The following is a 288,358-nucleotide window of genomic DNA, read 5'->3' as shown; positions in this document are numbered from 1 at the left end:
CGGCAAACAAGCCTATCTACACCTCCCAATAGCATGGAAGGGTACATGTGCCTTAGCCACCCTCCACACAGCCCTGATGGTAATACCTGAAAGTCATATCCAAGGGACAGCGGGAAAATCAGCTCGCATATCGGCAGCAGGGCAATTGGCTGAACAATCGACAGCGCCCCAACAAATTTCAACAGAAGCTCCAGCGTATGAACTATTGTCAGAATATGAACTGAAGAAAAGGTTAACACAAAGTAAAAGATCCTCCAATTACATCTCATCCGAATCATCGAAACTCCTTGCTGAGATCCCACAGAAATACAAGCGCTTTTCATCAGCAGAGACATTTTTCGCCTCACTCCTTGTACCGGGACTCCAAGCATGAGTAAACGCCAAATGGTTGCAGATAGTGCGCTGGGAGCTCATCCAACTGGCTAACGACACTGATGAAGGGTTCAACGTGATAAACACAGAGCTCCTCGCACTGCGCCTAATGACAATGCAAAACAGATATGTCCTAGATCTCCTCACGGCGATGGACGGTGGTTTTTGCCGTAAAATTGGGGGGCGTGTTGCACATTCGTGCCAACTGAAGATGCTGATAACGGGACACTCTCACATGTGATAACAGCAGTACACAATCTGGGAGAGAGAATGAGAACAGAAGGAGGCGCAGAAGAAACCACGTAGTTCGACAATCTGTTCAGTTGGACACCGTCATGGGTAAACGTGGCAATGAAAATACTCAACCCCATCATTGTCTCTTATTATTCTGTGTGCGCCAACTGGGACTGGGGTGTTGTGAAAAAAGTATGCCTACCTCAGCTATGATGATGCTAACAATGGGCCGACCGACAACAGTAGCTACCATAATAGACGCACAAATACAAACAGGGGAGTACACTACACCGCAGTACAGGATGACCGCTATTTACAGGCAATTTGGGGACAGGGTTGATAATTTACACCACACAACAATAAAGGAACCAACGGAGCTGCAATGGTACAGAGAAGTATGGGTGGACTTAGATGGAGATGGTGGGATTTACTTCATGTGTACACCAGACGAATATGCCAGAAGAGGAAATAGCTTAAGAAGTGTATGCAGAGTGTGGATGCCAATAAAAAGAACCCCCGCATGGGACGAGGCTGTGGCGGAGGCTGAGTTCTACCGAAGGGAGAATGAAAAGAATAAAAAATAAAAATATTCGTTACTTTAGATGTACCGAAAGGGGGGAATGTGTGGGAGCGAGGGGCCAACAGGCCCCTCTCTGCCGTCACTTCTCAGTACAAAACTCAGACCAAGTGCCTCCAGTAGTGGGTACGCCCCTCACCCTTATGCAATGTTAACTTTGGGTTACTTTCGCGTAGATGGGACCACTGAGCAGGACACAGGGCATCCATTTTTGTACCCCCTTTCGACTTCATCTTGGTGACCAGGCCTCACTGCGATAGTACAAAATGCCTCTTTCCCCGCCGCAGCAGCTCGGAGCACATGGCCCCCACCCTTGTTCCCACTCTGACTGGAAAACTCCGCAGCTGCATTCTCACACTGAAGCCCGAGATGCTTGCAACAAATAATAAATGTAACACATCTCTTTTCCTCTGAGATCACTGTCTTGCATGTGAACCAACATGAGCTAAGCACATAGCTCGTCCATCTCCACAAAAGTGTCCTTGCCCCCTTACCCTCACCAGTTGAAACTTATTGCCATTCTAACCCTGTGTCCCTGCAAGATATTCCTTTCATGTGCCAGACCGCTGACCATGCTATGAAGCCCACCCAACAGACCCTCAACTAACATTAGACCCCTGATGCAGTATATCGTGCCTAATACTAACAAATGCCACATACCTGAGATTCTTGTGAGACTAACCCCACAGTTCAATGAGAGTATTATGGTGGTCAAGACCCTTCAACATGTGACCTGTATAACCCAAATGTTAAAGATGATATAGATACCTATGTGATTTGTATAGTGACATGATAAACTACTGAGGGTCTTTTGATCAACCATTATTTAGTGCATGCATTATTTAGAATGTATTCATTAGCTTAGATACATAGTGACCACTGTGTTTCACAACAACCTGACCTTCACTCCTCCGGAGCACAGATGTCTGACGTCAACCCACCCGCCAACCAAGCAACCAACCCGGGGGAAGAGATGATGCCCACACCTAAGACACCACCCTGTCTGACCAATCCGGGTCCAACGTAGCATCATATGTTAGATTGTCAATGTGCTTATATAATGTGTTGTAACCTTGATGTGGTCAGAGCGTTCTCAGAGATGTAGATAAACTTTTCCTTGAACTCTCGCAGCCTGCTCTTTTGTGCCTTATTCCCTGTCCAGGGAGTGTCTGTTTTATTCATTTCACACGTGTAAGTCAGGGAGGGCACAAACAAGGTCTTCTCTCTGTAGGGTACCCCAGCAGTGGATCTGCTCGCCACAGAGTCCCACAGGAATTGCAAACAGTACTCAAAGGAATTCCCAGCGAACGGCGCACTGGGGGACATGTTTCTAGTGGACTGGACTTTTCCTCTCCACTACACCTGCCCCCTGATTGCCATCATTCCTTGAGTTCTCAGGTGGTTGAGGATATTTCGAGCAACCATGATCTTGACTGTCCCGGATGGGGTGAGGAGAACGTGATACTGTGATCTCCTCCATCTGTCCATCTGTCCACCTCTACGGTTGTCTCAGCTTCCGGATCTCCCAATCCAGTCGGAAAGTTGAGTGCTTCACCCGACCCTGGACTCCCTCAACCTACATGCGTGGCTCTTGAGAGGATGAGGTATAATGACTGGGACCGCTCAGAGGTAGTACTTTGGCGGCCTTGTCTGTGTTCAAAAGGTTCTCGGATCAGGGTTCTTTCTTCACGATTCTTGTCATGGAACAAATCCTGAAGGTTCTTCTCAATTAATTAATGCCAATTCCTTTTATCGTCCCAGATTGGGATCTTAATCCGTTTTTGACTTAATTGATGGCGGCTCCATTCGAATCCACGCACTCTTGTTCCATAAGGCTGTTGTCCCTTAAAACTGCTTTCTTGGTTGCAGTCTCTTCGGCCAGGAGGGTTTGTGAGTTGCAGGTGTTGTGCTGCAAACCTCAATTTCTGTGTTTCGTTCGTGAGAAAGTTTCTCACAAAGTGAGGCCTGGCTTCCTTCCTAAGCTTTTTTCAGAGTGTCACCTCTGTTTATTGATTTGCCTGTCTTTTGCCCTCCACCCCATCCCTCGAAAGAGGAAGAGTGGTTCCACCGTCATTAACCCAAAAGAGCCTTATGTTTTTATATGGCTCGTACATCCGAGTTTCAGAAAACTGACCAGTTATTCGTTGCCCATTTATAGTGCCGTAAACGTCTCGACACAACCAAGCAAGCCCTGTTGCATTGAATTATTTTATGTATATCCAAATGTCACCAGTCGGCAGGCAGAGAGCTTCCTTCTGTCATCAGAGCACATTCCACCAGGGGGGTCTCAGCCTCTACAGCCCTTCAAAGGGGAGTTCCTATTAGAGAAATATGTTTCTTGTGGCGCTGATGCAGGATTTGGTGCTGCAGTTCTGCAAAATCTGCTTCTGCCCTCCTCCGTTATTTTAACTGCTTGAGGAGTCTATCAAGATGAGGAATCTGTGGGAGAAAAGCAATCCATTCAAGGAGAAATTACTTACCGCAATGATCTTTCCATGGATTCTTCTCCTGCAGATTCCTCATTGCCCCTCACGTCCATCCCTGCTCAAAGATCTGTGTCTTAACGCGTCTGTCCAAGCGAGGTGACAACTGATGATGGCTCTAAAGTGACCGCTTCAACCTTGCTGATCAATTGTTTTAAAAACAATTTTTTCGAATCTACTAATTATATGGTTCTCCCATTGGGAGCTATCTCATTAAGTTTTTTGAAGGCTGGTCAGCCTCACTCCCATCGTTTTCCTCTGCAGCGTTCAGGCACGGTAGAAAAAAGGGAGGAACTGAAGCCTGGGGCATAGTTACGTTGTATTTATATGACACCTGACGTCACGTCCAGAGCAGACAATAGAGCACCCAGTCAGACGAGGTGACGATCGCCGGCTGAGTCGAGGTCCACTATGCCACCTGTCGAAAATGTTTCCGAACCGCAGAGCATGATGAGGATATCTTATCAAGATGAGGAATTGGCCGGAGAAGAATCCATGGTAAGATCATTATAGAAAGTAATTTCTCCTTCTCTCTAGTAAACTTTCCCTAAGCTGCTAAAAATAAAGGGATGCACTGAGGTCATGGAGGAGCGGTTTGTCCTATGTATGTTGTGGCTGTCTCACTTCTGGATGCCATACCGCCTGGATGTTGCTGAGCTACACTACATCACCTTCTGGGAGAGTTTCTGAAGACCGGTATCTATAAACAATCTATAAACATGAGGAATCTGGGAGAGCAATCCATCAGAAAGCACATTACCAGGATAAGTAATGTTTCCTTCCTCCGGGCAGACTTGATGCAATGGATAGGACAGTTCATGCATTGGACACTTTAGCTCTTAAGAGGGTTAATTCCAAACGCGCACTAGCCATGCACTCGCGAAGGGCGGAAAGGGCCATCCGAGGAAGTTATTGCCCATGGCTGCTGCAGGGAAATAACTGCATAAGGACCAGCACGGAAGTGGTGGCGGCCCCTGATGGATACATCCTCTTGGCAAAATCACCTGCACACCACGAAGTGCCACTAATGTCGGAAGGAGCAGTAGGAGGCAGACTGAGTGCATTATGAGCGAGCAATGCCTTGACGCCTCATCCAGCACTGCTTATGTGGTAATTTAATTACAAACACGAAAGAGCCCTTCTGATGCTACTGTTGGAGAGGCGAATTTGTCGTTTCTTTCAGCGTCTCCTGTTTCAAGTCCTGTACTCGCCATCTTTTCGCAGCAGTTATTATGACTGGCGCTATAGAGTTCATTTGTTGCTAGGACGCTGTAGTCATGCGGGTCCCCGATATACAAATTATTTTTGGGGCTCTGAGCCACACACGATGTATGTATTTACTGTAGTATGATTCTCAAGTATCTAAACTTCACTTACTAAATAATCTATTGTAGTTAACAGAGGGCCGTTTTTGTTTGTAGCTAATCTACGTTTATTTTACATCGGCCTTGAGGACCTTGTTTTTTTAATTGAATATCTGTTATAGAGGCGGCTGAGGCCCGCTTTCCCTGGCACAAAACCTTCTTATGTCATGTGCATTTTAGGACTATTCCTTCAGAAATAATGCTTCATAATGTTTTAGTGGGCTGTGTGTCCCTATGATTATCTGTAGGTCAAACATCGTATGCGTGACTGAGGGGCACGTTTATGTTGTTGCTTGGAGTTATTTCCGTTTTGCGCACTTAAGGTTCCTGCGATACAGGGGTGCTGCTTAATAAATCTGAAGTGGCTACTGAGAGTTTGAATTTAGACACATTGGTGTGCATAGCAGAGGGGAATTATTTTTTTAATTGGGTTGAAACCAGCTTTTATACTGTGCGCTTTAGGACTTTAACACAAAGAAATAATGTTCAATATATAGCGTAGGTGGGCCCTGTTCCTCTATACAAAATGTCAGCCAATACACTGATGTGGATGAAAACGGGCTAATTAATTTTACTGGCTTGTACCCCACAGTGATTTATTTTCTTCACCTAAATTCCATTTGGAGTTCATGTTTGACAACTGAACTGTGGAGCATTTTGTTTGTTAACCAATGGTTTCTAATCATTGAATCAAATGTTTGTTTTGGCCGGAGGATACGAGACATTGGAAAAGACTTGTTTTTTATGTTTGATTACTGTGCTCAGAGAGGCACAGCTCCACCTCACTGATGGGGCCCGACTAGGCCTAAACACTTGTCTGGGGTTGCTGTGGGTACTCTTGTTCAAAGGAGGATTGCCATAGCATTTTGATGCTGGGCTGCTCAAGTGGGCGGGACAAAGACTGATATGTAAATGGATATTCCTCCTTTGTGAAAGGTACAGTGAGCTAAAACATGTAGCTGCGGACTCTGAGTTGGTTCATTCCCGCAGAACAGGTCATCATGCTGTGTTCTTTCTTGCAGAGGGGCGCCCTGAAATTGTTTTGTATAGCCTACATGGGCCATGTAACGGAATAAAAACTCCCAGCCAATGGGTGTGAATGAACAAGGGCTAATTAATTTCACTGGCTTGGACCCTACGTTTATTTGTTTACTAAATTCCATTTGGAGCATTTTATTTGTTAACCAATGGTTTCTGATCATAGAATCGAATGTTTGTTTTGGCCAGAGGATACGAGACAGTGGAAAAGACTTGTTTTACATGTTTGATTAGTTTTATTTATTTAGGCTTGTAGCATGTTTGCTTTAGTTATATTATTTAATGATATACTGTTGAAGCTTAATTGATCTTGTTTATTATTGTTAGCCTGATGTACTTTGAATTAAGTAATTCATTTATGTAGCAAAATACTTCATATCATAATTAATGAAAAAATTGTTTCTCACTGGAAATGTTTCTACCTTCTTTTAAGTATCATGTATTTGCTATCAGGATGACTAATGGTTAAGTATAAGTACTGATTTTCATAATCTACTTTAGTGGATAAGAGTTTACCTAGTGAATGGCTAGAGACCTTGGTGGACGTTTTCTGCAGGCTCAGATTTATATTGCTGTTTTTGCGATTTTGCTATTTTATAGAGTATTGGAGGGTCCAGTGCACACGTTTTTATTTTTGCTTAATTTGTATGATTATTATAAAAGATTGCATCCACAGATTCCTCACCTTGATAGATTTCTTATCCAGCGTTAGCTGCTCGGAAAATTCCAATTCCTGACTCCCTTGTGTTTTTATTATTGGGGTATTTGAGCGCAGACCTAGCTCGGGAAGCAACAGAGCACTTTACAACCATAGGGGAAGACCACAGTGAGGAAAGCAGAGAAATAAGAAGCAGGGAGCTAACAGAGGAGGCTGAGCAATTGGCAACATGGGGTCAAAGACAGTGGGGGAGCAGAACACTGAGTTTCAGATAGGGTGGGGAGTGCAGGGTGTGTGAAACTAGGTGTTAAGAGGAGTCATTCCTTGACAGGAAGGTCTTGAGCTCTCTCCTAAACTGCAGAAGTGACAGGGCAAGTCTGATGTTGACAGGGAGGAGGTTCCAGAGTCTTGGAGCATAGACAATGAATGCCTGTTGTCTGGTTCTTTCCTTCCTGCACTGTCGTAATTCAAGTCTGCCCATTCACTTCTGGTGGATTGCATGCCTCCGGAGATGCTGAGTTTCTCAGTGAGGTACCTTGGGGACTAAAGGATGACAACCTTGTAGATGCTGACAACCTTGTAGATGCTGACAACCTTGTAGATGAGGCAACAGCATTTGAAAATGATCCAGGCTTGCAGTGGGAGCCAGTGCAGTTCGATGAAGGTCGGGGTGATGTGGTTGAATTTGCAGAGTTTTTTAATGAGTCTTGCTGCAGCATGCAGGGCTCATTTGAGGGGTGCCAGGGTAGTCCCAAGAAGGCCTTCCACAAGGGCATTTCCACCATCCAGTATGGAGAGGACCAAGGCTTGGACAGCAGATCTGAAGTTGTGTTCTGGGATGAATGGCTTGATTTTCCACAGGTGAGAAAGTTGGTACCAGGACGTTTGTGCCTTCCTTGCTATGTGCTATTTGAACGTTGGATGTCTGTCGATGTTGAAAACAAGGGGCTTGGCACAGGAGGCCAGTTGGGGTGTGAATCCCTCGATGTTCATAGCAGAGAGCCAGGTTTGGATGTCAGGGTGTTCAGTGGTGTTGGTCAGCAATAGGAATTCTGTCTTGGAGGGGTTGAGCTTCAGGTATGCACTGGACATCCAGGACTGGATTCATGTGAGGCAGGCCTTGAGCCTGTGGATGTCTTCGATGGTGGATATCTTGAGGTAGATCTGCATGTCATTGTTGTATTGGTGAATGTGGACATTGTTTGGATAGAGGAGGTTTCTGAGTGGTTCTATGTAAAGATTGAAGATCACTGGGGACAAGATGGATCCTTGCGGGATTCCACAGGTGATGGGAAGAGTTGATCTGGAAGAATCCATTTGTACCAACTGTTGGTGGTTTGCAAGGTAGGGTTTGAACCAGCTGAGGATGAGCTTTCTGATCCCCATGCAGCGATGTAGATTGTCGGTGAGAGTCTGGTGGTCGACTGTGTCAAATGCTGCTGAGAGGTCAAGGAGAACCAGGAGGCAAACATGGCCATTATCGAGAATTTCAAGGGCATCGTTGATCCCCTTGATGGTAGCCGTTTCTGTGCAAACAACGGGGGTTCTGGGAGTTTATCTACTACCAACCTATATCCCATGTTAGAGTCTCAACCAGAGTCTTTAGCTCACCATCCTTTCACAGAAGAGAAATATCCACTTCATATCAGTCTTTGTCCTGCCCAAGGGTAGTCCAGCACCAAAATGCCTGGCATTTCTCTTTTGAACAAGAGTACCAACAGCAACCCCAGACACGTGTTTCGGCCTGGTTGGGCCTCGTCAGTGAGGTGGAACTGTGCCTCTCTAAGAACAGGAAGCAAGGGTTCCACGTCTGGATTACCCTTGTAACTTAAGGTGAAAACCCAAAGCTACTTAATATGCACAAACGGGGGAGAAACTCCCAGAACCCCCCCTTACTTATGCATATTAAGTAGCTTTGGGTTTTCACCCCAGGTTGATTCAGGTAAGGGATGAGTGCTTCAATTGGGAGGGTCCTGAGTAAGGAGGCAGGGAGGCTGTCATCCGCATACAATGTGGCCTTGAGGGATGCTAAGGTGGCAGTGAGGTCTTCCATGGTTAGTCTCTTGAAGGGTCTCCAGTTGTGGTTTTGCGATATGGGATGTGTAGTGTGCTGTCAGTTGTAGGCGGATCATGTTGATCTTGTTGATGAAGAAAGTTAATGGGGTGGATTTTTCGATGGCGTGTGCTAATGGTGGGTTGATCAGAGGGTTGTTGAAGTGCTTGATGGCATTGAAGAGGGCTCTGCTTACATTGTTGACCTTGGCATTGGTGTTTTGGAAGTAGTTGGCCATGGCAGTGTTGATCAGTCTCCTGCGTGTAGCACAGAGTTCCTTGAGCAGGGCACGGTTGGATGCGCTTCAGGATTTTTGTCAATTATTTTCTATTTTCTGATGTTTTGTTTGTTGAGGTTGAGTTCTTGAGTGTACCAGGGTGTTGAAGGTTTAGGCGTAAGGGTGCACAGTTTCACTGTGGCTTGGGGGTTGATGTTGCTTGTGACGGTGGTGTTGAGTTCTTGGAGAAGCGAGTTGCAGTCCTGGTTCGTCAGAGGTACATCCCAGGTGAGGTGGAGTTTGGTAAGGTCTTCAATGAGAGCCTCCACTTGAAAGTTCTTGAAGGATCTGAAGGCTTAATTGCTTGGTTACCAATTGCTTTGCTTGAGAAGTGTGGTGTGACTAATCTCAGAGGATTGCCTGATGGTCCGACCAACCGAGTGGAATAGGAGAGCTATGATGAAGAGTGGGCAGTGTGGTGATGATGTCGAATATTACCTGTCCCGTGAGTTGGTCCTTTCATGTGCTGTGTGAGGTTCAGTGTGTCGAGTAGGCAGTGGAGATCTTTCTTCATTGATTTGGTTGCTGGGTTGTCAGGGATGTTTAAGTCACAGAGGAAGATGTTGTTGGCATGTGTGAGAGACATGGTGGTGACAAAGTTCGATGAAGGAGGTGTTGGGCTTGGGTGGTCTGTATATGAGATGAAAAGTGACTGCGTCGGTTTGGGAGAGCGGGAAGTGGCAGGATAGGTTTTCGAAAGAGCCAATGGTGGCGATGTCTAGTTGGGTACATGGCTATGATGCCTTTTGAATACACTAGACCCCTTTACAAACATTCATTTTTTTCTCCACGCCCTCAGCTCGCTACTCTTAACACAGCTCAATGTTTTCCAATTTGAATATCCTTACTGCATCAGAATGTCGATACATTTTTCATTCTTTTGTTGTTTGTTCATAGGTACCACTAGGCCAAGAGCTGAAAGAGGCTCTTTTGTGTGTTATTTGAAACTACCAAACCAGGAGTCGGACAATGTTTTTTGAGAACTCTTTGGTGGTGTCAAAAAACCATCCACCACGGAGTAAACCCAGGGGGATAACAGCCCTAATCGAAGTACAACATAGATTGTCTTTCAGTTTATTCATAGTGTTGGGACAGAGGTTGGGGGCAAAGGACCCAGTTTAATTTTTTTGACATCCTTATGACCACCCGTTGTTTTTTAGAAGCGGAACACATATTGTAGGGATTAGAGAAGGTTTTCTTTCATTTAAAATAAGTGGTTTTAAACATGTCCTCTTGTCCGTCTTCTATATATGACCTACCACGGAAGGTAGTGTTGCGATATTAAATTGCATAGTTCAATTAAAGCTCACCTATATATACACAAGTCACCTTAACAACAAATATATATGCATATACTTTTATACATATCTAAAACCTGAACAAATTAAATGGGGGTCAGACTTCTCGCCTATGGGACTGCTGCTCCAAAAGGCCTTCACATTAGAACTGTTTGGACACCCTTTTAAAAAATGGCAGTTGTAGAAATTGAGACAGAGATTAAGTTAGTAGAGAATAACTTGAAATCCTGTGTCATAGAAATGCATGGAGGCGGGGGAGAATTCTTATCTAGTCTTTTGTTTGAAGATTCTGCCTCAGATGACCAAAATAGTTACATGGAAATTCACATTCATCCTCAAAAATGCAAAGTAAGGACAGTAAGATGGCATTATAATGTAATGAATCCGATGGTGTCATCACTCCTTTCCCGGCGGTGACCTCTCCCCACGTGGCCAGGGGACGGCAGCCGCTACCTGATCCTGACCCTGGGGGCGCTATATGAGGAGGGGGTCACATGAGGGAGACAACCTCTGGGAGAATATCGTGGCACTATCGGATGAGACATGGTATCCCCCATCTTCTTTTGAGGCAACCCTATCCCTGCCTAATGCCTGAATGGTTTACTGTAACACCTCACCTCATCCACTTAGGGAAGGTGCTAAAGACCTTCTAATGGGAGCTGTATATAAGCCATCATGATCCAACTTGCCCTCTAAGATTACCTTCTCAGCTTCTACCTATAAGTCATCTTCAACATACTTTCCTTTTAAAGAACAATTACGCAGACTTTCTAGACTTTACCTATAAGAATTCAAGAATGCACTTCCATTCCCATAACCACCGAAGTACTGCGACAAGGAATGCAGTTTAAGGAAAGCCAGGAACACAGGTTGTGCTCTAGTCGTTGCAAGCGAATACCTGTACCTTGGAGATTTAAACCAGTGAGCAGCTGACAAGAGAGCTGCTGGAGAGAGAAAGCTGCCTCTCTCGGAACGAGCAGAGAGACAGTGAAGCTGGAGAGGGAGCTGTGGAGCACACCAGCTCGAGAATCGAAAGCAGGGAAGCTGATCACAAGAAGTGACATTCTGTGGGTACATCAGGAGCCAACAGAGGGCTCGCCGGTGTTCACAGGTGTTTGGAGGCAGTCTTTGCCTAACCAGAGCCTGAAGTCACAAAGCATAAGAACCCAGCAGGGACTGCGGGACGTTGAGAAGCCAAGAAACTAATAGAGCAACCGAAGAGACCATGCCGAACAAGCGCTGCCGGCTTACCACAAGTGAAGAGGAATACGCCAGCCAATGCCGGTGAGTCCACCCAGGGGAAGCAGGGAAGCTCTGGGGACTGACATTAGCAATGAAAGAACCTTTCGCTAAAGCAAGGCTTCCAATTGGATTCATTCTTCTTCTTTATCTAATGTTTCTGCCCCAGAAATGAAACGTGGCACCAATTTTTGATAAAATCGAAGAGCAGGTAAAATTGTAAAACGACCAAATTTAAAATCAAATTGGCACAATTGTCTGCCAGCTGCTAAAAATGATGCTCTAAAGGTTTTATACTGTAATTGTTTTCTCCTTCTTGAGTGTGTGTGTGTGTGTATATATATATATATTTTTTTTTTCTTTTTTTTCTAAATATTCAAAAAATGTAAACACCTCAAGGTCCTGGCTTCCAATTTTCCTTTTGAATTTTTTCATTTTAGATTATTCTTCATTTAATATTAGAATGTTTAATTTAACAATATTCAAATGTAGGTCTAAGTCCAACAAATATGTTTTCAACATTCCATTATCTTTGCAAGCCTGTTGGTGTTAGGTCACAAATTATCATGTCATCTGCATAGTTTAAATATTCGAAATTGGTTTGACCACTACTTGGAGGATTAGCCTGTGCATTTTCCAAACTCTTGCCCAGGTCACAAATATACTCACTGAATGAAAAAGGTGCAAGCACACATCCCTGTCGTGATCTGCTGTTTGTGTCAATCCGCCTTGTACAGCCTCCCTGCCTGTTCAATCTAATCTTAATTCTTGTATCTTAAACATTAATTAAGTACATGAGACAGAGAGTGAATGAGTATTTCGCACCAAGAGGGAACAAAAGGAAGGTGCTGAGTTTCCAAGATTGAGTGCGTACAATACACAGATAAAAGGATCCCTGGCAGGATAGAATGTCAGGCAAATAAACTTTTAGGCAAAGGAGAACCACCTAAGAAAGCCCTGGCAGGAGAGTTTACCAGGCAATTGCAAGTGAGTGAATCCAAGGAAGCCCTGACAGCGGAGCATACCAGCCAGTTGAAGGTGTGCATAAAAGGAAGCCCTGGTAGGAAAGGTACACTAGGCAAGAACAGATTGAACATTGTATAGGTGTAACGCTCACCTGCTATCCATGGGGACGCTACCCAATCTGGCTGGACTGCTTCCGACCTTGGACCCACTCCCTTGGACTCTTGTTCGGCTGAGGACCAGGTCTGAAAACACGAGTTTAGGTTTTAGCTTGTAGACTCTTTAGCCCGGAGCCCACCTCCCTTGTGGACACAACCACCCCTTAGTGCTCTCCTCACCTTGGTTTTTGGTATGGTGCGCTCTCTGTCCTGCTGTTCTGTGCAGGGGTGCGTTGTGGATGGGCGCGTCGCAACCTAGTTGCTTCACTGGTGCGGGCCCCTCAGAGTCCAGACCTGCTGCAACTCAGTTTGTCAGGTAAGTCTGCTGTTTTGACAGCTTGTCCTTTATTTGTAATTGCCACTACTAATGTCTTTCCTTCTTTTTTAGGTTGCGGAAGGAGTTCTGGTGATGCCGTGCTGGCAGGGGCTGTGCACGAGATGGTAAGTGAAGGCGCACAGCGCGGTGCTATGTGCTTTTCTTGTGCTAACCTGTTTGTTGTCCATTCCTTGCAGGCCGCCGTGAAGTTTCAGACTGTATGTTGCCGAGAAGATGGAGAGCTGTGAGTAAGGTGTTGTTCGAACCGCCTTCTAGCACTTATGTGTGTTGAACAGCCTTGTCTTTCTTCTTGCAGGTTGTTGAAAGGCCCGGAATGGAATGTTGCTTGTCTATTCTCCCCAGGTTGCAGCTCCCAAGAGAGAGAGAGAGCGAGCGTTCGCTGAGATGCTGGATGTTTGGGATTCTGGAGCAGATGACAGAAGCAGGGCTCACTAATTGGTAAGTGAATACTAACAGTGTTCTTGTTTTCTTGTTCTTGCAGGTATCAGGCCCGGAATGCAGAGGAAGATCTGACAGACCGTGGTGAGAGTCATGCTACGACCAGCAGAGTAACGCGAAGCATGTTCTCCAGCTTGGGTATGGCTTATATAGCCTGCAGGCATCCCAGGTGCCCCCCAGGCCTGACCACACCCTAAATGCTAGACCGCATGGTTCAGTTCTGGAACGGAGCCATGCGGGGGCATCCATGTTGAGAAAATGCCATTGTGAGTTCCAGTTTTCCCATTTCCCATATGAGCCTGGCGCCAAAGGCGCCAGGACTGACTCCAAGAGAGTCTTGGGGGACATGATGGGATCCTTGGGGCCATGATGGAAGACTGTGGTGCAGCCCAGGTGGCCTGACTGCCAGGGCCAGGGGCAGGGGTCATGACAATAGACAATATATGAATCAAAGAGGTCCCGAGAAAAGCAATTCATGATTAGCAAAAAGGTTGTGCTGATCACAAGAGGAGGATTGGAAACGTGGAGAGAGAGAGTACACCAGGTATCCTAACAAGACAAAGAGAGAAAGCCAAGTTGTTTTGTACATTTGATCAAGACAAACTCAAGGAACTGATATGTTGAATAAGCAACTAAGTGAAGAGAAATCCAGGGGAAGTGAACCACCCTCTGCCATAAGAAACTCTATCCTGTTGGAACGTTTATGTTGGAGTTACGAATTTTCCTTTTTGAAAATGTTTGAACCACTCAAACCCAAAGCCATTACCCTTTTCACTTTAGAGTTTAGTTTATTAGAATGTGACAGCCAGAATACTACTTTGGACACAGGATGGTTTTGCTTTGGGCATTCTGACTTTGACAGACACTTATTTTTGGTTTTAAGTAGGGAAACCCATCTTAGTGCAGGGACAGGGAGGCATTTCCCCGACCCCTTCTTTTCGTTAATTCCTCTCAATAAGGAAACGACAGGCACCACAAGTACAGAGTATGGAAGCAAATAGTTTAATAACTTCATTAGAGCAGTGCAAAGTGTTGTATAACCAATATGTGAACAAATTAGCCTAGACAAAATATTGGGTACGGAGCATGTGAAAAATAATGGACTGTATATGACAGATACATTCAAAGATGTAGGAACTTAACAAAAAAATAAGATTTAAAATTAGTAGTGATCTTGTTTTGGAAGACCAAGTAGGAGCAGAAGTGAAGGATTCCCAGAGAGAATCAAACCCTAAGTGTGAATGTGGAAATAAGATCTTAACTTCTCCCATTTTTTTCATTGCTTCTTAAGGGAATATTAAATAGGCTCATCCTCTTAGAGCAGGCTCGTCACAAAAGGATGCTACCCAAGATTAGGCAAAGATCTCAAAAGATTGGGCCGTGAAGATATGATTGTACATTGAACAGACTGGCTTGAGGTAAGAAAGGGAATATCTGATAGGCAAATTACCGCCCAAAATGAAACTATAAGAAAGGAAATAAAACATACTTCTCAGAAGTACAATCTACAGAGACTCAATCGAAATACAGAATAAACAGAATTTGAGGGTTGTCATATGTGGTCAAGAATTCACCTAATTCATGAAGGATTGATTTATTCCGTCTTGACCTTCCCCCTCAGACAAATCTGTTTGTTGTGGTCATTGTAGATGCTCTTGTCTAAGGCCTAATGTGATTGACGATACCAGGAAGCCTCAGCATGACCTCTTTTCCCACTGACTCCTTTCATGAATGGAAATCTGAAAGCCATCCCTTCACCAATATTGGTGTTGGGCCCCTCTACGCTGAAATGGATATTACCCCATTCCGAGAAATAAACTTGATGAATTTCAAAAAACATTGTTCAATTCTGCCGAGTAATCAATACAAAGTAGATGTATCATTGGAAGATGGGAATTGACAACTAATAAATGTAGATGGAACTTGTCCAGATAGAGGATAGGCCCAGGGATTGAATGGAGAAGATCCCCAGAATGCTCCACCCTCTGTCCGGATCAATTAGCAAGGGCTAGTCACTGTGGCCAGCAGACAAGAACTAAGAACTCCTTCCCTAGACACAAGAGATGTAAGGAGATATTTGTACTGGGCCCCTGTGGCCAATTTTTACTGGTCTAGCAGTGTTTTCATAACTATACAGATCAGCAGTCCTATGCACAGACCTGCCAGTAAAGTCTGCAGAATTCTGACTGACAGGAAGCTAAGAGCCAAAGTCAATCCCAGCCCAGTCCTCAAGCCACTGATGCATACTCTCAACCAGAGTCCCATCCAGGAGCAGGGTTTATCTTCTGTATAAATCAGTCAGCCCAGTCTGGCCGTGTGGGTTGAAGGATGATCTAGTTCGGTGAAGGCTGCAGACTGAGGGTGGTGAAAGATCAGTCTCCTCCACTACATCAGCCTCCTGCGGAGGTAACAGCGGAAAGAGCATGAGCCGGCGGTGAGAGCTGGAGGGATGGAGAGGAATGTGGTATCTTCAGGAGCAGATGGGAAAGTGGTACTAACCTTTGGAGCAGTGAGTGACATGTAGGGCATGATGGCAGCAAAGGAGCTGGTAACATCAGTGGTGAAGAGGAAGGAGATGTTAATGTCATTTATGGAGAGTGAACTGAAGAAGATGGTACCTAAGAAGATAACATCAAAGGAGAGTAAGCAGAAGAGAGGCTATGGCACTCGAGGAGGTGGTACCAGCAGGAGGTAAGAGTAGACAGAAGGGACTAGTAGTAGTGAAGGAAGTGGTAAGATCTGAAACTAAAGCTTAGCCAGAAGTGATGATTAATATTAATGGAGAGGTGAGGAGATTAGATCAGGAGGAAGGGGGGGTAATCACTGGGCAAGGAAGAGAGGTGAAGATCAGAGCCCAGGAGTAATGCAGCAGCAGTTGCATCAACAGAAGAGAATGATACAGAGGAATTGGGGAAACAAAAGTGAGGGGAAAGAGTTAGGAAGAGAGCAAGGAAGATCAGGGCTTCGCCAAAACGAATTGGAAGTTTCCAGTGGGCCAGATCAGCCATAGGCAGGCCCAGGTGTTTGGTGGAGGAATAGGGCGGGATCAAGGGGAGAACAGTAATTTCAGATGGGCAAACAGGAAGAAGTCTGAGGTATGCTTACCTGCCAGTGACTAACGACCCACTCATCCTCTAAGACTGTTGATGGCATTAGTCCAGGGCTATGAGAGGTTGGACCACTTGCACCTTAAACAGACTAACGAGAGTCTGGGAACCCCATAATGCCCGAGGACGGGGGAGGTTGCATAACCTGCTAAGAACTCTAAGGCTTGGAGTTTGATGGCAAAGAGCCCAGGAGAGACACTTGAGTGGAGAAGACCACCCCGACTGTAATTTTGTTTTTGTCTCTACACTTTTAGTTTACCCATGCTTGTTCAATCCCTAGTAACCCAGTGAAAAGAAGCCAAGTGGTCTTGGCATTCTCTTTGGTCCCGCTGTTTTACGTGACGGGGCCCATGGAGGTGACTCTACAATAGGTTACATTATTGTCCCCTATGATTAATTTATTGTCATGATTGATATGTCTTTTATGCAAAAATTGAGTCATCACACTGGATCTTCATCTACTTCTTAAAGAACAATTAAACACTGCATCATGATAGTAACACTATTGAAGGAGCAATACCAAACAACCGACATACAATACATGGGATAACTTTAATTTTAAAGCTATGATATCTAGATTAAACCAGGTAAAATCAAATAGAACTACGTTTTATAGCAGGTTTTCATTAATCTAATTGAAACTTGTGTAACTTCAGATAAAACACCTATTGAAATCTGTAATGTATTTAACAATTTAGTACAAAATATCCCTTTAACGCAAGATGCGAAAATTGTATTGAAGGAAATAGACTGAAAACAGAGAGAATGATCTGTATAATAATTCTAATAGATTCCTTCCTCCCATTGATTCCTCATCTATGATCGTGCTATCCACAGTGCAGCTGTTCTTCTGAAACGTTCCCATCTCTAGGGGGCGCAGTGTTTGCTCCACCTGATGGCCCTGTGCACCCCATGCCAGAAATCACATCCTGTGGAAGTGAAGTGAAGGTGGAGTGTATGTATTGAGGCGTTGCGCCCTGTGACCTTGTTTCCTTTTTTCTGAGCACACTGTTAGCTATTCGTAAACACACTTGTTGAGCTTTGATAATTGTTTTCTCTGCTCCATGCCCATTCTGACAAATGCCACAGGCTTCAAACTGTGCACAGATTGCTACCAGCAGATTTCTGTCTAGGATCCACACATAATTTGTCTCTGTTGCTTGGGCAAGCACCATGACACCCAGGCTTGTGGGTCATGCCAATCCATGCACCCGAAAGCCCTCTGGGTAAGGACGACGAACATCTTCATGTTCACCCAAAAGTCGAAGGGTGAGATCCACTATCTTGTTCATGGTCGCCTAGCTTGGAACGCCGTTCACAAGACAGGCGGGCTCCACACAAATAGAAGGAAAAGGACAAGAAGAAGAAACAACATTGGAATAGGTCCTGCTCCCCGGGTGATTACTCACACTGACGTTCTTCCTCGTCCTCTAAAAAGGAGAGCCACAGCTCCAAGGATTCTCTGAGAGACCGGATCAGGAACCTTTTCCATCCCCCCGGGAGGAATGGAAAGCCTTCGCCTTAAGATGCTGGACATCTTTGCCAAGGCACCGGCACCTTCGGCTCTGACGTCTTCTGCTGCGGTGCTGGCTGGTCCCACCACGTCTGCTGCGACCGGCTGGGGACTACTCCCACAGGTCTGAGTTTGGGCCTGAACCCACGGTGGCCGAAGTTCCTAGTCACTGACAGATCCCGCATTCGGGTGTTGTGGTCTTGTCATTGGTGCCAGCTTTGTCATCTGCCCCCAAGAAAGAGATGCTCCTGCCGTTCAATGTAACAATGGAGGCCCCCATTATAGAAGTGTGTGAGAAGCCTGGTTCTGCTACAGAAGTTGACGGAGAGCTGACAAGGAAGCATGTCCTGCACCATCGGATCTGGCATTTGTTCGCTCATGCCTCTCCAGAGAGTTTGGTGGTACAGGCCGCAACAGCTAACCTGAAGACCTCCACCTTCCCTTCCACACAACTGGAAGAGTAAGAGTCTATACGCCTGGTGGAAGAAGGTGTTTGCATCAGGCAGTCTTGCCGTATGTGCTGTGAATTCCTCTAGCACCCTAGCAAAGTTTTCTTTCTGCTTTTGGTCTGCTGTGGCCAATGCGGCTGAACACATTCCTGAAAGGGACATCCGGGCAGGCTTTCTGGCCATGGTCACTGTGGATAATGCACGCGCATTTGGTGGAAGTGCTTTGGGAAATGCTGTCAGCTGTGGAGGCTCTACATGCTGTATTTGGTTTGAAAATAATCAAATTGTGAAACTATTGCCTCGAACATAAACTCTGCCCCTTTTCCCCATAATTCCATAAAAACAGCGGCCCGCGTGCATTTGGCATCCACGCATTTAGTGGAAGTGCTTTGGGAAGTGCTGTCGGCTGTCAGCTGGCAGCGAGTGAAAGGCCGAGAGCAAACTTTTGGTAAAACAAGGCATTAGGAGCTTTATCTCCATATTTTTGCAGATAGTTAAGAGTGGATTTTGTTGCCTTGCTTTTCATAGAAATTGTCATTGTGTCTAGAGTGTCTGTGCATACTATCTATCCTTGAAATGCCCGGAACACTAAAAACAGGAATGCCCTCTCAGCGTGCAATATCAGCGCGTGCACTGGAAGCAGTGCTTACGCTTAAATCCTCCTTGCGCAAACCAATCAACTTATGTAAACCGGACTCTGAAGAGATTGTAAATATAGCAGACACTCCGCCTGACTCCTTGATATTAGCAGGAGCTCTATCAATAATTGACCAACAAATAGAGCTCATGTGTAAAAAGATTGGAAAAATGCAAGGCGATACTTTACCTAACAGAGAAATCATGGAATCTGTAGATATAGAATAAATAGCCTCCGTTAGTGAAAAAGAGCAGGTGATAGCTCAGCAGCAAGTAGAAAGTGTGAATAATAATACTCAAAGTGAAGATGATAAAGCAAATAGTCATGACAGAAGTCTGAATCATACCTTGCAAACACCAGTTGTTAAAGACCATGAGCATCAGAATTTGTCACAGTCCCCAATAATGTTTTCCCCAACAGCACATAGCTAATCGGGCTTGTCGTGCTCCTTTACTCAGCCGACTCCCCGCAAAAAGCTGGTTATACCAATAGAGAAATTGCAAAGTGCACCAAGGAATTTTGTAATGGGTTTGGAAACCTTGTTACAAACAATGAACGCAGCTTTATAATCTCTAACTCGGTTGTATGATATGCTTGACACAAAAATGAATGACCAAATGAAACTTCTGATACAAATAATGCAATCTAAAGAGAGTAACCAAACTCGATGTCAGTGTGGTGAAAATCGTTTTGTTGCAGACATAATTAAGAGTAAAGGTGCTTTAGTAAATTTAAATTAATTTAAAGATCTTCAAGAAGATATATTGTTGATAGATTCAACTTTGGATCAGCAGGCATTACTGCAACTTGATGCAAAAAAGATGAATATTATGTCAACTGATGCCAAAGTTGAATGCACTAATAAGGAGATGACAAATCAGAAAATAGTGGGTTTGTGTCAACCTACAATTTCAAAAGATAATGCACCTAATTCTCTTTCTGTACAGCCATGTTTTAAAAAAAAAAAGGCTAAAACCAAGAATGTTATCATTGTGGATGATACTCTAGGGGAGAATATCATTAACAAATCTAACAAAGATATCCCTGTTCAAGTTGAGGGTCTGGACATTGCATCTGCAGTAACGTACACAATTTGCAATGCAAAAACGAAAGTTCTGAAGAGAACAATTGTGAACACTGAGAAAAAAATAAAAAAAAATTAAAACTACTGCAAATGCAAAACCTACTGGCTCTCGACAATTTATTCAATCGCTAACTATGCCAAAATTGGCAGCAGCAATAGCAAGAACAGCCATAGCAAACAAATATCAGAGGGTACTTACACATAAAGTAGGGGTGAATAGACAGAAGCAAGAAATCTCTTTACCATATGAGCCTCTGGATGACCTGATTTTGTTGTCTGATCAACAAAAGGCTGTCATAGCAGGCCCATCCAGTGTTCATCCAGCTAAAGACCATCGAACCGACTGGTTTACAAAATGAGAGAGTGAATGCTGAAATTGTGACACATGAACCTATTGACCCGAATAAAGAGGGGCATAACAATTGATGAATGGAGAGGTGAGCTAGACCAATCCTTGAAACGTTTCTTCCTAAAAGCAAATAAGGAAGACCTGGTAACACAACGTGAAGGCATGGGAGTCTCTCAAGCCCCCAACATGGAATAACATTGAACAATCGAGAAATGCCCCTTCTTTTAAAGAGCAGAATATTCCCAGACAAATGGTTAATATTCCAAAGAAAAACCAAAGTTTAAACTGCCTAACCGTACAATGTCGTTCACATCCCTACCAAACCTTTGTACTGAATAGGCAGTCAGTACTGAATATCCTGGCAGATGTACCGGCTCTGGAGGGGTTGTGCTCTGGAGACAAAGAACAAATAGAATTTGTGCATCAACACGATCTAGCAGTTGCGAAATTCTGGATGAAGTCGGGTTTGGTAAAAAATGCTCTGTCAGGTGAGAGATGAATTGTATGAGTTGGGCTTTCTTTTGATAAACCAATCGGCCCCAGAGCCTTTATCTATAGCAGAAATATGGAATCAGTATCACTCGAGAACCTACATTAGTCAAAAGGCACAGATGATAAAAGCAAACTCAGAAATAACAACAGTAAATAATCTAGGAAATCTAAATAGTGATTCAAGAGTGAACCAATGTTAACTAGACCGAAATGTATATACTTTGGCATCTTGGAATACAAGAGGTTTTAAACATCTAACCAACTTGATTCACAATTGGTTACAAGATTGACATAATTGCCTTTCAGGAGATCTGGCTATCCGTCCCTCCGGTTTGGGACAATCGTACTCTCCAACTAGTGCCGACGATTATGCCGATAAAGGGTAGACCTACGGCTGGCCTTATGGTAGCGGTAAAGACCTCTGCTAATTTGAAACTTGAACCATGGTTTTGTCCAAATAGTTACTTACAGTTATTAAAAATTATTACTAATCATGCTACAATTGGATTGATTAACATCTATTGAAACCATGTAGCTATTGCAGATGATGGGTTTTATTTTATGCACTGGAGAACTTGTTAAATCTAACGGTATTGGATCCTAATTGTAATGTTATAGTAACTGGAGACCTGAACATAAATTGTACGGAAATCTCTGGGGTTAAATCATCCAATGTTGTAAAAAGATGCAATCGATTGATGAACGAAAGAATGTTACACATGTTAAATGGAACCAAGATGGGAGACATGCCTCCCCGTCCCACTTGGCACCAGGGAAAACAAGAGGCTTTAATCGACTATGTTTACGTAGATGCTGAATTATTCAATCAAGTGTTGCGTTTTGAAATCCTCCCTCAGAATGGTAGCGATCATTATATATGAACTGCTCAATGGGAAGGGATTGCTGCTAGAAATGAGAAAAATATTTCATTAGCCTGCGGCATGACGTTAAACATGGCTGGTAATAGATTTAGTTGGTCCCCACGAGTTTTAGAAAATCTACATGATAGATTATTAGAGAATCAAGAATGATTCATATCAAGAATGGAATGATTTGAGTACTGAGAAACCAAAGTCTTATGTAGATGTCATGCAAATGTTTAAGGTAAAAACGAAGTCGGTCAAAATTTGTTCTGACAACAGACTCCACACTTATGATCATGCCCTCGTAATACGAAAAGCTCAGTTGTGAGCTGATAAAAGGAAGATACAATTTGTGAGTGTCTTAGAAAGACCACAACGCCTTAAATCCTTAAAGTGTGCCTATAAGAACTAGATAAGAGCAAGACACTCCCTATTGTATCAAAGAGATGCAGAAGTAATGTTAAAATCATTGATATCCAAAAATTCTGCAAAGATATGGTCATTATTGATGAATGTTCATAGTAAGGTACTAACGGTTTTTCAAATGAATGCCATTCCAGAGGCAGTGTGGGCTACATTTTATAAAACCTTATATGCTGACTTAAACATTAATCACTATGAAGAAAGTGTTGAACTTGGCCAAAATGTGAATATACAATTTGAAATGGACGATATTCTTTATTATATTTCAAGATTATCTACATCTAGAGCGCCAGGCCCTGGTGGACTTTCGAATTATGTAATTAAACAAAACCCTATGGCCTGGGCACAGATCTTTATGGTAATCTTCAAACAAATTGTGAAGACTCAATGTTTCCCCCATCATGGAGAAAAGCCCTAACTATTCCCATATTTAAGAAGGGGGAAAATACTGATCCATCTAACTATAGACTTATATCTTTCCTTGATATTCAGAGTAAACTCTTTGCGAGGCTGCTCCTAAGAGATCTAAATAAATGGTTAGATGAAATGGGCCCGAGAGATCCAAATCAAACAGGCTTTATGCCTGTGATGGGCACAGCCATTAATCTTCATGGGCTACAAGTCATTAAAAGACAAGAACAGCAGAAAAAGCAACCAGTGTACCTTGCTTTTATAGATATCCCGGCATCTTTCGACTCAGTTTGTAGAAAATTACTGATTGAAAAACTTATCAAAGCAAATTGCCCAAATCATCTTGTATTTTGGATAAAAGAACTTCATTCAAATACAACTGTCCAAATTCGATTATCTATGGATGGCACATTATCACAACCAATTGAGACACTGAGAGGACTGAAGCAGGGATGCATTTTGGCCAGCACCCTGTCACATTTTTTTATCTATGAAATGTGCTATGACATGATTAAGGTTGTATCGGATGCTCCTCGCTTGGGAAGACAGGCGGTCGGTCCCCTGGTTGTTCTATGCCGATAACCTTGCGTTATTGGCTAGAACTCCCAGGGGTCTGTGAGCGCTTCTCTTATGCCTTAGCTGTTTTGCTGATGCGAACCAGTTGAAAATAAATCAAAGTGTAAAATAATGATTTTGGGCATGAATAAGAAGCAGGACAAGAATGCAAGATCCTGGGATCTGCAAAATATAAAACTTGAAGTGGTCTCAGAGCCTAAGTATTTGGGTCTCGCCATTAGTAATAGTATTGGTGACGAGCCATATCATCGAGAGCTTGATGATAAATTGCGAACAAGAATCTCGCAAGCAAAAATTGTGCAAGCGAAATATGGAACATTTTCATTGATACCTGCTATCATATTTTATCAACAAAAGGTTGTACCAATCTTAATGTATGGTGGCGAGACAAGAGACTACATATCAGAACTGACCTGGTCTAAAATGGAGGGTACATTTTGGAAATCAGTTAGTGGATTACCCCAGACTGTGTCTATTTGTCGGGTACGTCCGGAACTGGGTCTACTGTCCTTGTATGCCTATGTGTGGAAGCTCTTATCGCTTTATCTAATGGTAGAACGAAAAAATTAAATTATGTACACAGTGGGAAAGTACATTTTAGAGGCTGAATGTCCTGATATAACTATGTAGCATTCTCAAGTATTGAGATTTATGTTGGAGGCTGACATTGACAATTATCTCCTAATTACTAATCCAATGAAAGCAAAAACAAAATTGTGGTGGTTAAATTGGATAAGAACAGGAGAAGCATGTGTAAAATTGAAATCTCATAACAATCGGCCCTGCGGAATTAAGAAACTTCATTGTGTGGAACATTATTTAAGTACATTTCCTGATCCAAGAAATAGATTGAAATTTAGGTGAATCAGATTGAATCTATGTTACACCAATGAGGTTCTTTTTATAGAAGAAGTCCAAGTGGAAGATGTAGATTCTGCAATAAGCCAGATCAATCTGAGACACTAAAGCACCTAGTAGCTGAATGCCAGTCATTAACTGAAGCGAGAGTGCGTTTTTTCAAACACCATTTTAGGGACCATAGTGTAATCGATTCTGATGAGTTATGGTTGATTTTGTATAATAGTCAGATGATAAAAATTAACTTACCTTTGATCATGTTTGGAAACCACCTCAAGTTGGGTGAGAAAGGTTGAGAAATATGAAATGTGGAAGAAATATTCTTGAGAAACTTTTTAAGTAGTTTTAATGAATTGGCAATAATGGAGAATTGTTTTTATTATTTTGTTTTTATTATTTTGTGTTAAGAATACTTGTTTCATCCTTTGTTTAATTTCAATTGTTGAAATGTATGTATTCAATGTTGTAATATTTGAAAGGTTGTGTTTCACAGCCATGACCAATAAAAATTAAAAAAAAATAGTGTGGAAGGTCCATGACCACTGTTATGGTGGTCTAGATCATTGTAAACATTCATACATTGTTTTCAGGAAAGGACTACTATTCCCACAATCCGCACAACTCTGAGATGAGGAAGAGGAGCAGAGTAATGCAGAGCACAGGAATCCACAAGCACAGGCAGTGCGCTAGTAGCAGCGAGCACACACCTGTGCCAGGGACATTTAAATCACGGAAGCCAGGAACGCAGCCAAGCTGCTGGCAGAAGTGAGTTGCTCCTCTCTGTGCAAAGGAACGTCTGGAAGAAAGTCAGTGGAGCCAACCGGCTCAAGAAACCTGAAGGGCGAAGGCTCCTGCAAGCAGATGACATGCATTGAGAATGCCAGAAGACAGCTGAGGACTCCTCGGCATTCACTGGCATTGGAGAACAGCAGGAGAAACGGTGGAGAAATGGTCACAAAGCAGAAAGCAGCAGGAAATAGTCACCGGCAGACTGCAGAGGAAACGAGAAACGCCATCAAGAACCGGTGAGTCGACAGAGGCAACAACGGGGCGTATTGGCGGCCATGCAAATCCGAGAGTGAGAAAAGGGGTGGTTTATGAAACCAGAGAGAGAAAAACTGAAAGATCAGTTTTCTAGAGGAGAGACTTTCCCATTTGTCAATGCATGTTGCAAGCTTATAAGAGACACTAAAGAGGCCATATATAAGAAACCAAAAATATCAGCCAATAAGGCTAAAAAGCAGACCCATCAAAGGTGGGAAAGTGAGCATGAGCTCACATTTGAAAAACCTTGGCAGGAGAGTACACCAGCAGCTTTAAGTTTATGCTTTCGAGACAAGCCCTGACAGAAGAGTATACCAGGCAATTGTAATAGTGTGAGTCCAGAAAGTCTGGCAGGAGAGTATACCAGGCAGTTGCAAATGTGTAAAGGAAACCCGGGTAGGGAAATACACCAGGCAAGTTGGAAATGAATAAGATACAGGAAATAGTCAGCGGCTTGTGTTGGTTTAAGAGACTGAGGAACAGAAGAACTTATTACATATAGTAACTGCATACAAGTTAAATGTCCAAACAGTTTTGTGAATTATCTGTGAACAGTGAAAGGATATATCAGGACTATTCAGAGGCTGTGTCATACAAGAAAACAAGAGCAATAGTCTGGGAAGGGAAATCAAACACTCTAACGCTAAGAGACCACCTTTTGTGATGAAAATAGAAACCTCCTTTTGTGTACATTGAAGTTGTCATCCACAAGGGTGGGAGAAATCCAGGGGAAAGAAAACTATTCTTTAAAGCCAAGATACTTGAGAACGTGTATGCAGATCACTTTTGTTGTGACCCAAAGCAACACCAAGAACTATTATTTGTAACCCAAGAAAGTGTTGAAGAATGCGGGGGAAAGTTAGAACACGCTGGAGCAAGGATATACCTATCCTTGAAAGTGTCTTTGTTGGCGTTCTACATTTTTCTTTCCTTTTTTTTGGAATATGTACAAAGCACTCGAGGCCAAAGACATTATCCTTTTCACCTTAGATCTAATTAATTTAGAATGTGAGGGCCAGAAAAGTACTTTGGGCACAGGACGGTTTTACGTTGGACATTCTGAAACCATCAGATCTTTAGTTTTACGTTTTAATAGCGAAACTCTGGTAGTACAGGGACAGCAGGGCCTTTTCCCCAACTTCGTTTTATGTTCTAGTAAACGTCTTTAGCCAATACTGTCTCTAGTATGTGTTTGAGTTCCATTCCTGACTCTTCAGAGGGCATTCATTTATTTCCCTACTTGGATGACTGACCCGTCTGAGCTCCCTCACGGAGTCTCCTGTCGGAGCACCTTCTCTGCACCTGCACTCTATTGCACAGCTTGGGCTTTTCTCTGAACTACAAAGTCTCCGGTTTCACCGTCCCAGTCTCTCCAATTTATCGGAGCAGTCTTGGACACTGACCTGGGCAAGGCATTCCGGCCCGAGGACCGAGTGGCGAACATCTTTTGTATGGTCAATGTCCTTCAATTCCAGGAACAAGTCCCAGCCTCTGCATTCCTGTGCCTTCTGGGCATCATGGCCTCCTGCATCCTAGTGGTGACGGAGGCGAGGCTGTGCCGGAGATCGCTTCAGTGGCTTTGTTGCCAATGTTTGCAATTTCTGGGCCACTTGTCAGACCTTTTACAGGTCTCGGTCCAGGTGGCTCAGGATCTTGCATGGTGGGCCATGCAATACAACTTGCTGAGAGGCACGTTATTTTGCCAACCGTGATCCCAGGTGACGGCAGATGCATCACTGACCGGTTGGGATGCTCACCTGCCGGAGCGGATCGTCAGTGGATTGTATCAACTTTCAGGAGCGATGGGGGCCGATCAGGCGGTCCTGTTTTCTTTCCTGCCCTCTGTGAAACGCAAGACTGTGCTGATCCTGACAGACAATATATTGGCCATGCACTACCTCAACAAACTAGGTGGTGTGGGGTCCTTGCCGCTGTGCAGAGAAGCAATGAGACTGTGATTGTGGGCTCTGGAAAACGATGTCCGATGGTTGTCCATCGGACGAGAAGAGAGAATGTTACAGTGGATTGCTTGAGCAGGCAGACTTTGGCCTCCCATGAGTGGGAGCTCTGCCAGGAAGTTCTGGATGAGATCGTCTCTTTTTGGGGGAACTCTTCACTTCCAGTGTGAACAGTAAATGTGAGTTGTTCTGCTCCAGGGACTTTCCTCATCGGGCAGCTCTGGGGGATGCACTGGCGTACAAGTGGACCTTCAACCTCCTTTGTGTTCCTGCTGATCCCTGTCATTCCGTTGGTTCAAAGAAGATTGCACCTGTTGGAACCGCGCTGATCCTGATCGCTCCAGACAGCCTGGAGGACATGGTATTTGGAGTTGGACATGTCCATCTGCCTTCCCTGGCTCCTTCCAAAGACTTGCTCTCCCTATCATATATCATAGGGGCGGGTCCTCCACCCGAACCTCGCCAGCCTGAACCTTCATGCTTGGCTATTGAGAGGCTGAGATACAGGGAATGGTACTAGTCGGACAATGTCCTTGATGTACTCCTCTCAGCTCACAGCCCACAACCAAGTCTATTTATGGCTGCAGATGGTGTACATTTTCACCTTGCTGTCAGGAGAAGGATATGGACCCTTTACCCCCTGTTCTGGATTTTTTTTGTTGTATTTGGCACAGGTGGGACTGCAGATTGGCACTATTAAGTGATACCTCGCTGCTATTTATTATTTCAAGAGGTCCCTGAAACAGGACTTGTTGTTCACAATCCCCATCGTGATGCAATTCTTGCAGGGTTTGTGTAACCAGTCAGTTTGTTGTGCCAGGGTGGGATTTAAATTTGGTTTTGACTTTCCTCATGGGAGCACCATTTGAGACCCTCCATTTGTGTTCTATTAGACTGCTCCCCCTTAAAGTGATTTTCCTAGTTGCCATCACTTCCGGGAGATTGGTGAGTGAGCTCCCGGTGTTGTCAGTTATACCTTCCTTCTGGGTTTTCTCCAAGGAGAAGGTGATTTTGCAAGTGACACCCTCTTTTCTTCCAAATTTCGTCTTGGTTTTTCATCTTTCTCAGAAGATGCATCTTCCTGTGTTCTTTCTCTTGCCTCGTCCTAAGGCAGAGGAGCGATTCCATCGGCTGGATCTGATGCAGACTCTCCACTCTTAGAGGAAAGAGACTAGGAAAGATCACCGTCTTTTTGTTGGTTATGCTGGTGCCTGTACTGGCGGGACTGTGACCAAACAGAGCCACTCAAGGTGGATAATTCTATGCATCTTAGAATGCTACAATCTGGCTGGAAAGGATGTGCTTGAGGGTCTCAGAGCCTATTCTACCAGAGGAGTGGCTGCCACCTTTGCCTTGCAGAGGGGAGTCCCTGTCCTGGGCATCTGCCAGCTACCAACATGGGCATCTCTGCACACGTTTGCTAAGCCTTACTGCTTGGTTTTCCTTTCAGGACAGGGCGCGCACTTTGGTAGGGCGATCCTTCCAGGTTTTCTAGTCTGGTCTTTGCTCTCCTCTCTCCTCTAGATTTATGTACTGCTTTAGGAGTTTATCATAGATGAGGAATCTTTGGGGGGAAGGAATCCATTAGAAGAACAAGTTACTTGCCTCTGGTTCATGTTCTTTCTGCTGAATGTTCCTCTCACCGATTCCTCATCACCCTCCCTACCTCCCCCTCTTGGGGATAGCTAGTACACCATCATTTCCGCAGTCCCTCAGCGTCAGAGTGCTAGGAAAAAGGACGGACTGAGGTCACTGGGCATGTCACCTCAATATATACTAACCCTGATGTCCAATCTTGCGCAGGGTAGTCAGGTAGAGCCTCGTTGCGCCCCTTAGCGGCAGAAAGGTTTCCAAAGAACAGCTGCACTGTTATAGGATTATCATAGATGAGGAATCTGTGGGAGCAACATCCATCAGAAAGAACATTACTGAGAGGAGAGTAATTGGATCTTTAGGTAAATTGGGAAAACAAAGATGAATGTGACGAACACCCCTGCCTGGCTCTGTGCACAGGTGAGACCTGCCTCCTCCCCAAGCCTATGGATGTTGGGCCTTGGGGCAGAAATGTGAGGATCACTAGGGCATTATCCCCCTCTCCGAGCTGTTGGTTGGGCGCAGTCACATTATAGCCTCTAAATACGTCTTGCGCCCCAGTCTGACCGATATTAGGGAGCCCTTCCCACATGCCAGCTCCACAGAAGCGAATGTTCCCAGAAATAGCCACAACCCAGTCCGCAAGTTTCTATGAAATTCCCTGCCACACAGGGCTGCAAGTCCGCTCATGGGGATTTGTGCATCCCCACCAACATCCACATAGACTCTGAGATGGAGCAGTTTCGTAAACCCAACCATGGTTACTGTGGATCCACCCTCAAAGTCTACAGTCCCACAAGCATGTGGATGATATGCAGAACCTCTGTAGAATCCAAGGCCCTCCTGAGTGGCAACCCTGACCCCTTAGGGACTTGGTCACTTAGTACAGAACTTGAAGGGCCTCCTCAAACCGTCTCCTCACCCAACCATTTAAACAGAGCAAATCCAAAATGGACGCTGGTGTAGATATGTCGCCTTTGACAGGGTCCAGGACTAGACCCAGTCTTAAGAGGGGTAGAGGCCCCTACTGACCTAGTGTATGCAGCCTACACAGCCTACCAGCCCAGAACCATCCTTGTCAGAGGTGGGGTGAGAGTCCTCCATGCTGGCCAGATTATTCTCTGTTGCAGAACTACCATCTCAGGAGGCCAGGTGAGAGCATATGTGGGGTGTAATCAATGTCCCCAAATCAATGGAACTGAAGGGCCTGCTGGGAAATGAACCTGCCAGCATTCAGAAACCTGCATGCTGATAAATTGGGCCTATTTAGGCAGACCATGCAAGGGAAATCCAGAGTAGGTTAAAACAAAAATGTAATCCAAGTGCAGATTGCAAAAGCGCATTACATTGTGGGCTAAGAAATAAATTCAGCAATTTCTTTTACTGAAACCGTCACCCATCATAAGGGGGTGTACTGTGACAATTAAGACCCACTTGTTAGCAGAAAAACTAATAGGAACTAATTTAAAGTGTATTTTGTTAATGACTGAAAGAAACAACCCTGCACTTTCAGCACAAAGCAAATTGAACATTGATCTGTAAAGCACACCGTGTGTCAAAGTATGAAGGATGATGTTAGAAAATGGAGTATGTGATTTAATTTCAGCCAAGGACAATGGGCAAATTTCACAAGTGGCTTCCCCCACTGTCAGCTTGGTTTGTGCATTCCAACTGTTTAAAACTGCAATAAAATGTGTCCTGCCTGAAGGGTGTTGGAAAACAAACTTTCTCTAGACTTGCTGTCTCTGCAGGACAACTAGCCCTGGCTGGTGCATGATCGGAATGCAGTGGGGAGGTGTGAAACTAGGGGCTACAATCAAGGGAAGCTGAAACCTTGAAAGAAATACAAGAAATAGAAGTCTTACAAATCGTAATGATGGTCCCCTTGAGATAAGAGAACAGGCCTTGTGACATCACAGGGCCGGCCCAGTTCATTATCTGCAGTCGGCGGTCTCTGCATAGCAAATGCATCCCCCATTTTAGATCTGCAGCATTGGACCAAGAAAAAGAATATCGCAGTCGAACTCCATCTAAGCGCACAGTACCTTACACCACGTCTGTGGACACAGGCCACAGGCACCCATCCATGCACCCTAAAATGCAGCTACGCATATGCTATTCCAGTCTAGCAGTTCACATGGCGTCCACACTGAAACCCCTGACGTACCTCGACACCTCTGCCATTAGTACACAGCGACAACCTACGAAACAAAATTCTGTCTAGCTGGACACACATCAAATCTTCAGCACTAGCACTCTATCCTAAACTACCAACAGCACCCACCCACGTGCCTGACCTTCAGATTGCTTACTGGAGCCTAGCCAGCTCACTTAAGTCCTAACATGGCAAAATGCACACATGCATTTTTTTATTTAAACTCTTAGAAACTTCTAGACATGATCTGCGGTCACTCAGGGTGTTCCAATCACAAAGCGCATTGAGGCCATACAAATGGGCAAAGTGTGTTATATAAATGACGAATACAATACAATACAATTGTTGCTTTTTCCCAGAAATCGCAATTCAAGGGATTGCCTTTCTCCCACAGATTCCCCATCTGATGTAAATCCTCTTCCAGCTCTGCTGCTCAGAAATTCTTCGGCAGGGGACATAGTGATTGATTGATGGTTTATTTGTATAGCGCCTATACACAATGTGTTTCAAAGTGCTTCAATGCAAGGGAGGGAGCAAGCGAAAAATACAATGACTTTCTTACAAGGCCTTGAGACATTCAGAATGTGACAAATGTACTATCGTGCTAGGCCTGATGACATTTCAGATAGTGCAAGAGCTAAGCCAAAGATAAGGAGGGGGCGGGGGGTAGGAGATGAGACAGACCAGCACCTATCATACTAGGCCTGACGACATTTCAGGTAGTGCTAGAGGGGGAAGTGAAGGAACAGACAAGTGGGGAGGAAAACAAACAAACTGCTATCGTAAAAGGTTAGAAGACATTTCGGATAGAGTAAGAGCTATGTCAAAGATAAGGAGGGGAGTGGGGGTAGGAAGGAGATGAGACAGACGAGCAACTATCGTACTAGGCCTGCCGATATTTCTGGTAGAGTTGGAGAGATAAATATAGTAGGTCATGATCAGCGTTGTTTGTTTCTGAGGAGTCTGTGTTTAAATAGAGCAATGACTATGTGAAAAATGTGTGAACCACAAACTACCCCTGTCTCCTGTTTCGTAATGCAAAACTTTTCAGACCATATGTTATGACATAAGATGATGGTGTGCTATACCATCATGTTAAAAGTACCCAAACTCAGTGCATTCATTTTTCTCCAGCATGGGGTCTGGCATGGATTCACATGCTCATGAATATTCCCCGTCGTCAGGCTGGGAATCCTCGGTAAAGAAAAAATCAGTATCAGTTTCGTTTCTGATCTGTCTTTCTTAGTAGTAACCAATCACTGATCTCTGCGTCATACTGACCACAGCCAATGACTGCCCTCTACCTAAGCCCCGCCTCTGGCAGCCATCTTCAGATTTTTACCGCACGTTCAAGTGTTGGGAGTCCTCGTGCTTAGCTCTCGAGCTTTTACTGCGTGTTTTGCGCTTTTTCAAGTGATTTTTTTCACATTTTTTCGGTTCATCGAGCCTCAAGCTCCACCGTTCCTACTCCCGTTAACGGCTACCCGTTACGGGATTTTCCTGCGCCCCTCAAGGGTGAAGATTTCGTCGAATCAACTTCTTGCAGGATTCCAGAAGATTCGCGGCCAACTTCGAGATGGCCCAGGACGCGAGTTCGTCACCCGGACCCAAGCTGTTTCGCAGCTGCCCTGGTTGCGGGCTGCAGAATGTGTTTAAGGAGGATGAGCATTCGCGATGCCTCTAGTTGTCTTCATGGGGACAAGACTCATGTAGAGAAGGACTGCCAGTTCTGCAAGAACTTGTCGGAGCGGACCATGAGGGACCGTCGATCCCGTCTCGCCAGCTGGTTGGAGAAGGGCTCAGCGGGTGAGAAGAAGAAGAAAGGGTCCGTGCGGGCTTTTAAGTCCTGTGCGGGCGCCCCGGCGACGGGGGCCCAACTCCAGGCCAAGCGGCGCAAGTCCGCTGGCTCCGGGAGTGCCGAAAGGTCAGGCTCCTCGGTCGCCAGGCAGGGCGCGCCTTCCCCGGCACCGTCAACCACGAGCCAGCGCTCCGGTTCGGGGAAGAGGAAGTCTGAGACCCCGGGTAAGCTTCAGGAGAAGCCCCGTCCGATCTCGGAAGAGGGGGAGCGAGGCGTCGCCCCTCCCCCTAAGGAGAAGGCCCGGGACGCACCTAAGGTGGTGAAGGCCCCTACCCAGCAGGCAAAGGCCTCTATCGAGGTGATCGCGGTGACTCTGGCCAAGCCGGCAGAGACCCCGCCAGCAGAGACTGCCTCCGAGACTAGAGTTTCCCTGCCGCCAAGGAGGGAATCCTCTTTTCAGCCCATCGTCCTGGCCACCATGATGGAAGAAGCGAGGGGGGGCACGGTAGCCTCCTCAAGCTCGGAGTCAGCCTCGGAGGAGGAACTGACCGAGGCCGTGAGGAACCTCGAAGTCCAATTCGAGAAGGTTCGATCCCGTAAGGAAGATCCTCGGGAGATAACCGAGGAAGACGACGATGGCGAGGAAGAGCAGCCTTCCCTTCTGGCGCAGCCGGAACCTAGGCCTCAGGATAGCTCGGTGGCCATTTTGTCTGTGATCCAGTCCTTATGCTCTGAGATAAGGACGAGACTCCCACGGCCCAGGCCGGAGGACCGGCAACCTGGCCCGTCGGGAAGTCCTCAGAACAAACGACAGAGGACCCAACCCTCTCCTCCACTCGTCCCCGTAAGGCCTACAATTCCCTCATCCTCCCACGAGTCGGGAGATGAAGGTGCGATGGGCTCGACGACGGGTTCTGAGGGCGACGACGACGGAACGGGTCTCCCGTCGCACGGGCCTCACCGCCCAACGAGATTGGTTCATTCCACGCCATGATCGCCAGGGCGTCTGAATTGTTCCAGCTCTGCCCGGAGGAGCAGAAAAAGGAAGGTTTCCTCTATCAGCGCCGGGAGGCCAAGAGGAAGACTGTCATTGCGGTGCCTCTAATCGATGACATCTGGGAGGAGGGCCTGTCAGTTCTCAAGAACCCCTCCACGGCACCAGCCAAACGGGACCGGTACGAGAAGAAGTACCGGGTCCCCGAAACCGCTCCCCTGTGCCTCAGGGCCCAGCCAACACCGGACTCGGTCGTCGCGGCGGCGAAGAAGAAAGCGGCGGGGCCAGGAGCCTCGACGTCGAATTCCCCGCCGGACGGCGAGGGAAAGAAGTTGGACGCCATGGGGCGGCGGGTCATTTCGTCGGCGGCGACGACGATCAAAGCGGCCAACGCCCTGGCGATCGTGGCCCGCTACGACAGGGAGCTCTGGTTTAAGCTGGCCCCCCATATTGGACTTCCTACCGGACGACAAAAGGTCCGAGGCCCTGGAAATACTGCAAGAAGGCGAGGTGGCGTCGGACCACGCCACAACGGTGGCAACCGATATTGCCGATACCAGGTTCCGCCAGCTGGGCAACGGTGTTTGCCTACGACGACGGGGTTGGCTCCGGGCGACCGACTTCCATCAGGACGTCCAGACCAGGGTGTTGGACATGCCGTTCGACGGCAGCAACTTGTTCGGGAAGGCGGTGGACGAATCTCTCCAAGCCATAAAGACGGACACGGAGACGGCACGCGCCCTAGGAGCCCTTCAGCAATGACGGCCCTTTCGGAGCTCCGTAGGCAGACTGGGTGCCTCCAAGGGATCCAGCGGTGGCTCGTCATCCTACCGCCAGGCGGCACGCTCCTCGTCTCAGGAGGCCTACAGGGGTCGCAGCAAGCAGGGAGCGCCTCGCCGCCGTCGGCAAGGTGGCCAGGGCGGCAAGGCCACCACCTCCAAGCAGGACTGAACCGGCCGTGGTCTCGGGCCCCCACCGAAGCACCACGGTGGGAGGCCAGCTGACGAAGTTCGTCGGCGTGTGGAAGTCCATCTCCACCGACCGTTGGGTGCTGGATACCCTGGCAAGAGGACACTCTATCGAATTCCTGAGGAAGTGCCCTCACATTCCACCTGTGGCCAGGAAGGAAAATCACGTACCGCAACTGCTGTTGGAAGTACGGGCGATGCTCAGGAAAGGCACCATCAAGCTTGTCCCGAAGAGGCTCCGGGGCTCCGGGGTGTACTCAAGGTACTTCCTCGTCAGGAAGAAGACGGGCGGCTGGCGTCCCATCCTGGACCTTCGTCGTTTGAACAAATACATCAGGTCACAAAAGTTCAGGATGGTCACCCTCCAGCACGTACTGGGGCAGCTGGAGGAAGGCGACTTTCTATTGTCGTTGGACCTGGAGGATGCTTACTTCCACGTTCCCATCCTCAAAAGTCACCGAAAGTTCCTCAGGTTCGTCGTCCAGGGACGCCACTACCAATTCAGGGTACTGCTGTTCGGATTGAAGTCGGCCCCCAGAGTCTTTACCAAGTGCCTAGCACCTGTGGCGGCGCAGCTGCGCCTGCAGGGGATTCACGTCTACCCCTACCTGGACGACTGGCTCATCCGCTCAAGGACGAGGGAACTCGCCGTCGAACACACTGCGAGGACCGTCCAGCTGCTCACAGACCTGGGATTCGCCATAAACTACCCAAAGTCCCACCTGGTGCCATCGCAGGTGGCCCTGTTTCTGGGAGCGAAGCTCGATACAGTGAGGCGCCTGGCGACACCGTCGGAAAAACGGACGAAGACCATTCTAGGCAAGGTGCAGCACCTGCTAGCCACGGACGTGGCCAAGGTGAGGTCCATCAAGTCCCTCCTGGGGATGATGTCCTCTTGCATCTACCTGGTGCGCCTCTGCAGACTACGGATGCGCCCTCTTCAAGAATTTCTCGACGCCCGTTGGATGCAGGCGACGGGCACCTTCGAAGACAGGGTCCCCCTCAACGAGGTGTTCCGGCGGGCGATTCAGTGGTGGGGCGTTGGAGCGCACCTAACGGCGGGCAAGGACTTTCAGACGCCGGCGTACCAGGAGTCGGTGATGACGGACGCCTCCCTGGAAGGTTGGGGCGCCCACACCGGAGATCTCCACGCAAGAGGCCTCTGGCTCCCGGAGGAGAGGCTCCTGTACATCAACGTCCTGGAACTCCGAGCCGTGTTCTGGGCTCTCAAATCGTTCCTCCCGTCGCTCAAGGGCAAGATGGTGCGGATCTTCACGGACATCACCACGACAATGTTTTACATACGGAAGCAGGGAGGCACCAGATCCCCAGCCCTATCCAAGGAGGCACAGGATATGTGGCACTGGGCGGTCCACCTGGCAGGAGAAAGAAACACCATCGCCGACTCGCTCAGCAGGGAGCTGCGCGTGTGTCACGAGTGGGAACTGCACCAGGATCAGGTGGATCAACTCTTCCGACGATGGGGCAAACCCCAAATTGACCTGTTCGAAACAGCGACGAACTCCAAGTACAAGAGGTTCGCCAGCAGGTTTCCCCAGCCGAGAAGCATGGGCGATGCGTTCTCGTTACCCTGGGCGGCCTATACCTGTATGCGTTCCCTCAGTTGCCGTTGCTGCTTCGACTCATCAACCAGCTCAAGAGGTCCCGGTGCAGGATGATCCTCGTCGCACCGGCGTGGCCGAGACAGATCTAGTTCCCGGACCTTCTGGACTTGTCAACGTCCCCTCCCATCAAGCTGTCGGCGGACGCGGACCTTCTCTCCAGAGAAGGAGGCGCCATCTTCCACCACGACCCGGCGTCGCTGAACCTGCAGGCTTGGCTCTTGCAGCGCTAGAGTTCGGAGGCTACGATATACCGGCCGATTGCAGAGAGGTTCTTGCAAAGGCCAGGGCGTCCTCGACTCTCAAATGCTACGGTCATAAGTGGAAGAGGTTCTCTATCTGGTGCCGAGCACAGAAGATCAACCCCCTACGGATTACGGCCCCTCAAGTGCTGCCGTACCTGCTATCGCTGGCAAAGGCTGGGCTGGCCCACGCCTCCATTAAGATTCATCTGGCGGCGATCTCCAGATACACCAGAACCACAGGACGGACGTCCCTGTGGTCCCATCGACTGGTAAAAGAGTTTATGAAAGGACTGTTCCGGTCGTTCCCACCGGTGAAGGCCCCGGCCCCGGCATGGGAACTTAACGTGGTGCTGACCAGGCTCATGGGGCCCCCATTCGAGCCGATGCACTCCACACCGATGAAGTTTGTGTCATGGAAGTCTGCATTCCTGGTGGCCATTACCTCCGCACGACGAGTGGGAGGGATCCAGGCCCTATCCTGCAAAGCACCGTACTTGACTTTCCATGCCTCGAGGGTGATGCTTAGGACGCACCCCGCCTTTATGCCCAAGGTGCCGTCGGACTTCCATCTTAACGAGCCCCTGGTGTTACCTGTCTTCCCGTCTCCTTCGTCGCCGGCTGAGAGGACTTTGCACTCGTTGGATGTGGCTAGAGCGCTGAAGTTCTACGTGGACCACATGAAGAGTTTTCGGAGGACATCACAGCTGTTCGTGAACTTTGGACTTGTGAATCAAGGGAAGGCTCTCTCGAAGTCTTCTATTTCCAGATGGCTCTCCGGCTGCATCATGCACTGCCACCAGTTGGCTAACCGACCGCTGCCAGGCCGTCCGAGAGCCCATTCGACCAGAGCGATCGCTGCTACTACGGCGGTCTTATCTGGTGTGCCCCTTCTGGACATCTGCAGGGCTGCTATGTGGAGGTCGACGCACACCTTCCCGAGATTCTACTGCGTCGATCGGGATTCCAGGGAGGAGTCCAGGGTCGGCCAAGCAGTGCTGCGCAAACTGTTCGCTTAAGGTGAGCCTGGTGAGGAGGTAAGAGATGCTTAATGTTGAGTTTTTTGTATTGCTTAATGTTGAGCCTTTTGCCACCCCCCGTGGTTGTGCATGTGTGTACTGCTATTTATTCTTATATTCATGAGCATGTGAATCCATGCCAGACCCCATGCTGGAGAAGGAACAAGTTACTTACCTGTAACTGTTGTTCTCCAGCATGGGTCTGGCATGGATTCACATGCGAACCCTCCCGCCTACCCCTCTGCGGCTCTTCACTTGGTCATACTGCCACTTCACGTGCTACCAAATCTGAAGATGGCTGCCAGAGGCGGGGCTTAGGTAGAGGGCAGTCATTGGCTGTGGTCAGTATGACGCAGAGATCAGTGATTGGTTACTACTACGAAAGACAGATCAGAAACGAAACTGATACTGATTTTTTCTTTACCGAGGATTCCCAGCCTGACGACGTTGAATATTCATGAGCATGTGAATCCATGCCAGACCCATGCTGGAGAACAACAGTTACAGGTAAGTGACTTGTTCCTTATTTTCAACAAAAATCTTTGTTACAGCTGTTTTATACAAAAACATCACGCTATAAATACACAATCCATTTTTCTTCAAGGATTTTACATGAGTAAATTCACTTTGCATAGTATTTCTGTTCTTATTTCAAAGCCAGTTCTTTGGTAACTTTTTTTAAATATAGAGATTTTTCTCAAGCTAATATGTTTCTGAGATGTGTCAACGTGTTTCGGACTTTCTCTCATGGGATAAACCCCATCTTCAAATAGATTTTCCCCAAGGCCTTCGTCTGCACAAATGGTGCTTTAGGTTGTCTAAAGAGTCGTCAAATCTCGATCTAGATTTCTAAACATAATCAAAAAATAAACACTTAGCTTACTAGGGTATTCAATTAAAAACTGTCATGTATAGGTCTTGTCTACTAACCTTTTTGATAGACTTGGAACAGTGACCACTATCAAGTGGACATGTTTGTAGAACCACTTGTAAACGCTGTTGACCAAACACACAGGATTGTTGTTTTATAATAGGTTCAGTTATTTTCCTTGACACTCTATATATAGAACACCATCATCTTATGTCATAACTGATGGTCTGAAACGTTTTGCATTACAAAACGGGAGACAGAGTTGGAGAGATGACAGGCGGTGTGATGGTTCGTGGAATACACGAACCTTGGGACAACGGACGAGATGTACGGCGTCCATTTTACTCATCCAACATAGAGAATCCCATTGCGGCAAGTTACGGTATAGCTGATGGGCCACATGAGGAAGAGGCTGTAGCCACGCCCCCAGACTGGCGAGCAGTACTTCGTATCCAGCACCTGCACATCGGCGCGTTGCTACTCTCTTTCCAGAGTCCAGCCGCGCTTCGCAGACGTAAGTAGGCACTTGTACCTGCAGCCTTTCCACTTCTTTCCTCGTACAGCTAAGTCGTTAGCATGTGTCTGTTTCTCTGCTCATACTTATTATTGAAAATCCCTTACCGTTCGCTTTACGCAATCATCCGATCGCGGCTTAGATCCTCCGCCTTCTTCTCTGCTTTCCGTGGAATCCGAGGAGTCCCTATCTTTACAAGACGATCATTCTTCCAAGGATTCTAGGACGCAGGTCTTGGTACGATCTTTGATATAGAAGTCAGATTTCCTTCAGTGGCATTTCCTTTGCTTTACCCAGGATTTTTCCATTCATCACAATCTCCTTTCTTTAGGATTCCTTCATCTCTTTACACGGGCTATTACGCTGCTTACTTCTTCCCAGTACTAGCAGGGGGTCAGTCTCTCCTTCAGGAGGTAAGCTAAGTTACTTTCCTTCTCAGTTAACAAGATCAGGATTGGGAGGGGAAAGACTAAGTCTAATTTTCTTTACACTTTGTTAGGCTTTGCAACTATTCCCCCTGTTTTCTCCAAAACTGCCATCCAGGAACTTAACCCTCCGGTCTTCCGGGCCTGATTTAGGTGTTCCTAGGGTAAGCCTTTTATCCTCTCTTTGGGTCTGTAACATCTATCCTTCGTGTCATTAATTCCTCTCTGTGTCTACTTGCGCCTAGCACTTTTAGAGCTTGGAGGAGATTGGGAAGTTCAACCGAAGGAGAGGATTATTCTACACCAGAAACACCTTCAGGGAGCAGTCTTCAGGAAACTACGCTCTCTAGCAGCCCTTCACAGGGTTTTTTCCCCGTAAGGGGTTTTTCCCTGGAGGCTCCACCACTGTCCGACTCTCCGAAGTCGGATGGTGGAGGGGTTTCTAGGTATTTTCCTGCTACTCCAGAAGGTTACCGAACCATCGATCCCAAAGAAGAGAGAGGTAGGAGTTTTGTTTACCTGTATTTGAGTCTGAGTACATGTTATGATTTTGAATTATCATAGGAGGTATGGGGGGGAGGAGGGAGGAGGAGAGGAACAAAACAAGCTACTATCGTACTAGGCCTGATGACATTTCAGGTAGTGCTGAAAGGGGAAGGGGAGGAACAAACAAACAAGGAGGGAGGGGGGAGGAAAAACAACAAGCTACTATCGTACTAGGTCAGATGACATTTCGGATAGAGTAAGTGCAAAAAATATATTAAGGAGGCCGGCGATCCATCTTGCTCGGTGCTCGATCGTCTGCTCCGGACGTGACATCGGGTTTGTCATATATATACCACGTCGCACCCTCGACCCGCTGCTCTGAGGAACACAACCGAGTCTTCAACTCTTCTTGATGAAATGGTGTTATATATTTTTCTGAAACTTACGAACGTGAGATGTCCGCCCCTCGGATTTCAAGTTTCAAACAGTGCACGGACTGCCAATCTAAAATGTTGGTCACCGACCTGCACAACATTTGTCTGTGGTGCCTTGGTGCATTTCACGACACGTAGGGGTGTGCATCGTGCTCGAAAATGAACCCAAAGTCAGTGCAGAAGTGGACAGCTAAACTTAGGCCGACTGCCTTCAAAATCCCATGTGTGTTCGACCGTTCAGTCCTCCGAAGCCGAGACTGAGAGTCCTAACGCTGAAAAAGAGAGACCTCGACGGAAGGCCAAGAAACATTTGCGCTGAAGGAGCCACTCTTCCTCGTTGTCACATAAGAAAAAGGGGCACCACCATCACACACCCAAATCTGACTCCTCGCTGGAGAAAGGTAAGACCTTTTGATTTGTGGAATTATACTGCGCATACCCTTGGGGGCAGGGGGGACCGAGCATGAATGTATCTGGGCACAGGGTGTTCATCTATACATTTGTCACAGTGTTGCAGGGGGTTTGAGGTACTCATGAATTCTATACTAAACAAATAAGTAGGTTTTCAGATGTTTCCTAAAGGTTATTAGAGATTCATGGAGTCGAAGGTTCAGTGGGAGAGCATTCCACATTCGAGGACTAAGGACTGAAAACTGTTGTTCGCCCTATGTAGCCGCTCTAACCCTTGGGATCTGCAAAAGTCGCTGATCCAAGGAGCGCAGCAGTCTCTGGGGTTGGTACAACTGAATCTTTGTGCTCAGATAAGCTGGTGCAGTCCCATGGATGCACCGAAATACCAGGCATAGTACATTAAAGAGAATCCTTTGTGACACCGGAAGCCAGTGTAACTGTCTTCTAAACTGAGAGATTGAAGTTCTTCTACTCGGTGTGAAAATCAACCTAATGGATGAGCTTTGAGCTACCTGGAGTCTCGTGATCTGAAATGTTTGCACCCCAATAGTCCAACCTAGCGTTGGTTAATGTTCCAAACACAACTGGTCGATCATTTGCCGCAATCGGAGGCATCACTGGTTTTAGCAGTCTAAGTTGGAAGTAATCGGATTTCACCATCTGATTAACCTGTAGGTTGCAGTCCGCACTGTACTGCCAGATACAGCCAAGGTTTGATTTGGCTCGGCCAACCACTCGGCAGGAGTGGGAAGATTTTAAATGCCAAATGTTGGTTCTGTTTGAAAAACGGCGAAGGCTGGTGCGGGTGCGCCCCACAAGCAGCAGGCCTCTCTGGCAGCAGCGGTTCTCGACACTCCCGACCCCACGGAGGCCGCTTTGCTGACACCATTGACATTCGAGAAGCCTTCGAACTTGATGCCAAAAAAGGCACATAAACCTTCGATGCCAGGACCTTCCCGAAAGCATGAAGTTGTGGACTTCTCCAGCATGGGGTATGGGATGGATTCACATGCTTATGAAAATTCTCCATCCTCGGGCTGGGAATCCTCTGTAAAAGGAGAAAACACTTTCACTTCAAAACTGTATTTCTCCTTTGAACCAATCACTGTCCTCTGGGTCATACTGCCCCCATCCAATGACAGTCCTCTTCCTAAGCTGCACAACTGGTGGCCATCTTCAGATTTTTACCACACGTTTCAGTGTACAATCCTCAAGTAGCACTCCAAGCTAATTTCGTTTTTTTCCAAAATAGTTCCCATTTTTGACTGATTTTTGCTTGATAGTCTTCGGCGAAGGACAAAGACCGGCAGCAGTGGTCCGCTACCAGTGAAGATCTTCATCCACCGTTGGATCACCATTGAAGTTTAGAAAGGCCAGGCCTTTGGCCTACTTTGCACCTTTCAGTCAATGACTGAAGAGAAGAAGGAAAGTCAAAGAGAGAGAGAGAGAGATCTGCACAAAGGGTACTACACAAATCACAAAGGGGGAAGATCTGGGGGCGGTGAACCAAAGTCCCCTGCTCGCAAGAAAAGACACATCATCCCAGACCCCACTCCACTGTCTCCTTTCACCCCTAGACCTAGGGGCGTGTCGCTGGACATTCTGCACACACTGCTCACCAAAATCCAGCAGAGAATGCTGCCACCGGGACCAATGCCTTCATGGGTGACGCCAGAGCCTCTGAGGTTCAGCTCCCCTTGCAGAAGCGAAAGTCCAAAGGGCGCGCTGGTCCTCTGCGTCATCTGACTCCACCACCACCCTGTCATAAGAAGACCCCACCGGGAGCCTCAACCCCTGCACATGGACATGCCTACCATAGCTATGGACACCGGGGATGATTATTAAACTGCAGCTGATGGAGAAACACCACATGTGGACGAACCTTATATGGCCTCCCCACTGGACGAAGTTGGATACTTTCTTTCTATCATGTCAAGGGCCTCTGAACTGTTTCAGTTGGTTCCAGATGAGTCTAAGAAAGAAGGTTTCCTGTACCAGTGGCACGATTCGAGAAGAAAGACAATCGTGTCTGTTCCCTTCCTGGACATCTGGGAGGAAGGCCTAACTCTAATGAGAAACTCATGTACGGCCCAGACCAAGCAGGACTGATTGGAGAAAAAGTACAGGGTTCTGGATTCAGCTCCCAGGTGCTTAAGGTCTCAGCCCTCACAAACCAGTCATCAGCAGCCATGGCACCTCTGCACCAGGTGGAGAAGAAGCTAGATACAATAGGCTAGAGGATCATTTATACAGCAGCCTCTACCATCAAGGCAGCTAACGTCCTAGCCACTTTGTCTCGATATGACCAGGAACTATGGTTCAAGCTGGATCCTATTCTGGACTTTGACTGAAGACAATAAGGTTGAGGCACTAGAACTCTTTCAGGAAGGGGAAGTGGCCTTGGATCACGCCATCTCAGTGGCAGTGGACATCACACACACGGGTTTCCGCCAGATGGGGAACGGGGTGCCCCTGCTTTGTCAAGGTTGGTTGAAGGCAACTAACTTTTGCCAGAACATTCAGACTAAGATATTGGATATTCTGTTTGATGGGGAGAACATCTTCGGATAGGCAGTTGATTAGTCTTTGCAGACAATAAAGACTGACACAGAGGCACACTCCCTGGGAACTTTGCAGCAGCGACGGCTGTCATCCTTTCACTTTTCCAGAGGAAAACCAGGAAGATCTTCCAAGGGTTATAAGCCTTCACCCTTCTCCACTCAAGAAGCGTACAGAGGTCGCTCTCAAGGCAGCGGAGGACAGCGGCACCGCTGCCCACAAGGCAGAGCTCTGACCCTCAAGCAGGCCTGAACCGGCCATGGCTTCGGCCCCCCCCCCCCTTAGGCACCCCAGTACAAGGCGGCTGATGAAGTTCGTCAGCACGTGGGAAAAGATCGCCACATATAGATGGGTGCTGGATGCTCTCAGGCAGGGTCACATCTTGGATTTCCAACACAGGTGTCTTTGTATCCTGCCGATTCGGCGGCAGGAACAACACAGTCACAGCTTCTGCAAGAGATGCGGGCCATGTTACAGAAAGGGGCAATATAACCCATCCCCCAGCATCTCCAGGGCTCTGGAGTATATTCCAGATACTTTCTGGTTCGTAAGAAAACAGAGGGCTGGAGGCTGATCCAGGATCTACGTCATCTCAAGAAGTACTTAAAGTCCCAAAAGTTCTGGATTTTCACGTTGTAACATGTGTTTGGCCAACTGGAGCAGGGAGATTTTTTTGTATATCCCTACCTGGACGACTGGCTGGTGTGTTCCCGCTCACACTCTGGCAAGTGAGCACACATCGAAAACCGTAAGTCTGCTGACGGAGTTGGGGTTCTCCATAAACTATCCAAAGTCTTGCTTGACGCAATCTCAGGACGTGCTGTTCCTAGGTGCCAACTCAACAGTGACGTGTTTGGGGTCACCCTCGGAGGAGAGGGTGAGAGCCATACAAGGAAAAGTGCAGTGCTTGTCTCCGGCTTAGACGCCAACGGTTCAGTCCATCATGTCGCTGCTGGGCATGATGTCCTCTGGCATCAGCCTTGTTTGCCTCTGCAGATTTCACGAGTCCTCTCCAGGAGTTCCTGGATGCGAGGTGGGTGCAAGTATCGGGGAGGCTTGCAGACAAGATCTTCCTCAACAAGGAGTTCTGTCAGGCGATACAGTGGTGGGGTGTACGGCCGCACCTTGTCCAGAGAACTTCATTTCAGGTTCTTCCTTACCAGGAGATGGTCCACATGGATGCCTCTCTAAAGGGATGAGGAGCCCACATCAGATCGTTGCACGCCAGAGGCCTCTGGCTGCCGGAAGAGAAGGACCTCCACATTAACGTCCTGGAGCTTTGGCCCATATTCTAGGCCCTCAAGTCTTTTCTGCCGTCGTTGAAGGGCAAGGTGGTGAGGTTCTTCACAGACAACATCACCACCATGTTCTACATCTGCAAATAAGGAGGCACCCGCTCGCCGGCGCTTTCCAAGGAGGCCCAGGATATGTGGCACTGGGCCATTTGTCAAGGCATGTTCCTTGTCCCGTTTCACCTAGCGGAAGTCAAGAACACCACTGCGGACTCTGTTCTTGCCACGAGTGGGAACTTCGCCAGGATCAGGTGGATCTTCTGTATGGCAAATAGGGCCAGCCCCAGATCGATCTTTTCACGACGGTCAGCAAACGCCAAGTACCAGAGATTTGCCAGCAGTTTCCCTCAACCGAAGAGCATGGGGACGCGTTTTCATTCCGATGAGAGGGACCAGTCCCTATTCACTTTTCCTCCATTTCCACTCCTTTCACGTGTGATCAACACACTGACAGGCCACTGCAGGATAATACGTGTCACCCCAACGTGGCTGAGACAAATCTGGTATCAGGAACAGCTGCGTCTGTCAGTGGCCCCGTCCATCAGGCGGCCACTGTCCCCGGACCTTGTCGCCAGAGAAGCGGGGGCGTTTCTGCATCACGACCCGTAGTCTCTGAACCCAAGGGTGTGGCTCCTACAGCCCTATTGTTTGGAGGTCATGCTTTACCCGCAGACTGTAAGGACATCCTGGCCAGGGCCAGAGCCTCATCAACGTTGAAATGCTACAGACATAAATGGAAATGCTTCTCTGTGTGGTGCCGGACTCAGAATATTGCCCTGCTTTGTGTCAGGGCCCGCAATTTCTACCATACTTTGTTTCCTTGGCCAAGGCGGGACTGGCTGACGCCTCTATCAGGGTGCATCTCGTCACCATATCCAGGTATAAAGGGTCTCTGGGCAGGCCTTCGCTGTGGTCTCCGACTCGTCAAGGAGTTCCTCAAGGGACTCTTCAGGACTTTTCCACCGATGAAGGCTCCTGCCCCGGCTTGGGAGCTCAGTGCAGTGCTAACTAAGCTCCTGGGAGCTCCTTTTAAACCTATGCATCAGGTCCCGCTCAAGTTTCTCTCGTGGAAGATGGCTTTCCTCGTGGGTATCATCTCGGCCAGGCCGGTCGGGGAGATTCAGGCCCTGTTTTGCAAGCATCCTTACTTGTCTTTCCATGCTTCAAAGGTGGTACTGCGTACACACCCCACCTTTATGCCGAAGGTACCATCAGAATTCCACCTCAACAAACCTTTGGTGTTGCCCGTCTTCTTTCTGAATCCATCGTCGCCAGCGAGAAAGCCCTTGCATTCGCTGGACGTTGCTCGTGCCTTGAAGTTCTACGTGGCACGTACAAAGAATTCTCAGTTGTTTGTCAACTTTGAACCTGTAAATCGAGGAAAGGCCTTATCGAAGGCTTCCATCTCCCGGTGGCTTTTCGGCTGCATCATGCACTGTTATAGACTGGCTAGCAGGCTGTTGCCTTCCTGGCCGAGAGCTCATTCCACCATAGCCATCGCTGCAACAACAGCGTTTCTCTCTGGTGTGCCCCTGCTCGACATCTGCAGGGCTGCTATGTGGAGGTCCACGCATACCTTCATGAGGTTCTACTGCGTCGACAGGGATTCCAGGGAGGAGTCCTGAGTCAGCCAGGCAGTGCTACGCAACCTGTTTGAGGTGAGTCTGTTCCAGAGGTGAGTGTTTACTGCTTCTGTTGAGCCCTGCCACCTCCTGTGGTTGTGTATATGTACTGCTGTGTAATAGTTATGCATGAGCATGTGAATCCATGCCAGACCCCATGCTGGAAAAGGCTTAATTTATTTACCTGCAGCTATTGTTCTCCAGCATGGGTCTGGCATGGATTCACATGTAAACTCCACCCCTGGTGGCTATCTTCAGATTTGGTAAGCACGCAAAGTTGGACTATGAACCAAAAAGGGCCACAGAGGGGAAGGAGGGAGAGTTTACATGTGAATCCATGCCAGACCCATGCTAGAGAACAATAGTTAGAGTTAAGTAACTTAAACCGGCCCTGATGTCTCGTCTGCACCCAGGCCCTGTTCGACGGCCGTAGCCATTCCATCAACATCAAGGGATAGACCCTCGGCACTGACCATCGGCGACGGATCCTTTGCCCCACTCTCCAGGACCGAATTATTCGGCTCCATGGTGACCATATTCAGCGTCAATCAGGGAGATGACCAGGGTGACATTGATCCGATATTTACAGTATCAGTTTGGCGGATGCTCTGAGCAAGGCAGAGCATGGTCTCACACAATTGGGAAGTGTGCCAGGAAAGACCTGGAGGTGGTGTTCTACCCATCAGTGGACCGGTTTGTCACAGAGTCCAACAGGAAGACCATTTTGCTCAAGGGAATTCCCAGCGAACGACGTGCTAGGGGACGTGTTTCTAGTTGATTGGAACTTCCCTCTCCACTACACCTTCCCTCAGATTCCCCTCATCCCTTGGTTGAACAGGTTCTGAGCAATCTTGATTACCCCACATTGGGCGAGGAGGACATGGTACTCAGACCTTCTGTATTGGACCATCTGCCCACCTCTCTGGTTGCCTCATCGCCCAGATCTCCTGACCCGGTCGGAAGGTCAGGTGCTTCACCCGAACCCAGAATCCCTCAACCTACATGCATAGCTCTTGAGAGGATGAGGTATGATGACTGAGACCTCTCAGAGGACGTACTTGAGGTGTTGCTGGTGGAACGCAGACTTTCAACAAGATCCCTGTATGCGTGCAAGTGGAGAAGATTTGAGGCCAGGTGCAGGGAATGGGAGATTGACCCTATCTCTTGCCACACCAGTACAGTGAGGGAGTACCTTCTGTCACTGGCATCTGAACGTCTTCAGTTTACCACAGTCAAAGGATATTTGGTGGTCTTTTCTGTGTTCAAGAGGTCCCCAGATCAAGGTTCCTTTTTTACAATCCCGCTTATGGCCCAAATCCTGAAGGGCCTTGTGAATAAGTTCCCGCCGACTCCCTTTGTTGTCCCAGATTGGCATTTAAATCTAGTTTTGACCTTTTTGATGGTGGGTCCCTTTGAGCCCATGCATTCCTGTTCCCTGCTGCTACTCTCCCTGAAGACAGCTTTCTTGGTCATGATTACTTCAACTAGGAGGGTCAGCGAGCTACAGGCTCTGTATTGTAGACCCCTGTTTTTGCGTTTCTTTCGGGAGAAGGTCTCACATAAGGTAAGACCTGGATTTCTACTGAAGATGGTTTCTGAATTTCACCTCTCTCAAGCCATAGACTTGCCAGTCTTTTATGCTCTGCCTCTTCCTTCTAAGGAAGAGTACTGGTTCCATCGATTGGACCAAGAAGAGCTTTGAGCTTTAAGGTTGCTAGGACATCTCAGTTTCACAAATCTGACCAACTGTGCATGGCTCATTCTCTAGCCCACCAGGGTCTAGCAGTGACAAAGCAGACTCTATCCCGATGGATTATCCTTGCATCGCGGAATGCTATCAATCTGCAGGCAGGTAACTCCCTCCCGGCATCAGGGCACACTCGACCAGAGGGGTCTCTGCTTCTATGGCCTTAAAGAGGGGGGGTCCCCATTAGGGATATCTGCCATGTCGCCACATGGTCTTTGTTACACGCATTTACCAGGCACTATAGCCTTGACGTTGCCCACTGGGCTCAAGCGCGTTTGGCAGGGTAGTGTTGCAAAATTTGTTTTCTGCCCTCCTCCATTGTCTCACTGCTTGGAGAGTCTATCAGATGAGGAATCTGTGAGAGAATGGCAATCCATTGAAGGAGAAATTACTTACCGTAATGCTATTTCTATGGATTATTTTCCTGCAGATTCATCATCGCTGACGATTGAGCCCTGAGCAAGACGGATCGACGGCCGAATCAAGGTCCACAACGCCCCCTGTCAAAGCATTTTCCAGGAAGAAGAGATGGATGAGGATATCTAACAGATGAGTAATCTGCGAGAGAAGAATCCATAGAAAGAACATTACAGTAATTAATTTCTCTGTCGCATTGATTACATGAATGTTTCTTTTTTTAGATAATTTCCAGGCAATTCTGTTGATATATAAAATTTCTCCACCTGCGACTTAGGGAATTGTAATGATGAGCTACAATGTGTTTCTGGCTGCTCTGAACATATTCCAAATTTGAGAGTTGGAGAACTGGTGGTGGGTAAAATTAGCAATGTGGGGAATATATTGGCAATGTTCCGCCATTTTTATAAAAAACAAACGGCTGTGCACAACATGGTGTGGACACGGCTGTTTTATTAAATTCCCCATGATTACCTGAAGCGGATATATATATATATATATATATATATATATATATATATATATATATATATATATATAATATTCTTGCTTCTACCTGTTAGGTAGATGGTTCGAGCTGCACTCTCCACAATAACTTTAACAACCAGTCACCATTGCAAGAAGTTGAAATCCAAACCGTTGTTTTTCATTCCAAACTGTTCCTTTATTCATTTCCCAGGGAAAAAGTCACGTTAAAAATCCATGGAAATCCGTTCCAAAATTGGAAAAAACAAACATAAAGACCAAAGTGTCCAGGTCCTCCCAAGTGCACCACTCCTCATGAGGAGGCGTTTACACGTTTCACGGCCAACTCGCCGCTTGCTCACAACAATTAACCTCATTGTTACAGAGCCGTTTTAAAACGTGAGGAAAACAGGCAAGCAGGGGGAGGAGGGTGGGTGGAGGGGGAGGAGCACAAATTGTAGCAATCATAGAAGGACTAATTTCGCCTTTCCCAAACTTTGCCTCTTTGACTTGGCCATCTTGGAATGGTAAATTTTGCCATGCAATCTTAGGTATTACCAGTCATACTTTGTAATCTGCTACATTTTGTGCATTTCCTTCACAGTGCATTTAAATAGCAATGATTTCTGATTCCTCCCATCCTACTATTACGGTGTGACATACCCAATTTCAATAGCAAGTGCCCATGTGTTACAATTTCTCTGTTTTTTGGTGTGGTTATACTCGGACTTATTTAGTCCGTTTGATATTAAACCTTTTCCCTTATACAAGGCTAAAGTGCATCGTGCAAGTTTTATAATGTCATGTGCTCAAGGCAACATATTCATTTCGAACAGTTTTCTGTGTACTGCATATTTTGCTAATTCTTTGCTTAGAATGCACAGTGCATTTTTACTGCTATCTCTTCTATAGAGAATAGCTTTGTAAAGCTTAGTCCACATCTGTATGCAGAAATTTATAAAAAGAAGGAAAAAATGTCAAATACATCTCTCGCTTCTCAGCGTGATAAAGTGCTTAGTGCATTAACAGCCTTCACTCTTCAATTTAAAGTGGCAAGTGCAATAGCAGCAGTAGTTTTGTTCACAATTGCACATATATACATATCTATATGGATCAGAATAGTTACAAGATAGATGTAATAACTAGTCTTTTTCACTGTTCAGATAATAAAGTGCTTATATATTTTAACACGGCCCACGGTAGTGGCCGTGTACTTATGGTTAAGTTGCTCAACCCATAGGAAGAACACTTTTTGGGTGGCTTATAACTTCGCTCCCCCTGGACGAATCCACACCAAACTCTGCAGATAAAGTATATAGCCCACTCTGAATTCCTTTGCAAGGTTTGGTCCAGAGGGGGGAAGTTATAGGGGGGTCCCACATTTTTTTCCCCAGAAATGGGAAAAAACTTTTGCTCACGCCTACAGCCCAAACCGCTGGATGGATTTTCACCAAATTTATAGCAGGAGCAGCGGCTTGGTCTCAAAAGCCTGCTTTTGTAAATTTGGTGAAAATCCGTCCAGTAGTTTTTTTTAAAATGACCAAAAAGTAGGTTAAAAAAAATTAGTGATATCTATGTCCGCTCCGCGGACACACTTCCCTGTTTGCTCCGCGGACAGGACACCGATTGGTTAATCGGCTTGCGTCATGTCCGCGGACATGCGACGTGTTCGCTGATTGGATGGTGAAGAGCGTGAAGTGCGTCAGATTTTTGGAAAGGCCCAGCATCTTGGATTCGAGGACAGCGGCCGGTGTCCACAGACATCGCGGTAAAAACCTATTAAAATACACAACATTGCACTTGTCAAACTTCTCAAACAATCTCTGGGGAGGTGAGGGATTCTGTCAAGAGGGAGAAAAACTAGAGGGGGGTCCCAAAATATTGCAAAGGCTTATAAATGTGGTGCCATTTAACAAATCTACAGAAAGGTTTGCAAAAAGATTATAGATCTAGATATAGATGTTTTTGTAAAGTCTAAATGGATTTTGTCAAGTGGGGACTAGGTTATATGACGATTGTATGTGCATACATTTAACACTTTTGAAAAAATAAAACATGAGTGGATTTCCAGCACACTTGCATAAGGACAATTGGCAAGGACCTACAAGCATAGTTTTGCAAATGTGCCAGTGTTTTATTATTTAACAAATGTCATAATGTAGCTACAAAAAATAGCAGTATACCTTTAGTGACTGGGGGGTAGCCTGTGGCCATGGGCAGTGGCCAGATTGTCCGGGTCATGGAATAAGGTCATGATCCGGACAATGTGGCTATTGGCCATGACCACAAGGGACAAAACATAGGATTAAAGTGGCCATGTCCACCTGGGACTGGCTTTGTGGTAAAGTTATTCGAAATTAAGATAGATCTGAAAGGGAAGAAAAATGTGCTTGTGGTAATATGGTCATAGGGTTCTCTTTATGCCTTCTGCAGGCTGCCATGAAAAGCGAAGAAGGGCCCTGTATGGAACCGTCTCCTTCCCTTTCCACGGTGGCCATCTTGGAAAGCGGCGTCCCGGTGTAGGAAGAAAAATCCTCTTTTTTTTTTTTAGCACCCCGGGTTCCCAAATGGCCATCATCCTCCATTTCAGGGGCTGGAATTGGGGGGATAATGGTCCAGAGACCTTGTTATCCACCCTCGCTTCGCTTGGGCTGATAACTTGGGTTGCTGGGCCGGTATCCACCATTCGAGTCCTTGGAACAGAGTCTATGTACTTTACTGAGAAATATAAAGTAAATGGAGTCTATACATTTTTCTTTAGTTCTATACATTTTTTTTACTGTGAAAGGTGGTTCCTAAAGGAATATGTCTTTTGTTGTTTTTGGATGCATTTTTTTTGGCAGGAAAGCTGAGAATGAAAGGTGGGGAGGGAAATGAGGGAAGAGGAACCAAACACTAATATGGAGGGGTAGGTGGACAGGGGAAAATGTTGCATGTGTGTTATTTCTAAGGTAGGGGGCAGTGTTTCTCATGCTCCTTGATTACAGCAGTGGTGGTGGTGGCTCTTGGGGAGGAGGGATGGCATTAGCTGATGCCATTTTAAGAGAAATAGCAGTTTTGCTAAAAGTATGTACTGTGTACTAGATTGTTTAATGGATAATGAGTAGGAATGGGTGTTGGAGTGGTGCAAGGGACATTTTGAAGTTGAAAGTTCCTAGATCAGTAGAAAATGCAGTTCTGAACTGTCCGCGAAGCAGAGATCTTATCGTGAAGTGCGGACGGGTTCTCAGACACATCAGCATGCTGCGCGTCAGCGTATGGTCATGTGGCACTGTCCGGAAGGTCCGCTAAGAAGTCAGATATTCGTATACGTCTACGGATGAAAAACTAGTTGAAATAGTTGCAAAAAGTGTGTGGAAGTGGTAAAAATGATTCCAGAAGGTGGGAAATGGCAATGTGTTAAGGTGGCACTTTGTAACTTGGACACAAACATTGCTATATTGGGTAAGTATGATATTAGTAAGTTGTAGGAAAATAGCATGCAATGGTAAACACCTATGAAATTCACTGAAAAAACTTTCTTAAAGGGGCGTTATGGTTAAGTTGCTCTAATAAAAACCTATGAAGTTTAATGAAAAAACTTTGTTAAAGGGACGTTATGTTGGACTAATAACAACCTCTGATGTCATCAATGACATTTGTGATGTCATCTTTGATGTCCTGGGTGTTAGTTTTAGCAGTGCACAGTGGTGGCACGAGTTATGGTTGTTTAGCTTACCGTAGCTGGCGAATTTCTGGGATTTTTCGATTTTACTTGAAACCATAACGTCCCTTTAACAAAGTTTTTTCTTTCTTTGAATTTCAGAGGTTTTTATTAGTCCAACATAACCATAACATCCTTTTTCAGTGAATATATATATATATATATATATATATATATATATATATATATATATATATATATATATATATATATATATATATACAGTTAATAGTAAATTACAACATTTTTGACAGAAAACTAGATTTTTGCCAACATTTGACATGAAAACAAAACGGAATTGCAAATGGGAGTTGCGATCTGTGAGCTCCAGACTACTAAACCAATTCATAGAGAGAGGCTGGATTTAGGAGGCGAGAGAAGAGTAACTGGCCAATCCTTGTTGTCAGAACTCTTGCAGGGAACAGCCCAGTATTGAAATCTTGATGGGGTCATCACTGGTATATAAAGTGAAGGCACTATGAGGAAGGGACAGAGCTGCTGAAACTTATCATCTGACAGCCGCAAGGAAACCCTTAAGGAGATTGCATGTGGGTGGAGTGGTCTATTGCTAGGAAGGCTGCAAATCTGACTGGGTTCCATGGTGAAGAGGTGGGGACCATCCTTGAGAGTGCATTGACCAGACCTGTCCTCCAAGAGGGTCCTGAAATACAGCTGGCTTTCCTGCACTTTAAACAGAGGTTTTAAATGTAAGTAGAATTGCACCATTTGAAACCAAAAGGTGGGGGGAGTCTGCTTGCCTTAAACCATTTCTCTTTATAGTGGGAAGGGGGAAAAGGTGTAGATCTTTAGCCTATTTAACTAAAATTATTAATTTAATTCCCCTTGACAGAACACCACAGGGTTATTTTTGTTAAAATTCGAAATTACTGAAGCTCATTCCCATTGTGGACTGAAAACTATAGACTGTCATTTAATTGGGTAACACATGCCTTTAATTGGAGAGAGGGTCTGAAATCCAAAATTCTTCAATCACCCCAATTCTTTCTGTCCAACTTCCCCTACAAAGACCAGAAATAGGGGAGGGGGGTCTGAAAAACCCAATGCTAAATCACCCTGTGTTTATCTTGAGCAGAGGTGTGGGTGAAATAGTAATTGCCAAATGCATTTGTCCAAATCTGTAAACCAAACTTCTAGCCTTTTAAGTGCCCAGGAAAATTAGTATTGCACAGTACTACATCTGTAAATTGGTTGTGTTCACTGACCAGCGCTAATTTCTTGAAGTTAAATCTGTAGAAAGAAAAGTATTGTAATTTGTGTTTTTCCCAACCCATCGGTGTGATTTATTTGTGTAACAAGAAATTAATCATGAGCCACAAAGAAGGTGGCTTGTGTAGTTTAGTGTGATATCTATTAGCTATAATTCAAATAAATACAAATATATTTCCTGTACACTGTCCCGGTTCTTGGCTCATTAGTATATCAGGGGAAGGGATCCAAGGGGCATGATATGAGGCTGAAATAGGGCTGAATAAAAGAACTGACATTAACTGTTTATTGTGTAACACTTTGCTTGAGGAGGAAAGGAACACCCTGTGTTGAGGGTGGTCTCTCAATAAACTGTTACACATAAGGACCCAGCAGTGCACAGACTGAAGCTGCCTGGTTGAAGTCTGATAAAGAAGCTTGATCGTGTCACGCTCACCTGATTCCCACGGAGGCGCAGGTCTGGCTTCGAGTGCTGATGCTTCTTCAATGGTGAAGCGCAGGACTCTGAAGATGGACTCACTGGCTCGCAGGAATATTCCCCTGTGCGTGAAAAGGGAGTATTACCTACTGATGGAATAATGCTCAAGCCTCCCACTCCCTTCCAACCCTCCACGATACCCTTCCTCGATTCCCCGTGAAGTCTCACCTTAGGGTCAGGAAGGATGAGCTCTCCATCCTGCTTCTGATGCAGGGGCGCGTTGAAACCCAGTTACTTCACTGGATTGAGGTTTGATGGGAGTTCAAATAAGCTTGACTATTCAGGTAAGGCGCTGTAAGAGTTCTGTAGCAAGTTCAAAAGTTCAAGCTTAATTATAATGTTCATTGTCTTATTGCAGCAAGCGCTAACGCTTATGTCCTTTTCCCCTTAGGGGCCGGGGTTCGGAATGCCGGAGATATGGCGCCGACCCGAAGTGAAACGTGCAGTTCCAGTAAATGACAGGTAAGTTCTGGATGAGCTTTCGGGTAATGTCTTTGCATTCGCTCATTCAATGTCTTTGTCTTTTTTCCCCATAGGGGCCGGGGTCCGGAATGCCAGGAAGCGGCAGGACCCGAAATGAAATGGGAATTACCCAACAGGTAAGTCTTAGAAGGAAACTGAGCTTTTCCTATTCCCTTCCTTCTCTCACCTTGTGTTCTTGTCTTTTTCTCTCTAGGCTCTGGGAAGTGGCTGCGGATCTGGATGATCGCTGCTGAAGATGGAGGTGCCCAGGAAAGGTGAGTGAAATGCAGCGCTGCAGCGATCGAAGCGAAATGCTTTTAAAATGATGTCTTCCCTTTCAGGATTGTCGGTGTGATGTCTCCGTGATGCTGCTTTAGCAGGTAAGGTCTTCTTTCTCTCCAATTCTCTCTTAGCAGGTGACCCAGGATGCTGACAGGCGTGGCTGAAGTCCAGAAGCAGGAGCTGACACGGTGAGCGTCCAGCTGCGAGGAGCAGAACAACGCGAAGCGTGAGTTGCTGATCGGGTGTGGTTTAAATAGCTTTGGAAGAAGTTCCAGGTATGTATCCTTCCACCGATCAGGTATGTATCCTTCCCCGACCACACCCAGGGAAAGTAGTCCCACAGGTAAAGTAGTTCCATTCAGGCCTCAAGAGGGCCTGGATGTAGCAGCATGGTCTGCATCAGGTAGGTGCACATTAAAACACTTGAACACATGTCTAGCTTTATGAGCCTGGCGCCAGGACAGGGGTCCAACATGAGCCTGGCGCCAGGACTGTGTCCAAAGGGCCCCAGCTTGGGCCCACTGGCACTTCCCTGGGGGAAATGATGCCTGCCTCTGGGGTTGCTGGGTCGGACCTGGCTCCTTGGAGGTAGGCATCATGACAGATCGCCAGTCAAATTACCAACAACGCTATTCAAGTTAAACTAACTCGGCTCTGTGGAGGCAGCACGCTGGAAGAACATTGTGCATGGGGAAAGACTGATTTGAAAAACGCCTGCAAAAAGGGGGGTGCCACTAACGTGTGGTTTTGAAGCTTTTGCCGGTTAAGACCCAACCCTGGGACAAGATGAGGTCCAGATTGGACTGTAAAATGATGTGAGCAAACAGATCAATAGAAGGGGGAATGAATGAGACAAGTTATGGGTATAAAGGACCAAAACCTCCAGAATAATGAAAGGTTTTTGGGTGAGGTCTTTAGGTGATGAGGAGAACAGAAGGTGGTGCAGGGTGCTATGGAGCTTGTGGTGATGGTGCAGGAGATTGTGATAGGTAAGGTATTGCTAGTGAGAAAGGGTGGTCCCAGGTACAGTGAAGTTGTAGGTGAGGGAGTGTATGTGAGAGTGGATGTAAAAGGGGTGTGTGAGAAGGAGTAGGTGTTAGAAGCGAGGGGTGAGTTGGTGAGAGGTTAGAGGGTGAGTAAGACCAGACAGAGAAAGTAGTAAGTAGTAGAAAAGGAGCAAGTATGGGAGAGAGTGAAAGGAGCATTGTGTCTTTTATTGACACAATCACAATACTTAACACAGCTATTGAAACCTGGGAAAGATCTTTTATAATGGGGGAACCCTTAAGAAGTCCCGGAGGAATTGGGTAGATAGGGTTACGTTCTTTAGCCCCTCACTGCAGTTGAATTGATTTGTGTAGTAGGTGTACCGATCTCTAATCTGAAACAAACCTGGGGTTTTGCGAAGCCTGGGCTAGTGAGGTGGGAGCCACTGGAGGTCAAGAAAGGGATGCCCTTTAGTGTTCCCCACCAATGAATCAGCTGCAAACCAAGACCGTTTGCACTTTGTGTAATAAAAACCCTTGAATCACATCTTGTAGATTTGGAAGTTCATGAAGCCATCCGTGACGCGCCGCAACTTAATTTTGACTTGCAATGTGTGATGAAGCCAGACCAATCCCAACTCTCAAACAGTCCAAACCTAAAGCTGCAGACCATAGTCCCACCGAAGGGACGGGGAAAAGTTTGCCTCAGCCCAGACCCAGCTTGTGGATAGTTGGAGTCAATTGTGGTCAGTATTGAAAGGAATTTTAAAGGCCTGACTAAGCCTATATGCGGAGCCATGAAGTTGCTGAAGGAAAATGAGCCAGGAAGGAAGGAGGTGGTGTTAACAGCAGGTGCTGTTGAGAATGGGCATGAGGGGGTTGCATCTGGAGGAGGTAGAGAACTAGAAGTGGATGCGTTAACAGGTGGTGGTGGGCAGATGTTGACAGGGGTTACATCTGGAAGAGGAGGGAGAGGATTGGAGGAGGAGGTGATATGGGGAAGCTTGTGGCGAGAGTGGAATGCAGAGGAGGTTACATCTGAAGAGAACTAATCGGGGGGATTGGAGGTGGTTGTGGCCAGCTGTAGTAGGAGGAGTTAACAGAAGGACACGATAGAGCGGATCTTGAGGAGGGACTGGAAGGAAGAGAAGCAATGGAGAAAGTTGTAATGGGTAGGAAGGAGGTTGCGTTGGAATTAAAGGCCAGAGAGCAATGAGGCTAAACACCCACTGAGAATTGGAAGCAATGATGAGGCCAGGTCATCCTAAAGCAGCCTATCAAGATATTTTGCATGTTATAAAATTCCTCACTGATTGGGTATCCTTCATGTAACACCTCCTAATCTACAATCCCACCTCACATTTCTGGGACAAGAAATCGGCTTTACTAGGAGTCAAATTTCCTTTGCCCGGCCTGTGAACCTTGCACTTAGAAACCAAACACACATGCAATCACACAATGAATCCATTACTTATATTTCCGAATCTAATTCTAATAGGACAATTTAATTTCTAACATAGATATCCGAATGATTGCATGAGTAGATGTGGTGCTGTGGGTTTCTAGTAAATGCATGGATGTTGAATGCAAGCTTTTGTGAGTTGCATCAGACTCTTTCAGCATTTGATTAGGGACACTGCTATCAATTTAGAACTCGCACTGTACGGTTTTATCCACTCAACATGCAAAATAGATTTATGATTTTCCAATAAAGGGATAAATACTCCTCCCAAATCAGGCCCCACTAGTGCAGGATCCTCCTCTTCAAGTCTTCCCATTGGCTTGCTTAACATGCCAGAGAACACACCCCTTAATTTTCATAGGTTGATCATATTCCTAAAATTGCAACGGTGGGGGCTGAATGCTGTGGACACTTTTGAATTGAAAATCAGATTTCTTCTGTATCTCATTATAGCAATATAACACATTGATGAAATACAGATTTCTGGGTTCCTGTGGTCTTCCCGAAAGAATGAATATGTAATATGTATGTATGCGATAAAATATGACTTATTTAATAACAGTTATGCTTTTATCAATCATTAATCACTCTACAAATATCGTGTTTTTACCTATTTGACAAAAGAGAATCTCACAGTTGCAACACAGTTTTCTTTTGATTCTACATTCTAATGTTGTGGAGGTTTGTCAAATTATTTTTAAATGGATTTCTGGTGGGAACTATGAATGGGTTTCATTTCTTTGAATTATGAAACCTTCTTTCCAGGCATGCTTTTCAGTTAATGATTAATTGGGATGGCTGACATATCTCCTTTGTTTATAAAGCTTTCTTGGCTTGGCAGATGGTGGACTTTATTACGCAGCTGATGTCAAAAGGTGCCACTTTAAGTGCATCTGACTGTGTTTGCAGCTCAGATATGAAAATACCAAGCTCCTAGCATGTGATCAAGTTACATTTTATTTTACAGAATTACCATGGCTGAGGACTATGTGGAATATTAAATGTATTTTTCCTTAAGAGTATTTCCTTTGAGGTGGGCCCATTTGATTGGGAGGCATCTCATTAAACATTTAGTTTGGAGGCTCTTAACAGATATTCTTTGATATAGGGAGTTTTATGGGTTTCTCTGATGTAATATAAATCAGCCTCGTTTGTCTTCAGATGGCCACACTAATGGCATGGCATTTTAACAATAAGAAATTAGTGGTATCAGGTTCACTAGAGATCTAACAAAACCTGCCCTTGACTATTTGTAGGGAGTAATGTTATTAGTGATTCAGTCTAATGCTGCTTTGCATTTTGAAGACTTCACTTCATTTCTAGAATTATGTACAGTACCTTATCTCAATGCGGCAAGGTACCACTTTTCAGATGAAAGAAAGCTTTATTTTACAAAATGGGCTAACAAAATTTTTTGCTGAGAGTTTAAAATTGAATACTAGCCAGTCCTTGGACCCAAGTACATTTTGCCTATGCAGTTTATAGGAAGGTTCCATTTGTGGCAAAAGCTGTGCTGTATGTCTAGTGCTGTCTCGAGCGACAAAGTAATTGCCTGCCTTTTACAGGTGCAATTGAATTTGTAATTGAAGACCATTGTAAAAGACGTGAATGAGCAAGGCAGCATTCTAGCACCTCTCACTTTAGATTCAGGCGGTCTTCATTTTCCCTGATAAGGCAGAAGAGTTTGGAAGATGCATGAGACCCAGACAGGAAGGCCAGAGTAGTGAGGACTCTAGACCTCAGTGGGATCTCAAATATATCTGGAGCGCACTAGGGGTCTGGCAACCTGGGACATGATAGTCCACTCCTTCAAAAGAGGGGCCTGCCACTTGGGACTGGATAGTTGACTCCTTACTCTAACTCTCCAATCTCGATAAGTTCCAATATTACCTGTACTTGGTGGGAGTGACCCAGATCATCCTCTTGGAGGGGTCCAGAATCCAACCAGTCTTGATCATGGAGAGCAGCTCTCAAATAGAGAACCGAGGGTAAGGGAACCGTAAAGCCTGTGTCTAGAAATCTGACCCTCAGAAAACTGTTCACCAGGAGAGTGTAGGGTGCAGAGCTGGACTTTCCGGACTGGCCAGATGGAACTGTCACTTTACTAAGAGTGGGGTTTTACTTTGGTTGGTCCTTGCGGATGCCATTTTAGTATTTGTCTGGATGCTCTGTCTTCATAATAAGACTGACACCATAACATGAATGTCTTGTAGTATGTATGTTCCACTTGGCCTAAATAGCACATGCAAAGTAGAAATCATAGTTCTTATATTTAACAAAGGTGGCAGAAGTAATCCAAGGAACTGTAGCTAATTTCCCTCCTGAATAGTGTCCCTAAATGATATGGCTCTGTCATATGAGATTATATGAATGAGTTGAATAGAATCAAATTTTAGCTGATGCTCGGCTTGGTTTTAGGACGGAAGTGTGAACAACTGAACATGCACTTAACCTTTTATTTTCTGATTGCTAATAATGTGAAGCAAAATAGAATGCAAGAACATTTGACATTGATGGATTTGACTATGGCTTTAGGCTGTCTGAACAGCCACGTTTTATGGTTAACCATGTATACTATGGAAATATGAATAGGCTTTCTCGGGCTGCTAATAATATCGCACAAACCGTTACGCAGCTGTTAGGTATAGTGAGGGGGAGTGTGTACATCACCAGTTGTCATCGATAAAGGAGTCTGGCAGGAGTGTGTTGGCACCCCTTTTATTTATTTACAAACTGTCTTCAAAGCAAATTGTGGTAGCAATAGCAGATATGCCATCTTGTAATTATAGGAAAATTGGGCTGTTATCTTAAATGGAAGCTGTGGTTTGGATACCCACTACACCTGCAGCAGAATCACACATTCTTGTGAACGAATACAATGGAGTCCTGGCTAGTCTTATTGTGGGTCCTAAGAAAAATAAATCTTATTTTTTGTTGGAGGGTTCAACCCTCCCAAAAGTCAGAGTTTGATCATGTGGCTGAAAGAATTTCTCAATTCATGCTCTCACATCTCAAAAAACAGGAAACACCTATGAAATAAGCAGTCAGAGGTGGGGCGATATTCCACTTTGCCACACTAGGATATGAAACCTGTAGATGTATTGTTTGTAGTTTATCAAATGAAGTTGCAAACAATGGTTAAATATGTACAAGCTGTTTGGTGTTCGGGATAACATGCGGTCTCTATCACGGAGAATACGTTTCTCCAGAATCTGACAAGACTCCCAAACTTAGAGCCTTCTCTACATAATGAGATGGCTCTATCATATTTGGAAGATGGCCTTGGGTAAACTTCAATGGGTTTTTTGCTTCTGAGTTGGGCAGTTGAAAAGGCCATGGTGACAAACCTGATTCTTAAAGGCTCGCTTAAGGCTGGCAAAATTCCCACAATTCAGTTGTTTGCTCACGTAAAAAGAAAGCTAAATGGAATTAAAGCAGATAATGCGTGAAACATTTGAGATACTATAGCGAGAGTGGAGGAGACATATTAAATAACTGCTCCTAAATGCCTATGCCAATGAAAGAAAGGCAGTGGAGCAAACCAAAATGTCTAATCAAGTACATGGACGAACACTAAATCCTTTTTGCCTGACAACATACTTAAAAATGTCTGTAATGATCCCATAGGATACAGTTAACCGATTTAAGGTGTAAGGTTCTACCAATAAATATAGTAGTTGGTGTGTGAATTAAAGCACCTTCAGGACTGTAGGTGCCCCCACTGGCCTAATGAAATAAAGACGTTGGCACTTTTTTATTATGCTGTCCTCAATATAGACAAATAAGAGCAGAAAGGTAGAGTAAGAGGGTTCCGTCATTGCAGTCTGGCGCAGCTTCGTTTAATTCCAGATGGATCTTCTTTTTGTTTTAAGTAAATCTATTATATTTTCTAAATTGTGGGAAAGACTGGTAGCTACTCAGGTTTATTAATGGGATGGGAATATGGTATAAACCTTGTATAACCTGCAATAATCTGTACTGATTCTAACAGCTGCTTCCTTTATTTTTGTACTTGCATAGGTCCTAGTTCTATTTTAATTTTTTTATCTGTTATTTATAATTAGAAATATTTTTATTCTTGATTTTTTACATGAACGTGAGGAATTAAGAAGTTCTGTTTTTATTGATATGGGATCTGTTTTTAGCTCTGAAATTAGACTTATATAATTATTGTTATTTATGCTTAATGAATGCAATTATTCTAAAAAGAAGCAATCATTCAATAATACTCTCACATTTTCTGCAGTGTAGCCACAGAAAACTTGCCAGAAGAGGACATAAGGGGTTGTTTCAACTCACCTGCAGGATGGTGAAGATTATACTTGTCAGATGTTGCGATTGCACGTTGATGACGCCGACTGGATAGCCAGGTGTATGGGCACAGACTCTGTGTTTAATTAATGGCTACGAATATCGGGATTTGCTCACGCTTTACAGGCAACATGAATAGATATGCATTTCTATGGAGATCACCTATTTGGGCCTAACGCCGACACAAAAATGTAGTGTCTGAGGCAAGAGCCACGTGTATTGGCCTAGCAGTTCAGCAGCCTTCCACCACTTCCTCGCCCTTGTTCTTCAAAGGGCTTCATTTTCACTACTAAACGTCCCTCCTACGCAAATAGGATCTGACGCCGCAGGGTTTGCTTTTCTGTTTTGTTTTTCTTCCTTCCTGTCCCCTGCCTCCAAACCTCCAGAAACGGATGACACCCCTGCTACCCCCAAAGGCCATCACTACCAAACCTGGTAGCGGGGGACACCCCTGCAACCCTGCTCCTTATGTTTGGTAGTGACTGATTACCCAAATTGATCGTTTCCAAACGATTGAATGGTACTGGCCGAATTCGGCCAGATTTACCATACGGTCAATTGAAAAAGATCAATTTGGGTACTACTAGATTGCCTAGACTCCTTGTCAGGGGAGTTGCTAGGTCTGGAAAAGACCCGGGGCTAAACTGATGTCAGAACTGTTGGGACTGAGGGCTAGCTAGCCTTTTGGCTGTAGCTCCTGAGATTCTATCCGGGGCTACAACCAAAAGATCAGGGGCTATAGCCCCCTTAGCCCCCCCCCTAGCAACGCCCCTGCTCCTTGTGACCCCAGGACATATGTTTTGGCTGAGCTGTGTTACAATGTTTTCTGGTTTTATCGATGTTTCTCTTCCCGCCTCCAGCCTCCAGATACGATACTGCTTTGGGAGCTATCTCTGCGAGTAGGTAATCCATTAGAAGAACTCATTTCTCACTTTCACTAATGTTCATTCTGGTGGATTTTCGTCCAACAGATTCATCTTTGCCCTCCCATCCAGCTCCTCAAAATGTTTATGTGCCTCCAGTTGTGCACCCCCTAGCTGCTGCGCACGGGCAAAATAAAAAGATGCGACTGAGGTCAGTGGGTAGGACGTGATCTGTATATGCTGCGTAAGGCATCTCTTCCGCCACTTAAAGAGCCGTGGAGCAGATGATGCTGAGGCGAGTAGGCACAAGCTGCACTGCACCCCTAATGGCTGGTAGAGTTTCCAAAATTCAGCTGTTTTTGAAAAGATATCTATATAAATTGAGAAATTTGTGTGAGAAGAATCAGATCATAAAGAAGAATATTGAAGGTAAGTAATTTGTTCTTCCCTTCTTTTACAGAAGTTGATACAGCCTGGTTTGGCTTTTCGGTGCTTTCGGGCTACCTGCTCTATGATGCTATGAAGTGTGATCAGTCACTCTTGAAATAGGTAAGGATGCAGTTAGTTCTGAGGAAATGGCTAGTAGACAAGGCTTTGCCTTAGAAGATCCCTCTTCCGGGGATCACAATGAAGAACTGACGTGCAGTAGCTAAAGGTAGCTACTGTGTGTTTGGCATCTCCCAGCAACCAGGAAGTATTTCAGGAGAACAAGGAGGCAGTAGAGTGTATATATAGTGTGCAGGCAATGTAACTTCAAGGTGAGATTAAAGCAATGTCCCTTTTTGCCATCAAGTATAATAAGAAAGTTATTGTTGCTGGCTATTTTTGAGTCCATTCTAAAAGACTCAAAATTCTGTAATGGAAATATGAAGGGAAAACTTTCTAATCTGGTTTCTAACACTATGCACAGTACAAAAAGGTAAATTAGGGTCTGTTGTCATGTTTTATAAACAGTTATGGGATCCAAAACTGTAGTCCAATCTGCATCTCCTGATATTGTTACTATAAAATGTGAGGTTGATTCCCAAAGTACTCTCGTCATTAACGTCTATGTGAGGCCCTCGCAGGAAGCTATAGTTGTCCTACTAACCCATCTTGAAGAACTAGAAAAGATGATGTTGCTGTGCACTGCACACCAAATACACATAGTGCTAGCAGGCGATTTTAATACTCCGCTTGAAATTGTCGAGGAGTATACATTCCTTTACATTGACTACGATGGTTTGTGGGGGATTCCCCGCTCTGATAGCCACCCATGCATACCTAAAACAGCTTTCTTTGACAAATTAATCCAAGAAACTATGACAAGGGGTATAGGGCCTGCAATGGTAGGCTCTCTTGTGATATCCCCCCATGGCCCACATATATTTCAGGGAACTGCCAGACCCATATTGCTTATATTTTACTACACGTAGAAAGTTGGGGGTTAGTGGTTGACTTTCAAGTTATCCAGTGTATTGAGTAACCACGACCCCCTCCTGATATATCTTGTTTTCACCCCTTATTCCCGCGCATGCTTTGAAGGATGGGCCTGGAGTTTCACCTGGAAAGTTTAATGCCCATGCAGGCAGGAGGCGAATCCAATTGAGGTCGTGGCAGAAAACAACCATATCAGCAGCGCCTACTCCCTACTGGTTCCGCTTCTGGAATCTTTTGCTGTAGGGGTGATTTGCTCCCTGGCATCTTCTGGCAGCAGTTGGCCTGCCTGCTGAAACCCATTTTAACTAAGCCAGGCAAAAAGAGGCCCCGGAATATTTCATCTCAAGCAGGGTGGTTTGATTAGGTGTCGCCAAAAGAACTATTGTCTATGCTGAAGTTGATGGAGCATAGGAACGCTAAAGATTTCAAATCCGTTAAATGTAAATTTAAAATTCTACTGAGTGAGTAACAAGAAATGGGAGGAGTTCCATTTAGCAGTTAGAAGTAAAAACCCTTTAAGTTTCTGGAAGCTGGTAGTCTGTGCATAGTAAGCCGTCGTCCAAAATGGATATACCTAATCTTCCAGAGGGCATTTGGTACTCAGATTTTAGCAAACTCTATTAGGATGCCGGTGTCCAGCCACTGACTTACACAGAACCGATGAAATGGGAGGCTCTGATGACCCCTCCCCAATTCACTGCAGGTGACCTCAGGGATCTTGTGTGTCACCTACACTTTATAACATTTTCACGAAACCATTCTTTGATGTGTTTGACTATCTGGGTGTCTCCTACACTAACTATGCGGACGACACCCAGATACTCATTCCTATCACAGGTGATTATCAAGCTGACACCAAGGCCCTTAACGACGTCCACCTGGTCATCCAAGCCTGGATGGCCCAACACCAGTTATGCCTAAATGACGACAAGACGGAGCTCCTGATCCTGGGCACTGCACAACGCCTGAACAAACTAGAGCCGTCCTATCAGTCATTCACCATAGACGGTAACACCATACGAGTCTCGAAAGATACTAAAACGTTAGGTTTTTATCTTGACCACTACCCTATCCTTATCCTGACAAATGCAGTCAGATCTGCTTCTGCATACACGTGCAAACTCATTGCAGCCTGCAGACCGTTTCTTACCACCCCTAACAGTGTCACACTAGCTAGAACCCTCATCATGGCTAAAATTGATTATTGTAGTGCTCTTTACTTAGGCACCAGCCAAGAGAACCTCAATAAACACCAAACAACCCAGAACAATGCCATCCGTGCTGCCCTAAACATTCCCCGCAACCACCACATTTCAGAATCTAGAACCAACCTAAGGTGGCTGCCTGTCAAGCAGAGAATTTCACTAAAAACACTCGCCGTCACGCCCAAATGCTTGACCAACAAGGCCCCTATCTACCTCTGCAGTCGGCTGTCGCGTCACTCGACCTCTCGACCACTAAGAACTGCCCAGTCCCACTGTCTATCGATCCCTAGGTTTAAAATGCAAAAAGCGGGGGGCTCGAGCTTCCCTGTCCGATCCTCGAAGCTATGGAACTCCCTCCCCGCTACAATCAGAGATGAAGACTCATTCAACACATTTAAAGCCAAAACCAAATCTTGGCTGTTCGACCAGCTTTAAGACATGCTCAGCGCCCTTGTCTTACATACCCTGACCTGCTGACCTCCGTTACTATTTTTCTACTGTACACCCTATGGGTATATCCACTGTTAAGCCTTAGCGGCACTGAAACCACTGTAATATATGTAATATATGTAGATAGACTGTTAATGTAATGCAATCTGTATATATGCATTTCTGTAACATTTGTACAAATTGCGCCTTGATGCCTCCGGGCCTGATGGTTTGCGCGTTATAAATAAACAAATACAAATACAAATACACACTATGTTTTGGACATCTCCTTAGAGGAGGTGAAGGAAGCAATTCTTTCACTGAAAAGGGGCAAAGCGCCCGGGCCAGACTCCATACCCAGAGAGCTGTTTAGTACGGAATTAGGCATATGGGGCCCTGTTTTATTACATGTAATTCTAAATATTACGAGCTTTAACTTAGTGCCCGAGTCATAGCGTGGGGCTACTATAAACCCTGTATTTTAAAAAGGGAGTAAAAACGACCACCAAAATTAGACCGATCTCCCTAATCGATGGAGCCTCAAAGATTTATGGGAAAATTCTTTTAAATAGGTTGGAGAATTGGGTGTTATCAAACAAGGTACTCTTGGATCTGCAGGCAGTTTTCCGTCCAGGTATTGTCCCAGTGGATCAAATCTTTAGGCTGTCCCTAATCTGTGACACATACATGAGACTCAGAAACCAAAACCTCTTTTTGGTTTTTATTGATCTGCAAGCAGCTTTTGATTCAATCCCTAGATCAAAGCTATGGGAGTATCTATTTAATCTGGGGGTCCCCGTTAACGTCTTAGCAGCCATGTGGGGGCCTGCACATTGGTACATATGCACGAGTGCCGAGTGCGTACCCACGTAGGTGAACTTTTGACTGACTCTTTTCCTGTAGCTAAGAGCATTAAGCAGGGATGTGTTATCGTTCCAACCCTCTTTAGTTTATACGTAAACCAGATAGCAGAGGAGGATGAACGTTGCGATATAGAGGCACCTATGCTAGGAGGGAGGAAAATGGGTATTCTCCTATATGCTGATGATACTGTTCTGATCTTTAAAAAAAAGAACCTGCATTCAGAGAGAACTCGCTCTGTTTGACTCATTATCAGTCAGGCTGGGGCTGGAAATGAACCCATCTAAATCTAAGGTTATGCTCTGCTCATAGAGAGGCGGTAATTATTTTCCCGCAATCCGTCTGAGGAGTAACATGTTAGAGAGGGTAGAATTGTATGATTATCTGGGGGATTGCCTGGATGCAAGAGGTCACTGGGGGACACGTATTGAAAAATCCACACTTAATTATACAAGGCAAGGTGCGGCTGTGCAGGGTTTTATGCACTACTATGGTGGAAATACAGTGCTTTCTGCAATGCAGATTGTGAGGGCATGTGCCTATTTGTGTGCCCTGTGTGGTGCAGAGGTTTGGGCTCCCTTTGATGTTGGGAGACTGGCACAAAAGGAAACTATTATGCTAAAAGAGCTCCTCTCTCTACCAGAAATTGCCCCCTCTCTGCCTTTAAAATTAGAGCTTGGGGTGGACGGGAGTGGCTCTGACACCTGATTGCACTCGGTCTTGTATTACCACCAGTTGTGTACTTCACCTGCCCTGGGCACTTACAGAGAAACCTTTTTGGATGTCCTCGCACAAGATGGGGCTAGAATACTAGCATGGTTTACTGTCTCCAACCTAATTAGCAAACTTGGTTCCCCCGAATGTCTGATTCCAATTTTCAAGATCACATGATAACGAGAGAATGCATCAAACAAAAGTATAAGGACTGGTGCTACAGGACACAAATCTTGGAGATCGGTCCGGTAGATACTAAAACAAAATATTATGAGCTGAAACAATCGTTAGGTAAAAAAAAAATACCTATCCTGCGTCCCAGATAAGGAGGCTTGTACATTGTTTTTAAAAGCGAGGTTGCGGATTCCCGCTATTGCGCGGGTTGTCAGCTCTTGGGTCAGAGCTCACTCAACTATGCGCACAGTCTGGGAGTGCTGTTGAAGATCTTATTCACTTCCTGTTTCTACCAAATGCGAACATGTGCTTTCTGTAACTAGCGCCTAGATGCCTCTGGGTTTTGTGCGCTGAAAAAAAATGTCATAATAAATAAAAAAAATATCCCTTGTACAGGAGGCTGTGCCTTAAGTGGCTTGTCCCCATGTATAAAATGTATAATTTAAATGGCACAAAAGACGCTTTACAATTCTTCCTAAGCTCTCACAATAGTGCCGCGCTTCAAATACAATCGTTTGATTTAAGAAATGCCATGGCGCTGAAGAAAGAAATGTACACTGCCATTGAACTGCCACATATGAAATGATTTTTATTGTTTTTATTGGGATTATGTCTTATGGTATTTGGTGTGTTATCTTGTGCTTTTATGCAGATGCCGAAATAAAGTTATTTACTATTTGCTGCTACAGTAGAGTGTGTGTATATATATAGTGTGCAGTCAATGTACCTTCAAGGTGAGATTAAAGCAATGCCCCTCTTTCCCATCAAGTATAACAAAAAAGTGATTCCCAAAAAGCCATACACAGCTCTTCACATTGAATATTTTGCATTGCTGTCAGTAATCAAACTTGGAAATGGGATGAAGATGTATTGGAATGGGAATCCCAAATGTCGAACCTAGGTCGTATGTCCTGTGTATGTTTGCATGTCTCAGCGTCAGAAGAGGGCCCCGTTGGTGTTCAGTTAACCAGGCCCTTCCACTAGCGCCCAGCTATTTCCATGGCCCTACTTCTTTCTACGGCTACGCTGAACATTTCCTCCAGGCACCTGTGCTCAGAATGACTGGCAGAGTTGCCTCCGAGTTTGGTGTCAGTGTACACTTTCCATCTGATGCTGACAGATTGATTTTGCCGCCAGACAGCTGTGCAACTGAATACAATGTGCTTCTGAGTTCAAAGGCACAGTGCACTGTGTATGCGCTCCCGTGCGCCTGTCTGTCCCAGCCTGCGGGGCTTCCCTCCCGAGATGGGGGAGGGGATTCTGCATTGCAAGACCGGTACGCCTTAGTAGTCGCTCAACAGAAAAGTGGGCGATACGGGGGACCTTTTAGAGTGCGAAATTGAAAAGCTGGTGTCCAGAGAATGGTTGTTGGATAGGTTTTGCATTTTTATCTGGAGTCAAAGGCAGTTGGGGCCAGTTCTTGTGGCCTTTTGAGGGAACGCAGGCTTTTACAGACTGTGCTCTGGGTCAGCCCCTAAACTGAAAGCACAGTAACAGTCTCCCCCTTGTAAAAAAGCGGTGGCATGGTGGTAGGACTTCGCGGTGCCCTGTTAATTCTGACAGTATAGCCATCAATTGAGAAAGGAATGGCTTTCTATGTCACACAGGTGTCCGCAAAGTAAGCCATGTTGATCAGTACATTTCTACCGATGACGCTATTACCGCTGGTAGTAATTGCAACCCCATTGACCCAATGGGAATGGGGATGTACCGCGCACCCTCCCACCCCCCCGCAACTCGGTATCCGGTGCAAATTGCACAGGGCCAGGTTGCAGTAACGTTAATTGCGTTGGGCGGTATCCCGGTGCAATTTGCGCCAGTATACTGCCCTACTCATGATGGAGCCTAGTATTGTGTCCAGGGTGAAACACCAGAATACGACTCCCCCACCCTCCAATGTTGCTCCTTTACTCCTAATTGCGCTTTCCGAATAGTCTCTTAGTGCACTGATGTTGTGCTAAAAGACACATGCTCCACCACTTAGGGCTTGGCATGTGTTGGCTGCCCCCCAAATGAAGATAAACATTAATTTTATTGGGTTTTCTCTGGGTAGGCAGGTGCAAAGATGAATAAGTTAAAATTGTGAAGAAATTTCTTCAGCAAGGGTCTCTCTTGAGGTAGGACACCTCAGATTGAGAGGGGGTCCCTGGATGCTTTTAACAGGGTAGCCTCAAATTGAACGAACAAGGACTGTGCGGTACGTATTCAGCACTAGGTTAGAGTCGCACAGTCCTTGTTCGTTCAATTTGAGGCTACCCTGTTAAAAGCATCCAGGGACCCCCTCTCAATCTGAGGTGTCCTACCTCAAGAGAGACCCTTGCTGAAGAAATTTCTTCACAATTTTAACTTATTCATCTTTGCACCTGCCTACCCAGAGAAAACCCAATAAAATTAATGTTTATCTTCATTTGGGGGGCAGCCAACACATGCCAAGCCCTAAGTGGTGGAGCATGTGTCTTTTAGCACAACATCAGTGCACTAAGAGACTATTCGGAAAGCGCAATTAGGTATATTGGCTTTTCTTTGACAAACTCTTTACAATCGATAGGACTGTGTTATTATTGTGTGAAAACGAAATTGGGCAATACACAGTTACATTACCCTTAAAATAGTCCTCTTTTTGATTTGGTTTAGCTCCTTTACTCCTACCCGGCACTGCACTCCCTCTCCAAAATAATTTACCATTTTATTGGCTCGTAATTAAAATTAATAGGTCGACAACCTATACAAACAGATTTATACAGGAATTCATTTTCTATCTCTTGTTTTTCTTCGTTGCCTAAATGAAGGGCACGCTCCTAGAGGATGCTTCAGCAAAAGCGTCTATTGCTGCAGCTGTAATCTATTTTTCCAACAATTTTGCTCTTAGTTGAAAGTGTAGCAAGAGCCAATAACTTCAGTTGGTGAACACCACGCTCATAGGCCATTGGAAATTCCCCGGCATAAGAATGGTTGTGAAATATATGGAAAGAGTTGGGCAGTGTTCCAAAAATAAGCCAGTTCCTAGCTATATTAAGTAAGGTTAGGTTATAAAGAATGCCTTGGAACTACTTGAAGCGCTATAGTGAAAAACCAGAGAAGTAGGTAAGGTATAAGGTGAACAAGTAATATTGCACTCTGATCTGCGTACTTAAACGAAGTATAACAATACCTGCCAAATGGTGTGAGTGCATGAGCATCTAATGGGAAAGCCTGGTATATGCTGAGAGTACCCGAGTATAGGATTGCAATATCTCGAAAATGGCATGAATACTTAGGCTTGCCTGTTGGCCAGCCCCCTTAGAATCCCTCCCCCTCCCCAAGGATGGGCAGACAATTGCTGCTTCCCTGGTGGGGGCAGAATTGGGGTTCTGCCCCATTCTGCTACCCCTGGGAAGCAGCAAGGACCCCTAGGACACAAGCGATATGATCTTGGGGTGGTCTCAACCCCCACAAATGACAACACGATGGCATAATGTTGTTTTGCCTTCTTTGGGGGCAAACTAGTGTTGTTTTGCCCCTATTTGCCCCCAAGGAAGGCTGTAGGGCCATCCCCCTTAGTATTCCCCCCCAGGATGGACAGACCCTTGCTAATTCCCGGGAGAGAGGGGTAGAATTGAGGATTTGGTCCCATTTTGCCAACCCTGGGAAGGAGCACTAAGCCACCAGGGAACAGATTTTGGGGTTGTGGGGCTGTTTCGCCCATTGCCTGTCGCAGTACCCATGTCCGTCCTGGATCTCTGGCCAGGCCACGTTAGAGCTTTTCCCTCCGGGGAGGGATGGGATGCTGGGACTTCTCATGACCGCCACTGGCCTGGGGGGTGTTCAATCCACGTGAGAGGCAGACGCTCAAGTCCAGGGGCAGCGCTCTTGGCTGTCCTAGAGCTTTGGCTGGGCTAAGTCACAGCTTTTCCCTCCAGGGTGGGACAGAGACCCTACCAGGTCATCAGATGACTGCCGCTGGGCTGGGGGCGGTAAACCCACATGCAAGGCAGATGCCCAAGGCTAGGGACAGCACCCCTGGCTGCCCTGGAGCTCTGGCTGCGCTGTGTTACAGCTTTTCCCTCAGTGGAGGGATGTGGACCCTGCTGCGGATCCCTGGGACCGTCAGTGGACTTGTAGATGGTCGACCCACAATGGAGACAGGCGCCCAAGGCTGGAGGCAGCACTTCTGGTCGTCATGTAGCTCTGGCTGGGCTGCGTTACAGCTTTCCCCCCTGGGGAAGGATGGGGACCCTGCCTGGGCTCCCTGGGAACCGCTGCTGGACGTGGGGATGGTCGACCCATATGGGAGGCAGGCACCCAAGGATGGGGACATCATCCCCAACCATCATAGAGCTCTGTTCTGGCTGCATTACAGGTTTTCCCTCCAGGGAGGTATGAGGACCCTGACGGGGATCCCTGGTACCGCAGCTGGTCTTGTGGATGGTCAACCCACATTGGACACAGGTGCCCAAGGCCGGGGGCAGCACCCCCGGCCGTCCTGGAGATCTGGCTGGACTGCATTACAGCTGTTCCCTCTGGGGAAGGATGGGGATCCTGCCGGGGCTCCCTGGGACTGCCGCTGGATTGGGAGATGGTCGACTCACATGAGAAAAGTGCCCATGGCCAGGGGTAGCACCCCCGTCCTTCTGGAACTGTGGCTGGGCTGTGTTGCAGCTTTTCCCTCCAGTGTGGGATGGGGAACCTGTCAGGGATCCCTGGGACCGCTGCTGGACTTGTGGACGGTCGACCCACATTGGAGACAGGTGCCCAATGCCAGGGGCAACACCCCCTGCTGTCCTGGAGATCTGGCTGGACTGCATTAGAGCTGTTCCCTCTGGGGAAGGATGGGGACCCTATGAGGGCTCCCTGGGACTGCCACTGGATTTATAGATGTTTGACCCACATTGGAGGCAGGCACCCAAAGCTGAGGACATCACCCCTGACCGTCCTGGAGCTCTGGCTGCGTTGCGTTACAGCTTTTCCCTCCAGGGAGCGATGGTGACCCTATCGGGGCTGCCTGAGACTGCTGCTGGACTTGGGTTATGGTCAACACACATTGGAGACAGGTGCCCAAGGCCGGGGGCAGCACCCTTGGCTTCCCTGAAGCTCTGGTGCTGCTGCGTTACCGCTTTTCCTTCTGGGGAGAGATGTATACCTTGCGGGGGCTCCCTGGAACCGCTGCTGGGCTTGCCCCGGCTGTCCTGGACCTATTTCTGGGCTGCGTTACAGCTTTTCCCTCCAGTGAGGGATTGGGACACTGCTGGGGCTCCCAGGGACTGCTGCTAGGCTTGTTGGCGGTCGACCCACATCGGAGACAGGTGCCCAAGGCCGGAGGCAGCACTCCCGGCCGCCCTGGAACTCTGGCCGTGCCACGTTACAGCTTTTCGCTCTGGGGAGGGACGGGGACACCGCCGAGTTGCCCCATAACTGCCGCTGGACTTTGGGACGGTTGACCCACATGGGAGACAGGTGCCCAAGGTCAGATGCAGCACCCCAGGCTGTGCTGGAGCTCTGGATGGGCTGCATTACAGTGTTTCCCTCCTGGTAGGGACGGGATCCTTCCGTGCTCCCTGGGATCGCCGCTGGACTTGTGGACGGTCGATCCACATTGGGGACAGGCATCCAAGGCTGGGGCCAGCACCCCCAGCTGTCCTGAAGCTCAGGCTGGGCTAATTTAGAGGTTTTTCCCTGCAGGGAGGGATGGGGATCCTGCCAGGGCTACCTGGGACTGCCCTTAGACCTGGGTATGGTCGACCCAGATGGGAGATGGGAGCCTAAGGCCGGGGGACATCACCCTCAGCCATCCTAGAGCTCTGGCTGGGCTGCATTACAGTTTCTCCCTCCGGGGAGGCATGATGACCCTGCCGGGGCTCCCTGGGACTGCTGCTGGACTTGAGGACAGTCGACCCACATGGGAGACAGGCTCCCAAGGCCAGGGGCAGCCCTCCCAGCCTTCCTGCACCTCTGGCTGGTCTGCATTAGAGCTTTTCCCTCCAATGAGGGAACAGGACCCTGCTGGGGATCCCTCGTCCACCACCTGAATTGGGGACAATCGATCCACACGGGAGACAGGCGCCCATGGCATCACCCCTGGCTGTCCAGGAGCTCTGGATGTGCTGCATTACCGGGGATAGGGACCCTGCTGGGTCTCCCTGGGACCACTGCTCGGTCTCCCTGGGACCACAGCTGGACTTGCAGACAGTCAACCCACTTTATGGACAGGCACACAACGCCGTGGGCAGCACCCCAGGCAATCCTGGAGCTCTTGCCATGCCTTGTTACAGCATTTCCCTCCAGGGATGGATAGCGACCCTGCAAGAACTCCCAGGGAATGCCGCTGGACTTGGGGACAGTCAATGTACATGGGAGTCAGGCACTCAATGCCGCAACATCACCCAGACTATCTTGGAGCTCTGGCCTGGCTGCTTTACAGGTTTTCCCTCCAGGGAGAGACGGGGACCTTGATCAGGGCTCCCTGGAACTGCCGCTGGACTTGGGGATGGTCGTCCCACATGGGAGACAGGAGCCCAGGCCTGGCATATCACTCCCCAGCTATCCCAGAGCTCTTGCTGAGGCTGCATTACAGCTTTTCCCTGCGGGGGAGAGATGGGAATCCTGCCAGGGCTCCCTGGGACTGCCCCTAGACTTGGGGACGGTCAACCCACATGGGAGACAGGTGCCCTAGACCTCTGGCCATCCTGAATTACACCTTTTCCTCCTGGGAGGGATGGGGAACCTGCCGGGGTTGCCTGGGACCGCAGCCGGACTTGTGGATGCCGGTACCACATTGGAGACCGGCGCCAAGGCGCGAAGCAGCACCCCCGGCTTTCCTCGAGCCCTGGCTAGGCTGCATTACAGCTTTTCTCTTCAGAGAGAGATAGGGATCCTGCCGGGGGTCCCTGGGACTGCCACTGGACTTGGGGGACGGTCAACCCTTTTTCTTTTCTGCCCAGGTCAGTGCATCCACACATGTGAGTTACCGTTTTCATCGGGACATGTGTGGGAAGGTAGGACATGTGGTGTTGCCAGCGTGTTTAGGTGGTTTCCTGGTTGCAAATGTCTGAAAATTGTGTTTTTTCCCTACATTTTGGATTTTGCCAGGCCTTGTGGGTAATACATTTTAAGGTGATTCGCACAAGTCAGACCTCTTTGGATTCCCACAGGTGTCTTCTTTTCAAAAATGCATGGGGTTTCCTGTTTCCCTTGGTGGCTGTGACAGCCCAGGCCCAAATCTGTGGGTTGTCCACAAAGCAAAATCCAGTCTTCCCCAGGGCATTTGATGTGCCAGTGGTTTAGCTTTTTCCTTTTGCACCCAGGTAGGTGCACCCACACGTTGGGTACCATTTTCATCTGGACACCTGTGGGAACGTGGGAAGGTAGGACATGTGGTGTTTTCTTTTGGATTTGAGAACATTTTCATACATTTCCTACTGCACTTTGTTACACAACCCTTTAATTTCCCAAATGGGACCTACATGTATTCGCTGCTTTAGGCACTGTATGCTTTTGAAAACTTGTGCAAGTAACATATCTTTCAAAAGGTCTGCCTGTGCTCTTTCAGAAAATGTATGCTTGCCATTCTTCACCATATTTGTTTTTCTTATTTTCAAATGCTAAGTACATCTGATTTGCTTTTCTCAATATTCACAGAAGTCATTACCTTACAAGTGCAAACATGTCCAGTACAAACTTTGTTTTCTGTCATTTTTCCCATATTTCCCAAACTATGGGAGTTTTAGGCACATCGTTTTTGCCTGACCTCCGCAAATGACCTCTTCCTGAACTTGGAATTTTGTCTACTTTTAAGAAATGTATGCCCTTCTGTGCTCCCATTGAGCTTTCCTACCCTCCTTTTCCATTCTGTCCAAGCATGTCTTTTGGAGAAAAAAAGGGAAAAATCGCATAACTCTCACAAAACTGATGGTAAGCTTATGAAAAATGTTTTTTGTTTCCACTCAATCTGTTCTTGAAAGCTTGGAAAATGGCAAATTCAGATCTGCAAACTATTTGTTCCTAGCTCTTCCAAGAAAAAAGTCTTCTTTGTACATTATTTTATTGACATTTGCACACAAAAAAACATCTGGTAACTTTTATATTTGTTTCTCACATCTTTCTATAGCAAACGACTAATCCTAGGTGGTGTTATGACCACCTACATGTGGGAAGAAAAGGGTGCAAATTCTTTTTCGGGCTATCACTTGTAACAAAAACGTTACAGGGGATTGAATGTGGCATACCGAAATGTCCAAAAAAGGGCTCAGCACTGGGAGCGAAAACCCTCATCAGTTAAGGAGTTTCACACTACTTGTCTTGCTTCTCTTTTGCTCCGGGTTTGTACTTTTATCTAGATCAGTTTATGCATACATGTTGAATAAAAGGCACACAACTTTTATTTTTAGGCAATGGTTTCATTTGGTTTCCCCTCTCAGGCTCTTGTCAGGGATCTGCGGTGTACCGTTTTCTTTTTCTATGCTGTGCCTTATGGGGGTGAGGAGAGGGAATCATAGATGAGGGATGGGGGACAGATGGAAGATAAAAATAGAGAATGGAAGGTGAAAATTGTGGGGGAGCGGCTGGAAGTGGGGAACATGTGATTTTGGAATTGATGAACAGATGGAAGGGGAGAGTGGAATTTCCACTTGAACACATTGAGGGATCCTGGACAAATCTTTATGCAGCAGGCAAGACCAGGCGGGGTGACAAGGCTGTTGCCAACCAGTCATACCCATAAAAACACAAAATAATAAAAAGGAGCACTTACAATACATGGAACATTTGTCCCTAACGTTCATCAATGTTGCACATGTGACAGCCATTACCTCCTACCGCTGTAAACTCAGCCTACCCAGGGCCCGTGGGGCCCTGTGCCTTAACTCCATCATTGAGCAGGGGGATGTATTTGCTAAGGATGTGGTGGGTGGGGGAACGGCTCCAAGGGGGGCTGAAAAGACTGAATAACCCACCCACACCCAACACCATATTGACACAATCCCACCCGTTGAAAGCTGCAGCAAATTGGCCTAAAAAGGCATTCTTTATTTTGGAGCGGCCATTTTGATAACCTAGAACCTGCCTCTCTGCACTGGGAATGGTGTGCAGTGGAAATTACCTTTCAGAGCTGTCATAGAGCCATCCGAAATATGAGAGCTAATCTGCCAGCTATGCTCTTGTGAATTGTTCATGTAGGAATTCACCCAAAGCGTATATCCAAGAGAGGCAGGAGTTCTGTAGGCTTTTGAAATGTCTACTGTTCTCGGTGTATTACCTGTAATAGGGGTTCGGAAGGAGTCCAGCTTCCCTGTCTGTGACCTCACTGAGTATCTGTTGATGCCGAGACAGTTGGTGGGGGGGGGGACTGGTCCTATGTATAGGCATCAATGCTCCGGCCGCCAGGCTCACCTTGGACCAACATTTGTTGTGTATGGAGTAGAAACTCCCTACTAGATCCTATCTTTTCTTGGTGTTTAGATCATCATGGGAAGTAACAGTATTGCTGGTTCTCAAACTATTTAATGACATTATAGCTCCTCCCAGTGTTTTGCTTCACCACTGCACCAATAATACTGATGTATCAAGTATTTTATCCTGGGACAGTCGTATTACTGTGAGGAATTCGACCATCCACAAGGTGGGTATGTGCTCACCTGGGCTTTTTTGAAATTTTATATAAAATGTAATGATGGTAGATCAACCTCTGGAAAATGTGGGTGGGCTAATCCGCACACATTTTCCTATGCTCACCGCACTACATGCGCACAGACCTGTGTACTCTGGGTGGACACAGCCTACAGGCGCAGTCCTCCCTGTCATATTTAGTTGGGATCTGACCGGTGGAGTACACAATGCATCTCAGAAGAGGGAGGGCCAAAACTGGCCAGCCTAATTAACTATTAAAGGCTCCATGGATCTGCCCTGTACATTTGTTTACCCTCTGCAGATGGTGGCAGCAATTAACATATTTAAACATACTAATAGAGTGTTCTTCAAACAGGCCCACATGGGGCCTGGCTGCAGAGGGTAAACAAAGGAGACCGGAAACCCAAACACCCCTTTGATATGCCCGGGGTCAACTTGAAGCCAGTTCCTGCCTCTCCGTATCAAGGGCAATGACCTGTCATGTCTGGGACGATATGTTTACAGTAGGCAATCCCCATTCAGAAGGTATGAATCTGTTGTTTGGTGGTGACCAAATGTCTGGTCTCGCCACAGCTTCAAGGGAGACCAGCCGCTTTAATCAGGAACCAAAGAGAGCTCAATTAACCAGAGAGACCATTTGATCCGAGCGCCAGGGGACCACCCTGGTGGTGATAGTACACAGTATAAATATTCTTTAACATTAACATACACAACAGACAGGAAGATGGGTGGAACTTAGTATTGCATGTTTTCACCCCTTTACCTTTTCTGTTGCAAAGCACTCTGGTTATGACCTCATGCATACAGGAGATTGTTGGTGGGGACCCAGGATTGGTTCATTAAGGTAGACGTAGCCTACACCAATCATGGTGGCCCATTTGGCTTTAAAAGATGGTGTTTTCCCTCTTTTGGCCAGATCTGAGGACTTTGCAAAGGAATAACATGAACAACTCATTTGGACCCTGGCTGAAGGTATAATATGCCTTACAGCTTCCGCCAGAGAAGGAAGGCCAGGATGTCCAAAGAGGGAAGCAAGATCCATCCCCTAAACATCTTCCAGGGAACAGAAGGGGATACTGAATCTAAAAGACCCTCCAGCAGCTCCAGAGTTGGTACCCAGCCAGCAAACAGAATGCCCTGCTAGGCTCTGCAAGCAAGCTTCCAAGGTGGGAAGTACCAGACAGTCCCTGAACCAAACCCAGGACAAGGCCGTTGCCGGCAACACTCTTCCGCTTTTGGCTATCCACCTTAAAGGAAGCCAAGTGAAGAAGCTGGGAGGAGTGCATCGACAAGCATTAACCAGCATCCGCCTGAGGACGTTTTCAAGACCGTCAAGCCCCTCGAGCTGCAACTGACTACTCAGCTCACTGTGGTCACGCGATCGTCAGATGTTAATATATAGCACTCATGCTTACACGCTTCATATACCACATACAATATCACCCAGCCTGTGTTGGTACTCATTTATCGACCTCAGAAGGATGAACGGCTGAGCTGTGGTGTTTAAGAACACGCTAAATCAGTGACTCACACCCTGAAGTGTGGCTGAAATAAACCTTTAATGAGTCTAGCAATATCATATAGAATTCCAGAAAGACAAATTATTTGTTATTCCTATTCTCTCTTTCTTTGGGTCACTGCTCAACGTGTTACATCTGTGGAACTGCCTTTTTTTTTTAAATAAAAGGCCCGAACAAGAAAACCAGCCACCCCAGAAACAAATAGCCACCTTGCACCAGCCACAGCCCAGGAGCATGCATCTAAGCTTACATCTAAGTGTTAGCAAGGGAGACTACAGGGGTAGCAAGCGAGAACTCAGGGGTCGCACCTGCAACCCCTGGCCACCCCCAAATGACATCCCTGATTCCCAAGCAGCCAAAAAAACCAGCTTGTTTGCGATCTGCGTATGAATGGCTTTAGGCTCAGACTTGTTTGCAGGCAATGGGAGGGGTGGGTCTGTGGCCGGCCATGTTCTTTAAGAGGTGAAAATGTGTGGTGGTAAAGTAGAAGGTACATGCCGAGTAGGACAATGATGCACTAATGGTGGTCATTTTAATCAATTTTCTTCCCTTGTGTTTTCTCCAGTTTTACTGGAAGTGTTGTAAAACATAATATGCAGGGGGGAGTGAAGGAAGGACCCAGGTATGGTTTTTGAATGGTGGGGGGGGGGGTTTGACGGTCAGTATGGGGGCAGTGGGCAGAAAAGGGGGCAGGCATAGAGAACATAGTTCCACTACTTTTTTTTTACACTTCAACCACTGCCCTAAAATTGTAGGCCATCCCACTGCAGATGACCAGGTATTATTGGCTGGGACAGCCAGAGCGATGCATGCGCTGATTGATGTTTGGACCTGGTTTATGGGCACTAGGGGTCTTTAGTTAATGGCTCTAAATATAAGGTAATGGTCGCGAATCGGAAACGCAAACCATCATACACCATAACAGAACTATGTTTATTTATGCCTAGCTGTCTCTGACTCGCTGGGATGGTCCAATCAAGTTCAAAAACAGTTTGCAAAGAAGAAGCAAATACATTCTGTCGGATCTGCAGGTAGTGATCCTGTCACAGCTCTACTGCTGGCATATCCGGCCAAAACCGCAGACACCATGGCATATGGGACCGTTGTCTGGGGGCACGCTAATCTTGATGTGCTTGCTAGGGGAGAAAAATACCTTTTGAGAGACTTGTGCCTTCCTCGTGCAACTTAAACCTTTGCACTTCACACAGAGATGGGGGTAAGCAATTATCTATGCTGGAAAAATCCGCCCCTATGGTGCTGTATTTGGACAAATCCCGAGGAATCGTTTTCAAGGAGTTTCATGAGCAATCTCCTGAGTAGTGATGTTGGAAAAAGAGTTGAGTGGCTAGGGTCTGGACTCTTTGTTTTCGAGCTCAGAGACACTTTGCCAGATAGTCCAAAGGACTCCTTTGGTCCAGCTATAATGAATTTTGTGGCCCATTCAGTGAGTCTGGGGGCATGATGAAGCCTTCGACCTGGATTGGCTTAACCCTGCAAACAACTCCCAGAAATGAGCCTCATTTATCCTGACTCAGGAATAAATATATATATATATCCATAAATTTAAACACATCTAATTTATAAATGCAATAATTGCTAGTTGAATCCGCATGAGGCAAGAAAGGTAAGCTCTTATTGTAAATTGAGGGTAGGACACTAGTGTAGGTAGATCGCTGATCAGTGGAGCTGGATGTGGGACCCTGCTAACAGTCATGTGGTTCTAGGGAGACTGGGCCCTTCCATCTCACATTTGGTTATACAAAAACAAAATAGAACCCAGGTCACACAGGCACTGGGTCAGCAATATATTCCACAATGATTGGGTGTATTTGCAAGGATTTAATCCAGTCAATTGGAGTTAGTCATGGAGGTTATTTTAATTCGAATCTCAGCCAAGACGTGTTTCAACCCTCCTGGGTCTTTATCAAGGTGTATGCTCTCCAGTGAAACCTCATCGGAGAGAGAATGCGAGATTCCGATACATCTCTAGTATAGCACAGCCCTGGATCTGGAGGGGCTTGAATGGATGGTGTCTGGTAGTTGTGTTGTATGTTAGTTGGGTTCCACAAGAGGAACCTTGTGCATACAGTCTCTGTGGCCCAGTCGGGCCTGTTTGAAGAGATATGGACGATGACCGTGATCTTTCGATGGTCACCGTCAAAACACGTGTTGGCTGAGATTCTAATTAAAATAACCTCCATGACTAACTCCATTTGAGTGGATGAAATCCTTGCAAATACACCTAATCATTATGGAGTATATTGCTTACCAAGCTGCCACGTGACCTGGGTTCTACTTTCTTTTTGTAAAGCTCCTATTGTAACCTAACTATAGGTGAGGATTTATTAAATTTGATGTTTCTCTGTGATATTCTTTTCTGAGCCAGAGAATGTTAGTTGCCATGCTTAGATTGCTGTTTTAGCCAATTCAGGACAGCACTAATGTATTACAGCTGCTTCGTGATGAGGTAGGTCGTTATGCCATTGAAAGATATCTGCTGAGAGCCTTTACAATTGAAAGAGAAACTCTTGCTTAGCTAGCTTAGGTCTTTCTCAGCAAATACATGAAGCCACACATATAAATGGTAATACTCTGGACTGGATGGCTTCGTATAACACTACTGCGAGTAAACCTTTGATTTCTACATGCCTCTGGTCTGACTGCTTTTTTAATTGTCTTCCATATTACTTGCACATAAAATAGAGACAGTTACGGCAAACAAACACTGGACTATGTCCAGAAATACTAAGACGCTCGGGCCTGAAATCCTGCATGATTGGATCCTGCCCCAGAAAACTAACCTCCCTCACATTCGTCAGAACAACTTTCACAAGCCTATTATGACACTATGGGAAAGGCTATGAACACATTAGCCCCCCTCTAAACTAAACCTGTATTATGTAGAAAAAGTAACATCTGGTTCTCCTCTGAACTAAGAATAGATGAAAGGAAATGTTTTTATATTTGGAAATGTTCACAGCTAGACTCAGACAAGATAACCTACAACACAACGACCAAAGTACATGAATTAGCAGTTGTTAAGGCAAAAAAAAGCCACCTATGAAACAACCATAGAAGCAGCCCAACATGACTCTAAGGAGCTATTTAGAATCCTAAAAGAACTAGAGAAGTCATGGGATAATACACAAGAAGGTGTACTGAAAGATACAGCCCTGGACACCTCAATCCACGAAGCCATGGTAAATATATTGGACAGAATTAAACAGAACATATATAAATTAAGAGCTGCGAGGGACACTGAGGATGTACGGGAAGCGAGACCTCTAATTCCACTGTAGAATCCTCACAAAGTCTGGCAATTCCCACATTTTATTTCAAAACCATTACTGAGTCAGAATTTAGCATTATACTAAGTAACCTGAAACCTTCGGAATGCAAGGGGGAATACATGCCCAGCAACAGTGGTCAAAGCATGTACTGAATTACTTACTGGCACTCGGGGACATCATTTCACCAAAATGCCTGGGGTAGAAGAAGTGACATCACATGAACGACCTCTGATGACATCACAGGAAGTGACGTCTTTTCACCCAACCCTAAAGTGGTATCACGGAAAGCGAAGGAACATGACCTTTCGCCCCTTGATAAAACAGGGAGGGACATCACATAGCATTCTTCCCAAGTACACAGCGAAAAATATGGTTACGATATCACTATAATGTGATATACATTTCATATAAGAATGGATCACCATATGTATCATTAATATCAGTGTGTATAGACCCATATTACCAAATTACTGCGAATGCAAGCAGACGTCCATGGCCAAATGATAATGATGTGTTATTATATAGCACTTACGCTTAAGCGCTTTATATAGAAAAAATGCACACCCAATATCACCCAACCTGTGTTGGTACTCATTTATCAACCTCAGAAGGATGAAAGGCTAAGTTGAGGGTTTTAAGAACAGACTAAATCAGGGACTCACCCTCTGAAGTGTGCCTGAAATAAACCATTAATGAGTCTAGCAATTATTGTATAGAATTACAGAAAGACAAATTATTTGTTATTCCTATTCTTTCTTATTTAGGGTCACTGCTCAAAGTGTTACATTGTTACAATCCCCTGTTTCTTTTAAGTGGCCAGAAAAAGAAAGTCAACTACTCCAGAAACAAAGAGCCACATGGCATAGGTCACAGCCAGCCCAGGAGCATACATTTATAAAAACAAATAATTTTTTTAGGGGTAGCAAGGGAGACCACAGTAGTCGTGGTTGCGAATCCCAAATGACATCCTTGTTGGCACTCTTTCAAAAATTGTGAATACTTCATTGATGGAGGGTCCTGTGCCAGCAGCTTAAAGGGTGCCTGGATAACCCCCTTAGTAAAAAAAAACAGGGTAAGACCCAGGCATGCCGGCAAATTACAGACCAATCACAAACTCTCCCTTCTTATTAAACATACTGGATTCGGTTGCCCACAAGCAAATATTAGACCATTTGACTAAGCACAGCGTCCACAGTAAGTGGCAGTCTGGCTTTAGACCTGGCTTTGGAACTAAATCCGTACTTCTAGATTTGAAGTCTAATATGATGAAAAATAAGAATAATGGACAAACCCTGCTGCTAATGGTATTAGATCTTTCAGCCGAATTCGATTTGATCGAACATCCATTATTGATACAGAGATTGCAGGAAGTAGCAAACTTTAGTGATGTGTACTCAACTGGGTTTGATCTTTTCTGGAGACTAGATATTGTAGGGTGTGTAGTGGCACAGCGCAGACTATGACAGCCCACCCGAGGCTACAGTGTTCCACAGGGAGCATGTTTGTCACCTTCCTTGTACAGGACACCAATGTCATCAATGTACAGCCTTATCCAGGACCGGATCTGTGAGTGTGGATTGGCGTTGAACAACAACAAAACAGAACTGTTAGTTATAGATACTAGCCCTAGAATAAAAAAAAACTGGGTCCCGATTATCTGATGTTTCAGAAAGTGAATTGTAAAATCGCTACGAAACAAAAGACCAAAACTCTGGGAGTCTTCCTTGATCAAAACTTGATCATGAAGGCTCAGGTGAACAGTCTTGTTTCTACATCTGCCTACTACATTAGATCACTATCTCACATCCGTCCATACCTCTCGGAAAAGAGTTGTGAGATGGTGGCAAGAGCCATTATAGGTTTCCAAATAGACTATTATAGTAGTCTCCTGAAAGGAATTTGGAAAGAAGAACTTGCAAGAATTCAAGTTATCCAAAACAGTGCTATAAGAGAAGTAGTAGGTCCAAAGAAATATATGCATGTTTCAGAGATATGGAAGGGCCTACACTGGCTCCCCATAGATGCCAGAATAGAATTCCATTTACTCACCATGACCTACACATGACTAGAGGGCTCCAATCCTCATCAGGCAGAAAGGCTAACAAAGAAACTCCCAGTCCAAATTCTCATATCTGACAACACCAACATGCTTGTGGTTCACAGAGCGAAGCTATCTCAAGTGTACAAAAGTGCGTTCTTTACAGCAGGATCAAGACTCTGGAACTCTATTCCGCCAGATCGAAGAGTCTGTGAATCACTAAGCATATTCAAAAAGAAATTGTAAATATTAAGGATGTTGTACATAGTTCTTACTTTCTAGTTTGGTTTGATTTGTTACAATATTTCAATGTGATCTATTATGTTTTGATCTCATTTGTATTATGTAAATCTGAAAATAAATAATTTTAAAAAAGAAATTCATTTAAAAGTGGAAAAGGTCGCTTTAATGTGAAAGGCCAAAGCTTCCAACAAACGCTTACCTGGCTCCATGGCCTTACAGACTAAAGAAATATTTTAAACAACCAATTAAATAAACATTTTAATTTCCCCCCAACAATTAAATAATTAAATAAAGCCACTTCCTCCCTAACTATCCCTTGGACCCTACCGTCTCCTTACCTCTTTTCCAGGCATCCAGCTTTCTCCCCAGGGCCATGCCCCTCCAGGCTCAATACCTGTTCCCCCGCGGTGGCCCGCTTGTGCAAACAGCACCACCCCATCCTTTCCTGCGCCATTCCCCCATTGAGCTTCCCTCCCCCCACATCAAAAGGGGCCATGCCCCCGACAACCAGAACCACTTCAAGACCCCTCAGACTCCCCTCTACACCAATCTCCCCCTTCCTATGACCTGCAGCCAGTCTGACCTGCCACATCAGCAACAGAAATTTTACATTACAACTACACTAGTGCCCCGACCTGTCACACAAAACTACCATACAATAGCCCCTTAAACAGACACCAAAAAACCCTGTAAAACTTGACATGGGACGTAAAAAAACCCGCAGAACCCAAGTACAATGGTTCCCCCCCTTTTAATAAATCCACTTGTGCAGACAGCACCACCCCATCCTTTCCCATTCCATTCCCCCATTGAGCTTCCATCCCCCCACATCAAAAGGGGCCATGCCCCCGGCACCAGAAAAACCCTCCACTGAGGTGTTCTTTCTGCCTCACCGCCCCCACCAGTTTTCTTTACCTCCACCTCCTTAACCAATCTCCCAGCCAAGAGCCCAAGTCCGCCTGATAATGATTATTCCCATAACGCGACAAGTGTACACCATCCTCTCTAAAGATCATGAATCCTTCATAGACTATTTCCTCATGGTCCATAACCTGTACCGCCACCGAGGCACAAAACTTAACCATCTCTCTGTTTATCCCCTTCCTAGCCTGCTCTATCGCTCCCTCACTTCTCGCTCCCCTCCAAACTCTCCGCGGCAACAACTTAGTCCACACTACAGCTGCTTGAGGCCACATTTCACGCACCCAGACTAAATCCCTTTTCATTTTCATCAGAAGAGCCACCCCTGTATCCCTTACCAGGTAATTCTCCCCAGCATGAATAATCAACGCCTTTGGAGCCCCATAGCGTTCCCTCAACCCAGCCAACATTGGAAGCAACTGATCCCAGCGCAGACCCCCTAACCCGTGCCATCTTACCACCACATCCTTATAGCTACACCCCAGTTGTCTACCCAGAACCCTTTTCTCAGCTTCTTTCCCAGCCCACTTAACAATTGAATGGCCGACAATCCACACTTGCGCCAACTCCCCCTCCTTTCACACAGCATCTGAAAAAGAAATTACAAAATCAATTACAAATTAAAACATTCTACCAAAACGACATTCTCAGGAGGTCCTCTGCTACCTTCCTTCAAAATTCCCCTTTTCCAAAATCCCTGACGTACTCCTTGTATCTCCCAGACCTCCAACACCCCAAACTTTTCACCTTATCCTCTGAAAAACCCAGCCCATTACCCTCAGATGCTGCGCCCATCCTGAAGGAATTTGTCCCAAAATCCTCTGCCCTTTCCCTACCGCTAACAGAGCCTTTCGCAATACCCCCAGAACTTGCGCCGCTGAAACCGGAGTCCCATCCTCATGCTGAAAAACTAAGCCTGTCTTACCCCCACAATGCTCCTTCCACACCCTGCCTGTCTGAACTGGGCATAAATCCTTGCTCCCCGACCCAGCAAGACCCAAGAGCCCTTTCCCTTTTGGTCCGTCTTAGACCTTTCAATCTTGATGTCCAAAACTGATTCTGTAATTTGAACAACTTCCCATTGCAGTCCCCCTAACCCACCTTTTCCCCCCACCAACTCAGAAACCCGAAAAGCCCCAAAGAATACCCAAGTAAAACAAGTCACAAACAGCTCCCCTTCCCATACCGACCAGCAAACTCCCCCTACCACGTTAATCAACCTCTGTAGCAATTCCATTGATACCGGTCTCCTCTTATCCTTCTCCCTCTTACTCTCCCTTGCCCATCCTTCCAACATCCTGCTCGCCATTTCCCCACCACTCGGCTGAAAACCCCAAAACCATTTCCCATAGAAAGCAATCCCGGCTAACTTCCCCGCTATAGTTGCCCTAGACTAGCCCCTGTCCATGCACCTCAGGAGGAAATTCATGACATCATCCCTCCTCTGCTCTTCTGCATCCCATCTACCCTTCCAACTACAAGCTCCCCCCCCTATAATATCCTCCCAGGCCCTCCTGTATGACTCCTTAGATGCCGAGGCCAATGAACCCTCCACCAAAGCAAGCGCTCTCAGCTTCCTATCTTCCACAGCTCCTCCGGAATCTGCTGCCCCTCCTGATCTGCATCTGGAGCCAATCCATGGAATTACTGCCATTGAAAACGAGGTAACGCATCAGCGATGACATTATCCTTCCCTGGCACATGTGTTGCCTTAAACGCCACGTTCCATTCCATGCAACGCAGAACAAATTCTCATCAGTCTCGCCACCCTCTGATCCCTTGCTGACTGCCTGTTCACTACATGGACCATGCATTCGTTGCCAACATTGAAATTCACTTTCTTATTTTGCAAATCCTTCCCCCACAACTCCAATGCCATCATCAAGTGGAAGAATTCAAGAAATGCTATACTCCTTCCCTCTTTCATCCACAGAGATGGCCACTTCTCCGCACACCACTTTCCTCCCCAAAAACTCTGAAACATCCCGCTCCTGCTGCATCTGAAAATATCTGTACCTCCCATGTCACCGGGTCTCCCCGCTACCACATAGACACTCTGTTGAAACTCTCCAAAAAGCGCAGCCAAATTCTACAATCCTCCCTCACTGCACCCGATACTCTTATCCGATGATGTGGGCACTTCGCTCCCACCATAGGCCTCGCCATGTTCCTGCAAAAAGTCCGCCCTGGGGCCACAACCTTGCATGCCATATTCAGATGCCCTACTAATCTCTGCATTTGAACTAGCATCGTTTTCTTGACCCCTACCACTTTCTCCAGCAGTACTACCAATTTGCTCACCTTGTCGTGCGGCAAGCGTGAGGTCATGGCCACTGAATCCAGTTAAATTCCTAGAAATGTCAACACCACTGCCGGCCCTTCTGTTTTGTCTTCCGCTAAAGGCACACCCAACTCTTCCATCAGCTCCTGAAACAACTTTAGCATTTCCTTGCAATCCCCCTCTCTTTCTGCCCTGCTAATGAACAGAAAATCATCCAGATAATGCAGCACATTCTCCCAACCCGAGCTAAATGAGAAAACCCACTGTAAGAAAGAGCTGAACCGTTCAAACGAAGCGCAGGAAATTGCGCACCCCATAGGCTTTGTCTATGTATATGCGGTCCTCAAACTGCAAACCTAACAACCGAAAATCCTCCGGGTGCACCGGCAGCAACCTGAAAGCCGCCTTAATGTCACACTTGGCCATGAAGGCCCCTCGCCTTTCTTTCCTTACCAACTCCACCGCCTGGTCCACACTTGCATATACAACCCCACATTCTTCCGGGGCAATGAAATCATTGACCGACATGCCCTCTGGCCATGACAAATGGTGTATCAATCTGAACTCCCCCAGAGCTTTCTTGGGCACCACCCCCAGTGGGGATATAACTAAGTCACCTGGCAGGTCATCAAACGGCCCTACAATCCTTCCCGCCACTATTTCTTTGCTCAATTTTTGTCTCACCACCTCAACATTTTCTTTGGCTGACTTCAAATTTTCAGCCCACCGACGCACCCTTGGGCCCTGGTACCCCAGTCTGAAACCCTACAAAACCCGTCCCTCAAAATCCTAGCCCCTTCCCTGTCCGGATAAAATTGCAACCATTTCTGCAGCACCCCCACTTTAATTGGAGTAAAAGCTTTTCCCCACAATCCCTCTACCGGAACCTCTCCCCTCTCCCCCTGTTGGAAACACTGAGTGAGAGGGTGTTTTCCTCCACACTTGCTACACTCGTGCATGAACCTACATAAGTTCCTTGTGCAGCCGTCCTTATTAAACGCCCAGCACGCTGCTGAGGACTGCCCTCTGCCTCCTTCCCCCACCCCCTCATGGGCGGGCCGACCAAGAAAGGGCTGGTAAGGCACAGGCAGCCCACTTGCTGTGTGCAATGTCGGGGCAGGCCTCGTTGGAGCCATCCATTGCAGCCAAAGATCCATGTCTATCTCCCCCCAGACCGCCTGACTGTCCTCCGCCATTCTCGCTCTGAATTCCTCATCATAGCGTACCCAGGCAAAACCCCCAAAACTCGTGAAAGCCTTCCTAATTACGTCCATATATTTAAGCAGGGCCACGCAACGCTCTGGGAATTTCTCACAATATAAGCTGGCATAAATGATAAATGCCAACGTCCAATTCTCAATAGTCACCGGGACCCTTGGGCGCGAAGCCAGTTCCCTCTCTTCTTCCTTAGACCCCTCCTTTGCTCTCACTTCCCTATGGAGCAACTTAAAAACATCTACAAATTCCCCCGCCTGAATCTTCTCCCTGGTCACTGCCATCAAGTGCGCCCCCAAAGGTTTTGTGATACCCATGTACGGCAGTTTTTTTTCCTTGCCTTTCACTTCAGTCTCCTTTTCTTTTGCAACTTGCACCTCGAGCACCAATGGCTCCACCACCATGTCTGTTTGAACCTCCACTGAGCAAATGCCCTTCTCATCCCCCAAGGCTCCAATGACCTGTACACCAACTTCTTTCCTTACCCCTTGCAGACCAGACCCTTCATTTCCCGTCCCCATTCTGATGCCCCCTCTCTGCCATGCAGATGACCATTCCTTTTCCCGCTCACCTCTTTACACACAGCCCGTCTGTGGTCTAGCGTCCACCCCAATGCTCCTCATCTCTTTTCTTAAGGGGCTCCTACTGCGGGGACAAAACATGTCAGCAGACTCACACTGCCAATTGCTCCCCCGACCTCTAGCCCTTCGACCGGCCAGCACCTGTCTTTCCCGATCCCACCTCAAACTTCTTCTCTCCTCCCCCCTTTCCCTTACCGCCCTATAACCTTCTACTTCCCACTGCCCCACATAATCCTCCAAACCAACTTCATCACCCCTTAAATACCATTGTGGATGCGAGCTCATGCCCGAGTTGAGTTGATCTTCTTTGTGCGAGCCCGGGGCGTCCGCCCCGCTACTCCTTTGACGTCTTCTCGGCGGGGCCGCAGAAACCCCTGTTTGGTCCTCTTCTCTCAGGCGAGGCGTGCTGTCCTCCACCCAGTAATCCTCATCGCTAGGGGCCGTGCTGCACCCTCTAGGCTCTCCCTGCGCTGACTGAGGCTGGGCCATTCTAAAACCTTCTACCTCCACCTGAACAGCGGGGGCTGCGCAGCGCCCTCCGCCCTCACTCCTCCTACCTGGAGGGGCCGTTCCGCATCCCACGCTAACCTCAATTGATGGGGACCTCTCCCTCCTTCTCCCACCTGCACTCTTCTGCAGGTATTTACCCCCTCTTCCCCTCTGTCCTGTCACCCCCTTCTGCGCCCCATCATTGCCCCCACTGTGGTTCCCCTGACACACCTCTTTTTGAGCACTCCTAACTTCCATAGGGCTATCATTCACTCCCTCCCTCACTGGCTCCCCACCCGAAATAATTTCTCCCCGGATGCCCTCCTATCTATCTCTCTCCTCGTCTTCCTGCCCCTGATTCCCAAACCTCCCCCCTCCCAGCCGCAGGGCTGCTAGCCACCACTGCCGCGAGAGCCCCATCTGCCGCTGCTCTACGCTGCGGCCTACCACCACTTACCTCCCTCTCTCCTCCCCCACTGCCCCTCCCAACTGGGCCCTAGATGCCCTACTAATTATTTCCAGGGCCTTCCTCAGAGCCCTGGCATCAACCAGACCCTTCTTGCTGGCTCCCTGGCCCACCATCGTGCACTAAAATATGCCCGTTGAAAGTTAAACTTGCTAGCCTATGCTCCCGAGCCAAAATCTACCCGTGGACCTATACCCCAATAGACAAACTACCAACTTTGAACAGAGTTAACCCAGCACTTAATAAAACCCAACCGGTAATATGTAATACCAAAAATACTATTCTCAAAAATTATTATTTGTTTATTTATTTTTTTCCTATATTTACCCCCCTAAATACTGCCCTAGCCCTTGAAACCCCCAGCCCTGGCAACTAAATTGCCCCGGGAAAAAGAAAGCCCCAAAAACCAGCAGCCCAACTAACAATGAGGCCGAGATGCGTCTGTGTCACACTGCCCCCTGGTGGCGTGTAAGCACCACTGCACTTGACTGAACAAAAATAGCGCTGTCCTTTAATAAGAGCATACTGCCCCCTCTGTCACGCGACGGCTACCGCGTCCATAATTCCCATCACCCAGACGCGAACAACACAGGACCCGGTGCTCCACCAATGAATGCCACCCACAACGACCAGTGGCAGAGAGGCACCGGACCTAAATGCCCATAAACCTGCCCACTCCCACTACCGGACCGCGTTCCCCGGCACCTTTCCTAACACCCTGCAGCAACTGAAAAAATTGCTGTGACTGAAGGAAAACCTTACACCCGACCACGGATGAAGCTTGGATCGGAGGCTGATGCAGTAAGAGGGGGTACCTTATCTACGGTACCCCTGGCTATAAATAATAAACGTATAAAATGTAAAATATACTTTACTAACTATACCTAACCTCCCCCAAATGCTAAACAACTATCCCTCTCACCTACGCTACCCTGCAGCTCTGAAGGCCCAGCTACTTCAGGGAAGGCTCAGGAGCAGGCGACAGGACTGACAATCACCAAGTCCAACAGTCGCTTATGCTCCTTATCAGCTGGAAGGCAGGAAGAGCATGGGATGTAGCACGTTTGCATTTAGCTCTTGCATGCCTGCCTCTGGCCCACCATCCTTTGCCTGCATGGGGAGAATGAACATGGCTTCATTGTATTAAATGAGAATTACAAATAAAATCTCACGTCTTGTTGAATGCTTCGTTGATATGTAGTCCTGCCTAGGCCATGTTGTCTGCCCAATGTTTTGTACAAGGCAGTGTGACACACCACAACAAGAGTACACTGAAACAGCGGTGTTCAATACTGAGCCGCCCTTTAAGTAAAAACATGGCTTCCAGTCCCCCCACAATCTATAGTGCTTCCGTTTTCTATTAAAACCAGCCCCGTGATCCTTTTCATGCCCCCAATCCGCCCACAACTCCCCGAACATCCTACGGGCAGTACACCCCTTTTCGGCGCAGGCAGTTTTGTGCAGCCTGTTGGGCGCAACCGGTCCGGCGCTGGCATGTTTCGGCGCGGCAGCAAGATTATTTCATTTTTTTTTTTTTATGAACTACTGATGCCATCTCGAACCCTGGGATGCGAGACCGAGGAGCTAACCACTGGGCTTCTGAGATTGTATCCGTTCAGTTGCACCAATCACTTACATTAACATGGGTTAATTCACTAGTCACCCATTCTTGCAGGCCATGGTGCGCGAAAGCCCTAATTCAATATTTTATTTTATTAAAAGTGCACTGTGAAAAGCGCAATGTTAATAAAAAATGCGGCAAAGTGGCCATGCCAAACCGGCTCCTGTGGCTAACCGACCGCACCAAATTGCCCCGCCGAAATGTCGTGCTACGCACCCTAGGGGTGGTGGGGGGGTCAGTGCCACAGTTTGATGACCACTATGCTGCAATCTCGCCTGCATGCAAGCAGATCCACACAGGGGTCCAGGGTGTCGCTTAATGCTGTTCACTAAAATTGAGACACTTAATATCTTGCCTGCCCTATAGTAAAGGGGTGGTGTGTCTGGTCACTCCACCCTTAAACTGTGGTCCTTTTACCTGAACCCAGTTCAGTGGACGGGGGTGTCTCTATGTACGTGTACAGTAGGACTGCCTGCAGCCTGCTGGATGTTATGGCTATTTATATAGCGCACGGTCACCCTGAGGTATTTTTTTTGCATTTTTAAAGCGCTCACACAGCCTGTGGGCATCAAGGCCTGTTACAGCAAGGCTTGCGTATTTATAACATGCTTAATACCCAGAGGTTTCTAAGCGTGGACCAGGGGATCGAACCTGTGTTGCTTTGTATCATCTTGTTTCCACGGCGAGCGCGTTGCCCCTGAGCTATCCTCCTGGGACAGGTACTGAAAGAGGTAAAGAGCCACAAGAACATGTAGGCAAAAGACAGACCCAACCCAATGCGTGTTTGCACCACGTTTCAGGGGAATAGTTGCCTGATGTCGGCTCAGACACAATTCTCTTATGGGTTGCTCGCTGCTATGTCCAAAGACAGGTGCGCGCGTCTGCCTACACGCTCTTCCCAGGAATGTATATCCATGACTAAATGGAGCCTGGAAAGCGGGCACGACCGCCATCTTGCATTGTGCAGTAAAGCAACAGTGGTATGTAATCTATGCATCCACTAACATTGGGAATGAAAGCCCGCGGTTTCATGGAATTCTGCCCTCCTGCTATTGCGGTGGCAACTTATGTAGGCAAGAGAGCTGCACGGAGGGCTTGCAATCCTGACGCTGGAAAAATACGATTCCAGCTGGGAGACAGCACCTGGTGTGTTGGAACGATGCCGTCAGTAAAACGAAACAATCTTAGGCATTATTTGGAGTGTTAAAAAACACTCATGGCGCGTGCCAAAACAATGCGAAGCCTAGCATTCCTAAACACGCAGCGCTGGAAACGGAGAAAAAAAAAACACTCTGGAAACCTTCCACCTCTCGTAGTGGGGGTGTGGGGGAGTTGCGGGGCCCCAAGTCACGCAATGCAACTCAGTTAAGCCTGGCCAATTGCATGCAAGCAAGAGCATTTTGGAAACATAAGAGCTCCCACAATTTTAAGTTTCATACGTGTCTGTAATAGTGATTCAGAAAGAAACTCTTTTAACTGAGTAATGTAAGTTGGACTCTTCTCTTTTTATTGGTCGAAAATACACCCGCTAACAAAACAAGCCTTTAAATTGCAAGCCATATATACACCATTTTGATGTTGTCCAGGCTGTGAGGCCTTGTGCGTTTCTGCGTCGGCGCCGAGTGCGTGCAAGTCTTCTACCGCGCCTGGGAAGAGATGAGCGGGTCCCTTGGGTAGCCCCTGGCCCTCAGAGTTCCGCACGAGGCGGAGTCTCCGCCATGATTTCATCCTCCGTCTTGTAGGTTCACTTTTGATTTATCTGGTGTAGGAATAAAACAAGTGGATTCCTCTGGAATGCGGCTCCATTAGCACCTGCTAAACGCAGACAGATTCCATAGGAATCCATTAGTAAACGCTGTCTGCAAAGCATACGTTGCCGGCGTCATTTACTATTTGGACCAGACGGAGAGGACTCTGCCTGGCAAAAGTTCAAAATACCACGCAGGGAGTGTGGCATCATGTAAGTGCTAATGTTGGCGGTCCCCTGCATGCAACTTAACTGCCCTTACTGCATTTTGAGCATCCAAGGTTCCACGCCCGCTGGAGCCGCTGCGTTGGTCAGATGCATCTATTTGCGCACACCGCATTCCTGTAGTGTCCAGCAAAGCAAAGGCGAGACAGGCAGAGTTGTAAAACCACGAGGCCACGCCTCTCCTCCCTGCAGAAATGTAACAAACGCAGAGGGTATTCTCGCCCCGCATTTGCAGTCGCAGGTGGAACATTCGATGCGCTCTGAGACACCGCATCCATGCCACACACCTAAGCTGGACCCTGAACCGCGACTGCTGCGTGACCTGGCTCAGCGGGGCCTGAGTCCGGGCCCGGTGCTGCGTATGACCTTACCGCAGCCTGTACTGTGTTGCAGGAAGAGGGGGTGAAGGTGAGCTAGGGCCCATTTCAAAATGCACTTGCACCGCACCCCACCCACCTCTCCTATCTACATACATGCCAGCATTCCGACGCACCTGGGAGGGAGATTTCGTCAGAGAACTCGAGAGACAAAAATGTTCCCATAGGAATGCATTGAGGAAAGATTTATTTTAAGCGAGAGAACGTGAAAAATAGCAATATTTTTCACTAACAAATCGAAAAAAGGGGAGGATTGGCATGAATGTATCTAGTTTTGTTCAGAATCTTCATTGGTGAAAACAGACTTGGGACAGGGGTCTGAGGACAGATCATTCTCAAAGGTAGTGCACAAGAGCAGGTGTGTTCCCCCATAGGGCTTGTCACTGGTAAAATGCAAACTCCCTCCACTTAAAAATGCACGTGGGGTGGAGGGGGCGGGGGGAGGGTTCAGAGAATTATACATGAGCTTGATTCATTATCGATTCCATAACTCGCTAATGACATGTAGACAAGTCAGGACACAGCTCCTAACGGTGTGACATAAAGCATATGTTCTGTTACCTCTGAAAACCCCTCCTTATGCATCTGTACTGGTGTATATCTTTGTAAAGCGCTCCTTATGCATCTGGACTGGGGTATAACTTTGTAAAGCGCTCCTTATGCATCTGGACTGGGGTATACCTTTGTAAATCACTCCTTATGCATCTGTACTGGTGTATACCTTTGTAAAGCGCTCCTTATGCATCTGGACTGGGGTATACCTTTGTAAAGCGCTCCTTATGCATCTGGACTGGGGTATAACTTTGTAAATCACTCCTTATGCATCTGTACTGGTTTATACCTTTGTAAAGCGCACCTTATTCATCTGGACTGTGGTATACCTCTGTAAAGTGCTCTGTTGCTTCTCGAAACTAGGTCCGTGCTCAATAAATACCATAATAATAAAATGACAGGTGAGCACATTAGTTGTGCTGTATGCCCGAGGCTGGTGCCAAGAAGAGGCCAAGCATTGTTCGAGTTGCTACTGATTCATGAAGGTTAGCAGATGTTTTCTGTGTGGAAGCTTGACGTTCTGCCCACAATAGGCCTCTTTGCTGGTCATCGATTTTAAAAAGGAAGCTTGTTGTGGGCTCTTGGTTGAACATTGCACCGCTTGGTGCGCAATCAAGTCGCATTTAAGTTGCACGACCACAACTAAAACCTTGCTTTGTTTTGCAGAGTTTGACATTATTTTATCAATGGTGAAGTTCTTGTGATAGTATTTCTTTTGGTGCAAAGATTCCCATGACTTCCATTAGTGGTCTGTATAGGTGCCGTCCGATTTTCTTATTGTCTCAGGAGGATAGCTCAGGGGCAACGCCCTCACCGACGTAGAGCAACACATCGATCCCCGAGTCCGTGCTTAGAAACTTCTGGGTATTAAGCGCATTATAAATAACCAATTATACATTATGTGGACCAGGCAGACACGTGTTTTGCAAATACAATGCTTTCTCAAGGCCTAAATGATTCAGAATTGGGGATCTTCCACGTCGGCGCGTTCGAGCATGCGCAAAAGAGCGGGCAGGAGAGTGTAGGAAGAAAGTACTGGAAAAAGGAAAGGCCAGGAGAGTGGGTACAGATGGAAAGACTGCAAGGGGAAGGTTGACTTTTTAAGGAGACAGTGTGTGGGGGCGGGGCATAGTAGGAGGAAGAAGGAAAGGTGACGCTGGAGGAGGTTGGAGAGAGGAAGGAGGGGACTATCTGAGGCAGGGAGAGAGTGGGTTTGGGAAAAGGTCAAAGGGAAGGAGAAGGAGGAGGAGGAAAGCGGCAGACCGGTTCAAGGCAAAGAACAAGCATTTGCTAAATCAAGAGGGCCAAAAGCTGAGGTGCAGGTGGCCAAATCAGCGGGGCCTCTGTTGGGGTGCAGTCAAGGTACAAGGACTAAAGAGAGAGAGAGAGAGAGATAGAGAGACAGACAGACACACAGACACTCTCTCTAAAACTAGCTGGGAGCCACAATTCGGACTCTGGCAGGGCTCAACACTCCTAACTAGAATAACCTTGGATTGCCTGCACGCCCCTTGGATATTTGAGTGGGGGTGGACTGGTCTGCAGCCTGTCCTCCCTCCCCATTCTAAGCAATCTGAAAGGAGACACTGGCAGTTTTCATATATTGCAGCAAACAGAGTTTATGTAGAAAATATATTAAAAACGCACCTGTATCCATCGGCCTTTTATGTCCCAGTGACGCTCTACCCTCCATCCCTCGTGCGTGCTGATTATAAGTTCCATGCCCCTCGCCTCACCAGATCCCAAATTCAAAACCTGTTGGTTCTTCAATCCATCCATCTCCTTCAGCCAGCCCATAGGATGTCTGGGTGCCTATAACTCCATAAAGTGCCCAGTGCAAATGTACTACAAATCTAGACAAAGAGCCCAGTCTGGAAACACAGCAATCCAATGGCAGCACAGTCCACACATGCATTACCCAATCACAGTACCACACTCTGCCCTTTCCACCAATCAGAGGGACTGTTCTTTAAGGCAGCTCTGGGCTCCACCCCCTTCAGGAATGACATCACTTGCTCCTGTATTCTACACTATATGTTTTCCAATGGAGCCCTATGTCTAACCTCAGGGCGTACCCTCTGTGGTGCTCCTGGAGTTTTGCACATTAAAAGGACAGTTTCAGGAAAGTGACCCAGAAAGACCAGGAGAGCCAACTGCCAGATGGTGTCAGTTACGTTCCAGGTGGGGGGCTATCCGACCTGGTACGTGTATCTGTTGCAGCGCCCTGAAATAAGGCGTGGACAGCCGGGCACCAGTTATGTTTCTTTATGCACTTAACTCCAGCGCCATACTAACCCTACCCGTTGCAGGCTCCATGTCTTGCTCCTGTAATTTGTGCAGCTCATCTGCCACCTGCCTCTGGATCTTCACAGGGGTGCGTTGATTGTGTTGCGCCACAGGGTGCACCTCCGAGTTGATGTGTAGGGTAATCTGTCATTAAGCTTTCCTAGTCTTTTGAACAGTGTGGGGAATAGCTGTTCAATTTTCGGTGACGAGTCAATGCACTTGTGGGCCATGAGTCTGTATAATACATGTACCGGCCCCATGTCCAGTACTGTTCTAAAACGCAGGATGCATCCGCTGTCTGTGGCAGCTTCTAATACGTGTATGGGTATCGTCTTTGATTGGGTCTTGTATTTGCAATCCCCCATGAAATGCAGTTTACACAGTAGCAGGGTCTTGGATCCGTAGGGGTAAATGTTAACCTCGGCTGGTCTGAGTTTTGGGGCCTGTGGAATATCACTGTAGACCCCCTCACTGATCTTGACGGTTGCTCTTGTGTGGACTAGGAATTCCGCCGACAGACCGCTGACCTGTAGCAGTAGTATCAGGCTCTAATCTTTTACAGTGAGATTCCCTAATGCAGAGGAAAACCCTTTCTTCTTAGGCCCTTCCACCAATGACGGGCTGGATCCATTCTCGGATTGAGACTGCTCGACCAGGTAGCGGACGTATCTCCTAGGGCTTCTCTTCACTCGTGACATCGACGAACAGTGTGACCTCCATTCCAGCGTTACATTTTCTTGTGTTCTCCCTTTTTCCTTTCTCTCCTCATGTCTCTGTGGAGGTGTCTTGTAGAATCGACTAGTCGCCGGTTGGGAGCCCATGGGCTACTCTCTGATGTGCCCAGCCTTTGCGCCACTTTTTTCCCCTCGTGCCTGGCTGCGGGCCATTCGGTAGACAGCTTTGAAGTGGTTGTCTCCCCCACACACTGAACACTGTTATCCCAGGGCAGGGCATGCACATTTGTCTGGGAATTCATATGCGCCGCGATTGCAAAAGGTCTCTTCATCGCCCTTATGTGATGGGAACGATTCCATCCTGTTGACCACCTTCGACTGCCCTCCACTCACTTTGACATTGCTCATGGCATCCACCTATTGTGCCAATGCCTCATCCGACCATGCCAATCGCAAAATCTCCTCCAGTGAGCGAGGCTTCTGGAGTAGTCTCTTCCTAAAGTCGCTGCACTTGCATCCTGTGATAATTTGGGACCGTAAGGCTTCCTCAATGGAGTAGTTGTTAAAATCGCAGTGTTTGCTGCAAATATGGAGGCGCATCACGAAGGCACCCATCGGTTCACCTTTTAGTTGTTTGGTCGTGTGGAACATGTGGTGTTCGTAGTCCACGTTGGTGTGAGGTGTGAAATACTCTGTGAGGGCAGCTCATAAACCAACATAGGAGTCTGTGGAGCCTGTCGGGTAGTCATCTGCAGTGTCTCTCACGTTGGGGCCTATGGTTAGCGTCATTAGGTCGTGTTTCTTTTCTTTATCCAAAGGCCCTCTGGCCCTGAAGAGGTCAAAATGGGTTGGTAGCTGCATAGAGTCCTGCAGTCTCAAGGCAGAATCCCTTGTGGCGTGACAGGTACAGTGAGGTTTTCATTGTCAGACATGGCTTCAGAACGACTTGTGTGCTTTGTTCTTTGTGCTTGGTGGGGCCCTCCCCAGATGCTGCACAACAAATGCTGAGGATGTGCTTCCTTTTGTGCACGTGGCCAGTGGCGGTAGGGGTGAGGCTGGTGTGACCACGTGCCCTTGCCTGCGCGTGTGCACAGGCCTCTTCACTGGCTCCATTATCATGGATCTCTAGCACTTATGAAGGAGATGCAGGCAGCCCAATATCCTGGCAATGCCTGTGTGCGTTCCAGCAGGCCTCCCTAGTGACATGTGCCCCCATTTGCCTAAATGTCCTTCAGCGGGCCCAGAGCGTGTCTGGCAGCCTGCCAGGTCGTGTACCGCAGCTGGGTGCCTCCCAGTCGGTCTGTTCACCTGCACCTTTACTGTTGTTATGAGCGTGGCCTCCGCAGGGCGTGTCACGCTTGACTTTCCCCCACAGCTCTGCTGCCCTGTTCGAGCCTCGCACACTTGGGGATGGCTGAAGCCTCGGCGCCTCTCTTCTGTTGCCGTTTCGGACTGCAGAGCAGCACGTGTGCAGTTCATCCTGCAGCCCCCTTTGGGCCGAGCAATGGCACGAATGGGATCGAACTCCCTCGTCGCCAGTGCTACGTTCCGTTGGTGGGGGGTTGGGGTGGGGCGCTACCTGACCTGGTGCATACTGATTTCACCCCGCTCCTTCCGGCTCCCCCTCTCCCCGCACATGTGAGCTGGTCCCCAACTTCATAACGTCCTTGGCTGTAGAAAAATAGAGAGCAGAGGGGGCCAGTGTGACAATCAACTGATGGGGCACCAGTGGGTATCAGTTTCTAAACCATAAATCAGGCCCACACCCCAGTACATCAGAAGGGATCTGAACGGATTGGAAACACAAGTAAATTAAAAACTTCCTTGTTCAATTTTGGTAACTTGGACGGAACGGAAGGCTTTCCTCCACAAGGTTGTGGGTCGTTGGTTAGTTGCAACACAGCGAAAATACAATTATTACCCAATGATAAAAGGGAATGTCCAGTCAAGGTTGTATAAAAATATCTACTTTATTATTATTATTACAACAGACAGTTCTAGCACACTACAAAATACAGGTCACCCTTTAAAGGAACACAGAAGACAGACAGTTTCACGAAGGAAAGGGATGCACTCTGGATAAAGCAATCAGTCTTAACTGTTCATGGTTATTTGGTTTCAGCACCAAGGAAGCAAGGGGTCATAAATGTCAGTAGGAGCCTATTGCAGAAGGACCAGTGGGACAGAACCACTACGCGCATGGTGTTTGGGATGATCTTGATGCTGGACAGCATCAAGTCATTTCCAGGACGCTTTGCAGCTCCTGCGACAGAGTTCAAGACTGGAGACACCTGCGGGTATCAGGCGGCAGGCAGTTTAGCAAGCAAGGCTGGATGGACGGCTGCTGGAGGCTGGATGGAGGTGCACGGCGGCTCAGGGTCAAGAATTGTTGTCTATGTGCCGGTTGGTGGATCTGGAATGATGGTCGAGGCGTCTCGGACGGCTTTAGTGACTGCAGCGTGACAACAGTCATTGGTGCTGCTGGTCGCGGTTCGAGGGCACGACTGCCTTGAAAATGTCCTTAAAAGATGTATGCTGGTTGATGCTTGTTCTGACACTCCTCCTATCTTCTTTGCAGGGCTTGTGTCATTCTTCAAGGTGGACGGGCCAAAGCTGAAGAGAGTATTTGCAGGCAACGGCCCTGGCCTTTGTTCTGAGACTCTCTGGCCCTTACCACCTAGGAAGCCTGCTGGCAGAATATAGCAGATAATGCAGACTTCTGTTTCTCTCAATCACATACTTCGTCCCTCTGAAAGGCCCTCCCACCCCCAGCAGGTAAATACTGTAAATAGTTGTCCCAGACATGCCATTCACTCACTGCCCTTCATACAGAGGGGTGGGAGCTAGCTTCAAGTTGACTCATTGCATATGAAAGAGGTGTTAGTGTCCTGCCCCCTTCTGTCAGTTCTGTGCTCTGGCCTGTCGCAGGCCTGTTTCAATGAACTCTCATCAGTATGAGCTGCCACCAGCAGAACGTTAGACAATAGAGAGGGCAGATCCATGGGGCCTTTTCTATTTTATTTAGGCTGGCCATGGCCGGAGGAAGGTGTTGCCTTCCCCCTTCCTGAGATGCTTTGATGTACCTGTGGCTGTCACTTTCCAGCTAAATGTGACAGGGAGGACGGTGCCTGTAGGCTGTGTCCCCCCAGTGTACACTTGACTATGTGGTTGTTGTGTGGTGAGCAGAGGAGTGTGCGGATTAGCCCCACAAATTTTTTTAGGTTGAACTTCCATCATTCATTTTAATTACAAAATTTCAACAAAAAAAACAGGCGAGCGCACACACCCTGTGTGAATGGTTGAATTCCTCACAGCCAGTCCAAACTGCTACTGCCATCTACCCGCTTTGCACTGACCAGCCAGGGCTTCATGTACACTTGCTTTTTTCAACTGTGCTGGGAACAAGAGGCTCCTGGAGGCAGGGGCCCATAATCTCCCCAGAGAATATGCGGCTCAGCATTCTGCACTCAACCATTGCAAATGACCAGAAAAGATAGCATATTTTCAGTGTGACAAAGCCACAGGGTCAACCCTGTATGCTGCCCACTATCTGCCTGAGAAAGACTGAAAGTTCACGCACCCCAACCCGACCAGTTAAGCATCCTGCATATTATCCAGCGCAAGTAGAAAGATTAATGCATTGGAGGGGGAGGGCCATTACAGACAACTCCACTGGATACTCCCCGAAAGACCCTATCGGAGAATCTCTCTAGATCAGACCCAGGATAATAGGCAGCCCACCCCGAGTTTATTGCTGAATTCCCTGAGAGGACAACTAGCTAGTAATTACCAGCTCCCAAAGAAACAGAATGTTCCGGACTGCATCTTCCAGGGTGTATCATGTTTAAGCTCCAAAACCCAGAGCAGATATCAGAACGTCTACCTGGGATTCAGAGGAAGATATGCTATGGGGAAAAGCTAGCACATTGACATAGACCTTAGACAACCTGTGTGTATCCTTGAATGGAAAGGCCTGACTGCTTCCAAGTTCATCCATTCCTGGTAGCAGTGCTTGTGAAGCAGAATGCCTTTCCTCTCCTCTGTAACTGCAGAATCTAAAGGGAGAAGTGTTTCCTTCCCCTTCCCAAAGGACAAGTGATTTTTCACAGGCCGCAACTTTATCAGAGGTTTTCCTGGACCTTATGAAGGCCTTTCAAACACTAGGCACCCCCAAATGAACCTCTTTGCAGGGGGACAGCCAGAAGACCAGGGAGGATCAACCAGCAGGCAAATACAAGCTCCTGCACTGGAAATAAACAAAGGAATCCAAAATGGCAGCAAGCCTTTTAAAGTCTTCTGTCCCCTGGCCTGGACTATGAAACCAATCATCTGAGGTATTTAAACATGAGGCTAACAATCACAGACTGAGGTGAGCTATTTGTTGAGGAAGTTGGAGAGCACTGGAAAAGAGGAATCCTTGAGTTCAGAAGAGGGGTGTGCTCCAGTGAGGAAGAAGGGAGGCCCTGAAAGCCCAGAAGAGGGATGTTCTCCAGTGAGGGGGAGATGAGTCCTTGATACTCTAGAAGAGGGGTGTGATCGAGTGAGGAAGAGGCTAGCCTCTGGTACCTGCAGAATAGGGGTGTGCTCCAGTGAAGGTAGAAAAGCCCCTTGGAACCTGAAATGAGGGGTGTACGCCAGTGAGGAGAGGAAGAGCCCCATTAAGCCCAGAAAGGGGGGCTTCAGTGAATGGGGGGCCTTGCAGAACAGCCATGAGATACCCAGAGACATTTGATCCCCAAGGGGAGGGGATGAAAAGTAGAAAGTTCGTTGATCCTCAGAAGATGGGATATATAACCATAGAGTAGAGTCCCCTGAGCCCCAGAATAGGGGTTGCTCCAGTGGGGCCCAGAAGAGGGATGTTCTTCAGTTAAGAGTCTGTAACTTTGATCTCTAGAAGAGTGGATGTGTAACAAGGGGGAGAGCCCTTGGTCCTGGAAGACGGGAGAAAGTTACAGAGAGAAGGAGAGCCCCAAGTAGGGTGGACATTTGGTACAGTTGCTGATGGGAGGAAGCTGTTAACCCTGAGAGAGGTAGTGTGGCCTTGTGGTCTCTGGATGAAGTGATGAGGACTGAGCTATAGAAACAGATAAGCAGGAGACCCTGCTATCCAGAACTTTCTGAAGCCTTTTTGTTTGCTGCCCTTTGTACATAATCCTGAGTTCAATTACTTTCTTTCCCACGAGCCTTTATGTTTACAGCTATCCCGAAACAATTTCCATGAAATAGTTAGTTTTACTGTTGCCTAATAAAATCCTTTACCACTATTCCAGTGTCAGCAGTTGTGTGCTTTCTCAGTGTTGTGGCATCGCTCCATCTTAGAATGTGTGTTACAGCCATGCAAGCCACTTGCACGCATTTGCTACACCGCTAATTATGTATGTTTAATGCACTTCTGACCATCATCACACATAGGTTTGTAAGATCTAAAATAGGGTCTCTGAACCCCCAAATCTCTCTCTCTCTACCTTTTGCCTTCAGACACCAGTGGCACACATAGAGCAATTAAAGCTGGAGAGGTCTAAAGCATGTCCATATGCAGTCGCTTGAGGAAACTCATGCCTCTTATGGCCAGAAGATGCTTCCCCTCGCTTCTTGAGTTTTGAATTCGTTTTCTGGGAAGAGCATGGAGGCTGTCCTACACATAAACCAACTTCTACTCAAATGGGTTGATCATTGAGAAGCTAATATAGATGGTGCTGAAGAGGGAGGGGCTACTTCATGAACTCTCCCTTGTGCAATACTGTTCCATTTTGGCAGTGCCCACATCTGGATTATCTAGGGTGCTTGGCGAGCTGGGCAAGCATTGTTTGATGGCCCTCTAGTTGCCAGCCATCTCACAGCATATGCCGTCATTCACAACAACCAATGGGTTCATGAAATTACTCATCTGCTATATATGATTTTAAGGGGAATGTAACAGTTTTGCCACTTTGTTGGTCCTCTTGTTCATGTTGTTTTCTCTAGTGCACTGCAATATACTGCATTGGTACAAATCATTCCTGGGCAGATAATTATCCCAATATCCGTCTTTGCAGCATCTAGACCCGTTTGGGAGGACATCTACAGCTAGGTTCTTCTACATCATTTGCTGAAATAGTAGTCCACTGTGCACAAATATCCACACCTAACACGACTGCAAGTCTCTGGCCTTTAGTTCGTTCAGCACTTAAAAGGTAAACTAGCATGGTTGTGACTAGAGTACTGGGCCCAGTCAGTAGAGGAGGCACAATGTGGTCCCTGCCGTTTGCTCCACCCTTCGTGATCAAAGCAGTGATGGTGGCAGGATGGTGAAGTACAGGAAAGATCCTGAGTCTGGGGCTTGGCCGGAGACATCGGGTCAATTTCAATTCTCTTGGCTTGATGAATTTTGTTCCCGTTGTCCTCCAATGCCAGTTTCACATGTCATTTGAATGGGAGATCTAGCATGCCCACACCATGTTCTACGTAAGTGCCACATGATACGGGGACTGTGACTGCTCTAATCACTTGCTGTCATTCCTCTGGCAATGTTCATGGTTGTCACTGCATCAGTGACTTTAAATATACTTTTTGTGCCATGCAACAGGTATATCTATCTATTGCCACGCTGTCCCATCTACGGCAGCCAATGGGGAAATATTTCACTTTGGGACAAAAACTGATTCTCTGTATATTGGTCAATGCAGTAACAGATCACTGGTATTTGTTCTTTTGACTCTAGATGAGGTCCACATTTGTTTTACCTTTTAAGTATGGACCCCAAATTCAACAAATTAGACTCTGCCATAGAAAACGAAGATCATAATTACCCCTTGGAAGATTAAGCTGATGAAATTGCTCAAGGATTCAAATTAACCAGCAGAATTTAAACTGATTAAATTCCTGAATTGGGGAAAAGCTTGACATATGTTCGTCTACTTGACGTCTCACCCTTTAAAACTTGTGGTCTATTCCTGACCCACTGCATAGCAGTCCACACTTTTGTTTCCTCTGTCAGAATGCTGGAATTTTGCTTAAAATTTACGTATTCTTGTATAGCTTGCGTCACACACTTCATTATATCTCATCCTGATCAGCTCTTTCTGGTCATCAGGTAAATACCATTTTTCTGATGTTCTATCTACCGCTCAGGCCCTGTTTTTTTCTGGGTTTTCCGGGCCAAGCACTTCTTTAAGGTCTTACTACTAATACTCGATGTTTTGAAGGCAGTCCTGTATTCTGCTCTACAATTTATCAGGGAATCGCGAAAATATGGTCTTATCACGCCTGGGACTTTTCTTTTTACGTCTGCACGCCCTCTCCTAGTATTTTACTGAACCCTTTGGGTGCTTTTATGATAATTATATATTGCTGGATGCCTGCTTAAGCACTTGCAAGAGGTGGTTAACTCACTGGATAGCATTCTCCACCTACAAGCAGGTTTCCAGGCTGGCAAGAGTACGATAGATCAGGGCTTCAGACTTGTTCTTGTTCTACAGAAATATGTAGTTTTGAAAAAAGTCGGGATATATGCAGTGTTTATCGACCTGACCACTGCTTTTGACGGCGTCCCAGAAGATCAGCTTTGGCAGGGGCTAAGGGGCATATATTCCAGGACAGCTGGTACTGTTCAGCTTTTATGTACAAGTAATCAAGCGGCTGTCCGTTGGGGTTTGGTGGGGGAACTGACCAGACCCTTAGACGTTACCAAGGGAGTTGGACAGGGATGTGTACTAGCCCCACTTCTTTTCTGTGTACATATTAACGAGGTCATTAGTGAACTAATGGAAAATATCTTGGATCCACCTAGATTGGGTTATGACCGTAATTCTGCTTTTTATTTTGCAGATGACGCGGTGCTCTTGTCAACGTCTGCGATGGGGATACGGAGAACTCTGGACAGCTTGAGCGGTAACTGTAACATTTTGGGCCTAGAGATCAATATAAGTAAAACCAAGGCAATGATCTTTCGACCCAAACCTACCAAGAATTACCCATTGAATATAAGTGTGGATGGGAGTAGATTAGAACAAGTGACATCCTACGATTACTTTGGCATTAGGTTTGCTGAAAATTGTCTTTCGGGTGCCCAACTTACTAAGGCAGGTATTAGCTCAGAAAGGAACAGTGGGTCGGTGAGGAAGGAAATTTGGACAAAGATGTATGGTGGTGAGGCCGTGTTGCCAGCCGCTGAGCTATAGAAAATACAGGCTAAATCCTCTGCATTGTATAAGGCAGACATTTGGGGATATTCCAACGCCCAGGACTTAGCTACAATTGATTGAAAATACCTTCCTAGAGAAGTTGCCTGTGCTCCGCCTAAGTTCACCAAACTAATTGGTGCATATAGAGACCGATTTCAGACCCATCACTGAGGAAATGGGACTTAGACCTGTAATGTATGGGGTTCTCCCAATTTGACTAGGTATAAGGAATCCTTATTATATGTCATGTCCCCGGGGGGAGGGGGCGCTTACTTCCACGACTCTTGCATATTAAGAGTTGGTTGGCGGCCTTCGTTCAAGTTGCGATAATCCACACTCAATTAAAATCGAGTCAAAGTCTGTTCTAAAATAAGCAGCTGTTAATCTGTCACGCATTAGGATGGAGGCATCTTGTTTACAGCTGCCATCGGGCAAGTGTGTAACCCGGAATTTGGATGTGAAGAATTTCTGGACATTGTTTCTCCTCCCTATGCATGTGCACTTTATCTGAAGTTTAGTCTTGGAAAGCTTTGGGTAGTAGTATTTGCCATGTTTTTGGGAAGAGGAAGAGACGATGGCTCATTTTATGTTTTTATATGATGGGATTAGGGATCTGAGGATTAGATATCTAAAGCCGTTCCTCAAGCTCCTTAATATCCGTAGGCTTAATCAAGCTCTGAGTGTGTGCAAATTGATCCAGAATCTTAATGTAGTCCATTTTGTTGCAAAGTATCTCTTAAAGTATTATCTTAAGAAATGATCTGTTAAAGTAGACAGTATATAACCAGAGACTGGTGTTCTATTTATGCGTTTACATTTATTTTTTGTTTCACTGTGGAATTGCTGTGAAACTCATATGACTTTAAAGGTGATTAAAGCTAATCTCTATATGATAATGGATTGCTATCTGCGAGGGTATGAAAGCCCTGGCTTTTTACATTTTTATTATCATTAAAAGATGCAAGTAATTCTGGCTCTGAAAGGTGGGGTTCTGCTAATCAGACCCCATTTCACGATTGCTCCATGTCAACATTATAGTGCACACATGTGCCTCTGCTGAGACAGCCTCATGTTACCCCCAGCCCTGCACTGGCATAGGGCAGGTTCATAGGTCACATGTGCGTTCCTGACCACTACTGGAACACAATGTTGGCTTCTTAATCTTCTGCACCTCTGTTTTCAAACTGAATAATTGTATACCTTAGTCAGTCTGGTGATACATACATCCTTCAACATAAGTCATGCCTGGTTGTGGTGAATACTAAGAGAACACAATTATATATCCACCACAATTTGATCTCACACTAGTGTCTGCTCTGTGAGAAGGGCCCTTGTATGACAAGACTGATGTGTAATGGTGTCTGCTCTGTTTCCATATCTGCCTTGTGGAGCAGAACAATGGCTAGGATGCTGCCTCTCTGATCCCCAGAGAAAGGCAAACGCCTTCCTCCCAGGGCACAAGAACCTCCCCACAATGTCACCTGGGAACCAGTGCTATAAAGGCTGCACTGAAATAAAGCAACGCTCACTTCAGGCTGCTGGCCACTGGAGTGCATTTGAAGTCTGCAGTCATGAGAAGGGGCAGAGGTAGTGTAGCCAGTAAGGAGAGGCAGGCCGAGAGAAGGGTTCCACCAATTTGGTTTCGGTTGGGTCTCTCTATCTCTGCCTGTTTCGCTAAACCCCCTCCACATACACACTTCCAGCAGGCAATGCACTCTGGGTATGAAGTCAAAGGGCAAATGGCACTTGTTAGAACAGCCTGGATTGGACACCTTGCAGTAGGCTTGCTTTCAATGCACTGTGACTTTTGCCTTTTAGAAGAGGCCTTCCTCTCCTCCTTTGATACATCTTTGCACTTTCAAGACACAGAAGATTATTCACTGGACCTCTATTGGTGATACAGCCTTTCCCCAAGGCAGAAGTGAGTTCTGTCCCATAACTACCCCCAGGGAGCAGTGGGAGTGAACTGATGTGGACCAAGGCATCTCTGCTGGCTGTGCACTGGAGCAAGGATCCTGCTCACTGGAGGTGAGGGATCCCTCTAGGTGCCACGCCACTTCCTGGAGTGGAAGTGCAGACCCACAAACTCTCTTGGCCACTGGAGAGCCTGGACTGAGTCTTCCAGAATGCCAGAAGTCCGGGAACATGTCTGGGCCCTGATCCTTGCACTGAACAACGTGTGAGCTACACCGACCCAGACATCACCTACTTGCTCCAAGCTTCTCCGTGCCACGTGCCATCCGTTGCTGCTTGGACCACACTGTGTGTTGCAGCCAGTCGGCCAGCTCAACAGCCCAATACCAAATCACTGCCTCGGGAAGCAGAATGAAGCTGCTGAACCGCCAAACACAAGAATCCAAAGCTTTGGTGAGAAGGCCCTGTGCCCCCAGTCCACTTTTTGGGGCCATACGGACTTTTAAGCACCCCTGTCCTCTGCCTTTTACTACAAGAACATATCCTAGAACAGTGATAAGGCTGACAATCTATTGTGTGAATACCATGCTCATGTCCCCTGAGTGCCCTTTCACAAAAGTCTGCATTCTCTTTGTTTCTTTTGCCAGGATGAGGTCTTCTAGTGTTTTCTGATTATTTCATTATGGTTTATTGTTTGATTAGAAAGTCTATATTTGTATTGACTCTTGATTGGACACTCGTTTATTTTGGATCCATTGTACTAAAGCTATTTGGGGTGCTCCTGTTATCAGTTCAAGCCTCTCCTGCAGGTATAGCCTGCCTTCGTCCATTGCTAGCACACAAGGCGAAGGAGTGATACCTGTAGGGCTGTGCCTGCTTCACCTTTATGCTAGATTAGTAGTAGTGTGTGGCCGAGTAGGCAGTGTTGCCACTACTCACCCTTGAATCCGTGCAGAGCAGCAGTCATTTCGTCACAATATGTCTTTTCCGTTTTGCCACAAGTAGAATTTATACATAAGGGTTTTGGGGGGGGGGGTCAGTAAGCTTTGTCCTCCCATTAAAGTCTTGTGGACCCGCAGACAACACTTATTTTTGGATCTGGCCCTCTTGACCCTTGGGGACAGGCACTCTAAAATATAAGGGGTGTTGCGTTATTTTTAAGGCACTGATTTACAGACAACACATCTCGGTTAAGCTAAATTTTTCGAGATTTAGTTATCGAACCAGGAGTGAAAAGACTGGCCATTGCAGTTCAGAGGGTCAACTCTCTCCGCTCAGGCCTTCTGCCATGACTCTGCAATGCTGGAAATCCCTCCCTCTTAACATCAAACTTCCTGCTGATGGATTAGCTTTTAAAGTCCAGCTCCTACTCTTTCCTTGCTAATTCCTTTCATTTGTGTTATTCACTGGATGCTTCTTTTAATATTTATACTGCTTTGTCTTATTTATGTTTACACTTTATTTCTGGTCGGTTCCTTTTACTGCAACCTGATCCTTTCTTCTAATGCATCGTATTTAAAGGACAGTGCCCTTTTGCGGCCTATATGGGCTACTAAATGCCTGCATCTTGGGTGCTACAAAGGTGAAGGGCATTTAACAGCTGGTTTGGGCACATGAGGCTAGTTTGCACAGCAGGCTGCATACTAGGCATGAATGCACACTATGTCAAATGTTTGCCCTCTGAACTCAATGAGCAGACAAAGCGTGTTGGCATGCAGGCAGACCTAAAAACCTCTAAGCGATGGTCACCACAAAGTCGTTGGGGTATTAGAAAGGATTGGTCCTCAATATCTCAAGCTGGGGATACAAGCACGACCCCTTCCAGCTGGTAAGGTATTGTGATCAAGTCCTTGTAGTGACTTTGTCTGTTGAGGACTCTGGGAAGCAGGAAACCCAACCTCCTGCGGCCTTCGGTCTAGTGCTGTGGCCTACCCAAAGGGGACATGGTTGTTAACCGCAGTCATCCCCAGTACCTGAACCCTCTATCAACTGGGGACAACACAAATGTGGACCGGAGTAGGATTTCTTTCTCCTGGTCTGGTTCTCCATTTTTTTAGGCCCATAACCGCGCTCCTCTACCATCAGCCAGAGAAAAGGGTGTGGGGAGACGTGCAATAAGCACACGATTGACATTTTTCACCAGCACTTTGCCCAGGCACCATATTACATCACCTGTGCTGAATGGATGCCTAACTGGCCCCTAGCACTTCCCTCCCAGAGCCTGCTCACCAATATGCACCAGAAGACCTGCAGTGATGGATCACTGTTGGAGATGTGTGCACCCCCAAGAAATGCAGGGAGCAGGCGCGGAGCCTCATGGGGCAGGCAGGATTTCTGCCTGTCCCTAAAATGGCCACCAGGCCCTTTAAAGCATCAGTGGTGTACGCCATGACATGACTTTAGGTGGACAAGATTACCTGATTAACATAGTAAACCAATCAGCATAACCAATACCAAGCGTTTTCATTTCGAAGTGAACACACAGCCCCAATGAGACAGGAGCATGTGTGTCCGTTATGAGGAGCTGACAGTGAGCAAGATGCCAGGAAGAGAAGTGAAGAGAAGCACAGGAGGGGAACTGTTGGATCTTTCAAGGTTAGTCTAATCTGATCTACCTGCGAATGCTGAGGGGCCAGAGGAGGTGGGAGAAAGAAACTGCTGGAAAAACCTAGAGACCTGGCAGTGGCCTGGAAGGTCTACGCATCCTCTTGCACCTGTGGGATGTTAATTCCTTGAGGTAAAGCTGCACACGGGAGCCTCTCCATAGAAGAGAAAACCCAATCACAGGGTACGAGGATCAGGTGCTGGCCGTGAAGGTTAGCAGGGACTAAACCCCTAAAGGATTAGTGAGCATGGCACTATACCCCTAAGACTGTCAATAGTGAGCCTGGCACTTTACCCCTGAGACTGTCAATAGTGAGCATGGCACTATACCCCTAAGACTGTCAATAGTGAGCCTGGCACTTTACCCCTGAGACTGTCAATAGTGAGCTGGGCACTATACCCTTGAGACTGTCAATAGTGAGCTGGGCACTGTACCCCTGAAACTGTCAATAGTGAGCCTGGCCCTGTACCCCTGAGACTGTCAATAGTGAGCCTGGCACTTTACCCCCGAGACTGTCAATAGTGAGCATGGCACTATACCCCCGAGACCGTCAATAGTGAGCCTGGCACTTTACCCCAGAGACTGTCAATAGTGAGCATGGCACTATACCCCCGAGACTGTCAATAGTGAGCATGGCACTGTACCCATGAGACTGTCAATAGTGAGCATGGCTCTATACCTCTGAGACTATCAATAGTGAGCTGGGCACTATACCCCTGAGACGGCCAATAGTGAGCTGGGTACTATACCCCTGAGACTGTCAATAATGAGCCTGGCATTACACCCCTGAGACCGTCAATAGTGAGCATGGCACTATACCCCTGAGACTATCAAAGTGAGCTGGGCACTGTATTGCTGAAAGTGAGCAGGCCACTTTATCCCAGGGAGTTTACAAGGAGGGAGCCGGGCGATATAAACCTGGGATTGTGTGCACCTGCCAAGAAGCATGCTGGGCGCTATTCCCTGGCACTGTGAAAGGGAGCTCAGGCTGAGAAAGAGAGAGGCTAGTATCCCTGCCAGATGGCAACATCCTAATGTACACTACACTATTCCTGACCTACGCCTCCATTTCCCCTTTGGCACAAACATATTAGCCCTTCAGCTATGATCTGCTTCACTGTTGCGTTTGCTGTTCTTTCACACTGCTTAGGGTTATACCGCTGTTCTATTCAGAGCTTTTCCCAGACACAAGTCAGTCTTCCACCCGCCGACGTGTATGACATTGATACTTGTGCAGTTGCTAGCAACTGAAAGGAAGGTGAACTTGACTGGTTCTGTGTCTTCTTTCAATTGTTGGAATACTGATGCTCCATGGTCACCAACATTGCCACAATATCTCATGGTAAGGCTTCAATTAAACATGGAATGCTTGGAAGTATTGTTTTCCCATGGTAAATGCACAGCCTTGCATGCATGTAAACCTAGTTAAACATGACCTGAAAATTCATGTTGACACATATAAAATGGATACCTCCTGCTCTCCAATGTTGTAATTTATGTCCACACGTTACACTGATTGTTAACCCTTGAATCCTATCAATGGCATGGCTTTGAGGGCATTAAACACAATTAGTAACCGTCGGGGGGGGGGGCGCATTCCAGGCTCCGAACAGGGGCGTTACCGAAGGGGGGTGTTACCAGACGGTAATCCTGTCGCTCGAAGTCTCCTCGGGGCTGGAAGCTGCCATCTACCCCCGCCGGGGAACGAGTTAAGTGCTCCATCACCCCCTCCCACCTCATCCACAGATTCCCCCCCCCACTTACCTTCTTTTTGGTTCCTTTTCAGGAGCAGACGCGCTGGGTACACTTCTGCCCCCAGCATGTTCGTTCCAGATCTGCGACACATTGCCATGGAAAGGAAGAAGGGACTGTGTGTAGTCCCTTCTCCCATTCCATGGTGGCCATTTTGTTTGTTTACTTTTTTAAAACTATTTTTAATGTCCGTCATGGAAAGGGAGAATTAACTTTGTTTCCTCTTCTTGGCAGCCTTTTTTTTCAGTTGCGAAACGCCAGAGCATTTCACAACTGAAAAAATTGTTTATGGGCCGAGGTACTAATAGCAATAAGCCCCTCGCAGGGGAGGCATTACCGCTTCAGGTAATGCCCAAGGGCCTGCATTAAGTATGGGCCCTGGGCATTACCTGTTGCGGTATTGCCATCCCCCTGCAAAGGGCTTATTGCTTAAGTGATTAACCCTTAATGCGCCCACATAAATATCTCGTAGTTGACATTTTCATATTATTTTTTGCAATGACACCAGCAACTGATGATCAGTCACATTTAGGTTTAAGGTGTCATGTCTGTCTCTTCCAGAGTCAATTGTTTTCATCCTTTGATTTCATTGGGCACATGAAGATGTTGACATTGCACATGAACCCGGGTCCAATAAACCCATCAATTTTCAATGCTCTTAGAATCACTGAATTGATGTATGCACTCGCCTTGGGTGCTCCTTTTATTCGGGGGTCAGAAGAATGAGAACCCTGGTCAGGTTTGGTTTGAGCTCCATCAGGGAATTTCAAGAACAAATCAGAATAATAGACTGTATTTCTTCTAATACCACTTTATCTTGTTAACATTGTTACCGGTAAATCGGGGCTCATGTTTTTATACCATTTGTACCAGACTTTGGATAATGTGTCCTCATTCGTTCGAGTGTCTCTTCTGATTTTTACTATGATGGTAAAATTGCAAAGTTCACAAATAGTGAAAGTATTCATTTAGATAATTTTGCATTGAATTGTAACCTTGCAATGTCTTTCATTTTCTGTGGGGGTGTGGTGTTTGCTATATGCACTGGCGGTCTGATTTCTTTTCGTCATGATTAATTTTTACCTCCCTTGCCACTGCACTTTTTCTCCTCTTCCTTTCTTTATCACTATTTCCCTTCTTTATATTTCAATTGCACTTTGTGATGAATCAAGGGAACTTGTCTCTTCTCCCCGGGGCTGGGGGGGTGGGGCGGGAAGGGGGCCCTGCCTTTGAGGCTAGGGAGGTGAGCCCATTTCGCAATACCCTCCCTTGGGGTAGATAGAAATGGGACCTCAGAGGGAGATACTCCCCCTTAGGGCACAAGGACTCCCGTTCCTGTGAGGAACTCCATAAAGCTGTACGCATTCTGGCCTACATGGGATACTCTCAAATATCAGATACTTTTCACATCAAGACTGGGATGAAGAAACTCTGCAGAGAGGCCATAATCTTATGAGCCAGAGACAGAGATAGGAGAGAGAGAGAGGAATGCAGATGTTGGCCCGGGAAGGCCATGAGCTGCGTAACACCTGCAGGAAGCAGGAACAATAAAGCCTGCAAGCTTTGAACACACTCAACAGTAGAAAGCAGAACGGCAGAGATATGGCGAACTCGAAGTGCGAGAATCCAGCAGGGCAGAAGCCCGAGAACAGATGACGGTGATACCAAGAAGGAGGATAAATGGTGGTCCGCAAAACGTTCCCAATACCACCGTGAGAGTGAAGCCACTGGGTGTCCGGTCCCACATCCGACCACCAGAGCAATGAGAAGAGACGAGAAACCAGGAAGAGAGGTGGGGCTTCGAGAAAGCAAACACTGGTGAAGGAAAAGCACCTGCGTTGCAGACCGAGTGAGAAGGATTCCGAGGAACCCGACTCCAGAAGATATTTTCCCTCAAAGACTAAGGTAACCAAGAGGACGAGAGCCACGGGTGGCCTTAAAGAGGGTCTCATGATACCATACAGCCAACTCGTCTGTGTTGGTCATGAAGCAAAGTTTATCTTGAAGCAAGTACATTTAAAGTCTGATACTACCCAAAAAACACATTATTGAAAAGCTAAAGAAAGAAAGAGAAGAACCAGTGATCACAATACCCTGGGAAAAGGTAAAAGAGGTTAAGTTTCACTTGAACTTAACCTGTGATAACACAAAAGAGCAAATTATTGAAAGCTGAATAAAGAGAGACAACCAGTGATAATACTACCATGGGAAAAGGCCAACGTAGTACAACAGAGACATGGTCAAAAAGACCAAAGTAAACTGACCTATAGTAAACCAAAGGGAACAGCCACCCCAAGCAACAAATGTATCCAGGGATATACTGAGAACCACAACCAGGAGTGTAAAACATATAAGAGGTCCATAAAGAAGATTCCTAAAGGAGGAAAATTCATCAGTCCATTTGAAGAGTTACAGAGACTGATCAAAGAAGTTCCGAGAGGCTTTTTAAGGATTCTATACTAATCTACAGACTGATACTAGAAGTATCCTAAGGAGAAGGGAGCCATTCTCCGAGCCCAAGTTAGTTTATATAGTGTAGGGTCAGTGAGGATAACTTTGGACAGCAGACTTGTTTATTTGGACTTCCACGATAGACTGACGGACACCTTAGTAAGATAGGTAGGGACCACCCATAGTTATAGGGAAGGTTAGGCCTTCTAGTTCTTACTTTAATAAATCATCCTGAAGAATGTCACCTGAAGGTCTGTGTTCTTCTGACTCGCCACAGATTTCACTCATCCCCTCCCTGTTTTTCCAACCTTGTGTTTTACTTTGTCTTCTTTGCTGGACCATCCCACAAGAACACTTCAGCACCACAAACAAAATACTCTTAAGTCCCAACTCCTTTTCTCCATACATTTGGGAGTTCCTGCTGTGCAAGGATGTTACTGGAGCCTTAGAAAGCCCTGGTGCGTTTTGCCTTCAATAGTTTTATGCACGGCGGAAGACCGCCCAATGCTGTGCGCAGCCATACCCTAGCCTCTGCCCGTGTGCTCATTCCCCTCAGTTATCTTTCTGTCATATACAGGTCAGACACCTGATGCAGCTTTCTTATTTTTTCTTTTGCCACTGCTCCACAGTACTTATTGCATTTCTTTTTTCTTGTGCCCCCGCTGTCTCCAGTGTATGCCGGGAAAGCAGGGTTTTCAACCTGCACTGGGACCTCATGCTGTGTTCGGTTGGCAGAGTGGGAAGAGGTCTTCTGGTCTTCCCCTCTAGATTACATAAGAAGATTTGCTAAGGCTAAGAAGGTGAGTAAACCCCAAGCCCCTTTTCCCCTATTTCCTCAGTATCTTATTCAGGCGCCTCCCTTTGGGAGGTTGATCAAGTGAGGTGGATTCCTTCAGAAGCCTAACCTAGCCATTGCATTAGTGGCCTTCACATGAGGTCTCCTGAGGCCAATCCTGTTCTGCTGACCGGGCCAGTGCTGAAGAGTCCTTGGAGGCCCATGGAAGCGGTAGTCCCCATGCTCTGTCCTTCTGGGACCTAAGTGGCAAATACATTTGCCAGTTCCACACCTGAGTTGTGGAACCCAATGGTGCACCATTCTTCTGCCATTTCTGTGTCCGGCTCCGACTCAGAGCAGTCTTCGGCGGATGCCTCACTGGCAACGTCGCAGCTTGCAGGAATGGGTGACTTGGATAGATTCATTCTGGCCCTTCCCACTAGATCCTTGTCCAACTTATCCCCCCGCCCCGTTGGAATGGCCAACAGTGTGAAAGAGAGGACATAGTTTGTTTTAGATGTTCTGGAACGTCATGCACTCCGTTCTGAAGAGGCACTACTTCAAGGACCTCATGTGGCCAGTTGTGCTCCCTCCCTGATCCTCAGCCAGGTGTTTAGCAGGATACGCCTCGACAGGCTCCACAGCCAATAGCTTTGACTGGTTCTTCACAGCCAGCCCCTGCTCCTTCAGCAGATACCAGGGCACTCCCTATGGTGCCTTCCCCTCCTCCTTTTCTCAAGGACTCTCCCCACCACCACTTTCGCTGCTCCCATATGACGCAGATGAGGTGCCGATGTCAGCTAAAATGTTTCATGGCCAGGTGGGATGTGAAGACCACATTCTAGACATGACCAGAAAAAGGGTCCACCAGAATACAGTACTAGGTTTTAGGCAGGCAAATGCAGAGGCAGTTATATTGGCTGACAATCTAAAATGTTGGAAATATTTAAGGGATTGTGATTCTCTCCTCCCTCCTGACTGGGTTTCCGTTTAGGATTAGCTGGGGCTCGTCAAGTTCCCCAAGACCTGATAGAAGCCTCCTACCATCCCTTGGATACAACTGCACGATGCATGCCCATGAAGGCGGCTCTTTGGAGACAGCCGCTCCTCAAATCAACAGAATTTCAGTCTGATGTCCAACAATGTAGCTTGAATTTGCTGTTTAGTTGTATGAAACTATTTAGTCCAGATATGGACGAGGAACTCAATAATAAGATGACCGGTGTGCAAATGACAAAATCTTTTGCTTCATTCACGGAGCCGCAATCCACAGTGACTCTTCAGTTCTGCATGGACAATCATTCTCCTTGAAAAAGTCTGGAGAATTCAGGGGGTATCATGATCAGCAGGATGCACTGGACAAACCATGTACTACCCCATTCATAAATAACCCACTCCTTTCTCCTAGGAGAATTTTCTCTCAGCCGCACCCCTCTTCAGATCCTAAGCAGTCTAAGGGATGTGAGGGTGGAGGTTCATGACTTTCGAGTGAGAGGCAGGATCTGTTATCTTGTGGAATGGAGGAGGCTTACCAAAGTCCATTGGACCCAGTTGAAAGTAAGCCGGGGATATCACCTTGCTCTACCCTGCTTCTCCCCCTTTTTCTGAAATGCTTAGAACCACTCTTGCAGCAGCTTCAGAACGTTTTACATATGAGGCAATCGAGGGGGTTCTATCTTTAGAGCAGAGAAGGGGTTGGGTTTCTACTCGAGGTGCTTTACCATTGTGAAGAAAAACATGGCTGGTCTGTGGATGGTTCTGGACCTCTTTCCCTTTCAATGTTTGCTTAGCCCCGAGAAAAATTCAAGATGATACCTCCTACTTTCATACAAACCTACCTCCAACTAGGCAACTGGAAAAGCCACAGACTTGCAGCACGTATATTTGCATCTCCACATTTGACTCCCTTATGATGTTACCACTGGTTCTCCATAAGAGGGGACCATTTTCAATACAGAGTTTTTGCTTTCTGTCTCAGTTCGGCCCCAATGGTTTTTTACCAAGTTCATGGTGGTGTTGGCAGCATTCCTTCATCTGAGGGGGTATACACATGTATCCCTATTTTCATGACTAGCCCAGTTTGAGCAGCCTCCCACCTTCAGTGCCTTACGTACCTCATGTTCTGTCTGGGTCTGTCAGTCAATGTAAACAAATCCACCCTGACACCAACGGAGAAACTGGAGTGTATAGGGTTCCTATGGGAGTCTTCTTTAGGCAAGGTCTTTTCTACGGAGTCAGGGATGTCTTGGAGACAGTATCACTATTTCTGTGTCCTTCTCAAATGATGGCCTGATGGTTCCAGCATCTGCTAGGGCTGCTAGGGCTTATGGCCACCTGTGTTCTACCTGTCCTCGGGCTATGAATATGCTACATGAAGCTTAATTTGGTGCCATGTTGGGACCATACATGGATCCCCAATCCAAGGTGGCCCTCATTCCAGGTTGGCTCTGGGAGGACCTTCTCTGGTGGTTAGATGGTGAACATCTTCTGGTGGGAACTAGCTTTCAGGATCCTCTTCATCACCTTACAGTGGTGACAGACTTTTCTCTGACATGGCGGGGGAGGGGTGCACTCTGAGGAAGATTCAGTGGAGCACATAAACCTCTTGGAGCCAAAGTGGTCTTCCTAGCCATGCAGGCATTCCTGCTAGTAGTGAACAGCTTCAGTGTACTCCTTCTCACAGACAATGTGGTAACAATGTTTTGCATAAACAAACACGGGGTTGCAAATCTGAAATAGTGTGTGCTGCGGTAGCACACCTGTGGGACTGGGCCCAGAGGATCAATATTTCCCTTCAGGCAGGTCACCTGGCAGAAATGAACAATGATCAAGCAGATGCACTAAGCAGGAGGCCTTCAGCCAATCATGAGTGGGAGCTCAAGGAATGGGTCCTGTTGGAAATCTTTTCCAACAAGTGGACCCCTTTAGCAGATCTGTCTGCTGTATGATTCCTGAAAGGGAAGGAGGCGACAGAAATGCCTTTTCGATCCTCTGGAACAACTTGTTCACTTAGCCTTCTCTCCTCTCCCCCCAGTTGCCAAGATTCTTCTTAGGTTCAGGTACTCCAAGAAATGACAAGATTCTCCTGATCAACCCATTAGCCCAAGAGGCATACGTTTTACGACCTACTGATCATGGTACTCCGACAACTCTCCTTCTCCCCTTCCTTCCAGACCTGATTCACCAATGAGGCAGGAAGGTGCTATATCCTTGCCCTCAAATGCTTTCCTTATCCACCTAGTAACTGAAAAAATGAACTAACTTTTGTCCACCTTGGTCTATCAGAGGATAGTCTGACATTAATGGATGTCACCAGGAAGCCTTTCACTCGGTGTGGAAATAAAAGCAAGTAGCTAGGATTTTGACACTCGATGCTTGAAAGATCCCAAGACCCCCTACAGGCCTCAACAGATGATGGTCTCTCCTTCCTATCAAGTCTTGATCCATCGGGGACTCGGGTCTCCTCTTACAGAACATACCTTTTTCTCTCTTGGATGATGACAGAATGATCTCTTTCATGCCCAGTTCAATGCCACTTTGGGGGGGCTCTTCCTTCTGGTTACCCCTATGCATAGACCAGTCCTTTTGTGGGATCTTCATGTTGTATTAATGACATTGACACATAAACCCATTCAAACCTATCAATAGACTTGCAACTGGTGTTGTGGAAAATAGCTTTTCTAGTGGCAATCACATTGAGTAGTAGAATCAGTGAATTACAAGCCTTTTCGGCCGTGGAGCCTTCCCTCTTCTTTAACAAGGACAATAGGTCCTGTGGACACATCCTTCTTTTCTGACGAAAGTACTCTTGGGGCATGATTCATGGAACGTTTTCCTATGGGATTGCACTATTATAAAACACTTCCATGAATTAGGTACTTGGTGTTTCACATGGATCATGAAATCTCCTTAGCAGTCTTTTTTCCTGATCCCCCAAACAGAGACTGTTCGAACCCTGCCCTGTTTGGATGTCTGCCAGGCTTTGAGGTTTTATCTCTAGAGGACCAGACCTCATCGACCCTCAGACAGATTGTTACATTCGGTGTTGTCCATCTGTGCAAATAGTCAATAAAGGCTACCATAGCCAGGTGGATAGTTTCTTGTATGTCACATGCCTATCATTGCTCAGTCTAAAGACCCTCCTCTTGGCCCTCATGCTCATCTGACAAGGGCAAATAGCAGTGTGGTGGCCTTTTAGAAGCATGTGCCATGGGAAGCCATCTGCATTGCAGTGACTTTAAATATACCCAACGGGTCAATCACCTTACTTAAGTCTTTCGTAAATCAGCCTGCTAACTGTTAGTTGGCTTAAATATATGTATTGATTACGGCAAACCAATTTGTAACCTGGTCCCGTCACAACCTATTGTACTTCACTTCAGACCACTTTGTAACCAGTTCCCTCAAACCACTCACTGTACTGTATTATACTCACCTCCTTTGTATGTGCAACATTCTGTAACCACTGTTGATCTTCAAGATTTAGCACCCAGTTATCTTAGGTTTCGGCTGCGCTTTACAAATAAACACACTAAACTAAACTAAACTTGGGCCTCCCTGTTAGCTTTTTACAGACATTATTCTCTTGACGTCATAGGGCAGACATTCAGTTTAGGCAGGAAGTTTAGAGAAACATTTTTGCAACAGTGAAATCCCCCCACACCTGCTGCCTCCCTGGGGTAGACCAGTGTTTGATACTCTCCCAAAAGTATGGAGAAAAGGGGACAGGACATAGGAGTAAGGAAATGTTGTTCACCATAGAGATTACTGTACTCCTACTCTAAAGTCCCCTTTCCACCATACGCCTGGCCTCCAACCAACTGAAATAGCATGTAGTCCATCCGGTGCTCTTGGCGGATCACGGAATGAGCGTAGCGGTGGCGGGTTGGGCACGGAGTGCTATAGCCACTAGATTTGCGTAAATCTGACATGCATGTGGCCAAGCAGTGGAAGAAGCAGAATTTAGGATTCAAAGCAAAAAATGTGACAATTGGTAAGTCTCTTGATGGTCCATTGGACTGGTCTCTTCCGCTCCAAAGCTAGTAACTAGAGTTTAATAACTGTCTTATAATAGACTCCAGATCAGCATTGCTTTGCCAGGTCAAGATGTCTCCGGCCAAAGGTCATGTAGACAATGACCCAATCGGAGGCCTTCCGAAAGCAGCCATAGGTGGGTAAATATTGTTTAACAAGTACAGTAATAAATTGACATTGGTTAATTATTTTATCATTAACAGGGTTCACATTGTATGCCACTGATATATTTTCATTGTTCACTTTCATTAACAGCGAAAACAGACTGTCTTTTGAGGTACATTTACTAAACCTAAACAAGGACCTGCACATTTAGTTAATTCTACCAACCAATGCTTACACATTTCCTGGTATTGTGGATGCTGGTTTTATTATATTTTTTGATGTCAAAATGAATTTACTAGTCTGCTTAGAATCAAACTATAATGAAGTAACACACTCCTTACCCAATGGAAGACTTTATAGATTGCAAATTTGGATAAAGTTTATAAAGCTGGACGTTGGATGTCCAATTTTATAAACCAACCATACACTTTCCTCCATTAATGAGAACTGCTTCCAGCCTTCACCTCCGAAGCAAGCCGGTATATTCTCCATCAGACATGCCTTAAACTTTTTTAACCAATAAAAACACTTAGCATACACCTTGTGTCTTTAAGAGCAAAAGATACCTTCTCTTTAATAACTTAGCAGAAAACAAAATATGTAAGATCATATTTTTTTCAAATACATACATATATAATATATATATTTATATAATATATCATCTGAGTTTACTCTCAAAGGTATATACATGGTATAATAAATAATATTTTAAAAAAGAGCCATTTCTGAATATAAAATATTTCTTTTAAAGGATGAACAGCTTCTACGAGTTCCATACAAAGCTTTGGATGCAGCGGGCCCTTGAGGGGAAATCTGCGGTGCTAAAGTTTCGACCGGCAGGTGGGAGACCTGCAGGGTTAAATACCTCTGGCGTGATGCGTCGATCAAATAGTGGATGGCGCCCTCAAAGTTTGCATGATCAAAGTCACTGGCCGTTTGTTAAAAATGTGCCTGGTTAAGAGCAAGGTACTGAAACTAAGAGTATTGACGCTAACATATACAAATAATGGGGTGCCAATCATTCTGGGAAGGTGGCCCAACTTGAATAAGACTACACTCCACTGCACGCCGTAGACTGATTTCTATCTCTTTCTCCAACAGCCATGTGGCCTTACAGAGGAGCGTGCCTTTTTTTTTGTTTTTGGATCCACCGTTTAGCTAGTCAGTAGGCTACCCGTTACGAGCATGTCGCGCACGTCCACATAGCAGTGCAGGATGTGCTCTTAAGCGCTTTTGTTGGCGTCTCTGTGGGAGAGGTTCACAGTCGCAGAAACTGAACTGGGGCCACCATTCTTGGGAGACGGAGTGTGGGAGTCGGGTTTAAGCAGGTTATTGCTTAGTCTTCCCTATGAAGTGGCGGTTTCAGCTCTAGCTAGTCTTGGCTCGATGACTGCATCCAGATGCTTGCACTCCATTAGATGGTCGTCCTCTATTCCAGATGATCATGTTCAACAAGATTGAGCTACTTAACTTCAGAGTTTCTGGAGGAAGAGATAGTGAGAACACCTGCTACAGGCGACAGGCGAAGTCCCTCTTTTTCATTGAAGATTTTTCTGGCTTCCTGCATGGATACAAATGAATCTCAGAACTTCTGAGTGAACCCAACCCCATTTTCTCTAATTAAATAAACCATCTAATTGATAACAACAGAGATAAATGGTTATGACTGCGATCACGTGGGAGCAAGCCGAGGAGTTCCGATGGGTTTGTCAAAGCATGGTTTTAGCTACGCACCCTGATGTTGACCCATATCCAATGGATACTGAAGTGGGCTTGGTCTGCTTGGCCTGTCCAGCATTGGTCACATTCTGTTTAGAATTTGACGGTCTCCTACTTGCGCTTATACAGCCAGCATTAAGTGTGTCCAAGTGATGAGCCAAAGCATTAGGCCATGTTGACGTAATGTGCGTCTTCCTATATCTGCCTATGGAAGGAAATTACTCAGAGCCGATTGTCATGCCAGCACAAATGGACACCTCTAATGGAATCCAGGAATGGCAAATCCTTTTTCTTACATGACATATTTATACATCTGCATAGCTCTCTCTTTCACCCATCTTTCTTTTTCCGTGCCAAGAGATCCCGGTCAACAGGAATGCCCTCCTTTTCCAAAGCAGAATTTCCAATGTGCAGTCCCACCGAAGGATGTTCAGAATGTATTTTAAGGTAGAGGGGAGGGTTTCCAGCAAGCTGCAAGACGCTCCTGCTTTGTAGGTAAGGCCCAGCTGACGTCCTTCCATACGACTCATTCACGTCTCCTCCAAAGTCTGCTTCCAATGGCTTGCAAGCCAATGAAGTTGGATCCAAAATGCCAGCGGGGCTGTGGCCTTTATTTCCAGTTGTTCCTGTTGCCGTCTCCCAGGAGACATCTGAAAGACACAAACAACATGGTTTATTGCATTTACTTCTAAAGATTCTTAGTCATCAACCAGAGATAAACCAAAATAAATGTAACCCCAGGATAGAATTCTACAACCTTTGGATCTACAGATGTTTGAGACTACTTCTCCCATCAGTTCTAGCTGGCATATTCAATGGGCAGTATTCCTGGGAATTTTAGTCTAAAACATCGGGAGAGCAGTAGGTTGCAGAGCCGTACAGGGGATAGAAAGGTATGTGAAATAACACAGTCTAAAGGGGTTATGCCGGGGACAGAGCACGGCAAGTTAAGCACCTGCTTCAGTTACAAGCTTTCAGTTACTTTCTGCAGTCACAAGCTTCAATCCGGGTAGGGCCGACTCATTCCATAACCCTTCTAAAGACAATGTATTGAGTACCTTTGAATTGGATAATAGAACCCTTAAATACAGGGTTTAGAACTTAGAGGGAGCAATCCATCATGAGGTGTATATGAAAAATGGGTTCTGTGTGAAGTGCTTTATTTCTGTTACTGGCCCAAAAAAGTGCACTTAAAAATGATATACAGTTCATCGCAAAAATATCAATCCAACCTGATAAAATCACAAAATGACTTGTGTCATGAAAAAGTTGAAACAGTTAGAAACAATCGCCTAATCAGTCATTGCTTTCAGAGGTTCCAACGCAGGTCAATTTCCTTCTGGCCCGACAGGCCTTGGTTGAGTAACTTGATATTGGAAATTCGACGTTATCGTGATATGACATTTTGTATAACACATATGCATCCCGGGATGAGATAGCTTGGTGCTTGCATAGGATCAGAAAGAACCCCCTCCTCCTTATCTCTAAATGCTTTGCACATTCCTAAAGAAAAGGAATTAGAGATTCTGTCACAGAAGAGCACAAGGGGCAACCTATTGAAGACAGATCAGACCACCTGTGGGATAGTTCTGCTTCCGGGAACACGTTTAATCGAAACTTTACATACCGTGCTCTATTGATAATTGGAAATACTTTGCTAAAGTAGCTTTCTGGTCTAATGCCGCTTTTAAATATTATATAGCCAGGAAGGCGTGTTTGAATGATTGATTCTGGCATGTTCGTCTCTTGATAAAGGGCGTCACGCCTGGAGCTGGCATCCCCGAGACTATCCCCTGAGATTTTTGAATCCTTGGTATGTAAACGTGTAAGGCTTATTTTTCTCGGCAGGTCGGCTATATGTCTGAACCCTTTCCATAATTTAACCCCCATGTAAAGTATTATGGCCCATAACATCGCCTTAAACATTTTCATATGGTCTGATTTGTGTAGACGTAACCCTAGAAAAGAGGTATATACTGGGCTACGAAATGTAGAGATTTCATGCCTGCTTCCACGAGCAGTGAGATAGGTGTGCGGGGGGTGGTAGTGCTGTTTCACAAGGGATCCAGTCCTTCTGTGCCCCAGAGTTCACTGCCATATAGACGACCCCGCTTGAGCCTTGAAGGCTTCTAGCGCTTTCAACGGCGATGGACTTCCCAGGGGGCAGCTCAGAGTGCACAGTGCGCCAGAAGGCTGTCTTAACATCATTTCACTCTTCTTAGACTGTGTAGTCCATCTTATGCCATTTTGTTTTTTATTCATGAACTGGTGTTTACAAAAAAATGACACATATCCCCAGATAATCGTACTTTGTTCCTGGAGTAACTCACCCTCAATTGTGAGGTTTTCCCTACACTTACAGACCATTGTTCTTGAAAGGTTTATTGATAGATAAATTGATGTTTTTGCAGAATTGTTGTACAATATCTACCTGCTTCTGGAAGGCCACCTTTGTTTTGGCTCTCGGTGGAGTGTCTAGACTTGCAGTCAGAATTTTCAGCGTCAGGTCATTGAGGTAGATGAGAAAGAGCAGGGGTCAGGGGGGGCAAGGATACAGCCTTGACGCAACCCACTGGTCGCTGGTAATGCGTCTGTTCTTGCACCATCCTGCCCAAATATAAGCGCATCTGGGTTGTTTTCCTAGAGCGTCTGGATGGAATTAAAGATGTCTGCCGGGATTATTTACCTGATAAGGATTTCCCACAGTTCACTTCGATTCACAGAATCGAATGCGATTTTAAAACCTATGAAAACAAAATAGAAAGTTGCTTTCCTTAAAATCACATTTTTACTTAAGATTTTAAAAAAGACAGACCGCTTGATCCATGGTGCCCATCCCTGGTGCAAAGCCTGCTTGGTGATCTGTGATTATATCCTCATCCTGTACCCAAGTCCCAGTACTTTACCACTAGGGTGACCAGATTTTCAAGACAAAAAACCGGGACAGCGAAGAACATAAAAGAAGGACACACCCCTAACAAGAGCTCCCACCCACCCCATTCCCACAGTATATGCATACAAATTGTGCGGCTTGGAGTGTTCATAAAAGCACGTAAATACCAAGCATGAGACTGAGTGAATGATGTATTTAATGTTATATTTGTACAATGAACTTGACCGTTATTGGTATTTAGTGCCAAAATTGTGAGCATCTCAACTATAACACACTAAAACATATGTAAATATTAATAACAGAGGTACTTTTTCTCGGTTGGACATTACATATCTTGCTATGTACTTTCCTCTCAGCCTGTCTCTGTGGTGCAAGCAGTTAATGCATAAGGTGAGGAACGTTGGGGGTTCGAACCCATCCTAAGATGGCAACATTCTCAACATCTATTACTGTTTATATAGTTGATCATTGTTTGTGATTAAAAATAAAACGGGACTGTCACTCTCTCCTTGGCTAAAACCGGGGCAGGTCCCAATCCCAGTACTCTCCCAGCAAACCCGGGCGTCTGGTCACCCTACTTACCACAGACCTTCCCTAAATGATCGATTAGGCTAATCCAAACCCGGACGTCTGGTCACCCTACTTACCACAGACCTTCCCTAAATGATCGATTAGGCTAATCCAAACCCGGACGTCTGGTCACCCTACTTATCACAGACCTTCCCTAAATGATCGATTAGGCTAATCCAAACCCGGGACGTCTGGTCACCCTACTTACCACAGACCTCCCCTAAGTTATCGATTAGGCTAATTGACCTATATCGTTCACTGGAAGATGCCGATCCCCTTTTTTGAGTACAGGGGCAATTTTGGCAATTTGCCAGCTAGTTGGGGAAATTGTTGGCTGCGTACAGTCTATTAATTAACCGGGTTAGACAGGGAATCCACACTGGATGTTGTACTTTTGGTAGGTTGATAGGAATGCTGTCCGAGCCAGATGCCGTGCCATTTATTTTGCAAGTGTATTGCCTTTTCCACTTCTGCCTTTGAGATCTTGGGCAGGTTCCATTGGTCTTGCTGTTAGGCTATATGTATTAGTATATTCTCTGGTCCGGATCTATACTAGTTGATAAAATGGGCAAGCCAACTACCCTGTGTTGTTGTCAGGGCTATTATAGGAATGTTGGCTCGTTCAAAGTCATCTCACTTAACTCATTGCCTTTTTGGTGTTAATTTTCCCTCTGCAGAACTGCCTTGTGAGCTTTATTTGAGAGCCGTGACCTTGTGTGTTGGAGGCTTCCTCAATCAGGCACTTGGTCCTGCGTCAGAGGTTTGTTAGCATGATTCCCTGGGAGAGTGGGGGCAAGGAGAGGGAGAGAGAGAGGTGTGGCACGGGCTGGACATTGAAAACATGAAAACATGTACTCTGGGAGTCATCTCCTCCTTGGAGGGGAGGGGCTGTGGGGAGGAGAAGTCAGGGCCGAGTGGATTGGCCCCGGGCCAGGTCACACAGCACAGCGTCTCTTCAGAGAACCCAATCCTGGTAATTTGCATAAAAGCAAGGAGCATTATGGGAACATAATGCCTACAACTTAAAATTTGAAACATGTCTGTTAGTGATTCAGCAAAAAACGCTTTTGAGCAAATAATGGAAGTTGCACTCTGCTGTTTTCATTGGTCACAAAACTCACTCTAACCAAAGAAATGTCTGTAAATTGAAAGCCCAATATACCAATTTGGACAGCTGCAAAACAGTATGTGAGGCTTTGGCTGTTTCTGCATTTAGTCTCCAGGGCCAAGTCTTCTGAAGCACGGGCTCCTCGCATGCCTGATAGCTTGACTTGAAAACAGATCTGGGTGTTTCTTGGGCTAGCCACTGGACACAGCAGCGCTATGGCAAAATAAACTTTGTTCAAGCTCTCCTCCATCTTGGTCTGGCCCATTTCCTGCCCTGGGCACGGGTACATCCAGCTTAGGCTGCTGGTTCTGTGCTTTCACATTCGCCATTTCTTTTCAGATAATACCACACCGGATTTGCCTTGGTGTCATGGGCCTTGGCTTCATGGTGGTGTGAATTATGTGAACAAGGCATTACATTCTTGGGTTGTGACTCTGTGACAAGCGTTCAGTTCTCTCCGTTCGGTGACCACATGTTGTAAGCGGGTTCTATTAAATTATCCACTGGCTGCCTCAAGTCAGCAATAGGCTAGCTTGAAAATAGGCACCTGGCTACCAGGAGCAGATTCATGGTAAAGTGTTATCAATTCTATAGGTTCTCAGTAGTGTGATGAAGTTGTCTGCCTGACCATGGAGTTGGACTGTGGGGTCTCCAAGGCAGGATGTATCCCCGCGCCAGCCACATGATGCTTGCCCAGGAGCGGCATGGGTTAGATACCCTGGCTACCCCAACCGTGCCATGACCAGGAGGCAGGAATTGCCACGTGAAGGACCCTTGGCTCATTGTCTCTTTAAGGGACACCATGGTATGCTGCATAGAGAATCTGGCCACCCCTTACTGGGGAATAAGATCTCCCAAAAGCCAGCAGCCTTTCTGCTTCCCAAATGTAGATGCTGCCGCCCAAGGAGATCCATCCAGTTATTGGCACACACTATGCAGAAGAAAAGGGTGGGCAAGAGCAAGACCCTGCTCACATTCTCACCATCTGAGCATTAGTAAGTAGAGTACCGATAGCCGCGCGACTATGGAGCGTGGAGACACAGTAAGCCCAAAGAGAGCCAGCATGATGTGACCCCTCACACAGTGGGAACAGGGAAAAACAATCCAAAATGTTAACCCGCCCCAGATGTCGGCCCATGGTGATGCAACGGGGAAGTCTGCATAGATGCGCACACCTGAGCTGTATGAAGGCAAAACACCACTCGGCCAATTCAGCATCCCCATACCAAATTCCCATAGGAGAAACCAGTATCATTGTTACATTGACAATTTCCGGCTCTTGTAGGGTAAACATGTGAGGCTGATTCCGGGCAGTGAAGGTTTCTGGGGACAGTTCATTGGGTGAAGACTGGAGGAGTGAGCAGATGGGGCGAGGGCAGGAGGCAGAGAAGAGGAGTAGGGTGTGAAGAAGGGAGAGTTGGAAAGGAGAAATATCAAGAGTTGCAAAGAGGAAGAGGTGGGTGAGAAAAGGGAAGAGGATAATAGGCTAAAGAGCAAGAGTCAGAGATAGGAGAATTGAGGAACTGGGAGCTAGCTGGTGGTGTCACAAGAGTGAACAGAAGAAGAGGAGGAATAGCAGGAGTTGGAATGGGGAGGAGGTGGATATGAAGAGAAACACCAAGAGAGAAGAGTCAGAGGATGGAGAGAGGACACGCTAAACCCTAAGGGGGTTATGATGATCGTGTTGAAGAGAGTTCAACCCTGTGACTGACCGGGGGGAACCTGGGAAGAGTGGAGGAATGAGCAAGTAGCAGAGCGTTGGCGGCACCAGACAAACCAGCACACAAAGGAAGAGGATAAGGTGGTAGCAGAAGGTCCTCTAGGTATGAGGATGTGGAGTGGGTTCCTGCAGGAGGGAGTGCATGGGCTGGAGGGCCAGGGAGTCGGGACCCTGGGAAAGAGAGGAGACACCAGGCTTAGGAGAAAGCCAGCAGAAGATCAGGGGTGGCCTCCTGCCTGCTCATGACCCAGGGCACTTGTGAGGGTCCGGCTTCAACCCAGCACACTGGCCCAGGCCCAGTGAGTGAGCATCACACCAGCACTGGGAGAGCCTAAAAAGTGGATTCCCAACTACTCCAGTCACCTATAGGACACCGCCCAGGAAGGTCAAGAAAGACACAGGGTACTCAAGGACCTAGCGAAAGGGGAGGAGCGCTGGAAGAGGCATTTCCTTTCCTTAAGTTTGCTGCCTGCCAATCTCCATATACATTTCTTACATCTAGTTGGATGGGGTCAAGCCGTCGGTGGAAGCCAGAACCCGGGCTTGCTCAAAAACTGCAGGACTATGTTTTGATCTTGTTTTGCCCCACCCGGAAAGATTCTAATGCATTGGACCACCCTAAAACTTACCCTGCGTGTAAAGGAGTAGCCCCTGAGTAACTAGCATCCTGAGAAGGAGTAAGCTCATTACTGTTCATTTTCTTACCCCCCAGAGTTTATACATCGCTCCCTATGAGAACATTCTAAATAAAGAGTTGTTGAGAGAGGATTCTATGTTGAGCCTTTCCTTGATACATGTTCCCTTAGTGACTTTATTCTACACAATTGTCGATATGAAATAAAATGTATTTAAACAGCATCAATCACAGGACCGTTTACAAATACTGCTAAACATATGAAACACACAAAACACTGTTACCGCTATGTATAGGCCATATGCTTTTATGTTTCTGCCCTGGGAGGATAGCTCAGCGGCAACGTGCTTGCCTTGGAAGCAAGACGATATGAAGCAACACAGGTTCGATCCCCGGGTCGCGCTTAGAAACTTCTGGGTATTCAGCGCGTTATAAATAATCTATCATGTCACTATGTTGAATGGGTGTTCAAGATAGAAGTCTTACACTGCCGGCTGGTCACATGCCCTCAATTCTCCCATCTGCTTCCGGATTTGTATTGTCATTATCTGCGTTAGATTACATGCTCGAGAACATTCTTATGGGCATATGGCATCAATTTGCCCCTAATCTACTCGTGAAGATACCCCCAGTGCACTGCATGGAGGGACCGTGCAGCCTTCCACTCTGGTCACCACTGGAGGAGATCTCGGAGGCACAGGCCCAGCATTAGGCAGACAGTTTGTTTTGGAGGATATGCCATCCTTAAATGTTTTTGGTGAAAGGCACAACTCATTACTATTTCGTTACCTTTCCGAAATTATAGCGTTGATGACAACCATATGACCGCGAAAGAGGCCAATGTTCCTATAGAAGTCAAGGTGGGAGTTAGCTGATTTGACTCCTGTACTGAGTAGATCTTCAAAGGATGTCATGTGATTGACAGTAAGGAAGCATTATCATAGAAAGGTATGTCAAGTTTGGTGGAAACTTGTGCTCAGCATGGCACCTAACCAGAGGGCCGACAATTGTGATCACACAAATTGCACTAAAAGGGATTTACCCTGTTGTGGTAAATGGAAGGGTTTTAGGTTTGTGTTATTGTCTTTGTGTAAAAGTATCATATCTGGGTGGATTTTTGTATTCTAGTATACATTTTTTGTGGGTGGTATTGTTTTTATAGAACTGTTTTAGATTTATGTCTAAAAATATACATCAATTTGTAATACCATTACATTTGTATTTTTACGTACATGCTAGTGGGTCCATTTTTTCAGGATCTTACTATATGTTTCGAATGAGAATCAGTCACCAGTTTGAGTTGTACACTGCATTTTCCTTTCTCTTTTTTGTGCATATAAATTCTGTAGAGCCCAGGCAGTAGCGTAAGGGGACCTGTTTCTGGGTCTACTTTTGGGGACAGAATTACCTGTTTTTTTATTGGTACCTAACCAGATGACCGATTTTGGCACTTTGTGCCATGGCTCCTTTTCTCTTGATACAGTAACATTTAATGTTGTTAGAATGGTAGTGACTTGTCAGGCTAAACCTGACATGGAACAACATTGTGAGTGTGAGTCTATATATATATATATCTATATATATTCATGCTTTTAAGGGGCAGTTAAGGTGATCAGATTTCACGCAAAAAAAACCTTGAAATTCAGTGATGTGGGAAGTGATGGTCATTTTAACTCTGCGTCCCTTAATTAAAGATTGTTCAATGGATTTCAAGGCTTTTGATATACCAAAGTTTATTGAAGGGCCACAAGCCATGGCCTTCGCTCCTAGCCACAGTACATGTTGCACCAATAGGTTTCTTTAGGGTCCATTAGTCATGGTCTTCAGCCATGGCCACTGCACGTGTTCCACCTATAGGTTTCCTTGGGGCCTGCTAGCCATGGCCTTTGGACCTGGCCACCGTATATTTTAATACACTAGGGTTCTTTCTAGGGGTGTACCGAAATTATGGCTTTGAGTAAGTATTTGGGTGGAAATTAGATGTTCAGCTTTGGCCGAATACTTAATACATTTTCACTCAAAGCCGAATAGTTTCTCCAACAAGACTTTGGGCTTCATTATAAGTATGGTGGTAAGGTAACAACAGTGCTGGTAGCGCTACCGGCACCGTTGCTACAGTACTGCCACACTACGAGCTGTGCTCGCGGGCGCCTGTCAGCCGGCCAGGTCTGCCCTGGTGGGCAGAGCTGCACCCGCGAGCACAGCAAGTTGGATGCACCGGCACCGTTGTAAACCGCGCTGGTGCATCCGACGCCCCCATTCCCATTGAGCCCTATGTGGCTCAAATGGGAATGGGGATGTACTGGTTCTGGCACCTGCGAAAGGGCAATTACCGGTGGGGCCGGAATACCGCAGTAAATGCCCATTCACGGGTGCCGGACCCGGTTGCGAGTTTGGACTCATAATGAGGCCCATTAATTATTTCTTTGACTGTGCTTGGAACCATTCAGGCATTTCGTGTTATTCCTTTAAAAGGATCATTAAACAAATTGTGATGTCACTTTTGTAATTGAGTACAGACAGGGCAAATGTCTGAAAGTGCAAATGAAACCTTAGCCCTTCATGTGCTGCACATACAGGATTTTATACGGTGGTTTGCTGGGGAGTGGTGAGCTGAAGCAAAACTCTCAATATTTTGAATGTGTAATGAGATGGCTCTGGTCTCCCCTGTATTTTGCAGTTGAAAACCATTCAACTGGAACAATAGTTTACAAAGTCGCTATTGGAAAATTGCATATTCTTTAGGGGCTTATTGATTTGCTGATGACCTCTGTGAGCAATCTGGAAGTTACAGGTTCCAATCCCACCATTTCCCAATCTAAATAAAATCATTGAGTGGATTAATATGACTGCTACAGGCATCCCGGGAAGTTCCAAACCCTGACTACGAGGTAGTGTGCCTGCAGCAAAGAACTCTATTCAGCCTGCAGACCAAGGTTGTAAAGAAAGTAAGGTGGCTCAGTGGGCAGTGTGCCTGCGGCAGAGATGGAAAGTGTGTAGATGAGCAATAGTATACAAAGTCGCTATTGGAAATGGTATTTTCTTTTGGGGCGTATTGATTTGCTAATGACCAGTGTGAGTAATCTGAATATTACAGGTTCCAATCCCAATTCCCAATCCAACAAATATAATTAAGTGGATTAATTGTCCGCTGCAAATATACCAGGAAGTTCTAAAGCCCCAGTAAAATAGCTCAGGAGGTAGTGTGCCTGTAGCAAAGAACTTTCAGCCTGCAGGCTAAGGTTATAAATCAAGTAAGATGGCTCAGTGGGAAGTGTGTCTGCGGCACAGATGTATTTGTAGTATCGAACCATGGGTTACATTTCCTGCCCTTCAACTTTCTCATGTTGCCAAAATGAGTCCCTTTGAATTGGGTAAAAGGGACAAATGTTACTACTGAATGTGACTACCCAAAAGACTGAGAATTTCACAAAAAATATGTTTAACTAAAATGCCCTAGTCTGTAGCAGCAGAAATATTCTTCCTAACATTAGAGAGTTAGAAAAGAGGGATATTTGTGTAGTAAAGATGAGGAGATGGGATAGATTACTCACCGTATTCGCATTTCTGATGCTTGTTTCTGCTTAGATTCACATGCTGTGCATAGGCCGATATCTAGTGGATGCTGCGGAGTATTACAGTTTGTTTTTCGAAACTCGAAAAGGGGCGTCGAACTAGGGCGTACCAGTAATACTATCCCTAGCTTGACATCCACTGTCAGAAAATCAGCACCGCCCCTTCCCTATGAGATCTTCCAAGAACCATGGAGGACATGGCATTCTCCATATATTTTTAGCTGTTGTCTTTTACCATGCCCCAAAACATCACAAACATACCACACCCGAAAAACAAAGAAAAATACTATCTATTAAGGAAAAGAAATGTTTTCAAATGTCTCATCTCTAAGTACCGCAGGTTGAAAGTATGGCTTTAGCATCCCACAGGTTTGAAATCAGTAGCAATTCAGCGGTCAGCAGGCTGCTAAATTGATGTAATCAATCCTTTTGTGTTTCAGTGCCTTGCTGGAGCCAGAAGGCTAAAGCTGGGCAGGCCCAAAAGGCACATTTGAAAGGACAGGTAAACACATCCCAGTCTCCCCTCACAGTGATTGCATGCATGCTATACTATACTTTTGGGATAGTCTTAGTTACTTGGGCCAACATGCGACAGCTATGAATGCACAAAAATGCAAACTCTGCTGTTATTGAAGTTTATTTTCTGATCATTTATACTCTCCATGGTTTACACAAACATCATCTGTAGACAGCAAAGATGAGTAAAACAATCAATAATGGCTGTACATATTTTAAAATTTTTAATTTACGAAGTGTGTTTCTTGTCTACATTACTTTATTTGTTAAAAATGAAACTATTTGGCTCTGGCCAAATACTTGTCCAACTATTCGGTTTTCGGCAGAATCTCCTATTTAGTACACCGCTAGTTCTTTCAAGCCCACTCGTCATGACCTTTGGCCATCGCCAGTGGCCTTCAGCCATGGCCAGTGCACGTGTTCCACCAGTAGGTTTCTTTAGGGCCTACTGACCAGGGCCACTGGCACAAAGACCCATTTCGCCCTGTTTAGAAGATGTGATCACAACAGATGTCACCCCCCCATTTATTTATTTTCCCTCAGTTTTCATTCCCACGATAATTACCACAGTAATCTTGCACTAATTACCGCAATGCTGCTGGTAAATTACAAAGTCCTCACAGGTGTTCCCCATGTGCCTGCTTCCTTTTTCCTGTGTCCTCCCACCCACCTCAGTTTATTTCTACCTCTCTGGTTCCCTCCGATTACTCCCTTTCTCTCTTTGCTTTGTGTGGCGCATTTTCGTTCCTGAGCGTGTCTTGTGTTTTTGCCGCTTTAATCTCGCGATATTCCCTTGGCATTACCCCGACAATGCAAAAACATCCGAACTGTAACTGGTTCCCCAGACCAACCCCAACTCCACAACTTCACATGATGTCCTCTCCCCCCCAGTCTGATGCAATTTCAACCTTTTCCCTCCAATTTATTTGTGCTTTTTGTTTTCACATTCCCCAATATTACTAAGGTAGTCACTCATTTCAAGCAAAATGGCAGATTTCATTTCTGAAAAGTCTCACTGCTACAATGCACCATGGGAGTTACAGCTATCTTTTTGGGAGAAGGGGGCACCTCTTGAACTGAATAACCCAAAACCTGTCCCGTTAATTAAGTCAATGCATTTTTTGTGCTTCGGCTTGATAAAATGTGGACTTTTTATCTATGGGAAAATGAATGGGAGTAGGCCGAAAACCGCTTTCTCTTGCTTTCTGAATAACTTTTACATTTTTTAACAAATCTTTCCAATCATTTCCAGGCTGGGGGTGGGCCTTCACAATCTTTCTGTTGGGATGTCAGTCAAATCTATCATGCGACTCAAAAGTTATTAGCAATAGAATTTTCGAATTTCCCATGGCTCATGCTACGCACCTTAACTATAGTGAAAGTGACTGCCGCAATATAATATATATATGTGTTCCAAAGAATGACTAGGTTCTACAATTGGTGCTCCCCATTATTGGATAATTTAATTGTATAGTCGTTTAAATCATGTTTTCTTTCTTTTAGCAACATAATGGTATACATCGTATTTTGCACGCTTACCAGGTCTACGTTGGAACCATGTACACAATGTGATCCATTACATACTAATCAGATCCACCTCTGTGAAATCCTTTGGTCATGATGAAGACCTTCTGCAGAGACTTCCTTTGTCTCCAAGTTGGGAACCATTTGCTTTGTTTTACATCTATTTAAAGCAAGAAGCTGTGCTTTCCTAGCCACAGTCGAGACTCTTTCTCTATTTGTGTTACTTGTTTGGCATCATGTTTTATCGGTGTCCAGTCATAATATCGAAAAAATAAAGTCGAATGACAAAAAAGTCGAATCAATAATGTCGAAAAAAAAAAAGTCGAATTTGTTTTTTTATTATTTATATATTTTTTTTGGGTTTGGTAAGTAAAAAAAAGGGGTAAAATAAAAAAAAATAGAAAAAAAGGGGGGTTGGGGGGGAACCCCCCCATTTCGAATAAAAAACGTATTAAAAAAAAAATCGACTTTTTTTTTTTCGAGATTATTTTTTCAACATTTTGACTTTCGATTTTATTGATTTCGATTTTATGTCTAGGAACCGTTTTATCCTGTGTAAAATTGACAGGCTATAGTAGGTGGACAGAATACATACTATGGGCTCAGGTTTATTTACGTCCTTTCTTTCCTCTTGATTACATAGCTAAGATTTCATGTGAAAATGTCTCCCGAAAAATGTCGTTGATAATCTGGACAACCCAATAAGGCTCTTTCTTTGCGATCTTAGGATATTTCTTCTTCTTTTTCTTTATGGGAGATTCCCGCTTTACCATGGGGTTTATAACACAAGAGATGCATTTATAGAGCACACCTTCACCCCTGCGGGGCACCATGGCAGTGATATGTATAAGATCACGAAACTCAATGGTACTCATTTGATCGACCTCAGAAAGAGGAAGGGATGGAGGAGAGTAGAACTTCCACGGGATTTGGACCTAGGAACAGGAGATCAAACACAGGCCCCTGTAGTGGATACATTAGTCCACTGAGCCGGTATCGGGTCATAATGTGCCCATACATAATGCCGTTGGAAAAAGCCATTGGCAACATTATATATGGTGACATTATGTATGGGGACGGGTTGCAAAGATGTCCCCTACTCCCCTTGTAAAGTAGGGGACATTTGCTGGGTTGTCCCTCCATGTTCAACGTAATAATGTCCGCAAAAAACACCGACTAATTTCTCAGGAGACATTTTTGCGGGGACATTATTCCATGGAACCACAGAGCCACAGACCCGGCCTCAAATGCCGCAAAACAAGCGCGCTGCTTAAGGGCTATGTTGCTACTGCTGCCCTAGACGAGCCTGGGCAGGGCTGGAAATCTGCTCTGCGCAAGGCAACCAACAGCATCTATGCCTGCATCACATTTTCGTGTGGCGGCGGAGGCTGGGATACCTATGAATTCTACCTACATATTCAAGGGGCACATGAAGCCCATAGGGATCCTATCCAATGATAACCGCCATGTTTGATGGTCACTATAGTGTGTTTTCGGCCCCAGGGCGGATAATCCCCGGGGACCTCCAGGCTTTTCATGACATTTTCCTTCCAGCTGGACATTTCTCACTATCCGGCAGAGTGAACTGCGGGGACCAATACGGATGCAGCCTGGGTCCATTCCACCGGTTACTATGGAAACCATAAAAATGAGGCCATTTGTAGTATTGCATAGGTTTCATAGAAATAAGGGACTCTCAGCTGGAGCCTGTGCCCTTCACAAATTAGCACATGGAAGCGGCCCAGTTTTTTTTATATTGGGTGCTTGAGGGAGACAATAGACATCTGCTAAATACAATATACACCAATGAGGTACCTTGTATGACGTCTTGACTCCCCGCACCCTAATGTGTCAAGCATTCCAAACTTTCTGTTCAGAAAATATACACCATCTTAATGGTTTTGGAGAAAGCATCTTTGGTCTGCACACCCCAGGAACAGATATAAAAATCATTTTTATTTTATCAGATTCATAAACATTTTGTGATAAAAACATCTCATTACACAGGTTACACATATGACACATCATGTTTGATTGAAACATCTGGTCTCTCTTAGACCACCTTCACTTTTGTGCGAATTTATGTAAGCAATTAATGTGGAAAATGCACACCTAATATCAAATCGATATGTCAACACACTGCGTTTCGGCCCACTTGTAGCTTAATTTCCTCCTCCTCCCTTTGTCCCTGGGCCTTCATCAGGACAAACAACGACTATCTATGCACAATTAATGAGTTCCCATGTAACAACACAGTATCATCACCACATTTTCAAAAAGTAGTGGTTGCCCAAAATGCTAGGCGCCCCAAGAGGACACCTAATACAGAGTAGAGGAAATAACAAGTATATTGCATCTTGTCTCTGGGTAATAATGGATACCCAGGAAATTTCTGATATCATGAGGAGAATACATCCTATTACAGTGAGTATCACAATTGAGGCAATATGTTTGCACTTGGGGCAAGGACAATGGGAGCAAGAAGAAAATATGCTCCAAGTGGGCTGAAACACAGTGGGTTAACGTATTGATTTGATAGTATATGTGAATTTTCCACATTAGTTGCTTACGTAAATTCGCACCAAAGTGACTGAGAGACCAGATGTTTCAATCGAACACGAAGTGTCATGTGTATTCCATATAATGAGATGTTTTTATCAACAACAAAAAATTATGAATCTGTTCAAATATTTTTTGGGATCTGTTCCTGAGGTGTGCAGACAGAAGATGCGTTCTCCAAAAACCTTTAGGGTTGGTGTATATTTTCTGAATGGAAGGGGTGTGAGTCTTGACATTGATATGTTGCCACCTGCCAAACACATACATCCTCTCCATATAATTGGTCAGCACGTTGGACACCGCCTACTTCTCCTGCCAATATACTATCCAGGTTGTTTCGGGAAATGATTCCATTGGTTGCTTTCGAATGAACTTCCAGCTGGTCCCAAGATTCGTGAAGAATGTTGCATCATAAAAATATAGCTTTCCATATGAAGGTCATTCTACACAGCAAGTGGGTTGTAAGCAACCCAATTGATCAGATCAAGTAAGAAAATTTACCAAGCAATCCGTAGACCTTTCTACATATTTTGGGGGCGGGGGGCTCTTTATGGATAAAACCACACTTTAAGGGTTACCTACCAGATCTACTTGCAGGTGTGGACGTCGTAGACCCGTATGCACTCTTGGCAGCTCACGTAGCAGCACCAGTGGAAGATGCAATGGCACTTCTCCTTGCGCTTCTCTGTTCGCGTGTTGTGGCCCCGCCCGCAGCAGAGCAGGTCGCACCCATCAATCCCATGGGAGGTCACATTGCACGTCCTGTCCTTGGTCCCGAAGGAGCCTGTTTCTGGGTTGGGTTCACAGAAGTTGGGAGACCCTTCGTAGTAGACCAGGTCCCGCTCAGTTGGGGGTTTGAAGAGGGCGTACCTCGCCCGCAGAGTCTCCACCCAACCCCGCGACTCGCGGTGCTTCTCCACCGCCATCTCTGACGCGCTGTCATACTTGTCTTTCAGGTAGTCTCCAATTGCCCGGAAGTCGGGCTGCGCCCACCAGCAGGTCTTCACCTCGCAGCTCCCGGAGAGGCCGTGGCATTTGCACTTCAAGTGCATGTGATCCAGGATGGTCTGTGGGAGGAAACAAAAACAGACCACAAATAAATATATAAATAAAGCAAATTGTTTTATGTTTTCATTCCCAACTAATTGATGCTTTTTTCCTTCTGATCTCGCTCTCTATCTCTTTCTCTCTCTCTCTCTTTCTCTCTCTGTCTCTCTCTCTTTCTCCGATGCTACCATTCATGGTGGTTCCATTCCAATGAAAAGTTGGTCGAGTTTTTAAAACGCTATGGGCCTGATTAACAGTACAGCGTGACGTACAATTCACTGGCAGAAAATACCTTATTTTATGTTTGAATTAGACTGGCTTTACACCAGTTTTCCGCCGGTGTAAAATCTACCGGTCCCCATGCACTGCAATGGGGAGTGCCAGATTTTCTGCTCACATTCTGCCAGCAGAAAACTGGCGTAAAGCTGGTCCAATGCAAACTTAAAATAGGGTATTTTCCGGCAGCAGAAAATCAGCAGATTTTATGTCACGGCACGCTCTAAAATAAGGCCCTATATATTTCCTGCAGGCCGCTGAAGGGCAGTCGATTTATTTATTTCTACCTTTATGTAGCGCACCTAACCCTGAGGCATGTAGGCGCAATTCTCGACAGGTGTAGTGAAGTTACAGCACTGATCTAAAAGATGATATTAAAGTAGATGGAGCCAGTCAAGGAAACGGAAATGCCAACAGCCCCTAAGCTTCCTAAGTGGTGTGACCAGCGATTCTTGCTTTGGCCACGAGCCCTTGGGGTCCGCTGCGTAACGAGGGCACCATTGTACTTGCTTGTGTACAATGCGTATGCCTGACTGTTGCCAGCGTCACGAGCAGTGATGTGCACTGCAGATATCCTTGAATGCACACTGCAGGTCATCTTTAAAAGATTGCAGTGGGAATCAAGTGCATGTGCAGCCCTCAACCCGCTGAGCTCCAAGATGGGCAGACATCTTGAGAAGGAGTCTCTTTGAGGCATTCACTAGCTAGAAGATGGGATCAGTGCTGAAAATGGGCCGAGCATCTAATGTCGGGGCGTACTCTGATGACGAGCTTCAGGGGCTTCTAGGTAATTTACCAGAAGGGCATGGGCCAAAGGGCCTGACACCGTCACCTGGTACTTTAATAGCACTCAGGCCCAAACACTGCAGCCTATTGAAGTTGTCCTTTTGCATCCTGTGGCCAATCAGGCCATGGCACCACAAGGTACCACGGCCTGATTGGCCAACAGATACCATGACCTGGTGCTTGCATGTCCCATCTTATTCCTTGACGCCTACTTTCCCTCATTGTCAATCGGGGGAACACATCCTCATATTATCAAAGACTTGCCCTGGATTAGAATCACTAATTTGAAATCGGATCTTTTTCTTCCAGCATGGGATCCTGATTGTCTATTGCTCAACACCTTAACCACTTAAGTGCCAAGGACGAGTATGCTCGACCTTTTTGCATAGACTTGCATAATAACCACTTCAGTACACACGCGCCCCCGCGCCCCTTGTGATTACATGCACTCGGCTAATGAACCAAAGGAAAAGTAACCTGCATATGGAGTCAGAATGTATTTTGCGGGTAGCGTTAAAACAGTGTGCAGTGTTAGAAGTGACATTTGCTCTCTTGATGAGCCCCAACAGCTCATGAATGGGCTTCCCAAATCAGTGGCGGAGCAAGGGGGAGATGGGGTGGCCGCCCCCTTGGTTCACCCTGGTGCCCTGTGCACCCCCTAGAATCCCACTGGTGCCCTACCATCCACCCCTCCACCCGCACCAAAAGCTGCCTCTGCTACGACCCAAACTACCACTGTCCAGCCAAGATTTGCTCCTGCCTGTAAATGACAAATTCATCCTCGAGCCCCTCACCGTTCTGCCCGCTTCATTATTGTGCCGGTTCATGGCGGAGCGGGCATCTGGGCGGTTCTCCCGGGCATCAGCGAACTCTCGCGAGACCAGCACACCAAATTCAGCATCTTCACTGCAGCCGCCCCACTTCCATCCCTCTCCTGGGGGCCCCTTGTGGTGCGAATCGCAGCCGCAGATGGTTGATGTGCCCTCAGCGCAGGATCGGGTGACGGCGAATGCCACCCCGGCTGAAGCGATGGCGTGGACAAATGCAGACTCTCGAGTAGCTGCAGCCAAGGGGTAAAGGAAGAAAAGGTATAGTCAGTTCATTCACAACAAAATCTTAATTTTATTTGCGAATAAAGTGGAAGTGTGGTAGGCCAGCGCAGGTTAGCATCAGTAAGCAGGTTAAGTCATTTAAAAGGGTTACAATCTGGGTCTGTGTCAATGGGAAGTCATGTTTCCAAATTGAAGTCTTCCATTTGAAAAAGCTCTGAATTTGAGAAGCTATAGTCATGGTTCAGACTAATTGGTTGAAGCACCAGACTTCTATTATTTGTGAAAGAACAGCCCAAGACTAGAAGCATATCCCAGTGACGCGCATTCATCTGGCCATGCTGTACCCCAGGGGTCTGCATCTGCAACTTTTAGCTCATCAGATGTTCTGGACTACCACTCCCATCGGCCCTGGCCAGCATTGGCAATGTTGAGGGATCATCTGGAGAGCCACAGGCTGCACACAACTGCTGCACCCACACTCACCCTGCTGAAATCGAGCGTTCACCTGCTAAGTTGACAAGGAATTGTTCTGCACCGACATTCCCCAGGCTCTCACCTTTCTCCCATGCATTGAACACCCATCCCTTAAAAACACGCCCCTGAAACTGATCAAGCGCGCTCTCCACTAAATCCTTCAGACTCTGTGCCCTGCACCTCACACCCACTCTGTTTAACCACGCCCACATTTCAGGTGCAATCCTCCACGTTCCAATGTTTACACAAATGTTGGGGTATTTGCAGAGCACATCTTTGCCATTTTCCCGGCTTTGCGGTGCCATTGAAGCTGTGTGGTGAGCCAAGGAGACGGCACTTGATGACTGATGTTTTCAGTGTATTGTGGAACAGAAGGGGTAAGCCAATCCGTTCGTCCCCCTGCAGCACCTTTGAAATGGCTTCTCGGTGGTGTTAGGCTTTGTACAAGCAGCAAAGAGACCAGCATATGAGGCTCGATTATTTAGGGCCAGAGAAGGCGGGAAAATCTTACTATCTCACACTGAGGACCAGAGGAAAATGAAGCAAAGCGTGTCTGGGGTTTGGTTTTTAGAAGGGGCCCAAGGGGTGGGTGCAAAGGAGTACAGAGGGTGGGGGAGATGCTGTGGGCAGGGAAAGAATTCAAGTCATTTGAAAGAGAGATGGCCGCACCAGGTACCGTGCTTAAGCACTAGCTTTGAGACTGTGGCTACAAAGTGCTGTTCTATATGTCAGAGACAAGAGAAATGGAAGGTGGCAGAGGGGAGAGGCGAGGCCTTCAACAAGACTGCCAGCCGACTGGGCGAACTGGCAGAAAAAAGGGGCCTGATGAGAGTTTCCAATAGAAAGCAGGCTTCAATAATAAGGGCTGGGGGGAAAAACACAAGGAGATGGAACACTGAAAAGAAGGAAGAGTGAAAGAAGACAGAGAGAGAGGGACTGAACATGTGGGCAGTGAGATTGGGGGTCTGCATAGAGATGGGGTGCAGTGGCATCAATTGTTGCCTCTGGAACCGGCAGTGCTAACTTGCAGTGCCAGCTTCACCCCTAGTACACACACCCCATACTACCAGGCAAATCAATATCCCTGTTCACCTCGGTTCTGTTTTCTGCAAAGCTGGAGCAGGCTCAGAAAATAGGCGGACCTATGCTATAGAGCGCTTTAAAAAATCATATATATTCGCATTGAACCAATGAGGAGCGAGAACCTGGAGAAGAAACATCAGACAGAGAAGATGCAAGACATAAAAGGAGGACTATGCTGTAGTTCTGAGACTTAGTTGTCTATTTGGAAAGGGGGATGAGAACTCGGATGTAATTATCTGGGAAATGATAGTAGAATTCAGCACTCCAATTCCGTTCACTAAATCAGGACCTCCCTCCTCGCATCGATCCCATTTGTGGGATCTGGCCAGAATCAAGTGCAAGGAAGGAAGGGCTTCCTCCGATTGGACTGTACCCACTCTGTTCCCAATTGCTTGTGCTCTTGCATTCTTCAGAAATCAGTCAAGAAATGGTGTCCATCCAGTTTCGAGTCCTGCCATCTTCCTGGAACTTAAATACCCTGCGAGCACCAGGATGTCTCTAACTCATGGTGCCTTAGAAAAAGCCTCGCCTACTCGGTGACCCATCTGTCAGCTCAAGGCTCAGACACCAACTGTAACTAGGCAAGCTACGCGGGCGAGCAATCTCTTCCCTTGCTTCCCAATCAAATGTGCGCAACCTCATCCCCTGATGCCCAATCCTTGTATACATGTGTGCAACCTCATCCCCTGATGCCCAATCCTTGTATACATGTGCGCTACCTCATCCCCTGATGCCCAATCCTTGTATACATGTGTGCGACCTCATCCCCTGATGCCCAATCTTTGTATACATGTGTGCAACCTCATCCCCTGATGCCCAATCCTTGTATACATGTGTGCAACCTCATCCCCTGATGCCCAATCCTTGTATACATGTGTGCAACCTCATCCCCTGATGCCCAATCCTTGTATAAATGTGTGCAACCTCATCCCCTGATGCCCAATCCTTGTATACATGTGTGCAACCTCATCCCCTGATGCCCAATCCTTGTATACATGTGTGCAACCTCATCCCCTGATGCCCAATCCTTGTATACATGTGTGCAACCTCATCCCCTGATGCCCAATCCTTGTATAATGTGTGCAAACTCATCCTCTGCTTCCCAGCTTCATCCCCTGCTGCACAATCCTTGCATAAATGTGTGCAAACTCAGCCCCTGCTGCCCAATCCTTGTATAAATGTGCACAACCTCATCTCCTGATGCCCAAACCTTGTATAATGTGTGCAAACCCAACCCATTGCATAACCTCACCCCTGCTGCACAATCCTTGTATAATGTGTGCAAACTCATCCTCTGCTTCCCAGCTTCATCCCCTGCTGCACAATCCTTGCATAAATGTGCGCAACCTCATCTCCTGATGCCCAAACCTTGTATAATGTGTGCAAACCCAACCCATTGCATAACCTCATCCCCTGCTGCACAATCCTTGTATAATGTGTGCAAACTCATCCTCTGCTTCCCAGCTTCATCCCCTGCTGCACAATCCTTGCATAAATGTGCGCAAACTCAGCCCCTGCTGCCCAATCCTTGTATAAATGTGCACAACCTCATCTCCTGATGCCCAAACCTTGTATAATGTGTGCAAACCCAACCCATTGCATAACCTCACCCCTGCTGCACAATCCTTGCATAAACGTGTGCAAACTCATCCCCTGCTGCCCAATCCTTGTATAAATGTGCGCAACCTCATCTCCTGATGCCCAAACCTTGTATAATGTGTGCAAACCCAACCCATTGCATAACCTCATCCCCTGCTGCACAATCCTTGTATAATGTGTGCAAACCCATCCTCTGCTTCCCAGCTTCATCCCCTGCTGCACAATCCTTGCATAAATGTGTGCAAACTCAGCCCCTGCTGCCCAATCCTTCTTATAAATGTGCGCAACCTCATCCCCTGCTGCCCAACCTCATCCCCTGCTGCCCAATCCTTGATATAAATGTGCACAACCTCATCCCCTGCTGCCTAATCCTTGTATAAATGTGTGCAAACCCATCCCGTTGCCTAACCTCATCCCCTACTGCCCAATCTTTGTATAAATGTGTGCAAACTCATCCCCTGCTGCCCAACCTCATCCCCTGCTTGCCAATCCTTGTATAAATGTGAGCAAACTCATCCCCTGCTGCCCAACCTCATCTTTTGCTGCCCAATCCTTGTATACATGTGGGCAACCTCGTCCCTTGCTGCCCAATCCTTGTATAAATATGCACAACCTCATCCCCTGCTGCCCAATCCTTTTATAAATGTGCACAACCTCGTCCCCTGCTGCCAAATCCTTCTATAAATGTGCACATCACCCCCTGCTGCCCAGTCCTTGTATAAATGTGTGCAACCTCAGCCCCTGCTGCCCAATCCTTGTATAAATGTGCAAAACCTCGTCCCCTGCTGCCCAATCCTTCTATAAATGTGCACAACCTCATCCCCTGCTGCCCAGTCCTAACCTCAGCCCCTGCTTCCCAATCCTTGAATAAATGTGCACAACCTCATCCCCTGCTGCACAACCTCATCCCCTGCTGCCCAGTCCTTGTATAAATGTGTGCAGCCTCAGCCCCTGCTGCCCAATCCTTGTATAAATGTGCATAACCTCGTCCCCTGCTGCCCAATCCTACTATAAATGTGCAAAACCTCATCCCCTGCTGCCCAGTCCTAACCTCAGCCCCTGCTTCCCAATCCTTGAATAAATGTGCACAACCTCATCCCCTGCTGCACAACCTCATCCCCTGCTGCCCAGTCCTTGTATAAATGTGTGCAGCCTCAGCCCCTGCTGCCCAATCCTTGTATAAATGTGCACAACCTCATCCCTTGCTGCCCAATCCTTGTAAAAATGTGCACAACCTCATCCTCTGCTGCCCAACCTCATCCCCTGCTGCCCAATCCTTGGTATAAAGGTGTGCAACCTCACCCCCTGCTGTCCAATCCTTGTATAAATGTGTGAAAACTCATGCCCTGCTGTCCAACCTCATCCCCTGCTGCCCAACCCTTCTATAAATGTGTGCAAACTCATCCCCTGCAGCCCACCCTCATCCCCTGCTGCCCAATCCTTGTATAATGTGTGCAAACCCATCCCGTTGCCTAACCTCATCCCCTGCTTCCCGATCCTTGTATAAATGTGTGAAAACTCATGCCCTGCTGCCCAACCTCATCCCCTGCTGCCCAACCCTTGTATACATGTGTGGAAAATCATCCCCTGCAGCCCACACTCATCCCCTGCTGCCCAATCCTTGTATACATGTGCGCAACCTCAGCCCCTGCTGCCCAATCCTTGTATAAATGTGCATAACCTCGTCCCCTGCTGCCCAATCCTTCTATAAATGTGCACAACCTCATCCCCTGCTGCCCAGTCCTAACCTCAGCCCCTGCTGCCCAATCCTTGTATAAATGTGCGCAACCTCGTCCCTTGCTGCCCAATCCTTCTATAAATGTGCACAACCTCATCCCCTGCTGCCCAGTCCTAACCTCAGCCCCTGCTGCCCAGTCCTTTGTTTAAATGTGCGCAACCTCAGCCCCTGCTGCCCAATCCTCGTATAAATGTGCGCAACCTCATCCCCTGCTGCCCAGTCCTTGTATAAATGTGCACAACCTCATCCCCTGCTGCACAAGCTCATCCCCTGCTGCCCAGTCCTTGTATAAATGTGCACAACCTCAGCCCCTGCTGCCCAATCCTTGTATAAATGTGCATAACCTCGTCCGCTGCTACCCAATCCTTCTATAAATGTGCGCAACCTCAGCCCCTGCTGCCCAATCCTCATATAAATGTGTGCAACCTCATTCACTGCTGCCCAATCCTTGTAAAAATGTGCACAACCTCATCCTCTGCTGCCCAACCTCATCCCCTGCTGCCCAATCCTTGGTATAAAGGTGTGCAACCTCATCCCCTGCTGTCCAATCCTTGTATAAATGTGTGAAAACTCATGCCCTGCTGTCCAACCTCATCCCCTGCTGCCCAACCCTTCTATAAATGTGTGCAAACTCATCCCCTGCAGCCCACCCTCATCCCCTGCTGCCCAATCCTTGTATAATGTGTGCAAACCCATCCCGTTGCCTAACCTCATCCCCTGCTTCCCGATCCTTGTATAAATGTGTGAAAACTCATGCCCTGCTGCCCAACCTCATCCCCTGCTGCCCAGCCCTTGTATACATGTGTGGAAAATCATCCCCTGCAGCCCACCCTCATCCCCTGCTGCCCAATCCTTGTATACATGTGCGCAACCTCAGCCCCTGCTGCCCAATCCTTGTATAAATGTGCATAACCTCGTCCCCTGCTGCCCAATCCTTCTATAAATGTGCACAACCTCATCCCCTGCTGCCCAGTCCTAACCTCAGCCCCTGCTGCCCAATCCTTGTATAAATGTGCGCAACCTCGTCCCTTGCTGCCCAATCCTTGTATAAATGTGCATAACCTCGTCCGCTGCTGCCCAATCCTTCTATAAATGTGCACAACCTCATCCCCTGCTGCCCAGTCCTTTGTTTAAATGTGCGCAACCTCAGCCCCTGCTGCCCAATCCTCGTATAAATGTGCGCAACCTCATCCCCTGCTGCCCAGTCCTTGTATAAATGTGCACAACCTCATCCCCTGCTGCACAAGCTCATCCCCTGCTGCCCAGTCCTTGTATAAATGTGCGCAACCTCAGCCCCTGCTGCCCAATCCTTGTATAAATGTGCATAACCTTGTCCGCTGCTACCCAATCCTTCTATAAATGTGCGCAACCTCAGCCCCTGCTGCCCAATCCTCGTATAAATGTGTGCAACCTCATTCACTGCTGCCCAATCCTTGTAAAAATGTGCACAACCTCATCCCCTGCTGCCCAACCTCACCCCCTGCTGCCCAGTCCTTGTATAAATGTGCACAACCTCAGCCCCTGATGCCCACTCCTTGTATAAATGTGTGCAACCTCGTCCCCTGCTGCCCAACCTCACCCCTGCTGCCCAATCCTTGTTATAAAGGTGTGCAACCTCATCTCCTGCTGCCTAATCCTTGTATAAATGTGTGAAAACTCATGCCCTGCTGCCCAACCTCATCCCCTGCTGCCCAACCCTTGTATAAATGTGTGCAAACTCATCCCATGCTGCCCACCCTCCTCCCCTGCTGCCCAGTCCTTGTATAAATGTGCGCAACCTCAGCCCCTGCTGCCCAATCCTTGTAAAAATGTGCCCAACTTCATACCCTGCTGCACAACCTCATCATGTTGCCCAACCTCACCCCTGCTGCCCAATCCGTTATAAATGTGTGCAACCTCATCCCCTGCTGCCCAATCCTTTTATAAATGTGCACAAACTCATCCCCTGCTGCCCAACCTCATCCCCTGCTGCTCAGTCCTTGTATAAATGTGCACAACCTCAGCCCCTGCTGCTCAGTCCTTGTATAAATGTGCATAACCTCATCCCCCGATGCCCAATCCTTCTATAAATGTGCACAACCTCATCCCCTGCCTCCCAGTCCTTGTATAAATGTGTGCAACCTCAGCCCCTGCTGCCCAATCCTTGTATAAATGTGCGCAACCTCGTCCCCTGCTGCCCAACCTCACCCCCTGCTGCCCAATCCTTGTTATAAAGGTGTGCAACCTCATCTCCTGCTGCCTAATCCTTGTATAAATGTGTGAAAACGCATGCCCTGCTGCCCAACCTCATCCCCTGCTGCCCAACCCTTGTATAAATGTGTGCAAACTCATCCCATGCTGCCCACCCTCATCCCCTGCTGCCCAGTCCTTGTATAAATGTGCGCAACCTCAGCCCCTGCTGCCCAATCCTTGTAAAAATGTGCCCAACCTCATACCCTGCTGCCCAACCTCATCCCGTTGCCCAACCTGACCCCTGCTGCCCAATCCTTGTTATAAATGTGTGCAACCTCATCCCCTGCTGCCCAGTCCTTGTATAAATGTGCGCAACCTCAGCCCCTGCTGCCCAATCCTTGTATAAATGTGCGCAACCTCGTCCCCTGCTGCCCAACCTCACCCCCTGCTGCCCAATCCTTGTTATAAAGGTGTGCAACCTCATCTCCTGCTGCCTAATCCTGTATAAATGTGTGAAAACTCATGCCCTGCTGCCCAACCTCATTCCCTGCTGCCCAACCCTTGTATAAATGTGCGCAAACTCATCCCATGCTGCCCACCCTCATCCCCTGCTGCCCAATCCTTGTAAAAATGTGCCCAACCTCATACCCTGCTGCCCCACCTCATTCCCTGTTGCCCAACCTCAGCCCAGCTGCCCAATCCTTGTTATAAATGTGCGCAACCTCATCCCCTGCTGTCCAATCCTTGCATAAATGTGTGAAAACGCATGCCCTGCTGCCCAACCTCAGCCCCTGCTGCCCGATCCTTGTAAAAATGTGCCCAACCTCATACCCTGCTGCCCAACCTCATTCCCTGTTGCCCAACCTCACCCCTGCTGCCCAATCCTTCTTATAAATGTTCGTAACCTCATCCCCTGCTGTCCAATGCTTGTATACATGTGCGCAAACTCATCCCCTGCTGCCCAATCCTTGTTATAAATGTGTGCAACCTCATCCCCTGCTGTCCAATCCTTGTATAAATGTGCGCAACCTCAGCCCCTGCTGCCCAATCCTTGTAAAAATGTGCCCAACCTCATACCCTGCTGCCCAACCTCATCCCGTTGCCCAACCTCACCCCTGCTGCCCAATCCTTGTTATAAATGTGTGCAACCTCATCCCCTGCTGCCCAGTCCTTGTATAAATGTGCGCAACCTCAGCCCCTGCTGCCCAATCCTTGTATAAATGTGCGCAACCTCGTCCCCTGCTGCGAAACCTCGTCCCCTGCTGCCCAACCTCACCCCCTGCTGCCCAATCCTTGTTATAAAGGTGTGCAACCTCATCTCCTGCTGCCTAATCGTGTATAAATGTGTGAAAACTCATGCCCTGCTGCCCAACCTCATTCCCTGCTGCCCAACCCTTGTATAAATGTGCGCAAACTCATCCCATGCTGCCCACCCTCATCCCCTGCTGCCCAATCCTTGTAAAAATGTGCCCAACCTCATACCCTGCTGCCCCACCTCATTCCCTGTTGCCCAACCTCAGCCCAGCTGCCCAATCCTTGTTATAAATGTGCGCAACCTCATCCCCTGCTGTCCAATCCTTGCATAAATGTGTGAAAACGCATGCCCTGCTGCCCAACCTCAGCCCCTGCTGCCCGATCCTTGTAAAAATGTGCCCAACCTCATACCCTGCTGCCCAACCTCATTCCGTTGCCCAACCTCACCCCTGCTGCCCGATCCTTGTTATAAATGTTCGTAACCTCATCCCCTGCTGTCCAATGCTTGTATACATGTGCGCAAACTCATCCCCTGCTGCCCAATCCTTGTTATAAATGTGTGCAACCTCATCCCCTGCTGTCCAATCCTTGTATACATGTTCGTAACCTCATCCCCTGCTGTCCAATCCTTGTATACATGTGCGCAACCTCATACCCTGCTGCCCAACCTCATTCCCTGTTGCCCAACCTCATCCCTGCTGCCCAATCCTTGTTATAAATGTTTGTAACCTCATCCCCTGCTGTCCAATGCTTGTATACATGTGCGCAACCTCATCCCCTGCTGTCCAATCCTTGTTATAAATGTGTGCAACCTCATCCCCTGCTGTCCAATCCTTGTATACATGTTCGTAACCTCATCCCCTGCTGTCCAATCCTTGTATACATGTGCGCAACCTCATCCCGTGCTGTCCAATCCTTGTTATAAATGTGCGCAACCTCATACCCTGCTGCCCAACCTCATTCCCTGTTGCCCAACCTCACCCCTGCTGCCCAATCCTTGTTATAAATGTTCGCAACCTCATCCCCTGCTGTCCAATCCTTGTTATAAATGTGTGCAACCTCATCCCCTGCTGTCCAATCCTTGTATACATGTTCGTAACCTCATCCCCTGCTGTCCAATCCTTGTATACATGTGCGCAACCTCATCCCCTGCTGTCCAATCCTTGCATAAATGTGTGAAAACGCATGCCCGGCTGCCCAACCTCAGCCCCTGCTGCCCGATCCTTGTAAAAATGTGCCCAACCTCATACCCTGCTGCCCAACCTCATTCCCTGTTGCCCAACCTCACCCCTGCTGCCCAATCCTTGTTATAAATGTTCGTAACCTCATCCCCTGCTGTCCAATCCTTGTATACATGTGCGCAACCTCATCCCCTGCTGTCCAGTCCTTGTTATAAATGTGTGCAACCTCATCCCCTGCTGTCCAATCCTTGTATACATGTTCGTAACCTCATCCCCCGCTGTCCAATCCTTGTATACATGTGCGCAACCTCATCCCCTGCTGTCCAATCCTTGTTATAAATGTGCGCAACCTCATACCCTGCTGCCCAACCTCATTCCCTGTTGCCCAACCTCACCCCTGCTGCCCAATCCTTGTTATAAATGTTCGTAACCTCATCCCCTGCTGTCCAATCCTTGTATACATGTGCGCAACCTCATCCCTGCTGTCCAATCCTTGTTATAAATGTGCGCAACCTCACCCCTGCTGCCCAATCCTTGTTATAAATGTGCGCAGCTTCACCCCTGCTGCCCAATCCTTGTTATAAATGTGCGCAACCTCATCCCCTGCTGTCCAATCCTTGTTATAAACGTGCGCAACCTCACCCCTGCTGCCCAATCCTTGTTATAAATGTGCGCAACCTCATCCCCTGCTGTCCAATCCTTGTATAAATGTTGCGCCACTGTACTGTACTTGGTGCCTGCCTCTATTGTTTCTCCTGGGTGATGATGAAACTCAGGATTAAATAAATAAGAAATGAACTCTTCCAAGCCACTTCCGACTTTAACGCTGAAGGAGGGAGCACAGCGGTGCCCACGGCTTCCTGCGGGCTCATAGAGAGGGTGGGCCACAGGAGGGGGCGGCGGCAGCGCAGGGTTTGGTGCCGTGATGCAGCTCCTGCTCCCTGTATGTTTTTTGTTGTTTTAGAAAATAGCTTTGCCTGCCTTTTTTTTTTATTTAAATGTTTTCAGATTATTGATTTGACAGGCAGCTAAGACTTGATGAAACAGTAGCGAACAGAATGACGACCTCGTGGATGCTTGAGGCAACTACATAGTAACATTTTTATTTTTGTTTTCATTTATGGAGCACTTTATGCCAAAGCACTTAAAATGATAAGGCGGTACCAATCGCGTGCAGGTAATGTTAGGGTGAAAGATGGCCCTGCTTGAGGCGAGATCGGAACTGGATAGGAGGGACAGAGTCACGTGACTAAAAAGCAGCAGGCTCTACTGCGTTGGCATTTCACTGCTAATAATATTACATATTGTTGTGGCCGTCGAGGGGGTGGGAATGTGTATTTAAAAACATGTTAAATGCGAAGAGAGGACAGGAGGGAGGAAAGACGGCGGAGAGGTGGGGGTGGGGGAGGCATGATGACGTGTTGCCAACTTTTAAGACGCAATCCATAACTCTGGGTACCAAAAGGATGGCAGACGGTTGAGGAGTGTGTGGAAAGTGGGGAGAGCGGAGAGCAGCCACGGGGACGCGAGAGGCCTACAGGAGGAAGTGCTCTGGGGGCGATGGGCGATTAGGCTTGACGCAGTTGTCTGACAGTGCTGTGGGCGGCTGTCCCTCCAGCCATCCCCCGTTACCTGCTGGGGTTCTCACTCGGCCTTTGTTCCCTCTGTGTCACAGTGCATTACTCCAATAAAGCAGGACGTTTCCTGGGGCCGCCGTAACCAGCCCGGAGAGCTGGCATTCCCTGGCCAACCCTGGCAACGGGCAGCCCGCGGCCTGCCCCGCCGTCCCCTCGCAGCCCGCGCAGCGCCCTGCTGGGAAATCCCTGCCCAGGGTCCTTTTTTTCTTCCTTTGGATCACAATCCGGGTAAAGGGCGTGTGAATGGCGCAGTGGATTGAAACGACCGGGGCTCTGGGAAGATCGCGCCGGCCGCGCCTCCCAGCGGGGGGGACAGCTTAGCCCCCTTTCATGGCTCCTAAACCCATTCTACGGCTTCCCTCCTCTCTCTTCAGACCCCCTGAACGAGATTTAAATTGTAACTAATCTCTCGCAAATGCAGGAGATTCTGGGATCGGTGGCACCGAGCTCCCAGTGCAAAGGCTGCTCCTTTAGTTGCCCGTGCCATGAAACTCGCCGAAGGCCACTTGAGTGGCAGCTTTAAAAAAAAAAACACAAAAAAACAGAGCAGGCTGGCCGAAGAGGATGGCGACTTTCTGCATCTGAGTCAAGGAATGCAGAATTCAGGGGCAAAATATGTCCTGGGATACCACAGTACCACCAAGTAACCATGCAAATGGCGGTGGAGCGCGGTACAAGACCCAACAACATAACATAAATCGGTGCACAAGACCAGCGGAAGAGACGAAGCAGCGGAGCAAGTTATCAGGGCAGCCATTTCATCGTAGTGGCCACCAAGAAGCAGCCTACTGCAAGTGGGCGTCGACCAAATTGTCAACCACCCTATGTTGCGTAACAGTAGTGAGTTATATAACAATAACACCTGTGGCGGTAGGCTGGATTGGCTGGTAATGGCTCGGGTCTAGGCAAAGCAAAAGCCATAACACTCAGCCCCAGAGCCTTTGGCTGGCGATCCGGCACGCCGCAGTGGGTGTCATGGCTATTAGTACTTTGGTCGCAGGGTAGAGTTGGAAGAGCCCCCATTGTGCGTGCAGGTCACAGTTGACCTGGAGGCGCATATTACATTTCTACGACTGGCTGGCGGCAGAGCGCGGAGAAGTGGAGGACCAGAGGTAGCGGAGCAGGTAAGTGCAGGTGGCCGGGGTCGGGTGAGGGAGGAAAGAAAGATTTAGGTGGGAGCGAGTGGTAGGTGCCATTGAGAGGGCTCCGGGATATGCCGGCAAATGGAAACTCAGGGAAGAAGTTCCAGCCATGGGATGGAACGCGGGCGTGGTTCAGAAGAACCAGCCCACGCTGCTGACAATCTGATTGGCTGGAACCTTCATCCCTGGTGCTAATATAGCTATGTGGCTTGTTCCTGTTAGGTTTACGAAGATTTAGAATTGGATTAGGGTAAGAATTGGAGTTTGTGGAAGAGTTAGGTCTGGGGTTGCCGGACATGTTGATGTTAAAGGATCTTTATACTGCGCACTATCACCACCCAGAGTGGTCCCCTGGCGCTCTGGCGGCTCTGAAAAAAAGAAAGGTGTGGGTTGGGGTACCTTAGTAGAAGAGAAAGAGCAAGAGAGCTGTGATGTGCTGTTGGCAGCTTCAGTTCGGTTAACACAGCTGAGCTTTTTGGTGTGGTTTCCGGTCGGTATCCGCCTTGTGCTCTTGTGTAAGGCTATGTGTGGTTTGTTTTGTTGTTGCAGTGTAGTGAAGTGTGTGTGGTTTGCTGTGGTTTTAGAGGTATGGTTGGGTTTAGTTAGAGCTTGAGAGGTGTATGCAGAGGGGTGAGGTTTTAGTAGGGTTGGTTATTTGCATTGTTGTCTGACGACACGCACAGTCATTTTGTGGGTCTGTCAAGGTTTAGACACATGTCCTTCCTTACAGTGATCGTGTTCCGGCATGACACACGGCTGTCCCTCACCTCTCTGTCCATATGTCACGCTAGTCAGTCTCTGCAATTCTGTCTGTGTTGTTACTCAGGCCAACCCTCACACACGTGACCATGTCTGCTGGAGTTCTGTTGCTCTTTCGGGCAATTGATGACCGGACAGTCCACCTCTGGTACAGTGGCACCGAGCGACCCAAATCACCAAAATGCTGCTATTAAAAGACACACAACAAAAGCATGTCTCGACAAGAAGGTACACAGGCTGTGACTTTCCTAAGCACAGTGCAAGAGCTTCAGGGCGAGCTGCTCAAAGTTGCAAAGTTGTGGGGCCAAAACCAATTTGAGGGAATGGTGCATAGCTGGGGGGATAATTGCGGAGAAGGGGTTGTGAAGCAGATGATATATTTATTCTTCGGTAGGACAGTCATTTTCATGCTGTGTTAGGGTAAAAAGCACGTGCAATGCGCACATTACTACCGTTCTGCGCTTACAGCGCTATTGTGTTATTCAGAGCTTGTTTAGCGCAGATCTATCTGATTGCTGCGAAAATAAAATACAGCAGTCGAAAATGTGGATGTTTATTTTTCCTTTTTGCATATTTCAATGCAATTATATAGGGGGAGACACCCTGCACTCACCCCCATACCCCCCTCACATTATTTATTGCCCCAAAAATCCGCATTTTCGTCTGCAGTATTTTCAGCTGCGCAGTAATGGGGTGATAGCGTGTAGCGCCACGTCCAGCAGTAAGGCTGTTTCAGGGCACTATTGATTTTACCCAGAAGGGATTTGCGGGTGATTGGTCACTGCTGATGGCCTTGTTGCCTTAGCTCACCCTTTCATGTTGAATCCGCTTTTCTTTCAAAGCCTTTCTGAAAAGTGTCATGTCAATGTGCCCTGTTTTGTACATCATCGCTAGTGTTCAGTGCATTTTTAAGAGCTCACAATGTTGGCGCACTGCGGAACTGAGGCAGCGGGAAATTGTGGTTTGTTTAAGATCGCACAATGTAGTCAAGTGGGAAGCAGAAATGAAGAACTCTGTTTTATTCTTTCCCAGTAGCTAATTGCACCACGAGGATAGCTCAGGGGCAACGTGCTCGCCTTGGAAGCAAGACAGGAGCAGCACAGGTTCGATCCCCGTATTAAGCGCGTTATAAATTACAAATCGTATCTCTCCTTCAGTCACCGGCATAAAGATGAATGCACATTTTATTTTAATTCTAAAATCTATAAAGTACACTGTGGACCCGGAGTGTAGTGGACACTGTCCAGTAAAATACACTATTAAGACGCATACCAGAATGAACATATAAATAAATCAATAACTAGCTGGAGAAAATAAGAAAGCAGAAAAACAAAATAAAAAAATCTAAGGGGAAAAAACCAAATGCAAGCTATGGTAATACAGCACTATAAAATAGTGGAAAACACCAAGCGTGTTAATTAAACAACCAAGTAATTAAGATTCTAAAAAGGACAACACAAATTGTGAGTCATTAACAATTTCTGAAAAAGACACCAAGGGCAGGGCACGCCTGTTTCTGGGTTTAGAGAGTTCCACAAAGGGGGAGAGGGGGCAGAAGCAAAAAGGGGCGAGCTCGATTACTTGGATAGTATGAAATGTCGGACACCAGTGTCCGCAACGCCTCGCTCCGGCTCTCCCTAAAGCCCCGGCGATTCAGTTCTAGCAGGCTGGGTGCTGGGGGTTGCTTGTATAGTGCTCCCAAGGCACTCTCAAAGTGCTGGGAGGGAGAGGGATATTAGTAGAGAAAGCATCCAAGGGAAAAGTCGTAGTGTAAGATCCTTGAAGGCAGTTCCGCTCTGTCCAGCCTACAACGTATGTTTCTGGGAAGGAAACTAGCCATAGGCCCCTACTGCAAAAACTCCAAGAAGCCCCAGGAGTAAGATTAATTAATTAATTTATTTATTTAACATTTATAAAGCGCTAACACAGCCCGTAGGCATCGAGGCGCTGTTACAGGAATTGTTTGCTTTTCTTAGTTGCGTAATTGTGTTCTTTTTGTCTTAGTTACGTATTTATAACGCGCTTAAACACCCAGAGGTTTCTAAGCGCGGACCCGGGGATCGAACCTGTTGTTCCTTCGTGTCGTCTTGCTTCCAAGACGCGCACGCTGCCGCTGAGCTATCCTCCCGGGACAAGGGCGATGGAGGTGGCAAGCTGGGCCCACATACGTTGGGCTAGAAGGGTAAAGCCATCAACCAGCTGTGTCGATGATTGGCAATCCGCAGATCGGACACCTCTCCGCTCTCGCTGCTCGAGCTGACGTTCTACTTCTAACCTCCAATGCTAATAAATGGGAAGGGACGTTCGAATCCAAATAGCAAAATGTGTCTGGCAGAGAGGGAAGACGGTCCCAATTTTCTTGGTCTATGGCCTGCTTAGGATGTCTTTAGGACACAGCACATCTGCCCCTTCTTAAGAAGTGAAGGTCTCCTGGATAACCCTAACGTCGCCCAGTCATTTCTTTTGAGGGACTTTGATACCGATATTACCAATCAACCGCAAGTTTTATTTATGGGGCTTGGTGTCATCAGGCAAAGAAGTCTAATAGCCCTGGAGCTCAGCGCCTCTGAGATGGAGAGATTTTGGGGGCAGTGAGTGAGGATGTCAGGTTTACCATGAAAAGACCTGAAAAAAATATACGTAATGAGAAATGACCACATTTTCTTTGGTCCAATTTTTTTTTAATAATGCGGGGGGAAACCCCCTGCCCGTCACTCCCCCCCCTACCTTCACCTATACCCTAACCCCACCCCCTGCATCTATATATTATTTTAAATGTACAAAAAGACCAAATAAATGTGGTAATTTTTCATTAGGTATTTTTGTGTTTGATTATTTCTGTGCATACCAGGATGTTACATTCTATGTAACGGTGGCCCTTCCCCGGTCTCCGCACTGGCAAAGAGCAACCTTTAGGCTTTTTTAGCTTGAGGAGTGTCCAACGCATTTTGATGCAATTTCACACTTTACCTGGAATTTTTAAGCTGAGGGTTACCAACATGTTCTTATTTAATAATTTTAAGACTCTAGTGATGTTATTTAACAATTTTAACACTGCTGTGGTGTTTTTGTCGTGGTGTTTACTGCATTGAGTTGTCTATACCATGTGTTTTTACTGCTCGTATTTTTTATGCTGTGACGAAATGCTTAAAAAAAATAGAAACATTACTTGTTTCTGGGTCAGGAGCAGGCTGGACTTTGTAAAGCGAACAGAATAGGAGTCACACGATTTCCCACAACCTCGGAGTAATGTGTGTTTTTATTTGGTTCCAAAATGTATGATACATTTTTGCTTTTCCAAAAGCCGAAAAATTAAACTTGATCTTTGAGCAAGAGATGTTGTCTAGTTGGTAAGCCATCTTTTGTGCCACCAAGAGCCCGAAGTTCTCATCCCAGCTTTGCCTGTCAATAGAGGTGCTCCTGCTGCCCCACATTCGACTTTCACTTATTGCTTTGTGTTGATAGGAGATTGTCAAGTGTGGACATATTACAAGATGGAGGTAAAGGAGCAAGGGTTGTATGAGGTGGTTAGGCTGTAATCTATGGCAGTTAGGTCACCATTTGTGGTCATAAAGGTCCTTAACTGTGGGTCTGGATGGAATGACTTACCATGACCAGTACTCTACAAGGGTGATCTGTAAGAAGAAGCTTGGTGGAACTTCTTGCTGTGGTCAGTGCTCTCCAAGCGTGATCGGTAAGAAGAAGCTTGGTGGGACTTCTTGCTGTGGTCAGTGCTCTACAAGGGTGATCTGTAAGAAGAAGCTTGGTGGGACTTCTTGCTGTGGTCAGTGCTCTACAAGGGTGATCTGTAAGAAGAAGCTTGGTGGAAGTTCTTGCTGTGGTCAGTACTCTACAAGGGTGATCGGTAAGAAGAAGCTTGGTGGGACTTCTTGCTGTGGTCAGTACTCTACAAGGGTGATCTGTAAGAAGAAGCTTGGTGGGACTTCTTGCTGTGGTCAGTACTCTACAAGGGTGATCTGTAAGAAGAAGCTTGGTGGGACTTCTTGCTGTGGTCAATACTCTACAAGGGTGATCGGTAAGAAGAAGCTTGGTGGGGCTTCTGGCTGTGGTCAGTACTCTACAAGGGTGATCTGTAAGAAGAAGCTTGGTGGGACTACTTGCTGTGGTCATTACTCTACAAGGGTGATCTGTAAGAAGAAGCTTGGTGGGACTTCTTGCTGTGGTCAATACTCTACAAGGGTGATCGGTAAGAAGAAGCTTGGTGGGACTTCTTGCTGTGGTCAGTACTCTATAAGGGTGATCTGTAAGAAGAAGGTTGGTGGGACTTCTTGCTGTGGTCAGTACTCTACAAGGGTGATCGGTAAGAAGAAGATTGGTGGGACTTCTTGTTGTGGTCAGTACTCTACGAGGGTGATCTGTAAGAGGAAGCTTGGTGGGACTTCTTGCTGTGGTCAGTACTCTACAAGACACTGACGGGTTCAATTCATTGCGAGAGAAAGGTGAACCATTTCTTTTGCTGTTTGTAACACAGGGTTTGTACATGTTGGATAAAAAATATTATAACAAACTGTCGAAAATAAAATATTTCTGGGGATAGGTGAGTGAATGGCAGGTAAATATTTGAGGTGGACTTGGTCTTTTTAAAATAAGATATAGAGAATGTAAATGTCCTATGGGTACCGCAATGCCTTATCATTGAGATGTTGCACCGAGAGATTCAGACACAATAGAAGTGAAATAGTCAAAGAAGGAATCTATCTGATTGGCGATAGATTGGTATAGTCCAAAATAGTCACCAAGAAGCTTAGAGCTGGGATGGGAACTGCTTAGAAACTACCATTGATCACAATATGCAGGAGGAGTACCCTTGATGGAGGCAGCAAATATTTGGCAGACGTCAATGATGTCTGGGTGGGAAAAGAGTAAGCAAATGCCACATGTATGTGGTGATGGGAAAGACCTTTTTGGGACACGCAATGGTGGGTCCTGGGGAAGGGACGGTTATGAAGAGTTGGTTTATAAAATAGGGTGAAGAGTGGGGAAATACTTGGCTAGTGCCACTAACATAGAGGGGAGGGCAACAATCACAGTACAATCAGGAGAAATATACACTCGTTGACCTAGGGGGTGGTAAAAGAGTGGTACATGCTAACGTGGTCTTTGCGAAAGAACATATGATAACAACAATGAGGATTACATTGTGGAGAAGAGGATGGGCAAATTATACTTGCCGGTATTGTGGAGAAGATTCAAGGTGAGCTTCTCAAAAGACAATTTCCCGGAATACCATTCCACACCTAGAGGCATCCCCTCTATCTGCAGCATCAGAGCAAGAGACCACCTGCGATTACAAAACATTGCTCCTTTGTCTTTCTCAAGGTGCAGGATCTTCACTCTAGTTCAGATGCACATAGGCTACGCAAATCAATTCTATCAGTCTCTTTCTGGCTGTCTGATCCGATAGATGGGCGCGAAGTCTAAAACACCTGACAATCCCTTAGCCCTTCTCAATGATATCTTCACTGGTTCTTCAAACACTTTACTGGCTTCAATGCAATTCAGATATTACATAGAATGAAAACACTTTATTAAAAAGGCATGGTTACTATCTAGCTAAAAAGTCAAATCTACAAATATTGGAAATATCAAGGTTAAGGTTTAAAATATTAAACTTAACATTAACAGTAAACATATCATGAAGTCAAAACTACATTAAAAACAATGCTATTTCCATTGTTTGCAGACTAATGTTTAGTTCTATAGTAAACTTAACTTAAAAAAAAATGATAATATTTATATACTTTAAAATTTTAGAAATATCGAAGACGACAATTTTGAGAAATTGTGTTCCAAAAAGCATTTTTGCTATTGTAATCCCCTTTCTAAGCAAATGAAAACATTTGACTATTTTAAACAGTATCGGGTAATATTATCCCCACCAATAATATCGCCACATATATATGGTCGATGGGAACGGCCATAAGCGATATTATTAGTGGCGATAATGTTTGGGGTAAATGGGAGCGGGGGTGCGGCGGGTGACCCCCGCTCCCTTGGAACATATATGGGGGTTGTGGGGGTGTCCCCCACAGGTTTAATGGGTTAATATTGCCGCATAAATATGGTGCCATTCTTGTATGGCGATATTTTTGCGGGGATATTAACACATGGAACCTTTTGAACTTCTCATAACTTTTGAACCTGTGCGTTGCTTTTTCCCAAATTTGCCATGCTGGATCGAAATTGTTTGCCAAATTTGGTGTAGATCCATCTACGGGATCAAAAGGTTACAGGATAAAGCATTTGTGTCATTGTCCGATGCAATCCTAACTATACAGCAGTGATCTGCAAGTTTTAGTTCGTCCAAAGGTTTTGGACAGCAACTCCCATCTGCCCTTACCAGCATAGCCGATGGGGAGGGAACATGGGAGTTGTGGCCCAAAGCATCTGAAAGATAATAGGTTGCAGACGCATACTATAGAGCCGTTAAGAGCACCAGGGTCCATGGGTTGCCGCGCCCTCCATCGTTGTTATCTATGCAATAGCAGCCAGTTGGTGGAAACTTGTAAAAAGGCCCGTGCTCGTGGTGCCTAAAACTATAACAATTCTCTCTGCATACTATAGAGCCATTGCCACAACTGTATGATATATATATATATATATATATATCCCATAGTCTACCATAACATGGGATCCCTTGTTTCATAAAGCATTGTGAGCTTCCATACAACCCAGTTTGTAATCTCTGCTCTTTGATCTCACTACTTCTCTTCATTTCAACCACATTAGGTCATCTTGCAACAGTCAAAGTGATCTGCACCCTACTGTCCACACCAAGAAGCCACGGTGTGGGCCTACACTACATGCAATGAGTGGGAAATGACATAGCAAGAACTGTAGCCCTATCTACGATTCTGGCAACGGTTTATCTTGGTATAGGTAATGTTAGCACTAAGCAGGTCATTTGAGGTCTTCCAAGTCTCGAAGTTTCACGTAAAGCTGTGTCTTCCGTCCTAGTCTAGCGCTCACTTTCTCTTTCTAGACCGCAATGCTCCTTCCTACCTTTGTCTAGGACGGGGCCGAAGATGGCAAGGCTGTCGTCGATGGTTGTGCAGTTCCACCGCCTGCCACGAAACTGGTGCTGGCACTCCTGGATGCCAAGCTTCACGCCCTCGGCCACACTGGGCATGATCTCGATGTAGTTCCGGCAGAAGCGAAGCTGCTTGGGGACGAGACCGGGGATCGAGCCGCAGAGGATTGGTTGCGAGCCCAGTGAGGTGTACTGCTGCCCCAGAGCCAAAGACCTAGTGGAGGAAGAGAGAAAACACAAGCCGTTAGTGTCCGACTGGCTCCATCTTTGGAGCTTCCAAGCGTCTTCACCAACACGCACTCTACAAAAGGCCATATGGGTGGCAGGAGCAGTCCACTGGTTGGTGCTTTACACAGACATGATAAAGTACCATAAGACCCCCCAACCCACCCCTCCTCGACCCTAATCGCCTCTAATTACTGATCTTGGTGCTTAACTGTGATCTAAGACAGCCCTGTTGTAACGTTGCACCCTAACACATAATCCTGTTAACCTCTGATGTCCAGCACATTCTTCAAGCTAGGTTTGCCCTCAATAAATACCCCAAATAAATGAAAACATGTGTATATAGGAGTTAAAACATTGAACCGGTTGTTGATGGGGAAGGTGCTGAAAACCATGAATACAAAGAGTGGAAGACCGTCTTTAAGCACAGTTCCATGTCATTTCATCGTGGGATGTTTTTTCGCTGTTTTTTTTACCGCAGATTTTTTAAATGAAAAAAATTCATCTAATTTTTTGTTTTTTTATTTATGTTAAACCCCCATTCCCCTAATATTTTATATATTTCCTAAGGCCCACACCCCAAATATATATTCTTCTAAACCCCCTAAACATTTCGATGAGTTTTGTTTGTAAAAAATCTGCTGTAAAAAACCCTGCCAAATCCTGAAGCCTATCCCTATGTAATGACCTTCATGTTACCAGCCAGGAGGTGAAGGAGTGCGGGCGGGCGGGATGTTGCACGGGGGGAACAGATCATTAAGGGAGAGCTTGGGGTCATATTGTGGGGTGGGTTGACTAGCTGATTTAGCTGTGGACCAAGAGGACAGCGGTGCTTGTTGCCCATTACTTGGTCAACATGGAAACTGACTGTAGTGGAACAAGTTCAGTACTTATTTATGGGATATAGAGATGGGCAACCCAACACAAACTGAATCTATGACCTTTTCCCCTTCTTGGATTTATGTCTCGTGGTGCAGGGGAATGGTACCGAATAATTCGCTACTAATGAAGCTTAGGAAATGGGCCTGAACAAGATGGAGAAGCGGCAATTGATATATGTTATTTATCTGACATGATAGGTTATTTATAACGCGCTTAATACCCAGAGGTTTCTAAGCGCGGACCCCGGGGTTGAACTTGCGGTGCTCCGTTTCGTCTTGCTTCCAAGGCGAGCAGGTTGCCCCTGAGCTATCCAGCCCAAGGGCTGGCCTAGGAAATGCCAATATCTGCTCCCAAGCCACGCTCTGGCACGGGCAGCCCGCGTTGCCGAAGACTCACCACAGAGTCGGGAGGCAGAAACATCCAAACCCTCACATACTGTTCAAAGACCGGCCACATTGGTATATATGTTCTGCAATTGGTCCTAAGTGACAACGTCGTTTTACAAATAAAAAAACTAAGGATCAAAAGAAGACTGGAGCCATGTTGTAGTGTGCAGAGAAAGGACCCACTATCTACACAATATTTCACATATCAAAAATCATATTAAAAATAAATATAGCACAGATTATTAAATTACTCAATACACCATCTCTTACACATACATAAAAGGGTGTCATAGAAATTCATTCATAACAGAAAACGTGCCTAAAGAAATATTTCCTTTACCAAATCAACAAATTAAGATACATATACTCATGAGAAACTAATTAAAAAATGTTTTTGGCAAAATCAACTCCCAATAGCATACCTTCTTGTTTTGCAAATAAGCACACAAGAACGTATTCTATTGGGAGTTGATTTTGCACCCCAACATTTTTTTATTACATTTTTCACAGGGCAGTCTATCTAAATATCATGCCCCTGTCGTACACGAGTGCGCGCAGGGGATGACCGGTGCGGTCGAGAAGAGCACAGGAAAACGGAAGTGACGTAAGTGGGTGTGTGTGTGTGTGTGTTTGCTGCCTGTGTGAATGTTGTGGGGTGGTGTTGGGAGTGTGTGGGGAGGGGGCTGGGCAGAAGGGTTGTATGGAGTGGTGTATGTGTTAGTGGGGTGAAGGCTTAGGAACAGTTATGGGGGAGATGGTGCAGGAATAATGGGGGATTTCGGTGTGAAACCCACACATTTAACAGGGGGGGGGGGGTTAAAACGTTATATTGGGTGAATATTAAAGGCTGCACCAAATCTCACGAAAAAAAATCCCTTTTTTTGTGTGCATCCTTTAATATTCAACAATATCACATAGAACCCTGACATTTACAGACATTGTGTTAGGGTGAGTATTTTGACCCTTAAAAAGAGCAGAGATCAGCTTCCATTACTTGCTCAAAGGTTTTCTTAATCAGTATCACAGACAAGTTTCACATTTAACATTTTGGGCATTCTTATGCTCCCAAAATGCTCTTTGCTTTTATGCAAATTCACCAGGCTTGGGTTCCATGAAGAGATGGGAGCTGGCCTGGGGGTCCGCACCCCTTGGCCAGCCCCCTCCTCACTGCGGCACAACCCCTACCTCTCCCCCAGGAGGAGAGCGTTCCCAGGGTAATTTGTTCAGCATCGCACTCATGTAGCCTGATTCTTCTTGTTTGAGTACTTAGCCCCGTTAATGACAGCAGTAGATACATTGAGTATTTCCCTTGGAAGTTCTCCGTGATCAAGAAATGTGCGGTGTGGTTACTGATGACACCTTAATCCAAGCCACAGGGAACAGAAACGTGCATTGGAGTATCTATAGCCATGCATTACACGTGGTCCTAGTCATTCCTTTAAGCTGATGAATGGATGGAAATGGGACACCCTCTGATCTTTAGCTGGCAGGTGCTGTAAGTGAGATCAGATGTAAACCTGTGTTAAATAGGGGATCTAAGTATTCACACAGATCCCCCTGCAAAGGGTGAACAAAAGCAATGGTGTTGTCAAATCATCCCCTATATATTGATACTCCAAACGGAGAGGTCAAAGATCGAAGGAGTATGCAGTGCCCTGAGTGCAAACTGTGGAGATGTGATTATTGGCTGCCCTTTCACTGCCCCCCCACGTCAATTTGACACAGGCTTGGTCTTTGGTGGAGCAGCAAGACTCTTCACAATCCACCAAATTGTGCTGACTTAGATGTGAACCGAATCTGCACGCTTTGGGCCCGATTCATGGAATTATTTGCGTGTAAAATAGGGTAATTGCGTGCCATTCTGCACACAAATCCCTGTTCGTCAATTCATGGCATGGAATGTGCAGTACTTTTCCTGGCCTTGCGTGGAGTTCGCGCAGGCTTGGCACGTCTCTGCGAGCTGTCGAGGGCCTTGCGTGAGACTCCAAGGTGAGGGTAAGCATGGCTTGTGCTGAGGGCTGAGAAGGGGGCGGACCACCAAAAATGGGGAAGAACTTGCTCAAAAAATGGGTGTTCCAAGGGAAAACCTGCAGGCAGTCCCTCGCAAGCCCACAAGACGTATTCATAGATTCAATCGTGCAACCTCTCGGTCGGGAAATGGCCACGCAAGACCTTCATACAATCTGCCACCTGAAGGCAGCCGTAAGTATATTTGCGTGTAGGATTTGCAACATGTAGGTCGGGTTGGATGTCGGATTTCGGGGTGCTTGTACTCAACCGGGGTTCCAATGTAACTTTGGGGTGTGTATAAGCAGTGTAGCGGGGTGCAGGAGCAGTTAACGAGGGTTTGACCTCAGATTTTCCCAGTTTAGACCGAGTTACAATTTTTCATACGCAGGTTGCCAGGAACAGTTACGGGGGCCCTGCGCAGGGTCCCTGAGATGCAGGATTGCTTGCGGGGAACCCCACAAACTGTTTGAAGGGTGCGTGTGGGCGTGTATTCGCGCCCGGGGGAGCGCAGAAATGTAGCTGATCTGGCTGTCTATGCTTTTCGTGGGGGCGTGTCGGGTGCGTTGCGGCTGCAACTTGCGAATACGGCTACTTTGTGCAAACAATTCCATGAATATGCGGGACGTGCATTTTTTATTCTGAGTTCGCGGCATGCAGCCCTTGCAGGATTTCTGTGCACATTTCCATGAATCGGGCCCTGTGTCACACAGAACGAGACCACACGTACATGCGTATGTGTGTGGCTGAATTGCCGGCCGTGATCCGCAAATTTCAAGAACATTTTCAGGCAAAGCTATTTTGGCTGCACATTTTCCCCCATTCAGCCATGCGAAAAGGCCAAGAGAGAGAATGTCTCTGCATAGGCTAGGAACTGAGCTCAGCACTCGGCCGCTTCGTGATCCCTACCTCGAGAGGCCAAGGACACATTTGCAGGACCTTTGCAGTGATATCCAAGGAGTCTTTTGGCATCCTTAATGGGCGGTGCCCCCCCCCCCCACACCATGGAGATGTCAGTGATTGGGTAGTCAAGAATGCTGGCCTTCTGGCTCCCTAAGGACCAATATGCAGGAACCTAGGCCACATGGTGGGGTGTAGCCTGCTCATGCCATACGTGCACCTCTCCTATAGATCAAGTGAGATCATCAGTGTTTGACTCGACAAACTAAAGCCATTACACCTCCGGTGGAGTCTAAAATTGTCGCATGCAGCACTATATAAAAAATGTGACATTAACATGATATTGTTGGTTAATTATTCGTGCCATGATTTAGAGGGTAATGTAGAGAACATTACGAATAGTTTACGGGTAGTTCTGCAATGAGGTCCTTTTGGAAGCACTCCCTTTAAGCATCAGTGATGGCCCAGACAGGAGACCTTTGACCAGATGTAATTTACGTCACTTTCCTTTGCAGATAAATAATGAAAAATGGGAAAAGATACTGCTTGGAGCCAGCGCCATTTTGCAACCACCATCCACACCCTGCAATGGGTTGAGATGTTACGTTTCTAGACCAGGGGAAGTTCGGACTCCCATTTTCCCTCACCGTTGACTATACTGGGTAGAGCTAATGGGAGGGGTGGACCAAAACACTGCAGAGTTGTAGGTTGACTACCTCTATTCTAGAGAAAATATGACACCTGGGGGTGCACCACCTGGTATTGGGCCTATTGGCCACCTAGAAGCTCCCCGGAAACAGCTTGAAGATTGCATGAGAGTCTATAATGTCACTAGCGCCGCAAGAACTATGCACTTTCCTTTCGTCTGTTGCACCTGTACACTACGAAGAGTTTATCCTTCCAACAATGGACCGGCTATTTTACGAAAGTTTAATATCTCAAAAGTTAAAACTCTCAAAATACTGCATAAGAAAGACACATTTTAAAAAGTTAGCTCCTGATTACTAGAACATTTTTTTTTTAATAAAGTGTCAAAATGTTGCCTTTTGGCTGTGTCTAAGGATTCTATGTAATTAAATCGAAAACAATTCAACAAATATGGTTTTGTCGAATTATTTTTTTCTTTAATTCAATTTAGCCACAAATACATACGGAGTAGACTCCCACACCCCCCGCATCTCGCTTCTCCCACTTACCCCTAACTCATTTATCACGATTGCTCACCCCCACCAGCATATATTTTAGGCCAAATTCGATTAACAATAATTCATTGAATTCGTATTTGACGAATTCTTCCAGATGTAACCTCCCTATAGCAAGTGCTTTGAGGTACGCTGCAATGCCCTGTGAGGGCAAGGTTCAGACAGTCACAGTAAACAGAGTGAGCACTAGTCCGCCTTACTGACTGCAGTTGAGGCTACAGACCTCTGATGAGGACCGAGGTGCTCGAATGCCCGGTTCTATACGCAGGTACCCAGACAGCCCAAACAATGCTAATGGACTCCAATTTGTAAGTTTCCAACAGAGTGCAATGTCTTGCACCTGCCCTCCCCGCAGCTGGTCTGCCCTGTCAGTTTGCTCTTGGGATTGGCTATGCCCAGGTGCTCACACCATTTTCCAGCTGTTGCCATCTTCTGGCAAGGTGGTAGCATGATATGATAGGTTATTTATAACGCGCTTAATACCCAGAGGTTTCTAAGCGCGGACCCGGGATCGAACCTGTGTAGCTCTGTGTCATCTTGCTTGCAAGGCGAGCACGTTGCCGCTGAGCTATCTCCGGAGGCTCATTATGGCAGTGCCCGGTAAATGTCTCTCCCATGCCTACACCAAAGCCCAAATGGTTGGCTTTGCAACTGCTTGCTGCGCAGGATTTCGGGCCTCATATTATTAGTCGCCCTCATTGTCTGATCGACTGATAATTAATACGTGATGATACACGGTGACATGTCATTTTTACGTACATTGGTTGCGTGCCAAAGGGTGGCACAGGCTGAGCCCTGAGGGGGCATGCGCTGCATTTGACGTGCTACAAAACACGATTCAAATAAAACAAAACATATTTAAATAGGCTGCCTTCGCAACGAGGCTGAGTGCCGCGCTGTGAGCACTCTCGGGGCTCCCGTCCTGTCTCTGTCACTGATGACCTCTGGCGACCTTCCTCTCTGCTCCCAGGCAGCCATTGTAAGAACACGTGTTTACGGTGCGTGTAATCACTGCTCCTGAAAGTTGGTGGGCGGTGAAAGACTTCACCCTTTCATACCAGTGCGGCGTTTTATTATGTTCGCCCTTTTTGGCGGGCTGGGGTGTGAGGTCGATTTATTGAGTGTTGTTGAGGGAAGATGTGAAAGGAGGCTGTGACACAAAGGGGACAATGGCGCAGGTTCGTGGAGCGCTTCAGCTAATGCCTCGAGAGAGAAAGTGGGAGGGGCAAGGGGGGGGGGCTTTCCATGCCGGCAACCTTGTTAGCCCCTCGGTTGGTTGTTTGAACACGTCCATGCGTAGAAATGGGAGGCATTAATGACTTCCATGACAAAAAAGTGGAAGTCATTAATAGTATACCTTCCAGAATGTAGAAACGCTTGTGTACAGGCGCGTTATAAATGCCACATGATAGCATAACCTAGTCAGAGGGGTGCGATTATGCACCAGAAAGTTTTGTTTGTTCATTGTTTTGATCAAAACTTTACACAATGTTTTTATCACACATAATTCAATAATTCATACCGAATTCATTTCAACACTAACATTTCCAAAGTTTAAACTAATTCATATAAAAAAAGTCATCACTATTCATTAAAACCTGACTTGGCTGATTCTACTAAACCAATCTTTTTTAGAAAATGTGATAACGCTAAAATCAGGGATAGAGAATTTTTCATATAAAAACAGTAGAAAGTAAAAAAAAAAATTAAAAAAATTAAAGGTTAACTGTGGGCTGAAAGAGCAGAAGTCACCCGCAAACAGTGGTAGAGTTGGTCGGTCAGGTGAGGCAGATCAGCCATTCTTATTGGTTATATCCCGCATCACCACAGTACCGTTTTTGCTTAAGATTCTTGACCACGCAGCTTACCTTCAGATTCAAGACTACCTGGAATCTACCTGGAATCTAATAATTTGCTAGGTCTACGACAATCCGGTTTTTGGCCCAGACACGGGACAGAAACTGCTTTAATAGACCTAAAAACCCAAATTTAAATATTGAAGGATAAGGGCAAACTAGCAATGCTATTAGTCCTCAACCTCTCTGCTGCATTTGATCTGGTCAACCACCAGATCCTATGTAGGCACCTCCACTCTGCTGCTAACTTCTTATCCTCGGCTGCGGCCTGGATCAAATCCTTTTTGAGCAATAGATCATGAGGGTCTTTGCACCATCCACAGCTGGGATCTTGCGTGTCACCTACACTTTATAACATTTTCACGAAACCACTCTTTGATGTGCTTGACTATCTGGGTGTCTCCTACACGAACTATGCGGATGACACCCAGATACTCATTCCCATGACAGGTGATTATCTAGCTGACACCAAGGCCCTCAACAACGTCTAGCTGGTCATCCAAGCCTGGATGGCCCAACACCAGTTATGCCTAAATGACGACAAGATGGAGCTCCTCATCCTGGGTACCACAACGCCTGAGCAAACTTGAGCCGTCCTATCAGTCTTTTACCATAGACGATAATACCATACGAGTTTCGAAATACACCAAAACGTTAGATTTTTACCTTGACGCCACCCTATCCTTATCCCGACAAATGCAGTCAGATCTGCCTCTGCATACACGTGCAAACTCATTGCAGCTTGCAGACAGTTTCTTACCACCACTAACAGTGTCGCACTAGCTAGAACTCTCATTATTGCAAACATTGATTATTGTAGTGCTCTTTACTTAGCTACCTGCCAAGAGAACCTCAATAAACACCAAACAACCCAGAACAATGCCATCCGTGCTGCCCTAAACATTCCCCGCAACCACCACATTTCAGAATCCAGAGCCAACCTAAAGTGGGTACCTGTCAAGCAGAGAATTTCATTAAAAACACTTGCCCTCATGCACAAATGCTTTGCCAACAAGGCCCCCATCTACCTCTGCAGTCGGCTGTCCCGCCATTCGACCGCCCGACCCCTAAGAACTGCCCAGACGCACTGTCTATCGATCCCTAGGTTTAAACTTCAAAAAGCGGGGGGCACTAGCTTCCCTGTCCTAGCCTCAAAACTATGGGGCACCCTCCCCGCTACAATCAGAGCGGAAGATTCTTTCAACACATTCAAGACCAAAACCAAATCTTGGCTATTTGACCAGCACTAAGAAATGTTCTGCGCCTCTGATTTACATACTCTAGCCCGCTGACCTCTGTTACTACTTCTGTACACCCTATGGGTATATCCTCTGTTAAGCCTAGCGGCACTGTAATCACTGTAGTATATGTAGTTAGAAGCTAATATTCTGTTTAATGTAACTGTTGTTAATGTTAATATCCTGTTTAATGTAATTTTGTATATATGCATTATTGTAACTCTGCACAAATTGCGCCCTGATGCCCCCCGGCCTGATGGTTTGCGCGTTATAAATAAAACAAATACAAATACAAATCAGGGCACAGGGCGGGACATCATCCGACATAAGAACACTTTTGGCATTGATATTTTAAACACACTGAAAGTGATTGGTCTTCCATGTTCTCAGTCCTGATTACAGCTGTGTTTTGTTGATGCTGCATGATCTGGACTTTCAATTGACATAAAAAGGTTTTAACTGCAGTCTTGCAGCACACGGCAGAAGACCGTGCGATGGTTATGCTACTGGGATGTATACCGTGCACTGTTGCCATTGGCATGGCCTCCAGGCGCTCTGGCGGATCTGAAAGCGAGAGGCTGTGGAGGGCGCTAGGTTAGCGGGGAGGGAAAGAACATGCAAGATAACTTTGCTGTTGTCTTGATGTGTGCAGTTGAGAAGTAGCCGGATACTATGTGCGGGTGTGTGTTCGTACTAAGAAGGTATTGTGAGAATAGCATGTTTATTGCATCTGGAAGACATGATGAGGATAGCAGGTGTATTGCATTTAGAAGATATGATGAGGCTCACATGTGGATTTAGAAGATGATGAGGATAATATGCGTATTGGTACTTGGAAGATATTGTAAGAATAGCATCCATGCTGAATTTGGAGGATATGATGAGGGTAGCATGTGTATTGCACTTGGTGGATTTTGCGAGAATAGCACGCGTACTTCAATTAGAAGATCTGTAAGGTGGCGATAGTGTTGCACCTGCAAGAATTTATGAGGGCAGCCTTTTGGATGCACCCAGAAGAGCTTGCAAGGGTGGCCAATGAAGTGCACTCAGAGGACTTAGCGAGGTGGCCATCCTTTGTGTTGCACTTAGACGATTTTTGGGACAGCCTTGCGTTGCTCATGGAGGATTTGTTATGGTAGCCATTGTCTTGCACCCAGACGAACGGTGAGGTTATCCTTAGTGTTGCACCTGTAGGAATTTGATGAGTGCAGCCAATGCATTGTACTTAAAGGATATATGAGGGTAGTCATTATATTGCGAATAGACATTTTTCATGTGGCAACCAATGCATTGCACTTGGAGGACCTGTGAGGGTGACAACTGAGTCGCACTTGTCGGATCTTGTGAGGGTAGCCAATGTATTGCACAGAATAGAGCCAATGCAGATAGAAGCGTATGTGACGTCCACTGTATTGTACTTGAGGAAGCCAAAGTGCTCCACTTTGTGGATTCTAAGGAGATGGCCAATGTATTGAATCTAGGCGATTGTAGAATGTGGCCATTGCACGGAAGGTAGATGGCGTAGCCATTTTATGTTCAATATAGGTTTTCCAAGGCAGCCACTGTATTTAGCAGACTGCACGTATAGTGTAACCACTAAACTCTGTCAACCCAGATGTATTTTAGAATTTTGCAGAATGTACCAAATCCAAGATCTCATTAGAGTGTGTCCCTTGTATTCAGTCCTCTCCCACTCCATGTTTATGTCGTCTTGGCGGAAGGAACTGCCTCTTTCATGCACACATCTGCTTTCACACACAACTCGCACAACACATTGCACCTCACTTCTGCCATAATGCAGCTACCTTTCACGACAATAATTATACTCGACCTATAGAACCCATGGGTATTAGTGGGTGCCTCTCAAAGCTGGAACTTTATGCTGGTAAAATGGCTCAGTGGCTTAAACGCTTGCTCCTGTGATCTATGCTTGATCTGCAGGTCGTAGGTTCGAATCCCGGCAAGATTAACTCAGCTTTTCATCCTTCGAAGGTCGATACACGAGTACCAATTCCGATTGGGTAATAATAGTAATGAATGTAAATATGTCCCATGTAAAGCGCTTTAGATTAAAGCGCTATTTAAAAAACTAATTATTATTATTAACTCCAGTAAGTTTCCGTTGTAGGCAAGCCTCACCCGACCCTAACACCGCTAAGAGGTTTAGGTCACTGATAGCCCCCTGTGCAAACACCGACCCACGGGACGGTCTTTGAGGCAGGCGTGCTGACAAAGAGGGGGTCGCCTCCCTCCCAGGATTAGAGCCCTGCTCCCAAGCGGCTCTGAGCAGGCCCTCCTGAAGCCGGATACGCTGCCCGCATTGCTGGCCCGGGCCTGCTGGTCCCTAGGACAACCTCATTAGAAAGGGCTTAGGGTCCCGCTGCCAGTCCCCTTCTCGCCCCCCATGCCATCAGAGACAATGAGGCCCGGTGCAGAGGATAATCCGGGAGAGAGGCAATCTCCAGAGACCCCTTGTAATCACCCCGTCCCATCCGAGGAATTAGGAGGAGAGCCTTGGCTGCTCAGCCCTCCCTTTCCCAAATCACTCTGGGACCCCCCTGCTGCCAACAGGGAAGAGGGCACGTCCTCTTCACCAACCTGATGAAATAGGGCTGTATAGGCCAGTGGTGGGTGCAGCACCTGTGCCAGGCGGGCAGGCCCCAGCAACCCCGGACTGCTGTCCTAGAGCACCCCACATGGTTGGCGAAAGTGCACCCCAGCCCTTGCCCAATACAAATTCTGCCATTGGCTCCTGCAGTCCTGTCCCCATTGGTGCGGTTTTAGGTGCGTCTATAGGTAGGTTGTCTGTATGGTGGCTTCTATAGCTGTTTGGGGGGCGGGGGGAGGGGGAAGGGGGCTATTGGCAAAGGAAATGAGGTAGGAGGGTAAGAAGGCTTGTCGCCGCCATTACAGCAGGGACTGACGATATTCTAATCATTCCAACCCCCGCCCCAGTCTACTGCCTAGCCTTCTCTCTGAGCAAGAAGATGGGGCGAGCCCCCAGTTTCTGTCTATACGCACAGCAGGCAAGGGGCTTGCAACGGACCCTCGCACCCCCACACTAAAACTCTGATGCTTTCCTTCTTGCATGCCATGTAACGGGATCTTGTGCACCGCAACTCCTGCTACTTTTGGGGGGGATCCCTCTTGGCACGTTGCCTGCAAGGAGGGGAGAACGCTGGGCGAGTTCTGTGTACTGCAAAGCGCTTTCTGGGAACTTATCTGCTTCTAGGCAGTGGGGGTTTAGGTGGGTGCATGCTACCAAGGTATCGGGTAATATTATCCCCACCAATAATGTCGCCATACATATGGTCGTGGGGTAAGGCCATAGGCGATATTATTAATGGGGATCATTTATGGGGTTATTGGGACCGGGGGCTGCGGGGGGAGTCTCCCACTCCAATTTAAAAAATGGTGGGGGTTGCAGGGCTGTATTCTTGCATGGCGATATTTTTGCGCCGGTAGTAATACATTGAACCGCTACCAAGAGGACACTGCGTTAACACAAATGCACGCTGATTATCACCTCTTTGTCTTTCAACTTTGGTTCCTCCACATCAGCCCCTTGCTGACAAAGAAGAATGTATAGCTTTTCAGTGGGCGTTTAGTGTTTCAGTTCCCTGCTGGCTGGCCGTCACCTGACAATAAGCGGCTATTAACGGCCAGGTGCATTTCTGTGCTTTAAATGTGGTCTTTGCAGAGCTCGTGTTACAAGCTTCAAGTGACGGTCTGAAGGGCTCCAGCAAATACAGCTTGTAATGCACACGCTGCAAAGCCCATATTGAATGCCCCACAAAGAAAATGATATGGAAAGGAATATATTGCTGTATTATAAGAAAGCTGACTGGCAAAATGGGAGCAGTTGCTGGGGGCCCCCCCTAAGTCTCGAGGCCCCTTTCATTTGAAAAAGTTGAAAGGCCCCGACACCGTCCCTGCCTTATGGCTCGGTGCTCCAATTTGCACATGGCACTCTGGGACAGCCTTCTCCACAATATTAAGCAACAGCTGAACCGCACCTTTTCTGTTTCCAGTCTACGTAATTGGAGCAGCCCATCCTCGCCTCCCCGACTCCCATCCATAGCTAGACGAAGGCATCATTGTCACACTAGAGGAAGGTTTGCAGTTGGAACAGTAGCACCTTGGAACAGGCTCTTTGTAGCTATTTAGCCGTGTTGTAGATCAATCAGATAAGCACTCGCCTCAGACACCTGTGTTCACTGTAATCACAGGTACACGCAGCGGTCGAGGTGGGCGGGAACTGAAGGTTCAGCGTTCCTCTATTTGTGAACTAAAGGGTACGGCGTTCCACTGCTTTTTTGGGAAGTCAACCAAAAGTTCCCTTATTGCTTTCTCTTTCTAAATGGCAGGAGAAGGGCACTTTTGTTTTTGCTGCTGCCTTGCTGGGGATTAAACCAGTGATGAATTATCTTGCAAATGCTTGCTTACTCTTGTTTATTTCACTAAGAGGCTTGGCACATAAAGGCATTTCCTCTAAACCAAAGGAAGACAGATTAAAACGGCAATACTTTTAAACAGTCGTACATTGCATGTAGTTCTGGACTATCCAGCGCTGGCCTGAGCGCAGGAGGTCATTCATAGTGCGCCAACTCCTCACACTTTTATTCTCGGCCTATTTCTAAAATGACCGGGTAGCCCTGGGAACGTCTTAATGTTGTAATTACTCTGTGTTTGGGAAAGCATTGCATGCTATGTCAAGACTACGGTCTAACAAAGCCAAGTTAGTCACAGCAATACCCTACTGAACGGCACTCAGCACTACAAAACCACACCCCTAGTGCTGAGCGTCAGCCAACACTACAAAACCACACCTCTGGTACTAAACGTCAGCCAGCACTACAAAAACACACCCCTAGTGCTGAGCGTCAGCCAACACTACAAAACCACACCTCTGGTACTAAACGTCAGCCAGCACTACAAAAACACATCCCTAGTGCTGAACGTCAGCCAGCATTACAAAACCACACCTCTGGTACTAAACGTCAGCCAGCACTACAAAACCACACCTCTGGTACTAAACGTCAGCCAGCACTACAAAAACACATCCCTAGTGCTGAACGTCAGCCAGCACTACAAAACCACACCCCTAGTGCTGAGCGTCAGCCAACACTACAAAACCACACCTCTGGTACTAAACGTCAGCCAGCACTACAAAACCACACCTCTGGTACTAAACGTCAGCCAGCACTACAAAAACACATCCCTAGTGCTGAACGTCAGCCAGCACTACAAAACCACACCCCTAGTGCTGAGCGTCAGCCAACACTACAAAACCACACCTCTGGTACTAAACGTCAGCCAGCACTACAAAAACACACCCCTAGTGCTGAGCGTCAGCCAACACTACAAAACCACACCTCTGGTACTAAACGTCAGCCAGCACTACAAAAACACATCCCTAGTGCTGAACGTCAGCCAGCATTACAAAACCACACCTCTGGTACTAAACGTCAGCCAGCACTACAAAAACACATCCCTAGTGCTGAACGTCAGCCAGCATTACAAAACCACACCTCTGGTACTAAACGTCAGCCAGCACTACAAAAACACATCCCTAGTGCTGAACGTCAGCCAGCACTACAAAACCACACCTCTGGTACTAAACGTCAGCCAGCACTACAAAAACACATCCCTAGTGCTGAACGTCAGCCAGCATTACAAAACCACACCCCTGGTACTGAAAGGTATTAACCACCACAAAACAACAACTCTGATACTGAACGTCAGCTAGCACTACAAAACCACACCCCTAGTGCTGAACGTCAGCCAGCATTACAAAACCACACCCCTAGGGCTGAACGTCAGCCAGCATTACAAAACCACACCCCTGGTACTGAAAGGCACTAACCACCACAAAACCACAACCCTGGTACTGAACGTCAGCTAGCACTACAAAACCATGCCACTGGTACTAAACGTAAGCCAGCACAAAAAACCACCCCCTACTGTTGAACGTCAGCCAGCACTACATAACCACACATCTGGCACTAAACGTTAGCCGACACTACAAAACCACAACCCTGGTACTGAACGGCACTCGGCAGGACAAAACCACACCCCTGATAAGGAAAGGCACTCAGCGTCACAAGACTACAACCCTGGTACTGAACAGCACTCAGGACTACAAAACCACACCCCTAATGCTGAACGTCAGCCAGCACGACACCCCTAGTGCTGAACGTCAGCCAACACTACAAAACCACACCTCTGGTACTAAACGTCAGCCAGCACTACAAAAACACATCCCTAGTGCTGAACGTCAGCCAGCATTACAAAACCACACCCCTGGTACTGAAAGGCATTAACCACCACAAAACCACAACTCTGGTACTGAACGTCAGCTAGCACTACAAAACCACGCAACTGGTACTGAAAGGCATTAACTACCACAAAACCACAACTCTGGTACTGAACGTCAGCTAGCACTACAAAACCACATCCCTAGTGCTGAACGTCAGCCAGCATTACAAAACCACACCCCTGGTACTGAAAGGCACTAACCACCACAAAACCACAACCCTGGTACTGAACGTCAGCCAGCACTAAAAACCACCCCCTAGTGCTGTACGTCAGCCAGCTCTACATAACCACACATCTGGCACTAAACGTTAGCCGACACTACAAAACCACAACCCTGGTACTGAACGGCACTCGGCAGGACAAAACCACACCCCTGATAAGGAAAGGCACTAAGCGCCACAAGACTACAACCATGGTACTGAACAGCACTCAGGACTACAAAACCACACCCCTAATGCTGAACGCTAGCCAGCACTACAAAACCACGCCACTGGTACTAAACGTCAGCCAGCACTACAAAACCACCCCCCCTAGTGCTGAACGTCAGCCAGCACTACAAAACCACACATCTGGCCCTAAACATCAGCCAGCACTACAAAACCACACCCTTAGTGCTGAACTGCACTCAGCAGGACAAAACCACACCCCTGACACTGAAAGGCACTCAGCAACACAAAACCACAACCCTGGTACTGAACGGCACTCAGCACTACAAAACCACATCCCTAGTGCTGAACGTCAGCCAGCACGACACCCCTAGTGCTGAACGTCAGCCAGCACTACAAAACCAAACCCCTGGTACTAAATGGGAACCAGTACTACTAAACCACACCCCTAGTACTAAATGGCACCCAGCACTACAAAACCACACCCCTAGTAGTGAACGGCACCCAGCACTACAAAACCACACCCGTGGTAGTGAACGGCACTCAGCACTACAAAACCACTCGCCTGGTACTGAACGACAACCGGCACTACAAAACCACACCCTTGATTCTGAACGGCACTCGGCAGTACAAAACCACACCCCTGGTACTAATCGGCACTCAACACTACAAAACCAGACCCATGGTACTAAACAGCACCCGACACTACAAAACCACACCCCTGGTACTGAACGGCGCTCAGCATTGCAAAACCAGATCCTCTGGTAATGAACAGCACACAGCGTTAGCAAACCAGTACCATGGTACTGAATGGCACTTAGCACTACAAAACCACACCCCTGGTACTGAACAGTGCTCAGCATTGCAAAACCAGATCCGCTGGTACTGAACAGCACACAGCGTTACCAAATCAGTACCCCGGTACTGAATGGCACTTAGCACTACAAAACCACACCCCTGGTACTGAACAGTGCTCAGCATTGCAAAACCAGATCCCCTGGTAGTGACCAGCACACAGCGTTACCAAACCAGTACCCCGGTACTGAATGGCACTTAGCACTACAAAACCACACCCCTGGTACTGAACGCGCTCGGCATTACAAAACCAGACACCTGGTACTGCACTACAAAACCACACCCCTAGTGCTGAACGTCAGCCAGCACTGCAAAACCACACCCCCAGTACTGAATGGCCCTCAGCACTACAAAACCACACCCCTGGTACTGAACGGCGCTCGGCATTACAAAACCAGACACCTGGTACTGCACTACAAAACCACACCCCTAGTGCTGAACGTCAGCCAGCACTGCAAAACCACACCCCCAGTACTGAATGGCCCTCAGCACTACAAAACCACACCCCTGGTACTGAACGGCGCTCGGCATTACAAAACCAGACACCTGGTACTGCACTACAAAACCACACCCCTAGTGCTGAACGTCAGCCAGCACTGCAAAACCACACCCCCAGTACTGAATGGCCCTCAGCAGGACAAAACTACACCCCTGGCCCTGAAAGGCACTCAGCACTACAAAACCACCCCACTGGTACTGAACGGCACTCAGCACAACAAAACCACACCCCTGGCGATGAAACCCTTTGTTTATAAAAACCCAAATAACGTGAGCTACAGAGAGCTAGCAAAAACAAAGAGGTGCTGGCTGGAAGTTTTAGAATGAATCTTAACAACTGGCGTTGCTTTGGGCAACCCTCCAGACCACCGTTCTTCGCCTGCCAAGCCATTACAGAAGGGGAAAGACCATATGCAAATCAGGCTTGGCCCCACCCCAAAACGGGCAGTGACCTGGACTGCTCCTTTTGGGGTGGGGCCAAGCCTGATTTGAATATGGTCTTTCCCCTTCTGTAATGGCTTGGCAGACGAAGAACGGTGATCCGGAGGGTTGCCGAGAGCAATGCCAGTGGTTAAGATTCATTCTAAACCTTCCAGCCACCACCTCTTTGTTTTAGCTATAGAGAGCTGGCCTTGTATTGCTTCTTTTAGAAGCACGCCCCTCAAACATGCACTGCTCGCATTTATAACATGGATAATAATAACGTGTCAATGTTTCTGTTTTCACTGATGTTTACACATAGTCACTGGAATCAATCTGTTTCCTCTCAGTATTTCTTAGTAGCAACTGAGAAACACGGGCATGTAGTTCTCGTGCTGTTTTCCTATGCTGCAGGACAATGGCTGTGCACACGGACAGTGCAGAGTGAAACGAAAAGAGGCCACTTCCCTTCAGGAGAGTTTGCTTGGACACAGAGGAGCGGCTCAGGCCGGAAGTAATGTCAAAGGTACCCGTTTCATTAGGACCATCGGGTTGCTTTCATGTGAAACCCGAGTTTTGCTCAATGTTCATGTGAAACCCGCGTTTTGCTGAACGTTCAATTCAGTTTGTTTGCGAGTATTTGTGTTTTTATCAGGAAATGCATGAACGTGTGTGTGTGCGCGCTCAATGTAATAAGCACTAGAGGGAAGGGAAGCGTCCCATAACCAGGAGAGACAGGGTCCAGCAGTAAATAAATAAACAAACACAACTGTCTCCTCTTATAGATGCTTTTTGTTCATCCTGCACTCCCAACAAACGGTCAACGGAAAACAAGAAGGCCCTGCCCAGCATCTCAGGACAAACTGATGATCAAGTCACATCATATACATTCTAATTTCAGCATTTAATGTCTTCCTATCAATGCACGCAATTAAATCGGTTACTAGTATTCGTCTATCCAGAAAAATGGAATACAATACTTGGATACAATACATCTGTAAGTACAAACACATTGTGATAGAGATATAGGCAAGAACAAACAAAAAGTCAACTGTAGAGTACATCTATCTCAAACATTCTCCTTGGGAAAAGCAGAAGACATTCATGCAATAGAATGCACGAATGAAGGATGTGCATCTATCTCAAACATTCTCCTTGGGAAAAGCAGAAGACATTCATGCAATAGAATGCACGAATGAAGGATGTGCAATTTACCAAATGAACACAAATGATAGGCACTCAAACACAAGGTCCACAACGCCGCTCCATCATTATAGAGCTATGTGTTTACATTTCTCATAATGATTCACAGCTCCTAAAGAAGTAGTTTCGGCGTTTCATAACAAGTCAACAAGACGCCTTCCTCAGGACCATAGGTGTATGTCTTGGAACCCCATTTGGATAGTTGGTGACTATGTAATGTCTGGGCAGCAAATATGATCGTCTACTTGTCAATGTATTACGTATTTCGCTAAATAGGACTTTGGCTGAAAAATCATATAAAAGAAAACATTCTTAAATTGTGTACCGGCTAAGGGTCGAGCAAGAAAGGGTAATGCTAAATTACTTGGCTACTTACAGTGGAAAAAAGAATATCCGAGCACCGGGTCAGAATCTGGGACCAACACATCAATTCACCGGAAAGTGCCCATAGGAGACAGATGCGTCTACTGCCATAGTCCATGGCGCTGAAGCACTATTGCCTGTCAGAGAGGCAAAGGAGAAGTATGATGGATTATTCAGTAGTGGTAAGGAGGAGAAAAGTCGGGTGGATAGTTGCCATCCTGGATCATGACTACTGTGACCACGGACCCTAGATCAGCCCAACTACACTGCCTCAAAGTCCCGAGGTATAACCGTCAGCAATCTGGAGGTAGTAGATTCCCTGTATTAGCATCCAAACGTTGGAACTCCACGCCCACAGTCCTAAGAATTGTACCATCGTTTTCCCAATTCAGGATAAGTGTCAAAAGCTGGATTGCCTCATTAGAAAAGTATTAACCGCCAGGATATCACTGTGGCGCGACTGCTTCCGCATACGCATTATCATGTATGATATGTTGTTCATGTAAATACGCCTTATTATATCCTATTCATGCAAATTGCCTATGATGTAAATATTATCTTATTATGTTTTCTGTATGTGCGTATGTAACCTGTAACTGTTTCTCGTTACAAATGTAACTGCCATAATGCGCCCAAATACCCGCGGGTTTGGTGCGCTATACAAATAAACAAACAATGCTAAGAAAGCAGCCATGTCTTCAGCAGTTGCCAAGCTTCTGTCCAAGGGGTCATAGTGCCCTGGCTCCAGTGCAGTCCGTGGTTCTACTCTTGGGTATTCTTGGTACCGAAACCTCAGGGGAGGTTTTGTCTGGTCCTGGACTTGAAAGGACTCGATGCCTTTGTCAGGGGGGTTTGGTTCCGGATGGAGTCTTTGCTGGATGGTCTCCTTGGGTCTGCAGGATGCCTATTATCATATGCCCATTCACCTGTCGCACCTACAGTTCCTCAGGTTCTCTGTGGGGCTGGCCCATTATCAGTTCTGGGTCCCTCCCTTTGGGTTGAAATCGGCTCCACAAGTCTTTACGAAGGTGGTGGCTCCATTGGTGGCTCATTTGCATCTGAAGGGGATCCAGCTGTTTCCTTACCTGGACAAATGGCAGGTCAAGGCGGCTCTCCACTGCACTGTTCATTCTCACCCTCCCCATGTCTGTCAGTCGAATTCCTGAACAACTAGCAGAAATCTCAGTTGGGCCCTTCCCAGGACCTGGTGTTCATAGGGGCTCAGCTCTGCACTCGGAGTGGGAAAGTTCTACCTTTCCAAGGTCCTTCATCGTCCCTGGGCTTCTGCACAGGAGCTTCTGGTGGTTCAGGGGCACATGGCTTCTTGTGTTTTTCTGGTCCCCTGGGCATGCCTCCATCTTCGTCCCCTGGTGGTACATCTTCTGCTTCACTGGCCCCCCTCCTCACAATCTCTCAGGCTGCAGGTGCCGATTTCAAGTGACCTGTGGGTTTCTCTGGGTTGGTGTTTGAGACATTCCTCCCTACTGAGGGAGGAGGAGTTGGACCGGCCCCCTCATGTGATTCTGATCACCAACGCCAGTGACTTAGGGTGGTGGGCCTCTCTGGGTTCTCTTTCTGCTCAGGAGCGGTGGGACATGGAGAGTCTCTTTCGTTACTCGAATTGGAGAGAGTTGGCTGCCATTCATCGGGCTTCCCTGTGGTTTGCTCCCCTCTTGCAGGGCTGCAGTGTTTTGATTCGGACCAACAATTCCCTTGCCATGGCCTATGTCAACAATCAAGGGGGTTCAGGGTTCAGGGCCCTGAATTCTCTGGTGGGTTGCATCCATACCTGCCTAACCTCCGGAATTTTTCCGGGGACTCCGGAATTTTAAACATTTCTCCGGGTCTCCGGAAAAGTCCCTTGAATCTCAGGAATTTTGAGATTCTTTCCCGTCCCGTCATATTCTCCACCTGATTGGCTGCCGCCAGTAGCCAATCAGGTGAAGAATATGACGGACCCGGAAACGGCGCGAAATGTTCGTGCCCACTGCCTGCACCACTATAATAATGCTGCTTTCAATCCATGTCATTGGATTGAAAGCAGCATTATTTCTGCTTCGGCGCCGCCTTCATTTTGCTTACTATAGCATCGAATGAATGATTTTCAATGCTATTGAAAGTAGCATTATTTCGGCGGCGGCGCTGCCTTCATTTTGCTTACCATAGTATTGAAAATCATTCATTCAATGCTATAGTAAGCTAAATGAAGGCGGCGCCGCCGCAATAATAGTGCTTTCAATCCAATGACATGGATTGACAGCACTATTATTTCGGTGCCGCCGCCTTCATTTTGCTTACTATAGCATTGAATGAATGATTTTTAATGCTGTAGTAAGCAAACTGAAGGCTACAACAACCGAGTTTACCTTTTTGACAGGTGGGTGGGGCGTGTGGGTGGGGCCGTGTACAAATGGGCGGAGTCTTGTGTGGCTGTGGGCGGGGCATAAATCTCAGGAATTTTGATTTTCAAATGTAGGCAGGTATGGTTGCATCAGGGTTTGGGCCGAACAGCATTTGCTTTCCCTGGAGGTGGTACACATTTGAGGGGTGGAGAATGTTCTTGCGGATCGTTTCAGTGGGGTGTTCCCGGTCTGCCCAGAGTTGATGTTGTCCAATCTGGTATTTGCTGGGGTTTGGGACTCATGTGTTGGATCTGTTTTCTGCCCCCTCCTTGGCCAAGGTTCCCAGGTTTTGCTCACAGTTCCCATCTGTGGGGGCATGGGGGTGAACACCTTCACTATCGAGTGGCCTCAGGGTCTCCTGTATGCCTTCCCTCCTCTTGCTCTAATTTCCTGGGTGGTCCAGAAAATCCACCAAAGTTGTTCTCCGCCGATTTTTGTGGTTCCCTTTTTGAGTCACAGGGTTTGGTTCCTGTTGCTTATGGATCTGCAGGAGTGGGAGATCTGGAGGATTCCCTGCTGGCCTTGCCCTCTTCGGGGGTTACGCGGGTGGGGTTGCCTCTGATCCACTGGTCAGCTGTGCTCCTTATAGGGCAAGGTTGTTGAATTTGAAGTTCCCGGCTCCGGGTTGAGAAAAACATTATCCATTCCAGGTGATCTAGTACCTTGAAGGCCTATGATAGGCATTGGGTCCATTTTCTCAACTGGTGTGATCAAGCTGGAATTTTCCCCCAAGGTTGTGCGGTTCCATGGGTGCTGCAGTTTTTTCAGGATGGTTTTGATAAGGTGTTGGCAGTGGCCACTTTGCGGGCTCAGTGGACTGTGTTGAAGACCCTGTTGGAGGGTTACAGTGGTCCTCTGTTGTATTCGGGTCTGGTGAGCCATTTCCTTAGGAGCCTGGGTTCTTCTAGGCCACCTGTGTGTTCAGGTTCCCCCCCCTTGCGATCTGCCCCTGGATTTGCGTTTCCTTCAGTCGGCTCACTTTGAACCAATTGGCCTTGTGGTTATTATGCAGCATTAAGCTCAAGACGGCCTTTCTGGTTGCCAAGTATCTCTGCACGTCGTATGGGGGATTGGGGCTCTCCTTTGCCATCCTCCTTTTCTTCATATCTTGCCTGACTGCTTGGTATTGCAGTGTGATGCCTGGTTCTTGCCTAAGGTGACCTCTAAGTTTCATTTGTCACAGGAAGTGGTCCTCCCGGCTTTTTTTACTGACCCGCTGTCCCTGGAGGAGGTGTTGTGGCACTCCCTTGATGTGCGTTGTGCGTTCCTGGATTACCTGGCCAGGATGGAAACTGTTTGGCGTTCTGACAGTCTTTTGGTGACTTTTGGTGTGGCTCGTGTAGAGAGGAAGGCTTCGATTGTTTTCATTAGTCGCTGGATCAAGTCGGTGATTTCTATGGCGTGTTTGGCCGCTGGTTTTTCTGTCCCTTTGGGTGTGCAGGGTCGTTCTACCAGGGGTATGGCTGCTTCCTGGGTGGATGCTGAGGGTGTTCCGTTACATGAGATTTGTAGGGCCGCTACTTGGACGGACCCCAATACCTTTATTACGCATTACAGGCTTAATGTGGGCAATTCTAGGGATGGTTCCTTTGGTGTGGGGGTGCTGTCCGTGGCCCAACTGTGATGTTCTGTTGTTCAATTGCTAAATAACAACCACACCAGCTGCACACATACCTGGTGCGCCCACGCACTTTACGACTCTCTCTCTCTCTCAACTGACTTGAACTGCGGTTCCCGAGGGCGTTCAACCTACCAGCGCCTTGAGATCATACCAATGATACATAAGGCGCTATACAAATGCAAAATAACATAACATAACATAACATAACAATAAATTTGGTGTTTTTGCATTGATTCCTGGGTGCCCTCTTGCTTTCCTGCTTTCCCTTGCACCCTTCCCTTGGTTTGGCTTGGGTATGCCTCATTGGTGAGTACTGGGATGAGGAAGTGGTATGTGGAGGTAATGCTCAGATTGCTTACTGGTAATCTTCATTACTCCTAGTCCTACTCTTCCTTGTCATAGTACTGCCGACCCTCTGCACCCTCCCGTGGTGTGGAAGGGCTCGGTGTGTCTGTACAGGCTTGATATGTACTGGTGTATTGTGGGTAAGTAGGAGGTTCCTGTGGGGGAGAAGGCCCTCATCAGTGAGTACTGTGACGAGGAAGAGTTGGACTAGGAGTAATGACGATTACCACAGAGTCATCTGAGCATTATATTCCCTTAAAGACCTGAAACCAGGATATCAGCCTCATTGTAGCCTGAGGCTCTTTGGGTAGACTCTTACTGAGGTAGTTTGAGCCTTTGGCGTTTCACTTCCCGGATACCCCTCCCTGTGTTCTTTCTCCCATCCTGCCACACCCCCTTCACTTTCAGTCCACCTCTCCATCACTGTCTGAGCTCTCCTTGAAGCCGAAATCCCTCCAAGGTGTATGATGCATTCCATTCTGGTGCCCTGCCCCGCCCCGCTCCCGCGACTGCCAGAATAAGACAGCATCCTAGTCACCCAGGGCTTCTAGTAAGTAGCATTACCGGTATATGGTGTCTAAGGCTGCCCCCATTATCCCGCTTTTTAAACTTTTAAACCCACTGGCCGCTTTCTCCATTTGCACCACTTTTATTGTTCATCTTTATGTATTACATGAGGTTTCCCCCTTTTTGCCCCATTATGCACACTGTTTATTGTTTAATTATTTACACTTATTTTTTTATTTTAATATGCTTTTATGCACTTGTTATATTTCATTGCATTGGACTAAATGTCTGCATTTTATTTATTGAGCATTTTCTAAGCGCTTATAGAACCGAATAGTGTTTCAAAGCGCCACAAGGCTAAATGGGAAGGGAACAGGGGAAAAATAACAATAGCAAAAACAGTAAAATACAGTCATGGTGCTATCAGGCCTTGTGGCAATCAGGCGTGCAAGTGCAGTGAGAAGTGCATATAGGGAGCGAGGGTTACATGTCTTTGCATAGAAAACTTTGCCTCAAAACATTTTTCCATCGAATTTTTTGCAACGAAAAAAAGTCCATCGAATGCATTTTTTAAAATGTATTTATTTTTTATGGACCCCCCCAACCCTTTGTTTTGAACCCTTAAAAACCCACCCCAAACCAAATTAACCCTTTACCCTACAAAAAGTTTGGATGGAACTTTTTCTGATGGAAAGACTGCATAACAGGAGGGAGGGCAGCAGGGAGTGGCAAGTGCTGGTGGAGGGCCCTGGGAGGGAAGTGCTAAGGGGAACCAGAGGGGAAAACCTCAGGTTGAGTGCTAGTGCAGGCGACTCCCAAGGGTGGGATGCAGAGTCGCCAAGCAGGGGCCTGCAAAGGCAGTGCTAGTGGAGGTCAGGGGGTGCTGGAATCGACTGGGAAGAAAGGCCTAGAGTCCTGTGAGATTCAAGAGGATCCATCCACCAGCCACAGTGGCAGTGGGGGTTTAGCAGGGAAGGGAAGGAGATGATTTGGACTTCAACTCCCATTAGCTCTAACCATCATGGTCAGTGGTGGAGGATCATGGGAATTGTAGTCCTAAACATCTGGAGGGCCACATGTTGAGTAACCCTAAAAGGCCAAAGACTGGACAGGTTTTGCATACATGCACTTTAGTTGAAACGTTTACACGAGGGAACCTCCAGACAAACTCGTCATAACAAATGCCAAAACATTCTAAATGCAGACACATATTAAAATTAAAAAGCATATAATAAATGAACACATACAATTTTTTGCAGACCAGAACGGCAAGATAAGGTTGCTCACTGTGCCCCTTGGTATTCGCTCTAATTATGGAGCCATTGGCGGAAAAGATTGGGAGAAATACTGTTATAAAAAGCATCTAAACAGGAAACTAGCAGAATAAGCTCAACCACGATCAGATGACTTGATTCTGTCCATGACTGAGCCGGGAGTCTCCGGGCCCGCACTATTGGAAGAACGTAGATTACTTGGGACAGTCTCAGGTTTTAAGATTGTATTTATTTATATAGCGCGCCACGCCCTGGGGCATCTGGGCACATTTCTTACAGTTACAAGCAGAGTAATTTACAGTTCCAAGAGGTGAACGTTGAGATCAACGAGACAAAATCAGAAATTCAGAATCTCAATATCAAGGCAAGGAATTTCAAACAAATATTTAACCGCATCCCATTTAGAGAGGCAGAGGAAATCATTAGATATCTAGGAGCAAATTTAGCAGCACGCCTTGCAGGGCTGCTTAAGGAAACCTACCCGGAGCTTCTCCGCACTCTCAAGAGACCTGCGGAAGTTAGGGAACTAGAACATACTGTACTTTTCATGGTTACGCCGAATTGCCCAGCTACAGATACCGGGATGCTGTGTCTCTTGCAGTCAATCCCCGTACAAACCTTTCCCAAGAAACTCACGGAATGGAAGGAACTACTTGTACAGTTTATTTGGGTGTGGCGGGGGCAAATGGCTGAGAGTTAAGAACAAATATTTAGTTAACAACGCAACCAACAGGGTCTCTGGTAGTCACGTCATTTGACCAAAATGCCAGGGGAAGTGACATCACACGACCCTCGACCTCTGAGGACATCACAGCAAGTGATGTTATTTGACCCTACCCAGAAGTGACATCACGGGAAGCGGTGGAACACAACCTTTCACCCTTTGGCATAACCGGAAAGGACACCACAAAGCATTGTTCCCAAGTACACTACGAAAAATATGGTTTTGATATCACTATAATGTGATATACAGTTCATACACGAATGGATCGCCATATGTATCGTTAATGTCAATGTGTAGGCCCATATCACCAAATTACTGGGAATGCAAGCAGACGCCCAAGGCCCATTGATAATGATGTGTTATTATAGGGGAGAGCAAAAAAGTGCCAAACTGCTGAAGGCAAGACACACCACTACCTAGTCTGTACACAGCAGCTCAGCATGGCGATGTTCTGGATTCCACAAAATAATGCCCTTAGAGCGGCACATGGCATTCCCAGGGGAGAACACATCTCAGAACTAAAGAGACATAACAAGTGGCTATCTATCGAAGACAAACATTTTCTTGAAGACTGTCTCATTAACCCACAAGTGCCTGAAGAAAGCTGCCCCTAGCTACCTTTCTGATAGAATTATCAGAAGAACCTCAGAACGCCCTACCAGAACAGCGAATGCATCCTGCTTGGTCATCCCTAGATATAAACTGTAAAGGTCTGGGGGGGAGCAGCTTCCCTGTCATGGCGGCACAGCACTGGAACGCCCTCCCTCCACCATTGAGAGCTGACCAAACTTTCCCCAAATTGAGGCGTAATACCTTAATTTATCTCAGAGGCAAAGATCAAGTCTCCATCTGAATGCCCGACCCTACATGCTGCTTGCTGCTTGTCGTTTATGACATATGTTCATTAATCCTGCATAAACTTGTTTGTCATTTATAACGACACACGTACATTAATCCTGTAATCATTGTATATTATTATTGTGTCCCTCTTGTACCTAACTACGACAGTTCCCTTTGGGTTGTAACCCTATTGTATATCCTGTCGCACATACTGTGTAACAATGTGTATTGTACATAACCTGCATAACCTGTAACTTCGTGTATGTATCCTGCTTTAACTATTGTAGTAACTTATGCCTAAAGTATACCTGTAACCTTCTGCGATGCTGCGCCCAGTTACCTTCAGGTTTGGTGTGCCCTATGAATAAATAAACAAACAAACAAACTTCTGTTGACATCAGCTGACATTGTGTTGCTCCTTCCTTCCGTAAATTTGTTCTGGGATCTAAGCCAGCAAGGCACCATTTCAGGGCAGGAATTCCAGGTTTGCGCGGTCTTGCCAGACCCGGGGCAGGAGCCCGGAATATGGCAGAGCTCTCACGTTTCCCATGATCATGTGTGAGAAGGACATCCAGTCATATTTTTTCTCTTTGGATTCTGGGACATGTAGTATTTCCATTCTCGTTTGAAATTCAGGGAAACAAGTCCCAGAATTTCAAGGAAAAACAGGACTGGATGGCCTTATCACGCAGGGACACGAGAAACGTAGGAGCTCTGAATATAGATGCATCATTGCAAGTGTAATAACCAGCCACAAGTGTACTCATATTCCAGTATTTCCATGGGAAAACCAGTTGTAAACATCAGAAATATACTCCTGGGAAACATGACCATTAGAACACCTCACCAATACGCATTGACCCTTTCTGTAGTCAACTAAAGAGGATGAGAAGACAGTATGAAAATCCCTGACCCCTGACTAATATACTCTCTCAAAGCTTCCTGTTCCCAGAGGGAAACCATGAACATCCTTTCGAAAGGTACTATGCCATTGAGCTGTAAATCGATGGTGCAATCCTCTGGTCTGTGCAGAGGTAATTGTTTCTCTAGTGAATCCAAATATACATCCTGGTAGTCGGAATACTTTATGGGTATGACATGTATATGTGACACACATGTAGCAGTACATGTAGAAGTAGTGGTATCCGGTTTCAGGGGAATAGGTGATGGAGCGTCCAGGAAACAGTGTTGAATACAGAATTCTGAGCCCAAAAACAATGTCCCTGCCGTCCAATGTATGAAAGGGTTATGCCTCTGCAACAAAGGAATCCCCAACACAACTGGGTAATGAGCTGCTTTGATTGGGTCAAAGTACAGAATCTCAGTATGTCTAGCTATGTCCATTTGTAACATAGTTGTTTCTTCTACTATGGGTCCAGAGGAAAACGGTGGCATAGCACAACATATGGGAGGCCCCCTGTGAGCTTTGCTGAGGGAGACCCCCTTGCTTGGCAACAAATCACAGGTCACACTACCCTCTGGGCTGGCCTAGACTACCACCCCAACTGCCAAAATCAGCTCTTCGACCTAGAACTTACCTATGATGCAACTTGCCTCATAGGTAAGTACTGGGCCAAGGAAGAGTGGGAGTAGGAGTAATGAAGATTACAGGTAACTAAGCCAGGCATTGCATCCTCATCTCAGTAGTTTTCTAAGAGGCAACATGCCTCATACACAAGTACTAGTACGAGGAAGAGTACAGCTAGGACTAGTGAAGATTGCGAATAAGTAACCCAGGCATTAAACACAAGCACACACCATTACCCCAACGTCCCTCTTCCTCGCCCCAGTACTTACCTATGAGGCACCGTGCCTCATAGGTAAATACTGGGACGAGGAAGAGTAGGGTTAGGATTCATTGAGATTACAGGTAACTAAGGCAAGCATTGCATCCATGTCCCCCTACCTCGTTCCTTTACTTGTGTATGAGGCAACGTGCCTCATACACAACTACGACTACTGTAACAAGGAAGAGTAGGACTAGGAGTAAGGAAGATTAACTGTACGTAATCAGAGCATTCACCATACACTGACACACGCACACCAAGCCAACCATTCCTTTACATGTGCGTTCTTTCACCATACACTAACACACGTACACCCAGGCAGCCACCCATACATCATGCATTCACTGATTCACACACATTACATTATATACACACTTACATGCATGCACACACATTTACACGAAATAAATGTTCTTACCTTAGAATCTGTTGATCCACAACAGGGAACGAGGAGCAGGAAAGCTAATCCACAACAGGGAACGAGGAGCAGGGAAGCTAATCCACAACAGGGAACGAGGAGCAGGAAAGCTAATCCACAACAGGGAACGAGGAGCAGGGAAGCTAATCCACAACAGGGAACGAGGAGCAGGAAAGCTAATCCACAACAGGGAACGAGGAGCAGAAAAGCTAATCCACAACAGGGAACGAGGAGCAGGGAAGCTAATCCACAACAGGGAACGAGGAGCAGGAAAGCTAATCCACAACAGGGAACGAGGAGCAGGAAAGCTAGTTCCTGTCATGGAGCTGGAGGACACCATGTCACAGGGTCCCTATGACTTCAAAAATAAATAGTTTATTTTTGAAGGCACTCTGACTTCATAAAGAAATGATTTTCCTTACAGGACCTTATCGGAAATAATGTCTTATTGAAGTCAGAGTGACTTCAAAAAGAAACCATTTATTTTTTAAGTCTGAGGGGGTCCACTCACCAGCACATATGACAGTGAGCCCTCCCTCACTGCGGGGGCTGCGTGGGTCTCTGCTATGCCACCTGATGAAAGAGGTTTGCCATCTATGCCTTCCACTGGCTGAATCATCTCCTCCGCTCCCCTAGGTATTAGCCGTGTGTCTGCCCAGGTGTCATCCATAAACGTCCATAAGCAGTCCCGCTGTCCCAGAATCCACCAGGGTTTGGGCTTAGATTTGTCGTCCCTTCGGCAGAAGGGAGAAGACATGACGCACAACCAAAGATGGGCGAGAGTACCCGGTGGTAGAAATGGGAACAACTGATTCCTTGGGTTCCTCCTGCCTCCCTCTTGGAACGGGAGAAGGCGTTGCAATGCTTGCGTGGGTGGGGGGGACCAACAGGGCACTCTCGTATCGAGTGTCAGCTTGAACCGCAATACATACATAGCCCCTTGGTAAACATTGATTCCTTTCTTCTGCGGTTAACGGCCCTCACGCAATTCCCAATTGCATGGGTTCAGGGCCAGGTTGAAAAGGAGTACTTGGTCCCGGTAAAGTTGGTATAGGCTTTAAAAAACGACTTCTGCGTTTTGGGGTTTTCTTTCCCGTAAATGAAAGTCAATCTGAAGAACAAGAGAGACCAGTGGTCCAAAGGTAGGAGGGCGCGGGACACGGGCCAACTCGTCCTTTAAGTCATCATGCAGTCCGCGTCGGTAGAACGTCAAACAAGTTTCCTGTGGCCAGCCTGTTTCTTTACAAGCTGTCTAAACTTGGTGGTCTAGGAAAGTGAGTCTTGAGGGCCTTGAACAAAGTCGAGAAGGGGTTCCTGTGCAGTATAGGCAAGATCTGGTCGATCAAATATCCCTTTAAATGGGAGGAAAAGAAACCCTGCCAAGTTATCCAGAACAGGATCAGCAGTCGTTACCAAGGCAGTGGCACAGGACAACGTGCTACCTTATAGATGGGCTATGAGAAAAACCAACTTTGCCCTGTCTGAGGCATAGAACTGAAGTTTAAACGTGAATTGAAAACATGGCTCTTTGCACACTAACGATTACCTACAACCGCCACCCACAGTAAACAGTCTGACCTCCGGATACTCTTATTGCATAGTTAGACTGTACTGCAATTTTAATCTCAGCTGTACTCGCATCCTTTAACAACTTGATTACTGCATTCTTCTCTATGTAACTTTATTGTCTAATCGTCTGCTGTTGTAACCTTATCTTACCTGTCAAGAAATGCGCCCAGATGCCTCAGGTTTAGGCGCGCTATATAAATGTACAAATAATTAAATAAAATTGAATCACACACATATCCAAAAAGTCATTCAATTTTTTAGGTGAACAATCTTATTTCTCAGTTGAAACCCCCGCAAAGGTCTTTCCTGGATCATGGCATCACGGTTCAGTGCCAATGGTTTCAAAGTCATGTTCTGCTTTCAAGGTCTGTACTTCAAGAGTCAAACCCTCTACTGCCCGGATGAGATCCTGAATCTGGGCCATGGAGCTGGGAAGAGATGGTGTCACAAGCTGTCAAGATCGAAGCTCACCTGGGTTCTTGTGCAGGACCGCTGGGGTGGAAACTCTGTGCTGTGATTGAAACGGTGGCATTGATTAAGGCAAGCAATGTATCGAAGGAATCGCACCAAAAGATTGAGAAAAGAAGACTGAATAGATGGTTTGCCTGCATTCGGTATAACTAGAAAATACCAAACCCGAAAATACCAAATTGGGTGAGCAGGGGTTGCGGGGGTGTCCCCCACTCTCCTAGTTTGGTATTTTCAGGTTCAGGGTTTGGCTCTGAGTGCAGCAGTGAATACAGTTTAAGATTCTATGCCTCGTTTTTAAATGTATTCATGGTCTTGCGACAACTTACTTGCCATCTAGGATTGTAAGTCATTGGCCCACTCACACACTACGATGCGTGGGAAAGGGCCTGTTAGTAATCCCCCCTTCCAGAACCACCACCTCGGTGACAAATGTTTCTTTTCCGTAGGCCTCTGTGCCTAGAATTCCCTTCCTCTACAGCTACAGCAAATTAATTCTCTAATTATTTTCAGGAAGCAATTGAAAACTTATTTGTTCAAGTAATTCTCTGAGTCAACTGGTATAGGTAAATTGATGTTTATTCGACTACAATTCCATCTGCGCCCGGGAGGATAGCTCAGGGGCAACGTGCTCGCCTTGGAAGCAAGACAACACAGAGCACCACAGGTTCGATCCCCAGGTCTGCACTTAGACACATTTGGGTATTAAGCACGTTATAAATAACCTATCATATCATGCAGCTCGCTGCCAGCCTCCCTCTTGGGATATGTGCGGTATAAATATAAAAATAAAAATCAAGGTATAGCTGTACACATAGCGTAAATGCCTCTGATGAGGAGCAAGGGTTCAATATTCCTTCAGGCCAATTCATTATTATTATTGTTGTAAGGGTATTCATTATGGGCCGACCTAGCTCCGGGAAGCAACAGAGCGCCTTACAAACATAGGGGGAAGAACTAGGTAAGGGATCAGAGAAACATGGGAGTGGGTATCTAACAACAGCGAAGGGAGTGCAGTTGTCAGCAATGGGTCTCCAAGTAACCAGGGGAAGAAAAAGTGGGGATCATATCACCCAGTCTCGGGTAAGAACGGGAGTGTATGGACCTAGGTGTTTGCGCAGAGGTATTCCTTGAAGAGCTGGGTCTTGAGCTCATACCTTCATTTTCCCTCATTCACCGTTAGAATATAGAATGTAGACAATGCATTGAACCGCTCACACTCCATGAGTAGGGAAACTAGTCGAAGGCACAGTCGCAGACCCACACACATCTGCCATCATACACCACTCGAAGACCCTTTGCACAACACCTCTGCCATAAGAATGCAGCTACGGTTCATGACAACATTTTGATACATAGCTGGACACATAATGCCTCTCCCGCTCTCGTATCCCCTCTCTAGACTACCTTTCACCACCCATCCACATGCCAAGTGGACATGGGTGGCTAGCAGGGACTTGGTCACCCCTTATATCATCGTATTGGCCAATATCCACACACGCATACTAGCACCTCGCAGAACTCTTCCCATACTTGGACTCTGGTCCCCCTGAGGCCGTTCAACCTACAGTGCGTTGTGACCGTACTAATGGTGAAAGGCGCTATGCAAATTGCGCATTAAATTATATTACATAATGATGGTAATAGCTGACACCTGTTACAAAGCACTCCGATATCACTGGTGATAGCGACGCTATATGAAACACCAGAATTGTTACTATTATTATTTGGAACTTGTACTAAGGAATTGTGCCCAGTGTGTGAATGCCACCGTAACATGCATTCACCCCAGTGTACCCACTTGGGAGTGTTAGCATAGCAATATAGCGTATATATTATCCGCTCACATTGTACCCACTCTAGAGCTGTTTTGTGGTCATTCCACATTGATGGCCACCGCAGTGCTCCTGCTCTACATTGCACTATCCTAAGAGTTGCACAAAAATAGCTGGCTGGAGTCTGCCTTGCAGCCCACGGGTGGTCGGGCTAGGGTCCACCACCAATCAAGCAGTAAACTCCAGTCGGGTTTTAGAATGAACAGTGCATATACTGGCAATATTGCCTGGAATTGATTGTGTGGGTATCTGGTCATTGCATCTAATACCATTCCATTGAATGCCATTCCATTGAAATTTTTCCATCTAAAAAATGTCCATCGTATGCATATTTTTGGGGGGTAAATGGTTAATTCTTTTTAGGTGCATTTTAAAGGATAAAAAATTCATTCAATGCACATTTTTTAGATGCATTTTTTAGATGGAATGGTAGGAATGCGATGCAGTGAGTAGGAACTGATTGTGTGCAATTGTTTCTCATGCATGTACATTGTGGATATACTGAAAACGTGACTGGATTTACGATAAAACGGGTAGAGGGATCCAGCCATGACTGCCACAGTCCCATGACACATCAAGCTCGGCTTCCAGGAATGGATGGGTTTTTCGAAGAATAGCTGCAGGTGATCCGAGTTTTGGGAAAGAAAGTCTACCCTGCTAGGAACCTATAATTTAAAAAGGAAGGACGTGACAGGAGCGGGTGGGTGGGGGGAGGAGAGAGCGGCGGTGGAAAAGACAATCTGTGCAGGTGAGTGCTTGCAGCATGCCCTAGCCGTCTAGTCTGACCACGCCTAGCGTGGTCTGTGCTGTAGGATATTCCATTCTTCTGAAGCCAAACATGCGAAGACCCAATATATTCTGCTTCATCATGAGTTTGGTGGTTAGCCTTAAATGTGGCGGTAACGCTATTAACGCAGCATTTAAGGGTCCGCCAAATCATGGGTTTGGCAGGATTTTACCCCCAGCTAAGAGCTGGGGGTAAATCTGCCACAAATTTGCCGATTGTCGGCGCTATTACTGTGCGCTAATATCGCTGATGGTAGTAGCGCGGAAAATTCCCCAATGGGCCCACTAGGGAATGGGAAATTCCCGAATGGGCCCAATGGGGAATGGGGAATTACCGCTTCGCCAAACCCATCATAGCGCTGGGGGTTTGGCGGTAACACTAATATACCCAGCGGTATTACCGCTGGGATACCACCCAACTCGTGATGAGGCCCATTGTGTATCAGAGGATATCAGCAACTGTACCAATACATTCCTTGAACACCAATGGTAAGCAGTCCGCTTCATACAGCCCCTCTAAAGTAGATCAAGAGTACAATATTTAAGGGGACTCCATCCAAGCCCATCTTTTGTCCATCTGTTTCAAGAGCGGACCAAAATATATATCATCTTCGAAGACAACAAGAGGGTTGGATTCCATCCCCTAGATGTTGCGAGTGCTGAGAATACTGACACCGTGTATTACACAAAATGGAGCAAGGTCTATGGTCTGTGCAACTATATGGGTCATCCAACCTTCAACTCTAGGTCGGCCTCGATTGCTTGACTACTGATCCAAACAAATCTCCCCGATACTTGGAGTACAGAGCGATCATGCGTCACAAAATAATGGCTGTGCCTTTTGTTGACAAATGTTTGTTGATGAAAATCACTCTGCCCGAATTCCGCCAGACAAATGTCACTGGGCGAAAATTCCGAAACTAACATCACCAATCCCAAAGCCTTCAGCCAGCTGAACTTGGCCAGACTCAGAAGCATCACAAAATTGTAGGCGGGCCTTGGCCCATTGATACTCTGAACCGGGCCACCTGGCAGCTCTTATTTCGGGCTTGAATTCAATGCAGGTTGATGATGACTCGCTCGCAATAGAGTAACTGGACCTACAGCTTTAGTTTGAGAGGAAGGAGCCTTGGTGGCGGGCGGCCTGCACTTTGACTAGACCTTTATGCCTGCCAATATCCAGGGGTCCTGCCGCTTTCCCAACTCTATGGCCTACTGCAGTGGGGTGCGTGGAATGGTGGAAGTGGGCTGCAAGGAAGGAAGAAAGCACCTGGCTCTGGTGATATAAAGTGGCATCTAGCTCCAAAAGCCATCTAACAAAGGGATGGCAGGCACTGGAGGGGTCAGTGAGTGCTTCCCTTAGCCACATCCCGGTCTGAGGGCCGTCCCTGCGAAAAAAGGTGCATGTTTTATATGATAAGGGCATGCAAGCAAATGAAGGCAGGTTGAACCTTTTCCCTGGTGGACCAAGGGCACCTATGGGCAAAGCCTCCAGGTGCACCAAGGCTGCTCCTTCAGCTATCATGCAAAGGGAGGGCTAGCACAGGCTCTCACCACCCCTTTCCTGACCCCTTCACATGTGACATCTTCTTCCAGCGCTGTTGTTCAACTCACACACTTTTAGCAAAATAGTCAAAGCGGCAACCCCATTGAGGACCCCAATATTTTGATGGACTTCTCTTTATCGGCCCAAAGTACTATTTGTCAAATGACAGCTCATTGTGAGATCGTGCTGTCACGGGGCCCTAGCCCAGACTCGGGGGTCGGGGAGATGTTGTGAGACCAGTAGCCCAATTATGAAGCCTGTCTTACTTGGAAGAACCAAACATACCCAGAATGGGGGAAAATACCTACAAGTACTTGCAGCAAAGAAATCTAGGGCAATTGGGCTCGCCTTTGTAGCAGTTATGAGGCCGTCGCTTCCTACTATAATTATTTTCTTTTATAAGTCGCTTAATACCAACCAGTGGTTTCTAAGCGCGGGATTGGGATTTGAACTTGCGTTGCGCTGCGTTGTCCTGCTTTCAAGACAAGCGCATTGCCCCTGAGCTATCGTTCCTCCCCTATGACCAAGACTAGCCAACGACCACAACTATGACCAGAGACTAAGACCAAGCACCACAACCACAGCAGAGCCATTCATAAAGAAGTGGCTTGGGACACTTGCAAAATACGATCTTGGGTGGATGCTGAGGAAATGTAGCCTAGATTAGGGAAAGGGCTCTGGGCCTTCAGTCTGTTAGGGGAGGCCCTTACACTGAACTTCAGCATCTTGGGTGGACGCTGAGGAAATGTAGCCTAGATTAGGGAAAGGGCTCTGGGCCTTCAGTCTGTTAGGGGAGGCCCTTACACTGAACTTCAGCATCTTGGGTGGACGCTCAGGAAATGGACCTTCAGTCTGTTAGGGGAGGCCCTTACACTGAACTTCAGCATCTTGGGTGGACGCTCAGGAAATGGACCTTCAGTCTGTTAGGGGAGGCCCTTACACTGAACTTCAGCATCTTGGGTGGACGCTCAGGAAATGGACCTTCAGTCTGTTAGGGGAGGCCCTTACACTGAACGTCAGCATCTTGGGTGGATGCTGAGGAAATGTAGCCTAGATTAGGGAAAGGGCTCTGGGCCTTCAGTCCGTTCGGGGAGGCCCTTACACTGAACTTCAGTCCAGATTCCCCAGTTTTGAGTTTGTATTACTGCTTGATAGGCCACCCTGTAATGTTTCCCTACTATATTAAATGTGTTTGTTTATTTATTTGTACAGCACACCGAACCCGGAGGTAACTGGGTGCAACGATTACAAGAATGCTTTAGGCTTAAATTACATAGTACATCATAGGATTATACAGGAAAGAATGCAAAGTTATACAGTAAGTGAAAAATAGTATGCAATATGATACATACAAACAGAGTAAGGTACAGCAGAATCACATGTCTTTGGATCACAACCAGTTAAAGGTATTTACACCCTATGTATGTTTGGTGGCACCCACCTATGACAAGGAGTACAGAATAGAATATATGATTTAATACAGTGCTGAAAGGTGGGGGTACACCGGGGTTAATACCCTCGAAGTAGTACAAAACACATTAGACCGGGGCTGCCAAAATACACACCAGTGCGTAGCATGCGTTTAAAAGCTGCTGCGCATCCTTTGTCAACACTGGCAAGGATCACCTTAATGGGATATGTGAGCAAGCAATACCTGGGGTTAGTTAAGAGTTAAACCTTGCTCGTGATTTTCATGGGGCCTGTCCTGCAGGATTCCTGCTCCTGAGGGTCAGGGGAAAGGCTTTTCTGCCCCCTTGATTTAGGATTGGTCGCTTCTGCTCCGGAGAGGGGAGAAGGCCTAGGCTTGGGCTAGGGTTACACTGCTCTTCCATAGTTTAAGGTCTGGGCGATGCTTTTTCTTGTGCTTGGTTTAAGTTAGGAAGTGTCTGCTGCCTGTGGTTAATATAAGGATGTTCTGCTTCTCTCGATTGTGATTGGCCTTAGTGGCGTCCCAACTTCCGCATCTCTTTTTTTCTTTCTTTGATGTGTTTATGGAATGTTCTAATCCTACAGTGCACAGGGGCAGAGTTCCTCTCCCGGCTCCTGTGCTGTGACTCCAGGCAGATCAGATAAGACGTGACAGGACTCAGGAAAGCAAAGCTTCCAACCTGTCCTCCTCTGCAGTGAAGAACAACAGCCAGACCCTAGACGTGACTAAGAGCGGGAGATGGATAGGCTAAGGATGGGGAGTGAAAGAGAAGGAGTGTGTCGCAAGGATGAATACACCGGGAGGTGGCTGGTAAGGAGTCAGCAGTGGTAAATATATAAGTAGAGGCAGAAGTGAATCTAGGATCGGAAACAACATGACATGCAACCAGACAAAGAAGGAAAAGGCAGGGGGAGAAACTGGTAGCCCACAGACTTCATGCCCAGATCTGTGTGAAACCTGTGGTTTGATTCCCGCAGGCCTTCAACCCGCTTATTTTCCAAATGAAGTCAGTAAAACGAGTACCATTAAAATGGGCAATAACAAAACCAGTTATTTAAGCGCCAAGGGCCAATTGAGTTTGTTGTGTGCCCGGGCAATATGGCCAATCTCATTATAGTCGTAACCAATGGTACCTACTCAGCTCTCCGAGCCTGTGGCCATTACCAGTGGCAGCTTGTCGATAATGCACAAAAGGGTGGTGCCTTACTACCAATTATGGGGCAACCGGAGCAGGCCACACCCAGTTACACCTTTGCTCTCCCTCACCTGTAGTGAGCAGTTGAGGTAATGCTTCTGGGCTGGCCGGTGTTTCTGGGTCACTTTGTTTCCCCTTTGCATACAGTAGCACAGTTCCCCTAATTCCCTCCATGCCCAATGGTCCATGCAAGACTGGGGGCGTTTTGCTTCCCTACCATTGCAGGGCCCTTTGAGCATGCTGGCAGGAATACTGCATGCCCGTATCCTTTAAAGGGTCCCTTGTGCACACCCTACTAATTCACGTCGTGTGTAGCTCTGTCTTTATGGCCATTGTGCATGTGCAGGACTTAGGGGGAGGTGTTGGTTGACACCCCTTCCCGCTTCCTATGGGTGGATATACTGGGATCTTGAATGCAGTGGTGTAGAGACCCCCTTAGGCGGGGATGGTGGAACGGGTACATTTAAAAAATGTATGTGTGTGTGTGTGCATCTGGGTGTAACAGATGCAATGTGTATGTGTTTGATGGGGAGGTGGGAGTAGAGGAGAAGGCATGAGATGGGGTCAAGGGGGTCAGAACAGTGAGATCTTTGCTGGCAACACTGGCTTCAAGGCAAGGTGTTATGGGCAATTCTAGCAGATAATGGCACTGGCAGCACAAAAACATATTTGTACAGTGCCAATATTGTCATTATTATGCACAGCCAGCAAGTGTGTTCTTAAAGTGGCAATGCTGGTATTTTTGTACATTGCCAACATGAAGCTGTTTATACAGTGAAAGTATTGGCATCGCTGGGCACAGCCAACATGACAATGACTTCTCACAATGGCAATCCTGCTGATATTGGTAGACCCAGCCTAAACATGGCACATTCTAGTGGCAATACTGACATTGTTGGGTGCAGCCAACATGCATACCTCTTACAGCAGCAATGTTGGCATTATTTGGCTCAGGCAACAGAAATGTGGTCCTATAATGGTATTATTGGAATTACTGTACACAGCCAACACAAGTGTGTTCTTACTGTGCCAATATTAGCATATATTGGTCACAATCAACATGTGTGTCCTATTGCAGTGGCTGTACTGACATTAATGGATACAGCCAAAAGGAGTGTTCTCTGAGAGTGGAAAAAACTGCATTTTTGGACACGACTAGCAGGAGTGTGTTCTTACAGTGACAATACTAGCACATATTGGCACAGCCAGCATGGCAATGTCTTCTGACAATTATTGGCACAGTCAACATGAGAGTGTTCTTACATTGGCAATAATGGCATACATTGGCACACCTATATATTCTTACAGGGGCAATAGTGGCATGCATTTGAAATGAGTGTGTTCTTGCAGCAGCAAAGTACTGGAATGCCTTAGGAGCACAGGCATCAATATGTTGTGAGTCAAGGCATAATACAAATGTGTTAGAAAATGCTACCGCGTACTGCTGGTGACAACTAACACGTATTTCAAAATGGGTCACCCCTATATTTAGGGGACCTACTATAGTTCAGGGGAAAAGAAATATACACACTCACAAAAGTTGTTGGTGACCTGACATCTACTGGAGATTTTCATCTAACCCTACAGAACTGATTGTACATTGCATGTCTTTTTTACATTAAAAGAAACATTTTAACCTATGCTTTTAAAATATACTCAGGGTCAGGGAAGAACCAGTTGGAGCCTCTCTTGGTTGGTAGGGGTCCCTTGCTCACTCGTGCTCTTTGGCGGTTTACCCGCATCCAGTGATAAAAATTCACCAACCACTCTCGTTAATAACAGCCCTCTGGGTTTGGGGGAGGAAAGTGGGGGCTCCAGGTTCTTGGGCCGCTGACACTGTCTGGACAGAATCTGGAGAGAGATTTAAAGGATGTTCCTCTTTGGGAGCAACACTCACTAACTAACTAAAATTATTAATTTATATTGACAAATCCATCAAGAAAGCAGAAACCACAGAACTCTCAGGGAAGTAGAACACAATGCATAGAACATTGTGATAAAATCCTTCAGAAACACAAGGGAGAATTTTGGTTCATGGGGCATGACTCAGCAATGAGGCGCGTTTAATTGAATATTTTGGAAAAAAGTCCTCAGGCTATGATAAGGAACGTCGAATACTGAACTGGAAGCAGACTCGGCATCAAGAAAGTTGGAGACGAGCAAAACTGGCTCAACAGCTAAGCCCTAAAGGGAAACACTTTAATGAAAGATCCTTTAACTGGGAAGAATTAGTGTGCACAGTATTTGAAAAGCCTCCAGAAATATTCGAAATAGTGGCTTACCAACTTAAAATTGTTAAATATTCACTTATATTTGTTGGAGATATGAAATGTCCTCTATGCCTCATCTATCTCTAAATGCCCGGGTGGAAGTCAAGTAAATTGGAACATTGTCCAAACTTGCCCTTATAACATTATTTTGGACATCTGTGAGGCAAGTACATTCCACCAGCCATACAATATTGGCTTGGCCATTTGGATTGAGTTAATTGATCATAGCTGCTACTGCAAGTGCGGTCCTAAGGGGTGACACACTTTGTCCCAATTCCTCAGAGGTCAGGAAGAGCATTGCGTAGAAAGCACACAACAGATATCACAATATTCCTGCTAACAAGCCAGCCACTGTTATAATGCATGAAGGCCACGGGAAAGTTGGGGCCCACTGGACAAGTGGAACTGAGCACGTGGTAAGAGATTGGGTTTCTTCCCAAAGGACCTCAATGGACTCCACACCTCTTATGGTTAACCTTTGCTCAACTCCACACAAGAGGCCAAAGATCCACACAGCTACTCTCACAATTGCTAGACGGGCACCCCGCTCCTGAAGCCCTCACCGGCCAGGACGGCCTGCTACGTGGATTCTGACTGGCAAAAGGGGAGCAATTATTTTAACATTAAATTTTCTTGTGCTTCTGCAATTTTCTACGTGATAGTTTGCACTTACGCAATTGTTTTAGAGCAAGATAATTAAATGAAATCTTGAAGTTGAGCCGGTGGCAGGCGTTGGATTCATGATTCGGTGGGGTTGTGTGAGCCACGCCTCGCCTCTTTTCCTAATATCCTCTGATATGTGCCTAGCATCAAGAAAGCAAAGATTATGATTATTAACTGATCTGATTTTTTTTAAAACAAATCTTTATTCTGGACCAAATTCCTCCGCCGTTGTTTTTTTCTCATTTTCTTAACCCCTTACGTGCCAAGGACGAGTATGCTCGTCCTTTTTGCATAGACCTGCATAATAGCCTGGCAGTTAAGTTTAATGATCTCTTTGTGCCTCACAATACTAAGACATTAACAGAGCTATTCTTATGCCTTTCACATTTCATTTGTATTAACTTGTGAGGTTCCTTTTTGTCTTCATTCCCACAGCCAGCATCTTATTATCTCTGCTTAGTCATTTGATAAATACACAGTGGTGGAAAAGTACTGGAAAAAGTAGTGGAACTGTGGTCCCGGCAGGTGAGCGGGTAGGCGGAAGCGAAGTGCAACATGTGGCCAGGTGTTGCAGCCGGGGCATTCCAGTACTCTGAGTGACTAGTAACTAAGGCTCCTATATCAACTTTACACCTGCACATGGACATGAATGGACATATCCTCTGTAAAGTATGGTGAATATGGTCATCAAAAGTAGAGGAATGCTAAACTGAAAAATGTAAAGTAGTGGAACACCGCTCCCGACCGTTCCCACTCACTTCGATCACTGTGTATACATTATGCAATGTTGGAAACGTGCCTTGCTCGTGCTGCCATTTGCTGTGCGGGTGTTTACCGCAGCAGCTTTACCAACCAGGCCTTCACTGCACCGCAATGGCAGTGGTAGCATGTAAGGAAATGGGTGTAGGGAGGCAGTTGGCAGGGTGGCCTTTAGGTGCGGGGGAATAAGCAGGAGTGGCTGGGAACCAAGAGAGGCCCCGGAAATTATTTTCAAAGTGACCCCATATTACACATTTTCAAAGAGCCCAAGCTTTTTCCTATGAGAACATTTGGAAATAAGTTACCATACAAAAGAGGCCCAGGGAGCAAAGGCCCACCAGGAAATCTCCAGAGTCCCCGATAGGCCATTCCACCCCTGGGGATAAGAAGGGGTGCAGGGAAGAGGCAAACAGAGGGCGGGAGGGGAAGCGAGGAAGGCAGCGAGGAACTGGGAACCAAGACAGCTGCTACCCGTGGAGTGGGTGGCAGGGGAGATGCATCAGGGAGGTGAATGTGTGTGCCCATTTTAAAAGAGGAGGATGCCAGAGGGACGGGGTGAAGGGGAGGAGCCCCTTTGAGGTAAAAAAAAGGTGGCAGGGCGCGGTCTAGAGACACATGCAGTTAGAGCACCGGTCAAAGACAACCTGCAAAAGGATAAGGGCCCGATTCATGGAATTTTTTGCATGGTTCAAAGTGACATTGCACTGTTGAAAAGTGGCTTTGCACTGACGACAAAAATCCTGATTCACGGAACTGTGCAAAGTGTATTTTTGCAGTGCCAGGTCTGTGCAAATTCGTTGCATAGTCATTTTTGCCTAACAAAATGATTATGCACTGACTTGGCCCTGCAAAAATACACTTTGCACAGTTCCATGAATCAGGGTTTGTGTCGTCAGTGCAAAGTCACCTTTCAGCAGTGCAAAGTCACTTTGAACCCCGTGCAAACATTTCCATGAATCGGGCCCCAAGTATTCTAAACTGAACCTGTCAGTCATCACCACTGTGATATATGCGCCTCGATGCCCCCAAGTGCGCTATACAAAGGCAGGCAAATAAATAAATATCAGTCGGATGTTTTTTTTAAAGTTCAGGTTAATCCTTATAAAAAAAAGGTCATGTCCACAAATGTTTGGAATGTCGATGTTTCATTCCAACCTATTATTAAACACAAAGCCTAATGTTGGAACCTTAACTTGCCCTTTTGTTGTAGATTTTTGTTCATTTGTTAGTGTGGTAGTGTGGTATTGTAATGGTTGTTTGTGTTTGTTTGTATTTTGCTAGTATTTGTGTTCTTGTTTGTACTTAGGTGGCTATCAGGTGCTGTGGGGTGAGGTATGTCGTATAAGCATGGTAGTCAAAGTGTGTGTTTTTGGGAGATGGCGCTTTGTGCAAACCAGGGTGTATATTTTCATGCTATCTATGTTCATGTGTATATTAAGATTATAATGTAAATTGTACGGTGTTAAATGGGAAGTATCTTTGCTGTGTATCTTGATATGCTATTGGTGTACCTTCTAAAGGCATGCATGCACTGATCTTAGTTGTTGGCCTGTTATGTGTGAGGGTGAGTTGGGATTCGAACAATGGTTGTTCTATTTTATGGTTCGTGTTTAATAATATGTTAAACACTAACTTTGGCATTTGCAATGCTTGTAGACTTTAACTATATGTTGTTGTAACCTTAACCTTAACTAATGTCTTTGTTTTATTAGGAGCCAATCGCCTTGCGTGTTTCACAGACTAGCTTCCATTTTGCAGAATGATTTGATTTCATTTGGTCCCTGTCTGTATATTAGACCCAGCTGTTCCTCTTGTACTTTACTTGCAATGGTTGTCATTTTGTTTTGCCCACCCTAGTATGCATCTACAGAAGCCCTTCTGCACGTTGGGTGTGGGCGAACATTTTGTGAATTTCGGGGAATGTTTCATTTTCATGTGTGTTTTTTCCCTTCCTCCCTGCTGCCCATGTACGGTGGCCGTGGCCGTACTGTGTGTTGGTGACGCAGGTCATCTTGGGCGTTTAGTGGAAAGGTTTTGATTTCACTGTCTATTGTTCATTTCAATTTGCCCCCATGACCTTACTGAATATGGTTGTGTGTGCTGGGGACTGCAGGTTTTTTAATGAGTTTTGCTGTATTTTTATTATAGGTGGTAACCAGAGTCCTCAAGAAAAAAGTGGGGGGACTCATTAACATACCAACGGAATGTTGCATCACCAGAAATTAGCATATCACGGTGCCCTCTGAAAAAAGTGGGGGACTCATTAACATACCAACGGAATGTTGCATCACCAGAAATGAGCATATCACGGTGCCCTCTGAAAAAAGTGGGGGGACTCATTAACATACCAACTGAATGTTGCATCACCAGAAATTAGCATATCACGGTGCCCTCTGAAAAAAGTGGGGGGACTCATTAACATACCAACGGAATGTTGCATCACCAGAAATTAGCATATCACGGTGCCCTCTGAAAAAAGTGGGGGGACTCATTAACATACCAACGGAATGATGCATCACCAGAAATTAGCATATCACGGTGCCCTCTGAAAAAAGTGGGGGGGGGTCTCCGTCCAGCGGCGTGTACCCTCGGCTTGAGCCCTGGCGGCAACAGTGCACGGTATAAGAACTTTTAACATAACATAACATTCTGTTTGTCCCTCTGAAACTAGTGCACAGGTACGGATCTACTGATACACGTTTCAGCCTTAAAGAGTGAATATCTCGAGTTTAGCCAATCAGATCGTCGGAATGTTTGTGGTGAGCACCCCTCCAGCATGAGTCCTAGCTGTATGCTAAAGTCTTGAACCCCAAAGCGGCCCATGTTGAGATAGCCTGGGCTGCGTAGTTCATTTTTCAGGATCTGTGGCAATCCCTATGCAAACAGATTTTATCTCGGAAATAATTTTGGGGATGAAAATGTTGCTGAAGCTTTGTCAAATGTGCACGATAGTTTGGATTGGCACAGACCAGTTGCATGCCAAATTTGGTGAACTTTAATGGGTGAAAACAAAGGTCACAGAGGGACACATTTTTCCATTTCTTATGTAAAGTTTGATGAAACCCTAACTATCAGTGCACACATGTACATTTGTTGTAGTAGCAACAATATAACTGAGGTTACATGTCCCATTACATAGAAAACAAAGAGCATTTTTTTCTCTGTAACCTTTGACGTCATCCAAGGAAGTTGACTAAACTTGGTCAAACATAGGCTACGGTAGATTGGAATACCAAATCTGATGTAATTGAATGCAGGTTTTCTTAGTTGGAAAAAAGTGCCAAAAACACACATTTTTCACTTTTGGTAGTATGTGATTTTCAAAAGACCCCAACAAAAAAATAAATGAATGCCATAGTTAATGCGAGTCTTATAGATGTGTGCTGTCATGTAAGTTAAGCTTTAATTTGTGGCGGATGGATTCTTTGTTTAAGTGTATAATTGAATTATATCACTGTTGTTTGCAGAGGACCACATGCCACCATTTTCTATAATCCCACCTAAAAGCATTGGGCAACACATGTACGACCCCGCCCATGACGTTGAATGTGAATGCAAACACATTCAAATGCACCCAGGTACACACACGCATGGCTTCTCAGCTATATTGTTTGAGCTATTGCCCATAATGCCTGCCAAAAGCAATGCTGCATTTTGAGCCACTTTGCCCCACTGCCGAGAAGGATCCCAGGTGGCAGCTGCGTCTGCGTAACTGGAAGAGATGATGTGTATGCGTACGTCCTCCATGGCAGGTTTGCTTGGGAGGAGTGTCCATTGGGCAGGTCAAGCTACAGTTTGTGCTGGAAAGGATCAGGTGAAAGAGCCAACCATGGGGGCCGCCACAACAGTGCTTGTGTGCATGCATTGGTGGGCCTCTACCAGTGCTCCGCACATTTGCGATCCAATGCGCCATGGCACAATGCTTCAGTGCAAACATTAGCCTCGCATTTAGAGCACTGGGAACATAGGCTGTTGGTCTCCTGCTTGACCCACTAATTGTTTGGGCCTCAGCATTCAGCTAGTTCCTCGCTGCCCTTGACTCCGCTGTTCTGGCCATGCTCGCTCCTTTCCCGTGAGTACTTTGGTCAACATGTTGTTCCTGCCATCTACCTGTGTCTCGCAACTGTCTCTTTTCGTAGAATCATCTACAGTGACATTGAGTGCTCAACCTCCTCTTGACTTCAGTGGAACAATCCTGAGTGCGATTGGAAGTGGGTTCTTCGACTCACCCAGCTGACTGCTGACATCGGGGTCTACCTTACAGCACAAGGCGAGGATGCTCTGGAACGGGTTTTCAATGCCCTGCTACTTTGGCAATCACTTTTATGACATTGCGGCAAGCTTGCTGAGTACTGGTGCCTGGTTTCTTGAGTCATGTCTATGGAAACTGGATAGTGTCTTACAAACCCCTTTCTTTTTTTGAGTTTTCCTACTTAAAGCTACACCGAGTAGTTGGAGTACAGCTTTTAGCATTTCAGCTTCACTGTCGCCAGAGCATGATTGCTTATTATGCGGCCCTCCACATGTTTTGAACTTTATTTTCCATCAGCCAAGCCACAAGCATAGTTAAGGCTGAAGGATCATGGGAATTTGAGTCCAGAAGCTCTAGAGGTACACACAATAAGTAACCACGTTCCCGAACAGTGTCAGTGTCAATCAAAGGTTTACCATTTGCTCTTTCTGGGAACGATATCATCAATATGGTCATCACTGATAAGAGGACAAGATAAACAATAGTATTAGATAGATGGGGGGGGAGCTTTATGTTTGTACAATGAGTATTTACCAGGCAATTTTGCCCATTACTATGACAAGGAGCTGCTGTTAAATAACTTTATTTATTTATTGCATTTATATAGCGCTACAAACCCTCAGGCATCTGAGCGCTGCTTATTATTACCCATGGTGTGTGGTGCTCATTTATGGGAGGAAAGGCTGAGTTTGGCCCCACCGGGATTTGAACCTGCGTTGGCAGGCTCTGCACGGATATGAAAGCGAGCGCTCTACTCGCTGTGCTCTCTGACCGGTTAGACCTTACGAGACCTTATGAGATTTGGCCACGTAATTTCATTTGCATCCTTTTTATCATCAGCTTTGAAAATTAGAAAAAAAAGTCTCAAAGATGACGATTCTGATAACTGATGAATACGGATATCGCTCTGCATATAATTTTTTTTATTTTATATGTAATATACTTTTATATTGTGTTGCACTTTTGATTGAATCTCAGACTTCTAATGATTATGACTCTGCGGGATTAGGATTATGTAACCCTTAACCTGATTTTATGCTCCATCTGTAGTCAAGGTTTACTGAGGTGGCTCTGTTCTTAGCTTCAAATAATGACGTATTTATGTCTTTACAGTGTGTTTTTATCTGTGCTTTCGCAAACTGTCAACACTTTTAAAGTTAGGTATTTGATTACTTGAGTGGGCGCTTGTGACTAATTGATCCCAGAGAAATAGCGCTGATGAAAAAGTGATTTGGTGATTTCTGTAATGATGTTAAGTGGCCTTGCAGAGCCCATTCTGTTGTCCTCGCTGTGCATGGCTCTGTAAGAAAAGAGGTGGGGTCGTTAGAGTCAGATGTGCAGGTCAGAAATACCCAGGAGCTGAGGGGTGTTCTGCTTCTAGGGATTCTGCAAGACCCTTGGAAGTGTGCTATCAGAAAGGGAGACCTCAAGATCCAAAGGACTTCAGCGCTTTGGGTCTCAATCATCCTTGGTGTGGAGAGTGTGTGAGGGGGCTAAAGATGAGAGCTTAGTCATAGCTTGATTGGTGCCGATGTGCTAGGGCCGGGCATGCGGCAGTCGTTTGTGGGGGATGTGTGTGTGTAGTGGAAGGTAGTAGGAGATCTTTGAGGGCAGTCGGCTAGTTAAGAGGAACACGTCTTTATTCGCTGGTGGTGGTCGAGACTTGGAAACAGCAGCGCTTTCAGAGAAAAATCTGATGATCCATGGGCAGGAGTCCACATTGGCTGGTCTTAACCCTCTCTGTATGATGGCCATAAGAAACATTGGTCAATGTCACACTGGTGCATTCTGATTGGCTGTCAGACAGTAGGTAACTGACAGGATGTTGCACAAGGGCATGACTTTGTTTTACCAGTTCTTTAGATATCTAAGGAAGCAGGAGAGTGGAATGGCCATATCCCCCCACCCCCTCACCCCAAGCGCATCATTACTTGGTGCCGTTGTGCCAGGAGTAGCTTCCACGTATCGTCACTTCTCTGTGCGGTTAGGTGCCTGCTCTCTCTGTTGCAACACAGAGGAAATAAATACTTCTATCCCACGGCTACTAATGGCATCAATATTGCCGCAGAGAAGTATGGGGCGTGCTAGACGTGGGACGTCGGGGCAGAGGATGTGCTCTACTACTAGCACTGATGAAGATACTCCACTGGTGCCTTCAACAAATCATGACCCCTGGCAGGAAGTCAACCCTCCCAAACTCTTGCCTTGGCTCCTCTAGTAAGATATCTCAGCTTCAGGGAGCTATCTACAACCTACAGCAACATGTTCTTCTGCCAGCAGGCCGATAAATGTAACACCTCAGAGTTGTGCAATAATAACACGTATTCTAGTCGCATGCAGAAGTGGGAGGATTCAGTCATAAAGCGCTATGAAAATGACATATTATTGTTGTCCCCTTGGTGACCAGCCATCTTTACTGCTGGATGCAGGAGCTTCCCATGGCCCCGGCTGCTGTGGGTAACTGACACTGTCCTGAGGCCAGAGCTGGTTATCCCATCAATATTTAGGAAGTAAAGGGCTCTCCTAGGCAGGAGTTGCTTGCAGGATGGATGGAAGGTCCTTTGGCTTTACATATGGATGTGCTAAACCCAGGTGGCTGTACAGGAAGTGTCTACTTAAGCAATAAACCCCGAAAAGGGGGGTGGAGGTGGGGGTAGGAGGCAGGGGACACATTGGGAGAAAGCACTTACCTTCATCCCGGTGTGGGAAGATGGAGGTCACCTGCTCTGAGGAGGCTCGGAGTGGGGCCTTTACCAATGTGGTAAAGACCCTGTTCTGAACCTTCTCATTGGTTGGGAGGCTGCCACACCGCCCTCTCCGGGATCTAGTCCCTTATAGAATCTTAACTGCCAATCTGCTGGAGATTACAACTATGACACAACAGACACTGATCAAACACACTTGTTCCAACACTGTTTTAAATAACCTCTTATTGCACTACTTTCCCACAATCTAACGATATCCCTGGGGTATTAGCAGACTGGTAATGCCCCACTGCACAGGGTATATTGCTATTAGTACCCTGACACGTTGTACCAGGGTACAAATAGTGTTTTTATCTTGAGTTGAGAAATAATGTGTTTGCCGTTTCTCAGCTCAAGATAAAAACTACAAATCAAGCTGGCCACCATGAATCGGGAACGAATCCGTACAAATACCCGAATACAAAAAAAGAAATGACCTAATTTATTTGACCGAAAATAGTAGGTATTTTGGTATATGTTTTGGTAAATAATAAGTGGGGGTTGGGGTAAGGCTATACAGGGTATACGGGGTATAGGGTCGGGGTTGTGCAACGGGACTCCCTAGCACTATAAAAAAAGAAAGTTTAAAAAGCCAAAAGTAATGTTCATTTTTTGGTCCAAAAATTTGGTGATTTCTCAGTTCGTTTTTTTTCCTTGAAAATATCATGGATATCGAATCAGGGTGAAGGGAACTACATTGTGTGCCTTCTCCCTTTCCATGGCGGCCATTTCTGGATCTGAGGTGCGCCCTGGTGACTATGAGGGACGCAGAAGTGCAAGGTAAGTGGGGTGGGGGTGGTTGGAAATGTGGAAAAGAGGCGTGGGGGTAAGGGGCAGGGGACGAGTTACCTTCATCCCGACAATGTTTGTCTGCATGAGCACCCAACAATTACCCAACAAACAAATGAGTCAATATCAATGCATTTTCTATGATGGCAACATTATAGTTGTCCCCAAAGATTAATCGGTCAATAACATCATGATCAACCCTCTCAATGATTGGTTCAGCTGCGGAACAAAAAAGATTACCCTTTTATATCAGGGACACATGGGATATTATAAACCTCCTCAATGGAATTTCCTTGGAAGAAGAATGTATGTGTGTTGCTGTTGATATGTCATTCATGTACACCAGCATAAACAGTGAAGATGGCCTCAAGGTAGGAAGATATTTCTTGATGGTCTCTCTCTCAGTTTAGCAGGATACACCACCATGCCCCCTCCAATCACTCAGTTTGTTCTAAAACAGCATCTATTTTTTGTTAGGATGTTTTCCAGTGGGTCAGAGGAATGGCAATGCGGGGAAAATATGCCGAACATACGTAAATCTCATTAGGGGCCACTGGAAACAACAAGTAGCGTGACATATTCCGAATAGATTCTGGAGGGAGAGCATTATTATTTGGTTATATTTTTATATATGCTATCTTTTTAATTTGTAGGTGGGCACAAGTTGAAGTAGCCAAATGTATCGAATTTACAAATGGGAATAATACGACGGATGTATTCATCTATACATTTGACAATGAGTTGATTGTTTTTCTAGATTTGTAGATCAAGTTAGTGGACTAATCCTGGAAATAAAAGTGTTCAGACAACAAATGGTGGGATATTGAGTTGTAATTGTAATTGGTTATTTATAACGCGCTTAAAACCCAGAGGTTTCTAAGCGCAGACCCAGGGATCGAACCGTGTGTTGCTAAGCGTCATCTTGCTTCCAAGACAAGCGCGTTGCCCTTGAGCTATCCTCCCGAGTTCTTCATGCTCCGGCGGCACATCCCAGAGCAGTAGCAGAGGTATATCACACGGGACCTTTTTAAAAGCAAAGAGAACAGTTTCCATTTTGGAGGATTTTCTGAAACAGCAAAACTTAGTAGGCTTGACCTATTGGAAATTAGAAAATGTTAATAGCATTACCTCTTCCACACAAAAAACAGTGTCCCAAAAATAGGGTGAAGTTAACGTATCTCCAGTAAGTTTGGTACTGAAACCACATTTAGATTTGTTACCGCATACGACAGACCGAGTTCTAGATTGAGAGAAATTCTAAGAATCACTGCCATTATGTATTGGAGGATGCAATATTGCCAAATCTAACTGGCAGGATGCACAGGCCTTGTTGTGAATGAACAAGAAATATTGGAGACATGGCCACCAGTGCTGGATTATCCATTAGGCCAAGTGGGCACCAGCCTATGGGCCCCGCTCCTTTACGGGGCCCCCACGACAACAGATCAAAATAAAGCAGTGCAGAAAATTAAAAACACATTAGGAGATAATTTGCCTGGGGCGGGGGAGAGATAAGGGGGGTTACATTTCAAATACACAGGGGTCCCCAGTCCCCACAGGGTTTAATCTGCCACTGATAGGAGAAACACAGGTTTTGCAGCAGAAGCCTGCCAAGTGTTTCAATGGTGGTGCATGCACAGTACATACATTCACTACTACTGAGCATGCAGGCACTGCATGAAAACATCATATCAATGACCTGACTAACTGTAAGTCTGAATGGGCCGTGCATGCATCAATTTGTCAGAGTGGCAAGCTATGCATAGAAAGCACAGTTGGAAAGGAAAGAGTGGTAAGAGTTATCCTGCACCAATGCACGTTGCAATGCGCCACAGCGGGGAGTCAGAGAGTTTGCAATTGTTGGGTGCCTCTAGGTCTGGAAAAGATCTGGGGCTACTCTAATGTCGGGACTGTCGGGACTCGGGGCTAACTAGCCTTTTGGTTTTAACCCCTGAGCTTCTATCCAGGAGTACAACCAAAATATCTGGGGCTATATCCCCATCTGGTTGCCCCTTAGTAACGCCTCAAGTAGGCCCGAACGGAAACAGAATGATGCCTTGTCACAAGGTTCAGTTGCAAAATGCCAACTGGTTTAAAAACAAGCCACGGGCTGCGTTTCTTTCTGAAATGACACTGCATACATTTCACAGAGAGGTGTTGGGATCCACAAATATGATCGATTATCTAAGGAGCAGATTGGGAATAACTGCATTGTTGACAAGTATCAAAGCTTCATAAACAACTGTGCTTTACTGTATAACTGTTACTAATTTAAAGAAATAATAGGGGCGAATTATGTAGTATTTCACGGTGATGCATGATTATGGAGAAAGTGTGAGTTTTCCCTCGTAATTTTATTAGTAAATTGGGTTATATTTTTAGTCGTTTTTTTTTATTGAACTGCTGCACCAAGTTGTCATTAAACAATGGTTGCCCTCGGGGTTATGTGAGAGGTCTAACCCAGACCTAGAAGCAACATTGGGCCTCATTACAAGTTAGCCGGTCTGGATATAACGGTGCCGGTAAAACCATACCGGCACCGTTTTCCGGACCGGCTAACTACGAGTTCTGTGGCCATGTGATGGTAAACCCTCCAGGTCTGACCTGGCGTGCGTAACGCCACATGGCCACGACGTACATAGAAACACCAGCACCATTACAACATGGTGCGGGTGTTTCCACTTCCCCATTCCGGTGACGTCCTATGGGACTCCATGAGAATGGGGATTTACAGAATGCCGGCTCCGGATTGAACGGATCACTGGGGCTGTAATGCCCCAGTAATTCCGGCAAGTCTGGAGCCGGTAAATCCTTACGGGTCCGGCGGCAGCCTGCCGGTTTTACCGGCACAGCTACCGCCGGACTTGTAATGAGGCCCATTGTATTTAAATGAATAGGTAAAGTCTGTTTTTTATGTCAATGATTAACCAGTGGCGGCTGCACAGTGTTGGGCAATGAACGTTGATCTGGTTGGGGGCGTGCAAACGCCGTGGGCTCAATTTGTAAGAAAACAGCTGCTTTGTTGACATGGTTATCAGTCCCTAACAGCATGTGGTCGTTTGAGCCAGTAGCATTATTTAATTAGTAGAATTTCTCTGGTCTTTTTCACCAGACATATTTAGTCCAATGTTCATCAACCATTTTACCAAATTTGGAATACCATCTTTCATCATTCCCTAAACTACTTTCTGTTATCCTTCTTACTATTTACCATTCCCCCGGCCCTACTCACTCTTTCTACGATGACTTTGACTCTCTACTTTCTTTTCTCCTTTCTTTGAATTCTTCTTTCTTTATTCTCTGTGATTTTAACCTTCATCTCTCGTCCACTCATCAGTCGTCCACCCTTATCCCTCTTCTTGAATCTTATTCACTTTCTCAGTTTCTGACTTCTTCCTCCCATGTTTCTGGCTCATCACTTGATTTAATCTCCTTTCTTTCACTTGACATCTCAGTTTCTTCGCATCAGATATATTCCTCTGACCACTCGTTATCTTTTTCCTTTTCCTTTTCTTCTGCTACTACTTTCTACCCTCCCTCAACTACCTTCTCTCATCGTGACCTTTGCTCTTTTTCCCCAACCTACTTTCTTTCCACCACTCTTCCCTCTCTTCCTGCTTTTTCCTCTCTGCCCATTGACACTGCTTTTTCTACTCCTGAGACCTCTTTTTCTTTCACTCTTGACCTACTCTACCCTTCTACCCTAATCTACCTTCTCACAAATCTTCACAACCCTGGCGGACTCCTGGCCTTTGCTCTCTCAGTTTTGCCTTTTGGAAAGCAGAACATAGCTGGAAAAAAAACTGTGCTCCCTCCGACCTCTCTTTTCTATCTGTTCTCCATGCTTCCTATGATGCATTTCTTTCGGCTGCTAAAAAGCACTTTTTATCCTCCCTTACTTCCTCTCTTGCACATAACCCCGGGGCCTTTTACAAGTTATTAACACATTTCTCTGCCCGACTACTTCTGATCCTTCTATCGCATCTTCTCTCTCTTCCTTGGACTTCTCTGACTTTTTTGTTACTAAGGTTTCTACTCTGCGCTCATCACTTGCTCATCTACACTCACAACCTATATGCCAGTGGCGTTGCTAGGGGGGGCCAAGGGGCTATAGCCCCTGGTCTTTTGGTTATAGCCCTGGATAGAATCTCAAGAGCTACAACCTAAAGGCTAGCTAGCCCCCAGTCCCGACAGTCCCGTCATTAGCATAGCTCCGGGTCTTTTCCAGACCTAGCAACACCCCTGCTATACGCCCATCTCCATCAACTCATACTACTCTCTATTCCTTTCTGCTATCGTTTTCATCTCTCACCAACTCAGACACAGCTTCCTTACTTTTCCATGGTTCTCCCGCTGCCTTTCCAATTGACCGTCTGCCCTCTCCTTATTCCTGCTGTTTAGCCTGTGATAAACATTTCCTGGCATCCCTCTTCATTCCGTCACTCTCCTCTGAAACTTTTCCTTCCCCCTTCAAGCATGCTCTAATTATTCCTATTCTGAAAAGGCCTTCCTTGAATCGCTTATTACTATCTAACTATCGCCCAATCTCACTTCTCCCTTTCATCTTTAAACTTTTTGAACGTGCTCTGTACTTGCAAATCTCCTACTTTCTTAGTCTTCATTCTCTTCTTCCTCCGACCCAATCTGGCTTCCGCCCCCACACACTCAACTGAAACAGCTCTCCTACACGTCACTAATTCACTTCTATCTGCACGTCACTCTAAATCCTCCTCTATTCTCATTCTTCTCGACCTGTCAGCAGCCTTTGACACGGTCGACCACCCCTTTCTTCACTCTCCTCACTAGGTCCGTCTACTTCTATCACTCAATGCTTTCAATCATATTTTTCCAACCGTTCCTTCTCCGTATCCTTGGACAGGCACACCTCCCCTCCCTAGTATCTCCAATATGGTATAGCTCAAGGTTCGGTGCTGGGTCCTTTGCTTTTCTCTATATATATCATTCCTCTAATTTCTATAATTGAATCATTTAATCTTTTCTTTCATTTCTATGCTGCCGATTCACAAATCTTTTTCTCCTTCTCGACTCTTTCTGAGTCTCTTCATGCCCCTGTCTCATTGTCTTTCTGCTCTCTAATCCTGGATGCATTCCCACTTTCTTCATCTTAATTTCCCGAACACTGAGATCCTCTACTTTCCTCCTGTTTCACCCACTCCTCCTCAACCTCCTCCTTGTATCTGTTTTCCCTCCCTCTTCTACCTTTTTCAGCTTCTGCCCACAATCCTGGGGTCAACTTTGACCCGTTATTTCCTTTTTCTTCACATATATCTTTGCCCACACTTGTCGCCTTTTCTCTTTAATGTACGCAAAATACATCATTTCCTTTCCTTCCTTCCTGCTAAACTCCTTATCACTTCCTCTATTTTTCCCCACTTGACCACTGTTCTGCTTTACTCTTCCTTCCTCCCACCTTACTCCTCTTTGTTCTGTCTTTAACTCCCCTATTTGTCTCTTAGTCTGCTTCTCCCTACGACTCTCGCCTCCTTTTTCACTTTCTCTGTATAGTCTTCAAGTGCTATCATGGCCTTGCCCCTCTCTGTCTCGCTTCTCTCATCTCACCGTATACCAGTGCAGAGGAGCAGCTGCATGCCTCTGCAGGAAACCCCACCCCTACCTCCCATATGTTGGAAGCCTAAGATTGTGCCGTGCTGACACCAGCAATTATGCCAATACTGCAACGTATGTTCGAAAGAAGATACCCATTGAGACAACCCTAACAAATATATCCTAAAAGGATGACAATTTGAGGTACGAGCTCCCTGAAGGAATATAAAAAAGAGCAAAGAAAGAAACCTGTGAAGTCGTAAGAGAGTATGAATAACGTCTCAGGATACCGGATGAAGAGGATGTATGGATCCTACAGAAACTAATAGCCAAGTAAGGAATCAAGAAAACCCTTAAATACGAAAAAGATCAGACATGCACAAAGTGCTGCAGAGAATCAACTGTTCAATAATTGTACAGATGCTGAAACGTAGGGTAGACTGAGTTATCATAGAAGCAGGCTATATTTAGTGAATAGAAGACAGACAAAGCCGCCATTGTATAGGAGCTGGACACCGGTATCATACATTTTAGTAAACCAGGATGCATGAAGGAGAAGGGGAAAATTGTGTCGCAGGAAGAGTAAACTGAATTGTGGAGCTGCATAGCGAGGTTGTTTGGTCTGAAGTCAAGACTGAGGGAGCCATGGTCAACTGTCTCTTCTGGAAAGTATTGAACATGCAAGGATGAATCATCTCTTGTTAAGGTGCAGAGAAAGAACACCAAGAGTGCCAAGTTTAATTAATTTAAGACATTTAAAACCTGCAAAATTGACCAAACATGGTCTGCTGTCATGTGAGCCAAGGATGAAAATAGAGTTTGAACTTGGAGTCCTAGAACACGATAGTGAGTGCCCGCAGTACCATGTATTCCCAGAGACAAGGATACTTTGCAAGGCCAAGTTCAAAGACAATCTTCATGCCCGAAGACTTGGGTGATGACAGAGGCTGGGCTAATTGGGTGGGGAGGTAGAGTCAGGCCCCATCTCTGTGTACCTGGGTCTGGGCTTACGTGCTGCTATGTGAACCGAATGTTCCAGACATGGCACAAGTATGCCAACGAATTATGGTGGGCCATATGATGAAGGACCTTAGAGTTGGAAAACCAATGAGAAACTGTGTATCTAAAGTTTCTGACGAGGACATGTTTTAGAGGTAGGCATATGTTGTCTACCTGACAGTGGGCAGCCATTTACAATCCTAGTTCCTATAGATAATATATTTAGATGTTCTCCTTAAGCCAATCCTGACCCCTAGTAGATGTTTTATTTGCCACGTAGTATGACGTCACCTCTGACATATTTTATGAATAACCATGTTTTTATGAAAAGATTGTTGAGAGAAATTGAGCGTACATCCGTTGATGTTCGTTGTTATCTTCAGAGTTGGTTCTGTTATTTGGACTCAGAGTTACTCTGTGAAGCCACCCATTGCATGCACGTTCTTTAAGGGCCCTAAACTCACCCCCTCACGGTCCCTTTGCTCTCAACACCTTCGTCTTCTCACTACCCGAAATCTGCCTGCACGTCCTCACATGTTCAATCTTTTTCTCTCCTTGCTCCCAAGTCTTGGAACGCTCTCCCACATGATGTCCGTGCATCCCCCTCCCTTCACATATTTCGCTCCCTCTTAAAAGCCCATCTTCTCTCTGATACTCCCTCCTTAAGCTTCTGCTTGGAAATTGTTTTTAATAATTGCCTGATTTACTGTATCGCATTTGATCTGTATGTACAGTGCCTTGGAAAAGGAGCTTAAGAAATCAAGAGACAATACAAATAAAGACATACTTGGTCAATCAATTGTTTTCAGAAGGTGTGCAAGGAAAGCATTCCGATTGTGTCCCGAAATACCAAAATGCAGCTTTGGCCCACACACATTGCCATAATATGCCCCTTCTTATAAATTTTTTCAAAGGTGGGCACTCTGTGCACTTTTGCTCAAGATTGACCAACTACATATATGTGTATATGTCTATGTGGAAGTGGCGAGGGAGTCAAGGTGGGGTGGAGGGGCATAGGGGGACCCCCCATTTTACAAACGTGTAGAACCCACATTGACAGAGCAATACATTGGCTAAGCATTGGCAGCTCTGGCGCGGCAGTTATTGCCATAATAATTATAGATCTCAAGGAAACAGACGTGCAAAGGAGGCCAGAGTATTACTTATTCTTTTATTTATTTAATTATGTATGGTGCGCTTTAGCTGGTGGGTGTCAAAGCACAATACCAGAGCTCCAAAACTGACAAGGGAGCGTTTATGTGGCATGAAGATTATAACATATAAGGGGCGGGAATTATGCAATATAAGAGGGTGTGGAGTTAGCAGACCCCCTTAAAACTAGGAACGTATTTAGTGAACTCTATTGTTCACTCCAGACGAAATAGGCCTTAAAATATGTAACCTGTGAAGTGGCAAGTACACTTAAGAAAAAAGGCACCCCTGCAACAAGTCTGGCTATATAAGTTAGGGGCAGCTCTGGCAGGCGTTTAAGGCCTACATCAGAGGCATAGCAATGGCGACAGAACTTGGGGTGTTGCGCACCATTAGGAAAGACTTATCGGAATTAGAAAAAAAGATACGCACCCTAGAAATGACACATGCGAATAACCCCACAGCGGATACGCTAGATGAATTGAACTTGGGTCGAGAAGGGCTACGTGAGATCGCAGATCGGGAGTTACCATACATGGCGAGTCCAGCAGCGGCTAGGTGATGGGGCGATGGGGCGAGGGCGACCGTCTCGGAAATCTTCCATCCAGGCTCATTTGTTGTGAAGCTGGGAATACTGGAATCCGGCTGATACACAACCAGGATTGGGATATAATTCATGACCTCTCACGAAATAATGGAGTGTTCCATGCATACTAGGTGGAGCTGTATGAGGCCCGTGTCGATAGGTCTCCTGCTGACATAGATGCCTTTTTAGTGAGCTCGTGCTCACTGTGGTATCCGATGAGACCAAGGAACGCCCGGAGCAAACGGTTAAGTCGGAAGAACTGGCTAAAGCTATCGAAGAACTGTTTGTGGGTAAGGTCCCGGGGCCAGATGGTATCAAATTGGAACGGTCTGTGGATACCAGGTTTATTAGATATGTGGCAAGAGGCACTGACTGCTGGGATTCTCCCACCAGTGGTTCGTGACGCAACTATTATATCGCTCAAGTCTGATAAAGGCCCATTCGATTGTGGGTCGTATCAGCCACTTTCTCTGATAAATACGGGTGTCAAACTGTTTGCTAAAGTGCCGGCCAATCGCCTTTTACCATGCATGTGCACATTATCCATCCTTACCATGCAGGATTTATCCCGGGGAGCTCAACAGTGGTTCATCTATGAAGACTTTTTAACATAATGGTGCTGATCAGTCCTACACTATGTGCAGTGGCCGCCTCACTGGATGCGCAAAAAGGCCTTTTTGTGGTGCTGGAGAGGTGGGTATTTGGCCCTAACTTTAGGCAATAAATAAAACTGCTGTACACTCTCCCGACCGAAGGTGTATACTCTCCCGACCGAACAGTCAACTGTCTGATACGATACACTTGACCAGAGGTACGTGACATGGTTGTCCCTTGTCACCTCTGCTCTTTGCCATGGGCATAGAACCTCTCGCAGACCTGGTCAGGGTAAATACATAGGGGTATACGTGTTACTGGTACGCCAGAACTAATATTGCTGTATTCGGATGATCTGCTCTTATTTAGTAGGGATACACACGTCAATCTGGAACCAATACTTGTGCACGTGACACCTTTTGGCTTGTATTCTGGGTTGCGTGTCAGTCGTGGCAAGTCAGAAGTGTTGCCCCTCACTGTGGTTACACTGCCTGCACCGCATCACAGGGCCATGACGTGGTCTACCGAGTTAATGAAATAGTTGGGAATATGTGTGATTAGAACGTACCAAACAACGTGATTTGATAATAACTAGGGCAAATATGAGAGGCGACTAATGCAAAGCTGGACAGTGGGAAGCTCTTGCCAATGTCGCTGGCCGGATGCACTGGCCTTATTAAAATGTTGGTTTTACCCAAGTTACTATACCCCCCATTGGCCTGTAAAGAAATACTTTTGGAAGTTATATACTAATCTGTCACAGTTCCTGTGGCACTTGGGAGTAGTTAGGGAAAATGGGTGCATTTGACCACTTCTCATGTTTCAGGCAGGATTAAAGCCCCTGATTTCGAGTTATATTGGATCGCTGCACAGACGCAATCCACAACGTACTCGTATTGGACGTCACAGACACCGCCTTGTGTCAAAATTGAATGTATGCAGCAGGTGATCGCGATATCCGCACGCTATTATTAACTAATACGTATGTGGATTCACGTAGATTTGACCCGCTTTCAGCTACACTAAAAACATGGCGGAAGCTATTTTAAAAAAAGGGTCCAAAGGCATTATACTGTATGAGTGTCCCCTTATGGCGCTCGCCTGACATCTCGCCCAGTACAGACAAGGCTGTTCGATGGAGCTGGAGGGGAGTGAAGACAAATTGGGTTTGGGGATATGTACTCGAACAGGCTCTTTCTGACACTAGAGGCTACCGGTATTGTAACACCTGTGTTCTGTCTACATTACTATAAACCACGGCTTTAAGTGGGCCAGAGCTGTCTTCAAAAAGGGCTCCCGAGCTGGGGCCATAAAGGGGCCCACCACCGACTAACCTCAGCCACGCTGACACCTCAGGTAGCCCACGTAGTCGAAACACTGTACGGTTACCCGGGCTGCCTGCAGGTGACAGCACTTCGGATTAGAAAAATAGAAAAGGCATTGCCTTTTCTTTTTTCTAATCCGAAGTACTGACACCTGCAGGTAGCCCCTGTAACACTTGGCTTCATGCTGTGTGATAGCTTTACTCAAAAACAAAAGGAGAGCTAGGCAGTCCAGTCCTCCTCCTGTTTCTGAGCATAGAGACATCAGCAGCAGGCAGACCTTTCATTCAAGGAGCCTGTGGTTGAAGCGTTGCCTACCATGCGGCTTCTTGAATGAAACGGTTGTCTGCTGCGTCTAAGAGCTGGGGCGCACTGGTGCCACATCTTTGGTGCTCCCAGCGCCGCCTTTTGTTTAAAAGGAGGGCCTGGGCACATCAAAAGTAATAATGACAGTGCGCACCAGCTCTACTACTTTTATCAGTCCCCTGTCCCTTAGGTGAGGGCGGTCTCGTTTGAAGGCATGCCCTAAGTACACCCGTGTTTAGGCCACACCCCCAATGAGAGCCCCCGCCCTCGATTTCTAATCCCACTTAAAGCACTGCTTTAAGTGTGATTAGAGTATATCTTGGGAGGATAGCTCAGGGGCAACATGCTCGACTTGGAAACAAGACAACACGGAGCAACCCTGGTTCGATCACCGGGGCCACGCTTAGAAACCTTTGTGTATTAAGCGCGTTTTAAATAACCTATCATATCACTGCTATAGACCGAGGGCAGCTTTTAAAGCTAAATTGTCATCTTTCCCGAGTGAGCCAGTGAAGGACCTTATAATTAAATGCATTCTTTACTCGCAAGGCTGTCGACATATTATCACGACCTTGCACACACTAATACAGAAAATGATGCCGTTGGCACTAGATCATTTACGCATCTTTGTTGGACGGAGGATATGGGTACGAACTGTACGGACAGGCACTGGCGGGATATGTGCAGCTTGACTAATGGTTTCTTTTAACTCAAGGTTTCCGTATGCTACAATTCCAAGCATTAAACAGGCTGCTTTACACGCCAGTTAAAATGCAGAGGGTCAATGACGATAATGATGGGCGCGGCCCTATGTGCATGTAGACAATGCGGGGTACATGTTATGTTATGTTACCATAGCTTGATAAAGCGCATTATCAGCAAGGGGTATCATGGCGCTGCTACTGAAGACCAGGAGGATGACTCGGAGAGAGCGAGAGGAGAAAAAAGTATCCTCTCCAGGTCAGTGGGGATATAGAAATGTTTTGAGAGCCTTACGGAAATGAAGGTAGTCGTCAATAATCCTGAAAGTCAGGGGCAAGGCGTTCCAAAGGCACATGCTGTGGGACTGCTCAGCTCTCCGACCCTTCTGGGTAGCAATGTGTCAGATGGTGGAGGAGATGGTGGGTAAATCACTGATCCCTAGCCCCCGACTGGCTGGGATTAAGGGCCTCACGAGCCAATTCGTGAATCTGCTAGTGTACTAGCAAAACGATGCATACGTAAGAGATGGATGCGGCCCCTCCGGTCGACGAGTGGTTGAAAGACGTAGCATGGGCTAACGAAAATGAGGAGCTGTATGTCACCATGCTACCACATCCTTGCATCCCAAGGATATTAGGGGATATTATAGGAACTATCTATTGAAAAGACCCACTGGCGATGTAGATGCGCAGGATTTATTTATTTATTTTATTTTTTTATTTGTAATGTGCCGGTAACTCGCGAGTTTCGGGGCGCAGAAACATGGACACGAAGACAAACAAAAAAGGGACAAGACAGTTCCTAATGAAATCAAAGGTTTAGTGGGTCAAGGAAGGCGAGGTCAATTAAAGAGATACGTTTTCACTAACTTGGATGATACTCCTCAGTAATGAGTCTGCAAATGTAACAAGCTTTCTGCCCATGGGTCGGGGGATTGTGGAGGGAGTAGGTGGCAGAGGATGGAGGTGCACACTGCTAATCACATGTGGTGGTGGGTTCAGACCAATGGGAATGTGGATGTAACTTGACTTATGCTGGGAAATTGGGGTCTGCCTTTGGGGTTACCGCTGTAATTGTATGACCGTGATAATAAATAGAGTGCTAAAAAGGAAAAAAATACAGACTCTGCACTCCCCACCCAGGCGAGCCCAGCAACCATCCATCCACAGGGCAACCCAACCAGCCACAGCCACGGGCTCTGAAACCACACAGCACGTGCAAAGCTGGCAAACCCCCCATGCACATAGATACAGTAAACTGCATTGCAGAAGGGTGGATTAGGTGCATGTAAAGATATGCAGCAAGGCTAAGCAACATATATAGCACACACTGTAGACATTGCGCAGATATCAGGAAAAGCACGCTTTCGTAGACAGTAAGCATGTCTAAGGTTCTTGGAAGCGCATACATTGGGAGCTTTAAGATAAAGCTATGCAATAAGGTGAGGCCTGTTATATGAGAATAACCATAGACATTATGCAAACATTCGGCAAAACGTACATTAAGTGAGCATAAGGGCATGCAATATAGACATGCAAGGCTATGTGTTAAAGATGATGCAATATGTTTATTAAAGAGGCGCTCCCCTACGGAGAGTACGGAACCATGGTGAAGATGGGCACGCGTCATCAATTTCATGAAGACAAGGGTGATACATGTGAGAAATTAATTAAGAGAACAAGCAAGATACCATAGATGGGTCCCCACATATGTGGCTCCTGACTGTGGCCAAAAGGTGCCCTGGGGTCCCCTCGCTAGCCTGCCAATCATGCAGGGCATCCTATAGTTCTAGCCAAGGCAATGCTGCCCCTGTGCACACTCTTGCCCTCTCAGTCACTGACCCTTCAGCATGGTGCCTCCCTCACTCCCACAGAAAGCACAGTGGCAGGCTTAGTGGATGTGTGCTGCTACAAGAACTGTGCACTGCTAAACAGCATGTGCAAGTGAGGAAAATGTGAAAATATGTATACAGACTCCAGTCAATGCTTGGCTCTCAAACAGAATGAGAACTAAACACAAAGGCCCTCATTACAACATCGGCGCTAAACCATGGCGCTATTAGCACCATGGTTGCTGCCGGTATTGTAACGAGTCCGCCATGGTGAAATGGGGAAGTACCACCCCATTCCAAGGTTGGCGAGGCGGTACTTCCCCATTTCACCATGGCCCTTCCCCATTGCCATTTTTGCCCCATGGGGCATAATGGGAATGGGGAACGCGGTAATTACGGTACCGCAAATTGCGGTACCGTAATTAGCACCAAGGTCCCTTTACGGGTCCATTCCTTAATGGCTGGTAAAACCGTTAAATACCGTTAAGGTGGGAACCCGCAAAGGGACCTCGTAATCAGGCGCTAAGGGATTACCGGTACCGGTACCCTTACCGGTACCGGTAATCCCTTAGCGCCAGGGTCGTAATGAGGCCCATAGTGCCGCGCTCCAATTCGTAATGCCAAACATGGCACATTTCGTAATACGTGAGTGTACGAATTGCTGCCGACATTGTGCAGAGACCAGCACTTAAAGTGCAGACCCCCTAGAGCGTGTGAAGATCTGCAGACAGTGTCACTGTGCAGTCTGCATGCAGTGCTGCAGTCCATGTGCAGTGCTATAGGTCGACGACCAGCGCCACAGCCAGTGCACATGCATGTCCGAGTGCCACAATGTGGTGCAACTCACAACACGCGCATTGAATGCAAGAACCTCTGCCCTGCTATCCCTGAAATCTTCCCCCTGAGACGCCTCCCTTTCCTCCTGCTTCGCCCCTGGGAGCCACAGGTGGGCTGACAAGCATGCTGCGACTCCGATCCACTCAAGGGCACAGAAAACACAATTTCTCTCCACATGGGTGCCAACTTTTCATTGTCACTACAGGGCAGAATTTCCCACACCGAGCAAAGCGAGGGAGGCCTACCCATCCCAAGGTCGACACAACCCATTTTAGAACACATTTTGCAGCAAGAATTAGAAAAAAAAGCCGTAGGATTTACGGGTAAGTCTAAACATATAACATGTCAGCAACATTTGCCTAATCTGCTGAGCTGACTTTCCTCAGCATTCTGCTTTTGCATCCCCACTGCCTCTCTACTTCTTCTGTGGCTGCCAAACAGTGTTGGCCTGTCCACCCCTCTTGCTCCCCTTCCACCCCATAATTAAGGCTCATGTGGTCCATTGATGAGGGGCGTTCCCACTTTGAAGTGATCACCACTTGCTAATTTTGCAAGATGTATGCTAACACTTCACTGAGCATCTGCCCAGTAGGGGAGGAGCCAGAGCCCTGTCACACCGCATGATTTAAATGCACACAGCACTTAGTCCCTTTTTTGTTTTAGTTTTTGGATACCCCACACAAATACATGCAGAATATTCACGGGGCAAAATGACCCTCCTGCACCAATGATTAAAGGAGTACAGGGTCAACTGTCCCCTCTGCACCTGTGCACTCTGCGCCGTTGTCCGCCCAGCATCCAAGAGATTGAGTCCCGATCGCCCACCTCTGCCTGGTGTCGAGAGTGGACATTTGTCGCAATGCCCACTGCCTGACACCTCTACATACCACAAGCAGTGCAGTGAACCCTTATACAAAATACATGCGTACTAAGCACCTTCTCTCCATGCAAGCTGTGGTGCAGGTGCCTCAACGAGTCCTCAGGGCCTGCCTCTCTACAGGGAGATCTTGTACCCAAGCGGTACTGGGACTCAACCTCGGAAAGGCAGAAGGACCAACACCATCGGCAGGGCCTGCATGTCAATGGTACAGCATATTGTGAGGCACCCCAGGGTGTGCAGGCCCAGCAGCCCATCTAGTCACCACCCCAAACCCTCTAGATACACCCCAGAGAACAGTTCAGGACTCCCAGGCCCATCCAGATAATTGAGGCGTCCATACATGAAGACTACATACTGACACTGCAGCCGGGATTTCATTCATGAAACCCCTTCCCTTCTTATTGGTCAAGAAAGAAGTGTTATTTTGTGCCGTGCAGATGTTTTTGTATGTAAGATATATTTCTGCCTCAAAATGCTTTGAAAGTTGAGTGCAGTGCTTCCCAGTCATTGTTATGATCTCTATTATAAGATCACATGACCCATTCCTGCCCGGAGCCCCACTAGAATATAGCTGAGTCTCAAGAGAAATCCGTTCCAGCTGTCACATAGTCACTGACATAGCAGTCCCCTCTGCAACTGAACATTGTGCACGGCATGCTTTTTAAAATGTGTTAAACTAGTCACCTCTGCTAGTAACTGAATTCTAATTAATATGAGCATGCAATGTCATTTTCTTTTTATTTTCATGTTTGCACAGACTACCGTCTTCCGAGGGGCCTTCATCCACCACAGCACTTCGAAGCCACAACAATGGCAGCAGGCGCTATACAAATATCAAATAGCATACCCATAGGTCCATCCCTACTCTCAAGTCTGTCCCTACCTTTTGTCCCCCCCACCCCCTGCCTCGAGGCCCATCCTTTCACTGAAGCTCATCACTGCAGCTCATCACTGCCCTGACACCTTCCATGCTCAAAGGCACACCCCTGCCTGGAGTTCCATCCCGGCCTCATCCTCACTCTGGCCCCATCCCTGCTTTGAGGACAACCTTCTGTCACCAGATTGCAGAAAGGGAGGGTTGAAGACTCCCCTGCTTCTTCAAGAAGAACATAAAGGTTGTGTTGTCCCTGCTCTGAAGCTTGGGAAGAAGGGGCTTCAGTGCCAGAAAGATGGCTTTCAACTCAAGAAACTTAAGCCTGTTTTGGGGATTTGAATGGCCAGGCGTCCTTAGATTCAGGCAATGCCCCCCATCCAAATTCCAAAGAACCTGTTGTGGAAGAGATCTGGTGAAGATTTGGATGGTAAAGTGCTCCTTTTCTGAATATTTGGCTTTCAAGATGACTACTTGGGTGATTGAACCAATAAGGAGAAACTCAAGACTCTCACTGGATCTCCATAGCAAGATCCCAGTTTTTTGCCAGATGCCGCTGTAAAGGACCCATCTTCAGTTTGGTCAGAGGAAGGACATGAATTCATGAGACCTAGAGGCATCTCAGACCACCAAGCTGATATCTGCGTGCAGGACGGTCTTGTAAGTTCTTGCTCTCTTTGCTGGGAAGGCAACGCCTTTCCTTGAACACAGTCTCAGACTGCTTCGATGAATCATCTGGGTAGAGAGAGGATAGACTTTGGGAGATGTATAGAAATGCACAGGTCTACTATGTTATTGCACACCTTGTGTAGACTTGCCTGAGGCTTGCTGAAAGACGTGGTCAGAACTAGACAGTCATCGAGGTAAAGGCAGAGAGGAATACGCTCCTGACGTTGATGTGTCCCTACCACGGAAAGAACTTTCATGCAGCCTCCTGGAGCTGCATCCAGTCCAAAGAGCAGGCAGCCCTATTGCTAATAGTCTCTCTCTATAGCAAAGCATTTAAAGCATCTAAATCCTCTAGGGTTAGAATGTGGCCTTATACAACCTGGAGATCCGCTCAGCGCATCCAGTCGTCAGGCTGCAACCTCTTCAAAATCTGTCAAAGTCACCATGTGGAATGTTCCATTGGAAGGTCCAGGGTGGGTCTGAGAGCCCCGCTCCTTTGGGGAAACAGGATATAGCTGAAGTAAAATCCCCGACCTCTCGGATGTTCCACCAGCTCTGTTGCATAGACCTGGAGGACCCTTTGCAGTCTGTTCCTCAAGTAACTCCTGGGAGGATTTGTGGACTTTTAGACAAGAGTCAGGAAATAACCCTTTTGGACGATGCTAAGAACCCAAGAGACCAGAGTTATCTGAACCCACTGATGGCAATGGGATAAAACTCTGCCAGCTACAGGGCGTGACTGCTATCTTCCCCTTGTGGAAGTCAAACAGACCTCTTGGATGTGTTGGGGACAGTTAAGGAAGGAACCTATGTCTCTTTGGGCAGCGGGAATATTTGAATTTGAGCCCCTGCCACACTTTGGAATTCTGAAAAGCCTGTGAATGCTGGTGCAGTTTTTTGCTGGAGGATTAGGAAGTGAACAGAACGATTTCAAAGTCAATACCCCAGTACTGCACCTATGCAAGACTTCATCCGTAGTAAGGGTGAAAAGCATTTGGGCATCAAAAGGAAGGTCAAGTACCGAAGGTCAAGGAAGGCAGGGCCCACACAGGCATGTATTCTACTCTCTACCGCTCGGTTAACAGCCCTAGAAAAAGCATCTGTCAAATCTTTTTCCCTTCTGGGGACCAGAAGGCAAACTTCTGCACCTCCTCGGTTGGGGAGAACTTCTGAAAATGGATCCAAATTGGCACCATTTTTTAAATTGTAACATAACACGATTGGGACGGCAGTAAGTGGATGAAAGGAAAGTGTAGCATATTGATAGGACCTCCTGTTCTGAGTTTCCCAAGCCTTAGCCGCTTTAGATAGCACTAAGGAGGACTGAGGGGTGTCCAGTCAAATGGTCGAAAATAAAAGATCGAATGACCATTTGATCGACAGTCAAATGGTCGGAAAAAAAAGGTCGAATTTTTTATTTATTTATTTATATATATATTTTTTAGTTTTGGTTGGTTAAAAAATATTTGTAATAAAGAAAACGGGGGGTTGGAGGGGAACCCCCCCATAAAAAAAAAAGAAACAAAAAGAAAAAATCAACCATTTTTTTCGACCATTTGACTGTCGATCAAATGGCATTCGATCCTTTGGTTTTCGACTAAATGACTGGTAACAGGACTGAGGAGCAAGAGGACCCTTACTCATACGTCTTGGGAGGATAGCTCAGGGGCAACGCGCTCGCCTTGGAAGCAAGATGACATGGAGCAACACGGGTCGATCCCTGGGTCTGCGCTTAGAAACTTCTGGGTATTAAGCGTGTTATAAATAACCTATCATATCATATCATACTGAGTGCTGCTGAAACTGCAGATGGCTAAGCTTGTAGGTGGCCACTAACTACAAAAGGTTCTGCTTTATGTCTAAGGACTAGGGTGTGGGTGCTGAATTATATGGTTTTTGCCCAGTAACACACACGCATTACAAACCTATCTGATGAATTTACATACCTGGACCTCTGTCGCTCGAGGGTGTTCAACCAACAGCGCGTTGGGACCATACCAATGGTGCAAAGTGCTATACAAATGACAATTACAATACAATTCAATAAGCAATCATTGTTCAAGAAAGGAAGGGTCTATGCCTCAGACTGTCTTATTTGATTCTGAAGGGGCCGGCCTAGGGAAAAGAAAGCTCTTGCAGGGTGCATATCACCAGTGCCTGAATGGCCTTCCTCAAGACCATGTTGTATCCCTGTTAGATGCTGGGATATTCCTGTACACTTAACCACTATTTGGAGAAGTGGTAGGTTTGTCGGGATAATCCGGAAGGGGTAGAGGAACAGGGTCTGGAAAAGATACAAGCTTAGTAGTTGGACCAACCAGAGCCAGAGTGGAAGCCGCTAATGGAGTCTTCTGAGCCAGTGAGCAGCCCTTCACCAGAGCCACAAAAGAGCCCAGGAACTTGTCGGAGACAATGGTCTGACCACGCTATGCATCATGCTCACCACATATTCCCAGCATTCAAAGGTCTGAAACTGCGGTATGTTCCACTGGGAAAGGCGAGGATGCCAAAGGAACACCCTTGGGTAACACAATGAGCCTTGGATGAGTGTGTGCATGACACACATTAAACCGAAGTGGCCTTGGTACCCGGCCGTTCGTATAGAAGAATTGGAGATGAGACGCATGAATATTGGATCCAGATTGGGAAAAAACCTCCAAATTTAGAGATGACGCGATCAGTGGAGGAAACTGTGCACCTTTGATTGGAGAGCAGCAAACAACTGTACCCGAGGACCTGCAAAGTGCTGTGAAGCATCGAAACCCAGGTCCTTAATGTCTGAGAGATACATGTCCTTGCTCTGAACCAAGGGTTTTGGAACCAAGGAAAACACCAAAGAAAACTAGCATAAGGGGCTGCACTGTACTGAATAAGGATTAATTTGTGTCCTCGTGCCACCTGCCTCCCGCCCCCACCCGGAACAGCTGTACCCCTCCTCTTTCCCCGTCTGTACCCTACCACCCGTTGTATATCTGTTCTGTTGTTACCTGTGAAAAGCGCTCTGTTATGCATCTGTACTGGTGTATACCTCTGCAAAGCTCTCTGTTATGTATGTGTATTGGTGTATACCTCTGTAAAGCGCTCTGTTATGTATATGTAATGTTGTATACCTCTGTAAAGCGCTCTGTTATGCATCTGTAATGTTGTATACCTCTGCAAAGCGCTCAGTTATGCATCTGTACTGGTGTATACCTCTGCAAAGCGCTCTGTTATGTATGTGTGTTGTTGTATACCTCTGTAAAGCGCTCCGTTATGTATCTGCATTGGTGTACGCCTCTGTAAAGCGCTCTATTATGTATCTGAATTGGTGTACACCTCTGTAAGGCGCGCTGTTATGTATCTGTATTGGTGTACGCCTCTGTAAAGCACTCTTTTATGTATCTGTATTGGTGTATACCTCTGTAAAGCGCGCTGTTATGTATCTGTATTGGTGTACACCTCTGTAAAGCGCTCTGTTATGTATGTGTATTGGTGTCACCTCTGTAAAGCGCTCTGTTATGTATCTGTATTATGTACGCCTCTGTAAAGCACTCTGTTATGAATCTGTAATGTTGTACGCCTATGTAAAGTGCTCTGTAATGTATGTGTATTGGTGTACGCCTCTGTAAAGTGCTCTGTTATGTATCTGTAATGTTGTACACCTCTGTAAAGCGCTCTGTTATGCATCTGTATTGGTTTACACCTCTGCAAAGTGCTCTGTTATGCATCTGTAATGTTGTATACCTCTGCAAAGCGCTCAGTTATGCATCTGTACTGGTGTATACCTTTGTAAAACGCTCTGTTATGTATATGTAATGTTGTATACCTCTGTAAAGCGCTGTGTTATGTATCTGTATTGGTGTGTATACCTCTGTAAAGCGCTGTGTTATGTATCTGTATTGGTGTATACCTCTGTAAAGCGCTCTGTTATGTATCTGTATTGGTGTATACCTCTGTAAAGCCCTCTGGTATGTATCCGTATTGGTGTATACCTCTGTAAAGCGCTCTGTTATGTATCTGTATTGGTGTACACCTCTGCAAAGTGCTCTGTTATGCCTCTGCAAAGTGCTCAGTTATGCATCTGTACTGGTGTATACCTTTGTAAATCGCTCTGTTATGTTATATGTAATATTGTATACCTCTGTAAAGCGCTGTGTTATGTATCTGTATTGGTGTATAACTCTGTAAAGCGCTCTGATATGTATATGTAATGTTGTATACCTCTGTAAAGCGCTGTGTTATGTATCTGTATTGGTGTCACCTCTGTAAAGCGCTATGTTATGTATCTGTATTGGTGTATACCTCTGTAAAGCGCTCTGTTATGTATATGTAATGTTGTATACCTCTGTAAAGCGCTGTGTTATGTATCTGTATTGGTGTCACCTCTGTAAAGCGCTATGTTATGTATCTGTATTGGTGTATACCTCTGTAAAGCGCTCTGTTATGTATATGTAATGTTGTATACCTCTGTAAAGCGCTGTGTTATGTATCTGTATTGGTGTATACCTCTGTAAAGCGCTCTGTTATGTATCTGTATTGGTGTATACCTCTGTAAAGAGCTCTGTTATGTATATGTAATGTTGTATACCTCTGTAAAGCGCTGTGTTATGTATCTGTATTGGTGTATACCTCTGTAAAGCGCTCTGTTATGTATCTGTATTGGTGTATACCTCTGTAAAGCGCTCTGTTATGTATATGTAATGTTATATACCTCTGTAAAGCGCTGTGTTATGTATCTGTATTGGTGTATACCTCTGTAAAGCGCTCTGTTATGTATCTGTATTGGTGTATACCTCTGTAAAGCGCTCTGTTATGTATCTGTATTGGTGTATACCTCTGTAAAGCGCTCTGTTATGTATCTGTATTGGTGTATACCCCTGTAAAGCGCTCTGTTATGTATCTGTATTGGTGTATACCTCTGTAAAGCACTCTGTTATGTATCTGTATTGGTGTATACCCCTGTAAAGCGCTCTGTTATGTATATGTAATGTTGTATACCTCTGTAAAGCGCTCTGTTATGTATATGTAATGTTGTATACCTCTGTAAAGCGCTCATTTATGTATCTGTATTGGTGTATACCTCTGTAAATCGCTCTGTTATGTATCTGTATTGGTGTATACCTCTGTAAAGCGCTCTGTTATGTATCTGTATTGATGTATACCTCTGTAAAGCGCTCTGTTATGTATATGTAATGTTGTATACCTCTGTAAAGCGCTCTGTTATGTATATGTATTGGTGTATTCCTCTGTAAAGCGCTCATTTATGTATCTGTATTGGTGTATACCTCTGTAAATCGCTCTGTTATGTATCTGTATTGGTGTATACCTCTGTAAAGCGCTCTGTTATGTATCTGTATTGATGTATACCTCTGTAAAGCGCTCTGTTATGTATATGTAATGTTGTATACCTCTGTAAAGCGCTCTGTTATGTATCTGTATTGGTGTATACCTCTGTAAATCGCTCTGTTATGTATATGTAATGTTGTATACCTCTGTAAAGCGCTGTGTTATGTATCTGTAATGTTGTATACCTCTGTAAAGCGCTCTGTTATGTATATGTAATGTTGTATACCTCTGTGAAGCGCTCTGTTATGTATCTGTATTGGTGTATACCTCTGTAAATCGCTCTGTTATGTATCTGTATTGGTGTATACCTCTGTAAATCGCTCTGTTATGTATATGTAATGTTGTATACCTCTGTAAAGCGCTCTGTTATGTATATGTAATGTTGTATACCTCTGTGAAGCGCTGTGTTATGTATCTGTATTGGTGTCACCTCTGTAAAGCGCTGTGTTATGTATCTGTATTGGTGTATACCTCTGTAAAGCGCTCTGTTATGTATATGTAATGTTGTATACCTCTGTAAAGCGCTGTGTTATGTATCTGTATTGGTGTATACCTCTGTAAAGCGCTCTGTTATGTATATGTAATGTTGTATACCTCTGCAAAGCGCTCAGTTATGCTTCTGTTCTGGTGTATACCTTTGTAAAACGCTCTGTTATGTATATGTAATATTGTATACCTCTGTAAAGCACTGTGTTATGTATATGTAATGTTGTATATCTCTGTAAAGCGCTGTGTTATGTATCTGTATTGGTGTCACCTCTGTAAAGCGCTGTGTTTTGTATCTGTATTGTTGTATACCTCTGTAAAGCGCTCTGTTATGTATATGTAATGTTGTATACCTCTGTAAAGCGCTGTGTTATGTATCTGTATTGGTGTATACCTCTGTAAAGCGCTCTGTTATGTATCTGTATTGGTGTATACCTCTGTAAAGCGCTCTGTTATGTATATGTAATGTTGTATACCTCTGTATAGCGCTCTGTTATGTATATGTAATGTTGTATACCTCTGTAAAGCGCTGTGTTATGTATCTGTATTGGTGTATACCTCTGTAAAGCGCTATGTTATGTATCTGTATTGGTGTATACCTCTGTAAAGCGCTCTGTTATGTATATGTAATGTCGTATACCTCTGTAAAGCGCTCTGTTATGTATATGTATTGGTGTATACCTCTGTAAATCTCTCTGTTATGTATCTGTATTGGTGTATACCTCTGTAAATCGCTCTGTTATGTATCTGTATTGGTGTATACCTCTGTAAAGCGCTCTGTTATGTATCTGTATTGGTGTATACCTCTGTAAAGTGCTCTGTTTTGTATATGTAATGTTGTATACCTCTGTAAAGCGCTTTGTTATGTATCTGTATTGGTGTATACCTTTGTAAATCGCTCTGTTATGTATATGTAATGTTGTATACCTCTGTAAAGCGCTGTGTTATGTATCTGTATTGGTGTCACCTCTGTAAAGCGCTGTGTTATGTATCTGTATTGGTGTATACCTCTGTAAAGCGCTGTGTTATGTATATGTAATTTTGTATACCTCAGTAAAGCGCTGTGTTATGTATCTGTATTGGTGTCACCTCTGTAAAGTGCTCTGTTATGTATATGTAATGTTGTATACCTCTGTAAAGCGCTCTGTTATGTATATGTAATTTTGTATACCTCTGTAAAGCGCTCTGTTATGTATCTGTATTGGTGTCACCTCTGTAAAGCGCTGTGTTATGTATCTGTATTGGTGTATACCTCTGTAAAGCGCTCTGTTATGTATATGTAATTTTGTATACCTCTGTAAAGCGCTCTGTTATGTATCTGTATTGGTGTATACCTCTGTAAAGCGCTCTGTTATGTATCTGTAATGTTGTATACCTCTGTGAAGCGCTCCATTGTTTCTCACAGCTATATCCATGCTCAATAACTAGCATAATAATAAAATACTATAATAATAATTCTAAACTCTGAAAGGTTTTTTTGGTGCTACTTTTCTCACTGCGTTCCTTCTCTCCCAGCATCTTATGCTTATAAAAGGGAACTGACTTTGAAGAAGGCTCTGGGATCAGTGGCAAGGATTTCCAAGCCTTCGTACCCTTCTTTAAGGATCCCCCTTTTCTAAGGCCCGAGAAACATAAGGAACCACTTTTAACAATGGTTTGTTAGGGGGGCACTGGAGGGGGTGACCTTGAATCTTGGATGTCCAGAATACACTGGATCGGTAAATACCCAATCAGCTCCAGGATACCACCTGTGTAGGTGGCTACTTGTCAAAGCAGCATGCCAGAGCCCAGTGAGTTTTCCATTACAGCACTGCAAAATGCACATGTGCACTAGAAATATGTACACACAACAAACACACGTTCAGTTTGAAAGGTATCCCACAACTTGCAATGCTGGGACAGCAGAGGATCTGCAACATGCAGCAGTAGGTAAGAGCCAGGGGCACAACAAAACCTACATTTTCAGAGGGGTTTGAGGAGGGGGGCCTAACTGATGATAGGAGGGAGCAGAATATGAATAACTGATCAGGGTTGATGCTTCAGATAGACCTGGGTACTGTAATGAAATCATATAAAACCCATATCTTAAAATACCAAAAAATGAATTGTAATTTTATTAAATAAAGATAAGTAAAAAACGGAATCACATATATATTACACATAGGGCCCGATATAAGGAAAAGTGTGCAGATGTCCCGCAAAGGCCTCTGCGCCGAGAACGCCTCTGCGCGAGCCTGCACGCAGAAGTTATTCTGCACGCTCCGCGTATTCATGGAATTGTCCGCTCAAAGTGATGGTATACGCAAGTCGTGGCCGGAACATCCCCGACATGCCCCCACGCAAAGCAAAAAGAGCCAGAAACAGCTAGTTTTGCGTGTTCCTCAGGCGCAAACACATGCACCCTTGAAAAAGTGCTTGGGGCCTCCCACAACCAGGTGTGCACCTCAGGGACACTGCACAGGATCGCCCTTAACTGTTACTGGCACCCCGCCAACATGCAAAACTACGGAAAAGCTGCGTGCGAACCCCGTAAACCATTCACGCACCCCACTACACTGCGTACGCGCTCCCCTTACATTAGTTCCGAACCCCGTCTGCATGTACGCACCACTAAATCCAACATGCGTTCGCACCGCGCAGAGGTGATTCCTATGCGCAAGTGCCTGTACGCTTGCCTTCGGGTGGTGGATGGTGGTGGTGGTGATCCATGAATATGCTTCGTTCTACGCATTTGTGGGTGTGCGTTGGACTGCCTGCAGCCCATTCCTCGTAACACACACATTTCCCATGTTCTTCCCCATTTTGCATGTTCCGCCCCCTACTTTGACCTCTGCGCAGGCCATGCCCATGCTCTGTGCAGGGCAATCGACTGCACTCAGGGACGTGCCGAGCCTGCGTGTGGTCCCCACAGAGTACCAAAACAAAGTACACGCAGTTCATTCCATGAATCGACAACCCTGATTTCCCACCCGGTTTGGCGTGCAAAGTCCCTATTTACCACGCAGGAAATTCCATGAATTGGGCCTGTGGTCTCAAAACATATCTAACAAGAATCCAAGAGCAGACATGAATCCAACATTACACAAACAGAAAAGTGTATACACAGGAGCAATACAACCACATTTACATACATTTACATAAAGCCATACACCAAATGTCTTTGTAGTTGGCACCCCATTTCCTTATTCGTGTTTTTTTTCTTATTCCAAACTTGTATTTATTACACAATGTAGATGGTTCCTATGAACCAAAATAAACAGTCGACACACTGTGTTTGGCCTACAATGAACAGTTCATGTGCACCAAGTATGGACGGCCTTCATCAGGACAGAAAAAATAGTATTTTGATGGGGAAGTTGGATTAGTGAAATCCTGTGATCCTAGATCCCTGTGCTATAAAAGATAAACTTGAATGAGACAAAAAAGGCCTATCTGAATGTATTTATTTGTGGAATTAATCAATTACATATTTTCAAAAATGCAACTGTATGCAGTAGAAGAACAGACGCTCCTACCTTGGGGGAAGCTGTCTTTTAGATATCCCAGCTTCTTTTCGTTTGTAGCGGGGTCAGAATCCATATTGTCAATACACTTTCTCTAGTCAACCCTATAAATGAGGACATGAGGTTTAAAGTATCTATATCTGTGTCCAAATGCACAATGATGGAAATCATTCCATTAGTAAAGTTTAACCATGCTCACCTTCTTCTTGATTTGAAACCATAAGGCACTGGTTGAGGGCATCTTGTCTCCTCCTGCATAGTATCAGATATGATTTCTGTGCAGGGAAATACATATATCAACTTCCTGTGTGCTATTTGAAAAGAAGGGGCGGTCCAATGTCGATGAAAGCATGCTGTTTCACCACAACAGATACCATATGCAAGGTATAAGCGTGATAAAAAAATATTAGCATTGACGGAGCACTGTTCATAGATCCTAAACGGTACCAGGAGTGTGCCCAAGGTAACTCATATCAAACAAAGTGAAATGGGTGCTGGCAAAAATGTCTTATCTCGGGCGCCAAACGAGTCCCTGATATGTACATAGTAGTGCAATGAACCTGGAAACAGTGTGCATCCCTTTACTCACTAATAAATAGAAAATAGAACAGTGAGTGAAAACAGAGTGCAGTAGCATTAGATGTCAGACCCGATCTCAACGGTACATGGGTGTGTTTACTCGAACACACAGACATATCCCAAAATAACTGATGCATGCAAGGATCCCAAACAGGGACGTCATTTCACCAAAATGCCAGGGGTAGTGGAAGTGACATCACACGACCCATGACCTCTGATGACATCACAGGAAGTGATGTCATTTGACCCCCACCCCGAAGTGACATCACGGGAAGTGATGGAACATGACATTTCATCCCTTGACGAAACAGGAAGTGGCATCACATAGCATAGTTCCTATAAGACTACGAAAAACATGGTTACGATATCACTATAGTGTGATATGCATTTCATACAATAATGGATCACTGTATGTATCGTTAAGATCAGTGTGTATAGGCCCATATTACCAAATTACTGTGAATGCAAGCAGACGTCTAAGGCCAAATGATAATGATGTCTTACTATATAGCACTTACGCTTAAGTGCTTTATATAGAACAAATATACACCCACCCTGTGTTGGTACTCATTTATCGACCTCCGAAGGATAAAAGGCTGAGTTGAGGTGTTTAAGAACAGACTAAATCAGTGGGTCAACCCCTGAAGTGTGCCTGAAATAAACCTTTAATGAGTCTAGCAATTATTGTATAGAATTCAAGAAACACAAATTATGTGTTATTCCTATTCCTTCTTATTTATGGTCACTGCTCAAAGTGTTACACTTGTGGAGCCCTCTGTTTTTTTAAGAGGCCTGAACAAATAAGCCAGCCACTCCAGAAACAAAGAGCCACATGGCGCTGGCAGCCCAGAAGCTTACATTTAAAAAAGGCTTTTTTTTAAGGGTAGCAAGGGAGACCACAGGGGTAGCAAAGGAGATCTTAGGGGTTGCAGCTACAACCCCTGGTGACCGCCAAATGACGTCCCTGATCCCAAACCGTACTTCAATGTAAAAAAAAAACTCACAACTCCACTAGTGAGTGCTAACACCTGGACTGAATCGCGCTGTCTGCTCCCCCGGCGGCTACTACTGAGCCACACATTAAAGTGAACAGCAGGAGCGGCCCTCATGCTATAACCGAACTCCTTGCGATGTGAACATAGAGGAAGGACTATAACCTATAACTACCAGATGCCAAAAAAGACTGGCTATCTAGGTACGGTGTTGAGTGTCCACAGGATAACTGCCAATAGTTTGGTTGCCGTATATGGGTGGGTGCCCAACGGTGCACAAATAGAGTGCACATAATGAAGAGTCTGCAATAAAGAGATATCAATCCCCTTGCCCATTAACTATATTACTAGACCACATGTTGGACAACTCAAACCAATCTGAGCATTATTATACACCATCATGTTACATAGACTCAAGGCATAAGTCATGAATCCAAAATCTGATTATTCCGCTCAACATAAAGGTTCAATCCCTGATTTATCGGGTAATTTCCAGGGGGTTGGGGCGAGGGCTAACTGCTGATAGGAGGGAGGGGAATATGAATAAGTGATGAGGGCCCATGCTTCAGATAGACCTGGGTACTGTAATGACATTTTATACAACCCATACCACAAAACACCATTCTGCTAGATTTGATGGCTGGAAGATCAGGGCCTCTACCAAGTGCCCTTATTGGTTGAGTGGTGATAGGAGGGGCCACTTCAGAAACTGAGTGGGGGTAAACTTGGAAGCTCTGCCCCATCAGTTCTACCCCAAGTAACCCAAGTGTTGTTTGGCATGGGGACCAAGTATCAAATGGCATACTTTAAAGAGCAGTATGCCAGTGAGAATACCAAAAAGATTGGATTTAAAGATGAAATACACATTTAGTTGCTTTGATCATTTTTATTTCAGAATCCCAGGTATCCAATCAGGCATCACCCTTTAAGAAAAAGCAACCACCAGGGTACCAGTAGGTGGTATAGTGTGCCACAAATTCAACTTCCACATGAGATACAAACCATACATTTCTGTTCATAAAACATGTTCATGCTGGCTGTGCCCATACATTTCCATTCTGACTGCACCAAAATATGCCAATATTCCCATATATGAACATACTCATGTTTGCTTTGCGCATAATATCAGTAAATATATTCTAAGAAAACATGGCCATACGAGCTCTGACAATGTATGGCAGTATCCCCAACTAAGGACATACTTCTGGGAGCTTTTCCATTAAAAATGCCATATCACAATAAGAAAACATGTCTAAAGTGGCTGCACAATATGGACCAGTCTAGACACGTAATAACTCTTACCATTCTAACTTTTCAAGAGATGCCTAGTAAAAAATGTCAAGCCACAGAAAGAAATGGCTGGACTGGCTGCACCAAAATGCCAGTCTAGCCACATAATACGTTATGCTTAATTTATCATGGACGTCCACTAAAATGGCATATTTATAGAGATCCCCTTTCCTCGCCCATCCCTCAGCCACCCAGCCCCAAATTCCCCCACCTTCAACCCACCAAATTCAGCTCCTCAGCCTAACATTACAAATAAGCGTGCGCGCACACACACACATTTAAACATACCATTCAGTCCCACTCCCATTTGCTGTACACTCGCACATTCACACGTGCACCCAGCCACCCATGCATCATACACTCATTCACACACACATTACATAATATGTATACACACTCATTTCACACCGGCATACATACATAATGAGCTATCACACAACAACCTTTAACAGCGCTAGTTTCAGGAAAGGCTTCCCTCACCTCTCTAGCTAACAAGACACAAGTGCGCACATCAGCCCCCTTCACTCGGATGTGAAAGAACACAAAACTTTGCTATATGTTGGCTCTGATCCGTGGGCAGGGAGGGGTGAAGTATGCATTTGTTTTTTTGTGAGGCAGAGAGGCGATGGAAGCCTTTCCTGAAACTGGCAGCTTTCAAGTTTTGCTTCGTTTGTGCAAATACATTTTCCTGCAGTAACCCAGTAACACTTTAACACTGCCTGTTTCAGGAAAGGCTTTCCTCCCCTCTCTGCCGAGCAAAAAGCAGGTGCGGAAGCCCTGCCATCTCAACTCACATTTCGGGGAGTGGGTGGGGGGCCTGAAGCTCAGTTAGCCCAATGGCATCGCGTGCCTGGTAAGAGCTGGGGACCACATAACAGGGAAAGCATGGAAAGTGAGGTGCCTACTGGGCTGTGATGCGGTTCCCCCAATATGCAAGCGGGATGTGATGTCACAATGCCCTTTATTGACTTCAGAGTTTGAAAAATCAAGTCAATATCGCAATATATATCGACTCGCTCAGAAAACCAATCAGCGGGCAGGGAATATCAAGGGACGAGGGGAATCGTGTACACTTCTAATCACTAATTCACAGAAGTACGAAAGCAATTGAAAATATAACTAGAATGCAATGGTTCTGACTGCGTGGGGGCTGGAGGTTTGCAGCACACAACGGCAACCTACAGACCAGACCACTGGTCAGAGGGGCAGCTGGAAATATTCTTTAACCATGCCTTTGTTCCAGCTGCAGTCATTATTTTACGCTGAGAGCAGACAAGGCAACATCAACTGTGTGGTGGAGGGATAGTAACACGCCAGCGGGCCATTTACACCTGCTGGCACACACCATTACCGATTTGTTTGATTAATCTGTGTGATCCTTGGCAAATCACGCTCCCCAAACGGATATTGTTTGCCAAAATCAGCTAAAAAGTGATTCTGCGAAGTGTGAACTACACAAAAAGCTTCCCTCATACATGGTTTACAGGACTACAGTGTTAACTGCATTCATAATCATATAATATTTATAATTTGTATTGAATTGGCCGTAGTTCCATTATTGCATGTGGCCCTTGACTTTCTTAACAAAAAAGGGAACTAAAATGGGTGCTACAGTGTTTGGCTGGCGAAGAGCCTTGCCTGGGCCTTCACTCTTAGCGCCTTCCATCATCCTTGCGACTGAGGCCCTGGGTTTGCATCTGCTGCACAGTTTGAGAGTCGTGTGGTGGTGGGGAATACATTCATTTTAGACATGGGTGCTGCTTGCCTAATCCTGAGCTTGAGACCTTATACACATTGCATTTGCTTTTCTGCCCTCTCTCCCACCATCCAGGATACCTCCTGCTGTTCCATGTTTTGCCTTTTTGGGGACTGGGAAAAGCTCTCCTATCTCTTTTTGCTGCTTTCCCAGCCCTTTCCACAACGGAAGGCATGAAGCAACACACAGTTTGTTATTCATTATATCAGCCACAGAAGCATTACACAATTTGCTGGCACATATTGGATACAAACGTGAGACCAGCAGCTTGGACCCAGATCACTGCAGCAGGTGCATCAACCAACTAAGGTACCTTACAAACTATATTTAAACCAGCTAATCTGCGGGTTTACGTTCTAGGGGATAGATTAAAAAAATAAGGGCTGATCTGTACTACATATAAGGGGTTTCTGCATTTTGTGCGACACATATCTTAATAACCGGACAGTGAATCGCTGACACTCAAAGAACCTGGCGGCGCATCTCAGTGTGTTTAGTGGTTGTTGCAGAGTTAAATGCCAAGGAGCTTAAATCAATTTCTGTTTTGTGTGGCCTTTACTGGGCTGCTGACCCCAAGGATAAACCATCATACATTGCTAGCACATACATCAATATAGTAATAATAGCTCACATGTATAGACCCTCTCCATAGCACTGTTTGTAATTACTCAACTATACGATTGCAATATACGAATTACGCTGATGACACTCAGGTTGTTATTCAGTTGAGTGGCTCATACAGCAGCGATTTGGAAACCATTAACCGAATATATAAGGCCACACACGATTGGATGGCTTGGAATTCTCTTGCTCTTAATGATAAAAAGACTGAACTCCTTATTGTGGCATCTAAAAACATCCAGGCAAAACTTGATCCTAACTACGCCTCTTTCCATATTGCCAATACCATCATAGTTCAAAAGAAAGTCAAAACCTTAGGAGTAGTACTTGATGAAGAACTCTCCATGAAATCCCATATTTCTTGCATTAAATCTAGTTGTGGTGCTATAAACAAGAGAATTAGATATATTCGACCATTCATATCGGAAGAGAACTGTGCTCTATTGTCCACTGCCTTGATAAATTCAAGATTGGACTATTGTATCAGCCTCCTCGCGGGCACCACAGCCTCTAACATCCAATCCTTACAAGTGGCACAGAACAATGCCGTGCGTAATATTTTCAATCAGTCACGTCGCACACACATCTCTACTTTTAGGAAAAAACTCCACTGGCTACCCGTCAAACACCGCATAACGCATAAGAAGCTTACTACGACCCATAAATGCCTCAGTCTCAGCGGCCCAACCTATCTGTCATCCCGTATAGGCATCAATCCTAACGTGAGGAACCTTCGCTCTTCTTCTGCGGTCACTCTCAATTATCCTAAATTTAGGACAGCCAAATTTGGAGGTACTACATTGGATGCTCAGGGTCCCCTTTTATGGAACACACTTCCAGCTGGTATACGGCAGATCCAGATCTATACAGTGTTCAAACGTGCCGTAAAGGCTCACTTATTTAACCTGGAATAATCTCCTGACTCGCTTCTCCATCTGCCTCTTATGCTTGTTTGTCCTTGTCTTGTTCTTGTTCTTTGTCCCCCCTGAGGCCCACGGGCATGTTGGCGCGTTACAAACATTAAAATAAATAAATAAATAAATCAAACTCTATGGCAGTGACCTCTTAAGTATGAAAGCCTGGAGTGGCCTCCAGACCTGTGACATGATGGACGAACACTAATCTCACCTGTGAGGACATAACCCACTGAGCTAACTGACTGGCCTGAGTAGAGAACACACCTCAATTTCCCACCAAGGGATCAACATACAACGTGCCTGATTCATGTTTTTTTTTTTTTTAGCGCGGTTCAAAGTGACATTGCACTGCCAGCAAACACCCTGATTCACAGAGTGGTGCAAAGTGTATTTTTTGGAATGCAAAGTGACACTGCACCAGTGCAAAGACACTTTGCTCCGTGCTAAATATTCCATGAATCAAGCAAGGCGGGATGGAGTCGCATCAGGGCCGGTCAAGCACTTTATCGGTTGAAAGAAGTGCCGTTTACTCAAAGGTCAGTTTCGTGGCAGCAGGCGCATGCAGGGTGGCCATTTCCCAGGTGTGAACTGCCCCATCGTGGCCTGCACATGCCCACAAGCCCGGGCCTCCTCATCGGCTCTTATGAGCAACGCGCGGGTTCAATTGACATCAACGTGTGAGGGGAGGAATGACCCGGAAGCTTTCCTGGCCCCTGGCTCAATAAAAATAACAGTGCGTTCATCAAACCACACATGACATAATAATGATATGTGATAGCATAATTGTCGTTACATGCTAATCGTAATAATGATCGGAGATACTATTAAAATCACTAGTAGCTTCCTAATAGTGCGTGCTCTTAGAATACAACTCTGCACGCTCCTTTTATTGACTTTGGCAGAATGAAATACCGAGTTACCCTGGGATCCGAACAGTGCGCGATCAAACCTCTGAACTGCCTATCCTGATCGGTTCAAAGTGACTGTGCACTGCTGAAAAGTGAATGTGCACTGCGACACGAACCCTGATTCATGGAACTGTGCAAAGTGTATTTTTGCAGTGCAAAGTAAGTGCAGAGTTCATTTTGTACTGCAAACATGACTTTGCACAGTTCCACGAATCAGGGTTTGTGTCGGCAGTGCAAAGTCACTTTTCAGCAGTGCATAGTCACTTTGAACCCTGTGAAAAATGCCATGAATCGGGCCCACAGTTTTCGCTGGATGCCCTGGTAACTGACTAACACACACACACACACGCGCGCGCGCACGCACGCACGCCCGCCCGCACGCCCGGACGCACCCGCGCGCGCGTGTTTTTATTTTTATTTAGGTGAACAGAACCCCGTCCTGCATCCTGCAGAAGCCACACCTTTATTTCCCTCACTCTTCTTTCTGTCAGGTAACTTGCAAGTACACGAGGCCCTCCCTCGGTAGCGCCCTGAGGGCGGGGACCAGTGCCATATGCACTCGACAACGAGCAGACAAACGTGTGAGCGGCTGTAACACTACGAGGATATCCGCCAGACGTTATCGTGAAAAGTCAAGGGTTGACCATCGTTGGATTAATCCTATATTCGCGGCTTTAAGGTAGCGCCGAGAGTTATCTTCTGGGCGCTTTAGAACGTTGACACGCGCACGCAGGACAGGGCGTCCCGCGGGCATATGCTTATGAAAGGGCTGCCCTGAGAAGGGGCAGGAAGGGAGGCAACGACACAATCCGACTCGTTTCACCAAGAGGCGGTCCCCTGGTGAAAGTTTCCAGAGTCAGACCTCAAACGGTGAGCACGTGGCCGGGATGTGGCGCTCTGGGACCAGGTGGCATTGGGGAATCCTCAACAAACAGTATACTGTGCTCAACTGCACTTAACCCTTTGGAGTCCCCAATATTCATCGCTCTCGTTCGTTGAGTCAAAAACCGTGCTCACGCCGTGTTCAATTGTTCGCATGTTTATCGCACGTGTGTCGGTCGTTAACATTCGACTGTTGTGTTGCGCTCCTCGTCGTGTCTTTACCTCGGCCTGATCGTGATGCGGTCATATAACCTATATAAGACAAGTCGTTTCGAAAACAGGTGTCACACGCCGATATGCAATTCGTTGTAGAACATTTTACTTGCATAATTTTCAACGAGATACAAAAGCAACCCACACTTTTAAACACGCTCTTCCGTTCGAAAAATGTTCAATTCGGTGTTTTTTTCCCTCACGCTCCCTCAGGCTTCTGGCCTCACACGTGACCTGGCCAGGGATTAGTGTGACATTCTAATGAGCGTTTTTAAATGTGTGCTATGTTATGTTATGTTATCACTAACCAGAAGCAATCAGCAAAACTGTGCAGAAGTTGTGGTCCGCCCCGGGTTGGGACTCTTTCACACGAGGCCGCAGAGCGGCGGAGGAGGGTCTGTGCAGGGAAAAGAAAGGGACGAAAACCGCTTTAGAAATCAATGCCGCGGCAATGGATTTATGGCCTAAAAAGAAGTCCAGGGGGCTTTAATACACGGAAGACTTTGAAATGACCCAGGCAAAGTGCTCTCTTTTAGATACTTTAGTGTCGGAAATGTAATAACATGTTTGCCGCTCACGAAAATCTCGGAAGGAGTTGTAAATTAGATTGCAATTGTGCGTAAAATAAAATATTGTTACAAAGAATAAAGGCAGCGTAATCCATAAACCGCACGTTTAAAAACCAGCCTATTGGATGGCCAGTGCCCGCGTGTTCACTTGGTCAAGACACCGGCGGCTGCAGTCACAGTTACAAACGATGCGATCGTAAAGTTTCTCCATTGAAACCTCTTGGAAAAATCTGCTATGTCTGTTACACTGCCCGCGGGGAATCTCGGCTTTTCTTGAGTACCGCGGGCTGTGGCGCTTTGAAGCTGTATAGCGCTATTACACAACTCGGCGGTTCTCCTATTGTCAACCTGAGAAGAACGAAACCCCGATTCCTGCCGGGGTGCAGACACGCGAGGCGCGCACTTTGCGCAAAGACCTAGACAGCGTGTGCATTAACCTATTGGGATGTCTTTGCTGACTTAACTTTCAAGAACTTTATTCCAGCGCGGGGCCTTGGGAGATTACCAAAGGGCAATAAGGGGGCTGATGAGGTACTTCCCCCATTCCGCAGCGCCCATTAAATCTCCCAACCCCTTCTGCAATCCACGGCAGAGCCCACCAAATAACTGGGTTGAGCAGAATGGGGTCCCAGGTTTATTTATTTATTTATTGGTTGTAACGCTCCGCAGTCCGCAGGCATCAGGTTCGAGTCCCAATCGGTCCTACTCTGCCTTTCATCCTTTAAAAAAAAAAAAACATCTGTACCATTAACTTACAAAATAATAGCGCACATTATAAATGACATCCAAATATAAATTAAACACTAAGGACACGATTCATGGAATTAACTGAACAGAAAATCAGGACTTTGTGCGCCAGACCGAGCACGAAATCCCGTTTGTTGATTCATGGAATCTAATGCGCAGCACTTTTTCGTACTTTGCGTGGACTTGGTGCAGGTTCGGCACATCACTGCGAGAGGCCGAGTGCCTTGCGGGAGACAACACGCAATCTTGGGCGTGGCTTGTGCCGATGGCAGGTTAGGGGACGGAACACGGAAAATGAGGAAGAACAAGAGAAAATGTGGGCGTTACAAAGGGCGCAAGCCCAAAATTGCGTGACACGATCCGTATTCATGGATCTGAAGGTGCAACTTCTCGGCGGGGCAATGGCCTCGCAAAGCCTTCATACAATCTGCCACCCGAAGGCAGATATACAGACACTTGCGCATCGGAATCACCACCAGGTAAGATCAGTTGTCAGATTTAGGGGTACGTGCACGCAGCCTTGGTTCCGATCTGACTTAGGGGTGCTTGCATGCAGTGTAGCAGGCTGCAGGAACGGTTTACGGGGGTTCCTATGCAGATTTTACGAGTTTTACCTGAGTTACCAAGTATAGTACGCATGTTGTGGTGGTGCCGGTAACAGTTACGCGGGACCCCGCACAGGGACCCCAAGATACACGCCTGCTTGCGGGGGACCCCACGCACTGTTTGAAGGGTGCATCTATTCGTGCCCCGGGAGCACACAAAGGTGGCTGTTCTGGCTTTTTTTGCTTTGCGTGGGGGTGTGTCGGGAGCATTCCGGCCGCGACTTCCATATACGGTGCTCAAACAATTCCATGAATATGCAGAGTGTGCAATTTTTATTCTGCGCTCACGCAGTCTTTCTCGGCGCGTGCCCCTTGCGGGATAAATGCACACTTTTCCATGAATCGGGCCTAAAGTCACAATTCGTAAGCAGTGGTGGGGTCTAAGTAAAAAAAGTAATATTGTTATCATTAAAAATAGTTGACACTCCTCAAGGATAGCCAGGTGGGAATCTCTGGGACCTGACCACCATACACAGAGTGCAGACTGCGCATTGCTACTGTGGACCAGTTAGGCGGGAGTCAGCTAATAACTGGGATCCTATATTCGGACCACCAACATTGCACCTCTAGTTAAGAGCCTTGCTGGGGAAATCGCCTTTGACCTCCACAAGTCCATACTGCACCACAAACGGACTTTTTCCTCACTTACACAGCTTCTTGCACTGCATTACTGTTTTTTCCAGAGTGAGTGACCGCCATGAACACCTTTGAAGCTTCACACCGGGATCACTTGCAGGTGCAAACACATCTCTTAAGCTGTGCGTTCCCCAGGCTGGCTTCCTGTGTCGGAATGTATGACATAGGCATATGCAGCTTCTGACTCCCATGTAGTGCCGACCTACAACTCCCATGATTCTTCACCATTGACTGTGCTGGCTAGGGCTGATGGGAGTTGTAGTCCAAAACATCTGGGGAGCCAAAGGTTGCAGACTCCTGGGTCCATGAAATGCTATACACCTGCTGCATGATAGCATTTGGGATAAACGTGCAGAGCGTAAAAACGTCCCCTTTACACTCCGCAGCCGACGCTTCTCGGCACATAGCCGTATTCACATTCAGGAGGGACATTGGGAAAGCTGTTGTAGGGTCAGGCACGCAGATTGTGGAATGATTTGGAAATCTATTACCATTCACTATAGCTTCAAGAGCCACTTATTCATCCTTTTAGAGGGCTTCTGGGCGCTAGGATGCCTTAGATTAGAGGCGACAGAGCGCTCTATAAGGATGCATGATCGGAAACCCAGAGAGGCCAGTGTGGCGGCCAAGAGTCATACATGCCAACATTCCACTCGGGAGATGACAGTCAAGGCCGCGCGGGGGGGGCGCGCCGCTGTGGGTGGTGCTGTCCCCCTTGATATGTTTGACGCCAGGAGTGAAAATAAAATGTAGTTGGCTTGCTGCTGACTTCTCAGACTCCCAGCCTAAAAACTTTGCCACTCGACCCCACGAAAGTGTGATGAAAACACACGTGAAAGCTGCCATGTCACGTGTCTTTATGTGCAAATGTATGTGCGTGTATATGTCCACACACATTCATGTGTGCATGCGTCTATGTGTACTACCCTTGCCGCATAGGTGTATTTCCATTCTGGATCCCACAAACGGGCGTCGAATAACAGCAACCGGCTCGGAGGCCTCGCCTAGCCCTACTGGCCAATTCCAGAGCTTCTTGCACGCTTCCCACAACCAATCACTGCTCGTTTCTATGCCCTCAAACTGCCGGACTTGGATACATTGGTTCTGAACTAAACCTTTTTTTAAAATGTATTTTCTATTTACATTGTAACAACAACACTCCATCAATATAATCACAAAAAGATAAACAACTTCCAGTACGACCTCCTGCCTCCCCCGCACCTTTCCTTCTCCTCTACCTCAGGTAACCGCAGATCGAGACTCAAGGGAATGTTAAGAATATTCCCCAAATGCCTTCAAGCCGTTTGGACTTCTTCTGATTCCTATGGGGCACCCTCTCCATCAAGGACATCCTGGGCATGTCTTCAATGCAAGCATCCCCCACAGGGCGAGCCAGAGATTTCCAGCCCTCAGGGATCGACTTCTTGGCCCCTTGGGCTGCTTGGAACAACCATCTCACCTGTGGCCTGGAAAGATCCCCCAACTCCATCCCAGCTGCTTTGAGAACTGAAACCTCTCATCCCAAATTTCAAAAAACCCTAAAGACCTGGCTATTCAACAAATATTAACACTACCTGCCAAGCATAGTCCCTAGTACTACCTACCTGTCAGCCCACCGCTGCTCCAGTCTACCCCTGCTATCCCTACTGTTCACATCTCTCCTGTCACCCACACCTTATGGTGAGCCTGTATAGTTGTTACCTTATTGTGTGCATGTCTATGTATTTTCTTTCCTACTGCAACCAGAGAAATTAAGCTGTCTGTAACCTACACCGTGATACCTATGGGTTTGGGCATATAACAAATGCAATAAATAAATAAATAAATAAAATAAACAGTGCCTCTTCCCCCAGGATCACGGTCTCAAAATCCAAAGCCATCCTCAAAACACGGTTACAAATCAGAAATAAATCCCTCCTAGAGAACCTCACTCTAGAGCACTCCCACAACAGGTGTTCCAAAGTCCCTGTCAAGTGAATGGGAGCGAAACCTAAAGTTACGCGCTATACCTTCTTGGCCCCCACCTGCTTTGCCATCCTCTTATCTTTGCCTGTCTTACTCCTCTTCCTTCTGCAGACTGCATCCTTGGGTCCCTAGGCGGGGGCACAGTGCACTGCCTCCTTTCGGAGAAGGCAGGTTCTCTGGGACTGGTGCGATAGGTATTCGGCACAGTACGCGGCTCTTTGGCGTAATTTAACTTTTCAGCATTGGCCCTGGACGAGTTGCCATCCTGCATGTTCCTGTGCTTCCATTCCACTCCTGGCATTTCGCCCATCCATGCCCATTCCCATTGGGGCTTAACCTCTCTGAACAGCAGGCTATAAGTAGGCTTCATTGCACCCGACCACTTCAATACAATGGGCTCCACAACTCGTTTTAAGGAGGATCGCTTAGCCGCTGGGAGCTATTTAGAGCTGGCGTCCCAATCACAATTCCACCCCTAACAGGGAATTGCAATCCTTATATTGTATTTTTATCTACCTTAAAAGTCAAAGAGCCTCATTACGACCCTGGCGCTCCCGGATTGAAGGGGCCGGTACAGCACTGGCCCCCTTCATTCCGGGAGCACCAATTACAAGCTTCCCGCGGGACCCGGATCGCACGCCTGGTAAAACCAGGCGTGCTTTCCGGGTCCCGCGAGGGGAAGAGGAGGCAATAACAGGCCAGATGTAATCTGCCCGTTATTACCTCCCTCCCCATTCCCATTGAGCCCTAGGAGGGTTCAAATGGGAATGGGGAAGGGTTCCTGCATGGAGGACTTACTGGGTCCTCATATCTCGGAGTAATCCGGTAAGTCCCCATTGCAGGAACCTGGTAATGGAGCCCGGAACGGTGGCAGCCATGGAGCTAATCGTTCTCGTAATGAGGCCCACAGGGAATTATACCTAGCGCATAGAGTCTAGACCCTAATATCATTGGACGCAAGTCCATCTTCCACTACCACTTACCCCGTGTCCACCCCACGCACACACCTGCACACGTCCAACTCGGTATGCAGTGATTATATGCAATACCAAGCAACTAATGAAAAAGTAAATGAAAAAACAACCAATACCACATTTCTGGAAAAAACTAAAAATGTGGTTGTGAGAGGGAAGAGTGGTTTTGCGGGTGGGGAAACTTATTATTTAAAAAAGTGTGTGTGGGGAGGGGAGGGGTGCTTTCGGAAGGAACCCCCCAAAAACAACAAAAAAGAAATGAGTTATTTTGGAATTAGTTGTTTTTTATTAGTTATTTTTTATTAGTTATTATTTAATTAGTTATAATTGCATGTAACGTTCAACTCTTGGGGCCGTCACATCTGTCACCTTATTTGGAAAATAGAGTGCTCGTGCCAGATACAGGGATTGTTTCTTATACACTAATCTGGCAAAAGCCTGCGGACTGCTAGGGCTTGCTTGAGTACCTCGCATGTCCATCACACAACCACTCACCAGCCACATCTAGTGCATGCTTCGTCAGGTCTGGATATTGCCATGACAGTAAATTCTGCTCCAAAGCGAGCTGTATGATCTTTAGACCTTCTCTCAACCCAAGCTGTGTTCAAACTTGTAATTATCTTACTCACCTGATATGCGCTTCCTGAGGAATGCACTGTACTTATACCTGCTTATCTCTTACTCACCTGACGTATGCTTCCTAATGTATAACTCTGAGGTATAATTCTGATGTTCTCCCCCGGATTATTCCCTGCTACCCTTCTATCTCTATGTAACTTGTCATACCATGTAACCTTCTATCTCTGTGTAACTTGTCCTACTATGTAACCCTATCATTACCCTTCTATCTCTATGTAACTTGTCATACCATGTAACCTTCTATCTCTATGTAACTTGTCCTACTATGTAACCCTAATTACCCTTCTATCTCTATGTAACTTGGCATACCATGTAACCTTCTATCTCTATGTAACTTGTCCTACTATGTAACCCTATCATTACCCTTCTATCTCTATGTAACTTGGCATACCATGTAACCCAAGCTTTAAGTATCCGTATACTTGTTGCACCCAGTTACCTACGGGTTCGGTGCGCCCTATCCATTAATAAACAAAGAAGCGAACAAAACAAACAAGCACGGCTAGGAAACACGGATCCCTACCGCCACAATCCCAACCCCTTAGACCTTCTCTCACGCTAAGCACGGCTAAAAAACACACTTCCCTGCTACCACAATCCCAACCCCTTGGACCCTCTCTCATACTAAGCATGGCTAACAAACACACTTCCCTGCTACCACAATCCTAACGCCTTAGACCTTCTCTCACGCTAAGCACCGCTAAGGAACACACATCCCTACTACCACAATCCCAACCCCTTAGAGCCTCTCTCATACTAAGTATGGCTAAAAAACACACTTCCCTGCTACCACAATCCTAACGCCTTAGACCTTCTCTCACGCTAAGCACCGCTAAGAAACACACATCCCTACTACCACAATCCCAACCCCTTAGACCCTCTCTCATACTAAGCATGGCTAAAAAACACACTTCCCTGCTACCACAATCCTGATGCCTTAGACCTTCTCTCATGCTAAGCACCGCTAAGAAACACGCATCCCTACTACCACAATCCCAACCCCTCAGACCTTCTCTCATACTAGGCATGGCTAAAAACAAACATCCCTACTACCACAATCCCAACCCCTTAGACCTTCTTTCACTCTAAGCACTGCTAAGAAACACACATCCCTACTACCACAATCCCAACCCCTCAGACCTTCTCTCATACGCCCCTGAAACTGAATGCATTTGCCCCAAAAGCTTTATGCATGATATGATATTTTATTTATATCGCGCTCATACACGAGTGTTTCAGAGCGCGAGACGATGTAATATGACAGAAAACGTTGCTTCCTCCATACTTACACAAACTGGAAAAACATTACCGGGGGTGCCCGCTTCCTTTTCCGAACGAATAAAGAAATCCTGTGTGTTGACAATGGAGAAACTGCCCGACTTGACATGCTACTAAGCACCTACTCAGCGGTCGCATTTAATCCCCAGCTCTTACTGACACCTCGTGTGATTTTAGGCACACCGCTCCACCTCACTACGCCACGGTCTTGTCAGCTGGAGCTGGTAAAAGCTTAGAAAGCATCTCTGCCCGTGGCAGGCCCTACACACATCACGTGACAGTGTCCTGACATCTGAGGGTTCTCGGCGCTCAGGTTGCTGCCCCTCCCCCTCGCACTGCCGCCTCAAGTGGTCCCTTTGGAGTGAAAGCCTTTGTTCTCGGGCCTCGAAGTAGGGAATGATTCCTGCGGACCTCTGCACATGTCTGAGGGCCCGCAGCACATTCACTGCATGTGAACTTTTGACTCACTCGTGCGGAGCTCCCGTTCCAAACCGTAAATCCCACTCTGCTTGAGGGTCCTTCCTTTCTCCCCCCTTTCTCATTCTCTCTCTACCTTTGTCTTATGTTATCCCTCGTCCGCTACGTCTCAAGCTTTCTCTGTTTCCCTCATTTTTTTCCTCGCGTTCTGTCCCTCAATCTTGATTTCTCCCACTGTCATTCTAGCGCCCAATTCTGTCTCCGTGGCGTTCTTTCTCCTCTCGTCGTCTACTTCTGTGTCCCTGTCTTCTCCCTCCCCGCCCTCATCCCTGCCCATTCTGCATTTAACATGCACTCCAAATCCCCCTATAAAAAAATGCTTGACTCCCCTATAAGTGGCGTTGCCCGAGCTCAAGGCTTAGCTCTGACTGTGGACCACGGAAAGGCAGCCCTCAAATAAATACACAGCAATGTGTTGATAAAGCCCAACTACAAACAAAACTGGTTACCACACACTGTGGGTAATAATAAGCAGCGCTCAGATGCCTCAGGGTTTGTGGCGCTATATAAATGCTAAGTTATTATTATTAAGTGACGGGACGAGTAACATTACGACTAGGAGTAATGCCCCTAATTCCTGACATTCCAAACCTCTGCTATTCCAAAGCTGGTAACAACTCGGTGCTCTTGTGCTGCACCCCAGCCCTTGGGCTGTGCGCCCCCTGCTGGTCAAGGGCCAAGGCACAGCTTTGGTCATGGAGATGACCATATGTAATCAAAGCATTTTCCTTCAGGCCCTTCCAGCTCCGTGCTGCCTCCTCCGCCCTAGAGGTGCGCCTGCGCATACCTGCAGTGACCTCTCACCCCAGGTGACCTGGCTTCAAAGACATCCCTCCACGGTCTTCCAGGGAAAACATTCGACTTATTCATCCGATTATATACAGTCCACAATACCACAGGCATACCTCCCGCCACCCCCGCCCCCCCCCCCCAGCACAATACCTGTCTCGGATCAACAGCGATGCTGCACGTCATGGCGGAGGAGCATTGGCGGAGCTGTGTGGATTCCAGCCCTTGGACTAGAAGGGAGTCTGTGCATGTGCGGGTCTTCATCGCAGCAGACAAGTACATCACCAGTAGACTGTGGGGCCAAAGCCCTGCAAAAGCTGCGGGACCCTGAGAGCACAGAGTCAGGGTAGACAACACTCAGTGGGTGAATGGAACCCAGTGTAAGATATGAACACGGCAGCACTCTCTAATCGAGCTTCCATAGTTCTTTCATTTAACAAGATTTGGGGATATGTATGTGGACCACCTAGAAACAGGAACCGGCCGTGATTTGCAGAGCTAGGTTTAATTCATTACCTCTTTGGGCAATTACTGGGAAATGGCACACTATGGGTACACCCGGCACCCAAGAGGTACATTGCTCATTGGGTAATGCCTCTACGGAGGACTTGATGCACTTCCTCTTTTTTTGCCCTATGTATTCAAACACCAGGAAAACGACTTGGGTACCATTATTGTGAAACATATCTGAGAGGTGCACTCAATTTAAGAGACCGACTGATGAATTGTGTTCCTTCGGTGATTTCGGTACAAACAAATGACTGCCAATGATTCTTTTCTTTTATCTTTTGTAATATATTCATTTTTTTCCATTGTGTTTTTTTTAACGTGACCAAATTGTCTATGATGTAGATTTTTGTATTCACGATTTTGGATGGATTATTTTGACAACTGTTTTAATATCTGTTGTGTTCACGTAATATATATTGTGAGTGTATGTACTTTAATGCACCATATGGTTGTTATGTTATGTTATTTTTCTTATACCGCGCCCAAGCCCGTAGGCATCCAGGCGCCGAGAGACAGAGAACGGCGGCTACCAGTAAGGAGGAGTATACTAATAGAGAGGTAAGTCTTCAAGAGTTTCAGAAACATAAATAAATCGCGTTCTGAATAAAGTGTGCTATTAATGATGGTGAGATATCAGTGAGCTCCCCAGTGGGCTTGCTTGCTGCTTGCTAACACTTGTCTCTATTGGTCCCTCTTCCAGCTGCACACATACCCAGCATGGGCAATGGTGAGGAATCCTGGGAGTTGTAGTGCAAAACATCTGGAGAGCCGCAGGTTGCAAACCCCTGACCTAGGGGGAGTGAACCCATGAAGGGCCGCAAATCAAGAGCAAGTTACCACCTGGCTGGATCCGTCCATTCCGGGGTCCTGAACCGGTACCCCACATGGCCCTGCACACTCTCACTGTACGCAGTCCCATGTGCAGCTGTCGTTTCCTTCTGTATCTTTAACCTCCACTATGGCCAGGCCCACACCCGTCCTCCAGGCCGCAGCACGTAGGCCACCTCTTGCACCCTGATCACGTGATTTCGACAGCCTTCTCTATCTACCCATTTCCCCTACTGTACCCCCTATTTTTTCTTTACTCCCATGGAAGGCTCATCCCATCTGTAATACAGCCTCCCCAATTTTGAGCCCCTCTCTTGCCTCATTTTGCGATTCCTGTGTCCAAGCGAAACCTGGATCACCCCATTCAATACCGGCACCCGCAGCTCTGCTCACTCCCCAAACTGTCCTGGCAGGCTAAGGTCATTCCACTGGCACCCGTGTTGGCACAGACAGGCATTTTGACTCATCCTTGAAGGGTGCCCACCCCTTCCGTCCCCTGGTTTTCACCTCATATGAATTCCACCTCATTTTCTTTTGGAACCCCATATCCCGTCTTTTTTTGAATTACCTCTCATCCTCTATCCCAGTCTTTTTTTATATGAATTCCACAGCATTTTCTTCTGGAAACCCGCATCCCCTGTCTTTTCTTATCACCTCTCATCCTCCAGGCCCCTCATCTCCTTTTCTGAAGGTCTAGACCAGGGACGTAATGTGTGTGTCACCAGGGGCTGCACCTGTGACCCATGAGGTCTCAGTTGCTACCCCTGTGGTTTTCCTTGCTACTCATAAACATTTGTTTAAAAAAAACATATATGTTTTAAATTGAAGCTACTGCCCTGTGGCCAGTGTAATGTGGCTCTTTTTTTCTGGAGTGGCTGGCTTTCTCGCTCAGGCCTCTTGTAAAAACAGGGGGTTCCACAAGTACCCGAAATAAAAACGAATAGGAATAACAAATAATTTGTCTTTCTGGGATGCTATACAATGATTGCTAGACTCATCAAAGGCTTATTTCAAGCACACTTCAGGGGGTTTGTCACTGATTTAGTCTGTTCTTAAACACCTCAAATTCACAATGCAGACAAACACTTCCAAAAAGCATTTAGAGCAGAATAAGCACCCATTTCGGACTGTGTATTTTTCTTTTTGCAAGTTGCAATTTTAACATGTTTTTTTTCTGCCTTTGTCTCTGTTACGATCATCAGAAGACATTCCATCTCGGTGTCCTCGGTCACTTGACAAAATCCTTGTGCCTAAAAGTTTGTGTACAGTGTAGAAATGTTTGATCATAGCACAGAAAGTGGCCCTTGATTTCATTTTACCACAATTAATGCTTTGTTGTAATGTGTCCATCTTTCCTATCTCCTTGGCATGCTGTTCAGGATGTTTGTTTGCATGCATGAGGTAACGAGTGCCCAGAGTACGGGATGCCATCTGAGTGCACTGCTTTCCCTGGGCTACTCTAAATTCTTTAATACGCAGGTATGAACCCTGCCAATGGTATGTCATTTGCCAACCTCTGAAGCCACTGAAGCCTGAAAAGTAGATCCACACAGGCTTGACATGTGGCCAACTTTGCCCCAGGCCTGCAGATGAACTGGCCTGCTGTAAAATATGTTACCGGTTTAATGGTATCCACTACAGAGTGTAATTTGCTTTATGACTTTGAGGACATTCAGACATGTAATTGCTCATTTTACAATAGCGGGTAAGATAGCTATAGCTGGTAATCTAGCTCAGTGGGTTGAGCGCTCGCTGCTGCGATGTGTGTGTGAGCTGCAGGTTGCAGGTTCGAATCCCAGCAAAGCCAACTCAGCCTTTCATCCTTCTGAGGTTGATAAATGGGTACCGATACAGGATGGGTGATATTGTATGCATATTTGTTCTGTATAAATCGCTTACGTGTAAGTGCTGTATAATAATACATCATTATCATTTGGCCTTTGGACATCTGCTCACATTCACAGTAATTTGGTAATATGGGCCTATACACACTGATTTTAACGATACATATTGTGATCCATTCTTGTAGGCAATGTATATCATATTACAGTGATATCCTAAGCGTACTTCGGGACAATGCTAGGTGATGCCACTTCCTGTTTTGTCAAGGGGTGAAAGGTTGTGTTCCATCACTTCCTTTGATGTCTCTTCAGGGTGGGGTTGACCGATATCAATTCCTGTGATGTCATCAGAGGTCAAGAGTCAAATGATGTCACTTCCACTACCCCAGGCATTTTGGTGAAATGACATCCCTGGCCTAGACTTGACTTTCCTCCCTTTCCCCCTTGACTCTCCCTTTTTTTCTTTTCAGTGTCTTCAATCTCCATCTTCCCACTGTCATGCTCCCTGCTGTATTTATCCCAGTAGAGATTGCTTTTCCTTTGAAACATATAGCTCAGATTTTGACCCACTTTCCTCTAATTTTCCCATTGACTTCTCCATCACAGTGCTTCCCATTTTCACTGCTGGTGATGGCTTTCATACCATCCCCTTAACTCTTCCCTCCTCCCCCTTTCCAACTGCGACCACGGTCTATCTCTCTCTCTCAATCTATCCTTCAAAGCTTTTAGGTTTGTCCTTTAGTTTCTGAAGTATCCCGGTCTTTCACCCGCTTTCTGATTTTTCCTGTTCTCTGCCTGACCTTTCTGTGGCTCTTCCACCTCTTCTCCTCGGGGCTCACTCTATCCTGCTTCTGCTTTCCCTCCTTCTCACAAACCCCCCGACCTTGGTTGCCTCCTGGACTCATCTCTGGTTTTCTGTGCGTCTTCCTGATTCAGTCTATACTGGGCCTGCGTCAGTCTTCCTGGTTCTGTCTACACATGGGCTTTGACACTCTTCCTTATTCAGTCTATACTGGGCTTGTGTGTCTGCATCTTCCTGATCCAGTCTATACTGGGCTTGCGTCAGTTTTCCTGATTCAGTCTATACTGGCCTTGTGTGAGTCTTCCTGATTCAGTCTATACTGGGCTTGCGTCAGTTTTCCTGATTCAGTCTATACTGGGCTTGTGTGAGTCTTCCTTATTCAGTCTATACTGGGCTTGTGTCAGTCTTCCTGATTCAGTATATACTGGGCTTGCATGTGTCTTCCCAATTCAGTCTATACTGGGCTTTGGAACTCTTCTTGATCCAGTCTATACTGGGCTTGTGTGAGTCTTCCTGATTCAGTCTATACTGGGCGTGTGCGCCTCTTCTTGATTCAGTCTATACTGGGCTTATGTCAGTCTTCCTGATTCAGTCTATTCTGGGCTTGTGTGAGTCTTCCTGATTCAGTCTATAGTGGGCGTGTGTGCCTCTTCCTGATTCAGTCTATACTGGGCTTGTGTGAGTCTTCCTGATTCAGTCTATACTGGGCTTGTGCGCCTCTTCCTGATTCAGTCTATAGTGGGCGTGTGTGCCTCTTCCTGATTCAGTCTATACTGGGCTTGTGTGAGTCTTCCTGATTCAGTCTATACTGGGCTTGTGCGCCTCTTCCTGATTCAGTCTATAGTGGGCGTGTGTGCCTCTTCCTGATTCAGTCTATACTGGGCTTGTGTGAGTCTTCCTGATTCAGTCTATATTGAGCTTGTGCGCCTCTTCCTGATTCAGTCTATACTGGGCTTATGTTAGTCTTCCTGATTCAGTCTATACTGGGCTTGTGTCAGTCTTCCTGATTCAGTCTATAGTGAGCTTGTGCGCCTCTTCCTGATTCAGTCTATACTGGGCTTGTGTGGGTCTTCCTGATTCAGTCTATACTGGGCTTTTGTTAGTCTTCCTGATTCAGTCTATACTGGGCTTGTGTGAGTCTTCCTGATTCAGTCTATAATGGGCTTGTGTCAGTCTTCCTGATTCAGTCTATACTGGGCTTGTGTGAGTCTTCCTGATTCAATCTATAATGGGCTTGCGTCAGTCTTCCTGATTCAGTCTATACTGGGCTCATGTCAGTCTTCCTGATTCAGTTTATACTGGGCTTGTGTGAGTCTTCCTGATTCAGTCTATAGTGGGTGTGTGTGCCTCTTCCTGATTCAGTCTATACTGGGCTTGTGTGAGTCTTCCTGATTCAGTCTATACTGGGCTTGCGTCAGTCTTCCTGATTCAGTCTATACTGGGCTTGTGCGCCTCTTCCTGATTCAGTCTATACTGGGCTTATGTCAGTCTTCCTGATTCAGTCTGTACTGGGCTTGTGTGAGTCTTCCTGATTCAATCTATACTGGGCTTGTGTGAGTCTTCCTGATTCAGTCTATACTGGGCATGTGTCAGTCTTCCTGATTCAGTATATACTGGGCTTGCATGAGTATTCCTGATTCAGTCTATACTGCCTTGTGTCAGTCTTCCTGATTCAGTCTACACTGGGCTTGTATGAATCTTCCTGATTCAGTCTATACTGGGCTTTGGAACTCTTCCTGATACAGTCTATACTTGTCTTGCATCAGTCTTCTTGATCCAGTCTATACTGGGCTTCCGTCAGTCTTCTTGATTCTGTCTATACTGGGCTTGTGCACCTCTTCCCGATTCAGTCTATACTGGGCTTGTGCGCCTCTTCCTGTTTCTGTCTATACTGGGCTTTGCATGAATCTTCCTGATTCAGTCTATACTGGGCTTGTGTCAGTCTTCCTGATTCAGTCTATACTGCCTTGTGTCAGTCTTCCTTATTCAGTCTATACTGGGCTTGTATGAATCTTCCTAATTCTGTCTATACTGGGCTTGTGCGCCTCTTCCTGATTCAGTCTATTCTGGGCTTGTGCGCCTCTTCCCGATTCTGTCTATACTGGGCTTGCATCAGTCTTCTTGGTCCAGTCTATACTGGGCTTGCGTCAGTCTTCCTGATTCAGTCTATACTGGCCTTGTGTGAGTCTTCCAGATTCGGTCTATACTGGGCTTGCGTCAGTCTTCCTGATCAGTCTATACTGGGCTTGTGTGAGTCTTCTTGATTCAGTCTATACTGGGCTTGTGTGCCTCTTCCTGATTCAGTCTATACTGGGCTTATGTCAGTCTTCCTGATTCAGTCTATACTGGGCTTGTGAGAGTCTTCCTGCTTCAGTCCATAGTGGGCTTATGCGCCACTTCCTGATTTAGTCTATACTGGGCTTGTGTGAGTCTTCCTGATTCAGTCTATACTGGGCTTGTGTGAGTCTTCCTGATTCAGTCTATACTGGGCTTGTGTCAGTCTTCCTGATTCAGTCTATACTGGGCTTGTGCGCCTCTTCCTGATTCAGTCTATACTGGGCTTGTGTCAGTCTTCCTGATTCAGTCTATACTGGGCTTGTGTGAGTATTCCTGATTCAGTCTATATTGGGCTTGTGTCAGTCTTCCAAACAGAGCTAACAGGCACCGGACCCCGTTGTCTTTTGTGGGGTGAGTGTTTTTGATGACCAAGACCAGGATAGTGGAGGCTGCCTCCATGTTGCATCTTGGTCATAAGCCAGAGTGGTTTTGATGGAGGAGGTTGGCTTGGGTGATACTCTTGTGGATCTGCCTAGCAATCATTTCCTTAATGATTCTCCCTTTGAAGGTAGGTTGGTGATTGGATGGTAGTTTGAAAGATCATCAGTGTCCAGGGTGGGTTTCTTCACTCGGGGGAGATGTTGGCTGGTCTTCGGTGTGTAGGACAAGGTGCACCGAGGCTGATCCAGTCATTGACCACCGGGAGAAGTAGTCTAAGGGCTTTTTCTGCAATGGCTTTCATGAGGAGATGGGAAGGCTGTAATCAGTGTAGGAGGTAACCAGGAGTCCTGCCACCATGCAGATCAAATAGTCTAATGATGTGGTCTTGACTTTAAACCACCTGGATTTGTTATGTGTGACCATGGAAGTGACGGCTTGGAGCACTTGATGCCCTTATCTATTTATTAAGTGAAATCATCCTTTTCACTTTACCGAAAGTAAAAAACGTTGCTTTAGAAAGACCGCTCTGAGACCAGTCAGAGAGGTACGAGTTAAATGTGTGTGCGTGTGTTTCTGTGTGTGTGATGTTTGGGTGTTGGTGAGGAGGGGGAAGGTACGTGTAAGTGTGTTTGTGTGGGCAGAGGAGGAGTGTTAGTTGCATGGAATAGAGGGAGCGGGTGGGCGCATACGTGTATGTGATTCTGTTTGGTGTGTGTGTGTCTATGTCTGCCTGTGTAGAGAGGAGGGTTTAGGTAGTAATGTTCAGGGTGGGAGGGTGCAGGGGAAGAAAGGGGGCTTCGGGCGAGGGCTGAATCCCTCCAATTTAAAGTGTGTGGGTGGGCAGGAGATTGGTTTCCAGGGGGGTTTAGGGCCGAAACTCCCCCCCCCCTCCCGAAAAAAGTGAGATTGGTGAATATTTTCTAAAAAAACACATGGGACCCTTATCTTGCCGATTATGCCTGTAAAGCATGTATTTGTGGCATTGCACTTGCCGGTGATGGGCGGCATTGCAAGTTTAGGGATCGGGTTGATTGAAATATTGCGCGGTGTTGTGCATTTGTTGGAGGTGTCCCCTATGGTTGTGATCTTGTGCTTGTTTTCTTTCAGTCGCAATGCTTTCCGGGCTACATTAGGGGCTCATGGGGCGCCAAGGCCTTCATCAAGCTGGTGTTTCCGCCAGAGCTTCCATGGTTCCAAATTGATATTCAATGAGCAGGAGCTAAAACCAGCTCCTGGGTTTTGGGCATCACCCTGTAGGCAGGAGCTACCGCAGGGGAACCAGGAGCTACCAGAGATGCTCCTTTACTGTGTGTCCATTTTGTATGAACCATTGTGTTTCAATGTGTATTAGATGTGTTCTAATTCTTCTTTATTAACATACTCAAATACTCAAAGTTAATGTTTGGAAGGTACCCGTTGGATTTAGGAGCCAATTGTAGCTCCTGGTAGCTGTTGGTTTCAAGCTAACCAGGCTCTACTATGCTAGAAGCAGGAGCCAAATAGCTCCCAGCTACCCTCAATTTCGAACCCTGGCTTCTCTTGTCTGCAGACGGCATGGTGGGTGTCTGTGAGCTCCTGTTAGCGCCAGATAGTGGAGGACGCAGCTCTATTGAGCCAAGATTTCAAAGGTATGTGAATGTTAACCATCTCCAGCCAGATGAGGTTGAAAGGGGCAAGTAGAGTTAGAGGTTTGTTAAGGGAGCAGACGGATGCAGACAGGAGGTGTTCTTGAAGGAGAGTTGACATGTCTTGGGTGGCTTTTGTTGACTGAAGGGTTTGGAGTGTGTGTAATGTAGCGGGTAGGTACGTCCGTCTGATCCGTCCAGTTTGGGGGTAGAGGAGGTAGGCATTTGATGTAGGGTGAAGATGTGAGTGTCAGGTTTAGGGTGTGACTTTTGATGTGGATGAGTTTGGTAACAAGCTGCTTGGTGTTAAATATGTTGAGCCGGTCAAAGAGAGTCCCATTGGCAGTGATCGAAGTGAGCAGGAACGGTCGGGAGCGGTGTTCCACTATTTTTATTTTTGTCTGTTTACCATTCCTCTACGTTTTATGACTATATTCACTATTCTACATAGAGGATTTGTCCATTCATTTCCTTGTGCAAGTGTACAGTTGTAATAGGAGCCTTAGTTACTAGTCACTTACACTATTGCAATGCCCCGGCTGCGATACCTTGTCACGTGTTGCACTATGCTTCCACCTCGCCTCTCTCCTGCCAAGACCAGGGTTCCACTACTTTGTTCGGTACACTTCTACCACTACTCATTGGAGCAGTACCATGAGCATCAGAGAAGGCCAGAGAGCAATAGAAAAGAGAAACTGGGAGCAGAAGGGGAGAGGCATCAAGACCCACGGATGAATGAATGAATGAGCCCAGAAATCTAAGAAGAGAAGCACTCTGTGAATCAGGAGACGGTCTAAGCAGGTTTTCAGGATTGAGAGAGAAGTCCGGGTAATTTGGTTTGATCCGTTGTGGAGTCCTGATTTGCTGATGGGGTATTTCGGCTGTTATTTGAACCAGAGTGACCAGCGGAGGCAACTCTGATCGGTGCGGCCTGGACACTCAGCGAAGGTGGGGACAGGGTTGGTTTAGGACAGCGGTCTGCAACCTGTGGCTCGCCAGGTGGACTATGGGTCTCAAACGTAGGTATTCATCTGTCTTATGCTAGCTCATTGATTCAGGTGGGTTTTTCTGGGAGCTATTTGCATAAACAACCACCTCCGGCCGCACTCTTTCTGAATTAGCCTTTTTTTTTGCTAAGAGGGTAAGAGGGATTCTGGGGGCCCACGTGGGCCTGTTTACCAGAGACCTGCTACATGTTTGGGTGTGGCTTGATGGGATGCTAGAAAGCAAGGGGAGGGTAGTTTTCAGAAGCATGCTATAGTATATGAAGGGGGGGCGGGGCAGCACAGCAAGTGAAGGCCCGCCCATGATGCAGTCTAGCGTAAAATAGGGTAATATTAACACCCGTTATTAATGATAATGATGTGTTATTTATATAGCGCCTTAATCCAAAGTGCTTTACAGAGCACATATTTACATACAATATCACCCAACCGAAATTGGTACTCATTTATCGACCTCGGAAGGATGAAAGGCTGAGTTGGCCTTTGCCTGGATTCGAACCTGCGACCTGCAGATCACAAGACAAGGTGATCCCTGCCATTGAGCTGACGATCCAAACAGCCAATACGCCTTCGGACATCAAAACATTACTGTGAAAGACGGATGAGATTTGTTCACCGACTTGGTCACACTCTCTCTAGAGCAATTAAATTCTTTTAGATTCATGATGTCTCATCTACATCATATACAAGACCTAGTATGAAGAAATCATATGTCCTGAAGATGGCCATTATATTCACCTTCGAATGGACATTTGAGCAAATGTCCAATTCGCCTTTGGGCCGAAACATGTCGACACTCTACGTCTCAACTAATGTCTAAATATAGGCAGTATAGTTACATGAATTTGTCTTCTGAAAATAGGGTTTATTGAATGACTCATTTCTTCTCTTCTCTTTTTTTGTCTTTCAGTTGTATCTTTTTTGGATGCATTGATGTATGAATTTACCTCATTTTAACATTTACATGATTAAAATTATATTTTTATGAATTTCTTGTTGTTGAGTTTGCCTTGTGTTCAGTGATAAATGTCTATGCTATGTTAAACTGCGTGTGACCATAATCTCCCAATCTCTACCCCTCACTACTCTTGCTCTAGAGAAGATAATCAATTCTCAATACCTTTTTTGACGCCCCCTTTGTTCTATTGTATATATGTTACACTGTCATTTTGCTATATGCACTGTCGTCACATGTAAAGCTCAATGCCCAGAGGCCTCCGGGTTCGGTGCGCCATATAAATTGCAAAATAAATAAATAAATTATAATACATGGTCGCGTTATCAGCCCCTTCAATCCTCGATCCCATACTCGCTCTGGTATAAAAGATCTCCCAGTTGTTGAAATGTGGATTACACGTAGAATCCGTTTATTTGGAAGTAATACACTGATATACAGCTTGTTACATAGAGGAAACAAAAATTTTAAGCAGAATAATACATTTGCATTTAACACCTGTCATCAGCACACCAGGGAGAAAGCGCCTGCCAATCAGGTACCGAGAAATGTGGGCTGATTTGTATGATCAAGCCTGTATGCCATCCCGTGGTCAGCGCCTTCTCCCCCAAGACCACGTAGCTCCGCCATATCAAGGTGCCTTTTCCGCCTCCGCCGCCACCCGTTCCTACCTAAATCTTCCCTCAGCCGTCCGCCCAAATTCCTAAATCTTCCCTGGCTACACCACCGCCCGCACTTACGTTAGTTTCCCCGCCAGCTTCCTCTCCCCTGCTTCGTTGGGCAGCGCCTATTGCCAGTCGTAGCGATGGATCCGCGCGCACGCGGCATGCCACGGTTTTGTTTATAAAATGACTTGCCGTTAGCAATAACACCCACAGTGGCAGGCTGGATTGGATGGTAACTGCATTAGGCCCAAGTTACAGGCCTGAGCGCAACTGATCCAGGCAGTCGCCGCAGTTGTTATTGCTATCTTGTGGTTGAGAATAAGTGGTAACTTGCAGATAGGTTTCTGAAATAAATATAGTACAAACAATGTATCCTTATTTTTCACACTAAGGATTGTGGCGGGACAAAGAAAGTCATTGCTTTAATTGTGTTAGCAGCAATTGCAATTCTGTGGCGCACTGTGTTCTGACTCTGGCAGCAGGTATTGTGACATCATGACATCACAAACCACATGTAAAAGTAGGAAGATTAGTGATGTCATTGTATATGGATGAAATGCATGGCAGCCTGCAATATCGCTATAAAAGCTTGCAAATAATGTTCTTGTTACTGGCTAGTTGTGACATCACTACTAACCCGCAGTGAGGGTATGACATCACAACGGCTCTGTCGTCAGTTATTACGCTTCATTTGTGACATCGCAATGGCAGCGCAGAGCAGAATTCCAGCCATCACTGCAGAACCTAAATACAGACCTGACAAGCTTTTAAAATTCCTTTCTTTTAAAATATCTGTCTGTGACACTCTACAGCCATTACCTGAAAAGGCTTCGTTCATGGTGGTGGGTTTATTTTGCGCACTGCTGAGGTTTAACACATGAGTGCAAGAATCTACAGGTTAGTGCTTGTTTTAAAGCATGAAGAGTAAACGTGTTGCAGATGTTTTTAATTAAATCGCTTATATTATTTTTCTGCAACATTTTGGAAGCAGCATTCTTTAAAAAAAAAAAAAGAAATCCGAACAGATTGTACTTTTATTCTGTGTATCAGCAACTGGGTAATCTCTTGCTTGACATTACGCAGGGGGCGCCTTCCTGTCATTTTAACGAATGAAAAAACAGAGAACAAAATGTTAACGGAACGTGAAAAAATGAAAAAAATATTGGTTTTTTTTTGGCCGGCCACCAAGCACCCACCCCATTTATCCATCTTTAAAAAACCACCTCAACCCCCTGCCCACCAGCTTTAACCCCAGCCCCATATTATATATATATATATATATATATATATTTTAATTAGTTATTTTGTCATTATTTTTGACTCGTTAAAATGTCATTCTTTATTTTGTATTCGGTATAATCACTGGATACCACGGGGGGAGAGGGGGCAGGTATTAAAGGTGATGGCAGCGCATGGCCATGTATTCATTTATAAGCAATACAATACATATCACCTACCGTATGTAAAAGGGATATTGCAAGTTACCTCTTAGTCCTGCGACTTTGGGCCTGATTTACAGAGCCTTTTCCTATGGGATTGTGCCATTATAAAATGCTTCTGTGAATCAGGGCCTTTCTATATCTGCTCACTGAACTCCTTGTACCGCAGGGGGTACTGTATCCATACAATGCAGTCATCCATGTGTTATAAGGAAAGCATTTACCATGCAGATGAGATATGACTGCTGTCTAGTGACGTCACCATGCCCCTTGGCAGCGCCAGCACCGGTCAGCACTCACTCGGTGAGTTTGGGGTGACTATGAGGGTGTTTGTTTCAGTTGGGTTGGGCGGGGTTCTCTTTGAAGCAAGTGGGGCTCTTGAAGAAGAGGAGGCAGAGAGGAGAACAAAGGGAGAAGTGTGCAAAAAGATGGAATAAGGGCAGAGCTAGGAAGAGTGTCAGAAAAGGAGGAAATAATCACGGAATGGAAAAAGAACGAAAACTGCATTAAAACATACATTGAGTAAAATGGGATAAATAAAATGCCATAGACAGGCATGGCGAGAAGAAAGAAACCGGAAGAGAGACAATGAGAAGGATTCACTGGAGAAAGAAATCTTCAGAACACGACTATAGGAGTTCTGCCTGGGGGGTGGGTGGGGCGCAGGGTGGGACTCGTGTGTTCGGAGGAATAAAATACCCCCAACTGGGCACTAAAAGGATATTGCAAGTAACCTCAGATGTCTGTGACTTTACCAACGAAGTCAGCATTGTGTCTGTGCCTCTAGGGTCAGTGTATCTCTCTGGGGCTCAAAATATCCCAATAAAGTAACGTTGGAGCTGCTTTACCCCACACACTGGCCTGCCTGCTGCATGTACATCTATGATTCTTAGAGCACATTTATCTTAGAATCCCCTAGCTGTGACATCAAAACTGCTCCATGATGTGCCAATCTTCCAGTTGTGACATCACACCGGTCTGGAGATCGTAGGATCCTCGCGTTGTGACGTCACAGCGGCCAGATTATATTGAAAACCTCTAACTGTTAGGCCAATCCGCGGAATTCCTGTGAGAGCTGCAGCCTGACGTCACTTCCGCAGATCAGAGGAAGAGTGCTCGAGTGCAATAACTTGCCGAAAAATGCAATTGAGCCCTTCTAGGCAATAAAAGATATTTCTAACTTCAGGGCACTTAAGGACTTTTCAAAATTTGAATATTTACGTTAATTAGGAATAATGTATGCTCATTAAGCACAATTTAAGTATCTTATAAGTCACCTACGAGCCCTGGGCCTCAATATATTGCCTGGAACGGCCCTAAACTTTCGCCACACTCAAAATCTGCATCAGGTGCTTTCGTCTGCATGTAGTGCCTCACAGGGACAATGCGTTCATAAAGGGTTGCAGAAATGTGTGCTCCAATGTAGGTACCCTATTCGTTCAGGCTGTCATCCTCCACAGCTGGTCAAATGTATCCTCTCAACGCACATAGCAACAGATGAATCATCCTGCAAATCTCTTTCCCATTGGCCAGCGCCTTAAACTGTGGCAACTGCGGATAACAACAGAACTTTTTACAACCAAACGCATGCCGCCATTTTCCAAAAACGGCAGACACCTGGAAGAGAGGGAAAGGGACTGCATGCCTTCCCAAATTGAGCAGTGACACACCCGGCCTTCCATACTGAGTGAGAGAGAAGCCTCCCATATATTCCAGCAATGAGTGAGGCAGCACAACTTCCTACACCGAGTGAGACTGCATGACATCACACACTGAGGCAATGTGTCTTTTAATATTGAGTGAGAGAGAAGCCTCCCATATATTCCAGCACTGAGTGGGACAGCACACCTTCCTACAACGGGTGAGACCGCATGGCTTCAAAGACTGAGGGAGTGTGTCTTTTAATATTGAGTGAGCAGGGCAGCCAGTGTTCTAGCACTGAGTGAGACAGCACACCTCCCTACAACGGGTGAGACCGCATGGCTTCACACACTGAGGGGGTGTGTCTTTTAATATTGAGTGAGCAAGGCAGCCTATGTTCCAGCGCTCAGAGAGGCAGCGCACCTTCCAATATAGTTGTGATGGACATCACACCCTTCAATATTGAGTGGACAGCACCTTCCATCAATGCGTCAGGCAGCACACCTTCCAGCATTTAGTGAGGCAGCATGCCTTCGAACACCAAGTGAGACAGCATATCTTCCAGAACAGAGTGAGATAAAATGCCTTCAAATACTGCATGAGGCAGTATAATGGGCGTAATTTTAGCGGGGGACAGGGGTGTTTGTCCCCCCCAACTTTCATGGCACACCATTTTGTCCCCATTCATTAGCTGGGGCACCTTTTCTTCAGATGCCATGTCCCCCCAGATTTTCAGCAAAGTTACTCCACTGAGCAGTAGCTCCTTTAATATCGAATGTGTGGGCTAGCATAGAGTCCAGCACTGAGCGAGGCAGCACACCTTCCTACACTGAGTGAGACAGCATGACTCCACACAGTGAGGCAATATGTCTTTTAATATTGAGCTAGGCAGCCTAGGATCCAGCATTCAGTGAGGCAGCACACCTTCCTACACTGAGTGAGACAGCATGACTCCACACAGTGAGGCAATATGTCTTTTAATATTGAGCACGGCAGCCTAGGATCCAGCATTCAGTGAGGCAGCACACCTTCCTACACTGAGTGAGACAGCATGACTCCACACAGTGAGGCAATATGTCTTTTAATATTGAGCTAGGCAGCCTAGGATCCAGCATTCAGTGAGGCAGCACACCTTCCTACACTGAGTGAGACAGCATGACTCCACACAGTGAGGCAATATGTCTTTTAATATTGAGCACGGCAGCCTAGGATCCAGCATTCAGTGAGGCAGCACACCTTCCTACACTGAGTGAGACAGCATGACTCCACACAGTGAGGCAATATGTCTTTTAATATTGAGCTAGGCAGCCTAGGATCCAGCATTCAGTGAGGCAGCACACCTTCCTACACTGAGTGAGACAGCATGACTCCACACAGTGAGGCAATATGTCTTTTAATATTGAGCACGGCAGCCTAGGATCCAGCATTCAGTGAGGCAGCACACCTTCCTACACTGAGTGAGACAGCATGACTCCACACAGTGAGGCAATATGTCTTTTAATATTGAGCACGGCAGCCTAGGATCCAGCATTCAGTGAGGCAGCACACCTTCCTACACTGAGTGAGACAGCATGACTCCACACAGTGAGGCAATATGTCTTTTAATATTGAGCTAGGCAGCCTAGGATCCAGCATTCAGTGAGGCAGCACACCTTCCTACACTGAGTGAGACAGCATGACTCCACACAGTGAGGCAATATGTCTTTTAATATTGAGCACGGCAGCCTAGGATCCAGCATTCAGTGAGGCAGCACACCTTCCTACACTGAGTGAGACAGCATGACTCCACACAGTGAGGCAATGTCTTTTAATATTGAGCACGGCAGCCTAGGATCCAGCATTCAGTGAGGCAGCACACCTTCCTACACTGAGTGAGACAGCATGACTCCACACAGTGAGGCAATATGTCTTTTAATATTGAGCACGGCAGCCTAGGATCCAGCATTCAGTGAGGCAGCACACCTTCCTACACTGAGTGAGACAGCATGACTCCACACAGTGAGGCAATATGTCTTTTAATATTGAGCACGGCAGCCTAGGATCCAGCATTCAGTGAGGCAGCACACCTTCCTACACTGAGTGAGACAGCATGACTCCACACAGTGAGGCAATATGTCTTTTAATATTGAGCACGGCAGCCTAGGATCCAGCATTCAGTGAGGCAGCACACCTTCCTACACTGAGTGAGACAGCATGACTCCACACAGTGAGGCAATATGTCTTTTAATATTGAGCTAGGCAGCCTAGGATCCAGCATTCAGTGAGGCAGCACACCTTCCTACACTGAGTGAGACAGCATGACTCCACACAGTGAGGCAATATGTCTTTTAATATTGAGCACGGCAGCCTAGGATCCAGCATTCAGTGAGGCAGCACACCTTCCTACACTGAGTGAGACAGCATGACTCCACACAGTGAGGCAATATGTCTTTTAATATTGAGCTAGGCAGCCTAGGATCCAGCATTCAGTGAGGCAGCACACCTTCCTACACTGAGTGAGACAGCATGACTCCACACAGTGAGGCAATATGTCTTTTAATATTGAGCAAGGCAGCCTAGGATCCAGCATTCAGTGAGGCAGCACACCTTCCTACACTGAGTGAGACAGCATGACTCCACACAGTGAGGCAATATGTCTTTTAATATTGAGCACGGCAGCCTAGGATCCAGCATTCAGTGAGGCAGCACACCTTCCTACACAGAGTGAGACAGCATGACTCCACACAGTGAGGCAATATGTCTTTTAATATTGAGCACGGCAGCCTAGGATCCAGCATTCAGTGAGGCAGCACACCTTCCTACACTGAGTGAGACAGCATGACTCCACACAGTGAGGCAATATGTCTTTTAATATTGAGCACGGCAGCCTAGGATCCAGCATTCAGTGAGGCAGCACACCTTCCTACACTGAGTGAGACAGCATGACTCCACACAGTGAGGCAATATGTCTTTTAATATTGAGCACGGCAGCCTAGGATCCAGCATTCAGTGAGGCAGCACACCTTCCTACACAGAGTGAGACATCATGACTTCACACACTGAGGAAGTGATTATTTTAATATTGAGTGAGCAAGGCAGTCCGTCTTCCAGCGCTGAGTGAGGCAGCACACCTTCTAATATTGTTTGAGATGGTCAGCAAACCCTTCAACATTGAGTGAGACAGCACCTTCCGATCAATGAGTGGGCTAACATACGTTCCAGCATTGAGTGAGACAGCTTGCTTTTCAACATTGAGTGAAGCAGCATGCCTTCAAACATGGAATAGGGGATGCGGCATAGCGTCTAACATTGAATGTGTGAGATAGCATTGTCACCCCGTAGGCACTTCCTGCAAGTGTAGATTTGGAGCACAAAAAACCAAAGCAAGAAACACCCGCGTATGACGCATGTAAAGCTCTGATAATACATTCCCAACACATCTCCTGGGAGTGCACACAAATGAACCAGACCTGAGCTCTGAGTGCAACACTCATGTCACCTGTTGGAATACTGGCCGAACCAGTAATCCTTCCTGTCTGCAAAGTTCGTCACATGTTTACTGTTGAATTAGGTGCAACTGGAACCTAATAATTGATGGCCATTCGGTTTGTGGTTTTCATGATAGAAGTGGCCATTGGAACAGCCAATGTATGAAAGACCTGTTTCTTTCACTGACGGCCTACCATTCATCTTAGAAGATAGCAACTAAGATAGCTCAGTAGGTTGAGCACTAACTGCAGGCAACTCTGCGCAACCGTGAAGAGAACATTTTTGAATCCTAAAACTTAAGAATGAAGGTTTGGAGGTTTTGAATAACCACTGGCATAACCAACTGTGCCATAGCCGCTGGTGTTACTGTGGGCAAGACCGACTCTACCTTTTCTGCCTTTGAGGCCACTAAAATAGGCACCAATGAGTTAGGTAATCATAGCGCCTACTAGCAAAGTGGCAAACGAAGGTTCATAGATTTTCTTTGGTGGGAGCTATGATAATGTGGAACATTATCATAACATTGGGTGCATCCACTCGTTTAGAAGTGTGTCACTTATTAGAGTGATAACTTTAACTTGGGGGCTGTAACTGTAACCCTACAGTCTCTTGTTCTCCTTGCACTACTCAGAGCATTGCTGCCCTGTTTTCCCCTCCCCCTCCTTTCCCCTTGCACTTCTCGCACTTGCACAATCTGAATGACACAAGGCCTAGAGAGATCATTTCTCTTGACCTCCCTTTGTCTTCCCTCCCTTGTCTTGTCGCGTCTATAAACAATTGTTTGTTTGTTTGTTTGTTTATTTATTTGTAATGCGCACCAGACCCAGGGGTAACCGGGCACAGCAGAAGAATATGCGAGACTTACAATGTTACAGAAATGTTACAGAAATACACAATATTACAAAATATACATAAGTTATCCAGAGGTTCATCAAATACAATTTACAAATTTACATAGATGCCGGTGTGGGCGCTGGTTAGGGATAAAACATACAGGATGCAGAGTTGCAGAGTTCCATCAGACTAGAGAGGCAAAGGGATCTGAATTGTGTACAGGCGCGTTATAAAGGACTTATCATATCATATAATGATGGCTCCAAAATAGGGAACAGCGCAGCTGCTCTATTTCACCAGGCACCCCCTGGAACCCTTGTTGCAACATTCTGTCCATTAGAACTCTACTGACACACAGCTAGTGTGGTCTTATTGTTGACATATTGGCTGATTTCGAATTCCAGATCCCCAACTTGACCAAACTGTGTGGTCCTGGGAAAATCCATTTATCGTCCTGCTTCCCAGTTCCCTTATTCGCCGACATTGGGAGCGGTTAGAAACAGGCCAACCGCCAGAGTTAATCCTGAGCGTTTTCCAGGTTGGTGTTTTTGAAGCAACTTGGAAGACACCTCATGGTCTTTGGTTTGCATGGAGGGCGCGCAGTGGGCTCTGATATCCACTAAGACGGGCACAGGGAGAGCCAAGAAAGGATTCCAAATGCATCAACACACGCACATCACAATAATTGAAAAGGAGCAACTGGTTTTATGGAAGCTTTGAAGCTTCTTACACTCACTCCACTCTGAAACCACCGTCTGATGTAGAAATCCGCAGGATTATTGTACCATCTCAGAATGATACGTTCACTAAATCCAGTCAAAAGTACCAAAACGTGGGTTGTGGGTGAAAGACAGCAGTGAACTCACAAGGAATAGTTCGGGTGTTTATTTTTGAAGACGGTGCTCATTTTGCAGCCTCTCTTGTAGCGCTAGGAGGCAAGGGAGGGAATCGCCGATGCAGACCCGGCTGTCACCCGTGCAGCTAGGAAGGTCAGATTGTGAAGCACACAGGCACACACCCTCAGCAGAGGCGCAGCTGCGGATCTACCAGCAAACTCATCAGGACTAGGCCTGCCTTTCCCTCCCTAACCTGTATATCCTATGCCTGTAACCCTCTGCGTGCCCTGTACCCTTAAAATTCCATTATCCAACTGTCCCCATATTTTTGCACCCTATTACCACATGTGCAGCAACCCACTGCGCTGCTGCATGTCACTTCCTGTACTTTGTGGGGGTCTCTTCCTATTCTACTGTGGTGGATGCCGAATCTACCGTAGTCAGTGCCAAGTCTTGCACCTGGCAGCCTCCAGTGGGCCACGCTTTCTGGTACATTTCTTGTATCCTGCTTCTGCATTAAGCGGACAGTGTTGATTGTGTTGCCTGCATTTCAACCAATGTGACCTGCGAGTTTATAATACCATTCGGTGGTTATCTCTGTTAGCAATCCCCATTGGAATTCCACAATAAATCGTAATACGCAAAGATATGCCTGAAAATTGGGTGATACATTAGGCGTTGATCACCACTTTATTTTACACTTTAAAATGGGGAAATGGCCAGGTGGGACAAGGTTCACCCAAATCAAGGATCCATGCAGTTGTATCAAATTGAGGAGCCGAGCAAAGAGATGACCTATACTGAGCCTTCTCATAATAGAAATACTCCCTGGCCATTCAAGCCCACACTTGGAACTGAGCCCTTCCTCTGGGAAGATTGCCGCCAAGATGGTGGTATATTTACACAATCCCTGGAAGATCTTTTCCAAGGTGGTGCAATATTCTCCCAGAATCCTCTTCCCAAAATCAAAAGCTGTCTTTCCAGTCGAAGTCATTGCCTAAAAAAAGATCCAAATATTAGACGCTTAATTCTACGAATGCCCGGCCCATTGAAAAGGTCCATTCCTCTAAAAAGCGCATCTTTCAGAGTCATATCACTTTTCTGTCTATGGAAGTGGTTTATGATTTATATAGCCTTCTCCATTGGCAATAGCCTGAACCCCAATATCTCACGAGCAGAGCTTTTAGCTACAATATCTTTTACTGGTCCCTGCATTCCTACATTTGGAATTGGTCATATTTCCAGAACATGCTTTTCCTACCAATATCTTTGATGGGCGGCAGTATATCCTATATGGACATACTTCATAATTATTTTTTTTATAAAAAAATACCATTCATGTGCCACGGTATCCTCCATATGGAACGAGTTCATATTTCCACAATATTTTTTCACGTAGGATATTTTTTCAAAGGCCAAGGTATCATTCAAATGGAAATGATCTCTACTTCCAGAACATTCTTTTAATGAAAACACATTTGCCAGGCCACAGTAGCCTCCATATCGTAATAGTACATATTTCCAGAATATTCTTTTAATAAGAACACCTTTCATATGGCATGGTATGTCCATATATAGAAATAATGAATATGTCCAGAATATTCTTTTTCTAAAAACATTGTTCCTAGGCCACAGTATCCACCATATGGAAAGAGTTCATATTTCCAGAGCATTCTTTTAAGAGGAACATCTTTCACAGGACAAAGTACCATTCATATGGAAAGGGTTCATATATCCAGAACATTCCTTTAGTTAGAGCATCCTTCATATGGCACAGTAAATTCCATATTGTTATTGTTATTGTTATTTTGCATTTATATAGCGCCTTATATACCATTGGTATGGTCTGATCGCGCTGGTAGGTTGAACGCCCTTGGGAACTGAAGTTCAGATCAGTAGAGTAGAGAGAGTCAAAAGGTGCGTGTGAGCACCGGGTATGTGTGCAGCTCGTGTGGTATCCGTGTAATAGCTGCTTTCTAGCGGTAGGTGTGATGGTTGAGAGGTCAGGGGTATGTGTTCGTTCTGGCAGGATTTATCCAGATCAGAAGTGGCTGCGTTAGGCCTGAGGAGAACGCCTGGCTGGGGGGTGTGTAACCAGCAGTGATTACTTAGAATGATGTGGAGTGAACAGCGAATGTTGATATGAGAACAGTTATACCGAATGGTGTCATAGTATCTCTGTGTTTTATTTGAGTGGTGATGTAAGGAGAGAGTAAGCGTGTTGGTGAGATATGATGGGTTACATGCCCTTTCAGACATTTCTAAATCCACAGAGGCTATTGGGCACGCTTCTAATATTCACAGAGAGGCTATTGGGTACATTTCTATATTCAATTTTCACAGAGAGGCAATTGGGCATTCTTCTTAATTTATAGAGAGGCTATTGGGCACACTTCTAAATTCACAGAGCGGCTGTTGGGCACACTTCTAGATTCACAGAGAGGCTATTGGGCACACTTCTAAATTCAGCTTCTAAATGCACACTTCTAGAATCACAGAGAGGCTATTGGGCGCACTTCTAAGTTCCGTTTCCACATAGAAGCTATTGGGCACACTTCTGAATTCACAGGGAGGCTAATGAGCACCCTCCTAAATTCAACTTTCACAGAGAGGTAGTTGGGCACACTTCTAAAATTCACAGAGAGGCTATTGGGTGCACTTCTAAGTTCAACTTTTCACAGAGAGGCTATTGGGCATACTACTTAATTCACAGAGCGGCTAGTGGGCACACTTCTAGATTCAGCAAAGCTGTTGGGCACACTTCTAAATTCACAGAGCGGCTACTGGGCGCACTATGCGTTCACATGTTTTGCGCATTCATCCCCTCTACGCACTCATTCCCTCTACACACTCATCCCCTCTACGCACTCATCCCCTCTACGCACTCATCCCTTCTACACACTCGACCCCTCTATGTATTCATCCCTCTACGCACTCATCTGCTCCCCACACTTATCTGCTTTAAGGACTTGTGCTTTACACGCATTCAACAGCAATATCCTGTTCCATATATTCATCTCTGCACTCATCTGTTCTATGCCTTCATCCGTTCTGTACACTCATTCTCTCTGTACACTTATCTACTCATCAGCTCTATCCACTCAATCAGCTCATCCGCTCTATCCACTCATCAGGTCTATACATTCATCTGTTCTATCCACTCATCCGCACTATCCACTCATTCGCTCCATCTACTCATCCGCCATATACACTCATTCGCCATATACACTCATCGGTCGTATATACTCATTCGCCATATACGCACTCATCCCCTCTAGGCACACATCATCTCTATACACTCATTCCCTCTACGCACTCATCGCCTCTACGCACTCATCGCCTCTACGCACTCATCGCCTCTACGCACTCATCGCCTCTACACACTCGTCCCCTCTACGTACTCGTCTCCTCTACGCACTCGTCCCTTCAGCGCACTCGTCCCCTCTATGCACTCGTCCCCTCTACGCACTCGTCCCCTCGACGCACTCGTCCTCTATACGCACTCGTCCCTTCTACGCACTCGTCCCCTCTATGCACTCGTCCCCTCTACGCACTCGTCCCCTCTACGCACTCGTCCCCTCTATGCACTCGTCCCGTCTACGCACTCGTCCTGTCTACGCACTCGTCCCCTGTACGCACTCGTCCCCTCTACGCACTCGTCCCCTCTACGCATTCGTCCCCTCTACGCACTCATCTCCTCTATGCACTCATCTCCTCTACGCACTCATCTCCTTTACGCACTCATCCCATTTTACGCACTCATCCCCTCTGCGCACTCGTCCCTCTAGGCACTCATCTGCTCTCCGCACTCATCCACTTTAGGCACTTGTGCTTTACACGCATTAACAGCATTATGCTGTTCCATATATTCATCTCTACACTCATCTTTTCTATACCTTCAACCGTTCTGTACACTCATCTTCACTGTACACTTATCCACTCTTCCGCTCTGTCCATTCATCCACTCTATCGACTTATCCGCTCTATCCCCTCATTCGCCCTATCCATTCATCTACTCTATCTACTCATCTACTCTATCTAACCATCCACTCTATCTACTCATCCGTTCTAATCAATCATCCACTCTATCTACTTATCCGTTCTATCGACTCATCCACTCTATCCACTCATCTACTCTATCTACTCGTCTGCTCTATACATCCATTTGCTCTATACAATCATCCGCTCGGTACACTCATCTGCACTATACATTCATCCGCTCTATCCACTCATCCGCTCTATCCACTCATCCGCTCTATCCATTTGTCCACTCTATCCACTTGTGCGCTCTATCTATTTATCCGCCATATACAATCATCAGCTCTATACACTCCTCTGCACTATACACTCATCTGCTCTATACACTCATCCACTCTGTACATTCGCAGGTCTGTACATTCATCTGCTCCAGTGATCTATACACTCTCCGTACTTCCATATTCATCTGTTATCAGTACTCATGTGCTCTACATACTCATCTGCTTCACGTATTCATCTGTTCTACACACTTATCCGTTGTACGCTCATCCGTTCCGGACATTCATCTGTTTTATGCTGTTCTTCCACTCATGCATTCTTCCACTCAGCGCATTCCTTTGACCTACCTGATTTATCCATTATAGCTAATTCATCCGCGCCATTCATTTCGTTCACTCTGCATGCATTCTGTTCATTTCAGGAGTTTAAATTACTTTACTGTTTCCGTATGTTTTACTCTTATTAATCCTTTCGCTGCTTTGATCTACTTTTATTTGTTTAATTCTGTTTGCCCTTCTAGTTTATATTAGGGGTTGTTAGCTGTTAGTTTCTCGCATCAGGTGGTTTGACGGATTGGTGTCCTTGAGTTGCTGTTGGTCTGTTTGGGTTAGTTTGGTACGGGTTGGTTTTAGGGGAAGAGCCAGGTTTTCAGGAGTTTGCGGAAAGACATTAAATCCTCAGTTAGGCGGATGTGGGGTGGGAGTGAGTTCCATAGCGTGGGGGCCACGGCTGAGAATGATGATCCGCCTAACCGCCTAAATATTTCATTATTCTAGAACATTCCTGTAGGTAGAGCATCCTTCATAGGCTGCAGTATCGACCATATGGAAATATTTTATTTTTCTAGAGCAATCCAAGAGTTAGAGCATCCTTCATAGGCCACAGTATCGACCATATGGAAATATTTCATTTTCCTAGAAAATTCCTTTAGTTAGAGCATCCTTCATAGGCTGCAGTATCGGCCATATGGAAATATTTCATTTTTCTAGAACACTCCTGTAGTTAGAGCATCCTTCATAGGCTGCAGTATCGACCATATGGAAATATTTCTTAATTAACGAACATCTCTTTTATTAGAACATCTTTTTAGCATACTGTATCACTCTCTGTGGAAATAATTCCTAGTTCAAGAAAATGTCATTACTTATGACCTCTTTTTAGTCCCATGTTACCTCCAAAGAAAAATAATAACACTACCTTAAATTTAAACACATTTTATAGTACTTTAGTGTCCACTGATATCAAATGAATACCTAATTTAAAGACATTCCAATGAAAAGATCCTTTTTTGGAATTTTACTGCAGCCCCCATGGAATAGATTTGTATATAAATATTTTCCTCCGACGAAAAGAATGTTTAGGTACTATGGTATCTCGCTCTTGTTTAATAATTGATGCTTTAAGTGCATTATTAGACCCCCACAACTTATTTGCATTTTAAAGTAATTTGTGTCTTAAGAGCATTGCACAAATAGGAGCGTTTTTAGACCCCTTCAGCTTCCGTCTTACAGGATGAATTCACATGCCCTGAAGATTCCCTCCATAATAGCCTTATTAAACCCCAAATCCCCCTTCTCTTTGCAATAGGCCCCGAATAAGAACAGCCTTCAGAAGCCCAGTGACATTCTCCATCCTGCCAAGACCCTCTCAAGGAATGTCTCATCCCATAGAATTCATTCCCACAGTAAGAACGCTGTCCTATTTGAAGAATTTCTGGACGTCTAAGCCTCTTGTACAGAAGCGATCCCTTTCGTATGAGAATTTCTCCAATAGGCATATCTTTGGAAAGGCAATCTATGCGGAAGTGATAATTCCTCCTACATGAAATTTCCATGGGTCAGAGTCCCCAGCGTTCGTCTCCAGAGAGAACTGATTTGTGTTACTGGAGTACCCAACTGAGAAAAAAAACCTTCTCTGTGGATACAGGACATTATTTCAATGTCCCATCTCACGTATGTAATTTACACCTTACGATCATTTCGTAGACAGACGCGTCTTTCCACTATCCCAGCGTTCCCTTTTTTGGTTACTTTATTAATTGTTGACTCGTAAGTCGCCCTATGTGAAACACAATCGCTTCCATTTCGGAGCAATTCTTGCGATCGTTGCTTCAGTCAACTTTGCGGGAGAACAAGTCATAAAGCGACAAACCTAAAAATGGAGAAATCATCCTATGTTTTTGGAAGTCAAAGTACTTCCCTACATCATCAAATGACTAACATGACAAAAAATGATGGAAATCAGTTGTTTGATGCAAAAAAGACCTGTAGAAATCTCCTGCCTTTTTTCGCAAGTCTGAGAACAGAACGGAAGAAAAAAGTTACTACTGCATTGATAAAACTCCAGATCTGGACACAAGGAGTCGAAGAACGACCTTCGGGGGAACTTTCAGGAAAATAAAAATGCCATTCTGCATGCTCAAGAATAATTCTCAGGCTACACCACTGGAATCATATTTTAAATATAGTGGAGTTCATGGAAGCCTTTGGGTTCCGGACGACTATTTTTTTTAAAATTTACTGGGATTTCTTTTTAGGTAAAAACATCCAAAATGGGATTAACTCAAAGCGTTCTCACTCCGCCGTAACCAAGGCCATGTAGAATGACATATGTGCTTTGCGCGTAGACCAATGTTCAGTTTCATATCTTCTCCCTGACCAAACAAATTCTTGTTTTATGATAGAGTTTCCATCCTATGCCAAATCACTGATCGTGGTCTCAGACAGCCTAAGCTTGTCCAGAAAGGGTACAACGTCATTTCATTGCCGGATGTTTTTTCGCAGGGTTTTTTACCGCTGATTTTTTTTTTTTTAAATCATCGCATTTTTTGGGGGGGTTAAAAAAATTATATAAATTGGGTGTGGGTGTATGGGGATATAAAAAAAATTAAGGGAATGGGGGTTTGCGGGGTAACCCCCCCCCAAAAATACAAAAATGAAAAATTCGATGAGATTTTCCGAAGAAAAATCTGCGGTAAAAAACCCAGCGAAAAATCATCCCACGATGAAATGACATGGAACCCCGGAAAGTACTATATTGCTGCGCCCCGCCTAACCCACGGGATTCCAGACCATAGTCTGCGAAGAAGGTGAAAAGGGGAGGAGTTTGAGGAAAAGAAAAGGGGTAACAAATAATGTTCGGACAGGGGAAGACATAATCTAGTGAGTAAAATGAGAATAGGTAAAGCTTGGGAGAGGATGGGTGCTTAATGTTCCAGCAAACATGGAACGAGAAGGAACTGTGCGGATGAATTAGAAGTAGCGGCAGTTCAAAGTTCAAAGGTGTCTCAGTAAATGAGAATTCTCTGCAAGGCAGGTTTAATATAGAATATTATGGCTGCGGGATGGATTTCAGATGTGCTCCAATGAAGCCTTGCAACGTGGAGGCTTTTCTTGTCTTAGAATGCAATGAGTGCCTCAGACATACAAACAGCAGCATGGCAATGCCAGGACTGCCATGCCAGAGGGCCAAGAGCCGCCCTGTTCAGGAAGGAGTGTATGAAAGGCCATCGTGATGAGAAATGTGCAGGAAGGTGGGAGAGAACAGGCTAATTTACCGGAAACTGTGTAAGCCTTGTCACCCTCATAGTGAGGGAGATTGCACAGCCTCCAGCCAGTGGTAGAAGTGTACCAGCAAAAGCAGTGGAACTGTGACCCCGGCAGGATCATCGTGCAACACTTGACAATACTCCAAGTGAATAGTCACTAAGTCTCCCACTACAGCTGCACACGTGTGCAGTGGTATGAAATGAAAGGATGCACACCACACAGAGCCCCGGTGTTAAAAGTGCATCTCTTGTGAATGACCAGCAACGTTATCAACTGTAACATCTAAGCCTTTAACCTGAGATCACAACTTGACAATTGTTTTCAAGATCTGTGGGAATAGGGTGCTAGGAAGTATTCCTCTTTGGTGTTAGCAGGACCTCTTCCATCTCTTCGTGGCAAAGATGAAGCCAGCCGGCACCCAACCAGGCGGATACGTCCTCCAGGCTTCGTAAATGCAGGGTTTCAGTATAGCTATATCTATTGTAGGGTGGGAAAAACAGGTATGTACTTGAGTTTAAAAAAATACTATTTCGGAATGGTGACAATGGTTGTAAAACATACTGGAACTGTTAACAGCAACAACGACAAAAGTAGGGGAACTCTCCTCCCTATAGTTCCCACTCACTTTGACCTCTGGCTAAAACTGTGCGTGTCTTGTGTTGGTCAAATAGGCAGTATATTACGTTGAATATCGCGTACCTACAAAAGAGGTTTATGATCGTTTTCCATTGGTTCGTGGCATTGTGCTATGTGGTAATTAGGGATACAAAGCTGCTTGTTTTTTTTTTAGACCTAACTGTTTAGTACAGTTTCAGTTTTCACAAGATTATTTAACCATTGGCTCAATGTTACTAAAACATACAAAGCTGCTTATTGGTTCTGCGTGCTCCTAGTAAGTGTCTGTGTTCCAAGAAGAGAATCTAAATTCACCCTGATCCGCTGATTCTGATCATGGAGCTGAGGGCAGATTCTATGTATACATTTATGCTATGGCGACTGGTGGGGACGGCACCAGGGCTTTTCAATCTTTCTAAAGGAACGGGGCCTCAAGCCTCAGGGAGGCCCGTAGCAACTGCCCCCATGTTGCCAGTCAGCAGTATTGTAACTTGGCAATATATTCATTTCTCTATTTTTGTTCTGGGGCTTAAAATGTGCGCTCCGTGGCGCTCACATTACAAGCTGCGTTTTCTCTTCCCACGGGATATACAGAAGTGTTATCACCTCATTACCTTCTACCACAGGTTCCTCCACATCAGCCACTGGCTGACAAAGAAGGGTTTATAGCTCTTCAGTGGGCATTTAGGGCCCGATTCATGGAATTTTTTGCACGGTTGAAAGTGACTTTGCACTGCCGCCACAAACCCTGATTCATGCAACTGTGCAAAGTGTATTTTTGCAGTGCAAAGTCCGTGCAATGACTTAGCACAGACTTTGCACTGCAAAAATGCACTTTGCACAGTTCCTTGAATCGGGCCCTTAGTGTTTAAGATCCCTGCTGGCTGGCCGTCTCGTGATTATCGGCGGCTATTCACCTTATCTTTTTCGCCATTTGAATGCATGTTTTGGCTCTAAGCGAGGGGGGGGCAACCATCATGTTGAAATGGGCCTCCACACATCCTCAGCCAGGCCTGGCGACTGGGTGCGTGGCAGATTCGAGGCGTGCTTAAGTATTCCCTTCAAACTAAGTCATAGAAATAGGTGACCCTGACTTAGGGCGACACTGAACATACCCCATAATCCTACGATAGTTCTGAATTCCTGATCCGGGGCCCAGACTAACATAGCCCCATTTCCTGGATCAGAACTCTGTGCCCTAGCGTCTGTGCACGGCCCCTCGTTTATAAATCTGTTCATCAGGCCTGACTCCCAGTGACAATGTCAACACAGTCCCTTCACAGGACAGCAGGCCTTACGGAAGCCGAGGAGCTCATTCTGATCACCTGGCAGGAAGGCCTTGAGATATCGCTCTTAGCGTCCGCGGACAACGTCCAGCCCAACCCATCGCACCTGCGCACAGTGCGCCCTCGGCGTGTGTGTCTGTGTCGTCCCACTCGTGAAACACGCCTGCGAAAGGGGCCTTGCTATATACTTCTATGAGCGGAAAGGAAAGGACAGGCAGAAGGCAACTCTTGCTGGGAATTCGCTCTGCGGGAAGACGTGGGACAATGTACTTGGTCACACCATGCCTCGCTCACACGCGTGCTGAACTCTTGCGCAAAACGGCGCACTCACTAGCTTCCACGCTCCTCCACTCATGCGCTCGCTCACTTACACGGACACAGAGACACCCACACACACGGGCGTTAATTCAATAACACATTCATGCACTTTCGCACTCGTGCACTCTTTTTTTCACGCACTCGCGTCTTCATTCTTTAACACGCCCTTGCACCCACGCACACATATACACATGCATGATTGCACACATGCCTTTGCCTATTCGCTGGGTCTCCCTCACTCACGTGCCTGCGCTTGTACGTACTCGTTCACTTATCAGCTGGCCTGAGCACTCACGCACTCGCGCACCTAGGCACTCAACCATCCACTCATGCTCTCACACGCACACATATGCATGAACTCACAAAAAATAAATCCATTCGCAGACAAACTCGCTGTCCGACCCGTTCACACAATTGCGCACCTTGCGCACCTTGCGCACACACACCTGTCCACTTATTCGTCTACACTCTAAAGCAAGCAGGCAGTAAATCCCTAGTTCGTAATCCACTCTGCGTGCTCCCGGGCTACACCCGGAGTTCGCGAACTCTTCCAGCCCGCCTGGGAGGCGTTGCGCCCGCTGCGAAGTCTCGGTGGGTAAGGTGTGTCCCGACGGCCACTACCCACCTCTCCTTGCTCCTTCAGAAAATTAAAAACACATGAGAACATCACATTTTTTCTCTGGGCCCACGCCGTCACCGGTGAGGCACCTGAAGGCGACGCATCTCGCCCAGCTGCGCTGATCACATGCCTTAATTTAGCCACGCGACCGTCAAGAACGCAGAGGGTGACCCCCGCAAGCACAGACGCGCGCGCTCGCACGAGGACACTCACCACCAGATGGGGTAGCCCGCCAGCACCTTGGAGCCGCTCACCGCGCAGGAGACCGCCATGCCCAGCAAGTACAAGAAATCCATCAGTCCTGGGGAGGGGGGAGTCCCGGGCTCGGGAGAGAGGTTCAGAGGGCCGGGCTGAAGAACATCCAGCAGAAAAGAAAACCAGAAGCACCCCGAAAAAAAAAAATAACACCCTGCACAAATCCCAGGAGCCGCGGAGCAGGAGGCGAGCGAGTCCTGTCAGGTTGGAGGCGCTGTCTGTCTCTCTTGCCTGCTAGCAGGGGATGTCTCAGGGCGAGTTCGTCGGGTGGGGTGGGGTGGGGGCCTCGGGGGTGTGAGTGTCATTTTTTCCCCCTCCACAGATCATAGCGAGCTCGCTTTCAGAGTGCGGAGGTTTGGGAGGCACCGGCTAGCCAATCAGGATGCATTGCCTTAGGTAAAAGATGCTTCTTACAGTTCAGAGCCCCTGACAAGTCCTCCCCTCCCCCTCCCTCCCTCCCCCGCCTTCCCCTCCAACTTTTCTTTCTTCTCTTTTATGACTCGGAGCAAGTGAGACGCAGCAGACAAGACACCCCCCTCAGCCCCACCCCCCCCCAGAGAGATCCCAGGCCGTGTCACCGCCGACCTCTCTTCTCACTGATGAATTATGCAGCTATATTTCAGGAGACGTATTGTTTGGGGGCAAGGCCTATTTTAGACCCATAGGGGAAATTGGGAGGTTGCAATTGCAAATAGGCCTATCTCTCCGAAAGACACAGCCAATCACATGCCATTCTCTTCATGTCACGTGACTTATTCCCCCCCCCCCCACTCCTGCAGCCTTTCTAGAGGCGACGCCTGGCGGCGTGCATGACTTGTGCCTGACTCTCCCCCAACCCTATCGGCCGTTCTAAGGCATCCGTGTATCTGTACAGGCTGGCATGCGACTGGCTATTCCCCAGCCCTGAAGCTTTTCAAAGGCATTACTCGGTGATATGAGGACATGGGACTGACTCTCTACCAATCCTATCAGCCTTGTGGAGTCACCAGTCTGGAGGTAGAGCCTGGCACTTGATGGGGTCTTGCTCAACCCCACTAGTCTTTCAGAGGCTGTGGCCTTCCACAATACTCACTCGGTCCCATCCCTGCCAGCAGGATCCCCTTGAATTTGTTTGTCTTGTGACTGACTCTACCCCAGCCATACCAGCCTATCTTAGTGACCAGCCCGCATGGATGTCATCTCGTTTCTTTACAGGCCAGGCCACCTCTTGGCACCATCAAGCTGTCACTTCACGAGCCTAGACCAAATGCAGGCCTGTGTCTAAGAAATCATGGTAAGGCCTAACCACCTTGGCCATTAAGTGCATGATACGGGATACTGTCAAGAGACCACCTCTTAGGACCCGTGTCCCATCCTGCTTGGCCTGCTTGCCTCTGTGTGCACCATGATAAGGCCTAGCCACCATGCCCATTGAGTGTAAGATACAGGATACTGTCGAGAGACCACCTCCTAGGACCTATGTTCCATCCTGCTTGGCCTGCTTGCCTCTGTGTGCACCATGTTAAGGCCTAGCCACCATGCCCATTGAGTGTAAGATACAGGATACTGTCAAGAGACCACCTCTTAGGACCCGTGTCCCATCCTGCTTGGCCTGCTTGCCTCTGTGTGCACCATGATAAGGCCTAGCCACCATGCCCATTGAGTGTAAGATACAGGATACTGTCGAGAGACCACCTCTTAGGACCCGTGTCCCATCCTGCTTGGCCTGCTTGCCTCTGTGTGCACCATGATAAGGCCTAGCCACCATGCCCATTGAGTGTAAGATACATGATACTGTCGAGAGACCACCTCCTAGGACCCGTGTCCCATCCTGCTTGGCCTGCTTGCCTCTGTGTGCACCATGATAAGGCCTAGCCACCATGCCCATTGAGTGTAAGATACAGGATACTGTCGAGAGACCACCTCCTAGGACCTATGTTCCATCCTGCTTGGCTTGCTTGCCTCTTTGTGCATGGGAACCTGGGTGTCTGGCAGGTGCAGGCCCTGATGCATGGAATGTTACCTGAGTGTTAGTGGGGCAGTGCTAGCCTTTATACCCATGGTGTTGCATGCCCTGTGCCCCTGTCCCCAATATACCCCCACTTACCTCCTACAGCCTGCCTTCTTGAGTGTTCCTGTGGCATACAATAAAGGGCACTTGCCTGGACTAGCTGCCGCTTGCCATGCTTCGCTCCATAGCCGTGCAGTAGATCAGTGGGTTGAGCTCATCCTGCCCACATCTGTGAAGGCAGTATTGCCTCTGGGCCCACACGAACCTTCATTCCACTGACATTGATGAGCAAGTACCATGGTATTTGTGTGACGAATCAACTTCCGGGGCACCAGTGGTCCAGGGATGAATATCGGTTTCTAAACCATCAATCAGCCCTGCACCTCTAGTACACCAGAAGGGATTTAAACAGATTGGAAACAGAAGTCAATTATAAGCCAACTTGGCCAATTTTGCTAACGTGGATGGAGCGGCAGGCTTATCTCTGCAAGGTCGTGGATCGTTGGTTAGTTGCAACACAGCAAAAATACAGTTATTACCCAGTGATAAAAGGGACTTTCCAGTGAAGGTTGCATAAAAAAACGACTTTATTATTATTCAACAGACAGTTCTAGCACACTAGCAAATGCAACCCCCTGTAAAGGAATGAAGAGGACAGGAAAAGGGATGCACTCTGGATACTGACAGAGGGTAGTCAGTAAAGTAATTAATCGCAATAGTTCAAGGATCCATGGTTTCAGCACAAAGGGAGCAACGGGTCGTAAAATGTCAGTAGGGGACTTCAGAGAAGCACCAGGGGACAGAAGCACAATGTACATTGTGCTTGTCGAAGTTCTTGGTGCTCGACAGCGTCAAGTCGGTTTCAGGGTGATTTGCAGCTTCTGCGACAGAGTTCAAGATGGGAGACAGCTGTGGGTATCAGGCGGGAGGCAGTTCAGCGAGTGAGGCTGGATGGACAGTTGCAGGCTGGCCTACACAGTGGTTCGGGGTCAGGAATCGTTGTCTCAGTGCTAGTTGGTGGGTCTGAAGCACTGATCGAGGCATCTGTGATGATGTTAGTGACTGCAGCATGACGACAGTGGTGCAGTCGGTTGCAGCTCGAGGGGCTTGACTGCCTCGAATATGTCCTTTAAGTTGGACGCTGGATGCTTATCAGTGCACTCCTCCTAACCTCTTCGCTGGGGTTGTGTTGCCCGGTAAGGTGGACGGCCCAAAGCTGAGGAGAGTGTTGCAGGCAATGGCCTTGTCATTGGTTTGGTTCAGAGACTCTCTAGCACTTCCCATCTAGGAAGCCTGTTTGCAGAACTTAGCAGGGCATGCTGTGTGCTGGCTGGGTACTGGTTCTGGGGATGCTGGTGGGTCCTCTGGATTCCGTATCTCCCTCTGTTCCCTGGGAGATGTTCAGGGGTGGGATCTTGCTTCCCTTTTTGGAAATCCTGACCTTCCTTAACTGGCGGAAGCTGTAAGGTAGACTGTTCCTTCAGCCAGGGTCCAAATAGAGTTTTTCTTGTGACTCCTTGTGAAGTCTTCAGATGATCTACCAAAAGAGGGGTTCAACCCTCTTTTAAAGCCAAATGGGCCCTACTGATTGGTGTAGGCTAAGCCTATCTTAATGAACCAATCCTGGGTCCCCACCAACAATCTTCTGTTATGTGTGAGGTCATAACCAGAGTGCTCTGCAACAGGAACGGTAAAGGGATGTAAACATGTACTCCTAAGTCCCACCCATCTTTCTACCTGTTGTGGAAAGGGTCTCTCTGGTTAATTGAGCTCTCTGTGGTTCCTGATCAAAGTGCAGTGCTCCCTTGAAGTTGTGGCGGGAACAGACTTTCTGTCTCATCAAATCACATACGCCTAGCCTCTGAATGAGGTCACCTTGCAGGGGGTTCCTACTGTAAACACATGTACCACACATGGCAGCTCACTGTCATTGATACTACGAGGCGGGAGCTAGCTTCAGGTTGACACATATGCATATCAAAGGTGTTAGGGTTTCCTTTCTTTTGTTAGCCTCTTCCGTTAGGCCCCATGTGGGCCTGTTTGAATTATACTCCATTAGTATGCTAATTATCTTTAATTGCTGCCACCATTTCTGCAGGGCCAACAAAGGATAGGGCAGATCCGTGGAGCCTTTGTTATTTTAATTAGGCTGGCCATGGCACGGGAATGTTTTGCCCTGCCCCTTTTGAGTTACTTTGACGTACTCCTGGGTGTCACATTCCAACTAAATGTGACAGGAAGGACTGTGCCTGAAGGCTGTGTCCACCCAGAGTACACAGATCTATGTGTTTGTCGTGCAGTGAACATAGAAAAATGTGTGCACATTAGCCCAACACATTTTCCAGAGGTTAACCTACTCTCATTGAATTTCATGTAACATTTTAAAAAAAGCCCAGGTGAGCACACACCCACCACATGGATGGTTGATTCCTCACAATTTGGCAATATGGTCATCTGTTCCTTATGTGGAAAGACACAACGGAGTTTGTGGCATAGTAATGATTACATCGTGATGTGTAGGGCAATGCATTGTTTGTTGAATAAAGGACCTTCACTAGTTTGTATCAATTGTAAAGTGCAAACCAGTAGCTTCAAGGTGCTGCAAATTGAACACGTACAAGCAGACAATATAAAGCAGCCAGCAAGACATTGTAATCCAAAAGGAAAGTGCAGGTAAGTTATAGACAAATATATTAATACCCTGGAGAGGGGACAAGGGGGGGCATCTTCCTACCCAGGCATCAGGTAAGGATTCCTGTGCCTCTTTCGCTGTTCCCCTCCACATCCTCCAATTCCACCCCTGCCCCACTCACCTGAAGGGGCCTCGTCCTTGCCAGTGCCTGGAACACCGAGTGCTCTGGCGATTCCCAACCGTGGCAATGGCTGACATGGAAGGGAAGAAGAGACTACATGTAACTCAGTCCCGGAGCATTACCTGACCCTGTAATGCACCAAATCCTTTGATGTTTAATACGTAAATAAAGATACAGAATAAAAAAAGAACCCTTGTGGTTGGAGCATGGCTCAATGCTCCAACCACAAGGGTTCAGACTACACTTTGCTGACAATCCAGAATAAGGGTAAAACATGTATGCAGTTGCCTGAATCCTTGAGATCTGTCTGTCTGGGTTTAAAAAAGCTATGTATAAAATAGCATTGCTGCATAGACAAACACATTTTCCTAGATTAAAAGTGTGACATTTTAACTAAGTTGCATACCCACAGTGCATTGCACATCTGGATCTAAACTGGAGGTGAACTTCCAGTGATAGCTACTGGGCATGGCTGTGCTCTATGTGACTTGAATTAAATGGCTAATTCTGAGATACAGATATACATGTAAATATATCTGTCTTGATAAATCCATGTATAAAATAGCGCTGCCCTTCTGGAGAAAAAAACAAGCTTTTCAGATGGATTTCATTTTTACAAAGTGTTATGTTTACTACCTATACGAATCTAACATTTACAAAGGTTGTGAATGGCAAGTACATCTCCCCAGTACAAAGTCCATCGCTCTGCAAATGAATCCTTAACTGACACCGACCCACCACCCCACAAGACTCCCTTTATCTACAGCCTGAATGCAATATCTGAAACAAGTCTCCGGGAGTAGTGGTGAAGTGTGAGCTAAGGTTCAATTTGCAGTATGATTAACGATGATTGCATTAAGGACATCTTTCTTTTGGACAGTGTTTGTGCCTTCACATTGTCATTCCTAACCTTCACAGACTTCACCTTTTTATTCAGAGTAATTTTAATTCTTCTTGTTTTTCCCACTCGCTCTTAATACTGCATATCTATAAATAAACATCATATCCCCAGAAATTCGCAAGCTTCATATCCCAAAGCAACCTTAAGTCAGCCAGCGCCATGCACCGCTCATGAACCCACCCAAACGGATGGCGAAGGGCAATTTTACAAGGCGAATTTCCATGCTGAGCATGATGTGTGCTGTCATGAATGCTGTATGGCGGTGGCCAAGTTATTTATTTAGTGGGTATTTATAATGTGCCTATACAGCAAATGGTGTTTCAAGGCGCATCATGACAAATGAGAGGAGGAACAGGGATCAAGAAAACAAAAACAAAAACGTTCCTATTAGGTCTTGAGACATTCGGATCGTGCAAGTTCTGTAAAATGAAAAACAGGGGAGAGGGGGACGAGGGGGAGTACAGGTCGGGGAACAGGGAAGAAGACATAACAAAAACATTCCTACTAGGCCTTGAGACATTCAGATCATGCAAGTGCTGTAACATGAAAAACAGGGGAGAGGGGGACGAGGGGGAGTGCAGGTGGGGGAACAGGGAAGAAGAAAACATAACAAAAATGTTCCTACTAGGCCTTGAGACATTCGGATCGTGCATGTGCTGTAACATGAAAAACAGGGGAGAGGGGAAGTGCAGGTTTGGGGACAGGGC

General features: G+C 46.4%; 1 protein-coding gene across 1 annotated transcript; it reads right to left on the bottom strand.

Moving 5' to 3' along the window:
- Positions 1–120,680: 120,680 nt before the first annotated feature.
- Positions 120,681–282,165, bottom strand: WNT3 (Wnt family member 3). The gene is made up of 5 exons (XM_069634160.1): positions 281,906–282,165; positions 160,429–160,670; positions 140,109–140,374; positions 137,788–138,272; positions 120,681–122,756 (listed from the first exon to the last, which is right to left on the bottom strand). The coding sequence occupies exons 1-4, from the start codon at positions 281,986–281,988 to the stop codon at positions 137,793–137,795; spliced, it is 1,071 nt and encodes a 356-aa protein (XP_069490261.1). The 5' UTR covers positions 281,989–282,165; the 3' UTR covers positions 120,681–122,756; positions 137,788–137,792.
- Between the last annotated feature and the right edge of the window lie 6,193 nt (positions 282,166–288,358).

Source organism: Ambystoma mexicanum, chromosome 13 (assembly GCF_040938575.1).
Source record: "Ambystoma mexicanum isolate Mex_15411 chromosome 13, UKY_AmexF1_1, whole genome shotgun sequence".
NCBI lineage: Eukaryota > Metazoa > Chordata > Amphibia > Caudata > Ambystomatidae > Ambystoma > Ambystoma mexicanum.
The sequence above is the reverse complement of the archived record's forward strand: the minus strand, read 5'-3'. Positions and strand labels throughout refer to the sequence as shown.

What these genes read in the sequence shown, in the direction of transcription:
- WNT3 (XM_069634160.1), bottom strand. Translation starts at nt 281,988, where the DNA reads ATGGATTTCTTGTACTTGCTGGGCATGGCGGTCTCCTGCGCGGTGAGC. An exon ending in GCGGGCTACCCCATCTGGTG is followed by an intron (nt 160,671 to 281,905) that starts GTGAGTGTCCTC and finishes TTCCTCCACTAG; the next exon opens with GTCTTTGGCTCTGGGGCAGC. An exon ending in ATAATGAAGCGGGCAGAACG is followed by an intron (nt 138,273 to 140,108) that starts GTGAGGGGCTCG and finishes TTCCTCCCACAG; the next exon opens with ACCATCCTGGATCACATGCA.